The 254147-nt window shown below is 39.4% G+C and overlaps 4 protein-coding genes across 17 annotated transcripts; 1 reads left to right on the top strand and 3 right to left on the bottom strand.

The window, feature by feature from the left end:
- Positions 1-12512: 12512 nt before the first annotated feature.
- Positions 12513-78516, bottom strand: dus4l (dihydrouridine synthase 4-like (S. cerevisiae)). The gene is made up of 14 exons (XM_041203113.1): positions 78205-78516; positions 77975-78096; positions 72290-72407; positions 69175-69297; positions 66118-66344; positions 63203-63447; positions 57624-57761; positions 51641-51747; positions 46280-46380; positions 32825-32975; positions 28633-28768; positions 22852-22960; positions 17182-17282; positions 12513-14250 (listed from the first exon to the last, which is right to left on the bottom strand). Exons 1-14 carry the CDS (start codon positions 78312-78314, stop codon positions 14215-14217), a joined length of 1824 nt encoding a protein of 607 aa, XP_041059047.1. The 5' UTR covers positions 78315-78516; the 3' UTR covers positions 12513-14214.
- Positions 78517-78715: 199 nt separating this feature from the next.
- On the top strand, positions 78716-183051 carry cog5 (component of oligomeric golgi complex 5). Of its 5 annotated transcripts, none has more exons than XM_041202364.1 (23): positions 78718-79002; positions 82076-82215; positions 83281-83338; positions 86832-86886; positions 88333-88402; positions 94657-94777; positions 112817-112858; positions 121420-121550; positions 137520-137685; positions 137892-138001; positions 141097-141174; positions 142990-143071; positions 150329-150533; positions 151875-152036; positions 153572-153671; positions 163346-163456; positions 167026-167088; positions 169852-169955; positions 172987-173218; positions 175421-175497; positions 178866-178992; positions 180241-180320; positions 182124-183051. In XM_041202364.1, exons 1-23 carry the CDS (start codon positions 78864-78866, stop codon positions 182236-182238), a joined length of 2568 nt encoding a protein of 855 aa, XP_041058298.1. In that variant the 5' UTR covers positions 78718-78863; the 3' UTR covers positions 182239-183051. The 5 variants fall into 5 exon arrangements, with proteins under 5 accessions (XP_041058302.1, XP_041058298.1, XP_041058300.1 ...); XM_041202366.1 differs by having other exon boundaries at positions 78719-78921; XM_041202368.1 differs by lacking the exon at positions 180241-180320 and having other exon boundaries at positions 78716-79002.
- On the bottom strand, positions 108811-110185 carry gpr22a (G protein-coupled receptor 22a). The gene has a single exon (XM_041202379.1). It carries the CDS (start codon positions 110183-110185, stop codon positions 108944-108946), a length of 1242 nt encoding a protein of 413 aa, XP_041058313.1. The 3' UTR covers positions 108811-108943.
- A 1125-nt stretch (positions 183052-184176) lies between the features above and the next one.
- Positions 184177-250567, bottom strand: hbp1 (HMG-box transcription factor 1). Of its 10 annotated transcripts, none has more exons than XM_041202370.1 (13): positions 242084-242114; positions 239896-240274; positions 237841-237903; positions 235123-235315; positions 229489-229729; positions 211069-211201; positions 209045-209156; positions 207487-207605; positions 205899-206061; positions 205630-205774; positions 201425-201754; positions 192044-192212; positions 184177-185103 (listed from the first exon to the last, which is right to left on the bottom strand). In XM_041202370.1, exons 3-13 carry the CDS (start codon positions 237862-237864, stop codon positions 185086-185088), a joined length of 1647 nt encoding a protein of 548 aa, XP_041058304.1. In that variant the 5' UTR covers positions 237865-237903; positions 239896-240274; positions 242084-242114; the 3' UTR covers positions 184177-185085. The 10 variants fall into 10 exon arrangements, with proteins under 10 accessions (XP_041058304.1, XP_041058305.1, XP_041058307.1 ...); XM_041202371.1 differs by having other exon boundaries at positions 237841-237900; XM_041202373.1 differs by lacking the exons at positions 237841-237903; positions 239896-240274; positions 242084-242114 and adding exons at positions 243312-243419; positions 250388-250567.
- Positions 250568-254147: the final 3580 nt, after the last annotated feature.

Here is a 254147-nt window from a genome sequence, read left to right as displayed (position 1 = left end):
CTCATGTCTCTGGAGTATTAGTTTGGTAGCATAACCATAATGTTACTGTACTCCCTATCGTGCCATAGTATCTTGTGGGGTGGGAGGATGACATCAAACTGCACTGGGTGGTCTCCCCCAAAAAGGGGGAGACATGCTGTTGGGTAGCAAATCAGCCATGGGTAGTTCCAGAAGGGTGTTTATGCTAGTTTGAGACCTTCCTCCCCATCCAATGATTTCCTATAGACCACTCTAGGGCATAAAGGGATTGTATGAGATGTAACAGTGAGGGAGATTTGACTGTAATGTTCATGAAGACTCTTTCCATCGTAAATTGTCAAAGACATAACGGGCTAAACTGCTGGTTTGGAATGTAATTTCCTAACCAGTAATGAGGTTTTGTAGGATGCCATTGGTTCCAGGGTGCCCCAGAACACTTAGAAAGTTCACTCCCCTCCTTCTGTTTACAATGCAACCACTTTGCACTCGCACCAAACCCCATTCTGAGGCTAAAATCTTCTTCTAAAACAAAAGCAAAATACTGCTGGAAATCAGAAATAAAAACGGGAAATGCTCAAAATACTCAGCAGGTCCGGCAGCATCTATGGAAAGAGAAGCAGAGTTAATGTTTCAGGCGAAGACCATCAGAACAGTTCTCTCTAACTGGAATGTAAAGTGGGTGTAAGGCAGGGATGAAACAGGCTGCCTTTTGTGTCATTAGGCATGGAAGAGAAGATTATTTTACATGGATCATAAACTATTAAACAAATATTTGAGAGTTCACACTTGCTAATGTCCACTTCTGTTTTGAAGATTTTTTATGAAATATTGCTTAGACCGAATATCACATTTCACATTTTGCTGTCTGCTGACAGTTCCATTTTCACTTGTCAGCTAGCAATGGCAGAATTTGATCATCTATATTATTTGGAATTGGACACTACAAGGATTGACAAGGAGCAAAAAGAGACAGACCACTATGTGTTCTGGTACTTGAGTACAGAACAATTCTCAATTGACAACTGAGAGGCAAGAGAACCATTTAGGTTATTGGAGAACCATAAGACTGAGTGTTAGTGTCATAGGCCTGAATTTAGACAAAAATACTGGAAGAACTTGAGCTTTTCAGTATGGAAGGTGATTTGATAGGTACTCTTGTACAGGTACATAAAATAGGAACTGTTACGATAAAGGTAAATTCAGGAAATTATTTGCAAATAAATTGTGAGACTAGGATAAGAGAACAAAAGTTCATACTAAGAAAAGACATTTAATCCTTCAATTAACCAATCTGTTTTCCAAAAAAAGCATAGAGATTAGACATCCAGTTGAAGCAGTGGAGGTAACCTCCTGAGAATCATTTATAAAATAATTGAATGTTGCAATGGGGGAATTTTAGAGTCTTTCTGGTTGGATGGATTAATATGGATGAAGTGATCTTCCTCATCTGTAATGATCGTGTGATTTAAACAGTGCTGAGTCAGCAAACAGATATACTGAGGTCTGTGGCTTGTTTACTGTAGATCTGGAAACTGATTTGATCAGTACAACAGTTCTACAGGTGACAGTCAAATTATAGTTGCTTGGAGCTTTTTGCATGGGAAAGTTCGAAACCTTTGAAAGAGCCATACAGTTTCAATGTCACAGAAACAATAACGCACTGTCCAAATAAGCTGCATGAAAAAAAATGCTTTTAATGTAATTTTCCTAGTACATATTTTGTCAAATTTGAGATTTTTCAAAGAGACTGGCTGAGTTCTCTGCCATAAGTGTCGAAGTCTGTGTCCATTGAACTTTGAGGGCACTGAGATGAGGGCCAGAGATGCGGGTAACAACTAGAGTGAGAGAGGGAGAGATGTTATGATGTGACATGTGTGTCAGGCGGATCAAATCTATGAGGGAAACTTGATCACGTGGTCACAACTATTTTGCAATTTGTATTTTATTTCGAGATACGTGCCCTGAATTCAGAAGTAATAAGACTACCATGACTTCAGAGGTTTTTAGAAAACTAAATTAAACATTTATTAACAAAATAAATGATTTCAAGCATATACATAGGTCTAACAAATCACTACTATAATAATTCCTAAAACCCCTAATTAATCTGGCTCCCAGTTACACCTCCGTCAAGACAACAGTAAAAAACAAATAGATTTAAACAGATCCAGGCAAAGCAACACAATATCCTGGATAGGAGAATTCAAAGTGAGTTTTTTCAGCTTCGGTTCCTGTAGACAGCAACTTGATACGCAGAGGCTGAAGGCTTTTCATACTTGTGTTAGATCTTAACATGCCTTCTCCTCTTATACATAGCCTCACCTTTATACATGTTTCTCCCTTTTTAATGCAAATTCCATTGTTCTGATATGTCTTTGGAACTATACCTTTCTCATAGTATAAGTCTTTTCATAGTGGTCATATTATCAGTAACCTTTGGGAAAAATAAACACACTGTTTGACTTAGCTTCTTCTAGCTAGATGTACATCTTACCATCTCTTTGAAATTCAAACTATCCTAATTTATCTATAAATGCAAATTTTCCTTACACCTCACATTCTAAAACTTCAGCCATGTACTTAGTATTTAGCATTTCAAACCTAGCTTCTTTTTGATGACTCATAGCCTCCAGACCAGCTGTTTCCAATTCAATTAAACCTCTCTCACACACACATACACACAGAGAAACTATCCAAACCCCACGATTAACCTACTTTTATAATAAATCACAGTAATATTATGGAAATTGTTATATTTTCATGACAGAGAGTAATGATTTTAATGGAGATTAGGCCATCAAAGGTGGAGATAAGGGTGTGGTTGAGCAGATTGGTAGCAACAGAAATGCACTTGAGAATGAAGGGTCAAAGGCTACAGCGCCTTAAAATTGTAAAGTGCAGATTTAAGTTAACTGGGAGAGAGCTTTTTCCAAGGGCAGACACAGAAGAAAGTAGGGTTGGGAGGTAGAAAGGAGATGTGGATAGAGACAGATATGAAAAAGTGATCAGAGTTGGCCTTCTCTGTTATTGACAGGATGGGAGTAACAAGGCCACGTGAGATGGCTAGATCAAGGAGGTGGCCACGAAGATGGGGTATATTGGGAGAGGTTAAGGGATGATAGTTCGGTAGCAGACAAAGAGGAGAGAAGGCATGATGCGTTCACAAGGAGGTTGAAATCACTAAGGGTGAGAAGTTGCTCAGTGCAGAGACTAAGGGAGAAAAAAGATATCCAATGAGATAATTAGCATGATACTTGTGTGCAGCGTAAAGAATGAGAATTTTAAATGATAGCTGATCTTGTGGCAGAGTCTGCAGGGTTGGTATTGGGAGGGTTGGGAGTGAGAAGATCTGCGAGTGAGTAGGATGGGGTTGCTGCCCATAAAGGTGCAGGGAAAAGTGCCTCACTGGGCCCTTTAATGAGTGACAAGAGTGGGAAGAGCTGTTTGCTTTTCTGTGAGGGTGTCAAGCCTCAGTCAGCAGCAGGAGACTAGGAGTGTTGAGGATAGGCTGTCCCTAAGTAAAGATCATAAGAACTAGGAGCAGGAGAAGGCAATTCGGCCCCTCGAGCCTGCCCTGCCATTCAATACGATAATAGCTGATCTAATTTCGGCCTCAACTCCAATTTCCCGTCCTCTCCCCATAACCTTTCAACCCGTTACTAATTAAAAATTTGTCTATCTCCTCCTTAAATTTATTCAGTGTCCCGGCATCTACTGCGCTCTGAGGAAGTGAATTCCACAGATTCACGACCCTTTGAGAAAAGTAATTCCTCCTCATCTCTGATTTAAATCTACCATCCCTTAGCCTACAACTATGGCCTCATGTTCTAGAATGCCCCACAAGGGGAAACATCCGCTCCACCTCTACTTTGTCTATCCCCTTTAGCATCTTATAAACCTCAATTAGATCTCCTCTCATCCTTCTAAACTCCAGCGAGTATAGGCCTAAACTGCTCAATCTCTCCTCATAAGACAAGCCCTGCATCTCTGGAAACAATCTAGTGAACTTCCTCTGAACTTCCTCCAGTGCAACTACATACTTCCTCAAGCAAGGGGACTAAAACTGTGCACAGTACTTCAGGTGGGGTCTCACCAATGCCTTGTGCAGTTGTAACAACACTTCCCTATTTTTATACTCTATTCCTTTAGCAATAAATGCCAAAATTCCATATGCCTTCCTTATTACCCGCTGAACCTGCATACTAGCTTTCAGCGATTCATGCACAAGGACACCCAGATCCCTCTGCACTGAAGCATTCTGAAGTTTCTCTCCATTTAAATAATAAGTTACCTTTTTATCCTTCCAACCAAAATGGATAACTTCACACTTATCCATGTTAAACTCCATCTGCCAAATTTTGGCCCATTCACCTAAACTGTCTATATCCATTTGTAAATTTCTTATTTCTTCATTGCAACTTACTTTCCCACCTATTTTGGTGTAATCTACAAATTTAGCTGTAGTACCTTCTATCCCTGAATCCAAGTCATTAATATAGATTGTAAATAGTTGGGGCCCAAGGACCGAACCCTGTGGCACCCCACAAGTTACAGCTTGCCATCCAGAAAAAGACCCATTTATCCTGACTCTCTGCTTTCTGTTGGTTAGCCAATCCTCTATCCAAGCTAATATATTACCCCTAACTCCATGTGATCTTATCTTGTGTGTTAATCTTTTGTGTGGCACCTTATCAAAGGCCTTCTGGAAGTCCAGGTATACTATATCTACAGGATCCTCATTATCCACTTTGCTTGTCACATCTTCAAAGAACTCTAGCAAATTAGTCAAACATGATTTACTCTCCATAAAACCATGCTGACTCTGATGGATTGCAATTTGACTTTCCAAATGCCTCATTACTATTTCCTTAATAATGGATTCCAACAATTTCCCAATGACAGACGTTAAACAAACTGGTCTATAGTTTCCTCCTTTCTGCCTCCCTCCCTTTTTGAATAAGGGCTTTATACTAGCATTTTTCCAATCCATTGGAACCTTTCCAGAATTCAGGAAATTTTGGAATATTATAGCCAATACATCCACTATCTCCACTGCCTCTTCCTTTAAGACCCTGGGATGTAGGCCATCAGGTCCTGGGGACTTGTCACCCTTTAATCCCAATAGTTTGCTCAGTATTTTTTCTCTAGTGATGGTGATTGTTCTAAGTTCCTCCTTCTCTATACTCTCTGCACTATCTGTTACAATTGGGGTGGTACTAGTGTACTCCACCGTGAAAACTGAGGCAAAATATTGATTAAGCATCTCTGCCATTTCTGAATTCCCCATTATTAACTCCCCAATCTCATCCTCCAAGGGGCCAACATTCACTTTAGCTACTCTCTTTCCTTTTATATACTTATAGAAGCTTTTGCTATCAGTTTTTACATTTTGCGCTAATTTTCTTTCATAATTTACCTTTGCTCTTTTTATTATTTCTTTTGTAATCCTTTGTTGATCTTTAAAAGTTTACCAATATTCCAGCCTGCCACTGACCTTTGCAATTTGGTATGTCTTAGTTTTTGCCTTTACGTTATCTTTAACTTCCTTGTTTAGACATGGATGCTTTTTCCCCCTTTTACCATCTTTCTTCCTCTTTGGAATATATTTTACTTGGGAGGAATTGAATATCTCCTTAAATACCTGCCAATGTTCATCAACTGTCCTACCTTGTAGTCTTCCTGCCCAGTCCACTAGGGCCAAATCTGCCCTCATGCCTGTGTAGTTACCTTTGTTTACCTCCAGAACACTAGTGTGGGACCCAAGTTTCTCGCCCTCAAACTGAACTTGAAATTCTAGTGCTATGATCACTCTTCCCGAGAGGATCCTTTCCTATGAAATCATTAATTAATCCCATCTCATTACACAAAACCAAATCCAGAATTGCCTGCTTCCTGGTTGGTTCCGCAACATATTGCTCCAAGAAACAATCTCTAATACACTCTATGAACTCTCCCTCGAGGCTACCCTTGCCAATTTAATTAGTCCAGTCTATATGCATACTAAAATCACCCTGTGCTTCTCGTACATGCTCCCAGTATTTCCTGGTTTATACCGTGCCCTACTTCTGAACTACTGTTTGGGGACCTATAGATTACTCTCACCAGGGACTTCTTTTCCTTGCTATTTCTTATTTCTACCCAGACTGACTCTACGTCTTGCTCTCCAGTGCCTATATCATTCTTCACCATAGCACTGATCTCTTCCTTTACTAACAGAGCTGCACCACCTCCTTTTCCTTCTTGCCTATCCTTCTGAAACACTAAGTATCCTTGGATATTCAACTCCCAAACCTGTTCTCCCTGTAACCATGTCTCAGTAATCACCACCAAATCATACCTATTTATCTGTATTTGCGCTGTTAACTCATTAGTTTTATTCCGAATGGTACGTGCATTCAGATACAAAGCCCTTAAGTTTGCCCTATTGTCAATTTTCCCTACTCTTATATGATTCTTTGGTGCAATATGGTGTTCACATACTCTGTCCCTTCCTTTCACTTTTTGGTAACAATCAACCTCGTCACTAACCTGCAATCTTACCCTCTCCTTAAATTTTGATGTTTTATATTTCCATGCAACTGAACCCTCTCCCCCACTATTTAGTTTAAAGCCCCATCTACAGCCCTAGTTATGCGATTCGCCAAGACACTGGTCCTGGCATGATTCAAGTGGAGCCTGTCTGAACGGAATAGCTCCCTCTTTCCCCAGTACTGGTGCCAATGTCCAATGAATTCGAACCCATTTCTCCCACACCAATCTTTGAGCCACGCATTTACCTTTTTAATCTTATTGACCCTGTGCCAATTAGCTCGTGGCTCAGGTGGTAATCCGGAGATTATTGCCTTTTTGGTTCTGCTTTTTAATTTAGACCCTAGCTGCTCGTATTCCCTCAGCAGAACCTCTTTCCTCGTTCTACCTATATTTTTGGTGCCTACATGGACCACGACAACTGGATCTTTCCCCTCCCACTCCAAGTTCCTCTGCAGCCCAAATAAGATATCCTTAACCCGGCCACCAGGTAGGCAACACAGCCTTCAGGACTCTAAATCCTGGCTATAGAGAACAGTATCAATTCCCCTAACTATATTATCCCTGATTACAACTACATTTCTCTTTTCTCCCCCAACTTGAATGGCTCCCTGTAGCACGGTGCTATGGTCAGTTTGCTCATCCTCCCTACAGTCCCCATCCTCTTCCACACAGGGAGCAAGAATCTCAAACCTGTTGGATAAGGGCAAGGGCTGAGGCTCCTGCAGTGCTACTTCCTGGATCCCTCTGCCTCACTCATACCCTCCTGTCCTTGACCAGTGGCCAAATTTAAGGTAGTTAATCTAAGGGGTGTGATTGTCTCCTGAAACACAGTGTCCAGGTAACTCTCCCCCTCCCTGATGTGTCGCAGTGTCCGAAGCTCACACTCCAGCTCATCAACTCTGAGCCGGAGTTCTTCAGGCAACCAACATTTGCTACAGATGTGGTCACCAGGAACCACAATGGGATCCACCAGCTCCCACATCATGCAGCTACAACACAACACTTGGCCCTGCATCTCTATTTTATTGAATTAGTTTTTCAATTTGTTTTTAAATTTCTTACTGGTCTTCAGTTTATTAATCTGTAAAATTGTTCTCCTATTTGACTTTAATCTGAAAGCAAGTTAGAATAGAGATTCAAAAACACTTTTTAAAATCAACTGGAATTCACTCTCTCTGCTGAGTTGAAGCTGAAGTGTTAGGCCTCTGATCCTGGGCCCCAGTAGTCACCTTTGATCTGAAATCAACTTAGAATAGGTAGTTCAAACTAGCAGTTACTTACCAACCAATGAACTTAGTTTTCGTGATGTCACTCTTTGTTTTTTTTTCACTCAGCAACGGTGACTGCAGAGGACCCTCTTCCCAGACTGTTTCACGGTGACGGTGACTGCAGAGAACCCTCTTCCCAGAATGCTTCATGGCAACGGTGACTGCAGAGGACCCTCTTCCCAAACTGCTTCATAGTGATGGTGACTACAGAGGACACTCTTCCTAGACTCCAAAGGAAGCAGGACCATCTGAGATGCATCTAGGGATACTGAGGGAAGTGAGAGTGAAAATTGCAGAGGCACTGGCCATAATTTTCCAATCTTCCTTAGATTCGAGGGTGGTGCCAGAGGACTGGAGAATTGCAAATGTTACCTTTACATCCTTTTTTGAACATGAGTGTAAGCCCAGCAACTGCAGACCAGTCAGTTTAACCTCAGTGGTGGGGAAGCTTCAGAAACAATAAATCAGGACAAAATGAATAATCACTTGGGTGAATGTGGGCTAATTAAAGAAATCCAGCATGGATTTGTTAAGAGCAAATTGTGTTTAACTAACTTGCTAAGTTTTTTGATGAGGCAGCAGAGAGGGTTGATGAGGATAATGCTGTTGCTGTGATGTATGTAGACTTCCAAATGGTGTTTGATGAAGTGCTGAACAACAGACTTGTGGTCAAAGTTAGAGCTGGTGGAATAAAAGGAACAGTAGCAACATGGATACAAAATTGGCTGAGTGACAGTAAACAAAGAGTAGTGGTTAATGGTTGTTTCTCGTACTGGAGGATGGTTTATAGTGGAGACCCCCAGGGGTCAGTGTTAAGGATTCCTGTTCTTCCTGATATATATTAATGACCTAGGCCTTAGTTTAGGGCACAATTTGAAAATCTGCAACAAACTTAGAAGTATTGTGAACTATGAGGAGGAGTGTAGAACTTCAAAAGGGCATAGCCAGATTGGTGGAATGGGCATACAAGTGGCAGATGAAATGTAATGCAGAGAATTGTGAAGGAAGAATGTGGAGAGGCAGTATATAATAAAGGATACAATCCTAAAGGGGATGCAAGTGCAGAGGGACCTAAGTGTATGTGTGCATAAATCATTGAAGGGCAGGACAAGTTGAGAGAGTGATTAATATAGCATTCGGCATCCTAGGCTTTATCAATAGGGACATAGAGAACAAAAGCAAGGAAGTTATGTTAACCCTGTATAGAACACCCATTCGGCCTCAACTGGAATATTGCATCCAGTTCTGGGCACCACACTTTAGGGAGGATGTGAAGCATTGGAGAGGGTAAAGAAAAGATTCATGAGAATGGTTCCAGGGACGAGGAACTTCAGTTATGAAGATAGATTGGAGAAGTTGGTACTGTTTTCCTTGAAGATAACTTTGAGAGATTTTATAGGGATATTCAAAATCATAAGAGATCTGGGCAGTATAGGGAAAAACTATTCCCAATGGTGGAAGGATCAAGAACCAGAGGGCAGAGATTTAAAGTAATTAGCAAAAGAAACAATGATGACATGAGGAAAAGCTTTTTCATGCAGTGAGCGGTTAGGACCTGGAATGTACTGCCTGAGTGTGTGGTGGGGGCAGGTTCAATTGAGGCATTCAAGAGAGAATTGGATTATTATTTGAAAAGGAAGAATATGCAAAGCTACAGGTAGAAGGTAGATGAGTGGCACTAGGTGAGTTGCTCTTTTGGAGTTATCACAGGCATGACTGGCTGAATGGCCTTCTTCTGTGCTGTAACCATTCTACAATTTTGTGAGGAGTGAAGTGTTGGGGTGGGATTTTAGAGGGCAGAGTACCGAAATGGAAGAAATGAAAGGTGGCACAACAACAGGGGCTAGGTCTAGGAGGGGTAAAGAGAAAAGAAGGAAAAGGGGAAGGAGAAAAAGTGGAAATTGAACTCAGGTTTGGAGTGGCAGCCAAGATGAAGAAAGTGGACATATAAAAACTCAGATTACATTGGCCTGATTACATTTATTCTGGCGTTAAACAGGGAAGAGAGAGGAGGCAATAGGAGAGGGTCCAGAGTTAAAGTTAGAGGTTCCAGTGACAGGATAAAGTTGATATTGTTAGTAGGAGTCAGCTTGACAAAGTGACATCCAGGTTCAGAGACAGATGTGGAGGGTCAAGGAAGTCAAAAGCTATTTAAAGGGTTGAGTATTGGTGAACGCACTGTGGGAGATATTTATGTGGGAATGAAGAGTCAGATGGTGTGCAGAATCGATCACAGGACAGCAAGATGGTGGTGAAGTTGGCAGTCACTGTAAGATCCAGAAGCAGTGAAGAGATGGGCTACAGCCCAGGAGGATGACATTCTGACCAGGTTCCAGACTAAGCTGAAGCTGGAAAACCAGTTGGGCAATCAGGTGTTCAGCAGGTAACAGCAGCTGTAGGGGATGGGCTCCAAACGAGACAAAGCTATTAAAATTTAAGCAACTGAGCAGCAGATCTGAGACACAACAACTGAGTCTTATGGTGTAGTCTGGTGCAAAATTGGAGTCTTGTTCTCTGGTAAAATACAAGAATTTGGCAGAAGGTCCATTGCTCAGAGAATGGGCAGTGGGCATTTTAATCTTGGATGACCAGATGTCCCAGTTTTGCCAGGACAGTCCCAGTATTTAATAAAAACGTCCAAGACAGTTTTCTCTAAATTGCTCAAATATCCTGGTATTCAGCTCCCCCCAACCAGAAAAAAAACCCTCTCCTTGTTGCACCCTGTGAATTGGAATGCAGTGACCATTAAGTGACTTCACCAGGATACTCTCGCAAGTGCAGAAATCCTTCTCACCGACATCTGGAACTGGGAGGGAACCAGCCTCTAGGTGATGACAGGAGATTGACAGTGGTGTCCACCAACCACAAGCTGCACTTGGCGGTAGTTGGATGGCACCCATTGATAAACCACCAATCAGCACGGAGGAAGGTAATGGGCAAGTTTGGTTGAGACATGGCATATTCAATCAAACTTCTCATTGAAAGATCATGAGCTTTCCTGCATGTGGCTCTGGGTACAAACAAAATATCCCTTGCTTGAGGTATGTTCACTAGTTTAAAAACCGGTTTCTAGCTGAAAATGTCTATTGTTAGAACCCAATGTGCAAATGGAAATAAATGAGGCCTTGAAATGGAGATTGGTCTCAACGTTATGCATTGCACAGTAAAGTTAGAGTGGAATAGAAAATTCTGGCTGGGATTTTTATGAGACTAAGCCTTGGTTCAGTTTTTTTTAATGGGGCAGAAATATCATTGAAACAAAAGTCAGCAGTTCATAACTGCAGCCTTCAATAATTGGGTGTCTTTAGGCTGGCCAACTCTGGCTGGACATATTCCGGGAGATATCATCACATGACCTCCTACCTTCAACTGCCCATCCCCCAGACTCCTGTCATTGGTTGCCCAACATGTCAATCATCAGAGAGCCCCACCTTTCCAAGGCATTTCAGTGTGTCCTGGTTTTGACTTTTAAAATAGGATGACTAGATTTTCAATCGAGCAGTTAACCCATAGTTAAGGGCAAAAAATATACCTACTATTAGTGTTGGGGGAACTTTAAATAGTGAGAGAGAGGAGATTGGGGAAAAAAAGGATAAAGCATGACAATAGATGACCAGTAATAGCATGGTGCACAGCAAGGGGCTCCCTGGGCAGCTGCCTGTCCGGGAGCCAACTTACCTTATTTGCTTTCCCCAGCCATTTCATACTAAGCATCTTTAATTTGCAATCCGCGAGTCTCTCAAGCTTGGATTTTGAACAGGTACAGATTTGCCTGGAATATTCCAATACCAAATACATAGGCACTGCAATTATTCACATGAATAATTATATTCACACTTGGGCCTATTCCCCCATCTTTTCTAAACTGGCCTACAACCCATTCATTTGGTCTGAATTACTAGCCTTTGTATATTTTCATGTAATTAGCAAATTTAAGAATGGTTCCATTAATTGCAGTATAGTGGTTATGGTGCTGGGCTAGATAAGACAGCTTGACTTCAAAATTCTGCCATAAGCCGTGACATTAAATTCAGTAAATTTGTAATTTGAGTTAACACTAAAAAAAATGGACTAAAAGTTGTCCGACTGGTTCATTCGTGCTCTTCAAGGAAGCAAACCTTTTACCACTATCTGGTCTGGCTTACACCTGACTACAATACTTTTATTGTCTTGCTCATCTTGTACTGAACCTTCTTAAAAGGACCAGCATTTCCTTATAGCTAATATAGGCAGCATTGCCAGTGGTTGAAAAGCAAGCTGCCTAAGCTTACCATCGCAGCCAAAGGTGTGTAGCTGATACAGAACATGGGAGGAGAGGAAATATGAGGAAAAAGTACAAACCTGTGGTGGAAGTGAACATATATTCAAGAAAGGAATTAAAATAGTGTAAGATGTAGTATTTTGTAACGAAGTGGAGAAAGGTAATAAGAGATGTAGGAGTTCTGGCTATTTTTATCTAATCAATCATTCACACTGCCTATTCCTTCCAACATTTTTCTTCTTTCTCATGCATATGTTGTTCGAGTTTGTTCCCCCACTTTGTATATGGGGAAGTAGAAAACCTTAGTTGAAACTTCCATCACCTACAATTTCCACTTCCTAATAACTAATATAAGCATGGGTTCATACCAGTGAAATGATCCTGAGGTACAAATAATGAAAATAGGAAAAGGGAGTAGTGCTCACCAGAACCAATTAACCTTGCACTCATTTGCAATAAGACAACATTAAAAGTTTGATTTTAGATTTTTATTGTACAAGCATAAGATCCTTGACCAAAAAAATGCAGTTTGTAAAAAAAAAATCAAGTAAATTGACATGCAGACACTATTACTGGACATTTGTGTATATATATGCTAATGATCATGAAAGAAACTTACAATTTTAATGGTTTTATATTTCAAACAAAGTAGCACATCAGTTTTTTTTCATCTATTACAGTCTGTGGTGGTAGGTTGCAGAGACATCATTTTAAGGAAGGGAAAGAAAGAATAGAATCAGAATAAGTATGTAGTAGTAAAGAACCTTTCAGTACAATCTCTTCATTCAGCTCATGTTTACAAGCAGCAGGGAGCCCAAACTGAATTTACTAAATAAAAATTCCATTAAGACTTTGAATTTTTAGAACAATTCTGATGGAAGTAAAATTAATTGATGGGATTTACAAAGATTTTGAAGTCCAATACACAGATAACAACAGGGAAAGTAACTATATATCACATTATTGTAATCTCTAACTTTTCAACAGATTGAACCCAAAACAATTTTCACAGTGCAGTGATACTTTTTCTATCTGCAATCCTGTATCCATTTCTGGATTATCTGCCAGAGTTTTCAAGATAAAGCCTAACACAAGGAGCTACTTCAACACATAGACCATTAAACAACTATGTCATCCTGACTAACATCAAATAACCACTCAAGTCCAAGAAAGATTGTCTTTAAGTTACTCATATTGTATGCATCTTCACTGTATGCCTAGGGTTTTCAGGTACCATATGTGCAAGACAATTTGCATTGAAACTCATTTACCTGCCAATTTCCATCATCAGCCAAAGGCCGCTCTTTATTCTGGAGGATAATGGAAATTTAATTGTAAATGGAACTATTAAAAAAGATTATACAAACAGAATGGGAATATTATCTTCTGCCCTATTGCTTTACAGAATGACATTCTTAAACATTCTGGATACAACACAGACAAAGATATGTGGCAAATACTCAAAGTGGAGTATTAAGACTTCGCACTGCTCAAGTAGACACTTGCAAGGTATTGATTGGAAAATGGAAGACGCATCCATCCCAACTAATTGATTCACAGTGGTATCTAGGGTTCTAGTGGATGCTGACTATTGCTTCAATACAGTTCTATGAAACCACTGTGAGAGGGACAAAAAGTAGCCTCAGCTTTCTTACTGACAGCAAAGTTCCAAAGCAAGATTGGATCTAAACAATGTGGAGAGAATCAGCATAATCGCAGGAACACCTTGTTGGTCAAAACCTCTTGCACAAAGAATTGGATTGAGCTCATTATATAGCATTGGATTTGGATATTTGGAACTTGAAGAAGATTGGCATTTCAAATAGCTGATAAGGAAACTCAAGACTTGGGACAAAAACTGTACGAAAGTGTTACTTGGAAATCAGCCATATGAATGCACACGTATTTGTGAATTCATTGACTGAGTTTCTAGCAGACATCAGAGCAGGAAGAGCTATGTTCCCACCTGCTTTATCATTTAGAATCCCATTTTGGAAATGTAAATGGATTGAAGCATGACAAACAACTTTCATGTTTATGAAAACAGCTATCAACATAATTTCTTATGAACAGTGACTCACTTCATTTTTAGCTTCATTATGTTGTTAAGGAAACAAATAAATATTCTGTTGTTGCAGATGTCATCCAAAGGCACAAGGCAAAACCTTTTGCAGGTTACTCTTCCTTCTTATCATGTGTGTCAACAAGACCCTGAAAGGGTACAGTAACAGTTTTCAATAATTTGTCAGTTAACAGCAATAAATACCTAGAAACCTTGTCTTTCAATCTTAACATTAATTATGTTTATGGCAACAAGCAGCTAATTGCTTTAGCAGGTCTATAATGCATGGGTTAAATTGTTATTAGAAACTACTATTAAGAGTGGCTGGATGTGGGTTCACACTCAACCTCCTTCCTCCTCCTCCTCCAAAGTGATAACCTACATTAGCATTGTCAGTCATGCAGTTGTGGGAAAGCACCATAGTCTGACCTATGCTAGACCACTATCACACAATTCATAGCAGTTGGTTGTTTGCAGGTGTTGGGAACAGATCAAATAGTAGCACTTTTATATGTGCAAGTGCCAGATAATATGTTGACCCATAATTGCAGAAGAATGTAGAGCTTACAAAACAAAACTTTCGCTACCAATCCACACTGAAAGGGGTTTTGAAAGCAGAATAGGTGGCTGAAGACTGCCAATGGAGGAGGACCACAGTATATGTCAGTCAGAATACTAAAAGGAATTGAAGAGGGTAGTAGACCGGAGGAGTTTGTTGGATGAGGCTGTGATAGCATAGATGATGAGAAAGTGTAAGACAATTCAAATATGACAAACCAAATGTGGTTGCGAGATAATCCTTTTATTGTGTTTGGCCAAGTCCAAACATAGACAACCTTTAAGTAGTAGGCATGAAGAAATAAACACAAGTTTACTACCTCTTTCTTCAGGTTAGAGAAGTACCCTCTGCCAATTCTATTGAATCTGACCCTCTACAAATTATTAAGGAAAGCTCAAGATCTTTATAGGCCACCTCTCACGAACTGTGTCATTACCAAATAATTATGGCATGGCAAGTGTTATTATGAAGATATCCAGAAACGAGATTCTCCCTTCAAAACACCAGGTGCCAACTTATTTACTATCTAGAACAAAGATAAGCACCCGGAGTTCCATTGTCTCACTTCTTACCTCAAGACTGCCTATCTCGTTTCACAATATGGCCACAAAAATAAGTCAAGAGGCATAAATCACACATCCTGCGCTTTCAGAAACTACACAACAGTCAGTTAAATTGTATCTTGACACATTAAAGCCTAAAGCATCCTGTGAATGAACTTTAAACACTTTTGTCATTTCCAGCTACAGTACAAATACACAAATAATTTAAAGAAAAATCTAAATCATGAGATTAAATCAAATCCTAACCTATATATACATATATATATATATATATATATGTACATGTGGCTAGAGTATCTTACAAAAGTAGCTAGTGTAGATCAGTAAGGGCAGTAGAAATTTGAGCAGGATTTAGTGCAGAGTAGAAAACAATGGACTGCAATTTGGACAAGTTGTAGTTTCTGGACAGTGTGTTGAGAGGTTAGCAAGAACTTTGGAAAAGTTAATCCAGAAATGAAAGAAGCATAGATAAACATTTCAGCCACAATGGGATTTCAGTAGGGGCTGACATGGACAATTTCCAGAAATTGGACAATGGAATAGAGGGAATAATTGAGTATGGCATGTATTAAGGTCCAAGAGAACGAGAGAGATAATGTACTATGGTCACAATCATAATGACGTCATTCATGGTTCTGGGTAGGGCTGTCTCGATGCTGTGCAATAACTGAATAAATTTGCAACTTTGAATAAGGAATTTTGAGAGGGACGGGTTTGGAGCTGGGAAATAATGATTTGTTTGAAATCTTTGGAGAGAAAAGTAAAGTTGGAGATGGACAGCAGTTACAGAGGACAGTAGTTGAGAGTGGGAAGGACGGTGCTTGAGGAAGAGGAACCATTAACAATGTTAACAAGTTTTTAAGTCAGAAGGAGCACTTGAGTGACAAGGGGCTAATCAAGGGAACAGCTGGAAGAAATACTCAGAGAGAACATCAGGGAGCAGGGATCTGGGAAGAGACAGAAGAATGACAGCAACATATAGAACAAAAACAGAATTACCTGGAAAAACTCAGCAGGTCTGGCAGCATCGGCGGAGAAGAAAAGAGTTGACGTTTCGAGTCCTCATGACCCTTCGACAGAACTTGAGTTCGAGTCCAGGAAAGAGCTGAAATATAAGCTGGTTTAAGGTGTGTGTGTGGGGGGCGGAGAGATAGAGAGACAGAGAGGTGGAGGGGGTTGGTGTGGTTGTAGCGACAAACAAGCAGTGATAGAAGCAGATCATCAAAAGATGTCAACAACAATATTGTTGTTGACATCTTTTGATGATCTGCTTCTATCACTGCTTGTTTGTCGCTACAACCACACCAACCCCCTCCACCTCTCTGTCTCTCTATCTCTCCGCCCCCCACACACACACCTTAAACCAGCTTATATTTCAGCTCTTTCCTGGACTCGAACTCAAGTTCTGTCGAAGGGTCATGAGGACTCGAAACGTCAACTCTTTTCTTCTCCGCCGATGCTGCCAGACCTGCTGAGTTTTTCCAGGTAATTCTGTTTTTGTTTTGGATTTCCAGCATCCGCAGTTTTTTTGTTTTTTTTTTTTGCAACATATAGAATGTTTAGGGAATGGGAAAAAGGTGGTGGGGCTGGGGAAGGGATTGTCACAGCAAAGCATTCAGAAAACAAACCTAATTATTGACTAGAGTTTGTTGACTATAAACCCTTGACAGCTGTTCACTGTAAAAGATATTCCTCTGCTGTTACCCTTAGTCTGGCAACGAGCAGAAAAGACTATCTGGTTGAGGAACTAGCTCTAAATCCAAAGGCTGGCAAGTAGTGTCACCACCACCAGTAGGAGGAGAGAAGTTCTAGGATTTAAGAGAAACAATTCAAAATAAAGTGAGAAGTTAATCAGAAGAGTAACAAAAGTTCATCATATTTTATTTTGTTGGGAACTTAGAATGGCTTTAAGGCTTCGTTGTATTACTGTTGTAACTTAAGTGGACAAGTTTTCTTACCTGTGTCTTTTCATGCTCCTGCAGAAGACGATCATATTCCCTAGTCAGTCCATCACTTTGTTTTTTGATTGAATTCATTTCAATCTTTGATTTCTCAAGGGCTTTTCCACAAAAAGAAAACAGAAAAAGTTACAATAATTAAAATGTAGAATGAAAATTGTCAACTGATTTCTAACTGAAAACTATACAAACTGCACTGTTGTTTAATCTCCTTTAGGAAATTTTCAATAAGCTGCACTAAATGTCAAAGATGATGCAACCCCAGCATTCTTCTCTGATGCACTCCATGGAGCTCCTAACAGAGTTGGAGTTGTTTACATATTGATGAAGTTTACACTTATCTCTTGCAAGCTATTTCTGCATATAGATTCAATAGCCTGGTCATAGCACACACTGATAACTCACTTCTGAAGAGCTATTTTGATTCATTTATTGAACTTGATTTCCTTCTTTCTGAATTGAATTGACTTGACTTGAATTGATACTACATAGCTATCTGGTCCTGATGGTATGTGTGTTTTACCCAAAACACCATTAAGTCGGATATGTGGAACAGATAACATATCACAAGAAATAAAGGCATTGCTGATTTGATTTCCGAATATCTGATAATGAAAGGTTTAAAAATCTGTGAGGTATGTATGAGCTTAGTGACACTTCTCCTTTCCATCTGACATGAGCGCCTAAGGAGATAATGGGCCTGAACTTCCACGGAGTGGCATTCATTGTTGGATTTCCACTCTACTCCTAGTTTCCTATCTCAAAATCCAGCCTGTCTTTTCTCACTTGACTTTCAGGCTCAAGCCTGGTGAGAAGTGTGTAGGGCAGCATGCTTCCGAGGCCTTCAGTCAAGGTCTCCAGAGTTGGAGATAAGGAAGCCATGTCTCCTTTTTTACAATACTAGCTGCTATAAAGCAGGTGAATTTAAAGGCCAGGCCACCTTCAGAAGCCAGGGAGAAGGCAGGTTTGTACCCAAGGCATTGGGGGGGTGCGGGTGTGGGGTGGGGGGTCCAATTGGAGGGCAGTCAGTACTATAGTTACCCAGGAGTTAGAAGTGGTTTTAATTGTTATAACTTTCCCCGGGCAACTATTACTATAAGACAGTTTGAACCATCCGAAATTGACGATTGAATTCATATTTTTGGGTGGTTCCTATTGCAGGGCAATTGGCCAACGAAAGTTTGAACTTCCTGGGTAATTGTCGGGCAATCCTTATCTAGGGTCTTTCAAGGGGTGGGGTTGGGGTGGGGGAGGGGTAGCCCACAGTTACGACACCCGGAAGTTACAGGTATCATGAAAGTAACATATCTTTTCATTATATTATTGTGGTTTATTGGTCTGAGTGTCGATAGTTCTGATGTGTGATTCAATTGAATTAGAGTCTGATAGACGGAAATTATCAAAAGAAGTTGGAGTAAAAGGCATTAGAAATGCTAATGAGAAACATGTATGAGGTCTTAGCATGTAGGGTGTGAAGGAAATTTGCATTTTTAGATAAATGAAGAGTTGTTTAGGTTTCAAAGGGATGATAGGATGTTTACAACTAACAAGATAAGCAAAGCTAAGCAGTGTGTTTATTTTTCCCAAAGGTATTGACCATATTGGCAACATGAAAAATTTTTATATTATGTGGACAGTAAATTTCCAAAGACATACAAGACAATGGAATTTACAGATTAAAGAAAGAGAAACATATATAAAGAGAATGGAAGGCTATATTGTAGGGCTATGTAAGACCTAAGACGACCGTGTAAAACAGTCTTGGAGAAGCCTCTTGCCACTCTAGTAGAAGACGCTGTGTCCAGTAACCAAAGATGGCGGAAAGCCTTTGGAGTTCCACAGTCGAGTGGGTGCTGTGGTAAACCTGCTGGCTTGCTATTTAACTTTAAAATAACTGTTGCCTTGAAGAGGGTGTGTAGTTGGGAATCAGGCTAATTTGGAATTTTAGGATTTGTTATAGTATTAAGTAACTGTAATCTTATGTACATGCTTGAAATCTTTTCTTTTGTTAATAAATGTTTTAATTTAGTTTTTAAAATCTCTAAAGGTGTTAGTGGACTCATTAGTTCTGAATTCAGTGCACAAATTTTCTCGTAATAAACACAAATTGCCAAACCATTGTGATAGCAGGACCAAGTTTCCCTTGTGGATTTGATCAGCCTGGCACACATCACCTGGCATGTCAGAACACGGGCCAATGATGCTTGTGCTTCCAGGAAAAAAACTGGTAAGCTACATTTCTCAAAAATCTTATGGTGACAAGTTGACAAAGCTGTTCATAAAATATACAGAGATCCTCTATTTTATAAATAGAGGCACATAGTACAAAAGCATCAAAGTTATATTAAACCTTTATATGTCAGTGGTTATGCCTCAATTCCAGTGTTGTGTCCAATTCTGGGCATCACACTTTATGATGACAGACTTCCGCTGTGCAGAGAGGCTACATAAGCTGGGATTCTTCTCCTTAGATCAGAGAAGGTTACAGGGACAGTTAACAAAGATTTTCAAAATTTAAGGGAATAAATAAAGATAATCTATATCCACTGATCAGTAAACAAAGGACACCAATTTTAAAGTTATCATCAAAAAAGGGAGTTTTTTTAAAGGCAGTGAGTTATGCTGATCTGGAATGCAGGGCCTAAAAAAAGTGGTGGAAGCAGCACCAAAAGCTTTCAAACAGGATATATGCTTGAAAAGGAAAATTTGCAAGGTCATGGATGAGGAGCAGGGGAGTGGAATTAATTGGATAACACTTTCAAAAAGCCAACACAGATAGAATGACCTGAAATAAAAGCAAAATACTGTGGATGCTTGAAATCGGAAAAAAATGGAGCCCAGTTTCAGAGTCATATTGGAGATATTGGACTGGTTACTAACAAGAACAAAATAACTGATAATATTTGACCTTCTGAAGGATAAAATGCTGTTATCTTGAGAAAATCATTTTATCTATGCAACACAAACAAGATCATATGTAGCTCACAATTTTTGCTCACACCTTCAAACAAGTAGTAACTACTTGTTACTTGAATTGTTGATCCCTAAACAGATGCCTGTAGCCAATTCAAAACTTTACCCAAACTCGTTTTTTAAAAAAAACATAAACCAGTCCTTTTATTCTACACAATTAGTAGTTGAACCAGTATATTTTGAGGTTTTATCTAAGCCCTTATAAATGCACATTTTATCTATAGCATTTCCTACTCCGATACAAAGGTCTGCATTTGAAGCTTTGCTAGAACAGTTTAAAACAAAGCAGTCCAAACTTAGAAGAAAAATGTATTGAACTCAAGATTTTAATTATCTCCTACTGCTATTGGCCAGTGAACAGTAAAAGTCAGAATAACACAAGTATTTTCAATTTTTCAAGGAATTGGCAGGTGAACAATTGGCCAGCCAATAAAGCTTGCAAAGTTGCAATAAAATACTTTTTCCAAGGGTTTCTTTTATGGTTCAGTGAGTATATTCAAGCTAAACGATATAAACGAGGAAGGTCTCAGATTTGATTTCCAGACTGTGTTGAATTAACCGGTCTCAGCCTGGGATGGCAATAGGGTACCGTAATTGGTTTCAGTGCCACTCAGGAAGCTAGATTAATCAAAGAAAACTCTCTGAATTCCCAGTCAGACACTCAGGTTGAATGAAACTTGGATAAACAAAATGTGACAGAGCAAGTTATATATTTTTATAATAGTCTTACAAATTCCATGGTCTGTCCTCATTATTCCTTTGATTAGCGTCACCAGTTTCCTGTGAATGGGCATTCCTCACAAATAGGAATCTGCTTTCACTACCTAATATCTAGTTGTACAAGAGTGTAACCAATGAAAATGGCATGTAACAATAAGTTTCCCCTTGCTGTGTGAACTGGATATCATAATCCTCCAATTTTCTGAAAGGCAGACTGATCAACACTTCAGCTGAGGCAAGACCAAATACACTGCTTTATTTTACAAGCAGAAGTCAATGTACTGAATAACAAACACAGCTAAACATACCCAAAACAACTTTACTTCAGTCTTTCTTTTAAATAATAAAAGTACACCAAGCAGGTTGAAAAATCACTATGGATTCTGACCAGCTATCTAAGCTTAGGCCAGTTTTCATATCAAAATAAACTGCTTCCTCCCTGCATTGATTAGCAGCCTTGATTAGAACTGTGCTTGAACATGTATTTCCCTCTGCTACGTTCACAGGAAATGGAAGAGAGCAGCTCAATCTCCAAACTCTCCTCTCTCCTATGGTTGGTCAGTAAAGCTGTCAACTATATCCTATACTCATTGTGTCACTGTGACTTGTCCTTGTCGACCTATCAGCGACTTTTAACACAATCCTCCTCCAACACTTCTCTTTTTGCATCCAGCTGAGTGGGACTGTACTTGTCAGGTTCCATTCGTATCTCTCCAGTTCTAACTAAAGAATTATCTGCAATGGTTTCTCTTTCCATTCCCATATAATTATTTTTGGTGTCCCCCAAGGATCTCTCCTTGGCCCCTTCCAATTCTCATCTACATGGTGCCCTTCACGACAACATTCGAAACATAACACCAAGTTTGACATGTATGCTGATGACACTGCCTCTCTTGATCCCTCAACTGTCTCCAAATTTCCAGACTGCTTGATGGACATCTGCTACTCGATGAGCAAAAACTTCCTCCAACTAAATAGTAGGAAGACCAAAACCACTGTCTTTAGTTCCTGCCACAAACTCTGTTCCTGAGTCACCAACACCAGCAGAAATCTCAGAGGGTTACAGTACTGGAGGAGATTACAGAGATAGGGAGGGTTTATGCCATTGAGGGATTTAAAAGTAAAGATGAGAATTTTAAAATTGAGGCATTGCTTACTCAGAAGGTCAGTGAACACAGGGGTTATGGGTGAATGGGACTTGGCTAAATGAGATTCTCCATATTCTTGATGTCATATTTGATCCAGAGTTGAGGGAACATACATCAGACCATATCTGCACCATCACAGACCACTTATTTCCATTTTCTGACTCCATTCCTGTCTCAGCTCATCTGCTGCTGAAACCCTTATCATGCCTTTGTTATTTGACTATTTCAATGCTCTCCTGGCCAGCCTCCCATACTCTGTCCTCTATAAATTTCAGTTCATTCAAAACTCTGCTGCTTTTACCCTAACTTACATTAAGTCCCATTCACCCATCACCCCAGTGTTCACTAACTTCCCGTATAATTAAAATGCCTTGATTTTAAAATTCTCATCCTTGTTTTCAAATCCCCCCAATGCCTCAACCTTCCCTATCTCTGCAATCTCCTCCAGCTGTATAACCCTCAGAGATTTCGGCACTTCTCAATTCTGGCCTCTTGGGCATCCTGGATTTTAAATGCTCCACCATTGGCAGACAAGGCCCTAAGCTTTGGAATTCCCTCCTTACACTTCTTCATTTCTCTACTTTTCTCTCCTCCTTTACGACGTTCCTTAAAACCTACTTTGGCTAATAAGCTTTTGTTCATCGGTCCTAATGTCGCCTTATGTGCTTGGTGTCAAATTTTGTTTGATCACTCTCCTGTAAAGTGACTTGGGGCATTTTACTAAGTTAAAGGCACTGTGTAAATGCAAGTTTGTTTAACTAAGAAAATTAGTTTAAAAACTCAAAATACATTGTATTATTTACTTTACAACAATTTTTACAAGACCTACCTTCTGTGGTCTTTTTCAGTTCAGCCTTTAATCTCTCTATTTCTTTAATCAGCTGCTCATTTTCCTCTTCCAGTTTCTTATTTCCATCATCTTTACCTCTACGTAAAGCCTATTGATATAAAAACAGATTAAGTATAAAAGCTTTAGTGAAATGTGAAGTGTAATAAAAAATATTTTGCAGTATATTTCTTTTTCATCTTGCAAGAAAACAATTATAGATCTAATGGTGATGTGGTTCACTCTAGGTCTTGGATTCAATCTGGCAGTTGAGACTATCTGCAATGCAGAATGCATGAGGGAACTGCAGGATGTCAAATCTAATAGCTGATTAGTCTGAAGTGAAAAATAGATGCACACACCTCAACTTGTGTGACTGAAGTAAGAATGGCAGGTTTGTTCCTGGCCTATGTTGTTATCAGTTCTGAGAAAGGGTAGTAATTTTAGTCTCAATGCTCCTGGAAGCCAGGATTAAATTTCCTTGCTGGAGTGTGTATACTTTGGGGGATGGATGGGATCAGTTTTTCAACTGTAGTACTTCCCCAGCAGAGGTTCCTGCATACTTAGTTCACCGACTTGGCTCGCACACAAAGTTATCACTTGGACAATATACAGGATGCTGCTGGCAGTTGTAGAACCGTGCTCAATTTGGTACTTTCCAAATTGGAGAATGGAGAAATAAACAGGAACAAAATGCAGTTGAATGATATTATTCTCAATTCAATGTAGCTGTTAGTTTTAAAGGACATGGAGGTCATTCAGTCCCGTGAGTCTGTTCCACGATTCAATTAGATCACTGATGTATATCGTAAATAAGCCTACCCGTCTTCAGAATCACACAGTGCAGAAGAGATGCTTCAGCCCATCGAGTCTGCACTGACACGTGAAAAACATCTGACCTACCTACCTAATCCCATTTACCAGCACTTGGCCCATAGCCTTGAATGTTATGACGTGCCAAGGGCTCACCCAGTTACTTTTTAAAGGACGTGAGGCAACTCGCCTCCACCACCCTCCCAGGCAGCGCATTCCAGACCATCACCACCCTCTGGGTAAAAAAGTTTTTCCTCACATCCCCCCTAAACTTCCTGCCCCTCACCTTGAACTTATGTCCCTTTGTGACTGACCTTTCAACTAAGGGGAACAGCTGCTCCCTATCCACCCTGTCCATGCCCCTCATAATCTTGTACACCTCAATCAGGTCGCCCCTCAGTCTTCTCTGCTCCATTGAAAACAACCCAAGTCTATCCAACCTCTCTTCATAACTTAAATGTTTCATCCCAGGCAACATCCTGGTGAATCTCCTCTGCACTCCCTCCAGTGCAATCACATCCTTCCTATAATGTGGCGACCAGAACTGCACACAGTACTCCAGCTGTGGCCTCACCAAGGTTCTATACAACTCCAACATGACCTCCCTACTTTTGCAATATATGCCTCAATTGATAAAGGCAAGTGTCCCATATGCCTTTTTCACCACTCCACTAATATGCCCCTCCGCCTTCAGAGATCTATGGACACACATGCCAAGGTCCCTTTGTTCCTCAGAACTTCCTGTCATGCCATTCATTGAATACTTCCTTGTCAAATTACTCCTTCCAAAGTGTATCACCTCACACTTCTCAGGGTTAAATTCCATCTGCCGCTCATCTGCCCATTTGACCATCCCATCTATATCTTCCTGTAGCCCAAGACACTCAACCTCACTGTCAACCAACTAGCCAATCTTTGTGTCATCTGCAAACTTACTAATCATACCTCCGACATAGTCATCTATGTCATTTATATAAATGACAAATAATAGGGGACTCAGCACAGATCCCTGACTTCCAGTCGCTAAAGCATCCTTCTGTCATCACCCTCTGTCTCCTACAACTAAGCCAATTTTGAATCCACCTTATCAAATTACCCTGCATCCCATGTGCATTTGCCTTCTTTATAAGACTCCCATGTGGGACCTTGTCAATGGCTTTGCTGAAATCCATATAAACTACATCAACTGCACTACACTCATCTACACACCTGGTCACCTCCTCAAAAAATTCAATCAAATTTGTTAGGCATGACCTCCCTCTGACAAAGCCATGCTGACTATCCCTGATCAAACCTTGCCTCTCCAAGTGGAGATAGATTCTGTCCTTCAGAATTTTCTCCAATAGTTTCCCTACCACTGACGTGAGACTCACTGGCCTATAGTTCCCAGGCTTATCTCTACAACCCTTCTTAAATAGCGGAACCACATTAGCTGTTCTCCAGTCCTCTGGCACCTCCCCTGTGGCCAGAGAGGAATTAAAAATTTGGGTCAGCGCCCCTGCGATCTCCTCCCTTGCCTCCCTCAGCAGTCTGGGACACAAATCATCCGGACCTGGAGATTTGTCTACTTTTAAGCCTGCCAACACCTCCAATATCTTATCACTCCCTATATCAATTTGCTTAAGAACCTCACAGTCTCTCTCCCCGAGTTCAATATCTTCATCCTCATTCTCTTGGGTGAAGACGGATGTGGAGTGTTCATTCAACACTCTAGCGATGTCATCTGGCTCCACCCATAGATTGCCCCCTTGATTCCTTATGGGCCCTACTCTTTCCCTGGTTATCCCCTTCCCATAGATATACTTATAGAATATCTTGGGATTTTCCCCACTTTTACCAGCCAGAGCTTTCTCATATCCCCTCTTTGCTCTCCTAATTGTATTCTTAAGATCCATCCTGCACGTTCTGTACTCCACTAATGCTTCCACTGATTTGATTCCCTTGTACCTGCTGAAAGCCTCTCTTTTCCTTCTCATCGTAACCTGAATATCTCTGGTCATCCATGGTTCTCTGGGCTTGTTACTCCTTCCTATCACCCTAGAGGGAACATGTTGAGCCTGTACCCTCCCCTTTTCCTTTTTGAATGCCCCCTACTGCTCCTCTGTATATTTCGCCACAAGTAGTTGTTCCCAGTCTACCTTGGCCAGACCCTGCCTTATTTTACTAAAATCCACTGTCCCCCAATCCAAAACATTTTTTTGCAACTTGTCTATAACATGCTGTGGTCGTTAACACTAAAATGCTCCCCCACCACCAACTCAGCCACCTGTCTGGCTTCATTCCCCAGAATTAGATCCAGCACTACACTGTCTCTTGTTGGACCCTCTACATATTGACCTAAAAAGTTCTCCTCTACACATTTCAAGAAATCCACTTCATCCAAGCCCTTAACATTATGTCTATCCTAATTAATGTTGGGAAAGTTGAAATCACCTAATATAATTACTCTATTGTTATTGTTTTTACACACCTCCACAAATTGTGCACATATTTGTTCCTCAATTTCCCGCTGACTATCTGGGGGTCTATAATAAACACCTAACAATGTGGCTGCCTCTTTTTTATTCCTAAGCTCTACCCACAAAGCTTGGTTTTGCAACTTTTTATATCCTTGCCGAATGAAAGGATGTCAATCTCAGTTTTGATATTTCCAATTGACCTAGCCTCTATAGCATTTTGAGAGTTCCAAATTTCCACTATACTTTGTGCGAAGAAAGATTTCCTGATATCACTCCTGAGCTGCCGTGCTCTAATTTTACAGTTATGCCCCCTTTTCTGGATTCTCCTACATGGGGAAATAAGCTTCTATCTACCCACCCAAATCTTTTATCCATCTTGAGCAACAAAACTAAATCATACTTTCATTTTCTATCTTCAAGGGAATACAGGCCAAGTCTGTGCAACTTGTCCTCATACTATAACCCTTTAAACTACAATATCATTGTGGTGTATATGTACTACACCAGCTCCAATATCCTTCTTGAAGTATGGTGTCCAGAACTGAAGACAATACTCCAGGTGGGTCTATCTAGAGCCCTATACAGATGCAGCATAATTTCTACCCCAGTGTATTACAGCCTGCTTGAGATAATTTTCAACATTCCATCACTCGAAGTATTTTTAGTACCTGCCCACTAGTTTTTAGGTTATTTCTGCAGAAAGACCTCTAGATTTCACTGCTCCTAGCTTCTCACCATTTACAAAATACTCTGATCTATCGTTCTTAGATCCAAAGTGTACGACTTCACACTTCTCCACATTGAAGTCTGTCTGTCCCACTCACTTAATCTAGCAATATCTCATTGCAACTTTCTCATCCTGTCTGTACTATTTGGTGCTACACTTAACTATACCCAATCTCTGTCAAAGCAACTCAACAGTAAAAATAAAAAAATAATTTGGAGTGCAAACGTTAAGCAAGATTTAAGATTCTCGCTTAAGATATTCTTCACAAACAAAGAATACCTGTGAATTCAATGAGAGTGTCTTACGACAGTATTGGGAACTATCCTTCAATCCATCTCGGATAGCTCAATGCAGCAGATTTGGAAGCTTTTTCAATATATGGATATCTGAATAGCTATGGGAGAAAGAGGCCCACCACAGATGATCTCAGCAAAGTTTGAGAACTCAGGATGCAGGGCTAAGCCAGCACAAGCGCCTAACTGGTGAGCTGGGGGGTCGGGTGGGTGTGTGTGTGGCTGGGCAATAAAAACTGAAAGAAGTTTGTAAGTGGGCCACTTACTTTTTGGTTCTTTTGGGAAAAATTCTGATCACAGTCAGAGAGGCTGGTGTGCCTGATCAGGAATGTAAGAGGTGGAAAACTCCACCCAATTGCAAGGCAGTGATTTTTAAATGAGAAATGGGCATGGTACACACATGCCCCAAAGTTGGTTGCACATCCAGTGATCCAGGATTGCCAATCTTCATTTACATAAATGTTCCCAGACTCCCACCAGATATCTGACCAGATTCACTACCTGGTCACAGGATGAGTGGGGATTTGGAGGTAGAGGGATGCACGTGCGGGAATTTCCCCGGCAATTAATGAAGGTGGGGCCGTAGGGGTAGTCAGGCTCCAAAAAAATTTGCAGCTATTCTGGTATACCCCCATCAGAGCCTGCCAGAATGTTTGCAAATTTTCAGCATTAAACTTTTAAATGAAGACAGATACCGATCACAATTTGCTGGTTTATGATTCTGTCATATTGCTATAAGTTCACAAACTATTGCAAGGCCCCTTCTCATTATGAGATGGGTCAATGCCTTTTAACATCAAAGCAGAACCTAGTCCACAACACAAGTGGGAGAGGTGAGGAAAAATTCAAGGTTAGGTGAGGGCAAAGAAAAGAATAATTTTAGTGAAAAAATGTGTCAAAAATAACCAGGCCAGACTTCACAGATGAGAATTCCTAAAGAACATCTGAGAGTCTGGACCACAATTCTTCCATTGTAGGAAAGTACATGCTTTCAGAAGTTGTCGATGTGAAATAGTAATTTGTTTATTTTTTGAACCCCAATTATCATCTTTTCAGACCCTACTAATGTCATTCTTTTTCATTCAGTTGCAAAAGCCAGATGATTTTGTCAGAAACATTTATCCAGGGCTATTATCAAAGCTGCTCTGTAGTTGGTCAACAGCAATCGTGTTTCTGTGGGGTATGAGGACTCTTTTCTTTCACAATTTGTTCTTTCCCCTTTTTCTTTCTTCCCCCCTGCTCAATAGAGCAAACACTGGGCATCAGTGGAGCCATTCAACATTTCAAACTAAGAATTTGCAAATCTGGATCAATTAATGCAGGCAGGAATTCACATTTGCGGGTTTGCAATGCAATGATCTTAACTTCACAGTTACTAAACAGTTTATAAATACCAGATCAACCTGTATTTTGAATGCCTTTCAAGTACATGGAATAAACATTAAGTCATTAAAAAGTAAAGACATTACTGTAGATCTTAACAAGGCATTACCTTTTTCAGTTCTTCATTTTCCACCATGTATCTTTTGGCTGCATCATTGGTATTATCTGTTTGAACTTTAAGTGCCTGATTTTCTCCCATTGCAGTCGCCAGTTCTGAGATAAGAGTGATCATACGTCTAAGAACACTGCAAAAAAAAAATCTACAAATAGTATGCCATTGTAAGAAATTGTCATAACATACATACTGTAGAAAGGTTTCACAGTTCAATGAAAAAAACATTGTTCAAGGCAAGAGCATAGGAAGTAGGATCTGTGTAATGAGAGAAGCACCAATGGGGAAAAGGCATTCTAACAAAAGAGAGATCAAGCACATGTGTGTATCAGTTTACATCTGTATCCCATGGATTAGCTCAATAGCTGGAAGTAAGTTCCTGTATATAGAACCAATTGAATGTTGTAATTTAGAGGGAAGAGAAGGAAAGTGGTGATAAAAATATTTTTTGTGTTTTAATTCTTCCAAATTCAGCAGCAGTTTTAAATAAATCATTCAAGTTTTCTAAAGACAAGCTTTTGGTTTCTTAAACTACATGAAACTCTTTGTACGATTTATTTTTCCTCTTACACTTTGGCTGGTTACCCAATCACAATTAAACTATTTTTGGAAAGCTTTCCCCTCCCATTAAAACAACAACTTAAATTTATATAGTGCCTTTAATGTAATGAAATATCCCAAGGCTTTTCACAGGAGCATTATAAAACAAAATATGACACCAAAATATGACAACATAAGGAGATATTAGGTCAGATGATCAAATGCTTGGTCAAAGACGTAAGTTTTAAGCATCTTAGAGGAGGAAAGCTTGGTAGAGGGGGAGGCATATGGAGGGAATTTGAACATGATTAATCGTGCAGCCACATAACAACTTTTCTCAGTTCATCAAATTCCTGTCCAACTAAGTCCAAACAACTGTAAGCATTAACCTTATTCTGAAATACTTCCTTTCTCAAAAGCAGCAATCAAGTTGATGCAATTATGATAAAATCACACAAAGAAAGCTCCCTGTTTACACTGAGTTCTAAGCAACATGAAGGGAGAATTCAGGGGTTGATTTATTGAGGAATACCATTTCTCATTCTAATCTCCACAGACATGTCAATTATGACATAGGTAGGAAGATATTATCACTTGCAACACAGGTTTTTCAAACTAGGCTCCATCGACCCTAGGGGATCTGCAAGAAAAGTTGTCAGATCTGTTGTTTGAACAGGGCACACATTGCTCTGTAAGCACAATATCACAGTAATTTTATACTCAACTCTTTTCTTTTTAGTCTTATGTTTGCTAACTAGAAGATCCACATGCAGAAAAAATATTTTCTTTCAATTTTACCATTGCTTTCCTTAAGGGAACTAGTTAGGTCTTTCAGAAGTTAGGACAAGTGCTTCCTGAGATGTATCAATAATTGCAAAAGGGTGACCTGGAACAGATCATTGCTCTACAATGATGAGTGTGATCTGAAACAATGCATTATCCAAGTATTTGTAATCATGAATTGCCAGACTTAAGACAAGATCCAAAAAGACCACATGAATTATATCACATTGTTGCCTCACAGAAAGGCGGTTCCATTAGTTGTCCAGACATGACTGCAGCACAAATGAACAAGTTTAACTTTCCCAGATTCTTCCATAATAAAATGCATTTTGCAGCTCATTCCGCCCCATGGCATTGCTTGCTTTTGAGAAGAATGCATGTAAAATTTCTGCACCTAATCTCTTCACAATGATATATTTTAAATTATAAATCTAAATTTCCAGTTTAATTGCCTGGATATGATACGAAATAAGGTGGGTCGGCTTTAAGAGTATGGATAAGAGTAATCATGTCAGACAAGTTAAAATGTAAGCACAGTATTAAAAATATAAGAAATTTCAAAAGCACAACATTGACTGAAATTAAATTTGATTTCTCAGCTGAAGTTTCTCCATTCTGCTCTAGAATATTCATTAATATTGGTTTAAACATTATGATAGGTTGTTACTATTATTTCAAGTAACTTTTTATATAATAGTTTAGCTGCTCTTCATTTTGAAGGTTGTTGGAGAAAAATATAAATAGAAAAGGGTATACATATCTATCTCTCAACCTGCTAGGCTAATCAGGGGCAGTCTTTAATGAAACAGGAATGCTTGCTTTTGATTACAAGGAATACACTAAACATCTCTCTGCTGTCCACCTTTTAAACCCCCCCCTGCAAAGGGTGCAATTCTTTTGGCATTGGCCAAAAGAGTAATATAAAATACTCCAATGCATTACTAGATGATAAAAGTAAATGTAAAATAGCTTTGGCAGAACACTAAACTTTACACATTTCCTTCAATTGTAAAACGAACGCAATTGGATCCACTCTTTTCAATCTTTAAAATCTACATCAGCATTTGTAAAACTTCTGCTCGAGTGTGCGCAAGGAACAGAAATGTGCCTCCTTCATTGTTGGGAAATAAAGTAGATAGCATAACCCTGGCACTGTTTAAAAGTCCCAATTATGTATTTTTTGGTTACATCCATCACTGCTTGTACTGAATTTCCTATATTTAGTTTTTACATAGAATCTGTGGTTTGGTAGGGTTAGAGACAAACCCTTTTGTTTCTGCAACATTTTATAACTGGCAGGAACTTGTTGAACTGATAAAAGCTTTCATGTCCTGAATGATTAACCATGAACATGTTGGGAGGAAAAAAAATGCAAAATTAGATGAACCAGTTGCTTATGAAGTCAGCAAAACGTCTAACCTAGAAATACAATTCATTAGCATACTAAATTCAGTGCAAAAAGGTATAGTTATAGTTCATGCCAATACAGTCTCCAAAACCATTCTAAATTGAGCAGGCAGAGGTGCAGTAACAGAACATTAGTTAACGTCGATGATTTGATACTCTTATAAGCTTTTATTCTGACGTGAGTTAGCACACAACAAACTATCAGTAAATGTTACATGATTTAAGCTGAAGGAGGTTGACAGAGTCCTGGAGAACTGCAAAACTTTCTAAGCTGACATGAAATTCAACTGACCGATGCAGTCAATTTGGAGCATTATTTACAGTCGCCACAAGTTTTACTCTCTGTTAACATGGTTGTATTTAATTGCTGAGCTGAAACTCAAGATATTTTTGCACCAAGTATCAATTTGGAGAAGTTATTTCTGATAAATTCAGCATTTTAGAAAGGTCCATTGCCGATTTTGGCATGATTCTGGAAATTGTGTTTTCAGACAATACAAGCACTTTTCATGGTATTATAGTCTTTGGGTAGCATTGATAACCAGAGATTACATAAAATTTACATGTCAGAAATCCAAGATGTCAATGCCAGTGTTAATGCTCCATGCAAGCTTTCTCCCAGCATATTTCATCACACCCTGTCAGTATATTCCTTTCTCCCTCATGTGCTGATCTAGCTTCCCTTTAAATGCACCCATGTTATTCACCTCAACCACTCTCATTTGGCAGCGAATTCCACATTTTTGTCATTCTGAGTAAAGCAGGAGATTTTAAAACAAGAAGCAATGACTGACTCAGACTTCATCTGAAAAGTAGATGCTATAGGATTTGTAAAAAGTTAACTAAACTAAAAATAAACTTTGATATCTAAACTTAAAAAGAATGTTTACAAGAGAGTACAGACTCCAATTAAAATCATGAATGTTTAGAATAAGAACCAAGGTTACTCTTGCAGAACAGAACCCATACAGCAGGGTAAATTCTGCAATGTAGTAATTGTTGAGTACATCGTTTTTTTTATTCTTTCATGGGATGTGGACTTCGCTGACAAGGCCAGTATTTATTGCCCATCACTAATTGCCTTTCAACTGAGTGGTTTGCTACAGGGCCATTAAGAGTCAACTACACTGTGGATCTGGAGTCACATGTAGGCCAAACCATGGTAGATTTCTTTCCCTAAAGGACATTAGTGAATCAGATGGGTTTTTACAACAATTGACAATAGTTTCACTGGAATCACTTCTGAAACTAGCTTTATATTCCCAATTTATTAATTGAATTCAAATTCCACCAGCATTAGCCTGGGTCTCTGGATTACTATTCCTGTGACATTACCACTACGCCACTGTCTCCCCTAAATTTCTTGTGTTCTTCACCTGCCCCTAATTGTTTAATAATAGTATAGTTGGCTTTTTGTGGAGGTTAAAAATACTAAATTTTATTCATCATTTATACTTACAGCCAAAGGAACAATGAAAATCCAGATATGTAAAGATTCCTTTGTGCCCGAAAAAGCTTCATGTTGAGATGATCATACATATTTGGAAGCAGCTTTTCATTTTTTCCAATCCCGTTGTTCACTGAGTATTTCCTCACTTCTCTAATGGCATCTATAAGCAGAGGCAGCTTGTTACAAATTTGCAACTAATCATGTAATAAAATGGTAATCCTTACATCTACAGATTTCAAAGTACACAAATGTTTGGTTAGTCACAAAAATCCATACCTAGACTCAAACAAAAAGAGAACATTGCAAGGAAAAACTGTGGTTGAATAAGCATTCAGAAAGCACAAAAAGAAAATATAATAAGCTGCAATGCCACCAATGGGGCTAAAATCTAAAATATTTTAAACTTCTTAATCCTGAATTTCCTCCATATGATTAGTTTGGTTTCCTGAATTACTTGGCAAATCACTAAAAATTCTGGACAGCTCTTGCAAAAAGAAAATTTTATTTTCAATTTCTAATTTTTAAGATTATTATTTGCATTACAAGAAAACATCCAAAAATTAACTGATCTGAAGAAGAGTCATATGGACTTGAAACGTTATCTCTGTCTCTCTCTCTCTCCACAGATGCTGTCAGACCTGCTGAGTTTTTCCAACATTTTTTGTTTTCGTTCCAAAAATTAACTGATGATTTTCCAACAGGGAATACATGTTTTTAAAAGCTTCAAGTACACAAAGCTCCATCAAATGCACTTTACAAAAGAATTCCAACATGTAAAGAATTCTCCCTTCCTTACTCCAGAGAGAAAACCAACTTCCTCTATCACTTTTCTTAATTCGAATGAGTTCTAATAATTTATATATCATTTTCTGTTCCTCTATGAACCTAATCATAAGTTGTTGCTTTGATGAGAGGCATCAACAAGTTAGTTAAATTAAGGTGGATCCCAGAATGGACCCTTTTTCTGCTCTTAGCCCAAGTCCATACAGTTACATCAAGAGCAGGAATCCAGGTCTGACTTCTCTAACTTAATTCAGGGATCGCAGCATTATCACATTTTTACTTTGGACAACTAATTAAAAGCACAGATTGGGGATCAATCTGGTACCTTCCTGGTATGCATAATCTAGCCTCCAGGATACTTGGTGCTTCATTAAACTTATTTTTAAGCTGGCATACCAACATGCTCATTTTTTTTCCAATAAATGCTCCCTTGTTCTAAAAATGCATGACACTGCAACAACCCACACAATAAAATCTGAATTTGAAAATACAATCCTCCTTTTTCTGTATGTGTATGAGTATTTGTGCTAATGGTTTACCAGCTAATTCAGAAAACCAGGCTTGTCATATGGAAGAAATGCTTTTATGTTTTACATTGTACTTTATATGGATAATATTACATCACGTTCAGCTTCATATTCCCCTTGTAATTGCTTTTTAAGCATCAATATTTTGCCTATTTTTCAAAATTTGAATCAAGGTACAGATTTTTAAAAATTTGTCAAATATTTGTACTTTGAACTTCATACCCATCCTAACAAGCTGAAGCTGATTTCAGTTTCTTCGTTCGCCCCGCCATTCTCTAAATTCATTCGCCTTTGAACTTAAAAGGACCCCCCACCCTGTGCATCAATATTACAATGCTTATTCATAAATATGACCCACCTATTTATGTTGGCATCAGTCTTCCACTCCTTCACACTCTATTCCTAAAGTTTCTGGGTCAGTTGCGCAGGTGTTCCCGGCACTACTACTGTACTGGCCAAGGAAGCTTTCTTCATATGCAAATCTAGACAGCAAATATTGGCAGGATATTCAATCACAGAAGGCACTGTGGCCAATGTGATTCTGTCCTCAACTAGTGCCACAGGAACAGAAGGCCATTCAGCCCCTCAATCCTGTTCTTCCATTCAGATTACGGCTGATTTGTACCTCAATTTGTCCATTTAACTATCTTTGTTCCATTTCATCTTGATACCCTTGTCTAACTACATTCTATTCATTTGTCGTGGAAATTCCAATTGCCCCAGTGCCCACAGCTTTTTGGGGACAGAATTCCAGATTTCCACCATTCTTTGTATGAAAACATGCCTTCTGATTTCACTCAAAAATAGCTTGGCTTTAAATTTAAGATTATGCTCTCTTATTCCTCCACTAAAAGAACAATTTCATTGTACCTACCATTTCAAATCCTTTTATCATTTTAATAACTCAGTGTGTTCACCCTTAAACTCAAGGGGTTACAAGTCAAGTTTATCCAACCTGTCCTTATAACTTAATACTTTAAGCCCTGATGAATCTGCATTTTACCCCTTCCATGGGGAACTATATCTTTCCTGAGGTTCAGTATCCATAACAGAACTCGGTTCTTGAGGACGGTGTGTCTCCAAGGGTCCATACAAGTGAAACGTCAATACCTCAGTTATGAACTCACTTGAGAAACAGCCCAATATTCCATTAGCTTTTTTGATTAGTTTTTTAATATGTACCAGCTTTTAGCTATGTCTGCACATGGACACCAAAACCCCTTTGTTCCTCCTCAGAGTCTCTCACCATTAAGAAAACATTCCAATCTGTCTCAGATCCAAAGCGGATGATCTCTCACTTTTCCACATTCAAATGCATTGGCTATAGTTTTCTCCACTCTGGCTTAGTCTACATTTGTCCCTTCTGTAACGTCCTGCTCCTGTCTACACAACTTACTGTGCCTCCTAATAGTGCCATCTGCAAATTGGACATACAACTCTCTTACATCATTAGTACAGAATCATACAATGCAGAATGTGGTCATTTGGCTAGTCAAGTTTGTGTTGGCTCTTTGAATGAGCTGTAAATTTAGTCCCGTGCTCTAGCATTTTCCTCATAACACTGCAAATTAGTCCTCTTCTGGTTTGTGTCCATTTGCCTTGTGAAGATTCCTATAGAATCTATTTCCACCACACATTCCGGTAACAAAAACAGAATTACCTGGAAAAACTCAGCAGGTCTGGCAGCATCGGCGGAGAAGAAAAGAGTTGACGTTTCGAGTCCTCATGACCCTTCGACAGAACTTGAGTTCGAGTCTAAGAAAGAGCTGAAATATAAGCTGGTTTAAGGTGTGTGTGTGGGGGGCGGAGAGATAGAGAGACAGAGAGGTGGAGGGGGCGGGGGGGGTGTGGTTGTAGGGACAAACAAGCAGTGATAGAAGCAGATCATCAAAAGATGTCAACGACAATAGTACAATAGAACACATAGGTGTTAAAGTTAAAGTTGGTGATATTATCTAAATGAATGTGCTAATTAAGAATGGATGGTAGGGCACTCAAGGTATAGCTCTAGTGGGGTTTTTTTTATAATGGAAATAGGTGGGAAAAGGAAAATCTTTATAATTTATTGGAAAAAAAAAGGAAGGGGGAAACAGAAAGGGGGTGGGGATGGGGGAGGGAGCTCACGACCTAAAGTTGTTGAATTCAATATTCAGTCCAGAAGGCTGTAAAGTCCCTAGTCGGAAGATGAGGTGTTGTTCCTCCAGTTTGCGTTGGGCTTCACTGGAACAATGCAGCAAGCCAAGGACAGACAAGTGGGCAAGAGAGCAGGGTGGAGTGTTAAAATGGCAAGCGACAGGGAGGTTTGGGTCATTCTTGCGGACAGACCGCAGGTGTTCTGCAAAGCGGTCGCCCAGTTTACGTTTGGTCTCTCCAATGTAGAGGAGACCACATTGGGAGCAACGAATGCAGTAGACTAAAGCAGATCAAGTTCTGTCGAAGGGTCATGAGGACTCGAAACGTCAACTCTTTTCTTCTCCGCCGATGCTGCCAGACCTGCTGAGTTTTTCCAGGTAATTCTGTTTTTGTAATGCAGTAGACTAAGTTGGGGGAAATGCAAGTGAAATGCTGCTTCACTTGAAAGGAGTGTTTGGGTCCTTGGATGGTGAGGAGAGAGGAAGTGAAGGGGCAGGTGTTGCATCTTTTGCGTGGGCATGGGGTGGTGCCATAGGAGGGGGTTGAGGAGTAGGGGGTGATGGAGGAGTGGACCAGGGTGTCCCGGAGGGAGCGATCCCTATAGAATGCCGATAAGGGGGGTGAAGGGAAGATGTGTTTGGTGGTGGCATCATGCTGGAGTTGGCGGAAATGGCAGAGGATGATCCTTTGAATGCGGAGGTTGGTGGGGTGATAAGTGAGGACAAGGGGGACCCTATCATGTTTCTGGGAGGGAGGAGAAGGCGTGAGGGCGGATGCGCGGGAGATGGGCCGGACATGGTTGAGGGCCCTGTCAACGACCGTGGGTGGAAAACCTCGGTTAAGGAAGAAGGAGGACATGTCAGAGGAACTGTTTTTGAATGTAGCATCATCGGAACAGATGCGACGGAGGCGAAGGAACTGAGAGAATGGGATGGAGTCCTTACAGGAAGCGGGGTGTGAGGAGCTGTAGTCGAGATAGCTGTGGGAGTCGGTGAGTTTGTAATGGATATTGGTGGACAGTCTATCACCAGAGATTGAGACAGAGAGGTCAAGGAAGGGAAGGAAACGTGTTCAAGACCATAATAACCCACTGTGTGAATACATTTGTCCTCTAGTTCTTTTATTTTAAATTTATAACCTCTGGCCACTGATACATTTACCAGAGGAAGCAGTTTCTCCCTTCTTGCTCTGTCAAACCCCTCTTAATTTTGAATACTGTACCTCTTATTAAGTTTACCTTTAAACCTCTGCTGCAAGGAGAACTATATCAGCTTCTGTAATCTCACTATATAACTGAAAGCCCTCATTCATGGTATCATCCTGATAAATCTCCTTTGTAAAATATCCTTCCTAAAGTATTATGCCCAGAATTGTAAATACCACAGCTGTAGCTTAAGAAGCAATAATTTGTGAAGCTTTAGCATAACTGTCTTGTTTTTATATTCAATGCCCCTGATTATAAAGCCAAATATTGTGTTTTCTGAGGTGCCTTATCAATTTGCCACGTCACCTTCAACAATTTGTGACTGTACACCCCCAGGGATTGCTCTTACAGCCCCTCAAAATAGTGCCATTTAGAATATACTGTCTCTCCATGTTGTTCCTCTCAAAGTACATCACTTCTCGATTAGCTGCATTAAATGGCATCTGCCATGTGTTTGCCATTTCATCAGTCTATGTCCTCCTGAAGTCTGCTATTACTCTCCTCACTATTTACTGCCAAGCTTCATTTCATGTGCAAACTTTGAAACTGTACTCCCTATACTCAAGTCTGGTTAATTTATATATATCAAGAATAGCAGTGATCCTAATACTAATTCCTTGGGGATGACACTGAACTGCTAGTTGCCAGTACCAGCTGCAGAGAACAATAACAACTATTTTAAGATTTAAGTAATAGCTGAATTGATGGTTGTCTTTTTTAAGGCAGTAATTCAGACAAATCCTTGGAATATGACATTTAAAAAAAACTAAATTGAATTTTTATGAGCATTAAAACAATTAAAAGATCACATTTCTGGGAATTTTGTACATACAATTTTCTCACATTTACAATGTCATATATTATTTAATGGACACTAAGTTTTACATGCCCTACTTTCTTGGTTCCATGGACACTGTCCACCTAATGATACCTTGCCATGGTGACCATTCTTTAAGTGTGAACTGAGAAAGTGAGCTAGCAGGTTATTTATCTTAGGGGCATTATTGCTGAGCCCAATTGTGTCCTCACCCAATATCCATAAGCAAGCCAGTTTCTGGCTGGGGTTATTAGGTAGCAATCTGGAGGATGTTAATCCTGCCAGAATTTCACTACCCCAACCCAGGTGCATTCAAATCACATGTAATGTCTCCAGTTTACCAACTGGCATGCTCAGTTGTGGCTCAGGTTTCTACAGAACTTTTCTTCTAAAAAGGCAAGCAGTTTGAATAAGGCCTCTGCTTTGACCTTGGCAAAAAGAAAAGTGATGCAAGTAGTCACCGGATTGGACAAGGAAAAACAAGAACAACTGTGTGGTGGGGATGGAACTTAACTGCCAAAGTCAAATGGCCATAATGCAATGTAACTTATATTTTACAATATGCATGTTTTCAATGTGATGTTAGCACATTCTGTTAGAAAACTGACTTGCTCTACCTTATAAAATAAAAGTATGATTTTGAATATTTGGGCTGAAGTGCTTCCTAAGTTTTTTTTGCAAGCTAATCGATGTTTAATATATAAGCATACTTCATCACACAATAAAAAGCCTCCTGGCAGATGTAGAGAACAGTGAGAAAAGCAAACTGACCACAGGATAACAGCAGTAATTAAGGACAGTTTGGAATTTTGTTATCCCATGAAGCCAGCATGGAATCTTATGTTGAAACAAACAAAAGAAAAATGCACAATCTTATATATCGATGTTGGCATAACAACAAAGAATGTGCCAGAACAGGATGCTACTTTCAGAATGCATGTGAACAAAGTCCAAGAAGAAATGATAATATTTGTTGCTCTTAGTATTTTGGGCCAAAACAGCAACTCCAGTATCAAATTTGGTATCAAAATGAAGAGCACAACTGATGCATAATAAATGCAAACACAATGAAACTGGAGATACCGTATACATTATTCAGATATACATAGTTAACTGCTTAATTGCCATGTTCCTGTGACATGATATTTAATGTTAATTAAAGCTCCAAAATTCTTAAATGTTTTATCTTTCCATTTTTTCCTCTGCTGAAGATGTCAACTCTCATTGGAGTACAGTTCATGGTGCTGGGCTCTGCTAACTTATGCCTATGCACAGATGTTAAGGCTTTTAAGCTACTCAAAAATGGAGAGCCCATTCTGTCCTCATCCAATATCCACATACGTACACTTTCCAGAAAGGGCTACATTTCTTTTTCTAAGACTGGGAGCAACCTTATAACTGAACAGAGGGAATGACAGGAAATTTAGAGATAACAAGGCATATTGTAGGAAAAATTAGAGGGAGCTTCACTATGTTATACTTGATTTGTATGCCCTCAATACAAACTTGGCATGCCCAAAGTGGAAAAATGTTCCACACAATTTTTTTATTCATTCGCAAGATGTGTGTTAAATGCCAGCATTTTATTATTCATTCTGAGTTTACCTTGACCCAGCATTTTCCAAACCTGCGACCTCTACCACTTCAAAGAAAAAGGGAAACAAGAGCATAAAAGTACAATCACCTGCAAGTTCCCAAGTCAAACACCATCCTGACTTGGAAATATACTGCTTTCTTTCATTGTTACTGGGTCAAAGTCCTGGAACTCCAGACCTAAACAACACCACAGGTATACCTACACCAAATGTTCCACAGAGGTTCAAGAAACCAGCTCAATATTATCTCCTCAAAGAATAATTAGGGATGGGTGCCCACATCCCATGAAAAATGATAAGATTATTGACAGTGCTATTGAGCACAATGACAACTTCCATCACCATACTGATGAATGAGAATACACTGATTGGGTCATAATTGACAGGATTGAATTTGCCCTGCTTCTTGGGGGACAATTGTTCAAAGTTCCAATTTGTTTGCGGCATAGCTGTCCTGGAACAGATTGGCCAGAGGGGCAGCTAGCTGCAGAGCATGTTTTCATCACCACAGCCAGGATGTTGTTTGGGCCAACAGTCTTTGCTGTATCCAGAGCATTTGAACTACTAACTAATATGTAGCATAAATCATGCTATGCTGAACCCCTCTGGAGCCAACATTATAGCAGTGGTGATAGCTAAGCTAACTCAGTTGTATAAACTAAATAAAAGGGCAAGATGTTAACAATCTATTCCCTGCTGGAATGGCTGGACCATCTGTGGACTGGGCTTTGCTGAAGCTCATTCTCAAAGCTGCAGCACTAGCATCCTGCTGCTGTGTTCCCAGACCAATCAGGGAAGGCAGGCAAGATAACGCATCCATTTTTCCAAAGGAAAGACTTATATTTAAAGGAACCACAGCATAGGTTAACCAGGGCACTGCTGCATTGGTGTATGTGAATGTCAGACAGATATATGTGTGGTACTATGGAGTACTGAAAGTCACTGTCAAGACTCACAAATGAATAATGGTCCCTTGCTGAGGGACAAGGGACCAAACAATAAGAAATCCACTCCTCAAGGGGCGAGGTAGAAATTGTTGGCATGGGAAAGGGGAAATAAAACATAAAATGAGCATCAGTTTAACCATCTCATGCCAACACATAACTGAAAGTTCAAATACAGTTTATCAGTCTCAACTAAAATTCCTGTTCATGTTGCTTGAAAAACATTCATAAACATGCTTGTTTATGTATCAGGGCCAAAGTGTTTTGTGTAGAAATGATCAGATAACCCAGATCTCAGTACTCTCCTTTGTAGGAACAAAAGTAGGCCATTCAGCCCCATAAGCCTGTTCTATCATTTAATTGGATAATGAATGATCTGTATCTCAACTCCAGCTATCTGCCTTGGTTCCATATCCCTTACTTAACAAAATCTACCAAACTCAATTTTTAAAATTTTCAATTGACTTTGCCTCAACAGCTTTTTGGGGGAAAAAAGAGTTCCAGATTTCCACTGCTCTTTGCATGAAGTAGGACTTCCTGACATCAGTTGTGGAGAGTCAAGCTCTAATTTTAAGGTTATGCCTTGTTGTTCCGGACTCCCTTCATTAGAAGAAATATCTACCACATCCAGGGATGAGAGTGGCCGAAGATGAAAAGGTCTGAAAATTTTTTTGTGACAAGGAATCATATAATTATAGCTCTTTTTATGATTTGTATGAATACAAATACTTCTAGGCCACTTCAAATGCCTGGAATTATTAAAACTTCAAGTGTAGCTGAGTTTTGTGACCCCTCTCCAGATTGTCCGAAGACAAGGGATTCATAAACTGCAGCACGTGCCCCTTGCACTGCCGTGACCTATCTCCCATTTTATGGTGGGTGGGGCAGGCATCAGACAGCCTGCCCACCCCTGGGTCTATTGAGGCCCTTAAGTGGCCAATTGATGGCACAAGTGCCTCATTCTGCTTCCGCTGCTATTTTACCCAGGTGGGGGAGGCCCAGGCCAGGGAGTGAGAGAACTCCTTTGGGGGTCCCCTCTACCCATCGGAGGCACTCTCACCAGCATCCGCCCCTACTCCGCACCTCCCACCCCCCCAGGGTCATAACTCCCCCTTTAACCCTCCCCCCTGGCATTGCTGTGTCTACAGAGCTGCCAGCCAATCAGATTGGCCAACAGATCTCTAAAGGGGCACTTCCTCCTCAGAGGAGGTGTGGAAGTCTCAACCTCAGGCAACTAACACTGCTTCCAGTATAAAATGGCTGCAAGCCAGCTGGCTTTTTGGTGGGCGGGCTCCCAACCAACTTTTCAGTCAGAGAGGAGGGATATCGTTAACTGCAGAGAATTTTTGTACATTGAGGTAATGCTGATAAGAGTGCAGTTATGCTGCTCAGGCTGTCATTTACAGGGATGATTCAAGATAACCAAACAATGTTCTGTGTAGCAAACTGGAATGGCAAGCAAATCAGAATGAACAGGAAAAGAGATATATGGGCAAATCAAGTGATATAATATTGTCAACTACTAATAACATCTCAGCTGATTGCAGGAGCTGGCGAACATCAATGTTTTGAGAATCATGGTTCTGATCTGAAGAAGCAAGCATGGAATAGTAAGTAGCAACTTGCCCAATGTGCAGGAGAGCGTGGCTCTCGTAGAAACTTTAACATTCGGCACAATCATCAAAACAGAAAACACAAACTACATAAGCATGATACAAAAGGAACATCAGGCCAATCTGATGTTCCAGATCTAAGACCCTCTCTCGTAAGCAAAAACATTACTGGTGTCCAAGCTGTCTGAGAAGCATCAGACTTGGAAATGTGAAATGATTTAATATTGAGCGCCCAAAATGCAAATAACAATTGTCAAAGTACCAGCTGCACCCAGCGAAGGTCCAGATGATGAGAAATTCATGAAGCTGTTTCAGCCTCTCCAAACCAGCCTCCTAAAGGCTGTTTAACTCTGATTGAAGTTGTCTATTGCATGGAAGACCTCTTTATGAAGACCAGGTGCCCCTTCCATTAATTGGCCACTCCTTAATGTTCACCCGCTCTCTGTCACGGCAAAAAGGTCAACCTAGAACTGCAGCTCTGTCTGCACGGACGGCAGCCAGACCTGTGCTTGAGTGAGGCTATGGTGGCTCCCCCAGGCTGCTCCCAGCCTCGTTGCTGGCAGAGATTTCCAGGCTAACGCTCTCCTCTTTTTAAATTTCCTGCTTCTTTACCTCAGTCTCCTGGAGGATGTCGAATGGGTCAAACTCATTGTCCAGCAGTTGGATGAAAAGCAATTGGTGAGGGTGCAGCCAAAAGTCTTCTGCATGGCAGCTGCAAGACCAGCCAGAATAACTGCTCCTTGAACTCCATTCACAAGTTTGCTCCCTCCCACCCATGCTGCTCCTCCAATCATAGATTTTGCTTCTGGAGGAGCAGCAAGAGTTGAAGGGGGGGGGGGGGGGGGGGGCAGAAAAAGTGGGAGGAGTGTGTACCATCTATAAGATACACTGCAGCAACTCACCAAAGCTCCTGCGACAGCACTTTCCAAACTCGAGACCTCTACCACCTAGGACAAGGGCAGCAGGTGGATGAGAATGCCACCACCTGGAAATTCCCCATCCAAGCCACACACCATCCTGACTTGAAATTCTATCACTGTTGCTGGGTCAAAATCCTGGAACTCCCTCCCTGGTGCCTTCTCAATGACCATAAGAAAACAACTTATTGAGAAAGCTCATCCACAAAATCCTGGAACTCCCTCCCTAATAGCTCTGTGGGTGTACCTACACCACATGAATTGCAGCGGTTCAAGAAGGCAGCTCACTGCCACCTTCTAAAGGGCAATTCTTGGCATGAAGGAGGATCATACGGACTCAAAACGTTAACTCTGTTTCTCTCTCCACAGATGCTGTCAGACCTGCTGAGTGTTTCCAGCAATTTCTACTATTGTTTCTGTATTAGCCTCACAATTTAACCCTCTAAGCCCCTGCATAATCCTGAGAATTCTGTGCTGCATCCCCTCCAAAGCCAGTTTATCTCTTCTGAGGTGTGGTGTCCAAAACTGAACACAATACTATGGATGTGACCTAAACAGAGATCTATACAATTGTAGCATAACTTCCAGCAATGCATTCAAGACCCCTTAGATGAAGGCTTACATTCCATTAGCCCTTTAACAATGCTTTTGTACCTGCCCATTATTTTCTTTGAAGTGATTCTTGTACATAGACCCAATAACTCTCAGCTTCTCCACATTTCCTATCTTCGCGCTATTTAGAAAATACACTGACCTATCTTTCTTAGGTTTAAAATGGATGACTTTCACTTCCCACGTTAAGTTTCATTTATCAGTTTTGTCCACTCATTATCAAGGTAGCTAGCACAGTAAATATTGTAGGTGGGAGCAACAATGTCCCATCTCAACTTTCGGCTCTACACTACTACTGTGCCCTGTAATTTGGTGTTGTCAGCAAACTTCAATATTTGGCACTCTTCTCCTTCAACCGAAAAGCTAAGACCCTAGTACAGATCCCTGTGAGACACCACTAGTCACATCCTGCCAAATGGAGTACATACATACCCAGTATCATAATACTCCATTTCCTAACTTTCTAACCAATTTCCTACCACGTGAAAAGGTTGTCTCCAATTGTGTGGAACATTATTTGATGCCTTCTGAAAATCCACATAAATAATATCTATAATCACTCCCTTAATATCAATTTTGGAGAAAAAAGGAGCAGTTTTGTCTACTTAAAATTGTATTCTTTCCAAGACAGATGATATAGATTCAGAAAAATTAATCTATAAGAATAAGACTCAGTTTTTGTCTGTATGGACAGTTTTGATTGGTCAGTTTAAGAGGTTCATCTGTTGGTGTGTTTATTTGGTAGGCGGTGAGTGCCACACGTAGAGGTACATGGAGACTGTGAATGACTGGAATACGTGACTCATGTGTGGCTGCCAATGGTTGGTGACAGCAGCTGAGGTGGGGTGGGGGGTTTTGATGGTAACAAAACCAGCGGAAGGTAAGGGGAGCACAACAACAGTTACTATGGCTGGAGAGATTGTTTCAGCGAAAGATGGAAAGGGATTGTCAGGATGGAGGAAGTGGCATGAGCAAAGTGGATGAGATGATGGAATTGGTTAAGTGTGGCAAAATGGGTGGGCAGGGGGGCGGTGCAGGGTACAATGTTTTGATACAGTTTGTTATTCAAAAGTTATTCTTTATCCTAAAAATTAAGATTCACTAGATTTGAATGAAAAATAATCAGAAAAGCTGTCAGGTGAATTCCACAGATGAATTGAAACATATAAGATTCTAAGGGGTCTTGACAGGGTTGATGTGGAGACAATGTTTCCTCTTGTGAGAGAACCTAGAACTAGGGATCACTGTTTAAAAATTAGGGGTCGCCCATTTAAAACAGAGATGAGGTGAAATTTTTTCACTGTCTTCCTGAAAAGGTGGTGGAAGCAGAGTCTTTGAACACTTTTAAGGCAGAGGTGGATAGATTCTTGGTAAGCAAGGGGGTGATAAGTTATTGGGGATAGGTGGGATGCAGATTTCAGGTTACTATCAGATTAGCCTCTGGATTACTAGTCCAGTGACATTACTATTACACCGTCGTTTCCCCCATAGTATACCAAATGAATGGGAATCCAGAACCTCCTGGGTTATAGAATTACAGAGGATCACAACCCTCTAAGTGAAGAAATTTCTCCTCATCCCTGTCCTAAATGAATAAATAAATAAAAACATGGCACCCACAGTCACTTTTATATTCCTCCTCCTTTCTCAGAGTATAAAGGCTGTCAACAGTCAAATCTCCAACTACCTCCTTCCCCCACAATATCCTTGTGTTGTTGGAAATTTTGAATAATTTTCAAAGCCAATTTCCTAGATCTTTGATGTTTAAAGTACTGTCACTAAACCTGCAGCCCTAAGTGCACATGTGGCTCCTGGCTGAGGCAAGTAAGTCCTAGTTGTACATATTCCAAAGAAGAGTCATATTGGACTTGAAATGTTAACTTTGTTTCCCTCTCCACAGCTGCTGCCAGATCTGTTGAGTTTTACTAGCATTTTCTGTTTTTACTTCTTATTTGCTAGTTTGTCCTGTTTGAAGATTGCTGATTAGATTTGATTTTAGCGCTGTTGGCTCAATCATGGATAAATCCTAAATAAGAAAATCAAGATCCATTAGTAAAAGCAACCTCTGAGTCGAGAAAATTAATAGGAAAATAAGTTTAAACTTTACACATGATTCCGATAAATTGTAATATGCAGATTTATGGAAAAGGAACCCAAAAACTGGAGTTCAATAAAAATGAAGAAAGCTGTGTAATAAAGAGAAAGCAGTAAGCTATTTTTTGTGTTTCAATACATGTACAACATAATACACACACCTTGTAGCTGCTTTAAAAAAATCCTGAAAAAAACGTGCATTTCTCTGTGGAAAGCCCCACTTACCAAAGAACAAGACAACCAAGACTATAATGATTGTGAGAAATGCTCTATTCCAGTAAGAAGCTATTTTTTCCCATAAACGGAAATTGAAAATTTTCAACCATCTGAAACATAAACACAAATCACAATATTGTAATAAATTTAAACTCTTGTTATTAATTGTAAGATCACTAACAAAAGAATGAAGAAACTATTTTTTAAAATGCATTAAATTGTTACATATCGTTTACAGCACTGAAAGAGACTATTCAGCACAAATGAGTCTCCTACCACCATATCAGCATAGCCATCTATTCCTTTCTCCGTCATGCACTTATCTAACTTTCCCTTAAAGGCATCTATGCTATTCATCTCAACCAGTCCCTGTGGTAGCTAGTTCCACATTTAACCATTTTCTGGGTAAAGAAGTTTCTCCTGAATTACCTACTGGATTTGTTAGTTATTATCTTATATTTCTGACTACTAGTTTTGGATTCCCCAAAAGGGAATCCTTTTCTCTTAAGTCAATTCCCCTGAACCACTTCATAATTTTAAAGACCTCCACTGGGTCACCACTTGCTGTTCTCTAGAGATCAGAGCCCAGCTTGTTCACTCTTTCTTGATAGTTAATCAATTCTGGCATCATCCTCCTCCAGTGCCTTTATATTATTTTCTAATTTGGAGACCAGGGCCAGACTTTCCTATCCCAGGTGTGGCCAAAGTGCACTGTGTGGGCTTTTAAGAATGATAGCCAGGACCCAAATCAGGGAATTCCACCAATGCTGAACTCAGCATCGGCAAAGAAAGGGAATGGGTTGGGGGACTTCACACTGCTGTCCCGAAGCTGCCAGCACCATTGCTAATGTGGGCATTTCGGAACTTCTGCAATTTTGACAGAGGCGGGCAGGTTTTGGTAGGTGATGGAATTCACTCCAGCAGAGAGGCATCATGAACCATGGTTCGGAGGTGTGAACTGTATGAAAGGTCAGTACAAAAGGTCTTGCCTACTTCACATGTCATTATGAAATGCTGTAGCCTAAGTTATATTAAGTTTACAGTGAGTTATGATAGTGTTATGATTTGAAAAGGTAAGTGACCAATAAATAATGTGGTTGCCAAGTTGTAACTTCTGACAAGTTGTCAAGGGAAATAACAGCATTGTGAAAGTTGAAAAGTGTTCAGCTGCCTTAGGGTAGATTATCCGTTGGATAAAGTGCTAATCTGCATTATACAATATTCAAACATTGGTCCAGTTCAAAATAAAGAGTTAATTGTGTGAAATGTCCCCATTCCTTTCGATTTTGTTCCCTTAAAGAACAGCTAGCTATCTGTTTGGCTTATTTCAAAGTTTTGACAGATGTCTGAGCTTCTAGCTGTCTTCAAAAATTCGAATATATGTTGATCAGTCAGGTTTATTTACGCAGTTGTTCAGAAAATGTCAATTTGAATGGTTGACTGCCATTGATGGCCACAGTGGGTTCTGCTCAGTGGGGGTTGTTTATACAGATGTCCAGTAAATTTGCTTGATAGCTTTATGAGCTTTTGAAGAGGATAATAGTTTTTTTAAAACAAAGACAAAAATACCTGGAAAAACTCAGCAAGTCTGGCAGCATCTGTGGAGAGGAACACAGTTAACGTTTCGAGTCTGAATGACCCTTCAACAGAACTAAATAAAAATAGAAGAGAGGTGAAATATAAGCTGGTTTGGGGGGGGGGGGGGGGTGGGGGACGAACAAGTAGAGCCAGTGATAGGTGGAAATAACCAAAAGATGTCACAGACATAAGGACAAAGAGGTGTTGAAGGTGGTGATATGATCTAAGGAATGTGCTAATTAAGGGCAGAAAGCAGGACAAGGTACAGATAGCCCTAGTGGGGGTGGGGTGATGGAATCGAAAAAGGCTAAAAGGTAGAGATAAAACAATAGATGGAAATACATTTAAAAATAATGGAAATATGTGCGAAAAGAAAAATCTATATAAATTATTGGAAAAAAAAGGGGGGGGGATCGGAAAGGGGGTGGGGATGGAGGAGAGAGTTCATGATCTAAAATTGTTGAACTCAATATTCAGTCCGGAAGGCTGTAAAGTGCCTAGTCGGAAGATGAGGTGCTGTTCCTCCAGTTTGCGTTGAGCTTCACTGGAACAATGCAGCAGGCCAAGGACGGACATGTGGGCATGAGAGCAGGGTGGAGTGTTGAAATGGCAAGCGGCAGGGAGGTTTGGGTAATGCTTGCGGACAGACTGAAGGTGCTCAGCAAAGCGGTCACCCAGTCTGCGTTTGGTCTCTCCAACGTAGAGGAAACCGCACTTGGAGCAACAAATGTAGTAGACTAAATTGAGGGAAGTGCAAGTGAAATGCTGCTTCACTTGAAAGGAGTGTTTGGGTCCTTGGATGGTGAGGAGAGGGGAAGTGAAGGAGCAGGTGTTGCACCTTCTGTGGTTGCATGGGTAGGTGCCGTGGGAGGGGGTTGAGGTGTAGGGGGTGATGGAGGAGTGGACCAGGGTGTTCCGGAGGGAACAATCCCTGCGGGATGCCACCGGGAGGGTGAAGGGAAGATGTGTTTGGTGGTGGCAGAAATGGCGGAGGATGATCCTATGAACGCGGAGGCTGGTGGGGTGATAAGTGAGGACAAGGGGGACCCTATCATGTTTCTGGGAGGGAGAGGAAGGTGTGAGGGCAGATATGTGGGAGATGGGCCGGACACGGTTGAGGGCCTTGTCAACCACGTGGGTGGAAAACCTCAGTTGAGGAAGAAGGAAGACATGTCAGAGGAACTGTTTTTGAAAGTGGCATCATCAGAACAGATGCGACGGAGGCGAAAGAACTGAGAGAATGGGATGGAGTCCTTACAGGGAGCGGGGTGTGAGGAGCTGTGGTCGAGGTAGCTGTGGGAGTCGGTAGGCTTGTAAAGGATATTGGTGGAGAGTCTGTCACCAGAAATTGAGACAGAGAGGTCAAGGAAGGGAAGGGAAGTGTCAGAGATGGACCATGTGAAAATGATGGAAGGGTGGAAATTGGAAGCAAAATTAATAAATTTTTCCAGGTCCAGACGAGAGCATGAAGCAGCACAGAAGTAATCATCGATGTACCAGAGAAAGAGTTGTGGGAGAGGGCCGGAGTAGGACTGGAACAAGGAATGTTCCACATACCCCGTAAAGCAACAGGCATAGCTGGGGTCCATGCGGGTAACCATAGCCTTTTATTTGGAGGAAGTGATGGTTTTTTTAAAGTGGTTTTTCAAGTAAAGTTAGATTATTTTGACAAATTTGACATCAAAACATGTAAGGAGATATCAGGACAGGTGACCAAAAACTTGGTCAAAGAGATAGACTTTAAGGGTTATCTTAAAGGAGGAGAGATTGATAGAGAGACAGAGAGGTTTAGGAAGATAATTCAAGACCTTAGTGCCTAGGCAGCTGAAGGCACAGTCATCAATAGGGTGGTGGACTGATTTAAGTCAGAGAAGTGCAAGAGTTCAGAATTGGAGGGACTCAGAAATCTCAAAAGGCTTGGAGGGCTTGAGGATGTTAGAAGCATGGAAGAATTTGAAAAGATGAGAATTTTAAAATTGAGGCTTTTTTGGACCAGGAACCAATGTAGGTCAGGAAGCACAGGGGTGATGGGTGAACAGACTTAGTGAGAGTTAGGACACGGGCAGCAGAGTTTTGCTTGAGATTAAGTTTATGTGGGGTGGAAGATGGGATGTTAGCTAGGAAAGCACTGAAGTCAAGTTTAGAGGTAACAATGGCATCAATGATGGTTCATCAGCAGATAAGCTAAGGCAGGGGCAGAGTAGGGCGATCAAAGTAGGCAGTCTTGGTGATGAAGCTGATATGTGGTCGCTAGTTCATATTAGTGTCAAGTATAACACCAAGGTTGCAAACAGTCTGGCTCAGCCTCAGATAGTTGCCAGGCAGAGGGATGGCTTGGTGGTTAAGGAAGTGTGTTTGTGGCAGGCACCAAAGACAATGGCTTTAGTCTTCACAATATCTAGTTGGAAAAAATTACTGCTCATCTAGTAGTGGATGTCAGATTAAGAGAGAGAGAGAGAGGTAGAGCTAAGTGTGGTTCACATACCTTTAGAATAGGAGTTACTACTTAAGAGCTTATATTCATCTGTACCTTACTCACTAGTCAGTCTGATATCATCTGGGGTTCCAGGCTAATCAGGATTCCATGGCAGTAGATAACATGCACGTACCATGCAACCATGTTTCAAGGACAGATTTTATGTTGAAAGATAATAGTAAAAGAGAAATGTTAATATGATGCCTTGCCTTGAAGCTGTAATTTCACAGCTGAAAATTCTTACAATTATAAGGTTTGTAATATTGTTATATTTTGGGACTGTGTATTTAATTTAGGGTAAAATGAAGGGGGCTGTGTGACCTGTTCTGAACTTTGTCTGATTAAGAGACCTGGGTGAAGTGGCTGTTAAAGATTAAAGGAAGGCTCACATTGTTTTGCTGAGAAGAAGTTATATGGTTTTCACACTTGGAGACAATGGCAGCAGCATCTGTGTTTATAGTGGTTAGAATGGTAGTTTCCAAAATCCCAGGAAGGTGTTGAGAATGTCATGTTGTAAACAGTTAGACTTTAAACTGTTCATTTACTCCCAAGATAAAAGACAGTTGGGGTCTCAAGGATAGCTAATCAGCATTTCTACCTGAATACAAGGCCCATATGATTCACCTTGCCTTAGAGATGGGTTTTGATAGGGGAAGGGTTTCTAAGATATACCTGAAATTTTCAAACACAGGCAGTCTGCCAGGACTGGGAGAGACAGGGCAACGAGACACCAAAAGTCTCTGTGGTTCACCATGCAGGAATGCGGGTGGGAGCTCACACTCAGATCAAAAACACCAAATTTGTGAGGAGTTAAAATGAAGCTGGAAGATTCATCTAGCTTGTGCTAGAGAATCTCTAGGAAAACTCTCACTGTGAAGGACATTTCTGGGAGTACAAGTTACAAGGCTGAGAAAGGAAAAGAATGGAAGTAAACCCTTGGGAGGTAAGAATCACTTTGGATTGGTTCTGGGAGAATTGAAGGACAAAGTAATGTAAACCTGTAAAGTGAGGTGTTTTGGTTGTATTAACAGTAAAAGCAGAAAGTTCTGTTCTGTAGTTTAAACTATAAGTTGTTTACAAAAATTAGGGTTTAGTCAAAAGTACTTTTAGTCTGTTTGCCACAGTAAATGTCTTAAAATGTGAAATCTTGTGTTATTCTTTCAGCAAATTTCTTTTTTCAAAGTTTTATATATATCTCATGACTCTATTATAACTCGAGCAGCATGTACATGTGTTAATTCTGAGGCATTATTTTGAATTAGAAAATAAGCCTCACTTAAATTAACATTATTAACCAATTTTGCTTCCAAACCTACCTTCGAGGGGAGATGAACGGTAAACATAGAAACAAAACGAAGCCTATTTCTGCATACAGGAAAGATGCAACTGCAACCCACTGCAATGTCATTGTACTTGATGAAACCTACCAAGAGAAACCACAATAGTATAACATATATTAGAATCTACTCTTCATTAAAAACATATGTCTTAATACTTGATCTGCAATGGCTATTTCAGTTTGACTTTTGAGTTGCTCATTGGATGATACTTTCAAACTAGTGTAGAGGACACTCAGTAGAACGTATACCTCTGCCATGGTGTTAATTCAACATTATTCCCTGACTGGTTGATGCTCTGTAACAATGAAGCTGAAAACACAAATCTTTTTATTAAGAGCATCCATCTTACTGAGGCTTCAGGTCAATCCACATCCAACAACCTGCTCTGAAAACTCTGCTCATATTTTGACAGCTGTGACAAATTCCACCATAGCAACTGAGACAATCCACAACATTCTAAAACAATCATCAATATTCTAAACAAAGCAACCTACAATATTCTAAATAAATTTACCCTATGTTATCGGGGTTGTTTAAAAAATTTCCAGGATCCAGATCTTCTCCAAAGACTAATCAGTTCTTTCTTGGGCCAGACCCCTATCTGTGTACCAAGTTTTGTGAAATCTGTCCATTAGTTTTTGAGAGAAATTGTTTACAGACAGACAGACGAACAGGGATGAAAGCATTACTCCACCCACTTTCAGTAGCAGAGGTAATAAGGTTAAACCCCTAATGCACAGGGTATACGGCAAAGAAACAAGCCATTCAGCCCAACTATCCTATGCCAGTGTTTATACTCCACTCCAGCCTCTTCCCACCTTTCCTCATCTAAGCCTACCATTATAACCCTCTTTTCCCTTCTCCCTCATATGCTTGTTTAGCTTCCCTTTAAATGCATCCATAGTATTTGCTTCAATCACTCCATGGTAGCAAATTCTACATTTTCACCACTTTGTGGGTAAAGAAGTTTCCTCTGAATTCTTATTGGATTTCTTGGTGACTATCTTATATTGATGGCCTCTGGTCATAGTCTTCCCTATCATTCATTACATGCCTATGTTCAATGCCTATCAGTACATATCTTTGTGAAATAAGCATGAATAATATTGCATCCTAGTGAGATACTGCAGTTTAGCCTCACTAGGACTAGGGTTTTTACATTGCTTCCTGAAAGCTGTAACAATCAATACTAAACATGCTAATGGCATAGTCCTCTTTGCAGAGATCAACGAGACAAATTTGTACAAAATCAGTTATGTACGAACCTAGTGTGACTGAGTCCGGGGGCTGGCAGCAGAATTTATTGCCTCTGACTTGTTTTAGCCTTGCTAAAGTAAGTTTTCCCGTTGTTATATTAAATAAGTTCCCTCTAATCAAAAGAAATTGTTACAATACCTAGGGTCACCAACCTTCCAGGGATTATCCCAGTCTTCAGGAATTTAAGATTAAAGTCCTGGACACCATTGTGAGCAATCCAGAAGAACAAGCTCATTCATAAAAATGCACTTTTCTCATTTTCTTTAAGTTATAAAAGTATTGGAAATGGGAAGAAAAGGATATTTTTGCCAGGGCAAGGCAGTTGGTGGCAGGAGGTCATGTGATGAAACCTCCAACTCTAACAACACTTTAGGCACAGTTTCACACATTAAGATAGCAAATGTTCTACAGGAATTTTACCTACCTTTCCAGTGAGTAAGTCTACCATCACTATCAAAGTTTGGGTCCTTTAAATAGGAGTACAATTCTCTTTTTGATTCCTCCAATCAGGTTTCCATCTCTCTCAAAGCACCAAATTGCTCCAATAAGTCACAAGCAACATTCTTGATGACTGTGGTGCACTATCCCCTAAACCCCAACTCCGCTGCAGCCTTTGACACTATCAGCCTCATTGTCCTTCTCCAATGCTTCTCCTCCATTGTTAAGCTCAGTGGAACTGCCTTCACCGTGCTGGATTGTTACCTATTCATTAACAGCAACAGCATCTCTATCAATGGCTTGTCTACGCACTTCTTTACATTTATCTAGGGATCCATCCTTGGCTCTCTCCTAAACCTCAAACACATATAGCCTTTTGCCAACATCTGCTTTATTAATGTACGTTGATTACATTCAGTGATACCTCCATGTTAACAGATAATTATACAACATTCAGCTATCTATTGGGATGACTGAAACTATCATTTTTGTCGCCCACTATGAACTCTATCACCCTCCTCAGGCACTGTCCCAGGTTGAACCACACTGCTCCCTCTACCTTGTATTAGACTCCTAGCTGACCTTCCGTCTCATATTTTCTCCTTCGCAAGTACCATCAGCCACCCATTGGCCTCACTGTTCCAGTCCTCTCACTAGCCTTCCATCTTCCACCCTTTGTAAATTTCAGCTCATCCAAACTGTTTCCCAAATTCGACTGCACAGCAAGTCCCAAGTACGATGGCTCTCGGTTCTCCAGTGCCTCAAATTTTAAATTCTGATTCTTTTATTTACACTCTCAAGAAAACTCAGCAATTCCCACCCTTGTAACCTCTTCCAGTACAACAAATCCCACTCCAAGTTCTGTTTCCCCGACTCCAAATTCTTATGCATCCCTACTATACACCGAACTCTGGCACTTACTCCTTAATCTGCTTATCTTCTTTTAAGGCCTTCCTTAAAACCAACCTCCTATTAAGTTTCTTTAAGCTCCACATCTCTTTCTTTGATCTGGCACCCATTGGGTTTTTTTAGCCGCGGGATATTTTTCTACATTAAAAGGCACAGGTTTTTGTTCTGGTACACAAGTGTGATGTTATCAAGTGCGTATTGCATATGAGACACACAATTTTATATGTTTGATCCCCCAAGGCATTGTTTGAGTGGCCCGAAGCATGGTCGTGATGAATCGTTGCCAAGATGGCTTGTGTGTACATATGTGTGTGTTTGTTTTAAAAAAGAAACTGTAGTTAGAGTAAATCCAAGAATTTATAAACTGATGATATATGGAGTGCCTGTAATTGCTTTTGATCCCCTTATTGCCGGCTTCTCTAATTTAACAAAAGCATTGTTTAAAAGTAACATGTGCTTATGCTGATATACCATTTGTAATACTACTCTTAGACCAGATTTCCTGCAGTACAACTCATGGTAAAACTTTTGAGGACAGAAACATTATACAGTATGAAGACATAATGTGTCATTCTGCTGAAGTAGAGGTGTGTGTTCCTTTAAGGCTACAAAATCTAACTTATAAGTAGGCACAAGCAATTAACTTTTTGAATAATTCACCTCATTAGTCCGGAGATTTAGACCCTGTGGAAAGGTCAATCAAGAGGCTGAAAACTGGTAATATGCTCCTGGAAAGTTTTGACTATATAGAAAATAACTTTGTATTTCTTTATTCATTTTCTTAAAAAAAAAATGCAATGTGTGTTGCTGTCTAGGTCACAGACTTCTCAAATATTAATGTGGAAAGTAAACCTCCTATGGAAACGCTCAGTGAGCCAGAAAAGACCCTAGGGGTCTTCAAAAAGGCTTAAAGGAGTTTCCCAAATTAAACGGTAGAAACTCTTGTTTCTTCCATCCTTTCAATTTTGCACCCTTTTGACTAATAATCTTTGCCTAATCCGCACTTCTGGGTTAGATGTGATCAATCTAGTTGTTTGGTTTATTCAACTCTCCGGACGGGCGATACAAAACCAATTCACGCAGTGATTACAGGTGGGGTGGGTCAGAGGATGTCACTCTGCTTCATACATTGCAGGGCAAGGTGTTCTGGTGCAGAGAAATAAAGATAGCAGACCGAACAAAGGTATTCTGCAAAGTGTTCATCCAATCCAGGTTTGGTCTTCGCAAAAGTAGATATATTATGATAATATATCATATTATAATACAGTATTCTAATTGAAAGAAGTACCAGTAAATAATTGTTTCATTGAGAAGGGCTGTTTGGGGATTTTGAGAGTAGGTAAAGGGCAGGTTTGCATCTTCTGCACTGGCAAAGGAATGTGCCATGGGAAAGATAGGGGTGTTGGGAATGATTGAGGAGTGAGTCAGGATATCGCAGAGTAACAATCTCCTCAGAATTCTAAAATGGGAGAGGTGGGGAGGATATGTTTGGTGGTGGTGTTACACTGGAAGATGGCAGAAGTGGCATAGTACATGTTGAATGTAGGCTGGAAGGCAAGGACAAGGGAAATGCTGTTGTTTTTATTTTATTACAGCTTCCCATATGTAATGTAATTTTACATCAGAACATATTTTTCTTTTAGACCCAGAGATTTCTTCACTCAAAAAAATCAATTCAACCAAACTAGTTTATAGTACAGAGCCTTTAATTTAAAAAATTTCATTTGCATTTGCATGCAAAAGTTAATTCCAACAAATCTCTTCTTGACACAGGAGATAAAGGACAGGTCAGAAAAACGGAGGAGAAAGAGTATAAGTAGGACAATTCCAAGGCTCCAGTGATGGGGTGGGGGGCAGCATAAGGGGACATCAGTAGTTTAGGAGACTGGCATAATGAATTGGGCATTGGTTTGAAATCCAGCCCACCCTGATAGGATCATCTGTCTTTCTCCTGCAAGGATCCACATAAGATAGGTATTCAATTTGTATGCAGTAATAAACAAAACTGACAATAATTGTAATTTCCTTCAGAAGCCAGAGGATCATTTGGAAAAATGCCACTAATGTCATACACCACACTTTAAAAAATATATATAATGGTTAAGGCATTTGACAACATTAGTTTAGGAATAATATTAAAGCCCATAAGTGTGTATAGAGGAAAACAAAGGCAAGTCTAGCCATCAGGAATTCTAAGTTGAGGAAAGGTTAGGGAAATTGGATTTCCTTCCCTTGAAACAGCCATTGTTAATTTTATCAAGCTTACAAGATTGACAAAATTTGACCCAATAAATTGTTTATTACAGTGAATGGTCAAACATTAGGAAGCATGATTTAAAATAAAAAGTCTGGAGTAAACAGGGAAGTCAGGCACAACTTGTACACAATAAAACTGTCAAATAAGTTGTCAGGCTGCCAAGCAAACAATACAAATCAGCCCAACAGACAACTGGATGATTTTCTGGGGAAAAAGGATTAAGGTAGGTACATGGGACTGATTTATGAGAAGACCAGGCAAAGATAGGCTAATGCACAAGATAAACATGGATTGGAATTATGATCTGCTTTATTAATGCAGTGTATACATTTTCTACGGTATTTGTCTATGCATTTTTGCGTTTAAACAATGGAGGGAAGTGTGCAGAGCAATTCTTAATCCGACTCCTAGGCTAGAACAAATGGCTTTTTCTTAAAAAATATGATGTTCCCTTTCCCAATATAATACTCACTTTAAATGACTAATGAGGAACAAAAATAAATTAAGCCAAAGAAAATAAAAGGTGCTCCTCTGTTTTGCTTGTCACAGATGCCGCCGAACCTGAATATTTTAAATAAAAATAGAAAATGATGGAAATAAAGTGTGGTGTCCTCTTGCCCGAAGGAAAAAAAACAGCACCAGAGCGGGCAGCCGCAATGAGCACAGAAAAGTCCAGTCGGAATTCCGTCACCTAGACGCTGGGTTTACCACCCAGACTCCCAAAAATAAGCCTTTGCTAAATAAGGAAATGATTTACAGGGGAGGGGATGATAATAGGGATGGGCTGACTTCCCCCCCAAAAAACACGGAAGTGACAATGGGCCAATAAGAGAATAAGTTATAGACATTCAAAGCCCGTCTGTGCAGCACACTCAAGTTACTGTGCTTTGCCCGCGGTGTTAATTTGGCGGCACCAAATCCCCCAAACCAAGTGCGGCCCCCGCTCTGCTGAGAGAGACAGGCGCTGCACCGGCCCGGGGGCTGCTCCCTCCTACACTACATAAGAAAATCCCCTTCAACTACGTTAAATTCCACAAACGCTCCACTTAACCGGATTAAACGCGAAGCAGACGGAAACTCCAAGCGGCCCAAACTTGCCTTTTGAAACCTTTTCCAACAATGCCGAAGAAATCGGCACCTCTCGCTCCGAACGGCACTGCGTCTGCGCGCGCACACCCACCGCGCCGTGAAAGGCGTAAATTCTGCCTCATCACGCAGGACAATCATCCGCATACGTTACCCATTCATCAGTTTTCTGATGAAAGGTCATTAGGACTCGAAACGTCAAACTCTTTTCTTCTCCGCCGATGCTGCCAGACCTGCTGAGTTTTTCCAGGTAATTCTGTTTTTGTCCAGGTAACATTGCTCAGTTTCAAAATAAAGTGGAAGCTGATATAACTTTAATAGGGATGACCTCTTGACGAAGCATTTATGCCATGGAAAGATTTCACGAAGAAGCAAAACATGATCGTTGCAAAGAAAAAAGACTGACAAGACAAGCCACCAGATGTTTGCCAAATTCTCTTCTGCTGCCACTTTTTTATTCATTTGTGGGATTTAGTCAGCATTTCTTTCTCAATAATTGTCCTTAAGAAAGTGGTATTGAAATGCCTTCATGAACCAAGTCGGCCCATGTGTAGGTACAGCCACAGTGTTGTTAGGCAGGGAGTTCCAGCATTTTGACCCAGTGAAATGAAATATTTCGAAGGTCAATGTGTGACCTAGAAGGAAACTGCAGATGTTCCCATGCACCTGCTGCCCTTGTTCTTCTACGTGGTAGAGGCTGTGGGTTTGAAGGCACTGTCAAAGAAACCTGGCCAAGTTGCTGCCGTGCACTTTTGTTATAGCAGGTGGATGATAGATGGCAAGCTGCCCAAATTCTGAAGAAAACTTGAAGCAGCTGCCACAACTATTTTGCAGTTTGTACTTATTTCAAGATGCAGGCTTTGAATTCAGTAAAAGGTCACCAAGTCTTATATGTTTCTTACAAAACTAAATTAAACCTTTATTAATAGAATGATTTTGAGCACATATCTAGACCTACAAATGATTACTATAACGTCTAAATCCCCCAATTAATCTAAACCCCAGTTACACCTCCGTTAAAGCAAAAGTAGGACACATAGATTTTAAAAGACCCAGGCAAAGTACTACACAATACCCTGAACAGTCGAATTCAAAGTGAGTTTTTCTCAGCTTGTTCCTTGTAGACAGCAGATTAAGGTTTAGATGCTGGAGACTTTTCACATTTGTGTCAGATCTTAAAATTCCTCCCCTTACGCACAACCTTTGCTCCTTGATTCATATTTTCCCCTTTGAATGCAAACACCCATTATTTCACTATGTCTTTGGAATTTACCTCTCTAATAATAAAAATCTATCATAGTACCAATTTTACCAGTAATCTTTGGGAAAAAATAAAGTGTTTCTTTAACTTCTCTTGGCTAGATGTAATATTTCACTCCCTTTTGAATTCAAGCTAGTCTGGTTGATTTAAAAATGCAGATGTTCCCTTTACACCTTGCATTCTAAAACTTCTCCCATGTTTCCCTACTTAACATTTCAAACCTAGCTTATGTTCTGATACATCAAAGCCAGCAGACCAGCTGCCTTTAATTCAATAAAGTCCCACACACATAGACACAGACCCCACTATTACTCTACTTTATAATAAATTCCAATAACATTATGAAAATAATTATATCTTCCTGACAATCCCGTAGATGGTACAATCAAGTGGGCTGCTTTGTCCTGGATGGTGTTGAGCTCCTTTAGTCACATTGGAGATGTGTTCATCCAGGCAAGTGGAGAGTATTCCATCACATTCTGACATATCTTGTAGATGGTGGAAAGGCTTTGGAAAGTCATATGGTGAGTTACTTATCAAGAATACACTGTTTCTGACTCTTGCTTATCCAGTTAAGTTTCTGGTTAATTATAACCCCAATGATGTTGATGGTGGAGGATTCAGTAATAGTAATTGTTAAAGCAGCTGAAGATGGTTGAGCCTAGGACACTGCTTTGAGGGACACCTGCAGCGATGTAATGGGGCTGAGTTGATCAGTGTCCAACAGCCACAATCATCTTTCTCTGTGCTGAGTATAACTAGCCAGTAGAGTTTTCCCTGATTACCACTGCCTTTAATATTACTAGGGTTCCTTGATTTCACATGAGGTCAAAAGCTGCCTTGATATCAATGGTGGTCACTCTAACCTCAGCTCTGGAATTCAGCAATGCTACCAACAAAAACAAACTGACAGTTGCTGATGAATATATGTTGATTATATGAACTGAACCAGTTAACAAATGAACAACTTTATTAACATTATTTTTATTCCAAAATTTCAAATGATAAAAATCTATAAATTATGGAATAACCCATGACAAGGAGAACATAAATTATGTGAAAAACACAAAATGTAATTGACAAGAATACATCCAAAATTGGTACAGGTAATATAAGCCACAGAATAAACAGAATTTTGACAGTTTTATACACAAAACAGTTTTCACATTACACAGTGGGTTAACCTTCACAGTTCTTTTGGAACTGCATTTGTAGCTTTATTAAACAATCACCAACTATGACAGCCAATCTTGTTCATGTCCTATTTTGTGCTGTTCTATAAGTAGTGGTATTTGCCACTAGAACTTGCCTTGCTATTCTAGGGAATGAATCTTTGATGATAGAAGAAAACAATTTTAAGTTTGGATAAATAATATGGTATTCAATCCTTTATGGTGCCATGTGTATGGTTCTTTCCATGTTGAGGTAAGTGCCAATGTTTGCATTGGAGTATCAATACATAGTCAAAAACAGTAATGTTTAAAAAAATATTTTTATGCAGATCATAGAGAGAGAAGTCAATGCTGGGGAAGTGCTCCATTTCAGGCACCCAGTGTCACCATTACATACTACTGAGTTACACATAGCACAGTTAGATGCAGAGCAAAGCTCCCTCCATCCTACCCCAACAATGTACCTCAGAAGAGCACCTCCATTACATCAGTGTGGTACTTTTCCCCATGTCCCACATCAACCATCCTTAGGCTGGCTGGAGTGACACATTGTAGATTCATCCATCCCCATTAGAAACTAGATTCAAACTGGTGAAATTCATCTTATTGGATTTTTACAGCCAGCTGATAGAAGAAACTCTTATCTCATTAGTTTGGGTTGCAATCTAGATGCCAGATTTGAAAAAGGTAATGTCTAACTTATTACACCACTCAGTTCCCAAGACACTGATTTTATTTTAGGTTATTTTAAACTTTGGAGGAGCTAGGGAAGTAGGAAAATATCACAATTTCATAAAACAAAATGAAGTTACTATGCAAACTATTTAACAAAGCAACTATAAAGCTGCTCAGTTCTACTTCACTAAACTTCCTAAGTGCTTAATCCCAAAAATAAATGTTCATACAAGTTGACTAAAATGGTGTTTGCTACATTATCCTATAGATGACAAATGGAGATATTGCGCAAAACATAAAAGTACTATGGATGCTGGGAATGGAAATGTTATAGGTCAGCGACCTTTTATCAAAACTGGCAGAGGGTTAAAGATGTAACAGGATTTAAGCAAGTCTAGAGGCAGGGAAAGGAAAGGAGGAGGGGAGGAAAGAACAAAAGGGAAGGTTTGTGATAGGGTGGAGGGCAAGAATGATTAAAAGGACAATAATGATGCAAATGAAAGGAGGTGGTAATGGGTCAAGAAACTAAAGATGGGTCTACAGGAGCTGTAAATAGCACCTGCCATCTTAAAAAAATAGCAGTGTTTACAATCTGAAATTGTTGAACTCAAAGTTGAACCTGGAATGCTGTAATATGCTCAACTGAAAGATGAGATGCTGTGACTTGGGAAAGATGAGGTGCTCTGACCTGGATCACTAAAACAGTGAAGGATGCTGAGAACAAAGAGGTCAGAATGGGAAGGAGAATTAAAGTGGAAATGCTGGGTATTTATTGTTACCCCCTATTCAAGCTACTGCCCATATTTCCATCACATGCGTAAAATAACTGCTAGTGTGTATGTGTAGATAATCAGCTAAAATACTGAACTATTGTAAAAAGAGAAAACAAAATGTGTTATAAGGGGTAGAAAATACTACCTAATGATAATTTTACTGAAAAGTAAAAATAGGAAATCTCATCTTGTAATCAGGCTGCCTGTTTCACTGCAATTATCAAAAGGAGCAATTTGATCCTAAAGTATTGAGTGAAGATGATCAGTTATCCTAAGGTAGAATATTAAAAATACTTTTCTTCCTTCAAATACTACATTCATCTAAAAAATGATCTGCCTTCATTTAAACAAAATGTTATTTGCACTGCAAATCAATTTAATTGTTTATACATTTTAACAATAAATTCAGTCACCAACTGCCAGCACAACACAAACACTTCAAAACCTACGCCATAGTCCCAGTGTCTAAAGTGCACATGACTGTGCTGATAGAGTGATGATGCCCATCAAAGTAGGTCTGTTCATTTCTTTCTTCTGCAATGTTTCTTGGGATTTTATTCTATATTAAAGCATCTATATAGAATGAATGTTATTTTTTCACTTTCTAAACAAAAATAAAATTACCCACTGTCTTAATAGAATACCACATGGTTTACAGTGAAGCCCTACTGGAGTAATAGGACCCTTCTAGATATAACCACTGCAGTTAATGCATTGCATTGTATTTATGCTGTGAAACAGCTTGAGGCAGAATGTACAGAATTCTATTCAACATCATGAATTTTTATTCCATCTATTTCATATCTCATAAATGGACATGGGTGTTTTAGGCATTTAGGTCCTCACTAAAGTAGAAGTTTGTGCTGATCAGGAGAAATGTTGGGTCAGTGGTGTACTCTTAGATAGAGGGGGATTGGTTAGCTCAGTTGGCTGGTTTGTGATGCAGAGTGATACAGACAACACGGGTGCATTCCTGTACCAACTGAGGTAATCCACAAAGGCCCCACCTTCTCAAACTCGACTCTTGCCTGAGGTGTGGTGACCCTCAGGTTAAACTCACCACCAGATGTCTGTCTCTCTCTAATGAGGGAGCAGCCTATGGTCCTCTGGGACTACAGCTATTTTCATTTAGATAAAAAGGGTACCCTCTTGGATGTAAAGAAATACAATATACCTTTATTTAAAAATATCTGAATATTTAGGCAATAATGATCAACTTTCCATATCTTAAAATATTATGACTATACATAGAAGGTTGCATCATTTCCCACAAAACTAAACAATAAAGCATAATTGTTAATTTTAGAGATGAAAGCAACTTATTTTAACGTTTTAAAAACTAACAGTGAAATACAAAATTTTACTTAATAAGCACCTTTGGATTTGTCATTAAAATGGCTTGAAAGGCTGAAGTTCTCAACTCTACTTAAAAGAGTGATGATGTGAATACTATTGAGAAGGAAAACAGCTACAAATCATCGTGAATTGCAAGATAATGTGCTTGTAATATAACATTTGGGGGACAGTGACTTCCCCTTTGTCAATGGCATTCTGGTATAAGCTCAATGTCATCAAAACTGTTGTCTGCAATGTGTTGTCCCACACATCACAAGGTTAAAAGTTGAGTTTGGAGGCCCTTTCAAATCCTTTAACATCTTTTAAAAGATGCTGATTATCATACTGATTTAAAAAAAAGTTTACATGGTCTCATAAGCCATAATTGTCATTGAGGTAATCTATAACAGCTGACATACTTGACAGCACATTAAAGATTTTCTTCTCTTGCTTTGAAGTTATTCGTTCCAACATGTACATCAAATGGTGATGAAAACAAGTGTATGGTGTTCCATACTCCAAAGCAATGTCAACCCAATCCCGAACACACTGCAAGGGGGTTTCTTCATATCCTGCAAACATAGCAGGATTTGCTAAAAGGCCTCGAGCAGCCATTACACCTGTATACAGTAAACAAAGAGAAATCATTTAAAAGTGGATGCAAATTAAAGTCAAGCTTGTACATTTTTTTAAAAAGGTAAGTTGACAAACTTACAACAGTCTTGAGCAAAGTGTAAGTTAGTTTGACCCATGAACATTGTTAATTGCCAAAAAAAAACATGCTGAATGATATGGAAAGCAACTTCTCTTAGTCAATTTTCCCTCCCCCACCCCCACACATGCTTTCTATGCAAGTAAACTCAAGATTCCCACAAGGACATCATGTTCTACAATTGCAGCTATTCAAGTTGTTATAATATAGTCTTCTAAAAACTTATTAAAGTCAAAACACATTCAGAACTCCATGATTTTCTTGCTCTTGTACCTGTTTCAGTTAATGTATTTGTTGACGGGGGAAGGATACAGTGGTGATGAAAGTGGAGAAACTATAGATTATGGTTGGTGTTCATGTTCAAATCTACAGTAACAAATGATCTATTTTAACCAACTTTTGGACATATCAGTGTTTTTATAATGGGGCCTTGCAGCTGAGCACAATTCGACATTCAAACAAGCATATCTTTGCAAGAGCTAATGGTTCGAGATCAGGAATGAAGACTCTTGATAATTTTTTCCCTTTTTATCCCAAGTATGCTGAGGCCAAATGTACTACCCCTACTGAAATTTGGTAAGTCATCACTGTCCAGGAATTGACCATGGGACTGTACTTCTTTGTATGGATTAGTGCCACAATTCATTATATGAGCCCATGAAGCCATTTGGCTAATTCAGGTATAATTAAAATTAATAATATCCTTTAAATAACTTGGGCACATTATTTGTAATGCCTTTTTTTGCCTGTGTCTAAGAACTGGTGTTCTAAATATTGTGTGTTCTTGGGTTATGGGAAATGCTAGAAGTTGTTCTCCTTAGAGCAAAGAAGATTTGACAGATTTGTGGTGATTGGCAAGAGAACCAACTAGAGGCAAAATGAGGAATCTTTTTTTTACACTGAGTTGTTGCAATGTGGAAAGCACCGAGGGTGGTGGAAGTCAACTCAATAGTACAATGAATAAAGATTTAATCACAGCACTAGGGGGATATAGTAGGGGAGTGGATCTGATTGGATAGCATTCTCAAAGATGAGATGAATGGTCTCCTTCAGTGCTACATGATTCTATGACATAAGGCTGCATTTATTGCCAATCCTTTGTTGTCCCAAGGTGATGCTGGGCCTTCTTGAACCACTGCAGTCCTTACGGTGACGGTGCTTCCACAATGGTTTTGGGTAGGGAATTTCAACATGGTAACATAGGGATGATGAAGGGATAATGATATAACTTGCACATCCTGATGGACATAAGAGGACAAACTCAAATACACTTGGACTACCAAATAGAAACGTATTTTGCCATTGGCAGGATTCTTCCCTGCCCAAAACAGTACCTGTATACTAGAAAAGAGCAGTAGTATTTTGTGTTACAATCACTAATTTGCAGCTTAAGGTGGCTATTTTTAAGGACATGTATAGAGAAAGAACATCTCTCTATACAAAACTTGCAAAAAAATTCAAGCTTTAATTGATATAAGCACTGATTTACAGAAATATTAAGACATGTTGTAACAAAATACTTCCTTCCTTTTCTGTGATTATATTTAGATTGGAAAAATAAGACATTTAGGCCAAAAATACATTTTGGAATAGGTATGATGCTCATAAAAGTTTCTGCACAAAAGATGAAAACAACAACTTGTGTAAATCTTTCAAAGTCACGTGAAGGAATTGGGTAGTAAAATAGGCCATTTTAAGTACCTGATGATTACCCTATCTTACACAGTTATGTATTTTTGCTAATTGTGAATCTTTATTTAAGGAGAAATCCTTGAACAGAAACGTTTAAGTGAAAAAATGAACTTTCAAGCAAAACTCAAGTGATTGGTGAGGTGAATATATTGATAAATTGTCAATTTTCAATGGGTTTGAATTCAGATGTAAGTTGTCATCATACATGGGCAGGAAGGTTTAGGTTCAGTCCCCAGTCTGTGGGGAGTTAGCTAAACTCGATTGGGTGACATTAGGAACACCACAGTTGGCCTCAGTCCCTGATTTAGCAAGAAGAGAAAAAAAACACTCCTAATTGCTATTTGGTGATACTCTCTGGATGGAAGCGCATATATGGATGTCAGTTGTGATGTTCCTGAAACTGACCCCGCCCGCCAACACTCCCCATCAAGGTTCACACATGAATAATTGCTTGAGTAAGGTACTATTGGAGGCTTAGTGCCTGTGGAGGTAAATTGCAGCAAGAAATTAATGCCTTCATGAAAGGAGAGAAGAATGAAAGAAAACTCAAGTGAAAAAAAGTAACAAAACTTAATTGTTGTCTATGCATCTTGGCTAATATTTACTGCAAGATGGGTAGAGAACATCAATCTAACCCCCCACTATTGCTTTCACCAGAGTAGCTGAAATATTTAGAAGGCACCAATTCAAGTAAAAATATTCAATTGAGAGAGATTGGCTATTAAAATTCTTCCTGTATAATGGCTGCTGTAATCTTTCCTATAGCATTTTGAAAGGGATAATAAATAGCTCATCAATAGAGATCGGACTATTCAAGCTTATGATGTAATTACTAACTCTGTTGAAATGTTGGATTTACCGTATTTTCTTCACCATTATTCCTTACCATCAATTCCTGTCAGTTGATGCACAAAATCGATATCTTTATTGCTCCTTACATCTCCATTTGCTACTACCGGTATATTTAAGTTTTCTTTAATAATCTTGATTGTATCATAGTGCACAGGTTGATGCCGCTCCTCAGTTGCTCTGCCATGAACAGTAATCCAAGAGATTCCAGCTGCCTCAACCTTCCGACAAAGATCTACAGTTCTTGCTAGGTCTTTGTGTATTCTGCAATAAAAAATCATGGACTACTACAGGTGAATTAAACCTAGAATGAAACAGACCATATGTTAGACGAAGTAATATCAAAACGATTACTATTTAAACAGTGGTGAAATGCAATTTAAAAAAAATTCATTCATAGGATGTGGATGTTGCTGGCTAAGCCAGCATTTATTGCCCACCCCTAATTGCCCTTGAGATGACGGTGGTGAACTGTCTTCTTGAACTGCTGCAGTCCATGTGGTGTAGGTACACCCACAATGCTGTTAAGAAAGGAGTTCCAGGATTTTGACCGTGACACTGAAGGAACAATGATATATTTCCAAGTCAGGATGGTGTGCTGCTTGGAGGGGAGCTTGCAGGTGGTGGTGTTGCCTTGCATCTGCTACCGTTGTACTTCTAGATGGTAGCGGTTGTGGGTTTGGAAGGTGCTGCCTAACTTGCCGAGTTCCTGCAGTGCATCTTGTAGATGGTACACACTGCTGCCACTGTGTGTCGGTGGTGGAGGGAGTGAATGTTTGTGGATGGGATGCCAATCAAGCGGGTTGCTTGTCCTGGATGCTATCAATCTTCTTCAGTGTTGGAGCTGCGCTCATACAGGCAAGTGGAGTATATTCCACCATACTCCTGACTTGTGCCTTTTAGATGGTGGACAGGCTTTTGGGAATCAGGTGATTTACTCACTGCAGGATTCCTAGCCTCTGACCTGATCTTGCTGCCACTCTATTTATATGTGTGGTCCAGTTCAGCTTCTGGTCAACAGTAACCTCCAGGATGTTGATAGTAGCGGATTCAGTGATGGCAATGCCACTGAATGTCAAGTAGCGATGGTTAAATTCTCTCTTGTTTTAAGATAATCATTGCCTAGCACTTGTGTACCATGAATATTACTTGCCACTTGGCAGCACAAGCTGGATATTGTCCAGGTATTGCTGCATTTGGACATGGACTGCTTCAGTATCTGAGGAGTAGCAGTTGGTGCTAAACATTGTGCAGTCATCAGCGAACAACCCGAGTTCTGACCTTATGATGGAAGGATGGTCATTGATGAAGCAGCTGAAGATGGTTGGACCGAGGACACTACCCCGAGGAACTCCTGCAGTGATGTCCTGGAACTGAGATGACTGACCTCCAACAACCACAACCATCTTCCTTTGTGCTAGATATGAGTCCAGCATAGAGTTTTCCCCCTGATACGCATTGACTCCGGTTTTGCTAGGGGTCCTTGATGCCACACTCAGTCAAGTGCTGTCTTGATGTCAAGGGCAGTCACTCTCACCTCACCTCTTTCATTCAGCTCTTTTGTCCATGTTTGAACCAAGGCTGTAATGAGGTCAGAAGCTGAGTGATCCTGGCAGAACCCAAACTGAGCATCAGTGAGCAGGGTTGCCACATCATCGATTTATTCGGTCAGTGATGAATATCCACTTAGCACCAAGACATTGCAAGGCCCAAAAATCCAAGAGGAAAAAGATCAATGTCTCAGCCTGAAAGATGCACGACCAAAGACGAATTCCAAGTGCAGCTCATGTTCAAAGTTGAAAATCTTCACATTCAGCTCAATCCCAGAATGATGGGATGAAATAAATTCAGCAGTAATTGACTCCTGTGCCCAGACTACTGGGTTCAAGCATTGTCGTTGCCAGGACTTGTTCAATGAAAACAACGCTGAAATACGTGAGCTCCTAGGAAAAAAATGAGCAGCCTTTATTGTCTGGCAGAAAAACTGAAGGTCACAAATCAAGAAGACAGCGTTCCAACAGCTCAAGGCTTACGCTCAAAGATAAATCTGGAAGATCAGGGATATGTGGTGGGAAGAGAAAGCCCACAAGATCCAACAATATGCTGAACATTATGATATCAAAGCTTCTTTGAAGCCACCAGGGCTACCTACGGACCAAGGTCAAATGGATAAAATCCCCTTCGCTCATTGGATAGTGTTTCTTATCATAAAGATGAACAATGCTATCTGTAAATGTTGGAAAGAACATTTTCAACAATTCCTGAATTGTGAATTGACAGTGACAGCTGATACTCTCCAGGCTATCCCACAGTACCCTGTGGTAGAATTCATGAGTGAACCACATCGATGGGAAAGTTGCAACAAGGAATCAAAACAACAAAGCCTGCAGACCCATGATATTCCAGCTGAGGTCTTCAAACCTGGTGGGCTTTTCCTCACATCAATACTCCAAGCAGTGAGTTTTGGTAGTATTCTCATTAATACAGTAGTGTCAGATTAAGTTAAACGATGCGTACAAACAGGTAAGAAATCAACTTGTAGAAGGGAACAGAAGTGTTTGTATCGAATCTATATATAAGACTCTCAATACTGTTAAAATTCACCAGAAGGTAAGAAAAATTTGCATGAGTTAAATTGAGAATGACAATTATGTTTAGAAAGCTTTGAACAAACAAAATGACATCTACCCTGTATCACAGCACTCTAGGTCACCATCATGATATAATAATGGTGCCGCCAAACTAAAGAAGTTTAAAATTTTAACAAAGATCTTTTTAATGAGGAGTGTGTAAAAGCAAAGGAACTATGTTCTGTGGAGTTTGAAAGAAGACTAATCTACTTTCTAGCAAGTTCAAATAATAAACAGAAATTTGTGAAGATACTGCTACAACTGTTTATAGTGCTACTGTTTCTTGTTTTGTGCTGTGAATAAAAATGTTAAATGAAGGTCAAATTGTAAAAGATTTTACCTAATTTGCTATATTAATCCTAACTGTCCAAGAGCTGTCCCAGCTCAATATCACCCAAGTACATATTTGCAAAATAATCATTAATCCTGATGTTTTATTGCATTTCCATGACTAAAGTATTCACCTTATCTTAATGGAGACTGAAAAGTTGGGGCATTCCACTTGATTCTTGACCTGACGCACCATGTCCTGAACCAGTTCTGGTTTATTTATTAGACAAGCACCATATCCTTCTGCCATTGCCCACCTGTGTGAAAATTTAAATATACGTAATGCATACTGCAATGTTAGTGATTTGCAAAATAACTGTTGGTAGATGTGGCTCACAAATTCTGTTTTTTTTTAAACTATTGTACATAAACAAGTATTGAAGAAAAGCAGTAAATTTTACACATTTGTACCACTTAGAACTAAACTTACATTCAAATACAATAGGAAACAAACTGCAAAGAAATTGTAACGTGGTAAAGGACAACATAGAACTAAAAGCAGCAGCATACAAAAATGCAAAAAAGGCACAGATCCTTGTGAGCAAGTGAGATACAAAAAACAGCAAAGGGTGATAAAACAAATAGAATGAACTACAAAACAAGAGTATGAGAAGAAACTTATAAAGCTTCAAAATCAATAGAAACATTTTTTACAATTCTATTCGGAAAAAGAGGGTGGCCAGGAGCAACCTGGGCCCCTTAAAAACTGATAATGGTGATATCGTCAATGAAAATTAAGAAATGGACATGCTGACCTTATGTCAGTATTTATGGTTGAGGAAGAGGGTATCATCCTAAGGAAACTAGTATGAAATGAGGAACATGCTATGCTAAAAATAATGACATTAAAGAGCAACAAACTTCCAGGATTAGATGGTTGCTAACCCTGAGTTTTAAAGGAAGTAAGTCAGAACAGTGAAGATGCTCTAACTATAATCTTCCAAAGTTTTCAATTCAGGAATCATTCCTTTAGATTGGAAAATTATGCATGTCACTTTGCTATGTGAGGGAGAGAGAAACCAGAGAATTGTTGTAAAAAAATGACTAGAATGTATAATTAAGGATAAAGTGACTGAACATCATGAAAATTTTCAACAGATCAAGAGAGGGCCAGAATGGATTTGTCAAGTGTAGGTCATGCCGGATTGAAATTTATGAAGAGGCGACTAAAATACTGGCCAAGGGAGTGTCCATGGATGTTATTTATATGGACTTCCATTAAGTATTTGATAAAGTATAAGAAACTTTTAGCTAAAGTTGAGCTTATGGAATTGAAGTAAAATTATTTGATCGGATGTCTTAATTTGCACCAAGTCCTGTTCACCTATCATCCCCATGCTTGCTAACCTACAATGGCTCCTGATCAAGCAACATCTTAGTTTTAAAATTCTCATCCTTGTTTTAATGTAGCTCCATGGCCTCCTCCTTCCCGATCTCTGTAATCTCCAGTAGCCCCACAATCATTGATATTCGTGCTTCTCTAATTCTGGTATCCCTATTTGAATTGCTCCATCATTGGTAGCCACACCTTCATCTGCCTAAGCCCTAAGCTTTGGAATGTCCTCCCTACACCTTTCTATCTCTCTCTCCCTTGCTTTTCTCCTTTAATCTACCTCTGAGCAAGCTATCAGTCATCTGACCTAATATCTCCTTATGTGGCCCGATGCTGTATTTCGATTTATAACTGGCTCTTCACAGGACTTGGGAGGTTTCAGTACATTAAAGGTGCTACATAAATATACATTGTTGTTGTTTGGTAAGGTAAATGGCTGAGTGGTAAGAAACATAGAGCAGAGATAATGGGCACATACACTAATTGACAGACTGTGCCTCGTGGTGTCCCTCAAAGAACTGTGTTTGGGTCTCAACTATTCACTGTATTTATTAACTACTTAGATGATGGGATAGGAAGCCACATATCCAAGTTTGCCTATGGCACAAAGATAGGGGCATTGCAAGCAATGTCGATGGAAGCATAATATTACAAAAAGACAGTGAATGGGCAAAACTGTAGCAAATGTATTTCAATGTAGGCAAATATGAGATCATCCACTTCGGATCTAAAAGAATGGAACAGGGTACTTTCTAAATGGTGAAAAGCTAGAAACTGGAAGGTCAAAAAGACTGATGTTGAGATGAAAATGTCATGAGCAGATACAGAAAATAATGAAAAAGGCTAATGAAATGCTGGCCTTAATATCTAGAGATGGGCAATATAATGGGGATAGAAGTCATGCCTCAGCTATGCAAAGCTCTGGTTAGACCACATCTGGAGTACTGTGAGAAATTTTGACGCTACACCTTAGGAAGGATACACTGACTTTGGAGAGAGTGCAGTACCTGGACTCCAAGGGTGAAAATACAAAGGGAGATTCACAAGCTAGTATGTATTTCCTGGAATTTAGAGGTTAAAGGGTGATTTGATATTGAGGGGAACAAATAGGGTGGGTAGAGAGAAACGATTTCTGCTGGTTGGGAAATCTAGGACTGGGGTTTTTGTCTAAAAATTAGAGCTAAACCTTTCATGAGTGAAATTAGGAAACACTGCTCACAAAGGGTAGTATAAGTTTTGAACTCTCTTCCACAAATTGCAATTGATGCTAGATTAATTGTTAATTTTAAATCCGATTGAAGGCATTTTGTTAACCAAAGATGTTAAGGTATATCAGGTCACAGATCAGCCATGATTTCACTGAATGGTGGAACATTGTGTCAGCTGTGGCTCAGTTGGTAGCATTCTTACAAGGTTCCGGGTAAAAGTCCCACTCCAGGGCTTGAGCACAAAAATCAAGGCTGACAGTCCAGTGGAGTATTGAGGGAGCATTGAATTGTCGCACGGGCTGTCTTTTGGATGAGACATACCAAGGCCCCATCTGCCTGCTCAGGTGGATGTAAAAGATCCCATGGCACTATTTTGAAGAACAGCAGGGGAATTATCTCCAGGGTCCATGCCAATATCCTTCAATAAACACCACAAAAAACAGATTATTTGGTTATTTTCACATTGTTATTTGTGGGAGTTTGCTAAGTGCATATTGGTTGCTGCGTATCCTTCATTACAACAACACTTCATTGGTTGTAAAGTGTTTTAAGACATCTGGTGGTCATGAAAAGTGCTATATAAATCCAAGTTTTTTTTTTGTAAATTAGGCCTGAGGGGCTAAATAGTCTTCACCTGTTCCCATGTGCTTATAAATAATATAACTTTCAACATTTACAGAAGCAGAATAATTATTAAGTTTATCTTACCTTTGTGGACAACCGCAGTTCAAGTCAACACCATCTGCAAATGGAGAAACTATACAAGCAGCATCAGCTAAATCCTGTGCATGATTAGCGGCAAACTGCACAACCAGTGGACGATCAACTGTCAAATAAAGTGCATGATATGTCAGCATAGAGCTTCCCTTTAAACCATTTCTATCATGTTTAAATAATTTCTATCTCCTTCAGTTTGGCACCTTACACCTAACAATATTCTTAGTACAGAAGATTGCTAAGTTGTGCTCCAAACCTGACAAACACTGAGGACTCTGGTCATTATTTAGAGATACAATTCTATTCTACCACACCAGATCATCAATACGTTTTAGAGGGATTCCTCTAATGAGTGAATCTCACTCTGGATAACACAGGTGAGCAGAGATAAGAATCTCTGAATATGGGGCTCATGTCCAATGGAAGTGGATTGGCAAATCCACATCACATCTAGCCCTTTTTCTTGGTAGGAGTTGTGAGTTGGGCTAATGACCAGTCCAAATAAAAAGGGATTTTGTCACAGAAACAGGATCTGCTGGATGTAAAGCAGTGGAAGAAATGTATTGCCTCATGTGGCATAGCGTGGATGAAGAATTCTTCTATTATGTACTTTCACATTTAAGTTCCTGCTCTGTAAGCTACACCCTAAGTGTAAATGACCTCAGCTGCAGTGAACCACTGGCATAATAAACCTATTTAAATTTAAGCCTATACACCTTTTGGATGAAGCAGCTCTTATCATGCAATTAAAACGCAAGGAGCCAGTCTTACAGATTTACACACCAGCAGATTCCAGCTGCCCTACTGAAAAAGAATAAAAAGCTGCTTTTATTTCACTCCTTTCGGATCCTTATGCCATGTCAAAGTGCACTCCAACCAGTGGAATACTTCCAAAAATTGTCACTTGTAATCATGGAGTCATTGAGTTATACAGCAGAGAAACAGGTACTTCGGCCCATTGTGTCTGTGAGAGCCATCAAGCAACTATCTATTTTAATCCCATTTTCCAGCTCTTTGCCCATAGCCTTGTATGGTTTAGTATTTCAAGTGCTCATCTAAATATTTATTAAATGTTGTGAGGGTTCCTGCCTCTACCACCCCCTCAGGCAGTCTGTTCCAGATTCCAACCACCCTTTGGGTGAAAAATACATTCCTAAAATCCTCTATAAACCCCCTGCCTCTTACCTTAAATCAATACCCCCTGGTTATTGACAACTCCGCTAAGGGGAAATGTTTCTTTCTATCTACCCTAAGTCCCTCATAATTTTGTATGCCTCTATAAGGTTACCCCCTCAGCCTTCTCTGCTCCAAGGAAAACAAACCTAGCCTAATCCAGTCTCCCTTCATAGCTGATACGCTCCAGTCCAGGCAACATTCTGGTGAATCTCCTCTGCATCCTCTCCAATGCAATCACATCCTTCCTTTAGAACTGCACACAGTACTCCAGCTTTGGCCTAACTAGCATTTTATACAGCTCCAACATAATGTCCCTGCTCTTATATTCTATGCCTCGGCTAATAAAGGCAAGTATCCCATATGCCTTCTTAACCACCTTATCTACTGCTGTTGCCTTCAGGGATCTATGGACATGTACACCAAGGTCCCTCTGAACCTCTGTACTTAGTCGGGTCCTACCATTCATTGTGTATTCCCTTGCCGTGTTAATCCTCCCAAAATGCATCATCTCACACTTCTCAGGATTAAATTCCATTTGCCACTGCTCTGCCCATTTTATCAGCCCATCTATATCGTCCTGTAATCTAAGGCTTTCCTCCTCACTATTTACGACACCACCAATTTTCATGTCATCTGCAAGCTTGCTGATCATATCTACTATATTCACATCTAAATCATTAATGTACACTACAAACAGCAAGGGTCCCAGCACCGTTCCCTGCAGTACATCACTCATCACAGGCTTCCAATTGCAAAAACAATTTTCGACCATCACCCTCTGTCTTTTGCCACTAAGTCAATTTTGGATCCAATTTGCCAAATTATCCTGGATCCCATGGCCTCTTACTTTCTTGTCCATTCTCCCATTCAGGACCTTGCCAAAAGTCTTACTGAAGTCCATGTAGACTACAACAACTGCATTACCCTCACAACTAGCCACTTCCTCGAAAAATTCAATCAAATTTGTTAGGTATGATCTCCCCCTGTCAAAACCATGCTGACTACCCTTGACTAATCCCTACCTCTCCAAGTGGAGATTAATCCTGTCCCTCAGAACTTTTTCCAATGGTTTCCCTACCACTGATGTTAGACTCACTGACCTGTAATTAGCTGGTTTATCCCTACTACCCTTCTTGAATAATGCTACCACATTCACTGTCCTCCAGTCCTCTGGCACCCCTCTTGTGACAGAGAGAATTTGAAAATTAGCGTCAGCAATCTCCTTCCTTGCCTCACGTAGCAGCCTGGGATGCATCTCAGCTGGGCCTGAATATTTATCCACTTTTAAGCCTGCTAAAACTGCTGATACCTCCCCACTGTCAATGCTAATTTGTTCAAGTATACCACAGTCCCGGTCCCTGACTTCTACAACTACATCGTCCTTCTCCATAGTGAACACAGATGAAAAGTAATTATTTAAAACCTCACCTACATCCTCCGGCTCCTCGCACATATTGCTAATTTGGTCTCTAATGGGCCCTACTCTTTCCCTGGTTATCCTTTTGCCCTTAATATATTCATAAAATACCTTGGGATTTTCCTTTTTTTGCCTGCTGGTGTTTTTTCACCCCTCTTCGCTCTCCTAATTACATTTTTTAAGTAGCCCCCCACTACACTTTCTATACTCCTCTAGGGCTTCTGCTGTTTTCAGCCCTCTGTACTTGCCATAAGTCTCCTTTTTTTCCTTATCAAATCCTCTATATCCCTTAACATCCCCTGGACTTGTTGGTCCTACCCTTCACCTTTACTGGAACATGTTGGCCCTGAACTCTCTATTTCCTTTTTGAATGACTCCCACTGGTCTGATGTAGACTTTCCTACAAGTAGCTGCTCCCAGTCCACTTTGGCCAGATCCTGTCTTGTCATTTGAAATCAGCCTTCCCCCAATTCAGGACCTTTATTTCCAGTCCATCTTTGTCCTTTTCCATAACTACCTTAAATCTTAGCAGAGTTATGGTCACTATTTCCGAAACACTCCCCCACTGACACATCCACCACTTACCCGGCTTCATCCCTAAGATTAGGTCCAGTACCACCCCTTCTTTTGTAAGACTTTCTACGTGCTGGCTCAAAAAGCTCTCCTGGAAGCACTTTAAGAATTCCGCCCCCTCTAAGCCTTTCATACTAAGAATATCCCAGTCAATATTGGGGAAGTTGATATCCTCTACTATTATTACCCTATTGTTTTTACACTTCTCTGGAGATTTGCCTACATATCTGTTCCTCTATCTCCCCCTGACTGTTTGGAAGCCTATACTGCACTCCCAGCAAAGTGAATGTCCCCTTTTTGTTTTTAAGTTCTACCTATACGGCCTCATTTGAGGAACCTTCTAAGAAGCCATCCCTCCTTACTGCAGTAATTGACTCCTTGATCAATTATGCAATGCCACCTCCTCTTTTACAACCCCCCTGTCATGCCTGAAGATTCTATACCCTGGAATATTGAGCTGCCAGTCCTGCCCTTCCCTCAACCATGTCTCTGTGATAGCAACAATATCATCTTCTCATGTGTTAATCAACACCCTCGATTCATATGCATTACTTGTTAAGACTCCTTGAGTTAAAATGGATGCAATTCAGCCTTGCATTATTCCCTTGTACCTCAACAGGTCTATATTTGCTCTGCCTTCCAGACTTAGTTTCTCTTCTATACTTGGCTGTGCATCTCCCCCTCCTGTACCTCCACACTTTATCCCACACCCCTGCCAAGTTAGATTAAACTCCCCACCAACAGCATTAGCAAACCTCCCCGCAAGGATGTTGGTCCCGTTCCGGTTCAGGTGCAACCCGTCCGACTTGTACAGGCCCCACCTTTGCCAGAATCAGACCCAGTGATCCAGGAAACTAAAGCCCTCCCTCCTGCGCCATCTCTTTAGCCATGCATTCATCCACTCTATCCTCCTATTCCTATAATCACTAGCACGTGGCACAGGGAGTAATCCAGCAATTACAATCTTTGAGATCCTGCTTTTTAATCTGCTACCTAGCTCCCTAAATTCTCATTGCAGGACCTCATCCCTCTTTCTACCTGTTTCGTTGGTACCAATGTGAACCACGACCTCTGACTTCACCCTCCCTCTTCAGAATGCTGTCCAGCTGTTCTGTGACATCCTTGACCCTGGCACCAGGGAGGCAACACACCATCCTAGAGTCACTCTACGGCTGCAGAAGTGCCTGTCTGTACCCCTCGCTATTGAGTCTCCTACCACTATTGCTTTTACTCTCTTACTTCTCTCCCCCTTGTGCAGCTGAGCCACCCACAGTGCAGTGAACTTGGCTCGCTGCACTCTCCAGAGGAACCTTCGCCCTCACTACTTTCCAACACAGAAAAACGGTTTTGAGTGAGATGCACTCTGGGGCTTTCCTGACTACCTGCCTGCCTCCCTTCTTCTGACTGGTGGTCACCCATTCCCTCTCTGACTGCACTTCCTTAAGCTGCAGTGTGACCACATCTAAAATGTGCTATCCATGTAACCCTCAGCCTCAAGGATGCACCACTACCTCTCTAGCTCACGCTCAAGCTTCGAAGCCCATTGCTCAAGCTGGCAATGAAGACAAACGTGGCACCCAATTTCCACAACAAGATTGAACAAACAACAAATTAGATAAATGACAGTAAATCTGATTTATTGGTGTTGGTTGAGGAAGAAATGCCAGCCAGAACACCAGGAGAACTCCCTTAACAAAAACAGAATTACCTGGAAAAACTCAGCAGGTCTGGCAGCATCGGCGGAGAAGAAAAGAGTTGACGTTTCGAGTCCTCATGACCCTTCGACAGAACTTGAGTTCGAGTCCAAGAAAGAGTTACTCTTTCTTGGACTCGAACTCAAGTTCTGTCGAAGGGTCATGAGGACTCGAAACGTCAACTCTTTTCTTCTCCGCCGATGCTGCCAGACCTGCTGAGTTTTTCCAGATAATTCTGTTTTTGTTTTGGATTTCCAGCATCCGCAGTTTTTTTGTTTTTATCTTAGGAGAACTCCCTTGCTGTTCTGCAAACAGCAGCAGAACAAAGGGCCTCAATTTAGCTTTCTCACCCAAAAGATGGGGCCTCCGACAAGGTATTTTAATGAATCTAGATAAAATGCAGAACACCAAAGTGGGGGTTGTACTTGCATTATAAATAAATTCCATTAAACATTGCAATTAGAGAGATAAAGGTTTGAGAAGGAAAAGCAATGTTACCTCAATTACAAAACAAGTTTGAGAAGTTGAAGCCTGGGTAAACATCAGAGGCTGTAGTTCAAAACCTATTCTCATCCACAATGTACAAACAAAATTAGTGTGTAATGCTAATGAGGAAAATAACTATGGCTTTTAAACCCTGTAAATATGTTCCACACTCCTTTAAAAAGTTTTTAATTTTAAATTATTACTATATTGTATTCAGTACTGAAAATAAGACCACAGGAGGTATATTCAGCACTGGTTTGGGAGAGGAAAGATTAGCTTGTTATAGCATTGGTTCACACAAAATAAATGCAATTCAAAAATATACATTACCATAATTTGTTGTGAATTCATTGTCTCTGGCCTTGCCGGATCTCAGGAAGGCAGAAGCAATGATCATTGGAGTAAAACACAGTTCACAATCATACTTTCTGACCAGTGATCGAAATGCCAACCTAAAAAATGTCAGAAATGCTCTTGAGTACTTTAAGCAAACAAAAATACATGCAACAAATGGTGAAGCACTATTACCATATCACGGTTGTTGGGACAGTAACACTCACTTTGAATATCGCACCATAGGAGCACAAATCTTTACAACGTGACCCGGCTGAAACAAATCGACGAGGCATCTTTGTTGCCAGGATCCGGTGGACAAGTATTCACCGTTCATGGAAATTTCTCGACCCGAGTAGCACACGATCTCCTCCGACTGGGTAAAATGACTTGGGGTAATGGGGGGAAAATAGGAACCATGTGCTGCTATGAGGCCGTTCTCCACCGCCCAGTGAACCCATAAGCCGGAGAAACTCGACTTTGAACTCTCAACCCTGACCCGTGGCCTTTACCTAGTTCTCAGGAGCGGGCTGCAGCCTCATTCCCCGCATGGTGCCCCAGTCGCCAGTGATTGGCTGCATGCGGCGCGAGCCTTCGCTGTATCCCCCCCAGCGATTGGCTGTTGGTGCCGAGAGTTCCCCCCACCCCCCCCCGAGCCCCAGTGATTGGCTGTCGATGCCGCGAGACCCCCCAGATCCACCTGTGATCGGCCCCCCGCCCCCACCGAGCCCCCCCTCCCACCGTGCCCACGGACTCTTGTGTTTGGCTGTTTGTCCCACGAGGTTCTTCTGAACGGTTACTCTATCGTGGCGGAGTTCCCCTCAGTTTATCCTTGCGTGCGTCAAACAGACCAGCAGGCCGCGCGTGAGCGTCACTGAATGCCAACATGGAAGGAAGCGGAGGTTCTCCGGTGCGAGACTCGGTGAAGGAATTGCTTCTGGATGGTAAGGGTGCTTACCTACAGTTATCAAGACAGACTGTTGCGGGGGTAGGGAATATATTCCAACACGTCAACCTATCAAAGAGTAAGCCTTCGGTTACTTGATTTTCGACTGCCTTTTCCAGTGGGTTCAGTGTTTTTGATTGCACTTATTCTTGTGACCATACTTTGGTACATACATTATGAATTAGTAAAGAATAGGGGAGAGGAAGAGTGTAAATAAGTAGAATCGATTTTGCATAAATCGAGTGGAATTGGTTCTTACTGGAGTTTGTTGTAGACGACCCCCTTATAAATTAAAACTTTTGCATCGAATCTACATTCACAATGTCACTATTAACAAGGCATGTTAAAGCTAGGCCTTCACTGGTACAATTAACCACTACTGAGTTGACCGCTCTGCTTGGCTGAATTATCCCAGAAGCCGTTACCATTCACGACACAGATGGGAAAACTTTCAAAAACAGTAATAAATAATAAGACCCACCACATCACCTAATTAAACTGTTGAAATTTTGTCCAAACCTAGCCTTCTGCAAATTGAGTGCTGATTTGGTCATTGCATAATATCATCAGTATTTTTGTCATCATTTTAAGCTAATCAGTGTACACAGCTAAAATTATTTAATGAAGTTAGATTATTTTGCTAACATCACTAAATTTACTATAGTATTGGCCATTAATATTAGAAATGCATGCAAATAATTTTCCGTATATAGGCCTATGCTTTTATTTGGAGATTAGGTGCTGGAATTTCCAACCATTGCTGATCAAGGTCTGTGTTGGGAGAGGTGGATCATGGGAGTTGTTGTGTGCTTTTGCCCAGCACACATCAAAACAACCTATATCATGAGAGCCGAATACAAATTTGCAACAAGTTGCATTTCTGAACAGGACGAAGAAAATCACATTTTAAAATTTTATATAGTTTAGACTTAAAGTTTTTGTTTAGTAATTTAACAGTGTTTGCAATTAGTTTTTTTATGCCCCTGAGGGAAACCAATGTTTGAGCTACTGATGGAGGGAGATTTATTTGACTCTAGCTGCAATAGGAGCATTAATACCAATCAGGCCCAGCCCATGGAAAGTGACTACTTAGTAACATTTTGGAGTTTGACAGTCATGAATTCCTTTTAGTGTTAGACCAATGAAAGCTTCAAGAATTACAAATCCAGTTTAAGGGAACATTTTCTAATTATGTGCTGGAGAAAGAATGAAGGATTTGGGAAAAAATAGCGAGGAAAAATCAAATGTAGCAATTCCCTTTTGCATTCCCTGCACCCCTCCCCACAACCCACCATATCCTTTGTCCCATCATTAGAGGCGCTGCCTTTAGCTTTCTAGATCCTTAGCACTGGAATTCTGTCTTTAACCTCTCTGGCTCTCCTCGCAGCTCTCCTTTAGCTGCCTCTTAAAATCTACCTCTCTGACCAAGCTTCACTTGTCCTAATATCTCCTTGCTGGCACTGTCAATTTTTGTCTAATTATTCTCTTATGAACTGCTTTGAGATGTTTTACTATATTAAAGGTGCTATATAAATACAAGTTGTTCCATCTTAAGACTTCAAATCCAGCGTCAGAGGTACCGCAACAAAGAAAGTAACTGTGAAGGAGAGGTTTTGGGGAAGGCAGAGCAAACAATGTTTCTTACTTAACAGGATGTTTAAAGTATTGTAAAATAGCATTACAAAAAAATTGATGCCATTGTCAGTACCTGTCAGGAATATTTTTACTGAGTGCTGTAATATTGCGAATTTACTATCATTTTAGGCTGCTGCTGCATTAAAAATCTGAAACCTCCCACTTGTGAGCATTGTTATAGGAGATCAACTGGTTATCTATCATTACACAATGGTGAATTTCTATGTACATGCCATCCAGGAAAAAATCCATCTTCAACGAGTTACATATCAGCAGATTCAACATTTAACATGTCCGGCATAATAATCAAAAAAGCCAGCAGTGCTAAGTCACAACGCAAACTTTGGAATTCAAATTTAACTCTTAAATCATGTGAAGATGTTAGTTGATCTTCAGTGCTGTGTCTGTGAAATGCAAGGAAAGTACCAAAACCCTGTGAGTAATGCAAAAAAAAGGTGCTGCTCCTTGCTGTGAGGAAAGGCTGGAAAAACTCTAAACCTTCAACTTAATAAACTTAATAATATTGGATTTCAATGACGTACAAAAACTAGGTGGAAAAGCTTAAGCCGGAACATTATTTCAAGTCAAACTACTACTGTACTAGAATGGGAATGAAAATACAAACTGTAAAATTCAGGCGTACTGTAACATCAGGAAGCATTTCTTCATGCAAATGGTGACTAATACCGGAAACATAATTTTCAAAATGTTAATTTGTGTTTTTTACACTGTTGTATGGGGAGAAAACATAGCACTTGTTGTTTGTCATTTAGTCAAATGATTAATGAAGAAATAAACTAAATATCCAATGTTAATTTCAGTACTAATAAATTGTATATCTTTCATACCTAAAGCTTTTGGTCACTTGTAGGTTAAATGTAACGAACAGTGTTTTTCACTGGCTACTAGAGTAATAATTCTGTATTTTGTAGTACAAGTGAAAGCAATTGAATATGGATTAAGGAAGATGCCCAGTCAAATTAGTGACAATGATGCTCCTGGATTGCCATCTTATTTGAGATGAAAGAATAATGCTTATTTGCATTGAAGTTTGATTTTTTTTTAAATGTATCTGATCAGTACTGGTTTGTTGGGTACTTGTCTTGTGTCTGTCATCTCCTAATATTTGTTCGCACAATTTTCCTCTCTTCTTGCTCCACTATTTTATTTGGCTGTTGGTTCTCTTATAGATTTTACAGATTAAGCTGTATATATGAAGTATCAAATTGACATAGGATTAGTGCAGGATATCAACTGTACTGTGAAAAATGATATTTAAAAAAAAATCACAACTGCACAAGAACAGGACCGCGTGTACTCTATCAAATGTTCCCTTGTATTTAGAATTTCATTGATTTAATAATTGTTCATAGGAGTGGTATGGAAGAAATTCACAGGTAAAACACTTAGTCCAAATTAATATTCGTTTATTTGTTTTTCTTCAATGTCACATTTTATATTTGTGATTTAATTTGTTATTTCAGTGAAATATTTACAAGTACCCTAACCTTTTTCAGAATGCTATACAGACTTCTTGAAGGAAGAATTTGATGTAAAGACCTATACTGCTCAATCCATTCACCAAGCAGTAATAGTTGAACAATTGGCAAAACTTGCTCAAGGAATTAGTCAATTGGATAAAGAACTTCATATACAGGTAACATAATGGTGTTTTTCTGCTATATGGCTGCTATATCTTAAAGTTTTATGAAGCAAGTGAGGAGCTTATGAGCACTCCTAGGAATTCTACTAAAATGGTTGGCTTGGCTGACATCATGCAGAGCTAACCATGCCTCATCCATGAAAAGTTAAAGCTTTGCATAACAATGATAGTTTACCCAACATGCTAAGTATCCCAACAGAGTGGACTATGGGTGTCAGAAAGAAAAAGGCCTCTATCACTGTCTTCCCTGTCATTGCAGTGCTCTCAGTTTGGGAATTGTATCTATCAAGCTTGCAGGAAGTTACATCATTTTATTGTGCTTGAATAAGAAGGGTTGTGTTTTTGTTTTGGGAGTTTATTTCTGAAATTCCAGAGGATGATTTTCTTTGCATAACTTGAGAATGTTTAGGAAAATAATATTTTGAATGGTGACTATTGATGTTGTTGCTCACATGGTTCTTAGAAAAGGGCCTATTTTGTTGGGAAAAAACAACTGATCTATTCCTGCTACTTGTTCATTTTTAGAAGGGAAAGTAAATTTCAGAAGTCTGGACTGGATTCCAGGTACAAAGAAGTAAGGACAGTAATCTAACCAAGTTGTGCACTATGCTCCCTAAGAGACATGATTTTGAATCCTTTCTTCAGGGCATACTTTGGTTCTTGAGACTAGACAATCTTGAATTTTAATTTATTTGTTTCTTTCCTCTCACACAAGGAATTTTTAAGTGGAGTTTTCTAGTGATGTCCAGAAGTTGTGGATTTTTATACCAATCAATTTGATTGTTAATGCTTGGGAATGACCACTTTTCAATCTCTGGTGTTCAATGCCAAAATGAAAGATAGTTATATTTACTGGGTTAGACATAAAGTGAGCCTTCATTTTTATCCCAGTGATGCACCTTAAAACTCAACCTCATAAAAGGACTGACTATTGCACCAGTTTAATTCTTTGTCCTGAGATGACCTTTAGGAATTAGATTGTTAAATTAGATTTGGGTTTAACGTAGTATGGAGTACCCATTGCACAAGATACCATGTTAATTAACACATACTTTTCAGGTTGTTGCAAGACATGAAAATCTTCTTGCTCAAGCTACTGGCATAGAGTCACTAGAAGGTAAGTGTTAAAATAAAAATAAAATTTTCAATACAGAGGTATCTGTATAACCTGTCACCCCCAAAAATTCAACACCTTCACATTCCCAAATAACTCTCAAACTATACCTTGAAACCTTGGACACATGCAAATTACAAACTATGGACAGCTCTCAGCATTCACAACTTAAAACACTAGACACACAAGTAAGTGTGTGGTGACAACAAGTGAAAAATTATTTTTGTGCAATGGAGATCTTTTTACCCAATACGCATAATGGCAGAGAAACCATTCTGTTGCTGAGATTGAATGCTTACACAGGAATAAAGGGGTTTCCCTTCTGTTGTGGACATCAGGTAAAGAGATCGCCATTACACAAAAGCTGGGAGCTGCCAGTCTAGTGGATGGCTGATGGTGGTGGGTTGGAAGAAGAACTCTGGAATCGGGGTCCCTGAAATCACAGGCACTTGGAAGTTGTGGAGAGAGGGGAACTGGGGATTTGGTGCTCGAGTGGTGGAGGGGCAGAGAGACTGAGGAATGGGGTTTCAGGAGATGGAGAGAATAGTTTCCCATTATCTGCATCCTTCACCTCTTTGTGGATTCCTGTTCTTGACCTTCTCATACAAGAAGTGTTGGAGCAGAATAGTTTTAAAGATTCTCAATTAAAGATGACTCAATCATTGTAAGATAAATTCATTAATATTTGTAGATGTAATTCGATTTTATGTCACATGGTCAAATGTCATGTGCCTGAACATCATGCAATCAAATCTCCAGGTGTACCTCCAACCAGAGTTGGTAACCATGTTCTGCCATCACACCAGAGAGTCCACTCCCCAGCACTTCCAACATTAGCAGCTTCAGCACATGGATGGTATGGGGGTCCTGCTCAGGAGTGTGCAGGACCCTAGTATGCAGCATCTTCTCTCACCAATTTGGCTGCAATCTGCCTGGCACCTACAGCATACACCTTGACTTGTACAGGTTGCCAACATAGCAGATCTCAGGATCAGGACATCCCTTTCTCAACGGAAAAGAACCCTGAGATGACTAGGAAACCCAACAAACTAGAAATGAACTGAAATCACAGTGAGTAGGACTCCAGAATTAGGCATGATCAATCCCAGGCGAGGGCGTAAAAAAGAACGCTGCAGAAGATACAGCCAGTCCCAGAACATTTGGATCATCTGGTTTACTAGTCAGATAATTATGGTTTTGCAGATAAAGGACACGTGATGCAAGTCCCACTGGTGTTCCTAATTTACAGGTTTCATTGAAATATATTTGATCATGTGAAGTAACAGCGTAAAGGCAAGTGTTAAGATGTAAGTCTGAAATATACTTTCCTTTGCCCTGTCAATTCCATTTAGATACACTTAATCTTATGCTCGGTTTAAAGGATTTTATGTTTTATTGATGGGGTTCTGCACTAATCTTCGTAAACACAGGTCATTTTAGAGCAGGAATGCAGTTGGTTCTGTTTGCCCCGTGTTAAGTTAATTGATGCCATAGTGAATATATTAGTTGATTCAAAAGTGGTCCATGCTCCTTGTTGATCTGTGGTAACCATGTCATGATTACAATGAATGAGTCTCACATTTCACAGATGATGAGGTAATTTCAATTAATTTTTCTTGAGTTGCATTTTTTTAAACTTTTGTATTTGCCACTTATTACCTTGGTAATTGTGAGGGAATCATTCAACATTTTCTCTGAAATCGTTTAAGAAAATGGCAGGGAGTGGTGCTCTGAATTGCCTTTGGAATGATGTGCTAAAATGCATAGGATTATACAGGATTACTTAGGAAGTACTGCACAGAAACATGTCACTCAGCCCAACCAGTCCATGCTGTGCTCGAGCCTCCTCCCATCTTTACTCACCTAAATTTATCATAGTAATCCTCTATGACTTTTTCCCTCAAATACTTGTCCCACTTCCCCTTAAATACATCTGCAGTATCCCTCTGGTAGCGAAATTCTTAGCCATATCTATTTTGTGATTTTTTTAAAAAAAAAATCAATTTCTTTATTACATAGGAATATTTCAGGGGTTCCTCATTAAAGCAAACCTAAACCGAATAACTAAGTTTTTTGTGTGTTTCTCTTTTGATGTTAGTATTTTTGATTTTCCTAGTCACTGCCCACATATTTAGATCACCCTGCAGTGATTTTCCAAATCTTTTGAAATTTAAAGATGTAGGAGGACAAAAATACTGAATGTGGAGTGCCCAGCTCTTGGTGAATTTTGATTGGAGAATAGAATGTGTTTCCACTTTTGCCTTTGTCCCTGGATTACACACACTCAAATGATGTACAGTATAGGCAAATGTGGAGGAAATCTCCTAATCAGTAACTGATGTATCCTAGAAGACTGAGTGAAGTTAACAGTATGCTGTTGCGGTAAAGTCCATAAATTCTTTTGTAAGGCAATTAGTTTCTTGAGAAAATAATTATTATTGGGTATAAGGAGAATATGGAATTAGATTAGATGCCAAATGCAGGAAGAAAAGTAACAAACATGGATTGAATGACCTGATTCAGCAATATTAATTATCTGTACATTAAATAACCACTGCACCATTTTTGTAGAATGCTAATAATTTTGTTTTATACAGAATGCCTGAAACTTGGATACTACAAAGTTTTTTGCCCGTGTAATAACTGGGATGAATTCATTCTGACCTGTTTTCCAGCTGAATTAAAGGGATGAGGTCATCCATTTTGGATCTAAGGAAGACAAATCAGAATATTTTCTCAATGGCCAAAAATTAGATGTTGTGAAGGTACAAAGGGACTGAGGTGTTCATGTACACATCCCTAAAAGCTAATGCACAAGTACCAAAAATATCAATAGTGCTAATGGAATATTGGCCTTTATCTCGAGGGTTGGAATACAAAAGGCGCGCAAGCAATGTTTGAGTTATACACAGCTTTAGTCAGATGACATTCGGGAAAACTTTTCAGTATTGGGCATTGAATCTCAGGAATGATGTGTTTATTACAATGATGCCAGGGTAAAAGGGTTATGTTATGAGGATGTTACCTAAAGTTGTTTAGTATTCCTTTCAGTTTAGAAGGTTAAGAGGTGAGCAAAGTGCGTTATTTTTAAAAATAAAGGTATTCTGCAGGGTAGAAGCAGAGAAACTACTTCCTTTGGTGAGGGAATCCAGACCAAGAGGCATACAGCTAGGTTGTTAGGAAATAAATTGGTAAGAACTACAAAGGGTAGTTGTAATTTGGAATTGCCTCCCCCATGAAGCTTTGGATGCTGGATCAATTGAAGTTTTGTTAGATAAAGGTATCAATGGATAATGGAGTAAAGGCGAGTAAAAGGAGTTGAGGTGCAGATCAGCCATGATCTAATTGAACAATTAAATGGTCTTGAAGAGTTGAATTACTTATTTTTGTTCCTGTAAATATTGGAATTTAAAGCAAAATGTCCTGTGAGTAAATGAAAATGTTTATGTCTGTTTATATCCTTTTTCAAAAATAAGTTGACTGTAATGTATTTTAGGGGTTCTTCAGATGATGCAGACCCGGATTGCTGCTCTGCAGTGCACTGTTGACAGGTATGGTGCAAGCTTAACGTTTTGACTAAGATAAACTACCGGAAGTCAAATTGTCTCTGAAATAATGGTACCAGAAATCTCACTGGATCTGATTCACTGAACAGTTGTCCAACATAATGATCACATACCATTAGGGGGTTGTGATAGAAACTAACAAAAGACCCAAGCTATATAGTGTTATATGACCAAAATAGCATTAAGAGTGCTGAAAAATTATGTGAACTTTGTATGTAGAATAAACACAGTACCTGAGTATATTCTTGTCAGCTAAGGGCATTAAGAAACACAGAGCAATGGCAGATAAATGGAGTTGAGATACAGATATAATTGATTAAAATACTGGTCATTGAAAAGAAGCCCTGAATGTTAAGAATTCTTAGAGGATCTCAAAATATTAACTTGAAGACTTGCTACCCAATGTCCCATGTTGCTTTGGTTACCGAGAGCAATATAATTCATATGGTGATGCTTGTTGGTTGGTTGGTGTTGGTGATGCTAGGTGTGCAGAGCATATAATATGCATTAATCTTATTTTGTCACTATGTTAAAGCTTTCTAACAATGGAATGGTATGCTACTGGGGATCCAATGGTTAAATTCTGAGGAGAGATTACATAAATTGGGCTTGCATTCCCTGGAATGTAGAAAGTTGTAATAGAGGGGAGGCAGTGGCATAGTGGTATTGTCACTGGACTAGTATTCCAGAGACCCAGGGTAACACTTTGGGGTCCCGCATTCAAATCCCGCCATGGCAGATGGTGAAATTTCAATTCAGTAAAAGTCTGATGATGATCACAAAACCATTGCCGATTGTCGTAAAAATCCATCTAGTTCACTAATGTCCTTTTAAAGAAGGAAATCTGCCATCCTCACCTGGTCTAGCCTACATGTGACTCCAAACCCACAGCAATGCGGTTGACACTTAAATGCCCACTGAATAATAAATGCTGGCCTAGCCAGTGACGCCTACATCCCATGAATGAATAATAAAAAAAATTACAGGATGATTTATTTAAGATTTTAGGAAGCACCTAAAATTTTAAAAGTGCAGGCTAACCCAGGTTTGCACTGATTTCTTTCATACTTGCTGTTTGAAGTAGCAAACCTTTGGGACTAACATTGGTTGGCCCATCACAACTTTCAAATTTGTGCACTACCGTATGTTTACTGCAGAAGTTGTGGGTCCTCCGATATCCAGCCGCGGCGAATGTTGAGTGTGTTGCTGTTAATGACACCGCAAAATCCGGCCCAATTAATGGTGGAATAGGTTTGAAGGTCCCAATGGCCTGCTCCTACTCTTTAGAATCAGTTGTTTTTCAAATGCCTGGAGTGTAAGCTCTTAGAATATAACAACCTCATAATGTATAATTCTCAGTTCTGCACAAAGCTTCCGTTGAGCTTGATCATTTGCTTGTTTGGTATTTCTATTTTTTTCTCTTTTCAACAGGATCAGAGGAAAAATTGTTGATCCATATAACAAGATTGTTGCTCGCACTGCACAGTTGGCCAGATTGCAGGTATACCATATTAGTGTACACCTGTACATAAGAGATGTACATTGATCATAAACCTCAGGGGCTTTTAGATTTCCCCTCCCTCCCAGTTTACAAAATTTTGACGACAATCCATTTGTTACAAAGCTGCAAGTTTCAGGGCAAATCCTCAGAATGGATAAGAAACTGGTTGAATGAGTACCCTGAGTCATGTTGGGTGGGTGGAAATACTGAGTGGGCTCTGTTTGGCTCACTATTGTTTGCAGCTTGCATTCAAGAACAGCAACTTATATTTATATAATGCCTTTAATATAATAAACGTCTGAGCCTAAATGACCTAGATTCTGAAACTCAACAGAAAGGGCTAATTTTGCTCATTATACTATATTAGGAAAGAGAGTGGAAATGGAGGAGGTGGTGAAAAAAATAACTGAATAAGTTGGGTAAAATATGTGTGGCCAGTACAATAGCAGAAGAAACAAACATACTATGTGAGTGGTCTTGAAATACGTAAACATGAAACTGAAAAAGACCTTGCTAGACTCTCTGATAAAGCTATACTACTAAATTTCTCAAAAGGAGAAATGAATGCCACTTTTAATATAAATAACATTCAGATGATCAGATATTGATCATGGTGATGCAGTTGAGTTGCAGCTTATAGAGTACATGATACCAAGAAGTGGAAGGTCACATAAAAGCAGAAAATGCTAGAAATACTCAGCTGGTCAGGCATCATCTGTGGAGAGTGAAACAGAGTTAATGTTTCAGGTTAATAATCTTCCATCAGAACTGGGAAAAGTTAGAACTGTCTTAAGCTGGTGAAATGGATGAGGGTGGGAAAAAAAAGGGAAAGTCTCTGATAGGAAAGAAGACAAGAGACATTAAATGATAAAAGAGTTAGTGAAGCAGAGTTAAAGGGAGTGGTAATCCGACATAAAAAAAACAAAAGATGTGTGTAGAGGAGGTGTGAATGTCAGAATAACGAACAGATACCGTTCAAAAACCAAGCAACAAGAGTAAGACCAAAACATACAAAGAAAAGGAAACCAATGGGGGCAGCGATTAGGGTCTGAAATCATTGAACTTAGTACTGAGTCTGGAAGGCTGTAAAGTACTTAATCAAACAATGAGATGCTATTCCTTGAGCTTGTATTGAGCTTCGTTGAATCAGTAGGCCGAGAACAGAGGGGTCAGCATGAGATCAAAGTGGACAATTAAAATGCGAGGCCGTTGGAAACTTGGGATTGTTTGTGGACTGAACGGAGGTGTTGTGCAAAGCAGTCACCCAATTTGTTTGGTCTCTCTAACAAGAAGATCGTGTTGTGAGCAGCAAATACAATATGCTAAATTGAAAGAAGTCCATGTAAATCTTGATATGTTTAACCTGGAAGTATGTTTGGGCAATTGTGGAGTGGACCAAGGTGTCATGGGGAATAGTCACTTCAGAATGCTAAAAGGAGAGTGGAGGGGAAGATATGTTTGGTGATGGCATCACACTGGAGGTGGCAGAAATGGCAGAGGATGATCTATTGAATGTGGAAGTTGGTGGGTTGAAAACTGAGGACAATTGGAATCATGTGCTTCTGGGAAAGAGAGGGATGGCTTACCTTTTTGGGCTCTAATTAACTCCCCTCCAGTGCTGTAACCACTCTATTATTCTATAATAGGGCTACTTCTAAACAAATAATAGACTAAATTGATAGTGCATTTTCCATTATAACAACCTTGTAGATAAATCTTTTTGCAGATTTACTATAATCTAAGTAAAGATTACTTATAATGCAATATGGAGCAACCCACATACCCCTACAAAGCTTTATTGTTTGGATCTTGCCAAAGACGGAGTAAAGTTTGGGAGGTGCTTGCTGGATGCGGGCATTTCTGTTGAGTCCAAAGAATCTGAACAGACAGCTCCACCCAAGTGTTTCTTGCACTGCAGAGAAAGGGAAGGGTTATAAGAGCAATTTAATCAGCATCAAAACATCTTAAAGTGGCATAGTCTCTGGGACTTTTTTTCAGTTTCCTTTTGGCTGCACTCATTCCAGTGATATGATCATTCATACTCCTGGAAGCTCATAAAAATTGAGCTTTAGTAAAGTTGATAACTTTACAAAAATGCTGACAACTCAAAATAAGCAACCTACAACTTAAAATCAGACTGGAATATAGGTCAATGACCAATATGTTCAATTACTTTTTGACTCACAGGTTCAAACATGTTATACCTTAAACTGCAGGTATATTCAATATTCCCACGAAAGTGCAGTTTTTTGCAGTCTTGCATTTAGAAATTTCTAAAGAACAACGTGATCATGGATGGTGTCATTTACTTTCAACATTTTTGGTGCATTTTCCATCACTTTGGAATATACTGCAATTCTGCATTTTGAAGTCAGAAATGATGGTAATTGAAATGTGCTAGATTGCAGATAAGTCCACCAGCAACTCAATATTATTCGTGAAAAGAAACAAAGCAGTTTTTCAGGAACGTTTAGAACTGATATTCTAAGGCTATCCTTATGATGCCATCCAGCAATTCTTTGGTGAAGACATCAAATGCTATGTATGTCAGCTGAGAACTTTCCTCACCCCTCTTTCAAGAGAGAGCTCAGTGAGTCGTATGCCCCTGGATGGAGTTAGAGCACACAGCTCTGATATGTGTAAAATTTTGCTATGTGCACTTGTAGTTTCCTGATTATGAAGTAATGGAATACATTGTCAAAATTCTTTTGTGAAAGAAATATGTGCATTTTTTTTGCACCCTAAAGCATTCTACAATCTTAAACTCACGGCTTTTCTTATGTGTTCCTTCTGAGAGCAAAATCCAGCCTGTACATTTTTTATTTCTCTGCACCCTTCCAAAGCACTCAATTTGCGTACCACAACAATATTCAGATGCATGAATTTCAGCAAGGTTTTTTAGTTGCTGGCAGGCCAGTATTTGTTGTCCATCCTTAATTGCCCTTGAGAAGGTGGTGGTGGTGGTGTGATCAATCTTCTTGAACAGCCCCCCGAGCCTGCCCCGCCATTCATTACGATCATGGCTGATCTCATTTCGGCCTCAATTCCAATTTCCCGCCTTCTCCCCATAACCTTTCAACCCGTTACTAATTAAAAATCTGTCTATCTCCTCCTTAAATTTCTTCAGTGTCCCGGCATCCACTGCACTCTGAGGTAATGAATTCCACAGATTCACGACCCTTTGAGAAAAGTAATTCCTCCTCATCTCTGATTTAAATCTACTACCCCTTAGCCTAAAACTATGACCTCTCATTCTAGAATGCCCCACATGGGGAAACATCCACTCCACGTCTACTTTTTCTGTCCCCTTTAGCATCTTATATACCTCAATTAGATCTCTTCTCATCCTTCTAAACTCTAGCGAGTATAGGCCTAAACTGCTCAATCTCTCCTCATAAGACAAGCCCTGCATCTCTGGAATCAATCTAGTGAATGTCTTCTGAACTGCCTCCAGTGCAACTACATCCTTCCTCAGGTAAGGGGACCAAAACTGTGCACGGTGCTCCAGGTGCGGTCTCACCAATGCCTTGTACAGTTGTAACAACACGTCCCTATTTTTATATTCTATTCCTTTAGCAATAAATGCCAAAATTCCATTTGCCTTCCTTATTACCTGCTATACCTGCATACTAGCTTTTAGCGATTCATGCACGAGGACACCCAGATCCCTCTGCACAGAAGCATTCTGAAGTTTCTCTCCATTTAAATAATGTCACATTTTTATTCTTCTGACCAAAATGGATAACCGCACACTTATCCACATTAAACTCCATCTGCCAAATTTTGGCCCATTCACCTAACCTATCCATATCCATTTGTAAATTTCTTATTTCTTCATTGCAACTTACTTTCCCCCTATTTTGGTGTCATCTGCAAATTTAGCTGTAGTACCTTCTATCCCTGAATCCGAGTCATTAGTATAGATTTTAGATAGTTGGGGCCCAAGGGCCGAACCCTGTGGCACCCCACTAATTACAGCTTGCCATCCAGAAAGAGACCAATTTATCCAGACTCTCTGCTGTTGGTTAGCCAATCCTCTATCGAAGCTAATATATTACCCCTAACTCCATGTGATTTTATCTTGTACAATAATCTTTTGTGCGGCACCTTATCAAAGGTCTTCTGGAAGTCCAGATGTACTACATCTACAGGATCCCCATTATACACTTTGCTTGTCACATTTTGAAAGAACTCTAGCAAATTAGTCAAACACGATTTACTCTTCATAAAACCATGCTGACTCTGATGGATTGCGTTTTGACTTTCCAAATGCCCCATTACTACTTCCTGAATATTGGATTCCAACAATTTCCCAATGACAGACGTTAAACTAACTGGTCTATAGTTTCCTACTTTCTGCCTCCCCCACCCCCCATTTTTTTGAATAAGGGCGTTATATTACCATTTTTCCAATTCACTGGAACCTTTCCAGAATCCAGGGAATTTTGGAATATTATAGCCAATGCATCCACTATTTCCGCTGCCACTTCCTTTAAGACCCTGAGGTGTAGGCCATCAGGTCCTGGGACGTCACCCTTTAATCCCAGTAGTTTCTAGTGATGGTGATTGTTCTAAGTTCCTCCTTCTCTATATCCTCTGTTCTACCTGTTACTATTGGGATGCATCTGGTGCAGGTACGCCCACAGTGCTGCTTGGGAGGAAGTTCTAGAATTTTGACCCAGCGACAGTGAAGAAATGGTGATATGGTTCCAAGTCAGGATGATCTGTGGCTTGGAAGGGAATTTGCAGGTGGTGGTGTTCCCATGCTCCTGCTGTCTTTTTCCTAGGTGGTAGAGGTCGCGGGTTTGGAAGGTGAAGTTGAAGGAGCCTTGGTGGGTTGCTCCAGTGCATCTTGTATATGGTACACACTGCTACCATTGTGCATTGGTGGTGGAAGGAGTGAATATTTAAGTTGTTGGATGGGATGTTGGGCTGCTTTGTTCTGGCTGGTGTCGAGCTTCTTGAGTGTTGTTGAGGTTGCACTCATCCAAGTAAATGTAGAGTATTCCAAAGCACTCCTGACTTGTGACTTGTAGCTGGTGGACAGGCTTTGGGGAGTCAGGAGGTGAATTACTCACTTCAGAATTCCCAGCCTCTGACCTGCCCTTGCCGTCACAGTATTTATATGGCTGGTCCAGTTAAGTTTCTGGTCAATGATAACCCACAGGATGTTAATCGTATGGGATTCAGCGATGATGGAACTGCTCGCATGTGGTTCCGCTCCTACCCATCCCATTACCTGCCAGACTATCTCCAGCAATGGCTTTTCTTTTTGCCACCACGCTGTTATCTTCTAGTTCTCCAAGGGGAGCCATTCTTGGCCCTCTCTTCCCTTCCTACATGTTGCCACATGAGAGCATTAACTATAGATATCAGGTCAGCTTCCATTTGTACTCTGGCTCTTCATCTCCACCATTCATTCTTACAACTCCTCTATTATCTCTGCTCTTAGACAGTCGGTCCAACATCTCTTGTCTGGGCAAACTCATGAGTTCACTGCCTATGTCCTATCCCACACCAAGTTCAGCATGTCCATCACCCCTGTCTGCTCTGTCTGTTAAATTTCTGTTTTTGAACAATTCTTCCCCCCCTCCAGCCCCAAATTATCTGTTCCATCTGGCCTTGTTTGTCATTTTTCTTCCTCACAATGTTGACAACCATATCTTCAGCAGCCACTCTCTGAATGAAATTCCCTCCTTAAATCCTCCTGCATCACAGTGGAGGTGGAGGGAAAACATCTGAGGGGGTTATATATTTTTTTATTTTGGGAAGGATTAACCCATCTGTGGTCAAATGACCTTACTCCAAACTGTTGAAAAAGAGAATTAAGGGTGTTAGAGATGAAAGCTCTTTTTGATTTACTTGCTAGTTAGGAACAGAACATAGAGACCCATGGTAGGGGTATGAGAGGGCCTATGTTTGAAGTACTCATGCATGAATTGCAGAAGTAAATGGCATGATGAGTGAAAAGGGCTTTTCTCATTTCAAGGTTTTCTTCATTTAAATGCTCTTGTGTTTAAATTTTGAAAGTTGATTATTGGAATCTGGAATAATAGCCAGGTTTAAAACTATATGAGTTTGTATTTAAAAAAAACCACACATGATACTAATGTCATATACATTTAAGATTAATATAAACTGTGCAGTTTGAACTTTAAAAATTTAAGATAACTTATTAACTTTGTAAAAATGGAATTTACAGGGTCATTGCTTCCAAGACTTGTAGCAAACCAATATTCTTGAATTTCATTCAGGCAGCCTGTGATTTGCTTCGAAGAATAATTCGTATTTTGTATCTGAGTAAACGGCTCCAAGGCCAGCTACAGGGAGGAAGCAGGGAGATCACTAAAGCTGCTCAAAGTCTCAATGAATTGGGTAAGTAAATGAATCTTATGTTATTTATCTAAAATGTTGCTAATTGTTTATTTAAAACATTGCTTTATTATGACACAGCAGATGATGTGTGCCAGGTGGACCAAATCCACGAGGGAAACTTTGCACTATCATAACGGTTTTGCAATTTGTATTTATTTCAAGATGTGTGCACTGAATTCAGAAGAAATAAGTGCACCAAGACTTTGAGATTTTTTAAAAAACTAAATTAAAATATTTATTAACAAAAGAAAACATTTCAAGTAGATACATAAGACTACAAATTATTGCTATAATATCTCCTAATATTTCCAATTAACCTGACTCCTCCTTTAAGGCAACAGTCCAAAAATAGATTTTAGATTTTAAACAGATGCAGCAAGCTAACACAATACCCTGGACAGCGGAATTCCAAATGAATTTTCTCCAGCTTCAGTTTTGGTAGACAGCAGACTTAAGCACAAATGCTGGAGGCTTCATTAAGGCTATTTCACACACATCTGTTATATCTCACAGGATCTTCTCCTGACACACAGCCTCATTCTCCTTTATATATGTTTTTCTCCTTAATACGTAAATTCTATTGTTTCATACGTCCTTGAAACTGTATCTTCTTCGCAATATTAAAAACTTCCATGTTGCTACTATTTATTGTCAGGATTCTTTGGGGAAAAATAAGCACATTCCTTAGCCTTGCTTACCTGGCAAATTGTAAGCTGATTAAAATCCCTTTGAAATCCAAATCTCCTTTCATCTATCTAAAAATGCAAATTCCCTTCACACCTTACATGCTAAACCATCATCCATATTTACTCATTAGCATGTCAAGCACCTAACTTCTTTTGTCTGCTTGACTCCAAATGTAATTAAATCACACACAGACAGGCCCTACTACTTATTTCCATTAACCTACTTCACAATAAACCAGAAAAATGTTAAGAGAATTATTATATGCTTATGACAGCTTATATCAGCTAGTGTTTTTAGCATTGTGAAAAAAGCTGTTTTGAGACGGAGACTGTTACTTTAATTGCAGCAATATCATTAACTTAGTTTCGTTAAACATATTAGTCTGTATGGGTCAGTGTAAAATAAATCATTCAGAATAGTAGATATTTGTGAATAGAGTAATGTCAAGCCCACCATCTCAAAAATGAGGAGGTGATACCATAATGGTAATGTCACTAAACTAGTAATCCAGAGGCCCAGGCTAATGTTCTGGATACATGGGTTCAAATCCTACCACGACAGCTCATGGAATTTAAATCCAATTAATAAACCTGAAATTGAAAGCTAGTCACAGTGATGGTGACCATGAAACCATAGTTATTGTAAAAACCCATCTAGTTCACTACTGCTCTTTAGGGAAGGAAATCTACCATCCTATGTGTGACTCCAGACCCACAGCAATGTGGTTCACTCATAAATGCCCTCAGAAATAGTCTAGCAAGTCACTCGGTTGTATCAAGCCACTACAGAAAAGTCAAAAAACCTGGCATCAACCTAAGCAGTGGAAATGGCAATGGCACACCCAACCCTGTCAACCCTGCAAAGTCCTACTTACTACCATCTGGGGGCTGTCCCACAGACAAGTGAAGCAACAGCCTGACATAGTCATGATCTTGGAATCAGACCTTACAGACAATTTCCCACTCTATGGGAGCCCTGAACACTGACTCCAGAACCCATGAAGTCTCATGGTATTAGGTCAAACGTGAGCAAGGAAACTGGCCCTCCTTTCCTCTGTCCACCCCCCCCTCCTATACACCCCCACTCTCAACTCTTCCATGTTGAACACCAATTGGAAGAAGCACTGAGGGTGGCAAGCTCTGGCGGTGGGGGGGGACTTCAATATCCATCACCAAGAGTGGCTCGGTAGCATCACTCCTAACCAAGATGGCTAAGTCCTAAAGGACATAGCTGCGAGACTGGGTCCGCGACAGGTGGTGAGGGAACTAACGAGGGAAAGACCTACTTGATCTTGTCTTCACCGATCTACCTGTCGCAGATGCATCTGTCTGTTACTGTTTAATAGGAGTGATCGCCACACAGTCACAAGAAATAGGAGCTGGAGCAGGCCATGTGGCAATTGAGCACGCTTCACCATTCGATATGATCATGGCTGATCTTGGGCTTCAACTTCATTTTCCTGCCCGCACCCCATATTCCTTAATTCCTTGAGAGACCAAAAACCTGTCTATCCCAGCCTTAAATGTATTCAATGAGTGAGCGTCCACAATCCACTGGTTTAGAGAATTCCAAAGATTCACAACCCTTTGAGTGAAATAATTGCTCCTTATCTTAGCCCTAAATGATTGGTCCCTTATCCTGAGGCTGTGCCCCCATGTTGTAGATTCCCTGACCTGTGGAAATAATCTCTCAGCATTTAAGCTCTCAAGCCCCTTAAGAATTTTTTAGGTTTCAATGAGATCGCCTCTCATATTCTCTGGAGTTCAGAAGAATAACCCCAATTTACTTAGCCTCTCATCATGGGACAGGCCCCTCCATCCCAGGGACCAATTTAGTGAACCTTTGCTGTACTGCCTCCTTTGCAACTATATTGTTTCTTAAATGTGGAAACCAAAACTGCACACAGCATTCCAGGTGTGGTCTCACCGAAACCCTGTACAACTGTATCAGGATTTCTTTATTCTTGTACCCCAATGCCCTTGCAATAAAGGCCAACATACCATTTGACTTCCTAATTGCTTGCTGGACATGCATACTAACTTTCTGCATTCCTCGTACAAGCGCTCCCAGATCTCTTTGAACATCAACACTGAGAAGTTTCACACCCTTTTAAAAAATATTCTGCTTTTCTGTTCTTACGACCAAAATGAATAACTTTGTACCTCCCTACATTATACTGCACCTGCCCATCTTGTTGCCCGCTCACTTAACTTGCCTGTATCTCTTTAAAGCCTCTTTCTGCAAAGGCTACCTTTCTACCGAAGTCCCTTCTTTACGTTGAGAATACCCTCTATTGTGTTGTGTGGCACTACCACCGTGCTAAATGGTATAGATTTCAGACAGACCTTGTAACTCAAAACTGGGCATCCACTAGGTGCTGTGGGCCATCAGCAACAGCAGAATTGTATTCAACCACAAAACGGTCTGCCATATCCCCCACTCTACTGTTACCATCAGGGTGGGTGATCAACCCTGATTCAATGATGAGTACAGGAGAGCATGTCAGGAGCACTGCCAGGAGCACCACCAGGCACATCTAAAAATGAGGTGTCAACCTGGTGAAGCTACAACACAGCATTACTTGCACGTCAAACAGCGGGAGCAGCATGTAAATACAGAGCTAAGCTATTCTACGGCCAGTGGATCAGTTCTGAGTTCTGCAGTCCTGCCATTTCCAGTCGTGAATGGTGATGGACAATTAAACAACTAATTGGAAGAAGAGACCCACAAATATTTTAATCCTCAAATGATGGCAAGCCCAGCACATGAGTGCAAACAATAATGAAGCATTTGCAACCGTCTTCAACCAGAAATGCCAAGTGGATGACCCATATCTGCCTTCTCCTGAGGTCCCAAGCACCACAAAGGCCAGTCTTCAGCCAATTCAATTCACTCCACTTGATATCAAGAAATAACTGAAGGCACTGGATGTTGCAAAGGCTATGGGCTCTGATAACATTCCAATAGTACCGAAGACTTGTGCTCCGGAACTAGCCATGCACCTAGCTAAGCTGTTCAGTACAACTGCAACATTGGCATCTACCCAGCAATGTGAAAAATTGCCCGGGTATGCTTTGTTCATAAAAAAGGAGGACAACTCCAACCTGGACAATTCACACCCCATTAGTTTACTCTCGGTCATCAGCAAAATGCACTGCAGCATCTCACCAAGGTTCCTTCAACAGCACTTTCTAAACCCGCAAATCCTGTCACCTAGAAGGACAAGGGCAGCAGATGCATGGGAATGCCACCACCTGCAAGTTCCCTCCAAGCCACATATCATCCTGACTTGGAACTATATCACCGTTACTTCACTGTTGCTGGGTCAAATCCTGGAACTCACTCCCTAACAAGACTGTAGGTGTACCTGCAACACATAGACTACATAGACTACAGCAGTTTACGAAGGTGGCTCACCACCACCTTCTGAAGGGCAAGTAGGGATGGGCAATAAAGGTTGGCCTAGCCAGTGACACCTGGATCCCATGAAAGAATAAATAAATGAAAATAAAAATTCTTAAAAATCAGAAGATTTGGTATGAAGATCATGGTTACTATTTTTTAAGAGCATCAATCAATATTGATTGACAATTGAAATATAAACTTTATTCGTAGCTTATTTAATCACATAACAGGGCAGAACTCTTTACAAAAGATATCTTAATGCATCTGAATATGCTTCACAGTAAACTTTAAAAAAAAAAACTACTACTTTCCCTCGCATGTGTTAAAGAACATTCTGCCCTCCACTATTGGCTGAAACAGCTGCATATTTATAGGGTGAAAAGTGACCCACATATCCCAGTCTAATAGATTAACATATTAAAAATGCGTTTACCCCCTCCAAATTTCAATTATTCGAAATATATCAGTAACAGTTAATATAAACATGTGAACATTAAATAACCGGTAACCCTCTGGTTTCACATAGTTGCGATATCTTGTTTATTTTATATATATATATATATATATATATGCTTTCCACCAGTAAAATGTAAAGATTTCATTTATCAGTTTCAATCATTAATTTTCATTTTTTTTATTTGCATTATCCTGAAATAATTCAATATAACAGCTGGATATTTGGAATAGTAGATGCTTAGTGAACAGCACAGTTGTATTGCACTTTTAGCATCAATAGACAAGAATTTCCAATTCTACAATATTCCTTATGCTGAGCTGATAGTACGAGGACTAGGGAACACAGATTTAAGGTTTTGGGTAAGAGATTCAGGGGAGGAAGAACATCTTTTACACAACGAATGATAATGACCTGGAATTTGCTGCCCACAAAGGAAACAGAGATTGCAAAAGAAAATTGGGTGGACACTTGGAAGAATTGGGGAATGGGACTGACTGGATTGCTCCTCAGAGAGCTGACATAAACACGATGGGCTAAATGCTTCCTTCTGTGTTGTAGATGACTCTATGGACATATATTTTAAAGCATTTTCATTGAAGATTGCAAAACAGTGGATGTTAAGGAGGAGAGGAATATTTAAAAATAAAGAGCAGGTTGTGAAATTAAAATCCAACAGATGAAAGTGTTTCAGGGAGTTTTTTAAAGTGAACAGGGCAGAGAGAACTAAATGAGGTGGATGGGACTATAGTGGCTAAATAAGTGGCTGTCAACAGTGGAGTGAAGAACTGAAAAACAGTAAGAAGCATGGCATCAGAGGAGTGGAGGGGACGTGCATGAATTTGAAAATTAGACCAAAAATTTAAGACAATTATCTAGGGTACAGGAACCACTGGAGCTTGGTTATGGTGAATGATGGGAGGGTGTTTCTGGCTTTGCCAACATTTATTGCACATCCCTCATTTGCCCTTGAGAAGTTGATGGTGAGCCACTGCCTTGAATTGCTGCTGTCCATGTGGTGCAGGTACACTCACATGATGGGAGGGCATACAGACTTTAAATGAGTTTAAGCTTGTGAAGGGGTGTGTTGGAAAGGAGGCTGGTTAGAAGTCAGATTAAAACTTGAGGTAATGATGGCATGAATTCAGGTTTTAATTAGAGACAGAAACCAAAAAAGGATGTCTCCTTTTTTGACAGCATTAAGCAAGAAAATATTTATACTGTTTTTCTCTCGTGATCATTATCAAATCTTGTCAGATTGTTATATTCCCTCTGAGCATCAAGATAAGGGGAAAAAGACTATCATGAACCATGGCTGTTTCATGACAAAAATCATAGAATGATGTAGCACAGAAAGAGGCATTTGGCACGCCCTTGAGCAGCAGTCCAGTTAGTTCCACTCATAGCCCTACAGAAACTTTCCCCTTCAAGTATTTATCCAAATTCGTTTCGAAAGTTATCATTAAATCTGCAGTGCAGTACATTCCAGATCATCATAACTTACTGCATAAAGAGAAAAAAAATGTTTCCTTAAGTGGCCTCAGGTTCTTTACTAATCATGACAAAATATACATGGGTTGGTTGGTGTGCCTTGTAACCTGTGCAACACCCAGATCCACAACATGGATAAGGTGCAGCTCAGATTAACATTAACACTATTCCATCCAGTAATTACAAAATATTTTTAAAAAGGGACAAAAAAGTGAGTGGAGAGAAATTTTAAAAAGTATATTTGGCTTAAAAGAAAAAGCAGAAATTGGGCACAACCTGTTTGTTGCTGGGAATTGGAGTTACTTCTCCATGATAGCTTGTTCCATAGGGCCTGAGTCCCCCACCCACATCAAGACTCTCTCTCACCACCCCACACACACACACACACACACACACACACACCCCACCCCCCCAACCATCTGGCACCCACCTCACTTGAGCCTTTCCCTTGCCTGCCAGCAGCCTCTGTGGACTCCATGAATTGACAATGGGCATTCTGAACTGGGATTGATGATTGGAGCATCAGGCAAATATAATGGCAAGTCTCAGATGCCTTTTATTTTCAGCAAACTGTGGCCGACTGGGCTGATCCTGGCGCGCAGTGTGTGTGGGTCTCATTTGCCCTGACCCTCAAAGTAACACCATCCAAAGTAACACCATCAACCCTTGGTTCCCAGTTCATCAAGTGGAAAATCCCAATGTTGTTGTGGGCTGGGGACTTGCTTGGTGCTGCAGATCAGCCCATACTGCTCAGTGACAGTGAGGAGTGAACTAGCCTAATTATTTTAACTTACGTCTCTGATTGCTGCTCGCGGCACCATTGACAACACAGCTCGCACCATTTCATGTTGCCTTCAGTGACAGTGAAGATCACAGTGAAGGATTCTCAATCCAGCCCCTGCCATTGGCCCCATGTGGTCCAGAGGTAGAGCCTGTCATTATGAAAGGCCATTTTAAAACTGCCTATAAAAATCCCAAATTTTAAGAGTCTTCTCACAACATAATGTCTGAGGCTCAATTTTACTTCAAAATCAAGCCAAAATTTGTGTGAGTTGGCATGTCTGTGAATATTAAATATCAGTAAATCAAGTAATTTCTTCTCCATCCTTCAAATACTACAAAATACTTTGACTTGTAAGCCTGGTATTGTTTTGATTTTGACATGTGACCATCCCTGTATTACATATTGTTGCTCTCTATTAATTCCTCAGCTGTCAATATCTGCTCCTTTCCAGAGTCAAATAGGATTTGAATTTAGCTACTGTGGCGAAAAAGACCCTATTTCTGAACAGTAATAGATGCAGCTGAAGTCAGAGTATGGCTATTTGCCATAGGCAGTTTTAACTTGGGCTGTTCAAATTTTAAAATTTTATTCTGAAAAAGGATTTATGACAAATGGATTAAAATAATGTTGTAAATTATGCATTCTCACCAATCTAATTAACTGAACAAAACATCTAAGCTGAAATGCTGGATGTTTTAGTTTACAAGTTCACTTATACTTGAATGTATAAGTTTTATTTATTAAAACTGCTGCGGTGTTTACAGGTTTCTACAATTACTGTATCTGTAGGGGTACTATGAACAAAGCATTACATGACTGACTGATTATACTGGGGCAACACTTAGTGACTGCCCCAAAATACATCCTCAGTAATCCTCATAGTCATTTAATTAAAAAATAATTGTTGCTTGTTTCCTGAAATCAGACATGAGAATAGAGCAAAAGTACAAAACCAACTGAGCGATTACAATTAGCAATATTTTTCATATCAACAAGACTAAGTTGACCAGATTTTATCATAATTATTCAAATCCCATCAGTAGATATAGTGAAAATTGAAGTAGTTGATCAGGGGAGTGAAAGTAGACCCCCAATATCTCAGCTCCATTTAGCAACAACAGTCCCCGAACTATTGAGCAAATATTATGACCACCCAACTTTTTTGGCCACTGCACAAATAGTCACCCCATCCATCACTACCATGAAGCAACAAAGAACAACTTGTCTATGATGGTATATTGACACAGGTCAACTTTTTAAAAAAAAACAAAGGAAGGAATTGAAAGAGGGTGATCAATACATCACATCATTTGATTTCTCCCCCCCGCCCCCGGCCACTGAGCAGTAGTTGAACCAGTGCTTTCCACCCCTGAATATTAGATCATTCTCCCGCCCATACTACCACTTAGCAAAGAGTGCAAAACCAAGCCCCCACTGAACAGATGTAATAGAGCTCTTGCTCCAATGACAAGAAAGCATAACACATTCCACCCACCAAACAGAAAAAACACATTCAACACTAACTCCTATTCCCAACATTTAGGACACAGTTACAAATCTCTCCATATGCTGAGCTGAAATCCTGCCATCAGCTTTGTTCTCCAGTTGGTTTGAAGGTTTTCTAAATTAGCAAAGATATTGCATTCTGTAGTTTGTAAAGAAGATCAACTTTGACTTAATAAAATTGCAGAAGAAATTTGTAAGGAATATCAAGAATAGTGAAACCATAAAAATTGTTTGAAAGCAACATAAAGCACACGAGGCAATAATTATTAATTCATCTCAGTTTTAATGTATGTGTACAATGAATGTAAAGTTTGCAGCAAAAAAGAACAATCAACAAATTAAACTTACTCCTCCTAGAATCCCAGTGTTATTATTCTATCATGTACCTTTTCCTTCTCCATGTTGGATCTCCTGGGAGGTGGGGATAAGGAGAGGGAGAAGGACAAGCATTGCTGTTGATATCTCTGCAATACTTAATTGTCTTTTTCAACAGATATTGACCTAACTCTGCTTTAAAATGTTAATTGAACCTGAATCAAACACCTTTAGATGTCTGTTCCACATGTCCACTATCCAACTGAAAAATAAGTTTTTTCAGTCTCTAATCTTGCCTAAGACTTGTAAACTTTGTACTCTTATCCTCCAATTTAAAGAAAAAACATAGAGCTGAATAGATTGTTCACCTCAGCTTTTGTGTTTTTTCCATTGGTCATGCTAAGTACCGGCATGACGATATTATCCTTTAAAGCTATATTCTAAAAGCTGTTTGAGACTGAAAATCAAGATGGCTTCCAAGAGTCTTTTGTTGATCCATCTTATCTCTAGAGGGAACAAAGAGGATATTCTCCTGATGTGACTCACTGTGCGTCAGGCCAAAAGATAGACGAGGCCCCATGACATCTTCATTGTAACATTGCTGATTTGCTTTTTCCAACAAGGGGCTTGTGGCTGACTGAAACCACAGGTGGGAGAACCCAACCTAGACAGCTTATTGGATTACCACAGCACCTAATTTAGACGGTGACTTGACATTTCAGGGGAGGTCACATGATAAGATGGTCATTTTTGCTCCCTGTGAAAAGATATTAGGAGAACTCAAACTGGCTTTCAAGAGAGTTCCATTAGAGAGGGAGTCCTGCAATTAAAGCCATCAGACCATTGCAGTAGCTGAGCAGCAAAAAGTATCTAACAGCAATAGATTGACGGAGAATGAAGGACTCTCTCCACCTTCAAGTTCACCTGAGAAGTGCATCTCTCTGCAGATCAACTACAAGAACCTTTGTAGATTCTCATGCCAGTTAAAGTATCAACTCAACTGAGAAAAATCAGGCTACACCAAAATAGAGACTGAGTTAAATTCCAATTTTATAATTACTGTTTTATTTTCCTCTGTATCTAATTTTGTGTGTGTGTGATGGTGTGTGAGTTAAGTGAGTGAGATGTTACATTTTTGTTAGCCTCTGGGACAAGTGTGTCAGAAATTAAATAACCTTCATTATTAAATACACAAAAGCTTACTGCTGGGTTATTATAATTGAGTCAATCACCTCGAGAGTAAAAAAATACACACGTCCACATCTAAATTTATTGTTCACGGGCAAAGGAAAGGAAATACTTAAAATGTGTCCGTGTTACTTTATATCACTATTTATTGCTGACTACAAATTTTTGCTTCACTTTACTTTTCATTCCAATCTGATTTATTGTATTGTCCTGCTGACGCCTTTTGAATTAAATAAATATCAACCATACACCAGTAAATAGATGTAATTGCATATTTTGACTTTCATAAATATTTGATCTGTTCTACTGATCAGAGAGTGAAGCAGTAGGTTAGCATACTTGCTGATTATTTCTAGATTGAAATGTTTAATTTATTTAGTTGATACATACCTGAAATCTGGTTGAACTACAAAATGTCTGTATTTAACATTTTTTTCCATTTGCCCTTCCTACATCAAAATAATCTGAGGTGAAATCTAAGGTAGAATTTCAGTGTAACTAACATTGTGTGAAATTTTAATATAGCAGCAATACTTGTAAGCTAGCATTTATATAGCTTCTTTTAATATACAGTAATTATCCAAATATCTCCAAAGTTTTCACAACACGTGTGTTGAATCTTCTTAAGAAGGCAAATGTGGCAGTTGTTCTGTGCCAATCATAACCTTATCAGATGTGTTGCTGGCCTTGTTTTTAGTGGCATTGATTTGAGGGAGGAATGTCAGGTAAGACATTTGGAGAACTACCAGCTCTTCTTTGAGCCATGGGATCTTTACTGTTTACCTTACCTGATATGATATTGCTTTAATGTTTCATTTGAAGGATGGATTCTCCAATTCTGCAGTTTTCCTTCAACCTATATTATGCCGTTAACTGCATGTATTGGAATCGAACTCAAAGCCTTCTGACCAGGAGCATTTGACCCATGCTCAGACCAGCTTGATACATTCCTTAGTCTTAAATCGGTTCTGCAGTTGTTTGCCAAATTTGGCTTGTAAAAGGAACAACTATAGAATGAATCTTTGAGTCTTCAGCTCTCAAAGTTTATATGTTATGTTTGATCAAGGGGTGTTTTTTTAATTTATGATGTTCAAAATGTGCTTGAAAGGGATAAATATTGTATTGGAATGTGTTTACATACCTGTTGGATTTGGCCCAGTCGAAGCTGAGTCTGGCTACTGACTCAGAAGCTTGTGATCAAGCTCTACTTACGTAATCTAAACTGACGTCACTATACTATTGAAGAAGTGCTACATTGCTGGAAGTGTCATTTTTTGGATGAGTTGTTAAATGGAGGCCTCACCTACCGGTTCTGGTGGACGTAAAAGATTCCATAGCAATATTTACAGAAGAACAAATATTTCTGCCAATCTCCTAGCCAACATTCCTGTCTCAAAAGCACCACCAAAACATACACTCTGGCTATTGATCTTACTTTTTTTATGTTGACAATTGGTTGCAACGTTTATTACAAAACTGTGTCCAAAATTCATAAGTAAATAATTGGCTATGAAGCACTTTAGAACATCCTTGGGACACAATAGGCACTGTATAAATGAAAAGTTCCTTCTTTACCTTTCACTGTGTTGAATAGAGAAGATTTTCTTATTTTATTCTTTCATGGAATGTGGGTGTCACTGGCAAGGCCAGCAATTGTTGCCCCTCCCTAATTACCCTTGAGCTGAGTGGCTTGATAGGCCAACTTTGCAGATAGTTAAGAGCCAACCACATTACTGTGGATCTAGAGTCACATGTAGGCCAGACCAGGTAAGGATGGCAGATTTCCCTCCCTAAAGAACATTAATGAACCAGATGGCTTTTTACAACAATCAGTGATAGTTTCATGGTTTCATAATTTCACCATTACTGAGCCTAGCTTTCAATTCCAGATTTTATGAATTGAATTTAAATTCCACCAGCTGCTGTGGTGGGATTTGAACTCCTACCCCTAAAGCATTAGCCTCGGCCTATGGATTACTAGTCTAGTAACATTACAGCTACGCCACTGGCTCCCCCTAATTGGTAAAGTTATAATTGAACCTTGGACTATTGGATACAATTTTGCAGTTAAACAGTAATATTTCAAATTAGGAATAGATTTACCCTCTGGGAAAATTATTTGAGCTGACTTTGATTTGGGCATGGCTGGCAAATCACCTAATTAGTTAATTCTTATAAGATTAGAATAGGAACTTGTACAGGTAACATGAAAATTATGACCTTTCATGCAATTCATTAAAAATAACTGCACTAATTCTGATGGCTCTGTTGCTGGATGAAACTTGGTATTTGAATCGCTTATGCATGAGCTTTCCTTCCCATACAGCACAATTTTGTTAATTCAGTTACACGGTCAGATGTGGCTTAGATTTCCAAATCATGGCTCAGATGGCAGAATTATTGCCTCGATATTCTATCAAGCCCTTTCTTGCCTCCTCAGGTGAACGTAAAAGATCCCAGGTGCTATTTTTGAAGTAGAGCAGAGGAGATATCCCTGGTGTCCTGGCGAATAGTTATTCCTCAACCAACATCACAAAACAGATGATCTTATCATTGTCACGTTGCTGTTTGTGGGAGCTTACTGTCTGCAATTGGTTGCCATGCTTTGTTCATTACAACTTTAAAAAGTACTTCATTGGCTGTAAAACACTTTGGATCATGCTATGGTTGTGGAAGGCATGATATGTCTTTAAGGTGCGAGCAATACTTCTCCACTTTGTGATTCAAAGACTGCTATTTTATGGTGCCAGATAAACGTTGTGCTGGAGCCATAACTGTAACCAATGTGGATGTGATTTCAAAGTTCTCATGGTATATGTAAATTTTTCAACATTAGGGATTGCATCTTGCTTGTGTACTTGTATGGCAACCTAAATTTACTCAATTTACTTAGATGAACCACGTAAATATAAACAGAAAATGCTGGAAATACTCAGCAAATCTGGCACCTTCTGTGGAGAGAGAAACGGTTAATGTTTCAGATCTGTGACCATTGATCAGAAGTGAGTATAGTTGGAAATGTAATCAGTTTTGAGCAGGTTGGGGGGAGGGGACAGTGCAAGTTGGGAAGAACAACAAAAGGGAAAGTCTGTGAATGAATGGAGACCAGGAGGGATTAAATTACAAAATTAATTTTGGAGCAAGGCCAAAGAGTAGTAATGGGACAAATAAAGAAACAAAATATGTGCCCAAAGGAGCTGTGAATGGCATGATAGCTGCTATATGAACGCAAAGTAAAGACATTGAGAAAGAAATAAGAGAAAAGCCCAAACCAGCAAAAATGTGGAATCAAAATGTGGAATCAACAATCAAAAGTTGTTGAACTCAGTGTTGGGTCCAGAAGGCTGTAAAGTGCACAGTCGAAAGATGAAGTGCTCTTCCTCAACCTTGCATTGAGCTTCATTGGAACGTTGTAGCAGGCCAAAGATAGAAAGGCCCAAGTAGGAACAAATTGGAGAATTAAAGTGACAGGTGATTAAAAGCTTGGGGTGGTAAAGCTTGTGGGCTGAATGGAAGCGATCAGCAATGCGGTCTCTCAGACTGGATTTGGTCTCCCCATGTTGAGGAGACTGCATCATGAGCAGCAAATTCAGTATATACTAAATTGAAATAAGTATAAGCAAATTGCTGTTTCACTTGGAAGGAGTGTTTGGGGCCTTGGATGGTGAGAATGGAGTAGGTAAAGGAAGTTCCATCTCCTGCGCTTGCATGGAAAGGTGGTGTAGGAAAGGGGTGTTGGAGCGCCTAAGGAGTGTACCACGGTGTCACAGAAGGCATGGTGGAGGTGGCGGAAATGGCAGAGGGTGACCAGTTGGATGTGGAGGTGGGTGGAGCCCTCAGTAAGGCAACTTTCTAAGTTGCTCCTTTCCAAATTTTTTTATCCCGCTGTACACTTGCCTAGAACCATAATGCTTGCAATACTTCCACATTATTTACAAGTGAACTTTTCAAGGTAGATTTCAAAAACGTTACACTATGAAAGAATACAGCCTAAATGGTTTATTGACAATGGTGTGAGGCTATTTTAGGTAGACAGGGAAAATAAGTTATATTAACTAGAAAATTGAATAAAGCTGTACAATGTTGTGGCATAACATTTATTATAATTATGTGACATAGTTGCATCTACAGCTAGTTATTTGATTTTCAGATCAACTTGGTACTTTTAATGTAGTCTGCACACATCAATGGAAAATTATTTTTTGTTTCGTTTATGGATTTTACAAGGGTTCCGACTTATTTTCTCCCTGGTACCTGATGAAGACCTGTTGATCCACATTAGTTGCTTTCAATCTCAAAAACAGACGTTTTTGTCTAAATTTAATTTTATTGAAAATTATCTTTTGTTTCTTTTGGGATCTAGCCAGGAGTTGTGGATTACTGGATTATTAGGGTTGGGATCAGCCTCAATAATTGAGACCACTTTCTTTTTCATTTTATTTTTGAGGACTTTTTGGAACTTTTGCCTTGCAAATGCATATAGTAGAGGATGGAATATAGTTGTTCCATAAGCCATGATTAGAAAGCACAGCCTTAATTTTACTATTACATCATCTAGACCTTTATATAATATAACAGTATTTAAAACTGATATAGGTGTCCAGCAAAAAAGAAAAGTTGAAATAATTAAAAGTGACATTCGGAAAACCCTTTTTTGTCGTTCCCGCCTTTCACGATGGCGCTTAACAGCTCTTCTTAGAGCAATTATTACTGAAACTGAAGTTCTTACTCCTAGTATTACATTGTGTCCTCTGTTACTTTCTGATTGATCAGTATTCTCATGTTGTATGACTAGTGGCATGGTCTTTTTTCCCTTTGTTTTTTTCTGCCTAGTGGAAAACCGTGAGCCTATTCTGATATTCAGCGCTTGAAGTATTTTTCTGTAGGTTATCAACATTACGATAGCCGTGAAAATAAAGATGGGAATCTGCATTAGAAGGTGGTAATATATTCCCAATTCATTGTGGTATTCATTTACACCAATGCACAAGAGTGTATTATTTTGCCAGGTGTTTTCATTGCTTTGTAGACGAGAAAAGCTGACTTCAATGAAAGGGATTGTAAATGCGGAAAAGGACACAATCCACACTGATGTTAGTAATGTTATTGCTCTTCCCATGGTCAAAATCCGATTGGCTGGCTTAACCGAAATGTCATAACGATCCAGAGTGATTGCAAGAACATTTACTGAAGTTGCTACACTAGCAAAAGAAATACAGGCTTCATGGAAATTGCAAATCAAAGCTGTTTTGCTTTCTAGTGAAATAAGAGTGACAATTATTGTAAGAGGAATGCATCCAACACATATAACAACATCCAGTATGTGCAAATTCATAGTGATAATATTACTGACTGAATTAATCAGGTTTGACTTCATACAGTAAAGTACCAATACTGTTAAGTTGCTGCTGAGTCCTAACACAATTTCTAGTAAGAAAAATCCAGTAAGGGATGCCTGAAAACTTGCTGGATAGGGTAGAGTCCAATATGCATTGCCGTTGATATTATAAATCTCATCTCGAACTGTCAAATTGATTTCAGAATGCATGGTGACTTGTAAGATAAGATGAAGACACATTCTTTGTAGATGATGATTTTGATCAATCCTGAAAATGTAAACAAGAGTATTTAAGTTCCACTGTTTTGCTTTAAAAAAAAGAGTGCCATTCTAGCGAAGCTTTTTATCTTGCACTCATCAGGACAGATTTACAAGAATGCCAAATCTCAGAGGGAACAACAATTTATACTGCATGAGAAGAGGGTGCTGATTGATTGGCAAGTGAGCTCTGATTGGTGGAGGCATTGCTGTGGAGAATGCACCAGGGAACAGTTAACTGCTAAGCCTTTGTTTCAGTTCAAACCAGGCAGATCAACTCTGATTAGTTAATGCATTGCCATGAGGAATGATCCATGGAATTGCTGTCCTCCAAGCTTTTGTTTAGTTGAAAAAAGTGCAATGCATGGACATGCTCTTTTTGTTTGCAAAGATGTTTGAACATATGTGGCTTCTAGCATGTGTAAGTGAGCCGCACTCTGAGTCAGACTGCTAATCTTAAACTGGTTGTCTGTGTAATTCTTAGCACAACTAGGATTGTTTAGCAAGCGTTGTCCAAATGCAGAATCACATCTAATGTTGTACACTATATTCTGAGTTTTGCAAGCATGGGCTAGTTAAGCGCTGTCAGTACTTTGCCTGTTGCGAACAGCCAGAGATACGATCCACAGAGGTTGCACACATAACTGACATCACACCAGCATTTAAATTCATATACCACATTCCTCATTTGTAATAGGGAGAACAGCTTTTTAGTTTGACAGCATTGAATTTATTCAAATCTGAGTTGGATAGATTTTTGACAGACATGGGAGTCAAGGCTTATGGGGGGCAGAAAGGAAAGCAGAGTGGAGACCACAATTAGATCAGCCATGATCTTATCAAATGGCAGGGCAGGCTCAAAGGGTGAATGGCCTACTCTTGCTCCTACATCATGGGTCCTTTGTTGAAATATTTTAACTTTTTCAATGAAAAATGGCCCTCTAGGCAACTCTTGATATCTAAGTGGTCAAATGCACCACATTCATGGAAACCTGCTGGTTCCTAGGTTAGCTGATTTTAGCTGATCTCTGCAGTGATGACCCCATTTAGCCTGTGTCACTGGGGTGAGAAGAAGAACAATTGTCGAGGGATTCTGTTCTTTATTGCTATCCAGTTGCAACTACAGGAACTATTTTTGTATGTATAAACAACTGTTAGAAAAATAGTATATATTTTAGAATTGTGGTAGTAATGTTTAAAGGTGTCATGTTGCTGCCCTCTTCTGGCCATATTTGTATAGCATCATATAAGTTGGAAGATGCACATTAATCAGGAATATAAAGAATGTTGCAATAATGGTGGAAGAATTGGAAAAAGAAATTAACATTACAATTTGTTTGTTTTAACTCATTTTTTGCACCATAAAATATCACTAAAACTTAACATTTGAATTGGGCACAGGTATATTCCAACATAGTTAATCTAAGCAAACAAGCAAAAAATGCTGTTTAGCTTGGTGTGGACAATAGTTTCGAACAAATGCTCAGAAGGTTGTACATATGTTTACATGGTTTATATATGAATGAAAAATATGTGTGCACTGTCATCTATTTTTAGTTTTCTCAGTTAAAACCCAGGGCTCTAACCCAGCCTTCCCCTGTTGCATTTTTTAGTAACCATGATGTACGTATACACTAGTTAATATAGATAGAAGCGAGAGGATTTGGAGTGATGACTTGGGGAAAATCAAAACACAATGTGTTTACTGAGTGGCCTGGATTTTGCATTCAGCAAAGTGTGCTTGCCACTGACCTCAAAGAATGATGCTCACAAAGATATTCCGATCTCTGTGCCTTTGTTTTCCATTTTTCTAATGTTAATTTAAATCTGGCACCAAGTCAAGGGTATCTCCAGACGTCCAACTAAAGTGATTTCATCAAGCAGGATAGGCAGCCAATCACATTGAAGAATTCTCAAAGACAGCAAACCAGGAAGTAAAATGTATCGATCATCCATAATTTTTTTAGCGATCTTAAAAGAGTGAAATAAAGATTTGGACATGCACATTAGAAGCTGAATTATCATTTTAAAAATCTTGTTTAAAAGTTGATATTAACACTATGGAATTCTTCTCATAATGGAAAAAATTGATATCACACAGATATAACATTAGTTTGCCAGGCCAGCAAAGTTCTTCAAGACTTCTGACTTCGTACACTGCTAATAACCCAGTTACAGCTTGTTAGCAATGTATAACTTTTTTGGATGTTTTAACAGCGATATTACAGCATAAAAGGGAAAATTCTGATCCATGATTTCTAAAAAAAATTGCCATAAGCAGAGACTTCAGAATATTCTGTGGAAGAACAGGGAATCACTGACAGCTATTTCTGGATTTCTGAATTTAATTGCCACGTGTGTGTATGCCACAAGTTGGTGTCACCTTCATGGCTGGAATGATGGCGAACACTGAAAATTTTGCCATTGTCACAATTGCAAAATCTGGGCTGACATTTTCTCTTTCCCTTCTCCTCTGATCTGGAATTTTTATCTTCCTCCATGTTTGTGGTTAACACACATGCCTTTTTATACTAATTTCCAATGAATCCACATTCTTCAGATTTCTGAGTCATTTAAGTTTACCCCTCTCCACTATGTGTTTTTATGTTCTAGCCTCGCTTCTACTGCAAAAAAAATCTGCAGTGTTTCTGGGAGGTAAGCTATTTCAACTTACTGTGTGTTCATTTTATTTTCATCTCTCTCCTTGGCCTTGACCCTCCCTACCTCTAATCTTCTCCAGCCCCAAAACTCTTCCACAATACTTGTACTCCTCCAAGTCTGTCTCTCTAGCATTTTAATTAATCCACCATTGATGGCTGTGCTTTCAGCCGCCAAGGCCCTAAGCTCTAGAATTCCCTCTGTAAACCTTTTTGCCTCTCTATGAGCTTCTGGTCACCTGGCCTTAATATCTCCTTAAGTGGCTTGGTGTCACATTTTGTTTGATAATGTTCAAGTGAAGTACCTTGGGGGATTTTATTGTATTAAAAAGGCACTGTGCAAATACTTGTGGTTGTTGTTTGGAAGTTGGCATATATTATCACTTTTAGGTATGTTACTTTCAGAATAAAAGGGAGGTTGGAATAAGCCTCCCTTCCAGTAGCATTCCTTTGCTGTTCGTGCATCAAGATTGAGAGTTGGAGAGAACAGAGCCACATTACTGAGGTATATTGTTATGCAGGAGGGAGAATCAGTGTTACACTGGAAATCTACAGCTGGCATATGAGCAAACCAGGAAGTAAAATGTATTGATCATGCATCACTTTTTAGAAATCTTAGAGAGTGAAATAAAGGTTGGGACATACACATTAGAAGCTGAAATATCATTTAAAAATTTCTTGTTTTAAGGTTTATTATATTGAACTATGGAATTCTTATAATGGAAAAAAAATGACATTACACATATAAAATTAGTTTTCCAGGCCACTGAAGTTCTTTCTGTGTGTAATGTCAACAGGGAAAAATAACCTGCAGCTAACATGAAATTTTTGAAGTATCCATGAAAACCACCTTCTAATATGCACTCTGAACTAAAAAACCTTGCTGGAATTAGCATTCCTATTAGATATCTACAAAACTACTATATCCTTGTAAACCTCAGGTACAACTTATGATTGAAAGTGAAATAACATTGTGTATGTAATTTTCTGCACGTAACTCCTGAACTGTATCGTATCTGCATCATAAATTGATGGGGAATTACTTTAGAAGAGATGAAAATTAATCATGACCCAAATTATGTCCAGTGGAGTAATTTTCACTTAACAACAGTATGAAGAGAACAAAGTTCCAAGCATAGATATCTGCAAGATGGCTATTGCAGAAAGAGTTAAAATGTTTTGTAAAGTTGGATATCTGGTGTTGTTTGTTTATTAAGTTTCATGATTATTTGGGTACAGACCCAGACAAAACAGTACAGAAGTTAACTAATGTAAAAAATATTTTTCAAAATGAATTGTCTTTGCAATATATTTTTAATAACAAATAGTTCCTTTTTTGGCTTACCTTTTTCCTAGAATTTTCTGTAGCTTCTAAGGCACCTACCATATTCAAGTCAATTTGATGAATCTGATCAGCAATGTCATAAAATTACAACATCATTGTTGTAACATGGTATTTGTCTTTAGACCCTAAAGCTCAGCAATTTGTATTCCATCCATTGTAACCATTTAACGTTGAGACTCTTTAATTTCTGTTTTGAAAATCTGTTCTGGTCACTTTTTCAGTTAATAGCATAAATGTTAACGTATTGGTGATTCATCCATTGAAGAAATACAAGCTGGGCTTTCACCACAGATGTTGTGCGCCATTTCTATTTCTGCCAGATTTCAGCATCTTTTTGAAGTTTTTTTAATCTCGGTAATGTTTAATTTTAATAAGTTCCAATCTATGCTATGTATTAAATACTAACCATATACTTCTAGTGATATCAGCTGTTGCACTCCTTTGAGATTCTTTAGATGCTGAATATGAATGTTCTTTCTCTCTAATGAGATTTGAAAGCTGTTTGCATAATTAGAATGCAAAATTAGTTTTACGTAGTATAAAACCTAGACTGGGCTACAGAAAACTAAATAAGCTGTTCGAGTTGCTATTTTCCAGATTCTGTCTTTGTTTCTTTTATGGTTCCAGTTTCTTTTTAATATCTCCTCAAGGGGTTTCCCATAACATTCAATAAAATGGCAGTGAGGAGCATAAAAATATCTGATATTCTTGATGCCTTTTCAAGGTCAAACTAGATGCTTTCAAATTGTATTAGTTTTCTTTATAATATCAGAATGTTCCATATCATTTCAAATAATCTCGACCATTTTTGCAACCCTCTTCAGTTGGTGATGCATGGCATCAGTGATGGGGTTTTTGAATTTTTGCTGCCGTCATTAGATGTATTCATAAGTTTTGTGTCCTTCTGCGTAGTTTAATTTTTGAATTTCCTACAAAAATGAGAAAGAACAAACTTGGTCAAATAATGTTCTGTGTATCTGATGCAGCTAAGGTTGCCAGTTAAAATTTCTTGTTTACATTTTCAGACTAGAGATTATTCAACCCACACTAAAATAAATGATCCATTCCTAGATGACTTATTTGCATGTTGACTATCTTATTTTGAAAACAGTTGAAATTTTAAAAAGCTAAGTTTGTGAATTGTTTTAACAGGTTGTAAGGATTGTGCTATGTTTAATACCAGAAAAAAATCTTTTAATTTCCATTCGGTATGGTTGTGTTGGACCTGTATGTTATCCTGTGACTAGATAGCTGTAACACCAGTATGTTTAGACTCTCTAACTAGTAAACAGCAGTTCAAAGAATTTGAATCTTGATTTTCACTGAACTCTTCAAGAAACTGGTTTGCCAGTTTTGGCCAAGTGTCCTAGCAAAGGAAAGCAAACTAGCTGTAGAGGAAACCTCGTCACTCAAGTGTGTCTACAAGCATGTTATTTGAGGAGATACATGAATATGTTGCAAGATCTGAACATTAGTAGAATACTATCCTCCTGACTGAGGAAGATACTGTGGATATAATGAGGTAAGTTAGGAGGGTGGAAATGCAGGAATAAAGTGGTATGTTCTATAAATAAAACATACATTTCTAGCAGAAGTATAATAATTTATAATCTTAGTGAAACTATGATCAGCAAAGTATAAAACAGTAGAATTGTGTTATGAATACCAGCAAGTTTGTCAGTAGAAGTATTTTTGTAAATGTAAATGATTTAATATTTTATATGGCACCACAATTCATGCAAATTAGAAGATGAGTTTAAAAATAATTTGTGATGTTGAGTATTTTTTGTAAATTACTTGTCAAAGATAATTCAGTAAACTTAATGTTGCAAGAATATGAAGAATACAATGAAATAGAAACCTATAGTCATGTCAGATGATAAAATTTTAACATTGACTGCATGGACCAGAATTGCTAATTTCCTTTGTATAATGGACAAAATCAATGTGGCAGATCTAGTGAGGGTAGATTTGTAGTTAATCCTGAACTCTACTCATTTCTGTAAAGATGATATAGATAATGTATCCAAGTAAAATTGAAGCAGAGGAAATAGAAATATTCTTGAATGGAAATCATCCATGCAATATGTAAAATGTATTCTCAAAAGACTAAGTGTTGCTTTAATGTCTGGCCATTTAAAGAGCAGTTCAAATTGACAGTAGTCAATCATAGTTCCTTCACTTTGTTTCCAAAGCTCATTGCAGTTGCTTTGCAGGCATACTGCTCTGTTATTAGAAAACATTGTTTGATTGCACTTGTATTTGGGAATGTTACTTTTATCCATAATGTTAATAAAATGATCAGTGTCCTTTTCAATTTACTACTTAGACCTCATTTATATAATGAAGAGTAAAATTATAAGAATTTTTTTTCAGTATTTTATGACTGACATGTTTGGCAGAAACATTAACCATTTCATACAAACCAGTTCAAGTGTTAGCATTTGAAAATTGTGCCTCCTTAGCTACTAGATGCCATAGCCAAATAAAGGAGACTTACCTTAGCTGAAGACCAGATACATTCTGTATGCGAGTCATTTACAAATGATCCTTTTGTTAGCGGAGTACAGTATGAAGAGTATCATAAGAACTGTTTCGGAAGCTGATCCTTTAAACAAAACCTGCTTCTGCTGACGTTATTTTAGCAAATGAAATTGATGAGCTTGTGAGCCTATAACAGTAGATTGTTGACGCTTCCCTAAACTAAGAAATCAATAAGCTTCTGAAAATGTCTAGTGAAAGTAGCATGCTGCAGCCTTCTGTCTCTGGAGATTACATTTGGATTTAGCCCGTTTGGAGTGGTAAGGCAGCATGAAGTAATTGTGGGCGGCATTCATCGAATGACAGGTTGACTCATTGCCTCTCTTTACTGCAGAGAATTGCAGTGTATGCATTTGTTTTGATTTGCTAACCATAATGGATTTGTCCAATTTGTTGTGCAAAGGGGTGTGTTTTTTCTCCCCAAGTTCAATAAACATTTGATTTGGTAACTGAGAAATTGTTTAAAAAAACAAATACATTTGGGGTCCAATTGACCTAGAGAAAAAAATATTAGCTGCATTGATGGCAAGTCTTTCAAAAATAAATCAGTAACTAAAATTTTATTGACTTCCTCTTGAAATTAAATTCTTTTTAAGCTAATTAAATATTGTGACCAAGTGTAGCTCACATTCTTTTCACAGTTACATCTTTACAACAAAATTATATATCCTGCCTGGGAGATGGTAATTATTTTGCTGATGGCCATTTCATCAATAATTTAGTCTAGTTGCCTAGTTACACTGAAAATATTTTGTACATTTGTCACATCTCATGATAGGAGGTCTGCGTACACTGTATTTGGTAACTGAAGGTAATTATTTCTTCTTGTCCATGACCAGGTGAAACCATGAGTAAAAATTTTTTGTCTGATAGTATGAAATGAAAATGTTTATAATTGGTAACACTCAAGAGCATTAATAATACACACTGTAAGTCACTGATCTTAAATTTGAATGTCATATGGTATGTATAAAGCACAATAAACATAGAAAAAAAATTACTTCTAAAGGACTTTTAAGATAAATGAGAAAAAAATGATTCTAGTTATTCTGTGAAAGATTAAGATTAATTACTTTTTAGATAAATTTGAGTTGTATTTCCAGAAATTAGCCTGCCATTTTTAAGAAAGTGCCGTAAAATTGCTCATTAGACTGTTCAGGTTTAAACACAGCAATTGATTAATTGATTTATATTTGACCTGTACTGAAGCAGTATTACGTCAAACTTTGTTGCCCTGCAAAAATTAGATGGCCATGTTTAACAGAATAGCTCTTAAAAGGATGAAGCCTGGACCTGACGACATTATTAACTATGAATGGCTTACAGACTGGTTGATGGACTGGACTGACTCAAGGCAGATGAAATTCATTGCAGAAAACTGTTGCGGTTATATGCCTTTTACAAAGTATTTACAGTAAAGAAAGAGACCCAACAGGTCGATGCCGGTGTTAATTCTCCACATGAACCACCTCCCACCTCTTTACATCTAACCCCATCAACAAATCCTTATTTTCCTTTCTCCCTTATGTTTATCTACCTGTCCCTTAGTCACATCCTTCTTGAGAGTAAGGAAGTTTCTCTTGAATTTCCTATTGGATATGTTAGTGATTATCTTATATATATGACCAAAGCTCTGTCCCCCACAAGTGGAAACATCTTTAAGTCTAGTCTTTCAAACCCTTTCATAATTTTAAAGACCTCTATCAGGTCAGCCCTCTTCTCTTTCTAAGTGTAAAAAGCCTCAGTCTGTTCAGTATTTCCTGATAAGGAGGCACATTTCAGCAATGCCATTTTATTTGGCGCTTGAGCCATAATATAAGTATATATAAATTTAAAAAAATATAAGGGAATGGATAAACTTAATTCATGTGAAGTAAAAACAGAAAATTCTGGAAACACTTAACAGGTTGGTTAGCATCTGTCGGGAGAGAAACGGTGTTAATGTTTCAGGTCAATGAGTTTTCATCAGAACTCAAAGATCTTGGAGAAGAACAGCTTTTAAACAATTACAGAGCAAAGGAAAAGGGATGGAGGGAAAGCACAAAGGAGAATTATCTGTGATATGGTGAGGGCAGGAGTGATTAAATGGTAAAATGATGATGGTGCAAAATCCCATTATGGGATATTACTGTAGAAACAAAAGACGGTCCAGAATAAATGTACAGCAGAATGACAGCTGTGAAGGAAACTGATGAATCTGGCAATGTGGATAGGGTTGTCATGCCCTGTGAATGTGGAGGAAGAAAGGCAGCTACCAAAAGGGCATGCCTACCCCAAGCAACAACCCACACATCTTCCATTCCGAGTGTCTCTGGTCAGACATACTCCATTATCAGCATCTGTTGTCTGGGAGAAAGTGGGAGTGGTTGTTCAGATTCAAAGCTATTAAACTCAATATTAAGGCAAATACGAATGATGATGTAGAATTGAGTCTGGAATAGAGCAACATGCACTGGAGTCATTAGCAGAGTGTGTAAAAGATAGCAAATGATATGCTTGGACTGAAATTATTGAGAAAATGTTTCAGACGTACTGAAAACTGAATTAATTAAAAATAAATCAACAGTGAATTAAGGATCAAGACAGTTTGTTGCTGATATCACAAACTACAGGTTACACTTGAAATAGTAACCATACGTTATTTAACCGTGGAACATTGCCTTGCACAGAGCATAAGTCATTATATATTGAAAATAGCCACAGTTCAGTTCAAGATGTGTTTTGAGTATTTTTAAAAGAGAATAGAAAGGTGGAGCTATTCTTGGAGAGAATTCCTCAAGCCTCTGCAGCCAATGATATGGCAGTGAGAGGAGCTAGGGAGAATGCTTAAAATGCTAGAATCATAGGATTGCAGCAGTTGGGGTTGGGTGGGGTGGGGTGGGTCGGGGGCATATAGTGAGAGGAGGGTGTTGAGACTGGCGAGATAGGCCAAGATGGGTTTAAAGATGAGGTTGAAGATTTTAAACTTGGTACTGAGGTATGAGGATTAGGGTTAGGGTAAATGGGTATGTGGGTTTGGTGTGTGCAGTAGAACCTTTAACGCATTGGAGTTTAGGGAGGTCATGTAGGAGGCCATTAGAGTAGTCGGATCTGGAGGTGGCTAAGGCAAGAATAAGGGTTTCAGCATTGGAGGGACTGAGATGGAAAATGTGGAGGTTGATGTAAGCAGTGCTGGAGATAATATAGGTCTGAAGTCCAATTTGGAGCTGAACACAACATTGTTCAACTTAGCCTGTAAGACTAGATGGGAAGGGTTAAAATAGTGGTAGCTAAGCGGTTTGTAGTGCCTTTTTTTCTCAGTAACTGAAATGTATAATGTCAAAAGTAAGGTTTAAAAAAACATATTTCACAATAATTGATTAGATTTATCAATTGAACTGTTTGCTACTGACATCTCAAACTACAGACTACACTTGACTTGAAGATGGTAGCCTCTTCCCAAAATGTTGGGTCTGAATTGAATATTTTTGTCTAAAATGCTCACTGTTATCTGGGATAGGCTGCGGGGAAGCAACTAAGCTAAACAAATGATAAAATGCCTCCCTGAGCATTTAGCAACTTTTATTTTAGTTGTTTTAGAAAATTGTTTGAAGAAAACCTTAAGGAAAAATTAGAGAGCTTAATTTGGGTAAAAGTTATTGTTTTTTTTTAAATGAAGTACACATTTGTTTCTGTGGATATGGAAGAAAAAAATACAGACAACTGATTGTGCATCTGTTGCAGCTTTAGTTGGTGTTTGAATTAAAAATATTTCATAAATTTCAGAAAATGTTCAGCTGCAAACAACACACACAAACAGGGTCTTCCCTTAGCTCTGAAGAAGAGTCATACGGATTCAAAACATTAACTCTGTTTCTCTCTCTACAGATGCTGCCAGACCTCCTGAGTTTTTCCAGTGTTTTCTGTTTTTATTTCAGAGTTCCAGCATCTGTAGTATTTTGCTTTTATCTTCCTAATCTATTGTGAGTTCTTTATTTTTACAAAGAACACAACACTCTTTATCACCCACGTTTTGTTGATAGAAAATGTAAATCATTCTAATTAATGAAATATTTCAGTCAGGAAAGAAAGAGAAAAGAAAATAAGTGCTTACTAAAAGCAAAATGATGACTGATTTATTGATAAATCTGACCTACAATTAATGTGTCTTTAACCCAGAACTTTGAGCCGATGTCCTTTAGTTCAGAATGGGTATAATTTAAATTTCCTGAAAGATGTGTAATTATCTTTTATTGAAAGAACTACCCATCACACTGGTCAGATGAATATATGAACTATTTTTATTGAACCCTGTACACACAGAGCATTGTCTTAAATTTTGTTTGAAAGTTGAATGGAGGGAGTTAATTCTATGGTGGACCTGCAATGCCAAAGTATGTAAATTGAGGAATGCCGCCCATAAGGTTAACTGATACACAGAATGGAAATATCATACTGATGATTCTTAGAGAATGGAAGTAAATGTATTAGTGGAGAAATTACTTTGATTTCTATGTGTAACAACATCATAACTAGATATATTTATTGGAGCAATTATTTCCCCATTGTTGATTAAATTATCAAGGAAATTTTATATATCTCATTTGTGAAATAAATATTGCAAAGTATTGAAAAATGCTCAATATTTAAATAGGATTCACTGAAAATAATGACTGCTGCCTTTTGTTTTACAGATTATCTTTCACAAGGAATTGATCTTTCGGGGATTGAAGTCATAGAAAATGATCTTCTTTTTATTTCAAGAGCCCGACTTGAAGTAGAGAATCAAGCCAAACGGTTGCTTGAGCAGGGAATGGAGACACAGGTAAATGCCTAAATCTGGTATTGAAGTAGGAAGTTGGCATCTCAGCATTTCAAGTAACAGATTTTGAATGATACCAGTGTTCATTAAATAAATCATGCAAGTTGTATATATCAAGAATTTTTAAAACATGCTTATGTATATTACATTTTTAAACTTCTGTGTCATCATAAATTATTTTTACTCATTTGTCGCATCAATTGTACTAGTAGTATAATGATGCCTTTCTAAAATGGTCTTTAGCTTGTTGACTTTAGAGTTATTTTATTGCAAAGTTTTAACATTAAACATTTTTATTAAGAACATAAGAAATAGGAGTATATCCTATGCCCCTCAAGCCTGCTCCTCCATTTAATGCGATCATGTCAGATCTTCAGTCTCAACTCCACTCTCCTGCCCAATCCCAATATCCATTGATTCCCTGAGAGATCAAAAACCTGTTTACCTCAGTCTTCAATATCCTCAGTCATGGAACATCCACAATCTTCTGGGGTAGAGAATTCCAAAAATTTTTATAAGCCTTTGAATGAAAGAAAAAGTCATCTCAGCCCTAAACGATTGAACGCTTACTTTGTCACTGCCCCAATATTCTAGGTTCCCAGCCAGGGGTAACAACCGCTCTCTGTCTACTCTGTGAGGCTCCTTCAGAATCCTGCATGTTTCACTGACATCACCTGTCATTCTTCTAAACATCAGAGAGTGTAAGCCTAATTTACTTAGCCTTTCAGTATAGGACAATCCTCCCATCTCTGGAATCAAGCTAATGAACCTTTGTTATACCGCCCCCAAGGCAGGTATATCCTTCATTAGATAAGGAGACCAAATCTGTGCATAGTACTTGATGAGGTTTCATCAAAGCCTTGTACAATTGTAGCAAGACTTCTTATTCTTGAACTCCAATGACCTTGCAATAAAGGTCAACATGCCATTTGCCTTCTTTATTACTAGTTGTACCTGCATGCTAATTTTTTGTGTTCCTTGTACGAGTATACCCAATTTTTTCTGAACATTAACATTTAGAAGCTACAAGCCTTTTAAAAAATATTTTGCTTTTCTGTTCTTACTACCGAAGTGAATAGCCTGTCACTTTCCAATATTATATTTTGTTGCCCACTCACTCAGCCAGTCTATATCTCTTTGTAGCCTTTCCCTGTCCTCACAGCTTACATTCTCACCTAGCTTTGTATCGTCAGCAAATTTGGACACATTACTCTCAGTCTCTTTGTCTAAGTCATTAATTGAGATAGTAAATAACTGAGGTCTCAGCACTGATCTTTGCTGTGAAATTCAACCAGATGTAAACATTCAGCGTGAACATCTGCATCAACAGAAAGATGGAGTAATCATCATGATAGGTTTCAGTGAAAGATACTGTAGTTCCAGTTATACTGGTAGTTTTGAGAGTTTTTTTAAAAAGTCTTCATTCACTTGAATTTATAAAAATTGCAGTTGCAATAATGGTTACAAAAGATACAGGGTACATTGTGCATACTTTACAGCTAGATAATCAACCTGCAGATTACCTTCCCGCTTTTTAAGAAAAAGGGAAAGCAATTTTAAAAGGTTTAAAAGGAGATTTAACAGAGGCTTTTAACATTATGGAAAATTTCGATAGTCAATCAGGAAAAGTTATTTCCTCCCATTTGGGGAGTAAGCGATGAGAAATTTAAGAGTGAGGCAATAGGTTGGGAGACATTTTTTACACAGAGGATTGTTCTACCTTGGAATGTTTTGATACAGGAAATGATTGAGGCAGAAAATTGCTTTTAGAGAAATAGGAGAAACATTTAAAACCAAGAAAATAGGAAGCTATGGGGGTGTCACTAAACAGTGGGAACAGTTTTGTATTTTTCTAGAAAACGAAGGACTGAATGGCTTTTTGTTGTGTTGAAAACATCTTTTGTACAGTGAAATCATTTCCACAAACAGCCAGGTTAGATATTAATTTACCAGTAACGATAGCATTGTTTATTAGCTACATTTTTCCACCTAGTTGCAGTCAAGTTACTTTTGGAAATGTTTTCCTACCTGCCATGATCTGTTACCATTTCATAATTGGCATCACAGTTAACTATCCTTACTCTGTTGAACTCACCAATGTAAAAAAAATACTTTATTATGAAAGCGAGCTTTGACTTGAAAAAAGGCAGCGGGCTGTTAATTCTTTGCTTATTTTACCAGCCTCATTAAACACTTGACATATTTATGGTAAGTGGTTCTGTAAGGTGAAACTAAAATGTTCAGCCACATCTGTGTTAATAAAAGCATTACTCAAATCTATTAATCTTTTGTGATTTGATGTTTTAGCTCATCAGCACTATCTTTGTGTAAAGAGAAGTAATCCTTAATGCCTAATTCATTAATGCTAGTAACTGGTAGTTGGATGTGAAATCTAAATGAGTGGTAAGATTCTTGTTTAACACTCCTTCCATATTGTGTAGGCTCCTGACCTCGGTTTGAACATTTTGGCTAGAAACAAGGTACGATCCCTGAATGATAAGAGGACAGGAGTTAAATCAGAAGAAAGTTAAATTGTGCAAAAGCTCATAAGATGGTTATTTCCCATCCAGTTGGTTCAGATGGATGCATGTGCATGGTACAAATTTTAAAGAGATGTTTCTGCCAGTTAAGTAAGTCACTAGCCCTCAGAAATAACACCGATGCATGAAAAAGGGACATATTCTTTTGTGCACACGCTTTTCACCATTACCCATGATCCACTATCTCAGACCAATAAGCTGCTTTGTCATCAGAAGACCTAGCATAAAAATGATGCAAATAGAAATAGAAAATGCTGGTAATACTCAGCAGGTCAGGCAGCATTTGTGAGGAGAGAAACAGAGCTAATGTTTCAGATTGGCCTTTCATTGGAACTGGAAGAAGATAAAGATCTAATAGGTTTTGAACAGGGGGTGGCTGGGATGAAGATGAAAGAAAGGCCTGTGGTAACATGGAAGACAGGGGAGATTGAATGACAGACGAGTTAGTCTTACAGTGCCAAAGGGAATGTGATAGGGCAGGAAAAGAAACAAAAGATGTGCTTAAAGCAGGTATGCAAACATGAAAGCAAACAGAGAAAAACTGAAACATGCAAAGGAAACAAAATGGTGGGGACAGACCTTATAGTCTGAAATTTGTTGAACTCAGTGTTGAGCCTGGAAGGCTATAAAATGCCTGATCAAAAATGAGTTGATGTTCCTCAAGCTTACATTGTGCCTCACTGGAACAATGCACAGGCCAAGGGCAGAGATGTCAGTGTAAAAGCAAAGTGAAGAATTAAATGATATGCCACCAGAAGCTTGGGGGTTATGCATGCGGACTGATTGAAGATGTCCCGCAAAGGGTTCGCCTATTCTGCATTTGGTTTCGCTAATGTAGAGGATACCACATTGTGAGTAGCTTGTACAGTAGAGTAAATTGAAAGAAGTTCTCCTAAATTGCTGCCTCACCTAGAAAGAGTGTTTGGGGCCTTGGATGCTGAGGAGAGAGATTATAAAAGGGAGGTGTTACATTTCTTATGTTTGCATGGAAAGGTGCTGTGGGATGGAGACAGGATGTTGGGGGCGATTATGGAGTAAACAGGGTATCAGGGAGAGAATAGTCCCTTCGGAATGCTGAAAGGGGAGGGGAAGATGTGCTTGATAGTGGCATCATGCTGGAGGTGGCAGAAATGGCAGAAAATGATCCATTGATCACGGAGGCTGGTGGGATGAAAGATGAGAACAAGGGGATCCTATTTTGGTTCTGGGAGAGAGGGGAAGGGATGAGAGCAGAAGTGCAGAAAACATGGTGGGGGGAATCCTCGGTTGAGGAAAAAAGAAGACTTCTCAAGTGCTGCAGTGGAAGGTTGCATAATCAAAATAGATGCGATGGAGATGGAGGAACTGGGAGAATGGAATGTGGTCCTTACAGGGTTTAGGATGTAAGGAAATGTAGTCGAGTTGGCATTCTTCAATCACCAAATGTTAGCAGTTTTCTTGCTCCCAAACTGTCAGACCAAATCTTGCTGTTAAAGTCATGTAGTGACATAATCTACTGAAAAGTGAGTGAGTTGCAAGCAGTGGAGCCAAGAGTTCAAATTGGCTTGAGAATCAATCACGGAATACTGACTAATTTTCTCCCCACAGTCAGGACCAAGAATTACTTCACCTGCCATTACCCGCCAACATAACAACACAATTTTAAGTTATATTTATAAGCTGGAAATATGATGTGAGGGGCAATGGTTTGCCTAATATTTGAAGAGTCTAATAAACACTTCTCAGAATTGGCCAGCACTTTCATGGTACATGTTTCTGCTTGCCAGAACCTTCTTTTGACCTTTGGTAGAATCTCAGATGATCTGTCTGAGGCATAGCTCTACCCTGTTTCAATGCTTAATGTTTCATTTCACTTTGCAACCAGTTAACTTGTACTCCTCCATATCCACTTGTTTTGACTTTGTAGGTTCTCTAAGAATTACTTGGAGATCACAGGCTCAGTTTGTAAACTACGGTCTTTGTCTGTTGGTGTTAAAACTGAAATAAATATTATTTTAGTGACTTTTGAAGCTATAAGGACCTAAGTGGACATTAGCATATGCTAACCATATTTATGATTTCGGAGAAATAGTGGTGATCAAACTTCAAATGTAATTGGAATGTTATGATATTAGGGGTGTTCTCAAATGTTTCCCCACATGATTGACGTGAAATGCAAATATCAAAGGTGATTCAATAGAGGGCAGATGCATAGTTATAAAGTATCCCAGAATTTCTGGTACATCCTAGGTTAGTTTTGAAATCAGTGAGCATGTTGAAAAGGTGTTTTTTTTACTGGCACTTGCTTGTTGATTTTAAGCCTGTGAGAGTGCTAAAAAATTGTTATATAGTGCTTTAGTTTCATGTAAGTATGAGCAGCAGGATAATGCTTAATGACAGAAATGCCTGGTGAAGCCATTCCCTTTCAGCTTTATAGCAGCGAGTTGAGAATTTTCACCTGTCAGTATCTTCCGTCTATGTGAAATGATAGACATGCAGTCAATCCATTTGTCATGGGATAGTTTCACATGGTGCACTTTTGCTGATGGTTGAAGAGACCAATCTGAGAGGCAGGTTCTGCCACAAGTGCCACATATGAGGTGATTATCAGGTATCATTGTGGAGTGCTATTTTCAGCATTGACACCTGTTGTCATGATGAAGCAGCCATTGTTGGCCAGCGTGCACCACCATGACAATGTTGGCATTTCCCTTTGTTGTTGACGAGTGTCTCCCAATGTTTAGGACCTTCATGTCACACTTGCAAGCATCCTTGAATTGGAGCTTTGGTCTGATCCTACTGGTCTTCTGGCTTCACCTACCTCCCCATACAGAATACCCTTGGGATTGTATCCATCTTCCATCCTGTGAACGTGCCCAAGCCAGGCTAGTTGCCTCTGCTTGATGAATGTTCACATACTTGCAGGCCTTTGGACTGGGTCTTCTGCCTTGGAAACTCACCTATTGTCCTTAATAGTACAACAAGGGTGGAGGTAGCCAATTAGGATTCTGCCTTCCAGAAGGGAGCACCAGCATTGACAACATGGTGGACTTGGGAACTGTCGTGGACCCAAAGTTCGGGTTCCGCCACCCACTGGAAAATTCAGCTCAGAGTCAAAAGGCTACTTATGGCTTATTTTATACTGTGCTCACCAGCATCGTATTTTCTCTGCAGATTCCATCTTGCATTTTCTGACTTTGATACCCCTAACAACTAGTTTGTGACCTATAATGATGCCAACTCCTCATTCAGCAGTAGCTGTACTCTTGAAGCTGCCAGTTGCTACCCTTTGTTGCTCGCCATTGACTTGTCAGTTTTGTTGCGTAGACAGAATGCAGCACACTTGTTCACAGCTGTTTTGAAAAGAGCACAATAAAGACGAAGCACAAGCATGGTTAGGATATGGGAGGCAGGCTTTGTGCAGGTATGTTTAAACTGGTAGCTTAACCTTCTAGTTTGAGCTAAAATGCACCCACTTTTGGAGCCAGGGGAGTTTAAGCAGCAGAAGAGACAAAATTGGGAGAGAAAGGGCAAAGGTTGCATTAGTTGACCAAGGATAGAGCTGTAGAGGAAAGGAGCTGGGTAAATAGCTGCCAGACCATAAGCCATCTTACTTTTTTATTCATGTAGCATTTAATATAATTATAGAAGGGTTACAGCAGAGAATTAGGTCATTTGGCTCATTGTGTGCCTGCTGACTCTTTGAAGGAGTAATTCATATAACACCACTTCCCACCTTCTCCCCATAGCCCTTCACATTCTTCCTTTTTAGATTATAATCCAATTCCCTCTTCAGTGCCTAAATTGAACTTGTCTTCACCACACTCTCCAGCAGTGCATTCCAGATCCTAACCACTTGCTGCGTGAAGAAGTTTTCCCTAATGTCACCATTCTTCTTGGAACTCAACTTCTGCCCTCTGGTTCCTGACCTTTCCACCAATGGAAACACCTATCTATTCTGTCCAGACCCCTAGTGATTTTGAATACCTTTATCAAATCTCCTCTCAACTTTCTCTTCTCCAAGGAACAGAGTCCCAACTTCTCCAATCTACGTAATTGAAGATTAATTAATAATTAATCATCCTTGGAACCATTCTCATGAAGTCTTTTCTTCACCCTCTCTAATGTCTTCACATCCTTCTTAAAGTATGGCAGCTAGAACTGGATGCTGTACTCCAGTTGAGGCTGAACCAGTGTCTTATTCAAGTTTAACATAAGCTCCTTGCTTTTGTACTCTATGCCCCTATTGATAAAGTCTAGGATGCCAAATGCTTTACTAACCACTCTCTCAACTTGCCCTGTCACCTTCAGCAATTTATGCACATATACACCCATGTTCCTCTGCATCCTCACTCCTTTTTAGAATTGTACCCTTTATTTTATATTGTCTCTCCGCATTCTTTCTACTTCCCAAAGTGAATCACTTCACATTACTCTGCATTGGATTTCATCTGCCATTTGTCTGCCCATTCAGCCAATTTGTTTATGCCCTTTTGAGAAGTTCTACACTGTCTTCTTCGCAGTTCAAGATAATGTCTGCAAATTTTGAAATTATGCCCAGTATACCAAGCTCTAGGTCATTAATATATATCAGGAAGAGCAAGGGTCCCAACACTGGGTCCTGGGGAACTCCATTATAAACCTTCCTCCAATCGGAAAAAGCAGTATTTACCACTACTGTTTGCTGTCACTCAGCCAATTTCATATCCATGTTGCTATTGTCCCTTTTATTCCATAAGTTCTAACTTTGCTCACAAGTCTGTTGTGCGTCACTGTATCAAGTGCCTTTTGGAAGTCCGTGTACACCTCATCAACAGCATTACCCTCATCAATAGTATATCAGCTTAAATAATGTGCTTTCCTAGATTGGGGCTTGAACTTCTAACTATGAGACAAAAGTGCTACCTGATGATCCAAGTAAATGCTAGAGGTAACAAGGTATGTTCCTATAGAGAACATAAATTGAGGTATATGGAAAGAAGGTGGCGATTAGATTTGGTTCCATTCAATCAACACAAATTGGCCAAATACACTTTCTCTGTTCATTAAAGTTCATCAATGAAGTTCTTGTGACATATTTTCCCTTCCAGATCTGGCACAGTTGTGCTCCTGATAGTAAATATATGTATTGAATTGCTGCAACCAACCGCAATATTTTCCTCATTTACTTGTATTGAAGTAATCGTATAGTAGAATTACAGCTTGATATGCAGGAGATTATAGCAAATAGCAGGTGTGAAGACATGTTAACTAAAAGCAAAATCCTGCAGGTGCTGGAAATCTGAAATAGAAACAGAAAATGCTGGAAAAATTCAAGTCTTGCGGCATCTGTGGGGAGAGAGAATCTAGAATGAGTTACTGTTTAAAAATAAGGGGTCATTCATTTAAGACAGAGATGAGGAGAAATATTTTCTCTAAGTGTTGTGAGTCTTTGGAACTCTCTTCCTCAAAAAACGGTGGAAGCAGAGTCTTTGAGTATTTTTGATAGATTCTTGATTAACAAGAGGATGAAAGGTTATCGGGGGTAGGCAGGACTGTGAGGTTGAGAACAAAGAAAAGTACAGCACAGGAACAGGCCCTTCAGCCCTCCAAGCCTGCACCGATCATATTGCCTGTCAAACTAAAACATTTTGTACTTCCAGAGTCCAAAATATTTTAGTTTGACAGGCAATATGAGGTTACAGTCAAATCAGCCATGGCCTTATTGAATGGTGGAGCAGGCTCAAGTGGCCTTCTCTGAATTCGTATGTTAACATTTTGAAGAGCCAATTTTGAAGATGAGTCATATTGGACTCAAAACGCTAACTCTGTTTCTCTCTCTACAGATGGTGCCAGATCTGCTGGGTTTTTCCAGCTTTTTCTTTTTTTATTCACAAAAACATGTGGTTGATATACTTTTACAAAAGAATAATTCGAGGAAAAATTCTAGGTGTCTAAAATGTGATTAAGCAAGTTTTGCAAGTGATTTAATTGAACTCTTCATTGATTAACAAAGCAGAGTAAAATTCACGTTATCTAGATATGTTGCCATTCTACTCAGTGGCTGTTTTGGAAGGTTAAATGTCATTTCATCAGAGGCTTTTAGATTTTATAATTTACAGTGCAGTGTGGAAATGACCTTTACATCAAACAGAAAAACCGTGTATTCTTCAAGAACTTGAACTAAGTGTAGCAGGCTAATGACTTCTAATCAGTATGAAATTACTTCAGATCTTGATAATGCTCCTTCATTGTGTCCTGTTTCATATGTAAGAGGAAAAATCATACTGAGCCAGTGAATCAGCTGTAACATTGCATTGTTGTGAGGATAATTGCAGCAAATGCTATAATTGCATGTATTGTATAAAAGAGCTATGTTAACCTTTGTCAGTGGACAAGATTTACCATACTTTAAAAAGAACTCTTGAAAAACAGTGACAGGATTCTAATTCAATCCAAATTAAATGATGTTTTTAAGAACATTACATACAGCCCCTGAGGACTAAATATGTACATATACTGTATGTACTGGAGTAATAGTCAATCTTGTGTAAAAGTTGACCCCCATTTTTTGGCTAAAAAAAATCATTCATTTTTTATATTTCTCATGTACTTCTCATTTCTCATAACATTTGGCCAAAAAAGTGCAAACTCTTTTGTACACAAATTAATGCCTGTTTCCATGGGAGGTTATTATTTATTTATTTCTAAATAAAAATTCGACAATAAAAGTACTTTGTTGCTCCTTTTGTGTTACTTTTGGGGTTGGCGAGAACAATTTTCAAACTGGCAACTCTGCAATAGCAAGCTGATGGGAAAGAGAGGATTTTAACCTCTCAAGACTATTACTCGTGTAATAGTTGCGCCCCCACCCCCCTACATTTTTGGCTAAAAATTTAGTCATAGAAACTTGACTTTTACACGAGTGTATATGGTAGTGATTTTCACCCTTTAGGTCAAAAGTGTGTATCTGAGCAGCTGATAGTGTGATCGCACTTGAAGATATCTCTACATGCTGTATAAAATTTAATTATGAATAATGCTCCAAGAGAACTCTGATCACCATTTAGGCATCTGACTCAGTAATGGCATAGAATGGCAAGTTCTTACAACAAACCCAACTTGTATTTATGTAACATCTTTAATGTAATGAAACATCCCACAACGCTTACAGAAGTATTATAAAGCAAACTTTGGCCCTTCTTGCCTGCTGCGCCATTCGATAAGATCATGGCTGATCTGATTGTGGTCTCAACTGCACTTTCCTATCTGCTCCCATAACCCTGACTCCCTTGTCTATCAAAAATCTATCCAACTCAGCCTCAAATAAATTCAGTGATAGATCTCCTACTCCTTTCTGAGGAAGAGAATTCCACAGACTAACCACACACCGAGGAAAAAAAAATTCTCCCAGTCTCCATGTTAGAGAGACCTCTTGTTTTTAAACTGTCCCTGAGTTTTAGTCTCCCCCACCAGAGGAAACATCCTTCTGGCATCCACCCTATCAAGTCCCCTCAGGATCTTACAAGTTTCAATAAGGTCGCCTCTCATTCTTCTAAACTCCAATGGGTATAGGCGCAACCTGTTCAACTTTTCTTCATAAGATAAGTCCTGCACACCAGAAATGAGTCGAGTGAACCTTCTCTGAACTCTTCTAACACATTTATATCCTTTTTCAAATAAGGAGACCAAAACTGTGTACAGAGTTCTCCAAAGTGGTTCACCAATATGCAGGTACATCTGCAGTAAAACTTCCCTCCTATATCCCATTCCCTTTGCAGTAAGCACCAACATTCCATTTGCCTTCCTAAACACTTGATGTACCTCCATATTAACTTATTGTGATTCATGTGCCAGGACACTCAGATCCCTTTGCACCATCAAGTTGTGCAATCTTTCTCCATTTAAATAGCACACTGCTTTTCTATTCTTCCTGCCAAAGAGGACAAGCTCACATTTTCCCACATTGTACTCCATCTGCCAATTTTTTGCCCACTCTCTTAACCTATCTATATCCCTTTGTATGCTCTTACCTTATTGAGAAATTGCTTTCCTACCTATCTTGGTGTTGTTGGAAAATTTAGCTACCATACATTTGGTCCTCTCATCCAAGTCATTGATATGGATTATAAATAATTGAGGCCCCAGTACTGATTCCTGTGGCACTCCACTAGTTATAGCTTGCCAACTAAAAAAATTTATCCCAACTTTTGTTAGCTAACAACCCTCTATTCATGTTAATATGTTACACCCTTCACGTTGAGTGCTAGTTTTGTATAGCAACATTTGATGTGGCACCTTATCAAATGCCTTTTAGACACCCAGGTACACCATATCTACAGGTTCTTCTTTATCCACATTGCTTGTTACTTCCTCAAAGAGCTCTAATAAATTAGTCAAACATGGTTTCCCTTTCAGAACACCATGTTGACTTAGCCTGATCTCATTATGAATTTCTAAGTATCCCGCTATAACCTCCTAAATAATGGTTTCTAGCAATTGTCCTATGACAGATGTTAGGCTAACTGGCCTATAGTTTCCTGCTTTCTGCCTTCCTCCCCTTACTCCAGTAAAGGAGTTGCATTTGCTATTTTCCAATCCATGGGATCCTTCCAGAATCTAAGGAGTTTTTGGAAGTTTACAATGTCTCTGCTACCTTTGCATCTACTTATTTTAAGACCGTCAGATGCAGGCCATCAGGCCTTGGGGACTTGTCAGTCTTTAAGTCTAATAGCTTTCCAAGTACCTTTTCCCTGGCGATATTGATTGTTTTAAGTTCAAATTATGTTGTTCAGTTGTTTTAAAAATACAGACCACCCAAGGCGATATTAGGGCATACAGCTAAATGCTTTGTCAAAGAAATTGGTTTAAGCAGTGTCTTAAAGGAGGAAAGAGGGTTCGAGAGAGAACATAGAGCCTAGACAGCTGAAGGCACAACCACTAATGATGGAGCATTTAAAATTGGGCATGCTTAAAAGGCCAGACTTAGATGAGTACGGATTGTTATTATCTCTGTGGAAAAATTCGAACACCCAGTGATTAACTGAAAGAACTACACCACAAGATTTCACTTTTTTAAACAAAAACAAATGTCACTGTATATAAAATAAACTAAGCAAGCACTTCTAACTGTAGTTGTAAAGACTCAAATTCTTAAACCCCGTTCTATTTTTTAATTCCGCCCACGAGTTCCCTTATACATTACGAGATCCTGAGGGTTCATTCACTTCTGGGATCAAATCAAGGTGTGTCACAGCTCTCCGGAATTCACTCTGATTTACTCCTCAGTGTTCCAGATATTCTCTGAGGTATGACATTTCACAGGAATCCTTCTATTACCTTTTGGCTAAGTGACCATCCAACTCTTCTTCAAAACCTCACGGCTGTGGGTTCCTTAGTTCAAGAGTGAGGCTTCACTGCGTTGTTGTTTAGTGGTTCCATGTCAGAAAACCCCCTAGATTTCTAGTAGCTCTCTGCTCCTGGTCTCACAGCTCCTCTACAAGCCCTGGCAGACTCTATCCCTGCCTTCTCCAAGCTCCAACCAAGCTGACTGTTGACTGATTGTTTCAGTGAGCAAACACACAGCGATAAAGTAAAACAAAGGAAATCTCCTAACTCCATGGCAATGTGGCAAACTTCTGGGTGCTGCAAACAGAAATGTTAGCAGATTATCGTTTACCTTCAAAACAACCCTTTTGATTCTGTGCCCCACATGAATAATTTATCTCTAAGGAGGTAACAGCCGTTTTTCCAAACTTCCTGGTTCCATCAAGAATCCCCCTTGTTTACAAGGTACTTTAGCTTCCTTTCACCTGGAACCTACATGAATAATTTAAATTCTTCATTGAAATAACAGTACACATCCTAGCTCTGCAAGAGGTCAGAGATGGGTTATCCATTGTTTAAGGTTTTCCCATTTACAACTTTGACCTTAAAAAAGTAACTGTGTTTATTTTACAACGGTAATGAACCCAGGTCTGGTTAATTTACACTCACTTCAGATGTTTACTATTTTTTTTCAATCATGTTTTCCATTTAACTACATTTATAAAAAGTTACAATCTCCAAACTATAAGTTATGTTTCCAAAATATATATGAATTATGAAACTAGATATCTGCAATAAGATATCTCGGAGAGTTGAAAGCTCCTCTCGGGTCAGTTGTGACATCAAGGTTGCTATCGGTCTAGTTCAACCTGGCAAAGATGTGAATTCTAAAATTGAGGAGTTACTTGACCTGGAGCCAGATAGGTCAGTGCGAAAGGTAGGTCAGTTGCCAGGGAGAGGGCTGGAGCCAATAGCTGGGGAGCAGAGTTTGTTGTCTGGACGGAAGACTGACTACAGACTTCCCAATATTTAATTGGAGGAAATTTCAGCTCATCCAGTACTAAATGTTGGACAAGCAGTCTAATATTTTAACAACAACAGAGGAGTAGAGAGAGAGGTGGTGTGCAGATAGAGCTTGGTGTTGTCAGCCTGTGAAAACTAGTGCTGTGTTTTCAGATGATATCACCAAGGAGTAGCATGTAGATGAGAAATGGGATGGACCAAGGATAGTTCCTTGGAGTATACCAGAGGTAGCAGTGCAGGAGCAGGAAGAGGAGCCATTGCAAGTAATACTCTGGCTATGACTAGATAGATGAGAATGGAACCAGGCAGTTGTAGCCAACTGGATGACGGTGGAGAAACATTGGTGGAGAATAGTGTGGTCGACCGAGTCAAAGGATGCAGGCAAATTGCGAAGGCTGAAGAGGCATAATTTACCTTAGCTAGTTCAGCGTTAATATCCTTGTCTGTTTGTATACTGTATTAATTTCCTTTCATCAAGAAAGTCAGTTGAATAGTGTTCCAGGTGCTTGGTATCTCGATTCACACATGAAGAATGAGCATTTTGGGTGTGATACCAAAAAGTTGATGTTAACTGTGAAATTGCATCCCAGCATGATTCACTGCTTTTATGGGGGGAAAAATTGGCAGAGAAACAAAAAGGCAAAAGAACCCTGTTGATGAATGGAAAACATGTAGACATAAAGTTATAAATTGTTGATGAGCACAGCACAAAATTGGTGAGTCTTTCAAGCTCAATTATTATTTGTAGCAGGAGCCATTGATCGATATCATAAACATATATGATATTTAATTTGGCTGTCAAGACCATGTTGATTCTCAAACCATCACAGTCAATGTTAGTGTAGCATACAGACAACAGATGTTGAGTAATTTCAGTGATCAGTGTATCTTCACCCCCCGTTATATCGCATTTGTTTTCAATGCCAGGTGCTGCCTGTCTGCTAATTGCTAACGGTGGTTTAGAATGCTATAATATTGTTTACATAAATGTTGTATTTGGATTTTTTGTTGCTTTATATTGTCACTTAGATTAACAGTTAACAAATTTGGTGACTCTGCTTGTCACTTGTGACTGATAAGTTTTAAAGTTTATTTATTTAAGACCATTTAACATACTATTGCTATTATTTTGAATTATTTGGAACAATCTCATAATGAGCTGTCTGAATTATTCACTATCACCTGTCAGAGTGATTGGACTGAAAGTTGTTAATATTAGAGGATCAGTATTCTCTACTTTGTTATTGGTGATAGGATGAATAATATGAGTAAAACACCAAGAATCTGGGAAACAAAAACAGGATGTAGAAATGATAATATATTCAACTCTTTGGAAAAACCTACCTGCTAATCTCCAGGACAAGGTTTGAACAGTAGCCTTTTCCATTTTTTTGAAGATTACTAAAGTTTTCTGTGATAGTTTAAGCCAGTGGTAGCACTCTTGCCCAATTCAGAAGAATGTAGGGTCAGGCATTACTCCAGGAATTAAGAATATACATTTGGCTGATGTTTCAGTGTAGTACTGAGAGAATATCAGATTATTGGAATTATTACATCTAAGAGATGTAAAACTGATCCCCATTTTGTCTGCTGATGCAAAAGATTACAAGACACTATCCAAAGAACAAGGAAACTTTCCCAGCATCCTGGCTACCAATTATCCCTAAATAGCCCTATCTAAAAAGATTAACTGGTCACACTATTGTTTGTGGTTACTTGCTGTGTAGAAATTGATGGATTTGTCTGCATAACAACAGTAACAATAACAGTCAAAAGTAATTATTGGGTATAAATCACTTTTTGATATTTTCTGGAAAGCATGTTTTTATCATCAACTTTTTCTTATTCGTTTATTCATTTAAACTAATTTATAGAATGTGTTAATCATACATTTTATTTTTTCCTACTCTTTTAAAGCTAATATGTAACATACAACCCCTTTTCTGCTACATTCTACTGTCTAACTCCATCATCATCGATATCACTTTGGTTGTTCCCCCTTGTGGGAATGTAGCTAAACTACATTTGAGCCAGCTAGTTTTTAAAGGTTACCCATCTCTCCATTACACTTCTGCTTGCCAGTCTTTAGCAACATTTTATCCAGACTAGGGGTCTCCTTAATTTGCTGAAATTAGCTCTTCTCCAGAAAGTATTTTTATGCACTTTAGAAATTCCTCCCCTTCAAATGCAAATTAGGTAGATTTCTTTGTGATAATATTTTTGGAATACAGTCTAAGATTGATTTGAGACATGACATATCGTAAGTCTGGCTTGTTTGGAAGGAAGGGGTGATTTTGGGCATTTGGTCCCCAAAGCTTTCCACCACCTGGCATTTTCTTTGCCTTTTGTCTGGCTCTTTTGTAGACGAAGTGATATAAATTGATTAGTCAACGATCCAGCATTGTACCATGTGAGTACCAAGCTAGTAGATGGCAAACTGAATGAACCTTGATTTTTTTTTCACCTAGCAATTCCTATTTCAAATGAATTATTGCTGCTTTGACCTCTCAGCTTAAAAGCATGCATGCTTCAACAATGTGAATGTCCTAAGAACAGAAGAAATAGGAGCAGGAGTGGACCATATGCCCCCCTCGAGCCTGCTTCGTCATTTGTTATGATCATTGCTGATCATTTACCTCAACTATCTTAATATCTAAGCTTGCCTGCTAGTTTAGGGTATGAGAAACTTAATTGAAGTCTTGTAGTGTGATGATCATGTTTTGTTCGATGGTTGAATGAATAAGGAAAAGTACTGGGTTGCCTACTGTTGATTGAATGCTCCTTAATCTTTGTTTGAAGTTCAGTATCTAATCCAAAGCTTCCTGGGCAGTCTCCCTTTCCTGTTGCTTATCTGGCTATGTTTGGAGTTGGGGCATGATGTCAATAGTATAAACTAACTTAATAGAAAGATCACCTATGAAGGATAAAGCAAATACCTATAGATCATGATGAATCTTTAAACCAATGGTGCTAGAATATCTTAGGAGTCGGAACTTTTTGTTAGAAATGCCAATCTAAATTATATAGCCCTTATTTTGTTTAACATGGTAAATAGGAACAGATCTAGCAACTTATATCGTTATTCATGCTTAAGATTATGTTTTTATCTTTTCCTTAAAATAAGAATCCTACACAGGTAGGAACAGCACTTCAAGTTTTCTACAACCTTGGAACCTTAAAGGAGACGATCAAAAGTGTAGTGGATGGGTATCAGGTATCTCTTGAAGATACTATCAGTAGTGCTTTGGATATAAAAATGTTAACTCAACCCATTCAAGCCACCTCAAGAGGCAAGTTTGACTTTTATATAAAAATTATATTATGACAATAGAAATACAATTAACAAGATCATGACATTTGACAATGGCAAATACACTGTTTGAATGTTAATTTCATTGAAATGAGAGGCAGTGTTCTTAATTCTAAATTATGTCATTTTTCCCCCTCTCAGCCATTGTAATTTTGCATAATTGTTCTTGCTTTTCAAAATTTACAGGACCTGGAAGAGCCACAATGCCCACTCCAGGCAACACACCAGCATTCCGTGCTGCTCTTTGGACGAATATGGAGAAATTGATGGATCAAATTTGTGCTGCATGTGGACAAGTAAGATTCTGATGATTTTTTTTTTGTTAAATGTGATTGAAATTAGGTAACATCAATTAACAATGAATTCCTCATCATTTGTTAAAATTCCACATAAAAGGAATTGGCATCGTTCTTTGGCTCAAATTGTTTTGGATGTTTTATCAAGAAATTGGTACCTTGGAGGATGGGTCACACAATTTCTTGTGCATATAAGGCCTTGACCTGGTACATGCTCACTCAGTTTTCTCCTGTAATTGGCAGGAAAACTAAAGAGTTTTTGACAGTCTTGGAACTGTTCCTTTGGGAAGAAGACTAGATTTTCCACTTCTAAACAAGGATGATTATGTTTGATGGTGTTAGTTCCTAGTTGGGCAGGACTCACTGGAAAAAATTATAGTTCTATTTGGACTCTAATCAATTAGGGCCAATATGCAAAAAGTTCCTCTTATGTTCTTAGGAACAAAGCAGGAGTAGGCCATTGAGCCCACTCAAACAGGTCACGGCTGATCATTTACTTCTGAAGAAGGGTCATCTGGACTTGAAACGTTAACTCTGTTTTTCTCTCTACAGACGCTGTCAGACCTGCTGAGTTTTCCAGCAATTTTTGTTTTTGTTTCAGATTTCCAGCATCCACAGTATTTTGCTTTTATCTACTTCTATGCCATTTTTCCCCACTACCCCCATATGTCTTGATGTCATTAGTATCCAGAAATCTATTGATTTCTGTCTTGAACATGCTCAGTGATTGAGCATCCACAGCCCTTTGGGAAGAGAATTCCAAAGATTCACCACCTTCTGAGTGAAGAAATTCCTCCTCGTCTCAGTGTTAAATGGCATATCCCTTATTCTGAGACTGTGTGCTCTAGTCCTTGACTCACCAGCTAGGGGAAACATCCTATCTGCATCTACTGTGTCACACACCTTGTAAAGAATTTTGTAGATTTCAATGAGATCACCTCTCATTCTTTGAAGCGTTAGAGAACACAGACCCGGTTTCCTCAATCTCTCCTCGTAAGACAAACCCACCAACCCAGGGATTAGTTTGGTGAACTTCCGTTGAACTCCCTCTATGGCAAGTATATCCATCTTTAGATAAGGTGATCAAAACTGTACACAATACTCCAGGTGCGATCTCACCAAGGCTCTATACAACTGCAGCAAGATGTCTTTACTCCTATACTCAAATCCCCTCGTGATGAATGCCAACATACCATTTGCTGTCCTAATTGTTTGCTAGCTTTGTGACTCATGAACAAAAACAACTTAGCCCCTTTGGACTGTAACACTAGCCAACCTCTCCCCATTTAAGAAATACTCTGCCTTTCTGTTTTTCCTACCAAAGTGGATAACTTCACACTTATTCACATTATATTCCATCTGCCATGTTCTTGCCCATTCACTTACTGTCCAAATCCCCTTGAAGCCTCCTTGCATCTTCCTCACAATTTACATTCCCACCTAGTTTTATGTCATCAGCAAATTTAGAAATATTACATTTGGTCCCCACATCCAAATCATTTATTTAGATTGTGAACAGCTGTGGCCCCAGCACTGATCCTTGCAGTACCCCACTATTAACAGCCTGCCTTCCTGAGAATAACATGTTTATTCCTAATCTGTTTTCTGTTAATCAATTCCCAACCCATACCAGTATATTACCCTCAATCTCATGTGTTCTAATTTTATTTACTAACCTCCTGTGTGGGACCATGTCAAAAGCCTTCTGAAAATCCAAATACACCACATCCACTGGTTCTCCTTTATCTATGCTACAAGTAACATCCTCAAAAAACTCCAACAGGTTTGTCAAACATGATTTCCCTTTCATAAACCCATATTGACTATGCCCAATCATATCATTATTTTCTAAGTGTCCAGTTATCAAATACTTTATAATAGATATTAAGATTTTCCCTACTCTTGACATCAGTATTACTCTGTATTATCATAATTTGTCACCCCAGGATAATAGGCTGTTGGAGCCTAAGTTAACTTGCAAATGTGGATCCTCAGAGCCTCCCCACCAATTATTATAAGCATTTTTACTTCTTGTAGTTTGCATCAATGAGGAAGCAAGTTAGGTACCTACTATTATTATTGTCCTTCAATGTTTGAAAGCAGTTCAACTTCCACGTGACACACACCCTTCCAGACTTCGCTCATTTTGTTTTCTGAATTGGTGTGGCTTGGAGGCGATTTTTTTGCAGTTTAGTTCCAGTCCCCTTGATGTTACTCATCGTCTTAATAATAACTCTTTCAAGAAAATAATTATGGCATATTCCAGAATATACCATAGGGCAGGATTTTTGGGTTGGCGGGCCCGGGAGCAGCCAGGGAATGGACCACGGCCCGCAATCGGTCCCCGACTGTGATTTCATGCTGGCTGGCCAATTAATGGTCAGCCAGCGTGAAAGGTGTGCTGAAACGCTCAGCGCTGCCACGTTGGGGGTGGGATGAGAGCAAGTGCTGAAGTCAGTATGGGGCCGGGGGAGTGAAAGCTCCCTGGAGGCAGGAAGCTGTCTCAGGGATCTGAAGAATTTAAATTCAATAAAAACAGATTTTAAAATTTGGAAAAAATGCCCACGCATCAGAATGAGTCACCTAAACAAATGGATGCTGAAATCTGTGTCCAAACATTTTTATCCTCTTTTAAATTAATCTCGAAAGCCTCATCCCGCCCTCGGATGAGGTTTCCTGAAGAATGCAAAGGCCGCCTGGCTGATTCGCTTGCCCGCCAACCATAACGTTGGATGAGCAGTGAAAAATCCCAGTTAATTGTGCCATTAATGAGCTTAATAGTCCTCTTAATTGTTGGTGGGCACACTGCTGACTCTTGCGCATGCCCGCTGACCGAAATATCACGTGAGTGCGTGATGATGCTCAAAAGTGTGTCGGGCGCGTACCCACACGTCGAGCAAAAAATTCTGGCCATGGAGTAGAAGAAAATACCTGACAACTTTATAAAAAGGTGATTTATTCTTCGTAGGGTGACAGCAGTTCCCGGTCACGATGTTGAACCGATTTTTAAAAATGAAGAAGAGTTGTTTGCCTAATATTTGTTGATAACCAATACTTTTATTTTTAATGTTAAATTGATGATTTATTTTCTTTAGGTACAGCATTTGCAGAAGGTTTTAACAAAGAAAAGAGACCCAGTGACGCACGTCTGCTTTATTGATGAAATAACTAAGGTAATGTGGTGAGTTTTTAAATTCCGGATGGAGAACTGTTATAGGGAGGGCGTACCAAAGGAGGGAAGAGATGATTTCATACAGATGTACTTTCAGCTTCGACACAAGACCTCACATACTGGTACAGTATTTACGTGTTCACAAATTATTTTAGGCAACCGAAGCTATTTTAGATTTATTTTCTTGCATCATTGGTCTCTCAGCATTATATTCATTTTGTTAACCTTGATTATACTAGATTCTTAAAAACATAGAATCAAGAAAAAAGTGAGATTATTTCTCAAGATTAACCTCATACTTTCAACAGCCAAATACCTGGAAGCAAGATAAGTTCAGTCACCTTGGCCTAATTTGTGGGAAATGGGCTGTAGCAATTCACAATCCTATTTGCTTTGAATCAGCAAGCAGTTTGTTTGGTTGGTCAGGATTTTTTGACAAGGGCATTACCAAAGTTTTCAAGGAAGCACATAAATATTGGGAATAATGTAGGAATTCTCAATTTTGAAATTATTTGATAGCATATGATCCTAAAAACATCAGTATTACTACTCCATATAATACAAGCAGCTAAGTTAACGTTTCTTAAAAAAAGCTTTTCCTACTTTCCTAGCAAGATTAAAAACAATATTGTCAGATTGTGCTACTTTGAAAGATTAGCTTTAGAAAATAGAATAAATCTTGGCAATTGTGCTGGTGTAATTATGGTATAACTGAGGTTTTTTTAAATAAGTGGAACAGCTTGATTATGCCTCTGCCCACTGGAAATAATAGATAATTGATTTGAACTGTTCTGATATTGCTGACTAAATAAATATGTTACACACAATATAAATGCTTCTAAATTTAAGGGTGATGTTCCCTCATGTGTATGCTTCTTTCAGTGTCATCATTGACAATAAAAAATGACAAGGTGATTAAGTCAACAAACCAATGCAATGCATTTTTGCTGAAAAGTAATGTTAGAGAAAAACTTAGAATAATTTAACCCTTCTAATGCCAACTCCTTTAAAATATCTTCATAAACTCAGATGCTTACATCTGGCACTACAGTGAATAGGGCAAGCAACAGCAAGCCTCTTCAACTAGTCAGATTGTGCCCTATAAATATTCTTCAGAGTCTGAGGAATTGTAAATTGGAACATTTAAGTCAGTGTAAAATCATATACAGCAAACAAACTAGAGAAAGAAAGAAAAATGGGATTGTGAGAGAGATAAAAGGCAAGGGAAAATATTTTAATTATTAATTTTTTTTAAAAAAATCTTCGATACAATACTTAAAATCTGAAGGACTGAGATGCTACATTTGTAAGATTTTCAGTGCCAGATCTGTTTGGTTCTAATTCAGACTTACCACACTATTAAAAATTTACTTACACTTGAATGGTCAAGCCCAAACTCTGGTGTGTTTAGGGGGTATGTAATAAGTAAGTACTGTAACTTCATAGCTTTCACGTGTTTTACTACTGAATTTTTTTGCAGAGGTAATGATGTAGTGAAGCTTGTGGGGAAGCAGAACAAACTGAACAGAAACTTCCTCTTTTCTGTGTTTAATTATGTATGTATAGGCATTGTAGGTTGCTGTCCAATTTACACTTGAATAACGGTGAGCACTGATAGTCTCACTTGCCACAATGTCTGGGCCAATGTGGCTAGGAAAAATGAGAGATGAAGGAAAATATCAAAACCTGACAGATTTGAGTCAGCTATTTTTCTAGTAGACGTTTGGGACAATAATATTCAGAGGATACACAATTTGGGTTTTTTAAGTCACAGCACATCACCATGTTGATTCTAATATTTATATTTTTTTCTTAGGACAGTCAAGCAGACATTTTATATGCTTTCTGGAACTCTGTTACAGAAATCTTAACTATGAAATTCCAACAAGCTACAAATTGTAAGCACCTATAAATTGATTTATATATTATAGATTTCTTTTGAAAATTGTAAGGAATGAAATAAACTGAGTACTTTAATCAATGTTTTAATATTGTTAAACACATTCAGTATTTTCAATTTCAGACAAGATAAACCTTTTTTACATCAGTATAAAAATGAGGGAGGTAAGCTGTCAATTAAATATGGGTATTGGTTTTCTGCACCATTTTTGAAACACAAAATTCATGAATACAATGTAAAGCATAAAACAAGGAAAAGACTATTAGTTCTGGTGAGCAACATTCTTGCAAAAATTATTTTCAGTTGGCCTCATTGTGTACTTGGCTCAATTTTCTTTGGGAAAATTCTACACACCTTCACACTGACAAATTTAATTGAAGGACACCAACAATCTTTCAACCTCCACTATTGACTCTTTAAACTGTAACTTAACTGAAGTGGGATATTTTTACCTGTGTTGATAACTATTCCTGTCTATTCACTTAGCCCCTTTAATCCCACTCCTAACCAGAAGGCTATTTTTAAGAGGAGTTGATCCACACAACATTAACTGCTTTTACTAGGCATTTGTTCCATGTAATCAATATTTTATGGGGTAGAGAAATTCTAATATTTAGTCTATCTTGAGATTTGTTAACTCTTGCTGGACCCTTTGGTTCTGCATTCTCGGTCCAAATTGATAGGCTACTTTTATACATATTTCCCTCAATATTTAAGTACAATATCTCTTTCACTTTTTTTAATGTAAATATATTCAGCTGTGTGAGCCTCATCATAAATTAGAGCAAAGTTCCGAAATCAACTTTGGCACTTTACACATCACCACTATGAATTCTGTGCAAAGTGTTCAAAATTTTGTCTCAGTGGTGATTAGTGACATTTAATTTACAGTCAAATAAGCTTGAGAGCTATTTCAATACTTGATTATGCTTGTTAACAATTACTTCACATTAACTGTTTCTAGTCAATGGTGACTCAAACCCAAATTTCTTCCATTTCCGTTTTCATTATTGAAGATTCATTCATTCTGAGCTCTTATTGACTGTTTCCGGTTTCATCATGTATCACCTTGTACCTAGCCATAATAAAATGCATCACTCATTCACATTCCGATCTCACTGACACAATCTCTCTCCTTTGTAGTGTTTTCTGCTCATCAGGTAGGTTTTGAGCTCTGCTTCATGCTGACACCAGGGGCAGAATTTTGCCATCGGCGAGCAGGGGCCGGGGCCCGCTCGCCGATGCATAAAATGACGCGGGATGATGTCGTACGGAACCCCCGATGTCGTCCTGCCCCATTTAAATTTTCAGGAAGGCAGGGGTGCAGCAAAATCAGCTGCAGGCCCGCCAACCTGTCAGTGGCCAATTGAGGCCATTGACAGGATTATTTAGCAAATTCAAGGACCTGCCCATCCAACTTTAAGGTTGGCGGGCAGGCCAGGAGCCCCGGCGGCAAATAGAGAAAACATGAAACCTCATCCAGTGGCGGGATGAGGTTTCATGCAGGGTTTTTTAAGTTATGAACATGTCCCAACTCATATGACATTGTCGCGAGGGGAATATGTAAGGGAACTTTATTTTTCTATTTTTAATATTTTTCAAAGTCCAGGTGATCTCCCTGAGGCTGCACTTATCCTCAGGGAGATGTGCGCTCTTTCGTGCGCATGCGCAAAAGAGCGCACACTCGCTTTTAGGGCGTTCTCCCCCCTCTGCCCACCCACACAGGAAGCACATAGTGCTTCCCACTGGACACCACGCTGGGCGGGCCTTAATTGTCCCGCCTACATAAAATGGTGGTGCGGCTCGCTTCGCTGACGGGGATCGGCCACCAGAGATTGGGCTGGGCCCACCCGCCTGACAGGCAGAAAATTCTGCCCCAGGATTCAAGATTTTTGTGAATTCTGTGGTTAATATTCTCAAAACCTTAAAATCTCAAGAGCCATGCACTTCTAGCTCCAAGGCAGCCTGATAATTGTCTGGAGAAAAGTCTATGGTCTCCGGAGGAACAGCACCTCATCTTCTGACTAGGCACTTTACAGCCTTCCGGACTGAATATTGAATTCAACAACTTAGATCTTGAACTCCCTCTTCCATACCCACCCCCTTTCCGTTTCTTCCCCCTTCGTTTTTTCCAATAATTTATATAGATTTTTCTTTTCCCACCTATTTCCATTATTTTTAAATCTATACCTTTTATGCCCTGTTAGTCTTTCCACTCCACCCCCACTAGAGCTGTCATCCATTCTTAATTAGCACATCTGTTTAGATAATATCACCACCTTCAACACCTCTTTGTTCTTTTGTCTGTGACATCTTTTGATTATCTGCTCCTATCACTGCTTGCTTATCCCTACAACCATACCGCCGTCCCCCCCGCCCACCACCACCACCACCCTAAACCAGTTTATATTTCACCCCTCTCCTAATATTACTCAGTTCTGTTGAAGGGTCATGAGGACTCGAAACGTCAACTCTTTTCTACTCCGCCGATGCTGCCAGACCTGCTGAGTTTTTCCAGGTAATCCTGTTTTTGTTTTGGAGAAAAGTCTTGCTCGTGGAAATGATCATCCAATGATAAATTCCCCAACTGATAATCATATGAGTCAAAAATAATGTTGAATGAAGCATTTAAATAATTCGCAATTGCGTGACTTTGCTGCAACTTTCAGATTGTCTGGCTTTTCATACTGCAATGCATCAGAGAGAGATTACTTTTCCTGTTTGTACATTTTACATTATTATATAATAACTTAGTTGTCCAAAATTATGTATTTGAGAGTGGCAGGAAAGTAAATTTATGGTATCACATTTTCTTCAGTAAGAACAATTGAAAGACAAAAGTACATTTATGATGGAAGCATTAGAGATTTACCTTCAAGAGTAAGGTAATGATTTCAGTGTAAAGGCTTAAATCTCAAGAATAGCCAAAATTACTCAAATAAAATCTATGACACTCTGATGATAGTCAACCCAACTTCCATTTTTCGTAATGCAAATAAAAGGAACTTCCAGAGGTTTACAGATCACTATAGCCATTCTGCTTCATATACATGGATCAGTGAAACTAGTTAGTTGCCTATTATATATTCAGAGTTCGGGGATAAATGGAGAATGCTCTATTTGGGGGAAATAACCATCAAGACTTCTGAAGAGGTCTATTTTTGTCCTTGCTGTTTTTTTGGCCAGTAACTTCTAAGTTTCCAGAGTCGTAACTTGGGGTACCCCAAAGATCTGCAGGGAAAACAGCCCCCCTCCCCGGAAGTCCTTAGGTAAAGATTGTTACCCCGCACTTGCTCAGGAAGTTCAAACTTCCATTGGGTAATTGCCCTGCAATCGGAACCATCTGAGTACGATTTAAATCTCAAACTTCAGATGGTTCCGACTGTCTTACAGTAATAGTTACCCAGAAAAAGTTTGAAGAATTAAAACCACTTCTAACTCACGGGTAGTACTGACCACAACCCCCAATCCAATCACCACCTGACCTCCCCCCACCCTCAACTGACTAACCCACCAACCCTCGTCTCCCCAATTAACTGATCCCCCCAACCAACTCCCACTACCCCCCATTGATCACTCACCCTCACTGACCACCTCCCCAACCAATGAAAACCTGCCAACCCCCAGCCCCTCGACCAACTGACTCCCCTGACCAAATGCGCCACCCACCCCCGCCATCCACTGACCACCCAATTCCCCCAATCCTATCCAATTACCTCACAAACTTACCTTCTCCATGGCTTCTGAAAGTTGCTGGGCCTTTATACTTACCTGCTTTTCAGCAGCTAGTGCCACAATAAAGGGGATGTAGTTTCCTTACCTCCAACTCTCCAGCCTTTGACTGAAGGCCCCTGGAGCATGCTGCCCTACACGGTTCTCACCCGGCCCGAGTTGGAAGATCGGGCAAGAAAGGAGCGGCTGGATTTCCAGGTAAGTAACTAGGAGCGGAGTGGTAATCCAACTCACATTGCCACTTTGTGAAAGTTTTGGTCTAATTATTTATGAATGATGCAGAGAGAAATAATTACTAGGGGCAGCAAAGGATCAGAAGAATGTCATTTGTAAAGTAAGGAAGAACTTGCATTTATTTATATGACCTTTTTTTATAACCCCACATGCTTCATAGCTAATGCAGTTCACAACCATGGTTTCATGCCTCATCCCAGAAATAGCATTAAGAGATCTGACCAAACTAAATCAAGATGACTTTTAATTAAAGAAAAATAGACTTGCTTTTATGTGGTACTTTTAACACATCTGTCAGCAGTGTCTTAAAGTGAATCACATCCAATAAATAACTTTGGTCAGGTGTAGTGACTTCTTGTATAGTCAAACATTGGGCTGGATTTCCAGTGGGGGTGGGGTGGGGCGGGGTGGGGGCAGGCTGCTCGCCACCCCAGAAGGAAAGCTGGTCCTAAACGGACCAACTTTTAAAAAGCCGCCCCACGGCAATAATACAGTTATTACTGTGGGGCGGGCTTTCTGATTGGCTGGCAGCTCTTGCAGTCTCAGCAGCGCCAGAAGAGATTAGAGTTGCTGGGACTGCAAGGAGTACCACAGAGATTGTTGATGGTGTCTGGACCCACATGTTTGTCACTGGCTGTTAGGGCAGGGAGGGATCGGAGAGCTTAATGGGGTGGGGGGAGCAAAGTGGGGGTGGGGGGGTGTTGGGGGGAGATGACATCTTGAGGAGGTGCACCAGATGTGCATAGTGCACCCCCCAATTGATTAGCTCCCATGTCCCCCCCCCACCGTCCCACTTTTCACTCTGGCCCACCTGTTGCTGCCCAGCATTTTATGGGAGTGGAGGTAGATTGAGGCCTTTAATTGCCACTTAATCGGGCAGTTAAGGGCCTCAATAGACCTAAGGGCGGGCAGCTTAGTGGGCACCTTACCCACCCCCATATTGTGGGGAACAGTCAGGGGTGGGAGGGAAGGAGGTGGGCTGGACAGCCGACATATTTTGCATGCCCCCACCCTCCAAAGAAAACATGCCTGGTAGGGGGCTGTAAAATCCAGCCCATAGCAGCTGTTTTGCACAAATGGCAACAACAGTGAGGTGATTGACTGGTTAATTTCTTTTTGATAAAAAAAATGTTAAATAAATATAGAGGAAGAAATATTGGATACATCCATTAATTCATAATCTGAAAAATCTTTTCTATAAACATCCATTCGTTATACAATATACATTATAATTGGCAAGGGCACTAGAAGAACTCTCTGCTTTTCTTTGAACATTTTCTACTAAGTATTCATCTGAACTGTCAGAGTAGTCTGATATTTTATCTGAAGGAAATTAACTCCAACAATGTAGAATTCTCTCTACTGCATAAAAGTCTCAGCCTGTGTTGTGTGTATGTTCTGGACATAATTTTGACTTGGGTGGGGGGGTGGAGGTGTAGTACTATCAATTGAACTAAAGCGACACTAATGTGGACAAACATAAGATATATATTGGACCAGGTATCATGTAATATTTGTATAATGAATGGATGTTTATAGAAAAGATTTTTAAGATTATGAATTAAAGGATGTATCCAATTTAAGAAGAAAAGTATCAATGAATTGACCTTGTTTTAATTGGGAACATACAATTGTGATGATTCGGGTCTTTATATGATTAGAGGCACAAATTATGCAGATGTAAGCAAGTTATTTCATTTAAACTCCCAAATTAACAAGCCTCAAGTGAAAGTAAAAAAATGAAAAATTCACTTACTTCTTTTCATGTACATACACAAGTACACAAAGTAGTAGATATGAGGAGTAGACAGTCATCAAATTAACCCAATATTAATTAACTTTTTTTGAAGATAGGAACCTGGTAAAGAATAAAGTAGGAAGTTTAAGGAATAAATAATGAAATACTAGATGGAACATTCTTGTTCCAGTCTCTTTTTTTTTGCTTTCTGATTTTTTACTCCCTTCAACTTTACTGTCATCCTACACTCTGCACCTTGGCCCCTTGATAGACACATGCATAAATAAAATGCCACCTATGAGATCCAATTGGGAGGATTGAATAATGTTGGTTGTAATGATACTCTGACTTTGAAAGTGAGATAGAAATTTCACAGTGCTTTATCTATTTGGACTTCTTTTGTGGTTATTTGCCTATTTCAAGAAATTAAACATGCTGGGAAGACTCCAAAACAGTACATATTCAGATTGGTCTGAGGAAAAAAAATGAGGTTTGTGGACCAAATACTTTTCCTCATTCACGTTTTCTGTTTTTATGTAGATCAAACTGAAGTTGTGCATAACATAAATTCTTAAAGACTCAACCAAATGGTTAAGCCCTTTGTGCATTGAAAATGTGTTCATTCAGAGATGCACTCCTCCATTCAATCACCATCTTTTGCTATTGTTTAATATTTAATTTATTTAAATTAGGCAACTGCAGTTCATTTTCTAACATTAAACAAGGACACTAAAAATTAAAATCCGAAAATTTGATTTTAAAAATGTTCACTTTCAGGTATAGTATGATGAGGGATTTTAATTAAAATCAAACATTTCAAAGTACACATTGTTGACCGATACCATGTCCAGCTGGAGTTACTTCAAACAACACGCTGCACCCATACCACATGGCGAATACTGTAATTGTAAGTCATAATTTGAAAGGGAAACAGTCATTTTAAATGCTGCTTATAATGTAGAAGCAACAGTTTTAAATGTTAAACTGCACATTCTTGGCAGACATGCGGCGTAATTAGCTGGTGCTTCTCTCAACAATTCTGCCCTGTTCACCATAGGAGATGATCCAATGTTGTAAATAATAGTTGGTTTAAAAACTTGAAGCATCCAGACTAAGCACATTTAACATACTGAGATTTGACTCTGAGCTTCTACAAAGTGTATAGAAAGCTTAAAAACATTAAGAAGCAGCGAACAAAATGGAATCGCTGATTGGTGTCAACTTGACAACATTATGATTTGGAAATTCAAGTACTTGAATTACAATTACAGGAAATTATTTAATAATGGGAAAAAATTGTTTGGATTCCCCAGACATTTGTGTTAATTAGATCATGGAGAAACTTTTAAATCCAAGCCTTGACAATTGTTCAGATTCAGAAAAAGTGCTGTGCGAACAGTGGTCTACCTCTCAATTTGAAAGATGACCTCAAAATGAAAGTTAGCAGCAACAGAAAGGAAATGACAGCAAGGTGGGATAGTCCATATCTTGGGAGGTTAAAAAAGGTGCTAGTACTGCATAGCTTTAAGGAGGCAAAACTCTCTTTTTCAGCATCCACATTTCTAAAGCAAGCATTTGAAGGAGAATACCCAAAGTTGTTGCGATTGTATAATGATCTATGGAAGCGTTTGCAACAGTACAGCCAAAGTATACAGAGCAATATAACTACAAGTGGAAATTCAGACTCACCACCTGAACTACCACCAGGAGAGGAAGACCCACAAGATCTATTTACATTGAAGAAGCAAGATTATGAGTAAGTTTTTTCTTATTATTTATCAAATCTGTATGACACATGATGCTGCTCCAATTATGGCCTCTTGTATGATCTCAGTTTACATCGCTCTACCATTGGTAGCCACGCATTCAGCTGCCTATGACCTAAGCTCGGGAATTCTGTTCCCTTTCCTAATATCTACTTATTCAGCGCAGTGTCTATTTTTGCTTGATAATACTCCTGAGAAGCACCTTGGGATGTTTTACTAGGTTAAAATAGTTATAAAAATGCAAACCGTTGTCATAAATACCCAGAAAGGGCTGAATTTTGTTAGGATGGCGGATCCTGACAACAGACCAAAAAACAAGAGGCAGCCACGCCTTGGCCATTTGGGACCCCACCCCTGGCTGCATTTAGGCTAATTAGCTGCTGTTGGGACTCCCATCCCATTAAGTGGCTGAAACCCACCCAACAGCACCTGGGGTAGTGCTAACTGCTGGGACAAAACCAGCCAAGAGGACCGAGCGATGGACAAGGTGAGTGGGGTCGGGGATCACCAGGGCTGGTAAGGCAGACCCTGGTAAGAGAGTTAGGTGAAGGTAGGGGGTTATTGCTGTGGAGGTAGCCATTGTCGCCGGGGGTCACAGCATGAGTCACATAGTCCCTGATTAGGAGAGGCAATCCCTTGGGGAGTTCAGGCATTCTCCCCAGAAGATGGAGGGCTCACCCACAGTTAGTAAAATGTCAGCGAACCGACCCTTAATTGGCCAGTTAATTGGTATAATTGGCCTCTGGGCAGCAGGGCTGTCTCCACCTTCCCCACCGCTGGTAAATGCCTTCCCTTGCCAGTTTATGGGCCCGCCCTCCAACTCCTAGCTAGTCTCAACAGGGCTGGTAAAATCCAGCCCATTGTGTGCATACGTAAAGATAAATTAGGATTTCTTAACTGTTTCGGATTAAGCTGGGAAAGGAGCCAGTATTTGTATTCAGATTTTTTTTTTATTATGCAGAATTCAAAGAAATGTGGACAGATATTCTTATGAATCACTTTGGTCTTAATAAGGATTACTGTTGTGGTAGTTGCTGAAATTTTAGATTTTAATGGCTAACAATTAAATGCATTCGATGTTCGCCCTAATGTTTTAATAATGGATCAGTAACGATTATTACAAGTTCAAGCATGTGATGCTTGAACTATTGAGTTGGAGAGTTCAGGCAAGCTTCATTGAAATTAACATATGATTATAGTTGCTGCGACATAAATTAAACATAAGTGTATGTCCATGTAGGACAAGTGACTGTTAATATATTCAAAGAATATAATTTGCCTTAATTTCTTTTATTAATGATGATAATTCTATCAATTTCAAATTTTCTCAGCCCTGAGAAAGCCCTGAAAGATTCTGTCCAATTCTATGAATCTGCATATCTCTCAAAATCTTTATCACGACTGTTCGATCCAGTCAACCTTGTCTTTCCACCTGGAGGACGTAATCCACCTTCAAATGATGAGCTGGATACCATCATTAAAACAATTGCAAGGTAGGATTTGCTAAAAGGAGAAAAGTACACTAGCTAATTAACTGTTGCTATTATTTTGTTTGATAACACTTGTAAAATGCTTTGGGGCATGTTATTACATTAAAGTCACTTTATAAATGCAAGTTGCTGTTGTTTTACTTGAGGGCAGTAATTACAAAATTCAGCTGAAATCCTTTTAACAATCAGATTTGAGTGATTAGCAAGAAAATACTGAAAGGGTAAAATGATTAACATGCTATCCATTACAACAACATATTAAATATGTTCTGTACAACAAAGTTTGATAGAATTTGCTAATTATATAAGCATTTTCCCCCATTTTCAATGGGTTTTATGATTGATGCTTACTAACCATTTGTTTCTTGAAGCCATTTTCTTTTGGAAATATATCATTAAAAATAGATCAGAGCTCACTGGCCAAGTGCCCAGTAAGAATGGAACATAATGAGCTTATTTCTCGGTGATTTTAAAGCCCACTGAAATTGAATTTACAATTATCTGAAACATTATTTCATTATAAATAAATTCCTGTTTCTTACTACAGTCAGTCTGTTAAAGTGAATGTGAGACACTGCAACAGGAAATGGATGATTTTTTTTCAAAAAAAGCTCTGAAATTTGAAACATACAATTTGCCAGGGATTCACAGCAGCTTTATCTGCACCAATAAAAGGGCAAATTAACAGTATCACACCATCAAGTTCATTTTTTATTCTTTATTCGTTCATGGGATGTGGACGTCAATGGCTAGGCCAGCATTTAATACCCATCCTTAATTGCCTTTGTTCAGGCGGCTTTTAAGAGTCAACCACGTTTTGTCAGACTTCTAATGGAGTTCAGATATTTTTTTAAAGTCACTTTCTGTGACATTCAGACAGAACATGGAAAAGTATAGAGCATATCTTTTATGAGTGAGAGTCAACAAATACACTAGACACAAATTTGTGCTTTTGTTGTTTCCTCGTCTGTTTTCTTTGGGAGGCATTGACCTATTGCTGGGTCTTGATTCATGGATATTAGGTTCTCTCCCCAGTAGTCGTTATTTATATCTGATGGTTGTCATACAAGTTATTCAACTTCGTGGTTGGGACTGAGGCATCACAGCTGAGGCCAACCCTGTTCTCACCCCAAGTCTGTGTGTACTTTCACAGGGGCCAATGAATAGCATGCAAATAAACACTGGAAGGTTCTCCCCTTCCAACCCTGAGGCCAATTGTCATGCTATTATCGCAGTTGAGTTCACATAGTTCAGTACAGACTGGGAAGAGGATCTTACATTTTTAGTGTGTGTGGGTGTGCTAAACAGGGGCTGTACTTTTCACGGGGCCACCAGGAATATGTATATTCAGACAGATGGAAATTTCTGAAGACTATAAAACTTGTCAAAGATAACATGATGTACTTCAATATGTAGTAATATGATTACATTACAACACACAAGAGCTTCTGATACATACATCTTCTGGATTTTAATTTGTAATTAAAACTCATATAGACTTAAAATGGCTTTTGATGAATTAATCTCTCTACTTTCAGTGAATTTAATGTGGCTTCTGTGGATCCAAACCTGAGTCTGGCTGTTGCAAGGAATGTTGCTAAAACTGTCCAACTATTTGGAGTAAAATCTGAACAACTTGTAAGTTTTGTATATATCAATTACCAGGGTTAGTAGTAATCTACTGGAAAAAAGGGAAGGGTATAAGGTTCTTACTGAATTAGAATGAAATTGAAATGAAACTTTATCCTTTGTAGACGGTGGTGGTGTGTGTCAGCTTCACCTCTGACTTCTGAGAGGTCCGAACGCTCCCACTCCCTGGGTTCTAGACCTTGGACTTATTTGGGGGTTGTGACAAAGTGCAGCAGACAGCTGGTTTTGGTGCAAGAAAAAAACTGTGTTTATTGAAGTCACAAATTAATTTATAACATTAGGATTACACTGAGATTATACAGTGTACAAAGTACACTTAGTTAAGAATGGGGAACATGAGGGAAAATCACGCTACAAATCCCCTTACCCTTGTCCCACCCCCAAAACCTAACTAAATTGAACTAGGAGAGGCCAGGGATCATGCTCACCAACTAGGGTTCCTTGACAGTTCAAAATCCAGCCACGTAAGCCGGTTGCAGTTTTGGGGTATGCTCTTTGTATCCTCTGGAGCCTGCCGTCCCCACATGGTCCTGGTCTGTGGAATCTGAGAAGGTTCTTCAGTTGGGTGGAGGGCGCAGTTGTGGGTGGTCGATCTTCGTGGAAGGCTGCACTTGCGGCTTTGTTGTCTTCGGTTGAGCCTGCCACCCCGTGCCCCTCGTCGTGATGTTGCCTACGGGCCTGCAAACCTCCAGATCTCCTTCCTCCACTTGGCTCAGCTCCCTGCTTAAAATCGGCTTCAACCACTCCCCACTGCTTACTGCCCTGTGTCAGCTTTCAAAACTGCTCACCCTTCTGTCTCTCCTGGCCCAGTTATACTGTTTTTTTTTTTAATTTCTTATCTTAATCCAAATCAAGGTTAATTCTTTGTTTGATTTTGGTGGGCTTCCCCAGGTGATTGTTGTCTCGTTTTTAATGGACTTGCACGATGTTTATCATTGTCTTCCTGCCCCCGTAACTAGTCTTGAACTGATAGCCATTGTATGTGTGGAGTATTGATGGGTTCGCATAATTGCATTGACTGTTGTCTTCCTGCCTTACTTGTTAGTAGCGATTATTTATGCAAGATTTTGATGGGCTTTAGTGTCGTGTCTTTCTCTGGGTTGATTGTTTTAAAGGGAAGAATGTGTATTATGTCTCCTCTTGTTGTCTCATTTCTGGTAAAAGTCCAAAAGTCATATACTTGTTGATGATATGAAAAATGTAGGAATTTTGAGAACCCTTCACCTTTAATTCCTGTATTGTTTTTGAAAGCTCAAACTTTTTTTCGTTAAATCACTTGCTAGTCATTTTTAACATGGAATATTGCCTTATTTTTGATAGTGAAATCTGGTTTGCTGGGATAAATTTCACTATACCAGGAACTGCCTATTGTTGAGTATTTGATTAAAGAGGATAGATCGAGCAACAGCAAGGAAGTCACACTGACATTTTTGCATTTGTAGCTTTGATTCAAATGATGATTCAAGAACTGCAAGTTAAAGAAATTACTGTCTTTTTTCCTTCTACGCCTGTTACTTCTCAGTGAATGATTTTGAAGTGTAATTGGAGATTAAGTCTGTGTAGTTAGGCTGAAGCATTTTTATAAACTGGAAACTCTAATTTACTTAGATCTGTAGAATGTACTTGTTGCTCTTAAGAGAGCTAAGCATGGAAAGAATTTGCATTTTCAGTTGGTGAATAGTTGGCTCAGTAAAATGTGTTATTTCATTCAGCTGCAAGTATATCAGAACACTAAAATAATTTGTTCACCTGTGACTGAGTTCTGCTATAAACCATTCCACTGCAATTGAGATGCATTTGGAATCAATGTCCTTTTAGTAAACAAATCATAATCTTGTTACATTTTTCATTTCTGGTATCTTCCTTTTATAACCCATGATTTAGGTTAGCTTAATGTTACAATACTTATCGCATGTGAACAAGGACTTGTAGGTGGAGGTACCTGGTTTGTGTTTTGTTTATGGAGAGGAGATTCAGAATTTATCTGATGTAATTTAATTATGTATATATCATGGTAGTCAAGTTGACGTTCTAATGCAATAAACAGAATGGCAATTCTGATAAAATTTAAACCTAATAAAAGACTGAAGGTTGTACTGCACATTTGATAGTCCTAAATTATATTTTAGTAACAAACAAAAACAAGTCTACATTTATTGATCACTTAAAGATTTAGATAGATTTTGAACCTCACTGGTTTCATTCTGTGAACACCAACTTCTTATCTCATTACCTTATCCATAAAATAAAATGTAATAGAATCTCGGGTGAATTTGTGATGTCCCAATCACAACCTTCCATGCCGCGCCTTATTAGTATCCCACTCTAGTTTCTTATGTTAGCGAAATTGTTGGCAACCTAAAGACAGCTGTGAAAAGCTGAATTATATTACTGATAATGTAATAATTAAATCCGTTTTTCTTGCAATCTTTGTGTTTTGTACAAGTTTTCAATTAACCCCCCCACATGCCTGGTTCCAGAAATACTACAAAAAATCTTGATAGCCTCCACAACTTGTATGATTTGAAAAGGTGCTATTAACACTCTAAGGTCATCTACAGTCTTTCTTATAAGTTAGTGATTTGATGGACTGACCTCTGTTTGGCTCAGGATTATAAATGAATCTGTGTATATGTACGTTTACAGCAAAATGTATTCAAAAGCTAAATCTAGACTCATAATGTAAAATTATTACTAAAGTCAACATACAGTACATGGTCCTTAAGATTTGCTCTGTAATCATTCAAATTTAACACTTTCTATTTTGGCTTCTCATCTTACCACATGTAGTGCAAATGCCACAATTACTAGATTACATTACATTAATTGGCAGTAATAAACTGTCAGTTAAATCTTCCTTGGAATTGGTATCAAATTCTTCTTCTTTTTGTCCCCGCTCAAACATTAATGAAATTTGTCCAAATTTAATTTGGTTCTGAACAAATAAGATATTTAACCATGGCCCAAAATTTTCATCTTTGTGCCATTGGGCTAGACTACATGTGAACACCTACTCCTATACCATATAACGTTCAGGACCTAGCAGTGGTGAGGAAACAGTGGTGTACTGGTGTAGTGAATGCTAGCATAGTGATGTAGGGAGTGGTGGCATAATTGTAATGTTACTGGAGTAGCAATTCAGAGGCCTGGACTAATGTTCAGGAGACATAAATTCGAATCCCACCACAGCAGCTGATGGAATTTAAATTTGATTCATCAACAAATCTGGAATGAAATGCTAGTCTTAGTAACGGTGGCCGTGAAACTACCAAGTTTTCATTATAAAAAACCATCTGATTCAATAATATCCTTTAAGGAAGGAAATCTGTTGTCGCTACCCAGTCTGGCCTACCTGACTCCAGACCTACAGCGATGTGATTGACCCTTAACACCCCTCTTGTATGCAGTTTTGGTCTCAATTATGCCAACTTTTAAAGGCTTTTGTCCAAGATGATGCTCCATGAGAAACAGTGCTGGGGCCAGCCTTGTTCACAATTTATATGAATAATTTAGACCAATGGAGAAGTAGTACAATTTCAAATGCAGACAACACCAAATTGGAAGGTGCAGTTAATACTAACAGAATATGATTAAATACAGGAAGATGTTGCTAAGGTTGCAGAATGGGCATTTAACTGGCAAATTAGTTTCAATATAGTTAAATGTGAGGTTTTGGTAGGAAGAATGAGAAGGCCACATACTGCTTCATTAATAAGAGTCTAAATAGGGTAGAGTGACATAGGGATCTCAGGGTACACATGAAAATCACTAGAAGTGTTAATATAGGTTAGTTAATAATGTCATATGAAAAGTAAACTAAGCACCAGCATTCATTTCTCGTGGGATAGGAATAAAAAGCAGAGAAGTTATTTTAAACTTGCACACTTTGCAGACTTTGACCACACTTGCGGCAGGATTTTTCACTCGGCGGCAGGTGCACACCCAACACACCCGAGCGTGAAATTGCACACAATGATATTGGGCAAGCATCCTAATGCCATCGCTCACTTGCGTGACATCTTGGTCGGTGGGCGAACATGAAAGTCGGCAGCGCCCCCGCCGACAATTAAGAGGCCTATTAAGGCCATTAATGTGTTAATTGACATGGATTTTCCGCTGCCTGCCCAATGTTACGGTTGGCGGATCAGTCGGGCGGCCTCTGGATTTTTGAGCAAACCTTATCCAAGGGCGGGATGAGGTTTCTGATATTAATTTTTTAAATATAAAAATGTTTGGGCATCATTTTTATAATCTATATGTTTAGGTGAGCGAGTCCAATATGTGAATATTTTATCGCAACTTAAAATCTTTATTTCATGGTTTCAAATTCTTCAACTCTTTGCCTTCAGGGAGCTTTCATTGCATGCTCCCCCGCATCCGTGCTGACTTCAACGCTGGCTGGCCATAAATCGCAGGCGGCGGGCTGTTTCCCAGCTGTTCCCAGGCCCGCCCAACGACCTCAAATTCAGCCTTTAGAGTATTTGCACAGTTATGGTCTTCATCTTACAAAAAGAATATGGAGGCACTGGAAAGGTGTGAAAAAGATTAATAAGGGTAGTACCAGAACTTACGGGTTATGCTTATCAAGAAAGATGCAAAAGGCTGGGGCTCTGTTCTGTAGAAAGACAAAGATCAGCAGTGATCTAGATCTAGAGCCATAGAATGTTTGTAGCATGGAAGGAGATCATGGTCCTTGTCCATGCTAGCTCTCTGCAAAAGTGACTTAGCTACTCCCACACCCTCAGCCTTTCCCAGTAGCCTTGAAATTTTTTGTCTTCAGCTAATTATCCATTTTGAAAGCCATGACTGAATCTGCCTCCACCACACTCTTAGGCAGTACATTCCAGATCCTAACCACTCGCTGCCTAAAAATGTTTTTTCCCATGTGACCTTTGGTTGTTTTGTCATTCACCTTAAATCGATGGCCTTTGCTTCTTGACCTTCAGCCAATGGGAACAGTTTCTGCCAAGACTCTTCATGATTCTGAACACCTCTATCAAATCTCCTCACAACTTTCTTCTCTTTAAGGAGTACAGCTTTAGCTTCTCCAATATACGTTATATCCATGTAACTGAAGCCTCTCATTTGTGGAAACATTCTTGTAAATTTTTTCTGTATTCTTTCTAATTCCTTCACATCCTTCCTAAAGTTTAGTGCCCAGAATTGGACACTACTCCATTTGAGGTCAAGCCAGTGTTTCACCATAACCCTATGCACTCTTATGCCTCTATTTATTAGTCACTTTCCCAGCCTGCCCTCCACCTTCAATGATTTCTGCACTGCACCCTGTTTAGAATTATATCCTTTTATATTGTCCCTCCTCATTCTTCCTGTCAAAATGCACTTCACATTTCTCAGCATTAAATTAAATGTCTGCCCATTCCACCAGCCTGTCTATGTCATCTTCAATTCTATCACTACCCTCTTTACAGCTCACAATAGTTTCAGGTTTTGTGTCATCTGCAAATTCTGAAATTCTGTCCTGTACGACAAGGTCTAGGTCATTCATACAGATGAAGAAAAGCAATGGTCTTAGTACTGACCCCTGGGGAGCCCCACTGTTTATACCTTCCTCCAGCTTGAAAAACAACCGTTCATCACTACATCATGTCACTCAGCCAACTTTGTATCAGTGCTGCTCTTTTATCCCATGGGCTTTGATTTTTCTGACAAGTTTGTTATGTGGCATTTTATTAGACACCTTTTTGGAAATCCGTGTAATATGTCATCAACCACATAACTCTAATCAACCTTCTCTCTTACCTCATCAAAAAACTCAGCCAAGTTGGTTAAGCACAATTTACCTTTTACAAATCTATGCTGGCTTTCCTTTGTTAGTCCATATTTGTCCAATGACTGCTAATTTTGTCCAAGATTATCATTTCTAAAAGTTTTCCCACCACCAAGTTTAAACTGACTGGCCTGTAGTTGCTGGGCTTATCCTTACACTCCTTTTAAGCAAGGGTGTATCACTTGCAATTGCCCAGTGGTGTATCACTTGCAATTGCCCAGTGGCACCAGTATACTCAACCTACCTGTATTTAAGGAGGTTTAGAAGATTGTTGCCAATACCGCCACAATATCCCCCCCTTACTTCCTTCAGTATCCTCAGATATATCTCATCTGGTCTGGCGACTTATCGATTTTAAGTAGTCAGCCTTTCTGTTACCTCCTGTTATTCAATATTTTAGCCCATCCAGTGACTCACCTATCTCATCTTTAATATGACTTTGGCAGCATCTTCTTGCTTCATTTGTACAGAACCTTGGTTAGACTGCACCATGTGCAGTTTTGGTCCCCTTACCTTAGGAAGGATATTATTGCCACAGAGGGAGTGCAACACAGGTACACCAGACTTGTTCCCGGGATGGCAGGACTGCCCTGTGAAGAGAGATTGGGAAACTGAACCTGTATTGTCTAGAGTTTTGAAGAATGAGAAATTACCTCATTGAAACTGACAAAATACTTAAAGGGATAGACAGGGTAGATGCAGGTAAGATGTTTCTACTGGTTAGGAAGTCTAGAACTAGGGAGCACAATTTCAAAATAAGGGGGAAGCCACTTAGGACCGAGATGTGGAGAATCTTTTTTTCCTCAGAGGGTTGTGAATCTTTGGATTCTGTACCCCAAGGGCTGTGGAAGCTCAGTCATTGGGCATGTTTAAAATAGAGATTAACAGATTTCTAAATACCAATGACGTAAAGGGATTTGGGGATAGTATGGGAAAAAGGCATTGAAGTCGATGAGCAGCCATGGTCATATTGAATGGCAGAGCAGGTTAAGTGGGCTAAATAGCCGATTCCTGCTCTCTGTTCCTACATTTTTCCTTGGAAGTTTAATTTAGTACCTCAGTTATGTCCTCTTGCTTCCATACATAAATCCCCTTTTGGTCCCGAATCAGCCCCACCCTTCCTTTTACTCCCCCTTTACTATTTTTATTCCTAAAACAGCATTTTGGATTCCCTTTAATGTTAGCTGCCAATCTCTTCTCATATTCTCTTTGCTGCTCTTATTTCTTTTTTCAGTTCCCCACTAAACTTTCTATATTCAGCCTGGTTCTCACTTGTATTATAAATCTGACATCTATCATACTCCTTTTTTTCTTTGCTTCATCTTACTCTATCCCTTCAGCATCCAGGTAGCTCTGGCTTTGCTCTTCCCACCTTTTCCTTTTGTGGGAATGTACCTGAACCATCTCCTTTTTAAAGACGGGCCATTGTTCAGTTAGTTTTGCCTGGCACTCTTTGATTCCAGTTTACCTGGGCCAATCTGTTCTCACCCAATGCTGAAATGTTCCCTGTCCTTATCCATAGCTAACCTAAACCTTGGGATTCCATGATCACTGTCCACTAAACGTTCCTCTACTAACACTTAGTGAAGTCTTTAGGTAATGAAAAGGTTTGATAGGGTAGACTCAGAAAAAATGTTTCCATTTGTGGGTGAGCCTAAAGTTAAAAGTGAATCATAATATGTTGTTAGGATCCTTGGCGAGACCTCTCCCCACCCCCCAGTTGTTGGTAGGACCTAGTTAGGGACCAGTAACTGTTACTTAACGTAGTCAAAATTGAGATTCAAGACACCTGCTTTTATAGGAAAGCCAGAAGATTCCACAGATTTTGAACAAATAAAAACAAACTTTACTATACAAGTTCAGAAAGATAAAACACTCTGAGAACTGTCTAACGTTCAAAGTGAGTATGAGGTACGTGTGAATTAACAGACAAACTGTGGTCGGACACACCACAGAGTAAATGACAGATGCAACCAAAACAGATTCCATAGATTTCTGAACAACCCACTTTATGTTAGTCTCATTATGAGCCAGCCAATCTCACTGAAACTTCGTCTTTCTCACAAGGGTTTCTACTCTTCACATTTGAAGATCTCTCTTTAGAATTCTTTCCAAAAGTCGCTACCTCTTGAATGGCTTTAACAATGGCCCACCTCTCAGGGTTTCAATCTTGCCTTCCAAGATTCCCTTCCCCTGGATCTCCGAGTACCCTAAGCTTTACCTTCTAAGCATACTTTCAGATCTTCGGCCATGCCAAGCCCAACACTACTGCTCCAAAGGGCTGCCTTTACTTAAAGTTTGCACCCCTCTGCTCTTTCTTTTGCTTCACTTAACTGGGGCCTCTGCCTATTCCCATCTCTGTCTTTGCTGGCTAACTCCCCAAAACTGACTGTCTCTGAACTGTGATTCTCTGAATTGTGTTTCACTGACCCTTTAACAGATCTGGTGACCTATCAAAACACTCCAAGAGAAGTCCCACCCTTGTTAATAGGCAGGACCCAATGTAACAAGCATGGGAATATCCTATACCTTAAATGTTATAAACTCCACAGATTGTCAGTTTAGCACACATAGACACAGAGATGAAATGGATTTCATAACAGTATGAATAAATCCAGTGGGAAATTCTGGAGAAACGTCTTTAATGCAAAGAGTGGTAAGAATGTGGAATGCGTTACTACAAAGAGTAGTTGAGGCTAGTAGCAAAGATGCATCTAAGGAGGGGCCAGATAAAGTCATGAAAGAAATAGAATGGCCATTTTTTATTTCAAATTTTTAAAAAGTGCTGAGAGGACGCTTCAATCTTTGAGAACTCACCTACTTTAGATACCAGGCAGATTGAGTATACTGCATGACTGAGAAAACTCCACATACTAGCCATCACCAAGACTGCCTATTTGCTCACCTGCTGCCTTTAATTAGACAGAGAGCCACTGGTCAATGCAGCAAAAATCGATGTTGGACTGCTGCTCCTGAAACGGTGCAAAGTTTGGACCCACATTTGATGCCAGCATCAAGGTCCTGACCCAAAACAGAAAATCCTGCCCATATTTTCTATTCATTTCTTGTAAGATGCATAAGTCAATTTGAATGCAGCTGTACACAGGTACTTTATTTAACCTGATGCCCTTTAAATTTTCCTGGTTTCTATTTTGATACTTCAACAACAACATACGTAGACTTATGTAGCGCTTTTAAAGACAATTGTCCCAAGACAATTTACAAGATGAGGAGGATGGATTTAGAACAAAAAATGGGAGGAGTTAGGTGAAGTGCCCAAAGATGGCATCAAAGGCATGGAATTCAAGGAGCCTTTAGAAAGCGTCAAAAAGCATAACAAGTCCAAGAGGTTTAAGAAAAGAATTTCAGTGAGCAGGAGCATGATGACTGAAGGGCCTGCTGACGGAGTGGAGGGGAAAAATTGCAGTAGTCCAGACTCATACTCGGGAGGCAGAGGGTAGCGATGTGAAGTCGAATGTGATGGTGATAAACGTGCGAATAAGTATTTCATTAGCATTGGGGATGAGATAGTTATGGAGACAGGTGATGTTTCAGAGGTGCAAATAGGCAGCCTTGGTGATGGACTTTGTGTGGAGTTTTCTCTGTTATGGAGTATACTCAATCTGCCTGATCAAGTTTAACCTAAGCGAAGAACGGGAAGCATGTTGAACAGGGCCTATGATGTAAAATGCCTGATGAAAACCAGTCTTGCCACTGTGCAGCTGGAGGAAGTTCTTGTTGATTCATGTCTTGGTGTCTGCCCTTATCAGTTTTGTGTTGTAATAAATAAATAAACATTGTTGCACTGAATTACATGTTATTCAAAATCAAAAGTATGTAATTTAGGCATTTTTTAAATATTTCTTCACAGCTGTCCACGCAGGGTGATGCCAGTCAAGTGATTGGGCCACTGACAGAGGGACAGAGAAGGAATGTAGCCGTAGTGAATTCATTGTACAAATTATATCAATCAATGTTGAAGGTAGGGGTTGGCGTTTATTGCTGAGATTGTAACTTTCTTCTATTAATTTTTGGTTATTCTAGTTGCTATAAACAAATATGAAAACTAATGAAGGATATAAAAAAATTGTAACATCTAACCTATTTGTTACACCTGTAGAATAGATTTTGGTATATAATTAACATTTTCCAGCTTATATGTTCAGTAATATTTGAATTTTTTCCTTATTATCAAGAAGTGAAGACTTTCAATTTAGCCAAAGGGGCTGAATTTTCTTCTGCAGCAGTTTTGCTGTAGAGTTGCACTGGGTTGGGATGTCTGTTTACTGGCATAATCCAACCTGGTTTCCTGTGTCAAAATTATTTAAGAATCACAGAATTGCACAGTGCAGAAGAGGCCCTTCAGCCCATTGAGTCTGCACTGACACGTGAGAAACACCTGACCTACCTATCTAATCCCATTTACCAGCACTTGGCCCATAGCCTTGAATGTTATGATGTGCCATGTGCTCATCCAGGTACTTTTTAAAGGATGTGAGGCAACCTGCCTCCACTACCCTCCTAGGCATCGCATTCCAGACCATCACCACCCTCTGGGTAAAAGAGTTTTTCCTCACATCCCCCCTAAACTTCCTGCCCCTCACCTTGAACTTATGTCCCCTCGTGACTGATCTTTCAATTAAGGGGAACAGCTGCTCCCTATCCACCCTGTCCATGTCCCTCATAATCTTGTACACCTCGATCAGGTCGCCCCTCAGTCTTCTCCGCTCCAACGAAAACAACCAAGTCTATCCAACCTCTCTTCATAACTTAAATGTTTCATCCCAGGCAACATCCTGGTGAATCTCCTCTGCACCCCCTCCAGTGCAATCACATCCTTCCTATAATGTGGCGACCAGAACTGCACACAGTAGTCCAGCTGTGGCCTCACCAAGGTTCTATACAACTCCAACATTATCTCCCTACTTTTGTAATCTATGCCTCGATTGATAAAGGCAAGTGTCCCATATGCTTTTTTCACCATCCCACAAACATGCCCCTCTGCCTTCAGAGGTCTATGGACACACACGCCAAGGTCCTTTTGTTCCTCAGAACTTCTTAGTGTCATGCCATTCATTGAAAACTTCCTTGTCAAATTACTCCTTCCAAAGTGTTTCACCTCACACTTTTCAGGGTTAAATTCCATCTGCCACTTATCTGCCCATTTGACCATCCCATCTATATCTTCCTGTAGCCCAAGACAATCAACCTCACTGTTTACCACCCAGCCAATCTTTGTGTCATCCGCAGACTTACTAATCCTACCCCCCCACATAGTCATCTATGTTGTTTATATAAATGATGAATAATAAGGGACTGAGCACAGATCCCTGTAGTACGCCACTGGACACTGGCTTCCTTCTGTCATCACCCTCTCTCTCCAACAACTAAGCCAGTTTTGAATCCACCTTATCAAATTACGCTATATCCCATGTGCATTTGCCTTCTTTATTAGTCACCCATGTGGGACCTTGTCAAAGGCTTTGCTGAAATCCATATAAACTACATCAACTGCACTACACTCATCTACACACCTGGTCACCTCCTCAAAAAATTCAATCAAATTTGTTAGGCATGACCTTCCTCTGACAAAGCCATGCTGACTATCCCTGATCAAACCTTGCCTCTCCAAGTGGAGATAGATTCTCTCCTTCAGAATTTTCTCCAATAGTTTCCCTATCACTGACGTGAGACTCACTGGCCAGTAGTTTTCTGGCTTATCTCTACCACCCTTCTTAAATAGCGGAACCACATTAACTGTTCTCCAGTCCTCTGGCATCTCCCCCGTGGCTAAAGAGGAATTGAAAATTTGGGTCAGAGCCCCTGCGATCTCCTCCCTTGCCTCCCTCAGCAGTCTGGGACACAAATCATCTGGACCGGGAGATTTGACCACTTTTAAGCCTGCCAACACCGCCAATATCTTGTCACTCCCTATATCAATTTGCTCAAGAACCTCGCAGTCTCTCTCCCTGAGTTCGAAACTTTCATCCTCCTTCTCTTGGGTGAAGACGGATGTGAAGTATTCGTTCAACCTGTGTCCTCTGGCTGCACCTATAGATTGCCCCCTTGGTCCCTTATGGGCCCTACTCTTTCACTGGTTATCCTCTTCTCATAGATATACTTATAGAATATCTTGGGACTTTCCCTACTTTTACCAGCCAGACCTTTCTCATATCCCCTCTTTGCTCTACTAATTACTTTCTTAAGCTCCATCCTGCACTTTCTGTACTCCACTAATGCCTCCACTGATTTACTTCCCTTGTACCTGCTGAAAGCCTCTCTTTTCCTTCTCATCGTATCCTGAATATCTCTGGTCATCCATGGTTCTCTGGACTTGTTACTCCTTGCTATCACCCTAGAGGTAACATGTTGAGCCTGTACCCTCTCCATTTCCTTTTTGAACGCCCCCCCCCCACTTCTCCTCCGTAGATTTCCCCACAAGTAGCTGTTCCCAGTCTACCTTGGCCAGATCCTGCCTTATTTTATTAAAATCCACTCTCCCCCAATCCAAAACATTTTTTTGCAACTTGTCTATTTCTTTATCCATAACGAGCAGGATATGCTGTCAGTGGTTTTGCTGTAACACAGTGGGAGCCCTCTGCTTTTAAGGAGTGAAGTGCAAGATAGAATGGAAGATCTCCCATGAAAGGGATCATAAACAAATAAAGATTCTTCTATGCTTTTAATCTATGTGCCATGGCACCTTCCTAGATATGATGACAGAAAACATGGAGATGTGGTCACTATCTCCCTCTCCCAGAAGGATTATCTGTGGAACCCCTGTTGACACCACTCCTGTTCTGTCAGTTACTGGGGTTAACAGTATTTCAGACAGGAGGCAAAGAACTTATCTAGTTTACCCAGCCTTGCTGCCATTTAAATATGGCAGGGTTGTCAAGGGTTGGCCAGTGTTCCCTGCTTTGGGGTGGTGGTAAGAGTATGAAAAGATTCTTGGTAGCGCTTTCAGAGGGGGCATTTGGCAGTAAGCCTCAATTAATTTCTTCTGACACTTATAGCAATCTGATTGCTGAAAGCCCAACTCTCATTCTGCCTTAAACTGGAAAGCAACAGGCAAGTGCTTGTTCAATTAGTAAACTTGGTAATGGGGCTATCAAAGAAGATATCAGTATTTTTTCTCCTTCATTTATCTTCCACAGAGCATATAACACCATTATCAAATGGAAAGAAGATAATAGTATCCCTTTAAGAACTCCCCTCATGGTACACTTGAGATTTATGATCTTGTCTCCCTCCTTCACTACTAATTATTGTAGCCTCATTCAGTCAAAACATTTATCCTAATCTATCATTGATGACTCATTTGGAATATTTGGTGGACTTTTGGGCAGCCCATCTTAAAATATATATATCAGATAAGATTCAGAGTAAAGTTACAAGGTTGATTAGGGAACTTGAGGTTCTAAGTTATGAAGAAAGACACACAGAACTCGCCTTATTTTCATTAGATATAAGAGAATTGAGAGAAGATCTATGTTTAAGAAAGTGTTCTACCTACCATGAGTTTGATGTATCTATTGTTTGCTTTTCCAGGTACTGTCTAGCCTGAGCTCATTCCCTTTAGCTGCTGAACAAACAATTAGAACAGCATTGGAGGTAAATTACAGAGTGTTTCAGTTGTATTATTGTGTCTTTTGGATTCTTGGAGGTGAACAGAAGGAATGCAGCACTAAATTTTCAGTTCTCTCTTCAGCTTCTTTTGGTCTTTTTGTTTGAATGAAAATATATCATCTGAAATTGACATTTACATTATCAAAATCTCATTTACATGGTTTATCTGGGGTTTCTGCTGATCTTACACCAACGTTACACTGGCTAATTGGAAGAGCCTTCAAGCAAATTCCTAGCGGAAGTGTCATTGTCAGTTGCAGAGTACATCGCATCTATCTGGCTCAATAATGTATCTTACCATCCGCAGAAGTACACTTGTGGTCTGTCTTGGTATGAAACAGCACAGGAAGCCATCGTGCTTGTGCCAACTCCTTGGAAGAACTATCCTACTAGTTTCATCCCCCTCCTCTTTCCTCATAACTCTGGAAGTTTTTCCCTTCAAGCATTTATCCAATTCCTTTTTGAAAGTTACTATTGAATCTGATTCCACCATCCTTTCAAGCAATGCATTTCAGAGCACCATAATGCACTGCCTTAAAAAACCCTTATGCCACTGAAAACAGATTATTTTTATTTACTCCATCAAAACCATTCATGATTTTGAATACCTCTGTAAAGTCTCTTAATCTTTTTTAAGGAGAACAACTCAAGTTTCCTCAGCCTCTCCACATAACTGAAGTCCTTCATTCATTCTCCTATTTGAGTAAATCTATTCTGAATTCTTCCAGTGCCTTGACACCCTTTCTAAATTATAGTGTTCAGAATTGAACATAATATTCCAGCTGAGGCCTAAGCAGTGTTTAATACAAGTTTAACATAACTGCCTTGTTTTTGTACTATATACCTCTATTGATAGAGCCAAGGACCCTAGATGCTTTTTTGGAGTTTTCTCAATTTGTCCTACCAACTTCAAATATTTGTTTGCAAACACGTCCAGGTCTCTGTTCCCATACCCCCATTAACATTGTTCCACTTGGTTTATATTGCCTCTCCTCATTCTTCTTACCAAAATATATCACTTCACACACCTGTGAGATAAATTTCAACAGCATGTGTATGCCCATTTCACCAGTTCACTTATACTCTCTTGAAGCCTGTTACTGTCGTCTGTATTGTTAATTACATATTGGAGTTTCATGCCATCTGCAAACTTTGAAATTATATTTTGTAGATTCAAGTCATTAATGTATTTGAAAAAGAGCAATGACCCTAACATTAACCCTGTGGAACACCACCATATACTTCCATCCAGTCTGAAAAACAACTGTTCATTACTACTGCTTTCTGTCCCTTAGCCAATTTTGCATCCATACTGCCTCTATCCCCCTTAATCGCATGGGTTTTAGATTTGCTCACAAATCTGTTATGTTACGCTTTTATTAACTGCTTTTTGAAAGTCCATATATACAGCCAGTCCCTGCTTAACATCGATTCATTTAACGTTGTTTCACTTTAACGTTGTTCTGTCAGTTTAACGTTGTCAGTTTCACTTTAACATTGTTTGCCACAGGCTTCCTCTTCTGTGGCCTGTCTGCTCACATGGGCTTTTCCCAGTGTATCCACCCTTGCCCTCAGTCTCTCTTCCTTCCCTCATTCAACTTACCTCCTTTGCCCTTGGCAACTCCCGATTCCGAACTTTGCTGATTCTGACCCCCCCACAAACACTTGCCAACTCCCCCACCACCCCCTTGCCTCCTGGACTCTATTCTTAACTGAGTCCTTGAGATCTGTTCTTCAGCAGCTCCTGGCTCCGCTTCTGAACTCACATTATGTCCTTGGCTCCATCTAGTGGCATAATTTGGTTAGTGCAGAACTGCTAACTGCACTAACTTTTCTTGATAGGACCAACTTTTGCCATTAGATGAAGCCTGGTCAATGTAAAAGTCTGTGTACTGAGATAAGTACAGGTACTGTAATTTTTTTAAATAATTTAATTTTTGTATTATATTTCTTTTATATTTGGTGATTTACTTTTTAGTTATTTTAGCTAGGAATGCACAGTGCTGCACATGTATGGTACAATATTTCAACTTGTACGTTGTTTTTTGCTTGTACGTTGTTTTTTTATCTGGATGAGGAATGTCCAAAGGAACCAATTCTGGCTTTAACATTGATTCCTATGGGAACCCATGATTCGCTTAAAGTTTTTTCACTTGAAGTCGTGCTTTTCAAGATCACAACCACAACTTTAAGTGAGGACTTACTGTACATCACCCACACTGCCCTCATCAACCCCCTGTTATTTCATTGAAGAGCTTAATCAAGCTAATTAAACACAATTTACCTTAAGCAAATTCATGCTGACTTTCATTTATTAATTCATATTTTTCTAAATACAAATTAATTTTGTCCTGGATTATTGTCTCTAAAAATTTCCTCACCACTGATGGTATGCCGATGGGCCTGTCAATTGTCAGATTTATCACTCTCCCTTTTTTGAACAGGGGTGTAACATTTTCTGTCATCCAGACCTTTTGCAACCGCCCCTCCCCTGTAAGTGTTCTTGCTGTTCTTTCACTCCTGGCCTAAGCATCACCTTGGAATCCCTCAGTGAACTTGCCATTTTAGACCTATTTGTGCTGAATTGAATGCAGCTTTATGCCACTAGAAACTGTGTTAAGATTGCCCAAATTGTTGTAAATATCTTTCAATGTCAAATGAAAGAAAATATTCTTACCATGTCTAAAAGCTACTTAACGTGTCATGGACGACAAATTTCAATTTTAAATCTTTATTTCACTTCTTTAGACAATTCAGGCTCTCATGGGAAATGCAGTACAGCCATTGCTAAACTCTGTGGAAGACTCCGTTGAGGCCATTATTATCACGATGCACCAAGAAGACTTTGCAGGGTAATTATTAGACAGAAAATGTTGCAAAAATTTAAACCAAGCTTGATAACATCAGTCCTCTGACCCAAAGTTGGATAGGAGATCCTTATTGTAAAGAAAACCATCATTGTAAACCAATGACTTTTGTGGCCAGTATTCTCCCCTTCTGTTGAAGACACTGAATCCATAGATTCCACCATTACCCCTCTGATACTTCAACTAACATACAAGACGAGGTCTTCAACAGACTAAGCAACAGTTGAAATCACAGCCTAAGCTTACCCTTGCTCGCTGTGTTCATAAATATGCATTTCCAGCAAGAATCACTGTATAGTGAATGGAGGAGGAGCCCTTGCAGATATTCTTATCCCCTGGCAGCTACAATTCTGCTGTGCTGAAATCTTTTTGAATGCTGAACTATTGCCCTGATTGAGATCAGTTTATTGAGCAAATACTGTCATGGAATCTCATTTTCTGTTCAGTATGTTTTTACAACTTGAGTATATTTATATTGGAGTAATATTTATTGATGCCTTGAACATAATGTGCAGGACAAAGCAGCCCGCTTGATTGGCACCCTGTCCACCATTTTAAACTTTCACTTCCACTACCACAGATGCAGAGTGGCAGCAGCATGTACCATCTACAAGATGTACTGCAGCAACTCACCAAGGCTCCCTCAACAGCGCCTTCTAAACCTTTGACCTCCACCACCTATAAGAACAAGGGCAGCAGATGCATGGGAACACCACTGCAAATTCCCCTCTAAGTCGTATACCATTCTGACTTGGAACTATATTGCCATTCTTTCACTGTTGCTACAAAATCCTGGAACGCCCTCCTTAACAGCACTGTGGGTGTTCCTACAACAAATGGATTGCAGCGGATTCAAGAAGGCAGCTCACCACCACCCTATCAAAGGCAATTAGAGGTGGGCAATAAATGCCCATCTCATGACAGAATTTTAAAAAATGATTTTTAAGCAAAGATTAAACACATTGAAACTTATGAACTTGGTTAGACCAGACTTAAAGTACTGTGAACAGTTCTGCTCTTTTTTGTTATATAAAAAAAGGATGCAGAGGCATTGGGTGGACTTTAAAAATGGGATTTATATAGCTTTTCACAGCCTCATGATGTTCCAAAGTACCTCACAGCCAGTGATGTACTTTTGACATGTAAATGGTGTCATAGGAAAATGAGCCTCATGTGAACTGCGGGCAGGGGGGAGCGGAAGAGGAGTTGGGCAAAAAATGATGTTGTTGATCGGGCAAGAAGCTGGAAACGCAAGTGATGGGCTAAAGAAGGTGAAGGCAGTTGATGGAGTAGTCTTAATTTTGGAGATGAAAAGTCTGTGTGCTCTCCCCATCCTACTTCATAGGTGAAGTTGGAAGGGACATGTGGGGAGAGCTGGGAAGGTAGCTAACAGATACAAAACTTTGGAATTGTTCCTGACCTCCAGTACAATCCAGGAGTACTAAGTTTTGGTCGCCAACAGGGAGAGACATTACAACTTGAGGTGGTTAAGTCATAATGTGTGATGGATAGTTTGACCAGTCATAATCCATGTACATCGAATTCTGCAACTTTCAGATTTGAAATGGCTGTTATACTCCATGGCATATCAAGGTTCAGAATCTACTGGCTGGAGATGCAGTTGTTGAGCTGAGAAGTAGAACCACATCTCTCATGGGTGGAAGAGTTGAAAGTTAAAGAAGGCATTGAATAGGTATAAATAGGGTTTTTGTTAGGATGGGAGTAGAAGAGTTGGTCATTATGGTTTGGACAGTGAGGGAGTTGAAAAAAGTTCAAATATAGCCATGTCTGCAATCACATTAACAGTGGAAAGGCCTTGTGCAATGACTAGATCAAGAGCTTTGTGAGTGACTTTGACAGAAAGGCAGACAAATTGCATTTCAGGGACAAAGTTTGTCTAGGTATATGTTGATAACGAAGCTAGAGGTTAAATGAAGGTGACAGAGGTGAGATTTTCATGAAGTTGTCAGTGATTGAGGGTTAATCAAAATTTTGAAGGGAAGTGTTAGAATTTAACGTGCTGGAGGAATATGAAGACACACTGAGAAAGAACTAGGAAATGAGGGCCATGCTGCCATCATGATGAATGGGGCAGGGTAACAAATAGAATGTGTAGTCAGGTGGAATAGCTTCAGTGAGGGAAAAATCACTGTCAGTAAAGCAGGTATTGTTCAGGCCCATATTGTTGGTGTGCTTGTATCAAGCATGAGATTAGGGTTGGGGGCAGCCTTTCTCCTGTGAAAGTTGATATTGCACAGGGGTGTACAGTGCAGACAGATAGTGGTACACCCATTAGCAGAAATGTTATGGAAAGTGGGACAGGGAAACGGTTGAGGAAACTTACCTTCAGGAACATGGGTAAGGGGTAATCAGGATAGGGGAAATGGAACAGTTCACATGACTGCTTTTGAACAGTTAAGTGGCAGATGCTGCAACTTATAATGGTGAGATTGAAGCTTAGAACAGTGAGCCTGTCCAGGAAGACCTCAGTAGCCTGGTTTGGTAGAATACCAGTCAGATTACTATCAGATGAATCAGGGAAAACTCTTACTGTTCCTTCATTGTCGGTTGTCAAAATTCTGGAAAACTCTGTCTAATTGTATTGTGGGTGTACCTTCTCCACATGTACTGCATCATTTCAAGAAGCTGACTCACACCATCCTCTCGAGGAATGGGCAATAAGTGCTGGCCCTGCCAATGACACACATCCCATGAAAGAATTGGGGGTCAAGGGAATAAAGTGCAGTAAATTGGGGAAATCATGTGTTTTGGCAATGACAGGGTCAAGGGAAGAGACAGAATATAAAAGAGGCCAAAATTGAGAAGGCAAACAATATCTGCATTCAGGCTGACCTGAAGTAGGGATCTGAGTTTTAAAGCACTTTTGAGTTTGGTAAATCACTATTAAATAGAGGAAAAAGAAAAATATTACACTTTAATAGAATAGAAGCTTCTCTGTTGTTTGACCCTGGAAGAGTAGTAAGAATAATGATTTGATTTGCATTCATTTCTACAGGTCTTCATCTGGGAAGCCAGAAGTCCCATGTTCTCTTTACATGAAAGAATTGCAAGGCTTTATATCACGCATCATGAGTGACTACTTTAAAAATTTTGAGTGCGTGGACTTCATCTATGACAGTACCGAAAACATCGCACAGAGAGCTATTCAATTATTTATCCGTAATGCAAGCCTATTGAGACCACTGGGTGAAGGAGGTAAAATGAGGTTGGCTGCAGATTTTGCACAGGTAAGAACTGATAACGGGCATTACCTTTCTTCTTTGTCTTTGTTGATTTTGATTTTTAGATTCCAAAATACAAATTGAGTCATTGCGAACAGAATGCAAAATTAAAAAGCAATAGTTCACCCTAAATAATCTTAAGAAACACCATTGTTGAAGTAAGAAATGAGCAAAGCAAAAATTCCAAAATATATACCTTGATAGACAAAGTGAATCAGTGAGAATAAGAGAAACCAAAGATTGAATCAACTATCTCTTATTTGCCTGCCCTAAATTCGTGGTATCTTAGGGCAGGATTTTCCAGTCCCACCCTGCTACAGGAAGTGTCGCAGGCTGGACAGAAAATTTGACGGACCAGCAAAAAGTCCGATGACTTTGGGAGGAATTTCTGGTCCCACCTGAAATCCCTCCCTTAGAAATAGTTAATTTATTTTGGATAGGGTCAGAATTTTTTGTTTCTGATAATTCATCAAGTTTATATTGCGATTGTACATTTGACATACGATCTTCCAGTTGTTTTTCCTTTTCGCCATACCCTAATCTTTGCTGGTTCCAGACACCAATTTCTTCCCAGATCTTTCTGGCTCCTCTCCTCTCCCTAGTTGTAGCCTGATGCCAAAGGCCTACCTTCTTAATCTGGCTGACTGCAGTTGGGAAATGGAGACCAAAGATGGTAATCAGGTCCTGCCATTAAATTCTGAAGAACCTGCAGGCAACCCATCCTTAAGGATTTCCCAACCTAAAATCTGCACACAACAATGCCTCCGAATCAATGTCAAGCCCATAAATGCAAGTCTTTTTGTTTGTGTTGAAAATATGCAACAGGGATATTATTAAGACAGTTGAGTTGGGAAATATAAGGTTATTCACTTTGGTGCTAAGTATTGAGAAACAGAAATTTTTTATGGGCCTGAAATTTGTAAATGTTGGGTGTACTAGTACAAGGAACACTAAATATTAGTGTCCAGTAATAGCAAATAATTGGGAAGGCAAATGGCATATTGTTCTTTATTGCAAAGGGCTGGAGTACAAGAACAAAGAAGCTTTGTTGCAATTGTATAGGACTTGGTGAGGCAAAATCTGGAGTACCATTAGCAGCTTTTTGGCCTTCATATACAAGGGACATATTTGTCTTGGAGGTGGTACAGTGAATGTTCACTAGATTGGTTTCTGGAATGAGAGGATTGTCCTATGATAAAAGGCTGAGTAAATTAGGCCTATACTCAGTGGAGTTTAAAAGAATAAGAGGTGAACTCACTGAAACATATAAGGTTCTGAAGTGGCTTGATGGGTTTTTTTTGTTATTCATTCAAGGGATGTGAGCATTGCTGGCAAGGCCAGCATTTGTTGTTCATCCACTCACAGAAGTTGGTTCTTCTGGCTGGGGAATCTAGAACACTGGGCACAACCTCAGGGCAAGGGGCTGATCATTTAGGACTAAGATGAGAAGAAATTTCTTCACTCTTAAGGATTGTGAATTCTTTACTTTGGAATTCTTTACTTCAGAGAGTTGTGGATGCTCTATCACTGAATATATTTAAAGCTGAGGTGGACAAATTTTTGATCTCTCAGGAAAGCAAGGACTATGGGGAAAGGGTAGGAAATGAAGTTGAGACAGAAGATCAACCTTGATCGTATTTAATTGTGGAACAGGCTTGAGGAGCCATATTGTCAACTGCTGCTCCTATTTCTTATGTTTTCATGAAGGTTAGATAGATATGAAATATGACAAGATAGATGTGGTTTAGAACCTTAAAATTTATTTACCTTTCTCTGTTACCAATGATTTGTATATAATGTGTTGTACAGTGATGTTCATCCTGAAGAAATTTTTATTTTTGCTGGTATGATGATAGCATTTTGTGTTTTCATTTTTTATATAAATGGACATTTAATCCTGTTATTTTCTAATTATTAGGGAATGACATAATATTTTCTTATACTCTTCTATATTTGTCACTTAATGCATATAAACTTCTTTATAGTCTTATCAAGTTCCTGTGTACTGGTGTGATGTATGTTGTACAAAAGTTAAATTTCCTGCTTAAACTTATCAAAGATTGAAGGTAACTTGTATCCAATCCAGTCTTTTGGGAAAAAAATTCCCTGAATTATTATGTTCCAAAGGAATACAAAAATCTTGTTAAAAGCTTTAGTTTAATAACATTTGTTTTGTTAGAACTTATACTGTATCTTGCAATATTGCAGATGGAATTAGCAGTGGCACCCCTTTGTAGAAGAGTGTCAGATCTTGGAAAATCCTACAGATTACTGAGATCATTCAGGTCAGTCTAATTCTGCTCAAGATGTGTTTCAGGGAATGTTTGGATATATATTATTTCTACTTATAAAAAATTATTCACTTTTTTTGCCTTTCATTCTTTATTCAGATTATAAATTAGGATTGAATATTTCATATAAATATGTTTTTCTGCAACTTTTACAAATTTATTATTGGCAGGTCACTGATGTGCAAAAAACGAGTGCATTTCATAATGATGGCATGAATAGCTATTAGAATATTATCCCTAAAATGCCATAATCACAAATATTTACTTGCTTTTTTTTGATAATTATGTACTTCATATTAAGAACATGAATCTGATCAGTATACATGAGCTTACATTGTTGAGACAGTTATTTCTTGAACCATGGAATGGTTACAGCATAAAAAGAGATCATTTAGCCTTATGTCTGTGCGGTTCTCTGTAAGAGTTACTCAGCTGATCCCGTTCCCTTTTTTTAACCCCGTAGCCCTACATTTTTTTTACTCTTTAGATAATTATCCAATTCCCTTTTGAAGTCCACACTTGAGTCTGCCTCCATCACACTTTTGGGCAGTGCATTCCAGATCAGAACCAGTGTGTGTTTAAAAAAAAGTTTTTCCTTATCACCTCTTATTCTTTTGTCAATCACCTTAGCGTTATCTGGTTCCCGACCCTTTTACCGATGGGAAAAGGTTCGCCCTATCCACTTTGTCCAGACCCCTCGTGATTTTGAACATGTCTACCAAATCTCCTCTCAACCTTCTCTGCTCTGAACAGCCCCAACTTTATCAATCTATTCTTATAACTTAAGTCTCTCATTCCCGGAACCATTTTTATCAATCTTTTCTGCACTCTCTCCAAGGCCTTCACAACAGTATAGTGCCAAGAATTAGACACAGTACTCCAGCTGAGGTCAAACCAATGGTTCACCATAATCTCCTTGCTTTTGTACTCTAACGCTCTATTTATAAAGCCCAGTATCCTAATGCCTTAATCACTTTCTCAAGCTGCCCTGTCACCTTCAAGTATTTGTGCCCATATACCCCCAACTCCCACTGCTCCTGCACCCCATTTAGAATTGTATCCTTTATTGTTTTTCCTCATTCTTCACAGTTCATAATGCTTCCAAGTTTTGTGTCACCTGCAAATTTTCAAAATGTGCCTTGGATACCAAGCTCTAGGTCATTTAATATAGGTCAAGAACAGCAGTGGTCCAACTAACTATTTATCACTATTCTGTTTTCTGTCACTCAGCCAACTTTGTATCCATGCTGCCATTGTCCCTTTTATCCCATGGGCTTCAACTTTGTTGACAAGCCTGTTATGTAGCACCTTATCAGATACCTTTTGGAAGTTCATGTATACCACATCACCCTCAACAACCCTGTTCCTTTATCAAAAAACTCATTTGCCCATAAATCTGTGCTGGATTTCCTGAATCCAAATTTGTCCAAGTGACTGTTAATTTTGTCCTGGATTATCATTTCTAAAAGTTTTGGATTTTAAGACGTGTTAGACAAAGTACCGCATAAAAGGCTGGTCAACAAAACGGACATAGGAGGGGCAGTGTCAACTTGAATAAAGAATTGGCTTAAGGACAGAAAAAGGTGTTCCCCAAGGTTCAGTGCTAGGATCACTGCTTTTTATGATATATATACACACATAAAAATTACTTGCATGTGGAAAGCAGAGTAAAATTTCAAAATGTGCCGATGATACCAAACTTGGAGGTGTGACAGTGAGGATGATACCAATTGATTGCAACAGAATATATTTGACCAGACAAATGACAGATAGATAGAATTTAATACTGAAAATTATGAGGCAATGCATTTTGGCAGAGGGATAGGAAAGGCAATATATATTTAACAGTACGATTCTAAAGAATGTGTAAGGACAGAGGGACATGGTGGTTCAAATATCTTTGAAAGTGACAGGGCATATTGAAGAAGGTAGTTAGTAAAACATGTGATCTTGGGCTTAATAAGTTGCCTGTTTTGTATTCAATACAATTTATGCTGAACCTACCTAAAGCTCTGGTTAGGGCACAACTAGAGTATTGCATCCAGTACTGGTGACCAAACATTAGGAAGGAGATAAAGTCCTTCAATTCCAGAGAAGATTTACTAGAATGGTTCTAGGCATGTGCAATTTTAGCTACAAGTTAGGTTGGAAAAGCTGAGTTTGTTCTTGGAGCAAAGGAAGTTGAGGGACGGTCTGATAGGGATGTAAAAGATTATGACAGGTTTAAATAAGGTAGAAAAAGAAAAGCTGATCCTATTAATTGGTGGTGCAAGGACAGATTTAAGGTTTTGGGCAAGAGCTATAGAGGGGATATGAGGTAGAACTTTTTTTTTTTACATAGGGAGTGGTAATGACCTGGAACTTGCTGCTTACAAGGGTTACAGAAGCGATTGATGATTTCAGAAGGAAATTGGATAGGTGCTTGAGGAAAATAAACTTGGAGGGCTATGGCGATAGAACAGGGGCAATGGTATTGACTGGATTGCTCTAGAGAGCCAGCATGGATTTGATGGGCTGAATATCTTCCTTCTGTGCCTCTAAGGCAAATGTGCAGTGAAATTGGTCCCACAGCAGTGAGAGATTGACCAGATATAATCTTTCTTTAGTAATATTTATTGAGAGCTTAAGATTAGGGTTCCCTTGCTCATTGATATAGCACCAAAGGGATCCTTTACATCTACTTGAGAGGGCAGATGGGGCTTCAGCTTAGCGTCTCGTCCGAAAGACAGCAACCACAACAGTACAGTATTCTTTCAGCACTGCACTGAAGTTTCAATCTGACTTATGTGCTCTGACCTGGAGTGTGACTTGTACCCACAGTCTTTGAACTCAGATGAAAGTGCTATCACTGAGCCACAGCTGACAGCTCATGATTTATAAGCATGCATTTAACTGAGAAAATAGTTTTCGGGATCCAGGAAAGAATAAACAAATAAAGTAATCACAATTTGAGAAATTAACTCATATGATAATGGGAAGTCCAATAAACCACTGTATAATGTGAATACTAGCTTATAGAAAAGTTACTTACATCTTAAATATGATTTTTAGACCTGATAGTTTAAATACTATCCCAGCTGTGACCTGTTTCTTTCAGTATAAGAAATGTATTTATACTTGCACCTTGTGCCAGACATGAACATACTGCTTCAATAAATTTATTGTGTTATAGCAATGAGCAAACTACTGTCGTATGAAGAATGACACAGGAACACATATCAGAAAGCATTGCTCAGGTCACACTACCTGTAAGCAACATCATGGGAATTCTGCTAGTAATTTAATAATCCTCTACTAACTCATCAGACCAATTTTTTTTTTTTTTTTACACATTTTGCTTAAGTCTGTTTTGTACTTCACAGACCATTACTCTTCCAGACAAGTGAGCATATTGCTACTAGCCCAGCTGTTGGGGATATTGTTCCATACAGCACCATTCTTCATTTCCTGTTCACCAGAGCACCGTCTGACCTAAAGCCGCCACACCAGGTATTCGAGGAACTAACTGGTTAAAAACTAATTGATTGCTTTGTTTTTTTTTCTTTCTGGGTAACCAACTTAATCGCCGCACTAAACTCAGTAAACTAGTAAATCTTCTTTGAACCAGCTCCAATGCATTTACATCCTTCCTTAAGTAAGGAGACCAAAACCGCATACAGTATTTAAGACGCGGTCTCACTAATGCCCTGTATAACCGACGCATAACATCCTTACTTTTATGTTCAATCCTTCTCTTAATAAAGGATAGCAACAGAAGCTCCTGTTGATGTATATAAATTCTAATTCAGATTGTCTTTTCATTTTCTGTTGAAGCTGTTTTTATTTTGCTGTAAATTCATTGAATAAAATGCTTTATTCTTCATTAAATATGCTTCCATATCACCAGAGTTGTTCCCAATTTCATTTTTGGAAAACCATGTTATCATCACTAAAGTTGTGTATGAAATTATAGATATGTAATGATGATGATAGATCTCCTACCTTGTAGATTTTTTTCTATAATGTGCATTTTTGACACACCACAGTCCCAAAATAAACGTCCACTCAAGTCATGGAGACCCTGATTTTTGACTTGGTATTTCAATTCCAGTTTAGCTTCACCTCAAAACAATCTGCCAATATGGCACAGATCCCAGGGCTTTAAGTGCCACTGCCTGCCTTCAATACCATATATTACCAATACAGTATTGTAAACTATATTTTCCAAAGAATAAATCCAAGCTCATTTTAACTCCTGTGGTTATATCGAAGGATCATATACTTGAAAGAATAGACCTTGCATACCAGATAATCTATCATTGCAGAGTATTTAAAAGAAAACTCTATGGAAAGATTGTGTAATGATCTTATTCTAAATGTCTCTATTTATCATTTTACTCCATTTTTGAATAAATGAACTGTTTGAATGTTGATGACTACTTTAGAAACTGAAGCAGAACATTTTCTCACTGTTGAAAAACTTGTCCAATTAATCGACTAAATTATGGGAGGGTTAGGCCTGAGCACATGTATCATCTCCAGTTTCAACTGATCTAGGAAATAGCTTCAAAAGATTAAGGCTAATCAGGAGTCCATAATTGAATGAACATATTTTTACCTCTATTTATACGAAATATTAAAAACAAATTTATTACAGGTATTTTAGAAGAATATATTGCTTTGCTGAAACTTCATTGGGTATTTATTTGAATATTCCAGTCTTATAGTTATGTAACAGCTGTGTAAAATTAATTACAGAGGGCAGAGTGGTCTGTAGCTCGGTATTCTCAGTGGCTTGATGATCATCCATCAGAAAAGGATCGACTAATTCTCATAAGGTAATAATACCTATTTTCTGAAATTACTGTTTTGAGTATATCTGAATGTCACCATACGGCAAAGGAAGGCTAATGGAATGCTATCCTTTATTAAGAGAGGGATTGAACATAAAAGTAAGGATGTTATGCTTCGGTTATACAGGGCATTAGTGAGACCGCATCTTAAATACTGTATGCAGTTTTGGTCTCCTTACTTAAGGAAGGATGTAAATGCATTGGAGCTGGTCCAAAGAAGATTTACTAGATTGATGCTTGGAATGAGTGGGGTGTCTTGAGGAAAAGTTGGGCAGACTGGCCTTGTTTCCACTGGGGTTTAGGAGAGTGAGGGGTCATTTGATTGAAGCAAACAAGATCCTGAATGGCCTTGACAAGGTGGATGTCGAAAGGATATTTCCTCTTATTGGTGAGTCCAGAACTAGAGGCCACTGTTTTAAAATTAGGGTTGTATGACTTTGGAACACTCTGCTGCAGATGGTGATGAAGGTGGGGTCATTGAATATTTTTAAGGCACAGGTAGATAGATTTTGTTAGGCAAGGGAATCAAAGGTTATTGGGGTTATATGGGAATGTGGAAATTGAAACACAAGATCGTCAGCCATGAACTTATTGAATGGAGGAGCAGGTTCGAGGGGCCAAATGGTCTACTCCTGCTCCTATTTCTTATGTTCTTAATAAATCAGTCACTTACATTATATAGATAGCTTAATTATACTGAAACAATTGATGCCAGCTTTTTACCACTCAAGGTTAGTTTTGCTCAGAAGCGCATCAAATTACACAAGTTGGAGTTTTCATCTTATGATCATGTTAACATGTGTTGGAACATAACTTGTGGTATCTGAATGTGTGGTGGGAAAACATTTTTGCCCTTGCAACCTCATCTGCCTTATGATGAGTTTCTTGGTGGAAGTCAGGCATTTTCCACTTGAAGGCTGGAAAATTGAAGTGATGATCATTGTCATGCTATTCTTGCACTCCTCTTAGCACCTGGTTCAAAATCAACATTTAGAGTCTGGAAACACTTGCCTTGTGGTTGCAGTAGGACATACACTGCAAGATAGAAGGAAAAATTAGAGGGTGTAACATAACCCCACAACTGCAATACAATTTTCAGGACTGCAGATTTACTTACTGATTTTTTGTTGGGAACAGGTAAAAGCCATTGTCATTCACTAACTAGACCTTCTTTCAAATTCAGCCCCATCCCTCAATGTTTTCTTTAACAAAATATGAAATCATTTAAATGGATTTAAGAAACAATTTCTTTCAGTGCCACCTTAACTCCATGCGCAACTCTTATCACCCTTTAGATGAAAATATTCTGTTCAATTTCCCTTATGTCTAACTTTATAATGTGTAACAGATGGACTTCCTGCCCACTCCCTCATATTTGAACTCTAATTTGCTTTCATTTATCAGTGTTGTCAATTGTTGCTACCATCATTTTAAGGATACTCCATTGTCAAAATCATGCCTGTTATATCTTATTCATGACAAGGAAATTATGAAAATCTTGTTTGCCTTTTCACATCATCATATCACAATCAAGTTTGCTGCTCTTAAGATCATAAATCTCACACAGATTGGCAATCAAACATGTGACGGGATTTTTCACACCCGCCCACCGCAGGTCAATGGACTTCTGGCTGTGGCGCCACCTTGCCCGTGAAAGGGACAGAAAATCCCTGCCATGGTCTGTGTGGCTCAGTTACACATTTTTAGTATGTTGTGATTGAGGTTTGTATGTTATATTTATTGAGAATGAATCCTAAAATGCAATTACAAAGTTCTTTTTTTTTTTAGGGGTGCTCTTGAAGCTTATGTTCAATCAGTACGAGCAAGAGAAGGAAAAGAATTTGCTCCAGTATATCCAATAATGGTGCAACTGCTCCAAAAAGCCATGGCCAACGTACAATGAAAGCTTTTCTGAACCAAACAATATTTCAGTACTCGGGACTTCCTGATAACTATTTAACTTAACTTTAAGCTTTGTGAATAGGTTGAATTGAATTTTGGTAATTAAGTGTTTAAAAATCAAAGTTAAAAAGAACTGTGACTTCATTAGCCAATTTGTGCACAAGGTCCCATGAACAGCAATAAAAGTAAATTGTGTCAGTGGTATTAGGTGAGGAATGTGTTGTGCAAGACACTGGAGAAACCTCTGCTCTTCCTTGAGTAGTGCTTGGAATCTCTTCCATTCACATCTGAGTTGATAAAGCCTCAGTTTAACACTTCATCCATTGAGTATCAATACAGGCCATTTAGGTGTTCTTGAAATCTGAATTATGTACACCAAATCAGCTCCCTTAAATTGATGAGTAACTTTTCTGACTGTCTTTCCCTATGATATCAGCACTGTTTGGTAAAATAATAGATAAAGCATTTCATTAATTAACATGGTTTTGTGTTGAGCAATCATCTATTTTTAGTTTCATCACCATTAGTCATGTTGACCGGGACTGGTGAAGATATCAGGAAAATTGGCAAAACAGGTTTAAACTGTCTTTGGTCTGCAGAAATATTCACTGATTTGATATTTGCATTGGCAAAATATTTAATAACTTAAAGCTTACACTTGATTAGCAAGCTTCTGTGTCAAGGTGGCAGTAGCTGATGAAGCTCATTCTACAATGTAAATTAAGATGGTTTTAAAACCATTATAATATTGACAAGAGATGCAGTTTATAACATTGTATTTTTTGTATTACACATTAAAAGAGTTTTACTGTCAGATTTCTACATACTATCCTAAGTTTCAACAATATTGCACATCTTAAACCACACCAGTAAATACAGGACTTTTTGAATCACTTAGTACTGAGCAGAAATGCCTGTTTTAGATATTAGGTGCTTTTAAACATTAGCAATAAATGAACTAATACAAAATCAGCCTAATATTGCCCGAGATCCTGTGCATTTCATCCCTCGGTTCACACCACGCCCTACCTTATGGAATGCCGGAGAATTTAAGCATATGCAGGGTATCATTGGAATTTAACCAGTAAGTGTCTTCATACCATCAAAGCTAGTAGTAGGCTAATTAAATGATCTTTTCTTCAGCATGTTTACTTTTCCTTGTAAGAGCCACTCATTGATGCATTTGCATGAAAAATTCCATTGAACTGCTCTTCTAGTAATAATCCTAAATTTTACGTCCATTGTTATTGATTCATTGAACCTTATGCTAGTTACTCAAAACCTTCCAAAATTTCACACGTTTATTAGAACCCTTTCAAACTTCACCAGTCCAGTGAACACAGCCTAGTTTTTAAGCTAAAACAAAAATACCTGGAAAAACTCAGCAAGTCTGACAGCATCTGTGGAGAAGAACACAGTCAACGTTTCGAGTCCGAATGACTCTTCATCAGAAACTTCTCAACTATACCATCACCTCCAATGGTACTGTTCTGTCGATACCTTCATGATCCTTTCTATAACAAGATACCTAAATTGTGCTGAACTCATGTCCTGTGCCGATTAATTATCATTTTTTTATTTCATTACTTTAATTCAAATCATGCCCAAGATCTCGACACAACACTATCTACATATTCTATTAATGAGTCTGTAATTACAATGGATCAGCATAGATTACCTTCAAAGTATTTTGTGCCTGTACAATTACCCAATTCAAGCTGATTGGATTATCTACAGCAAATCCTATTTTCAACATTTAGCCACATTTTTTGAGCATTTTGCAAACATTTTAAATGTACATAATCAACATTACAGAAGTTTACCCTCTGATGAAAAGAACAATCAAGAGAAAAATCAATGCATAATCAAAGATCATGATTTCTGTTGTAAAGAAGCTATGAGCGACAGTTTGAACAGCTCAAAGAAAAAAACCCAGACATTTAACACTTTACAAATTTATTTTAACTTGAATACAATAAAAATAGTTTGTATTTTTGTGCAAGAGTTCCTGTGGGACAGCCTGTATAAAGACATAAATTTACTTGAGTTAAAGCAGTTGCATAAATGTTGATCTGTGACTGTAATATCAACACTGCGTGGCATAAATGCCATTCCATGAGAATGTCACATTGCATGAGTCATTTTCATGTGCTCACTTTTCATAATGTTGCAAGAAACATTAAAGTGCAATAGTTTTTAGCACAATTGTGGCCCAAGTGCTTGTTGTGCCCCAATTTCTGAATACAAGCCTCGAGTTTTATGGCAACTTTAGTTGGCTAAAACACCACAAAGTAAATTTGGGAGTATCCCTGCTACATATACTAATTCCCCCACCGTTTGCAAATAAAGTTAATTGAATTAAAATTGTGCAATATAGTGAGTGATACAAATCATGATACAACAGCAGTTATACAGAATTTTAAACTTTACCCATTTACAATCTTAAAAATAGACATCTTTATATACCTACTTTTTCCTCCCTTACCTTAGCACCACAGGATTTTTAGTACAAAGTTTTCAAGCCTAAAAGCTATATTTACCTGAAATAACCTTTGACTGAACTTTGGAAGAACAAGTATTATGGCCATTTACAATACGCAATAGTTTTAGGAAAGTCAGAAAGATTAAATGCTTTGATTTACAACACTCAATATCAGCCATTTATATAAAAAGCAAACTATACTTATTTTATTACAATTGTCTAAATATAGATTTATCACACAAAAGAAATTTCAAATTAAAATCGAAAGATAGATACACTGAGTCTTTTGCTCACTTGCATCCAGTTTTCTAAAATTCATTCCAAATGGTGAAAGTCGAGGATAAAGTGGGTTTCAAAATCTTCTGGTTACTGCTGCTGAGAACCCTGTATTTTTTTTTTAAAAAGCAAAACAAAGTCAATATATGGTAAGTTTAATTATGCTAACAAAAACTTAGTAAATAATACGCATAGAGAGGTGGATTTTTACAAATTAGTATTTCAAGTACAAAGCTTAATTCCACAGGAGCAAATTAAGGGAGTATGGATATGAAGGTCAGCACATTCACACCCATTAATTTAATGGAAAAATACAAGGACCACTTGTGCTCAATATGCATCGCAGTTGCACAGGGTCTATCCCAGCAATGCCAATTTAAAAAATCGACCCTGCCATGTCTTAGTAACATTGATAATGTGCTGCTTAAGTAGAGAATAACTTAAAAGGTATGGATAGGAGGAGGCGTACATAAAGCAGAAGGAAAAAAAGGAATAAAACAGATAGATGGAAAGAAGGAAAAGTAAACAGGGCTTTTAGAAATAGGGAACGCAAAAGAACAGGCTTTAAGAAGGGCTGCTAACTGGAGTACAAGCAGGGAATAAGATACTATAAATAGTTGAAAGTCACACTGTAATACTTGCTGGAGATAAGGCTGAGGATAGACTTTCTTCTGTAATCACCTGAGTGCCATTTTGCAAGAACTTTCAATGCCAATGCTCACATTCGATTCTGCACAAAATCTCACTTATCACAACCTAAGCAGCCCTCGGCACAGTGGTTTTAAAACCACTGTCTTCAGTCTCTCCAGTCTTGTTTTATGCTACTTCTGCAACCTCCTCCAGTTCTTTATACTTGCCTGCACTTATCACTCTAACTTTGATCTATGATATAATTGCGCCCCTTTAAAAAAATACCAATAGTGGCAAAGTCTTCAGTCATCTTGCCTCCATACCCCGGCACTTCCTAAACTTCTTTGTCATGCCACTTGTCTTCAAAAAACTAAATCATCTGCATTTTCAGTTTCCTCCAACTGTGAAATGCCTTGAGACATTAAAAAGTACGATAATTGCAAGGGTGTAGATGTTTCTAGAATAGTAAGAGGGTTTGGCTCAGAAGAGGACAAGGAAAATTGTTTGAGATGGTCAAACTATCATGTAAAGGTGGTCAATTATGCCAGCTAATGCAATTTTTGATGTTAGATTTAAGAAGGCGGGGGAAAGCTCTTGAGCAATCTGAAGGATTGGTGGAGATGAAGTTGTCAAAGATGGTCACAATGGAGTTGTTCTACCAGGTGGAGGGCTAGAGGAAGAGGAGTTAGAATTGAGACGAAGTGCTGATGAGAAAACTGGGAAGAATTTTCCAGAGTTCAAGGTCAATGGGAACAAGGTTGGAGACTAACAGGGAGATGAAGTGATCAGACATGGTCTGGACTAATCAAGATCTCACAAGATCGTGAGGCCCTATCATTCAGAATCAAGGCTGGCATTGTAATTGACATGAAGTATGAAGATAGCTTGGCAAACTGGGAGAAAGCAGGAGAGTTGAAGTCATCAAGTAGTTGTGCAGTACAAGGCTGTGAGCTAAGTTACTGTGCATTATTGAAGTGATTCCTATTTAAAATTCTCTATAGTTCTAATATTCATGTGTAATAGACTAGTTTCTAAAAAGTCTATCTAAAAGTTCAGTAAAAATAGTAACGTCATCTTGAAACAGTATTTTCTCTATGTAATAGAAAACTGTCAAAGTCTATCCTCTAGACACAGTATAAACGCACGAGGAATAAATGGAGTGTTTGTGGCTTATTAATCTATTACGCATGTGAATGTTAGAAGTATATAGAGAATTTTAAATAGGAATCACTTCAATAACACACAGTAACTTAGCTCACAGCCTTGTACTGCACAACTACTTGATGACTTCAGCTCTTCCGCTTTCTCCCAGTTTGCCAAGCTATCTTCACTCTTCATGTCAATTACAGTCCCAATTATTACAATAGAAAATATGGAAAATAGATAAAAATAACAAAAATAAATTGATTTGTGCAGACATTTATTAAGTTTCAGGTTTTGAATATATAAAGCAGTCACTGCTTAATTAACCACAGAAGCCAGCTTAATACTTGAGGCAAAAAGCTAATGATTTTTTTTAATAACCTGAGACACCATAATGCTAATAAACATGAAGCATTAAAGGAAAAGAAAGAAGTGAAAAAACAGTTGGTTTAAATTGGATGTATCTGGTAAACATTGTAAATTCAACTTTTAAGGACAAAGGCAAGGCCTGTGACAATGGTTTTCTATTCCTGTAAGTCCATTACACCTTCTTTACTCAATGAAATTACCCTCAAAAGCTATCAATTCCTTTTTGAAGTTTTATGTCCTCAAATTCAGTTCCACTAAACTTTCCTAATGGGAAACCAAATCAATGGGGCTGAAATTCCTGCGTGGTTTGTGTGGAAATTGGAATTCTGTCCCAAATCCAGCAGATCAGTCATCTGGATTAAGGGGCAGTAATTGCACTATTTAGTGCACTTGGTCCACCCTGTAAGAAACCTGGGATTTCAGATAAGCACACTATTAAAAAGAGGGTTAGCAAACAAAAATGGTAACTTAAAAAAAAGCATAATTTCACAGTTCCTAACAGCAATATTGTAAGTCCTGCCTCCCAGATGACATCCTGGGAATATAAGTAGACCTTAATCATGCAGGCATAAAATGCATAAGCAGTGGACATGACAAGATTGTAGGAAGTAATGCCATTCCAGCAACCCACTTCCTTCTGACATTAGCAAGAGGGTAGTTGCGTGAGAGTGTGGAGCAGGGAAGCATCCTCTCCGTCGCTGCCAGGAATTTTCAATGTCACAAAAGAAAAGCAAGAGACCCAACTGAACTTGACTCTACTTGTAATCAGGTAATGCTATGGACCTGGAGTTTCTGTCAGATTGCGCTGATTTTAATCAGTTTAGTTTATCCAAAAATGAACCAAACTAGTGCAAACAATTAACAAATTCTAAGTGTAAAACGTGCCCAGCACAAATTTGAATTTGTCATTTTTTGCGGTGGTTTAAAAAAGCATTGCACTGGAAGCTGGTCAACACACACAAAACAGTCCATGCTCCCACATTAAATTGATCACCATTGCAAGTTACTGCAAAGTGGGCCCATCTGTGGGCCTTCAAGGAGACTCCAAATTGAAGCTTTTATTTGGGTGCAAGGTAGTAGGTACATTTTAAAACTTTAATTTACTAAAACTGACACTGTACACCATAGAAATTAGTAAATGGTTCTGTATGGTTTTTTAAATTCATTCTGAATTATTCAAAATGAATTTAAAAAATGTTACTTGGAAGGTGATGGACTAGACACTTACGAAAAATGCTTATTCTTTGTGATAAACCAATTTTCAGCAGCATTACTAAAACGGCACCAATCTTAAGTATAATTAAGAATATTTTTAATGCAATTTTTAAAAAAATTAGGCTCTAAAGTGCTGCTTGACTGTACTGGCTCGTGGAAGAATTTCTGTTTGTCAATATATAATTCTGTCTGATCGGAAACTTGAGTAAAATACGAAATCGAACGCAATTTTTTAAAAATTATTCATGACATATGGATGTTGCTGGCAAGGCCAGCATTTATCGCCCATCCCTAAATACTCTCAAGAACATGGTGAGCCATCTTCTTAACAATGGAGTGGTTTGCTTCACCATTTCAGAAGGCATTGCAGTCAATGACATTGCTGTGGGTCAGGTGTCAAATATAGGGCAGATCAATGCTTCCTCTAATTTTTTTATGGAGTGCATGGGTGATTTTTTAATATGCATGGTAATTTATAGGGGCTTTACTTGTAAATCCCTATTCAGACCATGCTCAAGTTGCTACACAGCTTAGAAGAATATTGAGCAAGGGCAGCAGATTTCCTTCTCTAAAAGGTCAAGTAACCAGATGTGTTTTCCTGACAAACACCACAGTAGTTACATGGTCACCATTACTGATACTAGCTTTTTATTCCAGACTTATTTAATTAAATGAGTGGGATTTGAACTCATGTCTCTGATCATTAGTCCAAGCCTCAGAATGAATAGTACGTTATAATAATCACAATGCTACTGCTCAAAGGTTGCAAATTGCGCCCCAAGTGGAAATTCTTGGCCATGGTTTCACTTGCAATTTCTTCAACAAGCAAATTGGTAGAAAATAATGGTAGCCAAGCAATACTACCTGCTCCTATAGAAGACGTTCTGATTCTTAAGCATGCTGTTTTTCACTGTTATTTGGTATCAGTAACACCTAAGGATGAGTAGGTGCAAGCTGTCTCGGAGTGGCTTATTGTAACTTTTCTTCTGTTTAAGTGGATTTGCACTGTTTTTGAAATTCAACAACAGTCTTCAAATCTCCCAAGCCTTGCTTAAATACTGATGTCCCAGAATTTCAGATTACGAAAACTGTCTCGAGTTCTGCTGCCTTCTGGAATATATTGTTCCAGCAGACAGACATAATGATCTTGATTCAATTACCAGAACTGAAAACATTGAATTGTTTCATAGGAACACATAATAAGCAATAGTGCAAACTGGAAAATCATCCTTGGAAATATGTAACTATGACGGAGGAATGGTTTCTGCCATGATTTTTATGGGAAAGAATTGGTGCAAGAAAGCAGACAGCTGAGAGGTTTGTAAGGGGCTCTGGTTTTCAGCTGATGAGTCTGGGAGGGGCATTAAAAAATGAGCAGCTGTTCACTTGGAATAAGAATCCTTGAATCAGCCCCAAAGTGAATAGATTGCATGAGTGAGAGTAATTACAGCACAGGAGGAGGCCATTCAGTCCATCATGTCCATACTGGCTCACTGTAGCACAATTCCCCTGTTCTATCCCCATAGCCCTGAAAGTTTATTTCTCTCAAGTGCCCATCCAATTTCCTTTTGAAATCATCAATTGTCTTTGCTTCCACCACCCTTGTAGACTGCAAGTTCCAGGCCATTACCAAATGCTGCATTAAAAAATTCTTCATCACATCCACTTTGTATCTTTTGCCCAAAACCTGAAATCTATGTCCTCTAATGGGAACAGCTTTTGTCTACTTTATCTAAACCTGTCATATTCCATAATCTTGTACAGCTCTATCAAATCTCCCCTCAATCTCCTTTGCTCCAAAGGAGAACAACCCCAGCTTTTTCAAACTAACCTTGTAAAGGTTGTCCCTGCAACAATTCTGGTAAATCTCCTCTGCATCCTCTTAAGGACACTTACATCCTTCCTAAACTATAGTGACCAGAATTGGACACACTATTCTAGATGGGGCTTAACCAGAGCATTATAAAGGTTCAGCATAAGTTCCCTGCTTTTGTACTCAATATTTCTATCTTTTAAATCTAAGATCCCATATGTTTCGCTAAGCACTCTCTCAGTATGTCCTGCCACTTTCAAACACCTAAACAGGAATCATCATCATCTCTAGTTGCAGACTGCTGAACGTTATAATCAGTTTACACTTAGGTAGGAGCAAGTATACACAGTAACTTGCCTGTTTTGAACCTATATATTTTATGAAGAAGCATCTGAACTTACTGGTGATGATGGAATTGACAACCAGTTGTAAGTTGAAAATAATCAGCTTTACCAAGACAACGAGCATGATGATGATACCAGGCCTTTACAGATGACTGCAACATTTTACGTTAGTGCAAACAGCAGGAAATGCAGTTCAAAATGAAAGCATAAAGGTTCCCACATACTCCAACAATCTGCTAAATATAGACATTTGACATTAGATGGCTATTGCCATACGGAACACAATTAAAATCCACAGGCATGTAGTGGCTTTTGAAACTAGAACAAAAAACGAGAAACAGAGTATCAGACAGGAAAAGGTACTGAGTGGATTCCTACAGGGATCAGTGCTTGGATCCCATTGTTGCCCAGCAACAAAAAACAGACCTGGATGCTGAAAGCAGGCACACTTCTTGACAGCTGTACCATTTACCCCCTGGGAAAAAGGCCACCCTAATCAACCTTTTTGTGAAAGGTTCGTGGTCTAGGGGTCTTAGCGAAGGTTAAAACATGGAATAGTGAGAAGTGTGTACATTTTCAATGTTTAAAGAGAAAAAAAAAATATACCCTTGACCAAAAGCCTCTGGGACAGATGTATAAATATCTAAATAGCAAGGTAATGGAGGTAGAGTTAGGAAGCTGGAATTTAATTAACTGGGATTTTTTTGTGCTGTTTTTCCAGAGTTGAGCTGTAATACATCTTGGAGCTCTATTACCTAATGGCATGGAAGTCAGATGTGACTTTGTGGTCAGGGCTTGCTATTTTACTGAGTTAATAATCTCAACAATGCTACTGTGCAGAAACCAAACACTTTCCCCACAAGGGAGAGCCAAAAGTTGAGACCAAGTAGTCACTTGGCCAATTTTACACATCTTATTGCAGATGGTTCAAGAACAGCTTTGGTGAGATCTAGGAATAGGATAGAGGTTAATTATCGCTTTTGCAAGATGTAGGAAGACAATGAATAAGGTTTTTTTTTTAATGTTCTACCCCACCAAAGTTATGGAAAGAAAGAGAAGATTCTATGATCTCTTTTGTGGAAATCATTCATGCTGAAGATCCAGAACTTTTACAAAACAAAGTATGTTGAAATTGCCCCTTCATGCCATTCTGTCTTACATTGTAACAGATGTTAGGCAAACTTTGACCTCCTTGGAGAGATTTTGAGGGACAGGGATGACAGTGCCATAAGCAGACCGTGCAGTCTAAATGTTTAGGTTCTAGAATGTTTAATTCTTCAATTCTCAAAAGGGAACTAAACGGTCATAACTTGATCACCTTAAATTTCTCCAAAAGTGACTTCAGTGGCAACATGAAGATTTCCATTTAATTTCTATACTTTAATAATCAACAGCTCACATCGGATGCTAACCATTAGTCAGAATATATCTTTCCCTACCATTATCTCCAAAAAAATTCAGATATTATTGCTTGCCTTCCTGAAACAAAGTAGAACATAAAGGTTAGGACAGGCAGACTGTTTTAGATACTCACAGAGTTGCTCCGTTTTCTTTTCCAACAGTCTGGATTAAGGCGTTTTTGTTCCTCTGCCAGAGCCTTGGCTTCCAATGTATAAATTCTCCTCTCTTCATTTTTCATCATTTTCCACTTGTCACCTAAAATTACACTGATGGCCCTGCAATATGTACATATTGGTATATCACTGGACCAAGATATAACACTTAGCAAATATCTCATTTATAATATGTCTGATTAAACAAAATCTAATTATATTGGTTTCTATTACCACAAAACTATCAATAGTCCACAATAAATAACCATATTCTTAATGTAAATAATTCTTTATGCATTCTCTGATAGTTTACGCTGTGGCTGTTAATTTTACTTGGGCAATGTTTACTGTAACTGTCAAAAAGAAGTACTTTTATAAATTTTGGGTTTGGTATCTTTAAGATCATTTTTGTATGTTAAGCATACTGACTCAAGTGTTAAAACAATTATTTCCAATCTGAGAAACACATTCTAAATCTGTCAATTGCTATCATTTCAACTCATTTTGCTGGGTTTTATTTAAATCTGTCCTAATTCTGGTTAAGTTAATACTACATTTGCTCCACAGCATTCCAACTTCAGCTGGGAAACTGGGACAGGACCAGTCTCACCCTGCAGTAATGTGCCTGAACATTCAATCACTTGAGTCTATAACTGCTATCAAAACCAATTAGTCAGTGCCCCCTGCGGCTCATAGGGAAATATGCCAACAGGAGACCAATAGAAAATTCTTTGGGAAAGTCCAGCTGTTCAAAGAGAAAAAACATTTTTAGGAAGAGAATATAGGGTTATGAGCTCATCCTATTTTTAATCAACTGCTCTTACAATTATCCTCCCATCACTTGTTAGAAAAACACAGCAATCTTGTTCCCGACTGCTGACAATGAAAATGCAACAGGTTCCCCATATCATATCAATAGATTACCCAGAATGACAAAATGCTACCCTTGAAAAAATTAACTATCTGCTAAACATGTGCCGTTCTCCAGCCATCATTTTTTTTCCAAAATTCTTTAATGTGTTAAAAGCAAAATACTGCATATGCTGGAAATCTGAAATAAAAAACTGAAAATGCTGGAACAACTCAGCAGGTCTGGCAACATCTGTGGAGAGAGAAACAGAGTTAACTTTGCGTCCAATATGACTTTTCTTCGGATCTCTTCTTTAATGCATTGTCGTCTCCCAAATCTATGCCCACCTTTCTCACTACTCCATTTCAATCTCTCTGATCAAGTTCACATATCTGCCAAAGCACTAAAACATTCCTAAGCAAATTCATAAATGACGTTCTTTGTGGCTGAGGTACAATCCCTCATCCTCCCTGGAGTCTTTGACAAAGGCTGCCTACTCCCACCTCCATGGCAATGCCTGGCTCCACCAAATGGGCTGCCAAACTCTCATCCGTGCCTTTGTCAGCTCCAGATTCAACTATTCCAAAGCTAAAATCCAGCACCCAGGTATCTGAGCTGAGCTAAAATCCAGGTAGATTTTCCTTTGTCCAATACTGTAACATGAACTGAGTAAAAAGCAGTAACCTCATTGAAAGGTTCAAAACAATATCAAAGAAAAGCTTGAGAATCTATACCACAAATTATAGACTAAAAATAAATTTCTTTAAAAAAGACAAAACATTCTTTATAATATAACTTTATTTCTTTTTGGGTTAAACAGTTTAAATAGTAGGGTGGATATCAACATAGTCCTCTGCCCCAACACTATATAGAAAGGATTAATAACTGACATAATTACTGTTAGTTTGCTTGATTGGCACTCTATAACTGATTACCAGGAAATAAACTGGTGAAGTATAGAATTGCATTTGCTAATCTTTCAGAATGCATCAATAGTTCTGAGTCATCTTCAAAGAATTCGGACATTGCAGCAGGATAACAATAACTGAAAGATGCTTATATCCCTTAATTCAAAACAAACACAATAATATATTTCATTAAAAACAACAGATAACCAAAGGCAAATAAAGGTCCAATCTGCAAATCTAAATCGCAGAGTCAATCATTTCAACTTATCTTTCATTCTCATTGCTTAAGTTACCTGAACCTTCAACACCAACATTCCAATTGCTTTGGTTTCTATTTGCTCATAACTAAATAACCAAATTTTTTTCAAGCTACCAGTCAACAATTACAATATTGGAATTGTTTAATGCTACAACAATGCAAGTTTTTAAAAAAATCAATAAGAATGACAACTGTTAGAGCAGTAGCTTTACAGAAAGTAAACATGGTTCTCTGATGACCTCTGCTGGTATGGCAAGAATTGTGTTGAAAGTTCCATATAAATGGTTCAAAATCTGGACATGTCTGCTGTAATTTGTTTAGAGTATAAGCAAGTTGGAAGCCACAAGGGCCTAATGTCATAATTACCAAGTTCAAGTCAGATGACCTAATCAGGAAGGTAGTTCTTCTCGTAGAATTTCATGCATTTTCCACATATCATTGGAGTACAGGACATCTTGATGCTTTATGTAAAATCACATGCTGAGCGTGATACTGACAGATGATCCAGCATACAGTCTCCTACTTTGAAGTCATACCAAAAAATCCCAAATATCTGCAATGTTTTTGATCTAAAACTGTCTTTAAACACTATCCACCGCAACCACCTCCCATCTCCAAAACAAACAACTAAATGTCTACAACTGGCAGGGAAAGCTGGGTGGAATTATGGTTGGTGGAAAGTGCACATCATTTGAAGAATAAAAAAACGCCAGGCTGGTGTTTCTTCAACCACTGCCCGCATGAACTCAACACCAAACAGGGCGAGGAAAGGCCAGCAACCTGAAACATAAATTCTACCTTCCTCACTCCCCAGACGCTGCCTGACCACCTGAGCGTTTCTGGTATTCTCTCAAAGCTAAACTGGGTGTGACTGAATTTTTTATATTAATAGTACTTGTCAATCATCTTGTAAATATTGCAAGGAAACATGATAGCTATCCCTTCCAGTTATGTTTCATGAACCTAAGGCAAATTGGGCAAGTTGCAATATCATACTTGGGCAGTTTGTACTACTGTGAACATTAGTAATTGGATGTAGAGTGTGGCCTATGATCATACAGTAAAAGCAAAATTGCAGAGCAATTTGGGACCAATCTGCAATGAAAAAAGACCTCCATAATAGTCACATTATATATTTACCAGCAACAATAAACTTCAAAAGCTGTGAAAAATACAAAAAGTCAATTAACAATTACTAATGTTCACAGTAGCACTCACCTCAGAGTCATGTGGTTAAGTCCCGCTCTAGAGACTCGAACACATAACCACAGCTGGCATTTTCAGTGTGGCATCTCCAACAGTCAGCACTGCACTGTTGGAGATGCTGTCCTTTGAGACATTGAACCAAGGCCCCATCAACCCCCTCATGTGAAAGTAAAAGATTGCAATATTTGAAAAAGAGCAGGGGAGCTCTTCCACTGTCCTAGACACAACACGCTTGCCTCAACCAACACAGTAAACAGAAGATCTGGTTATTAATTTCACTGTTTGTTTATGGGACCATGCTGTGTGCAAATTGGCTGTGACTGAGTTTTTATTCAGAACTTAAGATTCACCAACAATGTGCTTTAGTGATTACATATGCAATTTGAAGAACTATTACTAGAAGTTAATATATTAGGTTAAATCAGTTAATTTTATTTTTTTCAAAAGAGATCCAGTGGCTCACACTGAATCAAATCCAGTTAAATGCAGACCAGAAACAGCCAGCCACCACAGAAGGAAGAATGAATTGAATTTCTTACAAAGAACATTTTTAACTACTCTTTAACGTCGCAATCTTTTCAAATAAAGATAAAGCTTACATATAGCGAAGTTATGTTTTCTCAACAGATAAAATCTGCAAGATACTGCTCCTTTTCAGATAATACAGCTAGAAACCACACAAACACCTTTTACTGCATTTAGCAAGAATTTTCCTTTACCATTGAGTCTTTCCAATCATGTTGCTACCATGTTTCCTATTACCAACAATAAGGAATGCAGTTACAAATTTTCTCAGGATATATGGGTTTTTTGAACTTATCTACTCTGTTGTCACTTCCAATGTAAAAAAAGGTACATTAATCTTTCACAATCAAAACCAGTTCCAATCTATTTTAAGAAACTGATAGATTATTGGAGTGAAAAGTACTAGATCACCACTGTCAAAACCCTAATTCAGCTTTGATGCCTAAAGAATTGATTTCTAAAATGCTCTCCTTACTAGCCTTCCTGGCTCACCATTCACAAAGTCCAGTTAATTTAGTTCTCTCCCATGCAAAATTCCACACATCCATCCTTGCCAAGCTCCACCCTTGTAATGTGACCCTGCAAAGTGACTTCAAAATCCTTGTACTAGTTTTAAGTCCTTTCACTCCAGTTTATCAAAGCAACCTACTACAACAATATGACCATTCACTCCTTAACCTCAAATCTCCTAGTCATGCCACCAGTGATTTTCACTCACCTTGCTTCTACTCTCTGGAATTCTTTCGCAAAACCTATCTGCCTTGCTACCTCTAAATTTCAATAACTTCCTAAAAATACATCTGTACATTATTGGCCACCCCTCAAATTCTTCCTTAACTCTTGTCAGTGTCCATTTCTTTCTTGTAGAGTGCTCTGAGATTCTCTACATGAAAAGTGGTACATGAATGCGAGCAATTATTTTAGCCTTTACTGGTAAATTTTTGCCTTCTGCTGTAACAAAAAGTTGTAAATCTTGTTCATAGTGAAAGTTACCTAGAGAAGGATGATAAATCCAGCTCTTTAATTGAATGGCAAGATGCCAAAAGGATAAGTTTGGAAGTGCGCCTGTAAATAAAATTCAACAACTATTTTTCCTATTGTTAAGGGCTCGGGATTACTTCCTTCAACTTCTTAACTGTGACAATATTATAACAGTAACTACACATCAAAAGTACTTAATTAGCTGTAAAAGGACTTTGGGATGTCCCAAGGTCATGAAAGGTGCTATATAAATACAGGTTTTTCTATAAAACCTTTTAAAAAAGCAGAAACAGAGAAATCTAAGAATCTATCCAAAGAAAGCAAATATTCTTGAGAACTCGGCTCTTAAGTAATGGAATTTCCTACTAAACAAATGGGACAGTTTCTGTGAAATACTTTTAACTAGAATAGGAAGACTGTGATTTCCAAATAAAGAGTCCAATTGTGGGGCATACAATTATCTGAATCAAGGAGCCACATTTCTACTTCCCTTTAGCTCTGAAGAGTCATACGGGCTTGAAACATTATCTCTGTCTTTCTCTCCATAGATGTTGTCAGACCTGAGTTTTTCCAGCATTTTTTTTTTCAGATTTCCAGCATTCGCAGTGCTTAGCCTTTAACTGGGGAGGACTAATGCACAATCTATTTCCCTTTGTTGGTCATGTCACTTAGCTAAAAAGTATAAACTAAGTCTACATTAAATCTTCAAAACTGAGAAACAATTGCAATCTGAATATACGTAATTGAATTCCTAGATTCTAAAGGCCATTGGGCCAAAATTTCCTATAAATGGGCTCCCGATACTTGCGAAATACTGTTAATGACTTAAGATTTGATGAAGTTGATGTAGCTTGTAGCTAAAGAAAATTTAGCTAGGAACCCTTAATCTAAGGTATAGAGTATACTGAATTGGACTGAAAAGTGGGTGGTTGAAAAGAGGTAACATGTCTTAGATAATGTGAACATATCTGATTGGGAATTAGTAGTCATGTACTGCATGACTGAGAACTGAGACAACCATTTATCATATTTATGTATGATATGTACAGCTGCTAATATAAATAAGACTGAAGTAATTTCAAAAGATCTCTAAATTTGCAGATGATATCAAAATGGCAGCAGTGTCAAATGATAAAAATCAGTATACACAAGATCAAAAGGACATGACAAAAAACAAAAATACCTGGAAAAACTCAGCAGGTCTGGCAGATCTGTGGAGAGGAGCACAGTTAACGTTTCAAGTCCGAATGACCCTTCAACAGAAGTATTTTTGTTTTTGTTTTGGATTTCCAGCATCCACAGTTTTTTGCTTTTATTCAAAAGGACATGGATATGCTGGATTTTTGACTGAATAATGGAAAATGTAGTTTAATATAAAGTGGAGATGTCTAGTATACATTTTAAGGAGTAACACAACAGTAAAGAGTTCTTGGAATATTTCATGGGTGAATTAGAAATATGATCAGCAAATCATCTTGGATTGTAAAGAAAAGCAGCATATAAATCCAATATAAAGAGGCCAGTGACATCGCATCTGCATCATCATCACCATCAGATTCAGTCTGCAACTTGAAAGGAATATATTATAGGACAGTTCAGCAAGGAATGAGATGAATACCAAGCTTTAGGGCGGAAAACATCCTATTATATAAATATACACAGATTTGGATTTGTTTTAATCTCTTAGGGTTAAGTTTTTGCTTTCTTTTCACTTGTAGCTTGAAATAAAATGGTCCAGTTGCTCATTCCTAGAATTCTCCAGGATATAGATGTCACTTAACAAGCAAAAGTTTCATTAACGAAGAGAGAAGTCTTTTGTTAGTAAAGATTGCAGAATAAGGATCAGTGGTCTCCTTGATAAGAGGGTAGCATATATCACAAATAAGCAATTAGAAGACTGAATAACAATTCCTTTTAAGAGATGGCTATCCATGGCTAGAGCTATATTCCTTCACAATTTGTAGGAAAGTCAAGGAAAAAAATCAACTAAGGTTTTGTTCTCTATCCAGAGTGAAAGCAGAGATCATTTCTCTATGTGATCCCTGCTTAATAACAGTGAGATAGCACTTAACATTATTATGGAGTAAATTGAACAGCAAATTCCAGAAACTGCACACACGCAGGTTAAATGCAGAAATCTGGAAGCTGCTGTCATATCTGCCCTGCTCTTTCAAAAGCTTTGTTCCACCAGTACCTTACCGACAGACTTGGCATTGAAATCCATGTAAAGGTTTGAACTTGTACTAACCACTAAACATGCCAAAATCAGGCTGGTGCATTCAGGTCCAAGTGAATTTTTAAACAGCATGCTAAGTATTAATTACTTACAAACAACCTATCTGGCACTGAAAATTTAATTTCCAACTGTGGTATCTCATTTATACTTCCTGCTTTCGACTCTGCATGGCTCAATGAGCATTTTTCAATGTCATTAGCTGCAAATAAACACTATTTCATGCCCCGTTCACAGCAACATTTCCCTGTAGAAGGCACTGCATTGGATCAAATGCCTGATGACAACAAAAAGCCGCTCAAAAGCTCACAATAACTGTGGGCAACTGTTAAGCCGAATGAAAAGCTTGCATCAGTCCTTCACTGCTAATTGGAAAACTGTTCATGCTAAGACCTTTCTCTCTTGAAAAGAAACTAAGGGGAGACATGGTGGAAGATTTTGAGATTATATAAAGTGGTCCGCCATGTACAGAATTCTACCATGATTAGAGTTCCACAAATAGGTGGTATATATTTAGAACAAGGAAAACTAAAATCAATAAATATGTAGAACAGGCTGCACTGCAAACGGTTGAATTTGTAAACGTTAGGGCAGAGATACCAAAGAGTGCAGAGGTTACCAAGTTTTAGCAATTTAGGCCACCCAGTTCTGGCAACTCAGTCTATTGTGCTTATATTTATTTACTGTTTTTTCCTGTCTGAATTTTATAGTCCTTTAGATATCTTCTTAGTGCTGTTGACTCAAAGCAGAACCTGCGAGAACCTGTTACTTCAGCAAATCGAGACATGTCTAAATGAATGGCCGTGGATTACCCTTTATATGCATCCACTGAGGCGTCATCATCCACGCATAAATGCCTAAAAACTAGAAACTATGGTACACCTGTTTGAGGTCTCAAAAGTAAACAGACAGCATCCTGGTATCTAAAAAAAATTGTGATTATTAAATTTCATTATAAATGATGTTATACAGAAATCAAACAGTAAACAAAGGTAACAGGACAACATGCTAGATAGACCAATGGCCTTGCCTAAAATAAGTTTATCAGTTCATAGGTAATGTTTGTCTGATCAATCATTGGAGCTATCTCAAAATGTCTTGAATCTAGCTCTGTAGAGGTGCTACTCAAAGCCAGAGCCTGAAGAGATTGTTACAGTTGGGTTTCCCCATAAAATTACAAGATTGTGAACCAAAACAATAGCACAAGGAGGATAATGCTCTTGATAGTTTGAAACTAAATATCTATTAAAACTGTCATGCAAAGATTTCAGACTGGAAATTTTCATACATCTACTGTTTGAAAACATTTAATATTTCCTGAATTCACAAAGAATGATGAAAAGGCAAAAGAGATGTGACTGAGGTTTCAATATTGACACTCAACACCGAATTGTTGGCATTACAATGGAAACTAGCATCCCATCATAGTCAATTTGTTCCAAGATCTTGAACAGATTCACCAAGTACTTTTAACACATTCATGGCACTTGTGTGCTGACAGAGCATCTGCAGATCCAAGCAATACCATCAAAATGTAATTATTCAATACATTTAAGGTAATATGCTTGTTAGCAATATTAAGCAGCCCTTAGATTATTCATCATTTTGAAAAGTAGTGCAGATTACTTATATGTCACTCTGATGCCAAATCTTTAACCTTTATCCCAATGTCAATTAAACACGCTGGATAATGCATTTAAGGTCAGAAGGTAGCAACTCTTCATGGGTCTGAGGACCTAGGATGTAAATTCTGTGGACTTGAAAGCTATTGTGTAGGTTACCTGAACCCTGAAAGAGGCCAACACCTTTGGCGAGATGGTTGATTCAGAAGGATAACAACACTGAGCTAAATGGCCTCTGGTGCAATGTAACTCTACAGGAATATCTACCCAACAGCAATCATCCTTGCTAGGCCCTTGGACAAAACTCATTACAGACAGGGCATGTTTTGAAGGGGAAGGAAATGAAAAAAAAGAGGAGGACTTAGAAAGGCACAAAGAAAGGAAGAGAGATAGAGACGGAACCACTCACCACTATCCCCTCACCAAAATCAGGAATGTAGGAAGGAATAAAAGAATGCAATCCTCTATCATATTAGCCTTTTTGATCAGTACTTTTTTAACTTGGTATCGCAAAACTATCTTAGAAAGTTAACAAGATGAAAAGCAAACATGATAGCTGGAAAAGCTACAGCAATCCTCTGTTTCCCCCATCTTCCTTCTGCCTCCTACATACACAATAAACCAAGAGATTCCAAAGCAAAAATCTATTACAATACAAAAATGTAGGGCTTTGTAAAAACGTGACAAATAATTAATGCAACATAATTGTTTATGAGGCTATTTTACTTTATTTTATAAAATTTACAAGTTTTGTAATTAAAATCTATTTATTACCAACCTGTTATCTTTTCCTGGGTACATCTGAGTGTATTCAACCCTATACTTTTTGGCAAAGAGCATGAAGGCATTCATTGGTCTCTTGCATTTGTTATTTGTGGGAGAAGTGGTGCTCAATTGGCTTGCAGTCCCTGAGATTAGACTTTTACTGGATTTATTATAAGAATTACAAGGCAGGTGTGGTGATCCAGAAGGCACAGAGCCTGCGATCCGTTCTGATTTCTCACAGTCTGGACTGCTTGTACTTCCACTTGTCTGGGAAGCACGACGTTGGCGAGCCATACTGCTCAGTACATAAACAGCAGAGGAATCCAGTGGTGTAAAATCATAGCTGTAACACAGTGCAAAATAGTAACAGTTTTACTAAATTCACAACTTATTATTCCCAAAAAAAACCTAGCAGTATTAAATAGAATATCCGGCTTGAAAAGTATTTATCTAATAGAGTTTCCTACTGGCTTGTCATGTATATGCTGTATTCGCTTGAATAACTGAATATTAAAAATCTTGTATTTCTGCTAAAATCTTTATCATTGTTACAATTTTCTCACCTTTATGTTAACTTTACCCCGTTTTACCTTCCTGTATCTACATTAGTAATAAATAGTCTACATAAATTGGTTATACTGGAACTGCAACTTCCCACCAATTGATGGTGATGTCGCACCTCAATTCCATACTCCTAGCTCCTCAGCCTGCACTGCAGGGAAATTCAACCAACTCTAATTCTCTACTATCCAAATTGCAATCAGATTTTCGATCTACTTTATTGAAAATCTTGCACCTGTGCACCCTGTTCCACTTATACCACCCTTACAACCAAGTTACTCTCTCTTTTGTACCTCCTCGCAGCTGCCTGTAAACTGCTTGTCCTCACAGCTACAAAATCAAGCATTCAATTATTAGAGTGTGCAGAAGGGTAAGGGAACATAAAATCTAAGGGAGTTAAAAAGTTATATTATAGATTTTCCCTATGTGCAGTTGTTCCAGAATAACTAAACAGGGAAACTCAAATGGAATGCTAATTTACATTGGTCTGACAAATAGTGATAAACATTCACTTTGTGCCAAAACTGTTACACTGAACTTGAAATAAACTTTAGAGGAGTCTTAACATTAATATACCTTTATAGAATTTCTACACAAAGAACAATGATTAATGTTAGCATCCCCTTTCTCACCATTTCTTTTGTTTTAAAATTACAACACTTCAATCAAGGCAATTTTCTGAGATACCAACTGAGCTACGGCTAGTGCAATAAAATTTAAACATATATGGTAGTTACACTCGTACTGCCATTTTAGTGCTGGGACCTTCTATTCAGTGATCTGAGCAGGACCATGCACGCTTACTGTCTACTTGTAGCAGTAAGGGGAGGAGTTAGCAGATCTACACACATACACAAAGGAAATTTTGTCCCATTATAAATTCCATACTTATTATGAAAATTGCTTGTGTAAACTGTTCACATTATAATTGTACCCCCTGCCAGCTTTGCACTGCGCAGCTCCTTAAACTCTATTGCAGAGAAACTCCAATGTCCAAGCCACTCTATTCTTCGCCTATTTACTACCAATACATATTCTAACAATAAAAATGGTAATGAGTCAGTAAACAAAGGAAATGCCAGAAGGAAGATGCAAGAGAGGCATGATTGCTTAAGACAATTGTGCCTTGCACTAAGCTGTAACCCTCGTTTATAAATCAGAAACGTTACTGGGCTTTATCAAAGTGGCAAATAATAAAAAAGTACACAGGAGCAAATAAAAATCTGATTTTTTTTCTTTTACAAACTTTTACTCCAAAAGTAAAAAAGCCCAATATTTTTTTAAAAAACAGATACAAAATACTTTGGCTCTTACTTGGATCTTTACACACAATCTAGTGTCCAATTGTGAAGATTCTTATAGTTGGGTGTAAAAATTAAACAATGCAAATAGCCTTGGAAAATAGTAACAGCAAAAAAATGTTTTCAATTAGAAAACAAACCTCCATCCAAATACAACACCTTCTGATCCCTAAAGCACAATAAAGTGTAAAATAGTTTGGACAATCACATACAAATAAAAGGTATATTTGTACGTTGTATTGAAATTTGTAAAAAATTACCTTTGCATAATGTACAAGAAAATAATTCATGTTTACATATCTTATATATTATGCATATTTTTTAATATCTAGCTTTTCATTTTACTTCACAAACTCTGTTTTGAAAATGATTCACATTTAGGTTTTCCCAAAATTAGTTTGAGGGGAAAGCAGATAATCCAATGGAAGGCTTCAGTTAATATTCCCCATGATGTAACAGTTAAAACCTACAAAAGAATAGCATTAAGTTAATTCAGAGATAAAACCAAAAAACTGTTATTGCTGGAAATCCAAAACAAAAACAGAATTACCTGGAAAAACTCAGCAGGTCTGGCAGCATCAGCGGAGAAGAAAAGAGTTGACGTTTCGAGTCCTCATGACCCTTCAACAGAACTGAATTTTCTTTACAAGGAGAGGGTTGAAATATAAGGTGGGGGGGGGGGGGTGATGAGGAGAGAAGTGGGGGGGTGTGGTTGTAGGGACAAGCAAGCAGTGATAGGAGCAGATAATCAAAAGATGTCACAGACAAAAGAACAAAAGAACACAGGTGTTGAAGTTGGTGATATTATCTAAACGAATGTGCTAATTAAGAACGGATAGTAGGGCACTCCAGGTATAGCTCTAGTGGGGGTGGGGGGGGGGGCACAAAAGATTTTAAAATAATGGAAATAGTTGGGAAAAGAAAAATCTATATAAATTATTGGAAAAAACAAAAGGAAGGGGAGGAACAGAAAGGGGGTGGGGATGGAGGAGGGAGGTCAAGACCTAAAGTTGTTGAATTCAATATTCAGTCCAGAAGGCTGTAAAGTGCCTAGTCAGATGAGGTGCTGTTCCTCCAGTTTGCGTTGGGCTTCACTGGAACAATGCAGCAGGCCAAGGACAGACAGGTGGGCAAGAGAGCAGGGTGGAGTGTCTTCCCCCTTCCTTTTGTTTTTTTTCCAATAATTTATATAGATTTTTCTTTTCCCACCAATTTCCATTATTTTTAAATCTTTTATGCCCCCCGACCCCCACTAGAGCTATACCTTGAGTGCCTTAACATCCATTCTTAATTAGCACATTCGTTTAGATAATATCACCAACTTCAACACCTGTGTTCTTTTGTTCTTTTGTCTGTGACATCTTTTGATTATCTGCTCCTATCACTGCTTGCTTGTCCCTACAACCACACTTCCTCCACCCCCCCCACTTCTCTCTCTCTCTCGCTTCCCCCCCAACCTTAAACCAGCTTATATTTCAACCCTCTCCTTGTAAAGAAAAATCAGTTCTGTTGAAGGGTCATGAGGACTCGAAACGTCAACTCTTTTCTTCTCCGCCGATGCTGCCAGACCTGCTGAGTTTTTCCAGGTAATTCTGTTTTTGCATTCAGTTAATTGTCTGCTGATTTTGCCTTCTCTTCCCTGAGGAATCGCCTGCCTCAGCTTTGCAGTTCTCTGATGGTGTGTGTCAAGATCAAGAACTCAGCACATGGGAAAAACATTTAGTCCAAATGCAAATCCCATCATTTTGTGGCACAGCACATTGCTTTAAAACACTGCATTTCCAGGTTAACACACTTTGATACAAAATAAGTCTACAGTTCTATAATTAACCTGAAATGTTAAAATTACTTACTCAATGATAAATCAATGCATCAATAACAGTTCCAAATTATAACAAAGTAATATTTGAATGGATAAAACTAACTTGAACACAACTGTGAAGATCAAGGCACAAATTTTAGTTTTCTAAAATGTAATACCTATTCTGCCTTTGGTTCTCAAACAGCAATATTATACTTGATGAAACCCAGTGGAAGTGGAATTTCAGCTGTACCTGACAATTACCTGGTTCCAATAAAACAAATGACTTAGAATTAAATACATGAAGTTAGCCTCACTGGTCATTATAGAAATGTCCCTGTTTTTAATATATTAGTTCTCATACACCCTTAATACGCAACTCTATAATTTTACATATATACATGATTTACAACACAGATAAAAACTAAATTCAAATTAGTTCTAATATAAGTTATTGTATTTCTGAAATTTCAGAGCCCCCTTATATGAAAGTAGTGAGGGAGAAAGACATTATCGTTTGTAAATAAAACATTGCGTCAAATATACTTCCATCACCTTCTGAATGTGTCAAAAACTCCAGAATCATCAAAATTGTTGGCATCTGGATGCCCAGGAGGTAGACAGACATCTCCAACTTCCATTTCACAACACGGAATTCCATGATGAACCACTGTTAAGCTGGGGTAAAAGGAAGACCATCCTGTATTTATTTAAAGAAAAAAAAAATCTGTATTCTACATTTTGGTAGAAAAGTAGTTTATCTATACCACATTGTTGGCAATCAGCAAATAAAATAATTATAATACTGATAGTATATTTCTGACCTTTATTTTTCACATAGAAGGGATGATCCAATCTGCATTCAACAGTCAATTTACCAACTTGTGACTTGCCAGGGTCAAAGGTTAATTTCAGCACTGAACGTCCAAAGGAAACTGTTTCTGTATGAGCCACTAACTTCAGGCCTTCAGATCCATATCTATATTTCTGTGGAACGAAACAAACTATTTTAACATCACATTTAGCCCACAAGACAGAGAGAAAATCTTATCACAGCTCAGTGATGAAACATCTCCCACTCCTGAATACTCTTCCCTCTGTGACAGTACTCATCAGTGCTTTAATGATTCCAAATCTTGGAACTTCTTGACTTATGTGACTCAGTACAGAGGTAGTGTATATACCACCAAGTGGTATACCACTGGAAAGGCGAGCATTTCCCTATCTCTCTCCAAAGGACTCTTCAAAACATCCCCATCAGGGAGAAGGTCGGGTGTAAAAATTGAAGAACCCTATTTTAGTCTCAGAAGTCACAGATTTTAAATTCATACTCAATAACTATTATTACTAAAATCTTCCCTGCATAAGACAAGTATACATAACCAACAGTGCAATTTTTTATTGAGTTGACCACAGAAATGTCTTAAAGATACAGTCAATTATTTCCCACCACTGGATGTTAGTGGTTAATCCTCTCGTATGTGGGAAAAAATGGACGAAGTAAATAAGCTCAATGTTCAGTACTTTGTACTTGAGCTTTAGTTTTTCTTTTAAGTCAATCAGGTAACAATATTTGCTTCTGGAGGGAGGGAGAAAGACTTTTCATGAGCACACCAAAAAAACCTAGCATTCAATTCCTAAAACAAAAGATGCAATGGAAAATCTTTTAAGAAATGCATTTTACTCTCAAGAATCTAATTTCTAAGGCTGGAAAATGTAGCTTAAATAGACCATACTTCCTCCTAATTATCCAAGCCACGTCAAAGGCACATGTCAGAGACTCGCAATCAGAAATTAAACTATAATGATTGTTAATTATAATTTCATTGTTAAAAGATTACACATTTAGGCAAATGCAATAATCAGACTTAAATTTGTTCTTGCTTTCAAATACAATTTAAAATTTCTGAAATTCAGTCCTCCATGGAGTTTGAGCCTATGTAAAATGGTCTCAAACACTAAGCTCTTACATACATTATACTGATCAACTATTTAACTAAAAATAAAAGCACAAGCAGAATTCACACAAAAGTTTGGATTTCTGCCAGAGTAATGATGTTGCTAATAAAAGTAGAACATACAACAGTATATACCTTGGTGCAGTACACACAATTTATTTCCTTGACTACAGAACTAAAACTAGAAATAGCTAGCAGCAGAGAGTTACGAGTTTCCTAACGTAGGGAAGAACCACTATACACCACAATAAGATATCTACCTTCACAAACATTTTTGTTCTGGGATATTGACATCTCTTTTAAAATATCAATGCTTGATTAAATCTCCAGGAGAACATTAATAATTTATTCATACATTTTTCATTAATAATTTTACATTGTGATGCTGTAAATCTATTCCATCTAACATCTAGAAATGATTCTAAAATTTAAGGTGGAACAAGTAAAAACTGACCAGCTTTTGTGTGTGGTTTTTCAAAGCTTTTTCATCCTCAGTCTTAATTTCCAGTTTTGCAAATTCTTCGACATCCTGCCAGTCTCTAATATCACCCTTCTGGAAGCGCAGACGTGTCCCTGTAACAACAAGTAACAGTAGATTACACACAAGTAGAAATTCTGGAACGTACATTATTATATCTAATATACAAAAATACTGTAGCTGCTAAAATTAACACCCCATTCTCATTGTTACGATCCCAGCTGATGTTAACACTGGACAAGTCAGATCCCAGAGTGAAGCCTGGCTTGATAGATCCTAACATTTTTTTCAGAAACCGTGGAGGTCAATTACTTAACACATTCACAGAAGTCTGTTTGTGTACTTTTAACACAAAAATAAAACATTTGTTAAAGAAAATGAACTACAGTACACTAGATAAAAAGGTTGGAAAGATTTCAATACAAACACCAGTAAATGAGTCAAATCACACAACTCTTTCATTCCAACTATATCTTTACATATTCAAATCCATAAGGATAGCAATTTACAAGATCTATCTTATGCTCTAATATTCAGGGTAAGTATGCGACACGTGTGAACTAGGCGAACAGTGGTTGGACACACCAGACCCCAAAACAAGTGACAGATGCCATCAAAGCAGATTCCATGGATTTCTCAGTGATCCCCAAGCCTCCTCCCCAGACGTTTGTTACACCGTGAGCCAAACAGTCTCACTGAAACTCTGTCTTTCTCATGAAGACTTCCAATATCAACGCTCGAAGAACTTGTCTTGGAATTCTCAGCCAAAGAGCACTTCTACTCGGATGCCTTCAAAGAGGATCCACCCAGGGTTTCACTTTCGCCTTCCGATGTTCCTTTCCCCTGGATCTCTGCATACACTCAAACTTCACCTTCCATGAACACTTACAGATGTTTGGCCATGCCAAGCAGAACACCATTGCCTCAAAGGCCCACAACAAGGAGTCATCAATCTTCGGCTGCCTCCTCAGATCTTCTGGCTTTTCTCAAGCCCACTTTGTTTCAAGCCTGCTCCCCACAGCCTTCTCTTTAACTCAAAACCAATTGCTCTGCTCTTGTATCTCAATACTACTCAACAGGACTTGTTTCACATTCTTGTCCTTGTCCCAACTCTGACTTCCTTCTGGGAGATTCTCTGCCCCACTCCCAAGGTTTGAGACTTTCTCCGTCCCCTTCCCATGTCCTGTTCCTTGGGACACCTTCTCTGCAATGGTGCTCCTTTTCAGGTCACTTGACCTCCAGTTTCACTTTTGTTTGTTTTCCTTCTACGCATGTGAGCAGGACTGGCTTCTCGGTCAGAAGACGTGAAAGACAGCAACTGCACATTTGTGGCCATTCTCCAGCTGGTGCATGCACAGAAACTCCGAAGCCCGCTGGGAACTGGAGTTTGTAGCCTCCAACTACCGATTTAAGTTGTTTTTTCCTTTTTTCTTTGGGGTTCGTCACACTCTCATCTAATACTGATCATATGAACATTCTTATAAATGACTATAAAAGTCTTAACTTGAATGAATCACTGTAAATAAAGCCTTACCTTTCATGAAGCAGTTCCATGCAGTTTGTGGCCATGAATGGGACCAGCCAAGTTCGTCATCATCTGACAGAGATGACAAACAGAAAATGTCTGACTCTGATTCACTGCTTGCCTGTTGCAAAATAAAGCAAAAATCATTATTCCTTCACTCACTCGACAAATGAAACTAAAAATCAGTGGAGGAAATAAGTATATACTGATTTTATTTTATTCATTCATGGGATGTGGCATCACTGGCTAGGCCAGCATTTATTGCCCATCCTTATTTGCCCTTGTTCAGAGGGCATTTAAGAGTCAACCGCATTGGCTGCGGGTCTGGAGTCACATGTAGGCCAGTCCAGGTGCAGACAGCAGATTTCCTTCCCTAAAGGACATTAGTGAACCAAATAGGTCTTTACAACAATCAACAATGGTTTTATGGCCATCATCAGACTTTAAATTCCAGATTTTCAGTGAACTCAAATTTCATCATCTGCTGTGGTGGGATTAGAATCCAGGTCCCCAGAGCATTACACTGGGTCTCTGGATTACTAGTCCAGCAACAATACCACTACGCCATCACCTCCCCTTATATCATGGCACCTTCCCTTCCAATTGATTTGCAAGGAATTTTGGGTACTCGATAAATTCAATTCTCACTTCAAGTTAGAAAGCTTTCTCAAACAGCACAATACCTATGACTCTTCTTCAGAGCTAAAGTGGAAATGTGATGGAATTTATACTGTTTAAAGGGGGTGGAGCAGGTCATGTGGGGTGGAAGGTCAGTGATAGGAGGGGGGTAAGGAAAGAATGACAAAGATGTCATGGACACAAGACAAAGGGGGTGTTAATGGTAGTAGTGAAGACTAAAGAAGGTGCTGATAGTGGCATAAAGTGAGAAAGTAGAACGTGTGAATAGCAGAACAAAGGTCAGCACTCTGTGAAAGAACAAGTGACCTTTTAGGGGAGGTGAGGGGAGAGGGACAGTGCTTGGGGAAAAAAGGGATAAAACAATGAATAAAAATAGAAGTAAATAAAATTAACATTTTAAAAAAGGATTAAAAAAGGGGTTGAAGATAGAGGACAGAGCTCATGTTCTGAAGTTGTTGAACTCAATGTTAAGTCAGGAAGGCTGTAAAGTGCCTAATTGGAAGATGAGGTGCTGTTCCTCCAGTTTTTGCTGGGCTTCACTGGAACATTGCAGCAGGCCAAGAATTGGAAATGTGGGTGTGAGAGCAGGATTGCGTGCTGAAATGGCAAGTGACAGGAAGGACTGGGTCATGCTCACAGACAGACCAACAGTGTTCTGCAAAGCAGTCACCCAGTCTGCGTGTAGTCTCCCAGTGTAGAGGAGACCGCACTGGAAGCAGCAAATGCAGTAGAACAAACTGAAGGTGGTGCAAGTGAAGCACTGATTCACCTGAAAGGAGTTAAAAGCAAAGAACTGCAGATGCTGGAAATCCAAAACAAAAACAAAAACAGAAATACCTGGAAAAACTCAGCAGGTCTGGCAGCATCAGTGGAGAAGAGCACAGTTGTCGTTTTGAGTCTTCATGACCCTACAACAGGGGCAGGTGTTGCACCTTCTGCGATTGTATGGGAGGTGCCATGGGAAGGGGATGAGGTTTTGGGGGTGATGGAGGAGTGGACCAGGGTGTCACGTAGACTTCACCTATCGCTGACCTTCCATCCTGCTTGAGCTGCTCCACCCCTCTTAAACAGTATAAATTCTTCAAATTTCTAATTCTCTTCAGCTCTGAAGGGGTCATACGGACTCGAAACGTTAACTCTGTTTCTCTCTCCACAGATGCTGTCAGACTTAGAGTTTTTCCAGCATCTTCTGTTTTTATTTCAGATTTCCAGCATCCGCAGTATTTTGCTTTTAGCACAATACATATGCCTTTCAAGAATTATAACTTTTGGGATATAGTAGCAAGAATATTAAAAAACTTACGTTATCAATATTACCGCTTCTCTCTCCTACACAGACACAGCAATCATTTGTATAGTTACAAATCAAGTCTGACTATGTTAAACAAACATACCCTTTCTCGCTTTATAGTGGTCTGTTCTTCCCAATGACTTGTGGAGAAGTTAGTTTCACTTTCTGAAACAGTTGGAGGAGGACGAGCATAGGAATGTAAACTTTTACTTGTGGCCACTATATGCACTGGAGATCTGAAACAGATGCAAATGTAACAGTATGGTGAAAATTAAATGTACAGCATGCTTTCTTGAACAAATATAACTCAGACTTTGTTGATTTAAACTTGCAACTTCATTAAAATGAATGGAGCCACTCTGGGACAGAGTAAAGCTACCAGTGGGGCGGGGCAGGGTGGCACATTTGAAAAGAGTGAAAAGCAGCTTTTATCAGAAAATTCAATTATTCTTACATTAAAGGACAGTTTTTTTTTTACATTATACAATTTTAATATGGAACAGAAGTATGGGCTAAGTGCTTTATATTCAAAGTATTTTCCAATTTTATTATAATTTTTTTTCATACAAAATCTGCTTCCTTATTTTGAGAGATATGCAGGCTCAGTTTAGGTCTCCCTTCCAGCTAAACTGTATGACATTATGGAGAAACATCCCTACACACTCTCAGGTGACTCCAGTGGAAACTTGATGGGGAGAGGAAGGACAGGAAGGGAATAAAAGAGAGGAGAGGTATATCCCAGAATGGCTCCATTGGATTCTTGGACCCACAATTTAAAACTAGTTGAAGAGCTGATCCGGAGCTAATCAAATTTTCATAAATCGCATTAGCACTTGCCAAGGCTATATCATGGCCCCCAGTTGTTGCACAGCGTCTGAAATTGCGTCTTCAATGGAGGAGTTCAGATGTGCTGGGGGCAGTCCAGTAGACGGGTGACACAGCCTCACTTGCTTCTACGCATGTAAAACTGGCATTCAAAAAAAGTCTAATTTTTTATTCCAAGTAGCTTTCTTCACTATCAAATGGGGATATATTCTAAACACAAAGAAAATTCTAGACCAAATGTTGAAACACTGGATTGTGAGATTGGATTTCTGTCTACTTGGAGCCCAAATGCTTCACAACTTTAACACAATGTCTCAAGAACTCTTCTACATTTTTCTTTCTGTACTTCTTGACCAATTAGCACTTTTCTGCTGTTCTAGTTTTACAAAATTCTCCTTGATAATAACACTATTTTCATTTAAGTAGCTGACACAGGCCTTGAAAGTTAGGATAGATGGCCTTTGGTCATGTCTCAATATATACAGCAGATCCAGCACACAAAAAAGTTTGAAACCCACTGTTGTATGTGCACTTTTCCCTTCAATGCAACATAGGTAAGTTAGGGTAATCAAAACATAAATACTATTCATTTAAAAAGGAAATTCTGAAAGAAGTGAAAGTCATTCAGTTTAATTGACTGACAACATTGACAATTGTCATTCTCTGATTTACTTAATTTCCCAAACTACAACCCATTATTTCTCTTGAATTCAGTCCACCTTTATCAGATAACAGTTCACCACAAATGTTAAAGGAGACATATACTTTATCAAACTGTCCAATATGCCCTCGATGTTAGGTAGGGAAACATGAGGTATTTGTGCATTTATTAGTGTCTGTCAGTCACCCTTCATAACTGTGCTGAGCTGTTAGTTCAAGAGGCAGGACGGGAAAAGGTAGCTTTTGTATATGACTCTATTTTATCTGGGACTGCTGCCCTCAACCTATTGACTCCATTCAAATATCACACTATTTGATTTTCATTGCTGAAGCAGCCTCATAATGATCACTAATGACCTTTATAGAAGGAAATCTGCCATCCCTTACCTGGTCTGGCCTACATCTGACTCCAGGCCCACAACAATATGGTTGACTCTGAACTGCCCTCTGAAATGGCCTAGCAAGCCACTCAAATGTATCAAAAATGTTACAAAGTCCACAAAATGGAACGAAACCAGACAGATCACCCGGCATCGACCTAGGCACCGGAAACGACAACAGCAAACTCAGCTCTGGCAACCCTGCAAAGTCCTCCTTTGCTAATACCTGGGGGCTTGTGCAAAAATTGGGAGAACTGTCCAACAGACCAGTCAAGCACAGCCAGGCATAGTCATACTCATATCTCGCAGACAATGTCCCTGACACCATCTACTTCCCTGGTTATGTCCTGTCCGGTGGCAGGACAGACCCACCAGAGGTGGCAGCACAGTGATACACAGGAGGGAGTTGGCCTGGGAGTACTCAACATCAACTCTGGACCCCAAAAGGTCACATAGCCATCAAGTCAAACATGGGCAAGGAAACCGCCGCCTGATTACCACCCACCACCTCAGCTGATGAATCAATACACCTCCATGTTGAACACCACTCGGAGGAAGCACTGAGGGTGGCAAGAGCATAGAATATGCTCTGGGTGGGGGCTTCAATGTCCATCACCAAGAGTGGCTTGGCAGCACCACTACTGACCAAGCTGGCCAAGTCCTGAGGACATAGCTGCTAGGCTGGGTCTGCGGCAGGTGGTGAGGGAACCAACATGAGGGAAAACCCTACTTGATCTCATCCTCACCAATCTACCTGCCGCAGGTACATCTGTCCAGGATAAGATTGGTAGGAGTGACCATTCCACAGGTCTTGTGGAGATGAAGTCCCATTTCCACATTGAGGATACCCTCCATCGTGTTGTGGGGCACTACCACCATGCTAAATGGGACAGATTTTGAACAGCTCCTGAAACTCAAACAGAGCATCCATGGAGCACTATGCAGCACCAGCAGCAGCAGAATTGTATACAACCACAATCTGTAACCTCATAGCCCAGCATATACCCCACTCTACCATTACCATCAAGCCGGGGGAATCAATGAAGAGTGCAGGAGGACATGCCAGAAGTAGCAGCAGGCACACCCAAAAATGAGGTGTCAACCTGTGAAGCTACAACACAGGACTACTTGCATGCCAACAGCGGAAGCAGCACACGGTAGACTGAGCTATGCAATCCCATAACCAATGGATTAGATCTAAGTTCTGCACACCTGCCACATCCAATCATGAATGGTGGCGGACAATCAAACAACTCACTGGAGGAAGAGGCCCCACAAATATTCCATTCCTCAAATGATGGGGAGCCCAGCACACAATGCAAAAGACTCTTGTCTTTTTCTTTGCAACCATTTTAAGCCAGAAGTGCTGAGTGGATGATCCATCTCGACCTCCTCCAGAGGTCCCCAGAATCAAGGATGCCAGTTTTAAGCCATTTCGATTCACTCCACAAGATATCAAAAGCAATATTCTGCGTATGCTGGAAATCTGAAACAAAAACAGAAAATGCTGGAAAAACTCAGCAGGTCTGAGTCTGTGGAGAGAGAAACAGAGAGACGTTTCAAGTCCGTATGACCCTTCTTCAGAACTAAAGAGAAGTAGAAATATGGTGAAATTTATACTGTTTAAGGGAGGTGGAGCAGGTGAAGCTAGATGGAAGGCCAGCGATAGATGAGGGCAAAGGAGAGACTGACAAAGATGTCATGAACAAAAGGACAAAGAGAGTGTTAATGGTAGTGGTAAGTGCTAAAAAAAAAAGGTGCTAATAGTGGCAAAAGTAACAAAGCAGAATGTGATAATAGCAGAACAAGGGTAAGCACTCTGAAAAGAACAACATGAACAAGTAATAGATGACCCTTGTGGGGGTGGGGTGAGGGAGAGCATGATGGTGGGGGAAAAAAAGGATCAAAACTGGGATAAAAAAGGTGATAAAACAATGAATAAAAATAAAAACATAAAAATAAGTGGATAAAAAATAAAACTGAATTTTGAAAACAGGGATGAAAAAGGGGTGGAGATAGAGGACAAAGTTCATGGACTGAAGTTGTTGAACTCAATGTTAAGTCCAGAAGGTTGTAAAGTGTCTAATCATAAGATGAGGTGCTGTTCCTCCAGTTTGCTTTGGGCTTCACTGGAACATTGCAGCAGGACAAGGCATGTGGGCATGACAGCAGGGTGGTATGTAGAAATGGCAAGCAATAGGAAGGACTGGGTCATGCTTGTGGGCAGACCGAAGATGTTCCACAAAGCAGTCACCCAGTCTGCATTTGGTTAAAGGAGACCACACTGGAAGCAGCGAATGCAGTAGACCAAATCGAAGGTGGTTGAAGTGAAGCGCTGCTTAAACTGAAAGGAGTGGTTGGGCCCTTGGACGCTGAGGAGGGAGGAGGTAAAGGGGCAGGTGTTGCACCTTCTGCAATTGCACAGGAAGGTGCTGTGTGAGGGGGATGGAGTTTTGGAGGTGATGGAGAAGTGGACCTGGGTGTCCCAGAGGCAACGGTTCCTACAGCATGCTGACTGGGGGGGGGTGAGAGGAAGATGTGTTTGATGGTGGCATCATGCCGGAGTTGACGGAAATGGCGGAGGACGATCCTTTGAATGCGGAGACTGGTAGGGTGAAAAGTGAGGACAATGGGGACCCTATCTTGGTTCTGGGAGGGAGAGGAAGGTATGAAGACAGAGATACAGGAGATTGGTCAGACACGGTTGAGGGCCCTGTCAACCACAGTGGGTGGGAAAATTCAGTTAAGGAAAAAGGAAGCAGGGTGTGAGGAGCTCTGGTTGAGGTAGCGGTGGGAGTCGATGGGCTTGTAATGAATATTGGTGGACAGAGGGGTCAAGGGAGGGAAGGGAAGTGTCAGAGATGGACCATGTGAAGGTGATGAGGGGTAGAAATTGGAAACAAAATTGATAACAAAATTGATAAATTTTTTCCAGGTGAGAGCATGAAGCAAAACCAAAACAGTCATCGATGTGCTGAAAGAGAGTTGTGGTAGGGGGCCTGAGTAGGACTGTAACAAGGAAAATTCCACATACCCCACAAAGAGACAGGCAGAACTGGAGACCATGTGGGTACCCATAGGCATAACTTTTATTTGAAGAACTGAGACAAGCTTAAGGAGAAATTGTTCAGTGAGAGAACAAGTTCAGCCAGATGGAGGAGAGTGGTGGGGGATAGAGATTGGTCGGGCCTCTGTTCAAGGAAGAAGCGGAGAGCCTTAGACCATCGTAGTGGGGGATGGAGAGATTGGACATTCATGGTGAAGAGGCGGCGACGGTTAGGGCCAGGGAATTGTTAATGTGATGCAGGGCATCAGAGGAATCGCAGATGTAGGTGGGAAGAGACTGGACAAGGAGAGAGAACGGAGTCATGATAGGAAGAAATGAGTTCCGTGGGGCAGGAAGAAGCGGAGAGCTTTAGACCATCCTGGTGGGGGATGGAGGTATGGAGGGATTGGACATTCATGGTGAAGAGGCAGTGACGGTTAGGGTCAGGGAATCGTTAATATGATGTAGGGCATCAGAAGAATCGCAGATGTAGGTGGGAGGAGACTGGACAAGGAGATAGAACGGAGTCATGATAAGAAGAAATGAGTTCCGTGGGGCAGGAAAAGGCTGACACGATCTGTCTACCGGGACAGTCCTGTTTGAGGATTTTGGGAAGAAGAGGGCTGTCCGGGGTTGAGAGACCATGGGGTTGGAAGCTGTGGAGGGAAGATCTCCAGAGGAGATGAGGTCAGTGACAGTCCTGGAAACAATGGCTTGATGTTCACTCATGGGGTCATGGTCCAGGGGGAGGTAGGAAGGAAGAAGTGTCTGAGAGTTGACGCTCAACCTCTGTGAGGTAGAGGTCAGTAGGCCAGAAAACAACAACACCACGTTTGCCAGCAGGCTTGATAACAAAGTCAGGGACCAAAGAAAACGGAGTGCAGCAAGTTCAGAAGGAGACAGGTTAGAGTGGGTGAGAGGAGCAGAGAAATTGAGACGGCCAATGTCACACCAACAGTTCTCAATGAGAAGATCAAGAGGCCAAAGAGAGAGGTCCAGATGGAGGAAGAATAATGGAGGCGAGTGAAAGGATCTCTGGAATGGGGGGAGGACTCCTGCCCAAAGAAGTGAACACGGAGACGAAAGCGGCGGAAGAAGAGTTCAGCATCATGCCGGGCCCGAAATTCATTGAGGTGAGGACGTAAACGTTTGAAACTGAGTCCTTTGCTGAGTACTGAACGTTCAGCATCAGAAACGGGGAGGTCAGAGAGTATGGTGAATGCATGGCAAAGGCTGGGATTCGAAGGGGGTAGGGTCAGGGGGAAGGGGTGGAGGTTCCTGGATGGACACTGGCATCAAAAAGTTGTTGGAGCTCGCGTTCCTTAGTGCCTGAAATGAAGAGAAAGTTTCTTTGGTTAAGGCATCAGATGAAACGAAGAATAAAATGAAACTGGGGACAAGGACAGCTTTGAGATAGGATGAGTCAGTGCTGCGGGAGGGAGACGTCAAGTATGTCCGCATGGCACAGAGTGGGGATCTTAGGATGCGGCGGGAACAGCAGTCCAAGAAACGCTGTATGTCCCGGAGATACCTGTAATTTTGGGTGGATTCGAAACACGAGGAATGGAAATTCAGTTAGAATCCACGGAGGTGGTGACAGTCGCTGAGGGAGGAAATACGTCTATGAAAGCGAGTTTTGGTAAACATTTTGTCAAACACCATGAGGGAAATGGAAGGCAATAAAGTTGAACCAGGCAAAAGAGACAAACGGAAATCCTGTCGGATAGAAGTGCAGTACTTCTTCAAGGTAGGCATTGCTAGAAGAGAAGTGGTAGTGAATAAACACTAAGATAAAAGCAATATACTGCAGATGCTGGAAATCTGCAAAAAAAAACAGAAAATGCTGGAAAAACTCAGCAGGACTGACAGCATCTATGGAGAGAGAAACAGAGTTGACTTTTCGAGTCCATATGACCCTTCATCAGAGCTGAAGAGAAGTAGAAATGTGATGTGATTTATATTGTTTAAGATGGGGGGGAGGGAGCAGGCGAAGCTGGATAGAAGGCCAGTGATATCAAGAAATGGCTGAAGGCACTGGATACTGCAAAGGCTGTGGGCTCCATCAACATTCCAGCAATAGTACTTAAGACTTGTGTTCCAGAATTAGCTGCGCCCTTAGCCAAGCTGTTCCAATACAGCTGCAACACTGGCATCTACCCGGCTATGTGGAAAAATGCCCAGGTATGTCCTTTACACAAAAAGCAGGATAAATCCAATCCTGACAATTACCACCCCATCAGTCTACTCTCCATTGTTAGCAAAGTGGTAGAAGGGGTTGTTAACAGTGCTATCAAGCAGCACTTGCTCAGCAATAGCCTTCTGACGCTCAGTTTGGGTTCCGCTGGGACCATTGAGCTTCTGATCTCATTACAACCTTGGTCCAAACATGGATAAAAGAGCTGAGCTCAAGAGGTGAAGTGAGAGTGATTGGCTTTGATATCAAGGCAGCATTTGATTGAGTGTGGCATCAAGGAGCCCTAGCAAAACTGGAATCAATGGGAATTGGGGGGAAAACTCTCCACTGGTTGGAGTCATACCTAGCACAAAGGAAGATGGTTGTTGGAGGTCAATCATCTCAGTCCTAGGACATCATAGCAGGAGCTTCTCAGGGTAGCGTCCTAGGCCCAACCATCTTCAGCTGCTTCATGTGACCTTCCCTCCATCATAAGGTCAGAAGTGGGGATGTTCGCTAATGATTGCACAAAATTCAGCACCATTCAAGCCTGCTCAGATATTGAAGCAGTCATTCCCACATGCAGCAATACCTAGACGATATCCAGGCTTGTGCTCATAAGTACTAAGTACAATTCGCGCCACACAAATGCCAGACAATGACCATCTCCATTAAGAGAGAATACAACCATTTCTCTTTGACATTCAATCGCATTACCATCACTGAATACCCAACTACCAACATCCTGGGGGTAACCATTGACCAGAAACTGAAATGAACCAGCCATATAAATACCGTGGCTACAAGAGCAGGTCAGAGGCTGGGAATTCCTTGATGAGTAACTCACCTCCTGACTCGCCAATGCCTGTCCACCATCTACAAGGCACAAGTTAGGAGTGTGATGGAATACTCTCCAGTTGCCTGGGTGAGTGCATCTCCAATAACACTCAAGAAGCTTGACATCATCCAGGACAAAGCAGCCCACTTGATAGGCACCTCATCCACCATCTTCAACATCCACTCCCTCCACCACCAATGCCCAATGGCAGCAGTGTGTACAATCTGCAAGATGCACTGCAGCAACTCATGAAGGCTCCTTCAGCAGCACCTTCCAAACCCACGACCTCTACCATCTAGAAGGGCAAGGGCAGCACGCATATGGGAACACCACCATCTGCAAGTTCCTCTCCAAGCTGCACACCATCCCTTCTCTGTCACTAGGTCAAAATCCTGGAATTCCCTCCCTAGCAGCGCTGGGGGTGTTCCTACACCACATGGCCTAGCCAGCATTTAAAAAGTGCTGCAGAAAAGATTAATAGGCAAGATGAAGGCTCATGGAGTTGGGGGTAACGCATTCTTCTTCAGCAACAGACTTAATCAAAGGTATGAGTCCATATGAAACAAGCTGCTACTGATGCCACTTTAAATCTTTGGCACTCAGTGCAGCATTATGTCCACAGAAAGCTAATTCTCCTTGTATGTCAGTCAAATGCTATTGCTTTTTTAAACAAAAGAAATGATAGAAATATAAAGGGCTGCAATATCCTGAGACGAAAAACTGGATTCAATTTTGGAAAACATACAGCGTGCCATTTCAGAGGACTATAATTTTTAAATTTCTCATCTGTCCGTCGATAAGTGTCAAAATCCACCAATTGTTTAAACATCCCATTCCAACAATTCTCTAAGTTTCAGAAATTCCTACTTGAAATACAAAGGTTGTCCCTAAGCATCTGTGATGATACCACATTAGTAGCATCCTGTCCACTAAAGCCTCTTGAGATAAGAGAATGAAAGCAGTCACCATCATTATTGATAGTGGAGCATAGTTACTTTCAATAAGATTCTTTTTGAAACATATACCCTGACTGGCTGTTCCCACGACTCTCAAATCTCCAGTCACTTCCTGTTGTGATATATCTTTAGGAAAGTGCCATGTGATCCAGTCTTAGTTTCACTTTTGCTTTGAGCAGAGCACACACCACTCCGATGCATTCAAGTTTTGTACCTATGTATAACTGTTCTCATGTACATAGTCTGAATAAATTAACCCACAATGTTTTTACCAAATCCCTTAATAAGAAATAGGAGTAGGCCATTTGGCCCCACAAGCCTGCCTCACCATTCAGTAAGATCATGGCTGATCTGCCCCAGGCCTCAACTCTTTCGTGCCAGCTCCTCATAGCTTTCAACTCCTCGATATTTCAAAAATCTATCTGCCTCCTCTTTAAATACTTTCAGTGATCTAGCCTCCACAACCCGCTGGGGTAGAGAATTCCAGACATTTACTATCCTCTGAGAGAAGAAATTCCTTCACAGCTTAGTTTTAAATGAGTGTCCCCTTTTTCTGTAACTATGTCTCCTATTTGAGATTCTCCCACAAATGGAAACACCTTCTCAACATCTACCCAACAAGCCCCCTCAGAATTTTGTACATTTCAATAAGATCATCCCTCATTCTTCTAAACTCCAATGAATAAAGGCCTAGCTTGTTTGGCCATTCTTGATAAGTCAACTCCTTCATCCCAGGAATCAGCCAAGTGAATCTCTTCTGAACTGCCTCTAATGCTAGTATATCCTTTCTTAAATACAGGGACGAAAACTGTATACAGTATTCCAGGTGCGGCCTCACCAACACCCTATATAGTTTTAACAGGCTTTCCTATTTTTAAACTCCAACCCCCTCGCCAATACAGGCCAAAATTCTATTTGCCTTCTTAATTACTTGCTGCACCAGTATGATAATTTTTTGTGCTTCATGCACAAGAACACCATTTAAATAACTGCTGCACTCCATTTAAATAACAGTCTGCCTTTTGATTCTTCCTACAAAAGTGCATGATCTCTCACTTTCCTACATTAAACTCCATCTGCCACTTTGTTGCCCACTCACTCAACCTATCTATAACCTCTTGATAGTTTCCTTATGTCCTCATCACAACATGCCCTTACACTTATTTTTGTATCAGCAGCAAATTTGGATACATTACAGTCTGCCCCGTCCACCATGTCAGTAATATGGATAGTAAATAATTGAGGCCCTAGGACTAATCCTTGTGGCACTCCACTAGTTACGTCTTTCCAACCTGAAAAAGACCCATTAATCCCGACTTTGTCTTCTGTATGTTAACCAATCCTCAATCTGTGCTAATACATTATCCCCAATACAGTGAGCTCCTATCTTATGCAATAGCCTTTTATGTGGCACCTTATCAAATGCCTTCTGGAAATCCAAATACATTACATCTACTGGTTCCTCTTTATCAACTCTGCTTGTTATATCCTCAAAGAACTCTAGCAAATTTGTCAAACATGATTTCCCTTTCACAAAACGATGCCAACTCTTTGACTGTGTTAAGCTTTTCTAAATGTCCTATTTCTTCCTTAATAGTGGACTCTAGCATTTTCCCAATGACAGATGTTAGGCTGACTGGCCTATAGTTTCCTGCTTTTTGTTCCCTCCTTTCTTGAACAGGGGGCGTCACGTTAGTGGTTTTCCAATCTTCTAGGACACTCTCGGAATCCTGGAATATTTCTACCAATGCCTCCACTATCTCTGCAGCCACTTCCTTCAAAACTTTTGGATGCAGGCCGTCAGGTCCTGGCCACTTGTCTATCTTTAGACTCATTAGTTTGCCAAATGTTTTGTACCTCGTGATAGAGACTGTCACAAGATCTTTCCTCCTATTAGCTCCTTGCTTATCTGATATCTTTGGGATGTTTATAGTTTCCACCACTATGAAGACCGATGCAAAATATTGGTTTAAATTATCTGCCATTTCCCTATTCCCCATTATCAATTTTCCAGTCACATCCTCCAAGGGTCCCACGTTCACTTTAGCCACATTATTTTTATATACCCATAGAAGCTCTGTTTGTTTTTGTATCTCTTACCAATTTACTTTCAGTCAATTTTCTCCCTCTTTTAGCTTTTTATTCATCCGCTGTTGGTTCCTAAAAAATTCCCAATCCTCTAGCCTACCACTAGTTTTCGCCGCTTTATATGCCTTAGTTTTTGATTAGATACTCTCCTTGACCACCTTTGTTAACCATGGGTGGTTCATCCTTCTTATCAAGACCTTCTTTTTGACCAGGATAAATTTTTGCTGAGCATTATGAAATATCTGCTTAAACACCTGCCACTGCTCATCCACTGGCCTTCCCCTTAGTTTGTTTCCCCAGCCCACTTCAGACAACTCTTTCTTCATACCTCTGTAATTGCCCTTATTCAAGTTGAAGACACTGGTTTGGGACCCGAGTTGCTCACCCTCAAACGGAATTTGAAATTCTGTGTTGTGATCGTTACCCCCTAGAGGATCCTTAATTACGATATTTCTTATTAATACCACCTCATTACACATTACTAGGTCTAAAATAGCCTGTTCCCGGATAGGTTCTGCAACATATTGCTCTAAGAAATAATTCCTGATGCATTCTACAAATTTGTCTTCCATATTACCCATGACAATCTGATTTGTCCAGTCAATATGCAGATTAAAATCACCCATGACAATTGTAGTACCCTTCTTACATGCCTCCATTATTTCCCAATTTATACTTTGTCCTACAATGAGGCAACTCTTCGCAGGCCTTTGGACGTCTCCCAACCGTGATTCCTTCCCCTTACTATTCCTTATTTCCACCCAAACTGATTCCAAACCACGATCTATTGTACCTGTATCACTACTCACCACTGCACTGATGCCTTCCTTTATTAACAAAGCTACCCCATTTCCTTTTCACCTATTTTTCTGGAATGTGGAATACCCTAGAATATTGAGTTCACAGTCTTCATCACCCTGCAACCATGTATCTGTAATAGCTATTAAGTCACATTCATTTATTTTTATTTATGCCGTCAACTCATCTATCTTGTACAAATGCTGCATGCATTCAGATAAAGAGCCTTAAGCTTTGACTTCTTACCATTATTACTCATTCTTGCTCTAATTTCTGCTGCACTCTTGTTTATATCTTCTGCCTCTTTGTCACACTTTATCGTTCGCCTCTTCACTACCCTGCACCTCTGCTCTCTCATTTTGTTTTGATTTTTTAAACTTCAAAAAGTTTATGAGCAATTGGTGCCTTGTGTCTTGTACAGTAAATAAGCCCAATGTATTATATTATTACTCCCTTCCTAACAGCACTGTGGGTGTACCTACACCACATGGACTGCATTGGTTCAAGAAGGCAGCTCACCACCTCCTTCTCAAAGGCAATTAGAGATGGATGATAAATGCTAGCCTAGCCAGTGATACCCACATCCCGTGAATGAATATTTAAAAAATATATTAACACAACACTTCCTAGTTTAATAATATCCTTGCAGTTAGATTTTGCTATCTACATCATGCCAGAGTATCACTTTCAGAAATACTTCCACCTCTTTGCCAGAGATTATATATCAAATTCAAGCAATCTGATCTACCTACAAGTCAGCCTGGAGACCCAAATAGTTAGTTATTCAATGGTTACTGAAATCTAGAAGTAATTAATTGTACATGAACTGCCTTGCGATATTTCTGAGAGACGATGTGTAACTCTTGCATTAATATAGTGACCTTTCTTTTACTCTTTCAGTACAAGAAGAAACTGACTCACCCCAATCTATAAACATTGTGATCAATAACCCCTTAGCAGAAATGCTGGGGCAAAGTAGCATAATGACTATGTCACTGGACTTGTAATCCATGTTAATGGTATCTTAATTAAATTACTAAGATACACAGGTGAAGGGGCATTGTTTAATTAAGTACTTAGAGCACTTTGGGACACTGGGTTTGTAGGTAGGAGGCAGACATATGTAACACAGCATTCTGTAATAAAGAAACAATCAAGAAAAGGATTTCTGTTTAGTTTCATATTTCACCATTTGGCTTGGGATCCATTTATCAATCCAGATTTATCAATTTAAAGTAACTTAAAGTTGATAAGTCACCAGGACTGGAGGGGTACATCCAACGAAGCTGAGGGAAGCGAGGGAGGAAATTCGGAGGTACTGGCCATAATCTTCCAATTCTCCTTAGATATGGGGGCACCACAGGACTGGAGAATTGCTAATGTTACACACCTATTCAAAAAAAAGGGTGCAAGGATAGACACAGCAACTACAGTCCACTCAGCTGAATCTTGGTGGCAGGAAATCTTTCAGAGACAATAATTCCAGACAAAGTTTACAATCACTTGAGCAAGTATAGATTAATTATGGAAAGCCAGCAAATATTTGATTAAGGTAAATCATGTGTGACTAACCTGATTTGAGTTTTCTGATGAGGTAACAGAGATGGCTGCTGACAGTAGTGATTATATGAATTTCTAAAAGATGTTTGATAAAGTGTCACATGGCAAGCTTGTCAGCAGTGTTGAAGTGCATGGAACAAAAGGGAAAGTGGCAACATGGATACAAAGTTGGTTGATGACAGGAAACTGTAGTGGTGGATAGTTGTTTTTCTGCCTGAGGTTCCCCAAGGGTTGATACTAGGATCGCCGCTTTTCCTGATCTTTATTAATGGCCTGCAACTGGATGTGCAGCATACGATTTCAAAATTTGGAAGTTTTGTGAACTGTGAGGATAATGATAGACTTCAAGAGGAGATAAGACAGACCATGGGAAGACATGTGGCAGATGGAATTTAATGCAGAGAAGTGTGAAGTGGTATTCTGGGCACTGCACTTTAGGAAGGATGTGAATGTTTTAGAAAGACAAAAGATTTATGAGAATGGTTTCAGGGATTAAGGACTTTGGTTACGTAGAAAGATCGGAGAAGCTGGTGTTGTTCTCCTTAGAGAAAATTGAGAAGAGATTAGATAGAAGTATTCAAAATCATGAGGAGTCTAAAGAGTGGATGGACAGAAACTGTTCCTGTTAGTGGAAGGGTGAAGCACCAGAGGACACCAATTTAAGGTGGCTGGCAAAAGAACCAACAGCAATATCAGGAAAAACATTTTTTGCACACAGAATGGTTATTTAGGATCTGGAATAGACAGCCTGAATGTGATGGAAGCACCTGAAGAGAAAGGGTGAGGGGATGGGACTGGCCGAGTTGCTGTTGCAGAGAACCAGTATGGACACAACGGGCTGAATCACCTCCCTATGATTCTACATAAATTCAATTCCTACAACAGACGTTGGGGAAATTAAATTAATTTAATTAAATATGTATGAAATAAAAAGCTAGTCTCAGTAATAACGACCATGAACCTACTGGATTGTCGTAAAAACCCTCCCGATTCATTCAGGACCTTTACAGAAGGAAATGTAACATCCTTACCCTGTCTAGTCTGACCCATAACAATATCACTGACTCCATGTGATAAAGAAACAGCTAAGTGCACTGGATAGAAAAAAGACCAGGGGCCTACAACCTACTGCAGCACTGAAGACTTGTGCCCCAAAACTTGCCGCGTCTTTGGTCAAGTTGAACGTGGAACATATACATCAACATGGAACTACACTGCCATTCATTCAGTAATGCAGGGTCAATATTCAAGAATTCCTGACAAAGTCCTGTGCGTGTACCTACAATACACAGACTGAAGCAATTCAAGGCAGCAACTCACAATCATATTCTCAAGGACAAGTAGGAGCGGGCAACAAACACTGACCATGCTTGTGATGCTCAAGTCCCATGAACGAATATTTAAAAAAGTTTCATGCAGTAGCAAACATTTCACTGAATATTATTTTTTTATTCTTTCATGGGATGTGGGTGTCACTGGCAAGGCCAGCAATTGTCCATCCCTAATTGTCCTTGAACTGAGTGACTTGCAAGACCATTTCAGAGGGCAATTAAGAGTCAGCCACATTGCTGAAGAGTCACATGTAGGTCAGACCAGGTAAGGGCGACAGATTTCCTTCCCTAAAGGACAGTCGTGAGCCTGATGGGTTTCGTCTGATAATTGATGATGGCTACATGGTCATCATTACTGAAACTAACTATCCATTCCAGACTTTTTGATTTATTGAATTTAAATTCCACCAGCCGGTGGTGGGATTTGAACCCATGCTCACAGAGGATTTGTCTGGGGATCTGGATTACTAGTCTAGTGATGTTACCACTATGCCATCATCCCCCCCAAATGTGTGTTGAAATGTATAACTGAAATTGCACATTTATAATGTACCTAAATTTACTATAGAACAGTTATTTGTTTCAAAATTGATATCTTTGTCATTATAAGAAACCTATTGTCTTTCTGGTAAATGTTCGCAGTCATCAAGCTTAATTTTTTTTTGTCTACTTAAGGCCTTCAAAGGCTCTACAATGGCACACACCAGCTACCTTTCAGATCTGTATATGAAAGACAATCTTTGCCAGCCTATGCTCTGGGCCTATGTCAATTTGAAATTAAATTTCACAAAACCCTTACAACCACTAGAGCAAAAAACCTTCATCATATTATTGTGATCTGGACTGTCTACTAAGCAGGCAGTTTTCTCATACTAATAACATTAAAATGAATAGCCAAAACATAAAATATAATGGCATAGATTAAGGCTGCACTTAAATTGAAAATGTTTAAATTACAGGTCATCTTTAGAAATATTTAAAGGTATAGTGATTTTTCAATACATTGTCTTATGCATTACTTGTACTTTAAACTGTAGAAGCTGAAGTGAAGAAAATCATTCATCTAATATGGAATGGGACTGCTGGTATGGATTCAATGGGCCAAATGGCCTCCTTCTGTACCTTAATGACTAGGACTAATATGGTCACATACTGTAGCCACTGCATAAAGCAATTATTAGAAAGGCCAGCATGGAATGGAGAAAGAGAGTTCAAGAACCAGCTACAGGAATCATGATATTGGAAACAAGCGGAAAAAAAAACAGGCCAACTAAATTAAAATACCTGCAGTGAGTGCTTCAGATATTATAGGATCATAAGAAATTGGTCCATTGAGCCTGCTCTGCCATTCAATAAGACCATGGCTGATCAGATTGTGGCCTTAAGTGCACTTTCCTGCCTGCCTCCATAACCCTTGGCTCCCTCGTCAATCAAAATCTAATGCAGCCTTGAATGTATTCATTGACCCAGCCTCCAATATTCTCAGATAATTCAAAAGACAAACAACCGTAAGAGAAAATAAATTCCTCCTCATCTTGGTCTTAAATGGAAGACCCCTTATTTTTAAACTTTGCCCCCTAATTCTAGATTCCTTCATGAGGGGAAACATCCTCTCAGCATCTATCCTGTCAAGCCCCCTCAGAATCTTGCATGTTTCAATAAGATCATCTCACCTCTTCTAAACTCCAATGAGTATCGGCCCAACCTGTCCTTACAAGATAACCCCTTCTTCCAAGGAATCAGCCTAGTGAACCTTCTCTGAACTGCTTGCAATGCAAGCCTATCCCTCCTTAAGTAAGGAAACCAAAACCAAACAGTACTCTAGTGGCAGTCTCACCAATGCAATGTACAGTTGTAGCAAGACTTCTCTATTTTTATACTCCATCCCCCTTGCAGTAAAGGTCAACGTTCCACTTGCCTTTCTAATTACTTGCTGTATCTGCATGTTAACCTTTTGTGATTCATGTACAAGGACACTCAGATCCCTCTCCGTTGCAGCATTCTGCAGTCTCTCTCCATCTAAATAATATTCTACTTTCCTATTCTTTCTGCCAAAGTGGACAACCTCACATTTTACCACATTATACCCCATCTGCCAAATTTTTGCCCACTAACTGAATTTATCTACATCCTCCTCACAATTTGTTTACCCATCTTTGTATTATCAGCAAATTTGGCTACAATACAGTCTATCCCTTCAACCATGTCATTAATATGGCCCAGCACTGATCCATATGAAACTCCAGTTGGAACAGTTTGCCAAATTGAAAATGACCCATTTATCCCAACTCTGTTTTCTGTTGGTTAGTCAATCCTCTATCCATGCTAATATATCACCCCCACACCAAAGATAGTAACCTTTTATCTGGCACCTTATCAAATGCCTTTTGGAAATCCATACACTACATCAACTTGTTCCCTTTTATCCACCCTGCTTGTTACACCCTCAAAGAACTCGAACAAATTTATCAAACATAAGTTCCCTTTCAGAAAATCACATTGACTCTGCCTGATTTGATTATGATTTTCTAAATGTCCAACTAAAATCTCCTTAATAATGGATTCTAGCATTTTCACAATGACCAATATTAGTCTAATTGGCCTATAGTTTCCTGCCTTGTGTCTCTCTTTTCTTGAATAGTCTTGTTATATTTGCAGTTTTCCAATCCGCTGGGACCTTACCAGAATCCAGGGAATTTTGGAAGATTACAATCAATGCATCAACTATCTCTAGGATCCCTAGGATGTAGGTCATTGGGTCCAAGGGACTTGTCAGTCTTTAGTCCCATTAGTTTTCCTAATACCTTTTCTCCAATGGTTGAGATTGCTTTAAGTTCCTCCCTTGCTTTTACCCCCTGCATTTCTACTATTCTTGGAATGCTTTTTGTACATTCAACTGTGAAGACAGATGCAAAATACTTATCAAAGTCTTCTTTGTTTCCTATTATCTCCCAGTCTCACCATCTAAGGGACCAACGCTCATTTCAGCTACTCTTTTCCTTTTTATATACTTGTAGAAGAAGCTTCTACTGTCTGTTCTTATATTTTTGCTAGTTTTCTCTTATACAGCAATTTCTCTCTTTTTTTTAGTCATTCTTTGGTTTCTAAATTTTTCCCAATCTTCTGACCTACCACTAATTTATTTATTTATTTATTTTTTTACAGCATTGTAAATCTTTTCCTTCAATTTGATACCATCCTTAACTTCCTTAGTTAATAAGAGGGTGGATCCTTGAGTTTTTCTTTCTCAATGGAATATACCCTTTTTGAGAGTTACGAAATATCTCCTTAAACATCTGCCAATGCTTCCCTACTGTCTTCCCTCTTAACCTGTTTTTCCCAGTCCACTTCTCACCCTTGCAATTGCCTTTATTTAAGATACCAGGTACAGACTCAAATTTCTCACCCTCAAACTGAACATGAAATTCTATATTATCATCACACTTAGAGGATCCTTTACCATGAGGTCACTAATTCATCCTGTCCCTCATTACACATTACCAGGTCTAATATATCCTGCTCCCTGGATGGCTCCAGAACAAAATGTTCTAGGAAAGTGTCCTGAATACACTCTTATAAACTCGTCCCCTAAGCTACCTTTGCCAATTAGATTCGTCCAATCTATATGAAGATTAAAATCTCCCACGATTATCGCAGTACCTTTCTTAGAAGCCCCCTTTAGTTCTAGATTTATACTCCATCTTATGGTATTGGTATTTACAATGCTTACATTTTGCTACAAATAACATGACAAATGTGAATTGCGCACATTGACACCAAGTGTTGGCAATTATGTTCAATAGCAATATTCATGCATCTTCAGTCATTACAAAGTTGTTCCTCTGACTGAAAAGCCATATACACAAACCTGTTGTAAAATGTGCACTGCATGAGAGGGCTTTGTGGGCTAGTGGCTATATTAGCCAGTTCAGTCAGCCAATTCACACCAGATTCACTAGTGAAAGGTGGTAAGGCACTATCAGGTGATCTAGAGGTACACATGGTTCGATTAGACCTCGGGCATTCTTGATGAGACACTCCACTGCTGAGTTGGAAGGCTGTAGGTATGGCTCTGTCGGTCTCTACAGCTCTCAGTTCTGGAAGATCATCTAGAAAACAAGAAACATTCAGAAACTCAAAATATTCTTTTGTTCGTGCTCAGGTGATTTGCAAAATAAATTACATTTCTAGATTTTATGAATTGTTAAGAAATTGGAGTTGTAAAAATAACTTGAACTCATTCTTACGCATCATAGTGCATCATCTGGCAGGCCTCAAGCAATCTTAAAGGCACTCAGAACAGCAGATGCAATTCCAAGATGTTGTGCTCACAGAAAACAGAGGTCCAGGACTGTAATATTAGAACCTCAATTCTCTTACCCAGGTCTCCTGCAAGCATGGTCTCCTGTTGAGGTAACTGATCATGGAATCATTCTCATCATCTGCCATGCCTAACAAATGCTGAAGCAGTTTAGTAGGTTGAATGGCCTACTCCTGCCCGTGTTAAGCAGGATTTTAAAAGCAACAGCATTACGATATTTTGCCCAATGTGAAGAAAGTAGAAGTGAATATTTTGCAGTTAATGTATGCAGAGGATTGTCAGAAAAGCTAGAATTTCTTCACAATCTTGATTTCCATGATCCTACACAATCTCATAATATTACAAGTCATGCTATAACAAACTCCATAAATTAACTGCAATAAACTCAAATCTTAGCATTTGAAATATTACTGAACTAATATACAGTACTGGCTATGCCTCAATTTTAATATTCACATCCATGTTTTCAAACCCCTCCATGGCCTTGTCACTTCCTAACTCTGTAACTTCCTCTAGTCTTACAACCTTTCGAGGTCTGTGCACTCCTCAAATTCTGATCTCCTGTACATCATGGGCAGCTGTGCCATCAACTGCCTAGGCCCTAAGCTCTGGAATTCCATCTCTAAATCTCCCCACCTCGCTGTCCTTCTTTAAAGACACTCCTTAAAATCTGCCTCTGACCAAGCTTATGGTTATCTGTTCTAATACTTTCTTGTGGCTTGGTGTCAAACTTTGTTTGATAGTGCTTCTGTGAATCTCCTTGGAAGGCTTTACTAAGTTAAAGTCTCAATATAAATTCAGTTGTTTTTCATAATGTTACTCAATAAAACATATTTGAATCAAGACAATCAAATTTTAAATCTGGTTAGGTCAATTGTGAAGTTCTTAAAAACACATCAAAAATTGAACAGCCAAATTTCTATTGCAAGTGGAGAATTTTACATTCATTTGGAAGTAGTAATTTTAACAATCTTTGTTAGAAGCATTAAAAACATTACGATCCTTTTCTTCTACCGATACACCTTGCATATTAAAGGGTTCTATGTTCAGGTTCCAGAATTACAAAATATGTTGACTGTAGATAACCAAATCATGTTCCAAGTGCAGTTAAAGAATTTGCCCATCATGGGCACCAGTTGTACTCAACACAATGTATCTCAAATAAACTGTTGCATCCACCACAGTAATTCATTTTGATCTTATCAGCATTTCTGTAAATTAAATGCAAGCCCACAGCAGCTTGTTCTGATCTTGTTTATAATCAATAGGTACAGGAAGATGACCCTGTCTCTGCACACGAGCAAATCAGTACCCACCCCACTCATCAGGAAAAAACGGGAACTATTGATATAAAGTGAAGAAGAATGAAAAGTTTGACATTGTCCAAGTTCCAACCCCCTTTCTGAAACACGCTAAATGATCTCATTATGGAGATTATTGAAAAGGCACCTTCTCAAACAACCAGAGTTTGGACGTCTTCCATTAACCAAAACCTTAATTAAACAGGTCATCCCTTGAGCTCCAGTCTTCATATTTCAGAAATTCCAGGTAAAATGACCTTGAGTGTAGGGTGTATCACTAAATAGATGGTGATGGATACAAATGGAAGCAGGAAAACAGATTCCAATTGTACAGCCTAATGATGTGAATTAAGGCAAAATGAAACTAATATCAATTCTCTCATTCTATCCAGTTAATCACTTTACTGTTCACATTGATAAGAGTGGAAATCTTCTCCCTGTGCAGGCTATAAAGGACAAGGGTGCAAGAGAAGTGGGTGCAGAACCGGGGCCGAGAGTTTGGAGGGGCCCGGGCTCATTCCTCTGAACCGGGTTTTTTCCTTCTTCCCAAGCCAGAGCAGCCAGATGCAGATCTGAAAGACCGACTTTAAAAAAGGCTGTAATTTCACAGTGCACAACACAATTTGCATGACAGTTTCTGGGGGAAGGGAAAACAATCAATCAGTTCTTGAGTTAAGGTCGTACTGAATTTATGTGCTTGGTATCATTCTTCTCTGAAAAATTCAGATCAACAACTTAATCTACATTTTTCCTAAGCTGCTGGTAAATGTCTGATTGCGGACAGTGTCATTAGCATAAAAGGAGCAGATGCCATTTATGGTATATTGTGGGACGCTGCCAGAGAAGTCAGAATGGTAAAGCTGTATTAGCTACAGAGTTGAATTGTTTAGTAAATGTTTCTTTGCAACCACGTTCCTAACATCAGTTGATTGCTCTGTGATTAATTATACTTATAAAATCAGCATCGGGCCTCCAATGTCACCATCGCTAACCACCCTGCCTATCGCACACAGACGTAAAGAAAGAAAGACAAAACCTACAATTATACACCATCTTTCACGATGTGTCAAAACGCTTTACAACTAATTAAATATTTTTGAATTATAGACACTGGTGTAATGTAGACAATGTTATCAAATGGCAGAGCAAGCTCAAGGGGCCAAATGGCTTACTCCTGCTCCTAATACGTATGCTTGTATCTTGTTCTGAATGGATGAGCTGGGCTGGATGGCCTCTGTCATCCATAATTATCTTACGAGCAGAGGGCAGAATCATGGCTGGAGTTCTGTTATTTTGTTGCTCATGGAAGCTTACCGTGAACAGGCTTTGTGGGGTAAAATTGCCAGGATAAGAGTAAAATTGCCAGGATAAGAGTGCGTAATGGGCTCATAGTAAATCATTAAGCTGTTTTATTCATAAATGATTCTCAAAAGTCTTTTCCATTGACTTCATTCTTGTCCCTTTGTCTAATCATCCATTATTCCACTCTATCTTGGTGTTTTATAATTTTTTGAGGCATTAAAATATCGTGATAAAGTTGTGTTGCATAGTAGATATTGAAATTGTAATGTAGCGAGAAACAGCAGTGTATTCAGACTTGCTGATCAAGAAAACATCGATACAATTATGAACCAGTCTTTGTGCTCTGGCCTCTTAAAAGTTGTGTTGCACAGAGACACCCGAGGACTCCAATGCTTCTCACTGACAGTGAAGACCTATGTTGTTCAATTATTCCACGCTGTTGCTCAGGGATCATTTGATCTTTCTACCCTGTGATATTACTGATAAAATAGAATCCAATTACACTTTTCCTATGAAACAATTATATTGAATATCATGCACCCAAGCAAGAGAAAGTCTTCTTCTACTTCTACAGAATGGAAAGGTTTTGTGCAGTTTATCTGCGTTGCAAGTATTAATCTTTCCTCCAAACATGAATTTACTGTCACCATATTCATATGGTGCAATGTGTAGAACATGTTCATGAGGGCTGAGGCAGTCACCGAAATCAGTCTGCACAGTGTTTTAAACAATTAATAGGATATTTTCCTGTCAAATTAACAATATTGCATGATGCTGATAAGGTAAAATTTGTGTTCTCTCGTTTATTTAATAGTTGTGGTTGGATCACCTATAGGACACACACAAACTAATGCTGCAACATATCACTGGGGCGCTTAATATTAATGACCCATGCTGCATTTATATTGAATGATATTTGTAACTAGATGCCAATAATGAACATTATCATTTTACTAGTACCTTTCTGTGACTGGTGAATTGATTGGTGAATCTTGAGGGGGGGGGGGGGGGGGAGAACACACATGATCTGAGGGAAAGGGTTAAGTGTGGAGGGCAGGGGAAGAAGAGAATGGGGAAGAGAGGGAGTTAATGTGTGGGAAATAAGGGGCCCAGAAAGAGGAAAAGCTCCAGGGCACATGATTTCTTTCCCTGGCCCTTTAAGTGTGTGATCAAAATTATTTTGGGTAGTATCAATCCAGTTGCTATTGGGCTAAGATCTATAAACATTGGTCCTAACCAGGATCTAATTGGTAATCTCACTCAAAAACCACAGAATTACAGGCAATTGTAAAAAAAAACGCACTGGTACAGTGGAGGCAGCTCTCCTGAAGGGCATGGCTGGATTAGAACTGAGGGAGTTTTACTCTGCATTTGGTTGTACAATAATTGACATAAAAGTAGTTTATGCTTATGCTGCATGCCTGAAATTCTGCATCCAGTGAGAGAGCAGTGACTTCATAATAAGCAGGAATCTTCAAGGGTCTGAGGATTTAGCCAAATTGTGGCAATCAGTAGGCAATGATAGCAAAGTCTAATAAGTGCTTTATACATTCAAATGTCAAAGATCCTCACCACATTTATCCATCTTTTTTAAGCAAAAGGCTCCAGAACATTCAGAATCCAAATTCAGAAACCTGTATCCAAACGAATAGAATAGATGCATTTAAGAGACAGATGGGGAAGAACATAAAGGAGAGAAATTCAATGATATGTTGATTGGGGCAGGTGAAGCAGATTGAGGTGGTGGCTTATTTAGTGCTTAAACACTGGCATAGACCAGTTGGGCCAAATATCCTGTTTCTATGCTAAAAAATCAACATAATCAAAGTAATCTCCATTTAAAGAAATTGAACAAGACCTATCTAAATAAAAATGACACTCTATAGATATAAAAACACAATTGTCAAAAAGATAATCAGCTACCTAATGCATGCTACAATTATGTTTCCAATATTAAGGCTGCTGGGAAGACAACAGCAGCAGGTAATCAAAACATGTTACTGGACTGGTGCAATGTTTGCTATAGATGGAAGCATTTGGGACATTGTGCTTGTGCTAGCTTTTCCAACAGAATTATCTGCTTCAATAAAATTTCCCTGCTTTTTTTTTGATATTTTGATATGTTTCATCTTCCAGTTCTCCAATGCAATTTGCTTACATTTCTTAAATCTCACAACTGGTACGACTTTCAGAATGAACAAGTGAAAAACACTGCAGCAAACTAATGACTGTAGTGAAATCTGTTGGATTTTTGGAGAAGAATGGGGAGAAAGGCAAAATGTTATAAAGTGAAAGATAGAAACTCAACTCAGCTTGCCAATACAGTACAAAGACAAACTGAGTGCTGTAAGTTGGAACCATACATACAACTATGAAATACAATTTACTATAATTCACAATAGAAAACTCAGTGCACAAGATCTTAAAGCTGCCAATTACATATAAATACGGTAATTTTACATTAGCTGAATGACACTTTATTTCACATGCAAAGTAGGGAGCAAGCTTTCATCTTTTCACAGTTTACCTGGATCAACATACATTAATCAAAGCATATATAATTTTTTTAATGGCTCACCGTATTCCATATTCTGGTCATTATTCGCATTTCCGGGTGATGAAGGTAAATCTTCATTACACTTTAATAACTCAAATGAATCATCCATTCCAGAAATTCTCTTGTCGACTACAAACTGAACTTTCTGCACTCTGTTAGGTGTACATTTTGTTTTCATGTCCCACACCATGTTACGCCATTGGACTTCAGTTGACTTAAACAAAAAAATACAAAGTAATGAATAACATATGAAATATCTGGAATTACTATACTTGTAGCTCAAATGTATGAAGGAAACCATATATAAAACTCATAAATTAAGTTCAAGGATTGGATTTTGCTTGCATGTGATTGGATGGAGAAAACAATTACAGCAAAGAAGGTAAACAAACATTCAGAAACCAATCTTTAGACAATAGTTGATGGCAGCACAACCATATTTGAGAATTTCAGTATTTTTTTTTCCCAAATGACTAGTTGATCACCTGTCGCTTTGCACATGACAAGTCAAAAACAGGTGCAGCAACATTACAGAGCAGAAGATAATTGCTCCAGGGCAAGGCAACATATTTCAGTCAAATTTTAGAGTCAAGCATTCTGTCCTTATTTTTATTTCTCAATTATAAATTTCTATGTCCACATTTATCTAACAATGGAAACTGCTCACATATACTTATCACTGTAATTACACCCCTATAGCAAGTGGATTCCTTCATAAATGTGGACAGGAAGCATGGAAACACATTTTAATGATATAAAAGATGACAGTTATGCACTGTTTTATTACTTTGTCCTTTGCAGATGCACTTAATATAGAAAGCATTATCTGGACTTAAATTTCGGTTTATGCAACGGTTATAATACTTTCATTATAAACAAAATAATTCAAATTCAGCATTTAGCTCTGTAATAAACAGGAATAAATGATATGTGGTATGCTTCATTAGATGAGAAAATGCATATGGACAGTTAACTGGAACTGTAGAAGAGTTAAATAAATTTAAAAACAACTTGTAAGAGTTTTGAAGGTTCTTTTTCTTAAAAGCTAATTAATGACGGAACGTCCGAGTGCATAAATATGGGGGAAGCAAAAGAAAATGAAAGCAATAAATGGGCAAAAAGGTAAAACGCACAGAATTTCTCTGTTAGATCACACTGATTCTGTTATAACAAACTGAAGAAGCATACAGAGAACAGCAAAGAGGCAAGGTATACGTCCAGCAGGTTAACAGATGCTATTACACTCTCCTATCTAACATTTTTTCTTTAATTCTTTTTGATGTCACTTTACAAAGCGCAGCATTAAAGAGTAAGACCCATTAAAACTAGCTGATGGCGATGCCAGGTGAACTGTTATGCATCTTGCGTGTTTTTCCTCATTAGTGAAACAGCCTTGTTATTTAAATGCAGTATAACTCACATCTGATAATTTAATATTCATAAGGCACTTTTAACGTCATAAAATGTCCCAAGATGCTTCAGGAGCACCATAAAACAAAGTATGACACATAAGGAAATATTAGGTCATTGGCTACGATTAGTTAGCTAAGAATTAAGCTATGCGAAGGCAGTCCCACACAGCTGGACAACACTGGAGGGACAGTGAAGGAGGATGGTGTAGTCAACTGTGTAAAATGCTGTAGTTTGAAAAGGAGGAAATGTTTGTCTTTGTCACCATCACATAGGATGTCATTTGCAACTTTGCTAAGAGCTGTTTCGGTACCGTCAGAGCAGAAACCTGTTTGGAGGGATTCAAACATGGAGTTTTGGAAAGATGGGAATGGATTTGAGACAAAAATGTCTTCAAGGGCGTTGGAGAGGAAAGGAAAGACAAGAGAGATGAATGCTTAGGGAACACTGCTCACTCTTCAAAAGGAACTTTTTCCATTTACCAAATTTAAGACCTAACAGAATAAGTACAAACCTATCAAATGGCTATGCATTTCACAAACTTTGTGCCAGCTAGACAGTTTCAACTTGATCTGTTTTAGCCAGAGAGGGTTATCTTAACAGCACTTTACCCAGGAAAATAGAAAAGCCTCAAATTCAAGACTTCTACAAGAACATTTCTCCAAAAGAGATAGTTTCAGATATCTTAATATCCTTTCCCTTATTTATCAATTTACCAGCTTATAGAAAAAAAATTACAGTAACAGCATCAGCAAGCATTAAAACATTTTCATCAATCTACATAGATTTAAGTTGAAAAAAATTATACTAAACACATCAGCTAGAGCATTGCCATGGCAACAAAGTTTTCAGAGTAAACTATTCCAGGAACCAAACGGAACTAAAAACTCCCCATTGGGATAATAATAGTCCTTTAAACTAAATATTGTGTTCTGGGTTTATAGAATGCAAATAACATCTTACCAATTATTTCCTGCCAATTGCTTCCCATTCTAAAATCAAAATTTCCTTTCCTACCACCTTTCCTCCACGTTTCAAAAGTATAGGATATTCAAAGTTAGAATTGAGCTGAGCAATACTGGTGCTGTAGTACTTCACTAAATTTATCATTGTACTTTCTTACTTCTTTCATCTCACTTTTTTGAGCTCCCTTCAATTTTCCCAAAATCTTTTCAATTTTACAGATTACAAGTGAACAGTGGTCTTACTAAGACATTACCAAATCAAAATTCGGAGAAGAAATATAGGAGACTACAAAAGATTCTAACATTATGCCAACACAACCACCACCACCCACTCCTCAGAAAAAAAAATAAAAATTAAGGATACCTTGCAAGATATGATGTAGTACATTACAAATCCTCCAGCCCATTTGGCTCACAGAGCACACTGCTGGAAGAAAAAAGCAACAACTTGTGTACAATACACAGAACGCAGAACTGAGGGGCATTGCACATGCACCATCATATCTAAATATCACTAACAATTTAATCATTGTAATGTCTCTCCCTTCTGCATCAATAGCAAATTGTCTGAATTAATAGAAAATGCTATTATTTAAAGCCAACATGCCAGTATTATAATTATTTTTAAACACAGTTCCATCCTCCATCAATACCTGCCCCAAACAAAACAGAGCTGATCTTATCAGAGCTGCATGAAAAAACAAAGTTTTGGATCATTTGCTGAATTTAACTCCTCTTGGATAATGATTTAGTAAAAATTGAGAAAATCACATAAGTTAGTGTATATTTTGATAAAATTATAAATGCTAATATAAACAGTCTGTTTTAATAGTAAAGGTTCTGCGTAGACATGTACGAAATAACAAAAATGTAAAAGAAGCATCACAAATATAGCAGCAGGAAGTATTTTGCAACACATGTTAGAAACCCATTTTAAGGCATTCCAAATCTGTTTGTTTTAGTCCCCACAGCCATGCCAGTAGCTGAAATACATTTACAGAAATGTTAGTTTACATGAGTAAAGTTCACCAAATTGATAAAAATGTAGCACAGCTGATTTCCTATTGGAGATGGCTGTTGCTCCAGGTCATAGCTGAATCAATTGAAAGAGCTTGTTTGGCACTTCTGTTAAAACTCAGCTCATTTTCTACAACATTTTAATGGCTTTTTCAATAAATATTGATGCACACGTTTAAAATGCACAGATAATATACTCCATTACAGTCACAGAACCAAACAATTAATGGTGAGAAATTCTGTCTTTTGACTGCCCATCTGAAATCAAATTTGAATGGTATTGTTTCTAAGAAGTCTACTAAGGCAGCCATGGTTGAGGGGGAGGCAGGGGTGGGGGGGACTGGTGTTGAATTTGGAAACTTCAGAACCAATAACTCTCCTATGTCAGCAGACTCATTTTCTCAGTGTAACTTCCATGGCACTAAGGGATAGTATACAACTCCTAATTTCATCCCAACCACAAGCTAAACAAGAAAATTAGCAAATTAATGCAGCCAACTCAGAAATAATGCAACCTTTGATTCATGTAATGGGCCAAGATAGGGTCCACGAGTTATTTATTCTGAATTACCATTCACAGTGCAGCTGCTCCTTGGCTCCCACAAGACAGTGCTTGGGTTAAATGGAAAATTGCAAACAGCAGTCAGCACCATGAATCTGAAAGCTCTAGCCAGTTGTGGTTTGTACATTCACTGCCTATGTTCCTCCCAACTATGGCATGCAACACAACAATCTTCACTCCAATGCATCAAAAGCGAGATCTAAAAGAACCACAAACTGAATTCTAATTTAGTTATCAGGTGTTGCACCAGCAAGATGTCTATATATCATTGGGTGGTAGCGAACAGAACTGTTCTGCTTCAATCCAATTATTTACAAAATCTCGATTTAATTAACTTTTGATTCCTAAATCAGTTTAATGTAATAGCAATGTCATCCTGTAATAATTTCCAAATCTTGATTAATACACTTCTGAAAACCACATGATAGTAACCCTGCATAATTTGAGATGGTCATAAGTGCCACATTTCATGCATTAATTCTATCTGTATATTTATGAAATGCTGAATTTTTTTCATTCATGAGTTTCCTTCTTTACATTTCTTACCATGGCCTCGTACTGTAGGTCAAAGAACTGATTTGGGGGTTTTCCAATTAATGGCACCAACTCTTCAGTTTAAGACACTGAACAATGAAGCATGTCAACAGGATCCTAAGTGTTATGATTTTGGTTTTATTCACCATTAAGGTGACAGTGTTAAGAGCAGCACTTTCAAAACCTTCAGGCCCCCCCCGCCCCTCTCTCTTGCAGTGATTCTACTGATGCTAACAAGCTAAGTATTGCTCATTTCAAGTACTGGCCCAGATCTGCAATAGTAAAGACAGCAAATAATCAACATACACAATCATTATTCCTCTGAAACCAGTAGCAACTTATGGAGTTCACACGTGTAGTCAAATGCAGAAATTCAGAAGCTACTGTCAGTAATCCTACAATTCCCCATGGAGCACAGTGTTGAAGTTCCCCAGGCTGCAATCAAGTAGAAATCACTGAACTGATGAGAAGTTGCATTTTTTGTCACTGTAAGAGCCCTTGGAGTGGCCTGTTAGCTCAGTTGGCTAGCCAGTTAGTGTGATGGTTCAGGATAACACCAACAGTATGGAGTTCAATTCCCGTTCTGGCTGAAGTAGACATGGGGCCTGCCTCCTCACCCTGTCCTGTCGTACAATCACAGCATAAGCCATGGGTTGGCGCCCCCAAATAATCAAGGAGAACAATCCTTTTAAAAAAAAATACACATTGTTGAATATAGTGTAATTCGGTTCTTAAATGTACTGAACAGCTTCACTGTCCTTGAAAACTAAATTCATTTTTGCAGAAATGTCTAGATTATGAGAATAAAATCATTTTAAAAAAATACAAAGTTTATTATTACTCCCACGTGTATGTCTCAATCATTATTTCACTCTCTGTAAACTTAAAAGTGAAAAGTTCTGTGTATTCTACTTCCTGGTATGTGCAGTGAATGTATGTGCTTATGCAAGTGAACAAGTTCAAGAGGAAAGAACAACAAATGAAAGTCAAGCATTTGGTCTGCTTGCTGCTGTTATTAAAAAGCTGCTCATGGATAAATGATAAGCAAACCAAAACACCTCAATTCTGCTATTAGGTAATAATGATATGTCTGGCTAAGTTATTGTACAATATAAACATGTGTGGACTCCCATAGATCTTTAAGTTATTGTTACTATCATCCATTCATTTTAATTTTTGGCCTCAATTATATAAACAATGCATTATTCAATGCAGTACTGTTTTCAACCACTAAGTTAGAAATTCAGCCCTTTTTCCAATACAGTCAATTACTCATTCAATCTTGTATAACGCACACAATTTGCAACAATACTCAGTTCAGTTTACTCTGGAGTTTTCTGATCTGCCAAGCAATACCCCTCTCCTTCCCCGCCCCCGCACATTTTGGTTTACGGCTGTAACTTATTTTGATTAGAAAATTGCGTGTCTTCAAATGCGTTTACAATCTGCGTCACTCTTAGATCTTAAGCTTCCTTTCTTAACATCTCCCTGATATCAACAACATTCGTCCCGATTTCTTTTTGGGGGGGGGGGGGGTGGGAAGGAAGAGAAAGTTGTTCAAAAAGAGCAGCAGGCTTTAAAAATGTGGTGAAAAAAACCGATTTGCTTTTTATCCCCCGAAAGATTAGTTTTTATTGAAGGGGGAAATGCAGACAGTAAACAAATGTCTGGATTCTGCTCACAAACACGCAGAAACTTTAAATACATCATCATGTGACTCACACACCCTAAGTAGATAGCAGTGAGCCTGCGCGTCAGCTCATTCATTCAGAACTGCGTAACAGGGCAGTTTAATAACAAATTATCTTCGGAACAAGTTTTTTTTCTCAATACATACACTTATATATACATATATATAAAATGAATCGCCCTAATTATCGCGCTCAATATTGACAAGTAAATATGTCACCAACTCGGGGAATGTTGGAGCCCAGAAAGCACCCGAGCCATAAAAATGCTATTAGTCACCAAATCGGGTACTAAAGTCCCAACAGTCCGCAGGAAATTTACAGACAATTTGGAAAAAAGGAAGTCGAATAAAAACAAAATGGTCTCGACAAAAGAGACGCCAATCTGACCGCTCGACATTCTCCAGCTTGTTTCCCCCCCCCCTCACAATTCCCAGAAACAGACGCCACAACAATTACCCTAAACGTCAAATTTAAATAAAACGAAAGGAAAACAAAAGCTGAAGTGATTAAAGTTGAGCGAAGGGCGTCAGTTAATCTGATTGTTGGTGGTAGCTCGGGAGCTGTCACGAAATGAATGGGAGAAACGTCACCCATTAAAAACAACAAACTTATCAACAATAAGCTAGGACACGTCACAATTTCTCTGACTCTAACTCTCTCTCTCTCAGTCCCAGTCTCCCCTCCTGCCCCACAGCTGCTGTCTCCCCTTTACTGCCTCCCCATCCCCTACCTCGCCGCCTCGGTAGAACCACTCCACCGCCCGCCAATCCCCGAACTGTTTACATTCCGCGAGCTTCACTCACCAGCTCCGCCGCCATTACCGAGTTTCCCCTGAGCGGCGGAGGCGGGTTCCCAGCCTCTCCACCCAGCCCGCCCATTGGACCGTCCGTTCACATCAATCAAAGGGACGCTTGCCGTCCATTGGAGGAACGCGGCGCACGCGTCATGGATGGAATAAACAATAGTGCGCGGAGCACGCCGGGAGAAGTTCCATTCTACCCTTCCCCCCCAAACTGAAGTTCTCACGTATAGTGTCTGAAGCAGTTTGGGCAGGGTAATATCCCAGGCACCATCATCTTCAGCTACAGGCCTAAATGGCCAAGTGGTTATGGTACTGGGTTTGTAACCCCAAGATCAAGAGTTCAAATCTCACAATGGCAAACTATGAAACAATGTAACTTCATCTGAAACAGATGGAAACAGGTTTACTCAAAAAAGAGTATCATCTTCAGCTACAGGCCTAAATGGCCAAGTGGTTATGGTACTGGGTTTGTAACCCCAAGACTCAAGAGTTCAAATCTCACAATGGCAAACTATGAAACAATATAACTTCATCTGAAACAGATGGAAACAGGTTTACTCAAAAAGAGTATCATCTTCAGCTACTTTATCAATGACGTTCCCTCCATCATTGGGGACGTTCGCTGATGATTGTATAATGTTTAGAACCATTCGAGACTCCTCAGATACTGAAGTAATCTGTGCCAATACGCAACAAGACCTGAACAACATTCGTACTTGGGTTAACAAGTGGCAAGTAGCATTTGTGCCACACAAGTACTTGGCAATGACCATCTCCAACAAGATAGAATCTAATTACCTCCTTCACACTCAATGGCATACAATCACTGAATCAACACCCTGGGTGTCATTGACTAGAAACTTAACTAGATAACCGCTAGAGCACGTAATTCATCTCCTGCCTCCCCAAAGCCTTTCCACCATTTACAAGGCGTGATGGAATATTCTTCACGTAGCTGGATGAATGCAGCTCCAACAACACCCAAGAAGCTCAACACTATCCAGGACAAAGCAACTTGCTTAAATAAAAGCAAAAAAACTGCGGATGCTGGAAATCCAAAACAAAAACAAAAATACCTGGAAAAACTCAGCAGGTCTGGCAGCATCTGCAGAGAGGAACACAGTTAACGTTATGAGTCCAAATGACCCTTCAACAGAACTAAGTAAAAATAGAAGAGAGGTGAAATATCAAGCAACTTGCTTGATTGGCACCACCTTAACATTCATTACCTCCATCACCGATATACAGTGACTGTAGTGTGTACCATCTTCAAGATTCACTGCAGCAACTTGCCAAGGCTTCTTCAACAGCACCTTCCAATAGGCAACCTCTACAATCTAGAAGAACATGAGCAGGAGGCAGATGAGAACATCACCTTTGCAAGTTCTCCTCCACATTATCCAGAGTTAGAAATATATTGCCATTCCTTTATTGCCAAAACTCTTATGGTCAAAATTCTGTAAGTCCCTCCCTAACAGCACATGGGTGTACCAAATGGACTGCAGCTGTTCAAGATGGCAGCTCCCCACCACCTTCTCAAGAGTAATTAGGATGGGCAACTAATACTGATGTTGTCAGCACCTGTGAATAAGGAAAAGGTCTGTTCCACTATGATCCTACACAATTTTCAGTCCTTTAAGCAAACAATGAGGCGCTTTCACAATAATCCCAAGAATGGGATTATGGGATTATGGTATTGCCAATTGAAAATTGCCAATTATTAAACCCAGTAACTCTTGTAAATGACACTAAATAATGTTTGATTAGCATGGTACATAAGTGTAGCAGAATATTTGGGTCCTTGTTTTGAGAGAAAAGGTATAATATTGGGTGCTTAAACTCAGAAAGGTGCATTGCTCTGTTTATGTGATTGTCGCTCAGGCCAGAATACTTTGGAGGAAGACATCTGTGTAGACCCTGGTCAAGTCTCATCTTTTTTCACTTGTGAACCATTTGAATTGTCCATTATAAATAGATTAGCAAAAGGCATGATCATACATTGAAATATTTGGTTGTTTATGTTGCACAGCTGGGATACTGTACAACTCCTACACATTAGAATAAGTGGGGCACTTAATACAACACCAATAACAACTTACATTTATACAGTGTCTTTACCGTATTGAAACACTCCAAAATGCTGCACAGAAATATAATCAGAAAAAAATGACACTGACATTAGGACAGCTGACCAAAAATTGAAGGACCATCCTAAAGAGAGAGAGAGGTTTAGGAAAGAAATTTTCAAACTTAAGGCCTTTCAATGATGGGGTGAAGGGAGTGAGGATACGCAAGAAGCCAGTGTTGGAGGAATGCCAAGTTCCCAATAGGTTACAGCCTCAGGGAGGTTATAGATTGGAAGGAATAAGGCCAGAGGGTTTTGCACATGGTGATAAGAATTTTAAAATCAAGGCGTTGCTGGGTGAGCCAACGTAGGTCAGTGAGCAGAGTAGTGAATAATGGTTGGAACTTGATGCAAAGTTTTCGATGAGGTTAAGTTTATGAAAAGGATAGAAAATGAATGGTTGGCTAGGAAAAGACTGAAATTATCAAGTCCAGAGGTAAGAAAAGCAGGTTTCAGCAGCTGACAGATTGAGGCAGCAGTGGAGAAGCACAATGATGAAGATGGATGTAGGTAGTCTTTTTGATGGAGAGAATATGGTGTTGGAAGGTATTTAGGGTCAAATATGATCAGATTGTGTCAGTAGGCAGGGCGGGGGCATGAAATTGGTGGCTAAGGAATAGTTTGTGGCAGTACCAAAGGCAATGTCTTTCGTGATCTCAATATTTAATTGATGGACATTTTGGCTCATCCAGTGGAGGAAAGAGAAACTATTAGAGGAGATTCTCTGGTTACAACTGGACAGTTAAGATTGAAACCAGGGAAGGCAATTCCATTCAGCTGGACAATGAGGGAGAGGTGTTGGAGGAGAATGATGTGGTGACTATGCCAAAGGCTGCAGGCAAGTTGAGAAGGATGAAGTGAGATAGTAAACCATGGTCACAATCACACATGTTATTTGTGACTTTGAAATGACTATATTTCAGTGCTGAAGTAGTAGTGATGGAAACCTGATGGAAACCAGGGGAGGAGGTGAAGGCATGGTAGTATTGTTGGTGGACTAGTAATCTAGATAGCCAGAGTAATGCTCTGGGGACCTGGGTTTGAATCCTGCCACGGCAGATGGTGGAATTTGAATCCAATAAAAATCTGGAATTAAAAGTCCGAATGGTAAATGGTAAAAACCCAGCTGGTTCACTAATGCCCTTTAGGGAAGGAAAACTGCTGTCCTTACCTGGTCTGGCCTACATGTGACTCCAGTCCCACACCAATGTGGTTGGCTCTAAATGCCCTCTGAACAAGGGCAATTAGGGATAGGCAATAAATGCTGGCCTAGCCAGTGTTGCCCACATCAAATGAATAATATTTTAAAAAATTAGAGTTGCAGCAAAGCTGGTAATGCCATTGTATGTCAAGGGGAGGGGGTGCTACTTTCTTAGTGGAGATAGCTGTTCCTGGCACTTGAATGGTGCAAATGTTACTTGCCACTTCAGCACAAGCCTGGATGTTGTCACACTCAGTACTGCCTTGATGTCAAGGACAGTCATTTGCCTCACCTCTGGAATTCAGTTTATGTCAGTGTTGGGACTTGTGATGAGGTCTGGAGCTGTGATCCTGGGAGAATCCAAACTGAACTTCTGTGACCAGATCATAGGACCATAAGACCATAAGACATAGGAGCAGAAATTAGGCCATTTGGCCCATCGAGTCTGCTCCGCCATTCAATCATGGCTGATACATTTCTCAACCCCATTCTCCCCGTAACCTTTGATCCCCTTACCAATCAAGAACCTACTATCCCAGTTTTAAATACACTGAATGACATGGCCTTCACAGCCTTCTGTGGCAATGAATTCCATAGATTTACCACTCTCTGGCTAAATAAGTTTCTTCTCATCTCTGTTCTAAAAGGTCGTCCCTCTACTCTGAGGCTGTGCCCTCAGGTCCTAGTCTCTCCTACTAATGGAAACATCTTCCCCACATCCACTCTATCTAGGCCTTTCAGTATTCTGTAAGTTTCAATCAGATCCCCCCCCCATCCTTCTAAACTCCATCAAGAATAGACCCAGAGTCCTCAAATGTTCCTTATATGTTAAGCCTTTCATTCCTGGGATCATTCTCGTGAACCTCCTCTAGACCCTCTCCAGGGCCAGAACATCCTTCCTGAGATATGGGGCCCAAAATTGCTCACAATATTCTACATGTGGTCTGACCAGAGTCTTATAAAGCCTCAACAACACATCCCTGCTTTTATATTCTAGTCCTCTTGAAATAAATGCCAACAATGCATTCGCCTTCCTAACTACCAACTCAACCTGCAAGTTAACCTTAAGAGAATCTTGGACTAGGACTCCCAAGTTCCTTTGCATTCCAGATTTCTGAATTCTCTCCCCATTTAGAAAATAGTCTATGCCTCTATTCTTCCTACCAAAGTGCATGACCTCACACTTGCCCACGTTGTATTTCATCTGCCACTTCTTTACCCATTCTCCTAACTTGTCCAAATCCTTCTGCAGCCTCCCCACCTCCTCAATACTACCTGTCCTTCCACCTATCTTTGTATCATCTGCAAACTTAGCCAGGATGCCCTCAGTTCCTTCATCTAGATCATTAATGTATAAAATGAAAAGTTGTGGTCCCAACACTGACCCCTGCGGAACTCCACTAGTCACCGGCCGCCATCCTGAGAAGGACCCCCTTATCCCCACTCTCTGCCTCTTGCCAGACAGCCAATCTTCTATCCATGCCAGTACCTTGTCTCTAACACCATGGGCTCTTATCTTACTGAGCAACCTCCTGTGCGGCACCTTGTCAAAGGCCTTCTGGAAGTCCAAGTAGATAACATCCATTGGCTCTCCTTTGTCTAACCTACTCATTACCTCCTCAAAGAATTCTAACAGATTTGTCAGGCATGACCTCCCCTTGATGAATCCATGCTGACTTTGCCCTATTTTACCATGCACTTCCAAGTATTCTGAAATCTCAGCCTTAATAATGGACTCTAAAATCTTACCAACGACCGAGGTCAGGTTAATCGGCCTCTAATTTCCCGTCTTTTGCCTCACTCCCTTCTTAAACAGGGGGTTACATTAGCGATTTTCCAGTCCTCTGGGACCCTCCCTGACTCCAGTGATTCCTGAAAGATCACCACGAACGCCTCCACTATCTCTTCAGCTATCTCCTTCAGAACTCTGGGGTGTAATCCATTTGGTCCAGGTGATTTATCCATCTTCAGACCTTTCAGTTTTCCTAGCACATTCTCCTTGGTAATGGCCACCATACTCACCTCTGCCTCCCAACTCTCTTGAACTTTGGGGATGTTACTCGTGTTTTCCACCGTGAAGACTGACGCAAAGTATCTATTCAGTTCCTCCGCCATTTCTTTGTTCCCCACTACTACTTCTCCTGCGTCATTTTCCAGCGGCCCAATGTCCACTTTTGCCTCTCTCTTACGCTTTATATATCTAAAAAAATTCTTGCAATCTTCTTTTATATTACTGGCTAGTTTACCCTCATATTTAATCTTCTCCCTCCTTATTTCTTTTTTAGTTGTCCTCTGTTGGTGTTTGTAGGTTTCCAATCCCCTGGTTTCCCACTGCTCTTCACCGCATTGTATGCTTTCTCTTTAGCTTTTGTACAGTCCCTGACTTCCCTTGTCAGCCATGGTTGCCTTGTACTCCCTTTAGTATGCTTCTTCTTCCTAGGGATGAATTTTTGCTGTGTCTCCCAAATTACTCTCAGATCATTGTAAGTTCCACCTAATAGTCTGTTTTAATAGTCTCAATTCCTTCTATCACTTTGCCAACTGGGAGTAGCCTGATAGGGCAGTAATTATCCAGATTGGATTTATCCTGCTTTTTTTGAACATATCACAACTGGACAATTTTCTACATTGTTGAGCTGATGCCAATGTTGTAGATATTCTGGAGCAGCTTGGCTAAGGGTGCAGCTAGTTCTGGACACAGGCCTTCAGTGCAAGAGCTAGGATATTGTAACTCTTTTGAGTACAAACCTGTTTCCATCTGTTTGAGATGAAGTTACATTGTTTCATAGTTTGCCATTGTGAGATTTGAACTCTTGATCTTGGGGTTACAAACCCAGTACCATAACCACTTGGCTACTTAGGCCAAGCCCAGCTAGAATATTGTAGTCCTACTCTGGTTTCTCTGTCATATGAAACAAATCAAATTGACCTCAGACAACCAGTATCTCTAATGATGGTCATGAGAACTATGCACATGGAACTCTAGCTTAAGAAGGTTGCAAACATTTCTCCTTGTTTTTTGCACTCATAATGGGCTGTACCATCATTTGAGGATGAGGATTCTCATGGAGCCTCCTCTTCCCATTTGTTGCTTAATTATTGGCCACCATTCACAACTAGATGTGGCAGGAGTGCAGAGGTTTGACCTGATATATTGCTTCTGTTGTTTAGTGTATATGTATCCTGTGTTGTAGCTTCACCAGGTTGCAGCAGATTGTAGGTATTTTTTTCATTTATTCTTTCATGGGGTGTGGGCATCACAGGCAAGGCCAGCATTTGTTGCTTGACACTAATTGCCCTGAACTAAGTGGCTTGCTATGCCATTCCAGAGGGCAGTTAAGGGTCAACCACATTCCTGTAGGTCTACAGTCACCTATAGGACAGACCAGGTAGGGACGGCAGATTTCCTTCCCTAAAGGGAGATTAGTGAACTCCATGGGTTTTTACAACCATCGATGATAATTTCATGATTATCATTACTGAGACTAGTTTTCAATTCCAGAATGTTTAATTCAAAGCCCACAAGCTGCCATGGTGATATTTGAACCCATGTCGTTAGAGCATTAGCATGGCCCTCTGGATTACTATTCCTGTGAAGGTACCACTATACCACCATCTCCTCCGTAGGTATCATAGGTATGCAGATACACTGGCAGTGACCCAGGACAGGGATCCAGATTTGAGAATTTCTTTTGGTTGTTTCTTTCATTATTTTTGGATTAGGCTATTTCCCATAGTGCTTTGGCATTAAAATTGTTTCTTTGTTTAATGCCATGTCAAAAAATCAAAATGCTTAACAAAGAAGGGAAAAGTGACACGCAGAAAGGAGGAGATAAGTTAAAGATATCCCAAAAATGTAGCCAGGTGAGTTTTTTAAAGATGTTTTTGCAGGAAGCTTAGAGACATCGTAGCGAATTGAAGTATTGCCCACTGGTGGTGGAACAGGGGAAGTGAAGGTCAAGCAGGTAGCCAATATCAGAAGAGGATGTGAGCTCAGGCAGAATTATTGCAAGTTATTATTAGGATTGGGCAAAGGTATGGAGTGATTTGAAAACAATGACCTGGAAATTGATAGACTGGGAGATTTGAAGTTTACGGAGCTTGGTGAGAATAGGATTAATGGACATTCATAATCTAATACCTGAGGCTGTTGGGATACAGAATTTGATCAATTTGAGACTGTAAAGGGTGGAGAGGGTATTCAAGAAATCACAGTTTTTTTTTTTAGTGTTTTGGCAGTGGAAGTATATACACAAGAGATGCACGTTATTAAAATCGAGCCAGAAATTGAGGGTGGTCTAATCATAGCAGACACCTTGGGGAGGATTTTTTGCTTGTTCATTCATGGGATGTGGGTGTCACCGGCAAGGCCAGTATTAATTGCTCAATCCCAGTTGCCCCTGAGAAGGTGCTGGTGAGCTGTCTTCCTGAAGACAACTGAATGCCTTGCTAGGCCATTTCAGAGCTCAATTATGAATCAGCCACATTGCTAAATGGGTCTGGAGTCACTTATCGGCCAGGCCATGTAATGTCTTTCCCTCAAGGACATTAGTGAACGAGATGAGTTTTTAACAACTATCCGGTGCTTTTCATAGTCGCCATAACTGATGCTAGCTTTTTATTCCAGATTTATTTCTGTGGCTGAATTTTACGTGACCCTGCGGTGAGCCATGTAAAATGGGCTGGGTGTCCACCCCACTACCTTTCCGCCCACCCTTGAGTGATTTATGGTGGGGGGAGGGCGGTTTTTGGAGGCGGCAAAAAGGCAGGGGGAGGTCGATCTTCAGGGGCTGCCCTTTGCCGATCATGGGATGACCCCTTTAGATTGAATTCCCACTTCCTTTCTACCTGCACCCTCCCTTAAATCCACCCCCGCACCCCCCCACACCGCCAGCCACACACCGCCAGCCCCACACCGCCAGCCCCACAGCCTCTCCCTAATCTACCCAAACCCTCCTGGCCCAAGATCCCTGACTTACCTGCTCCAGGGATCCAAGGCCTTGGGATCCTCTCTTCACCAGCAATCCCGACAGCAACCGCCGATGCTTTCCTGGTGCTGCCAGGACTGATGGAGCTTCCGGCTAATCTGGTCAGGACTTCCACCCCAGTGAGGGGCGGAAGTCCCACTCGGCCCTCTTTAATCAGCCCTGCAGCACTTTATGGCTGTGAAGCAGGTCAGCGTGGGGCATGTTGGCTCCACGCCAATGGATTTCTGGGAGGGTGGGGGTGAGCTGACCGCACCTCCTCCCCACCCCCCTAATATCATTCAGCAACGTGTCTCCTGCCAATGCAAGATAGCCACCCATACCCGTCTGCGTATGCACACTTATCTGAACATGTGCAGAAAACCAATGACAGATTTTTGTCCTACCAAAGCTTGGGTTGTCCAGGGCTATTTTTAAATTATAAAATACCATTGTAAATTGATGTGGCACGATCAATGAAATGAGCGGAGAACTGCAGTCATAAAGATAAGAACTCAGAATTATAAACAGGTCCCACACAGACTAAGACTAATGTTAGTTCAGCCTGTAAAGCATCCCACAACATTGCACACCTTATACTGCAGATTTTTTATTAGTCTGTGTCAGTTCTCCAGTCGCCTGATGTAATTTTCCAACAACAAATTGAGCAAAAGGGAAAAGGATAAATTACAGAAAGAGTAACTTATAAACGGAATATGCTGGACAGAATGAGCAGGTCTGCAGCACCTATGTAGAAGCTCGGGTTAATGGGTTCGAGTGCTGAACCTTGTCGAGAACTGGAAACTAAATCCTAGATTTCTCACCAGAGATATTGTCCGGGATGTTCCAGTCCAAACAGCGGCGGGTTTAATGGTGGGTCGGCGGGTTTAATGGCGGGTGGGGGGGACAATGCAGCGGGAGCTGAAAAAGTTGTTTCCTGCTGGCAATAAATGACAGCAGGAATGTGTGCTCTCGGCTGTCATGGCAGGTCGCCATTCCCGCTAGAGACCAATGTGAAGCCATTTTGCATCCCATTAATGGGATACAGATGAAGCCCCAACTGGAATCATCCCTCTCTGTCCAATTATCCGCACTGCCAGCCGGGATATCACCACGGTCCGGAACATGTCTGGACAGCATGGTGTGGACATGCTGAGACTCACCTGGGAAAATGCCTGTGGCAATGTGCGGACAGTGGAAGATGGAGCCCTCCAGCGACCCTGGAACACAACATGCGGCGATGACTGGGTGGAACATATACCATGTGGATCTTCACGCTGCAGGAGCTTCCAGGATGTGGATCTTTGCACTGCAGGTGGACGGCTGCATGAGGTACTGTTGGGGCGATGGTCTGTGCTGGGAGGCCAAATTGGACGGGGAGGAGAAGAATGAAGAGGAGGCGTGGGTGTGGAGGGCTTGAAGGGGGTAGGAGAGGTTGGAGTGGTAGGGGAAAGAAAAAGATGCTGCTAGGGTCATGGAATGGATGAGGTGGTATGGAGCAGGAGGGTGGGAAGGGCTGTGGCGGAATGAGGGCAGTATGCAGGTGTGAACTGGCATGGGAGGGGTGTGCATGGACTTGTGGCGGGTGTGCATGTGTGAACCAGCATGGTTGGGGTAAGAGAGGAAAGGAATTCAGAGGAAGGGGTCTGTGATGTCAACTGGGGACCATACTAAGGGAATGTTGAGGCCTGGGGATATCCAAGGAAATTTTTGATTGGATGGGATGGTGAGAGTTAGAAGTGGACAGTGGGACCCGGTAGAATAGGAGGGTCCCGCAATGACGGGTGAAGGGACGCTGAAGGTTGTTGGACGGGACATGGAAATAAAACGGGATTCTGGGGATCAGCAGGATAAAGGGGGGCATGTAGATTGTCATGGGAGTGGGCTCCTTGGGAAGGTAGGGAACTTGGACATTCACCTGCATGGGACAGAGGATGATGGGGGAAGGTTTGAGGGTGACTGTGGGGAGATCTAAGGTCACACCAGGAGGGTCAATGGTTATTGGGAGAGGTTGGAAGATGTTGGACCCAACCTGAAAAGTTGCACACATCATGGCCTCTTGCAACTATCTAGAACCTTGAGGTGGAGATCGCAAGATGCTGCATGGGAGTTGGGCCATTGGGGGTGGGTGGAGCAGCAGGTCAGCTCAACTGGACACCTGAGGGGAACCCCGAGCAGCAGTACTGATAATGCTAAGGCGTTTCAACAGATGAGTGTGTGAAGGGCAAAGGCTGAGCATGCACAGGAGGCATCTTGCACATGACTCGTAAGGGCCCTCTTTGCACACATATGATTCTGGGGCACATAGATCCAGCCTGGTGTCTCCCTCTGAAGATTGTGGGGGATGGGGGGTTGTTGTGCACAGGCATAATGACTACAAATCAAAAAGGTGTAATCTATTTGCAAAACTGTAAGAACATTAACAATCGTATTGCTACATGGAACCACATATGAAATCATAATTTCATAATCTTTCATTCCCTACCACTTCTTCTAGGTGCTCCCCTAATATCCGCAACAGAAGGTTGACGCAACCTACCGACCAGTTGGCCGTGTTGCCTTGGATGATCTTGGCAGGCATCCTCTGGAGACCCGAGGCCTGGAGGGCTCCAGCTTACTTTGGCTGTCCTTCTTTGGGATAGCTGCTCCCTCTGCAGTCACAGAGGACAAAGCTGGAGGGGTCACAGGCAAGGGAGATTCCTAAGGGCCAGACACCCTCAAAGAGTCCCCAGGGGTGCCCAACAGCCAAGGGCCCTTCCCTGACTCCTTGAGGGGAAGGGGCACCTGGAGGAAGGTCGAGGTGACCTATTCCCCTCTTGCATGGCCACAGCAAGATCTCACCCAAGGCTACAGCGATGGAATGCAGGTCTGTGTGCATCACCGAAAGAAACTTGGTGTTCTGCTAGATGAGATTCTCCTTGTTGTTTGCCATCCTCCCTATGGAGACCTCCACATGCACATAGGTTGGAACCACTTCATCAGAGAGCAGGCGGACAGACTCCTCCACCTCATGTGCTACTCTGTTGAGGACCTCTGCCTGATGGTCCCCCACCTCTTGCAGCAGCCCCAGCATCTTGGGCAGGGCCAATCCCAGAGGTTCATCACCCAACTTGGACATCACAATTGCCTCTTCCCCAGTAGTCCTCGAGTGCTGGTGAGCATAGTTGACCCTGCCTCCTCCTGCTGCAGACATGTGCCCATGCAGTGGCTACCAGAATGTGAGACCCTTCCTGAACCACATCTACTATCCACCAAGGTGTGTGTCTCTGCGCTGGTGGAGGGCGCAGACAAATGCTGTGACAGCTCAACAAATGCACATTCTTCCTCCTTCCCAATGTCCTCAGTCCCCTGTGGGCTGCAGGTACTGCTGGACATGACCATTCCTTCGGTCCCTTCATCCAAGTCAATTACATAATTGTAAAAAGTTGAGGCCCAGTGCTGATCCCTGTGGCACACCACTGGTCACATCCTGTCAACCAGAAAAAAGACCCATTTATGCCAACTCTCTGCCTCCTGTTAGCTAGCCAATCCTCTATCCTTGCCAATATGTTACCCCCCTACATCATGAGCTTTTATTTTTTGCAATAACCTTTGATGTGGCATTTTATCAAATGCCTTCTGGAAATCTAAGTACAGTACATCCACCGGTTTCCCTTTATCCACAGCACATGTGACTCCTTCAAAGAACTCCAACATTGGTTAAACATGATTTCCCTTTCACAAAACCATGTTGATTCTGCCTGATTGCCTTGAATAATAGCATCTAACATTTTCC

This window comes from Carcharodon carcharias, chromosome 13 (genome assembly GCF_017639515.1).
Source record: "Carcharodon carcharias isolate sCarCar2 chromosome 13, sCarCar2.pri, whole genome shotgun sequence".
Lineage (NCBI taxonomy): Eukaryota > Metazoa > Chordata > Chondrichthyes > Lamniformes > Lamnidae > Carcharodon > Carcharodon carcharias.
This window is presented reverse-complemented; position numbering and strand designations above follow the sequence as displayed.

Excerpts from the sequence above, each read along its gene's own strand:
- dus4l (XM_041203113.1), bottom strand. The coding sequence starts at position 78,314 with ATGAACGGTGAATACTTGTCCACCGGATCCTGGCAACAAAGATGCCTC. Across the intron at positions 69,298-72,289 it reads AACTGCGGTTGTCCACAAAG|GTGGGCAATGGCAGAAGGAT; the intron begins GTAAGATAAACT and ends ATTTTCACACAG. Across the intron at positions 46,381-51,640 it reads CCGTTCATCTCCCCTCGAAG|ATGGTTGAAAATTTTCAATT; the intron begins GTAGGTTTGGAA and ends TTTATGTTTCAG.
- cog5 (XM_041202364.1), top strand. The coding sequence starts at position 78,864 with ATGGAAGGAAGCGGAGGTTCTCCGGTGCGAGACTCGGTGAAGGAATTG. Across the intron at positions 88,403-94,656 it reads CACAGTTGGCCAGATTGCAG|GCAGCCTGTGATTTGCTTCG; the intron begins GTATACCATATT and ends AATTTCATTCAG. Across the intron at positions 94,778-112,816 it reads TCAAAGTCTCAATGAATTGG|CCTCGCTTCTACTGCAAAAA; the intron begins GTAAGTAAATGA and ends TTTATGTTCTAG.
- gpr22a (XM_041202379.1), bottom strand. The coding sequence starts at position 110,185 with ATGTGTCTTCATCTTATCTTACAAGTCACCATGCATTCTGAAATCAAT.
- hbp1 (XM_041202369.1), bottom strand. The coding sequence starts at position 237,864 with ATGTACTACATCATATCTTGCAAG. Across the intron at positions 205,775-205,898 it reads CTTCTATGTGAAAAATAAAG|GATGGTCTTCCTTTTACCCC; the intron begins GTCAGAAATATA and ends AAATAAATACAG. Across the intron at positions 201,755-205,629 it reads GTTTTTGACACATTCAGAAG|CTATGATTTTACACCACTGG; the intron begins GTGATGGAAGTA and ends ACTGTGTTACAG.